The 283,139-nt window shown below is 38.8% G+C and overlaps 14 protein-coding genes and 2 non-coding genes across 17 annotated transcripts in view; 10 read left to right on the forward strand and 6 right to left on the reverse strand.

Annotated features, from left to right (window-relative positions):
- The first annotated feature begins 4,111 nt into the window (after nt 1-4,111).
- LOC125240303 (DNA topoisomerase 2-binding protein 1-A-like) lies at nt 4,112-31,781 on the forward strand. Of its 2 annotated transcripts, XM_048148176.1 has the most exons (12): nt 4,112-4,249; nt 4,476-4,627; nt 9,586-9,718; nt 11,014-11,121; nt 13,679-13,938; nt 14,712-14,887; nt 15,825-15,922; nt 17,403-17,510; nt 18,687-18,760; nt 28,925-29,074; nt 29,960-30,125; nt 31,653-31,781. In XM_048148176.1, the coding sequence occupies exons 1-11, from the start codon at nt 4,157-4,159 to the stop codon at nt 30,012-30,014; spliced, it is 1,407 nt and encodes a 468-aa protein (XP_048004133.1). In that variant the 5' UTR covers nt 4,112-4,156; the 3' UTR covers nt 30,015-30,125; nt 31,653-31,781. The 2 variants fall into 2 exon arrangements, with proteins under 2 accessions (XP_048004133.1, XP_048004135.1); XM_048148178.1 differs by lacking the exon at nt 28,925-29,074.
- A 2,078-nt stretch (nt 31,782-33,859) lies between these two features.
- LOC125240302 (muscle M-line assembly protein unc-89-like) lies at nt 33,860-59,352 on the forward strand. The gene is made up of 12 exons (XM_048148175.1): nt 33,860-34,001; nt 34,927-35,125; nt 36,501-36,791; nt 40,186-40,308; nt 40,859-41,017; nt 42,139-42,272; nt 42,451-42,492; nt 47,989-48,172; nt 49,940-50,232; nt 51,379-51,585; nt 53,069-53,292; nt 58,609-59,352. Exons 2-12 carry the CDS (start codon nt 35,029-35,031, stop codon nt 58,799-58,801), a joined length of 1,947 nt encoding a protein of 648 aa, XP_048004132.1. The 5' UTR covers nt 33,860-34,001; nt 34,927-35,028; the 3' UTR covers nt 58,802-59,352.
- A 23,583-nt stretch (nt 59,353-82,935) lies between these two features.
- LOC125240195 (brain-specific homeobox protein homolog) lies at nt 82,936-86,404 on the reverse strand. The gene is made up of 4 exons (XM_048148018.1): nt 86,128-86,404; nt 84,548-84,655; nt 83,565-83,717; nt 82,936-82,952 (listed from the first exon to the last, which is right to left on the reverse strand). Exons 1-4 carry the CDS (start codon nt 86,402-86,404, stop codon nt 82,936-82,938), a joined length of 555 nt encoding a protein of 184 aa, XP_048003975.1.
- Nucleotides 86,405-89,366: 2,962 nt separating this feature from the next.
- Trnat-ggu lies at nt 89,367-89,438 on the forward strand. Its single transcript has one exon. It is a non-coding gene; the product is annotated as a tRNA-Thr (tRNA).
- A 13,770-nt stretch (nt 89,439-103,208) lies between these two features.
- On the forward strand, nt 103,209-114,859 carry LOC125240357 (leucine-rich repeat neuronal protein 3-like). Its single transcript, XM_048148258.1, is given in 10 exon segments — nt 103,209-103,356; nt 104,761-104,826; nt 108,999-109,151; nt 110,343-110,557; nt 110,841-110,913; nt 110,916-111,037; nt 112,665-112,864; nt 113,428-113,635; nt 114,675-114,744; nt 114,747-114,859. Coding segments are annotated over 9 exon segments (1,215 nt in total). The 5' UTR covers nt 103,209-103,356; nt 104,761-104,765.
- Nucleotides 114,860-115,015: 156 nt separating this feature from the next.
- Nucleotides 115,016-117,192, forward strand: LOC125240358. The gene is made up of 3 exons (XM_048148259.1): nt 115,016-115,122; nt 115,870-116,003; nt 116,704-117,192. Exons 1-3 carry the CDS (start codon nt 115,061-115,063, stop codon nt 116,844-116,846), a joined length of 339 nt encoding a protein of 112 aa, XP_048004216.1. The 5' UTR covers nt 115,016-115,060; the 3' UTR covers nt 116,847-117,192.
- Nucleotides 117,193-117,895: 703 nt separating this feature from the next.
- LOC125240196 lies at nt 117,896-136,422 on the forward strand. Its single transcript, XM_048148019.1, has 18 exons — nt 117,896-118,113; nt 118,994-119,088; nt 119,394-119,480; nt 121,285-121,405; nt 123,801-123,946; nt 124,635-124,749; nt 125,050-125,180; nt 126,125-126,194; nt 127,676-127,734; nt 128,294-128,375; nt 129,433-129,485; nt 130,150-130,216; nt 130,455-130,516; nt 130,897-130,960; nt 131,626-131,664; nt 132,334-132,414; nt 133,493-133,563; nt 136,301-136,422. The coding sequence occupies exons 1-18, from the start codon at nt 118,109-118,111 to the stop codon at nt 136,420-136,422; spliced, it is 1,470 nt and encodes a 489-aa protein (XP_048003976.1). The 5' UTR covers nt 117,896-118,108.
- A 3,550-nt stretch (nt 136,423-139,972) lies between these two features.
- LOC125240290 (leucine-rich repeat neuronal protein 1-like) lies at nt 139,973-157,446 on the reverse strand. The gene is made up of 10 exons (XM_048148160.1): nt 157,336-157,446; nt 154,378-154,482; nt 153,324-153,418; nt 152,234-152,358; nt 148,477-148,675; nt 147,453-147,640; nt 146,129-146,333; nt 144,434-144,621; nt 143,540-143,670; nt 139,973-140,113 (listed from the first exon to the last, which is right to left on the reverse strand). Exons 1-10 carry the CDS (start codon nt 157,391-157,393, stop codon nt 139,995-139,997), a joined length of 1,413 nt encoding a protein of 470 aa, XP_048004117.1. The 5' UTR covers nt 157,394-157,446; the 3' UTR covers nt 139,973-139,994.
- A 5,687-nt stretch (nt 157,447-163,133) lies between these two features.
- LOC125240319 (arginine-hydroxylase NDUFAF5, mitochondrial) lies at nt 163,134-168,377 on the reverse strand. The gene is given in 6 exon segments (XM_048148203.1): nt 163,134-163,345; nt 164,614-164,793; nt 165,383-165,532; nt 165,964-166,071; nt 167,167-167,318; nt 167,960-168,377. Coding segments are annotated over 6 exon segments (1,107 nt in total). The 5' UTR covers nt 168,279-168,377; the 3' UTR covers nt 163,134-163,147.
- A 249-nt stretch (nt 168,378-168,626) lies between these two features.
- Nucleotides 168,627-178,453, forward strand: LOC125240336 (small integral membrane protein 12). Its single transcript, XM_048148230.1, has 3 exons — nt 168,627-168,756; nt 168,981-169,110; nt 177,550-178,453. The coding sequence occupies exons 2-3, from the start codon at nt 168,981-168,983 to the stop codon at nt 177,675-177,677; spliced, it is 258 nt and encodes an 85-aa protein (XP_048004187.1). The 5' UTR covers nt 168,627-168,756; the 3' UTR covers nt 177,678-178,453.
- Nucleotides 170,975-172,790, reverse strand: LOC125240335 (ribonuclease H1-like). The gene is made up of 2 exons (XM_048148229.1): nt 171,895-172,790; nt 170,975-171,635 (listed from the first exon to the last, which is right to left on the reverse strand). The coding sequence occupies exons 1-2, from the start codon at nt 172,754-172,756 to the stop codon at nt 171,445-171,447; spliced, it is 1,053 nt and encodes a 350-aa protein (XP_048004186.1). The 5' UTR covers nt 172,757-172,790; the 3' UTR covers nt 170,975-171,444.
- A 1,503-nt stretch (nt 178,454-179,956) lies between the features above and the next one.
- On the forward strand, nt 179,957-185,255 carry LOC125240316. The gene is given in 10 exon segments (XM_048148196.1): nt 179,957-180,074; nt 180,850-180,986; nt 181,417-181,556; nt 182,471-182,855; nt 183,734-183,832; nt 184,314-184,328; nt 184,330-184,413; nt 184,522-184,533; nt 184,796-184,843; nt 185,211-185,255. Coding segments are annotated over 10 exon segments (1,026 nt in total). The 5' UTR covers nt 179,957-180,013.
- A 650-nt stretch (nt 185,256-185,905) lies between these two features.
- LOC125240333 (MAP kinase-activated protein kinase 2) lies at nt 185,906-221,618 on the forward strand. Its single transcript, XM_048148224.1, has 8 exons — nt 185,906-186,214; nt 209,585-209,710; nt 213,119-213,256; nt 214,443-214,649; nt 216,539-216,670; nt 217,489-217,611; nt 218,245-218,397; nt 221,116-221,618. The coding sequence occupies exons 1-8, from the start codon at nt 186,122-186,124 to the stop codon at nt 221,185-221,187; spliced, it is 1,044 nt and encodes a 347-aa protein (XP_048004181.1). The 5' UTR covers nt 185,906-186,121; the 3' UTR covers nt 221,188-221,618.
- On the reverse strand, nt 209,771-209,843 carry Trnan-auu. Its single transcript has one exon. It is a non-coding gene; the product is annotated as a tRNA-Asn (tRNA).
- A 12,105-nt stretch (nt 221,619-233,723) lies between the features above and the next one.
- LOC125240197 (serine/threonine-protein kinase BRSK2) overlaps nt 233,724-283,139 on the reverse strand; it is a 51,088-nt gene continuing 1,672 nt past the window's right edge. The window contains exons 2-25 of the mRNA XM_048148020.1: nt 276,383-276,477; nt 274,484-274,569; nt 274,042-274,182; nt 272,487-272,637; nt 266,051-266,167; nt 265,330-265,428; nt 264,770-264,904; nt 264,120-264,184; nt 263,858-263,993; nt 262,414-262,487; nt 257,407-257,462; nt 256,846-256,911; nt 255,660-255,731; nt 254,779-254,877; nt 253,656-253,742; nt 251,601-251,714; nt 250,505-250,674; nt 249,052-249,156; nt 244,645-244,726; nt 241,500-241,631; nt 236,983-237,116; nt 235,901-235,960; nt 234,427-234,514; nt 233,724-234,078 (exon numbers count right to left, since the gene is read on the reverse strand). Of these exons, the coding sequence (XP_048003977.1) occupies nt 233,945-234,078; nt 234,427-234,514; nt 235,901-235,960; nt 236,983-237,116; nt 241,500-241,631; nt 244,645-244,726; nt 249,052-249,156; nt 250,505-250,674; nt 251,601-251,714; nt 253,656-253,742; nt 254,779-254,877; nt 255,660-255,731; nt 256,846-256,911; nt 257,407-257,462; nt 262,414-262,487; nt 263,858-263,993; nt 264,120-264,184; nt 264,770-264,904; nt 265,330-265,428; nt 266,051-266,167; nt 272,487-272,637; nt 274,042-274,182; nt 274,484-274,569; nt 276,383-276,477 (2,498 nt within the window). The 3' untranslated portion in view covers nt 233,724-233,944. The remainder of the gene's footprint in view (nt 234,079-234,426; nt 234,515-235,900; nt 235,961-236,982; nt 237,117-241,499; nt 241,632-244,644; nt 244,727-249,051; nt 249,157-250,504; nt 250,675-251,600; nt 251,715-253,655; nt 253,743-254,778; nt 254,878-255,659; nt 255,732-256,845; nt 256,912-257,406; nt 257,463-262,413; nt 262,488-263,857; nt 263,994-264,119; nt 264,185-264,769; nt 264,905-265,329; nt 265,429-266,050; nt 266,168-272,486; nt 272,638-274,041; nt 274,183-274,483; nt 274,570-276,382; nt 276,478-283,139) is intronic.
- Nucleotides 267,060-271,598, forward strand: LOC125240304 (kinesin-like protein KIF23). Its single transcript, XM_048148179.1, has one exon. The coding sequence runs from the start codon at nt 267,209-267,211 to the stop codon at nt 269,825-269,827; it is 2,619 nt and encodes an 872-aa protein (XP_048004136.1). The 5' UTR covers nt 267,060-267,208; the 3' UTR covers nt 269,828-271,598.

The following is a 283,139-nucleotide window of genomic DNA, read 5'->3' on the forward strand; positions in this document are numbered from 1 at the left end:
TTATGTTCTTCGGGGCTCATGTAAATAATATCGGATTTTACTAGTGACATTAACAAAGGAAACTACGCTTGGGATTGCCAGACGGGGAAGCTAAACTTCCTGTTACTTTGTCATAAATTATCTTTTTTAAAGATTTTAAAATGATCGGCAAAGGAGGGAAACTATAAAAGTCTAGTGTAAAAGCATCTACAGCTGATGCATCTGGGTATTTCCACCATGATAAGTAAGTGTACAATTGGCATTGGAGCGAGAAGAGAAAAGATCAATATCAAGCTCACCAGCAGTATACATTATGCGTAGCAGTATAAACGCTTCATGAGATAGTTACCATTCAGTATCGAGATTCACATTTCGTGATACCCGGTCTACTTCTATATTGTCTTTCGTATATTTAATATTTATATACGATGCAAAAAAAAACCAAAGGTTTCGCTTCTTCGCACCACTGCCAAATCCGTCTGAAAGGGTCGTTCAAATTTCGAAATTGAACGCTGCCCATGCGATTTTCATCGCTTATATCAGTTATAGCTTTCGTATTGTCTATACGAATTAATATAAAACAGTCACAACGACGGTCATTTGAGAAATATTAAGAGGTAAACATACTGCTAACATTTCCAAATGGTTTATGTGGAAAGCTTTTTCCTCGGATCTCGACGCTCCGTGTGCAAGAGAATATAATATTCATCCCCCAGTTCGGATCATTTAATATTAGTTTCGGTAATTTAATTTTCTTACTATAGTTTGGGTCGCGTTGCAAGGCTAGAAATTTTTGGCGTTCTAGAATTTTAGTATATAGCCACCCAAATTTAGCTGCAGGGCATGCGTTAATAAGTACTCCGATCAGTTGAGATAATTCTCTAACGGAACAAGAGTGTAGTGACAGAGATTTTCTAACCATCACGTTGATTTTCTTTCGTTTTTCCCGTAGGTAAAAAAATCGACTGAGTTTGAACATAAAACCTAAGTCTCGACAAACCTGTCGTGGTTTTAATGTCCTATTAGTATAGTTTATGACAAAGCACAAGCATTCTAGTAGGTTAACGTTTACGTTTCGTAAACACTCTACATAAGAGTACCGACACATAAAATACCGCGCTAAAAAAGACCATAAGACAAAGCCGTAAATTCATTTAAGTTAATAAACTAGGGTTTTCATCTTCAAAATGGACGCTCAGATATTTGCGGCAATATCTCGCAATAAGAATCAGTGGGTAAGCTTCCTTCAAATCAACTGTAGCCATGAAGCTACCTGTTGGTAAGTATAAGCTTAACAGTTGGTCTGTGGTTTTCCATTTTGAAATGTTCTCTAGGAATAAATTTGTTCAGCTTTTCGAGATTTGGAATAAAACGTTTAGTGTCATAGATTTTTGTGACAAAAACGTTCTCGAAATAAACTGGTCATGCTGTGGGATGCAAGGGACAACTGCATCCAGCTGAATTAAATTTTGGACGTACCTCCATAACGGCTTTTCCACTACTCCAATTTATTTTTGGGGTACAACGTCTTGAAAAAACCGGACGTTCAAAAGTTACAGAGCAACCGTTTTTAAGCGAATCTAAAATAACTTCATTTGATGTTATTTTTGACCAGCAATCATAAAAAATATTTTATTTTACCAGCGTGAGGTAACTGACTCATTGTTGAGGAGTGGCACGGGGCTTGCCCTGGCCCGCTGGTCTAGCTGGAGGGTTCGGGGTTGGTTGACTGCTGTCCTTTCTCTGGGCCCCCCCGCCTTTCGACTGGTAACGAGGAGGGCCTGACCCGTTTCCCTGAAACTGGTATTGGTTGCGCGCCGACGTTGTTGTCGAAGTTGATGGAGCCGTGTTGCTCTTTCCCAAATATACAGACTTTTTATCTGTAGCCATTGTTTCTCAATTACTTTTGAGGCTTTTATGTTTTCCGGGAGTTTACTTCCATAGAGTAAATCGCCCGCATCTTGAATTATGGTCAAGAAGGGTTTTTATAACCTGGGTGTGACAATGACAAGCCTTGTACGTGCTTGGGTTTTGCAATAATGCAAGTCTGATAAGATGCGACAACTGTCGCTTAACAGCTTGATAGCAGTGATCTTATATATCATCAGACGTCAATAGAACAGTAATAGCTCGGTTTATGGCTGTAATGCCTACACCCAACTGGCAGCTGCCACAAACAGCATGGCTGTAATGGCCGCAGAAATTTCTGCATGAAGCATCTAAATGCGTACAATTTTCGGAGATAAGGTATTCTTTTAATATCTTATCCTTCAAATATTTGGTAAACCCTTGCGGACTAATGATAGCCAAAGGGAGGCTAAGTTACCGTGAATTTTTCCCCAAGTATGGGTGTATGTTCGGTATATAGCCTCACCTAAACACGGTAACCAGGTCTGGGTCCAAATCAGGTACTTTTGGAGCTGAATTTTCAGGAGTTGAGCCTGGCGCCGTACCCGCAAGGTGTTGCGTCTTCAGGTAAGATCTCCGGAACATTCTCGATGTATGGAGAATTCGAGTCCTGGTAATCGAGTTGGTTGTCCGGAATGTACCATTTCAGTCTCCGTGACTTCTTGTTCGAGAAAGCAACGATGCTTTCTGAACAGAACAAAAAACCAAGCCATAATTTAGTTTTATAAAAACTAAAATAAAAATAGTACCAAAATTGTGGGTACACTGAGAGAAAATACAACCAGTTTCATGTTCGTTCAACAAATTTTTTGGTTAAAATAGCACCTACGTGCTTTTTGGTTCAAACAACAAGCTACTTGTCATTTGAATCAACAAGTCGATTTTATAAAAACAACCTGACACATATTGTTTTAAACATACGTTTGGCTGATTCAAACGGATAAACCGCAACAAGTCGAACTTGTTAAATTCACAATGCAAATTTCTCTCAGTGTAGATTTCACCCATATGCGCGAATGCGCGTCTTACTTAGTGTTATCTCGCGGATAACATTCAGTAACTAATGTTCATATCAACATGTGTTCGTAATAGAATCACCATGTCTTACATGAGTTATGCCTTCGTGTTGACTCACGGTCAACCCCCCGGCTGCCTTCGTGTTGACTCACGGTCAACCCCCAGGCTCGCGTCTTGTTAAAAGTACGCGTTGTGTGATCATCCGTAGATGATGATAAAAATACTAGTCCACTGTTTTTCTTGGTTAGTGCGTTTTACGCTTTGGCATTGCCAACAACCAAGATAAACTTAGTATCAAAAGATAGTGCAGTGGACGCGTGCGTCTGTTGCCGTGCACGAAAAAATAATGAGGATCCCACCGCCGGTTGACACCGACCTGAGGGTGGGGGGGAAGGTTTAGAGCCAATTGAAATACTTATTTTTTATAAATCTCTAAAATAAGCGTGCAATATGTTGCCAGTAGATTAAATAAACTACAATAATGTAAACTTAATAATTATATCGAACAATGAAGCGAGGAAATATAATAATTGAACGCAACCACCATGCGTTTCTTATCTGTAATGGCCGCTGTACACACATGGCCAACAGTTCCACCAACCCCCTTGGCCATGTGTGTAGAGGGCTACTTGGCCGTAAGTTGGCAGTTGGCGCTTGCGCTTGCCGGCCAACCGATTCGTGTCGGTTTTTTGTCCACACATCAAAGGATCTTGGCGCCAATTGCCAACTGCGTTTACACGTTGGCGCTTCATTCAGTTGGTCGTCAGCCGTCAGAGAGGACGGTAGTGAAATATTTACGAAAATAATAAGTTTATCTATGTCAATAATAGTGTAGATTTTAGGAAATAAAATAACCTTGCAAATGTTTAATGTATTTCCTAAAAAAGATAAATGTTCTTATCATAATATTAAAAAAATTGTTAATATATCAAATAATTAAATTTTACTACGGGGTTATTATTTTTTAATCAAATTTTTCTGTCAATGTCTATGATCTAGAATTTCCTAGACTTTTCCATTCCACGTCCATCTTTCATGATGAGCCAATGCCAAGTGATTGGTTCGCCAATGTGTAAACAGCGGCTCTTATCTTGGCCAAGGGGTTTCACAAAGGGCTGGTGGAGCCGTTGGCCATGTGTGTACAGGGGCCATAACGAAAATTTCGTGACAAATTTGTTTGACATTCGTTTTCTGTAAATAAGCGGGCAAAACTGCTTTAGGTTAAAGATTTCAATAATAAATTAGATTAATTATGACTGATGTGAAAATCAAAGTAACATTCGTTATTCCTAAACATTGCAACGACGAAAATGACTGTTCTGAAGACATGCTCATTGCTTACACGGTAAGTGGTGTTCATAATTTTTGTTTATAGTCATTTGGTCAGAATATATGGGTTCACTGGTTTAAAGTTGATGTTTAAAGATTTTATTTTATTTTAATTAACAGTCTAGGTAATAAATGGATCTCTTAAGTTCTCTAAAAAACTACGTTTTCAGGTAAAACAACGTAGTAAATCTATTTACGGATATTTTTGAAAAATTCGATTTTAACTGTTTATTCTTCCTCAGGCATGTGAAAATCATCGTGGAGGAGGGTTACAAGCACAGTGGGCGCATGAGAAGTCGCTCACGTTTGACGAACCACCCTTGAAGAAGGATATTTTTGTGTTGTCAGAGTTTGATGGAGAGCTTTATGAGAAATTGAAAGCTACAAAGTGCCTGTATGTATTTTTACAAATATTTAATAACAATACACCGTGTTTTTTTTTGTTTTCCGTTAAATTTGTCACATTTTTATTTATTTATTTATTTAAGCTTTATTATTCTACAGAAAGATTTTTCTTTTCTTTTAATTTAGTTTTTATTATAGATTGTATTCTGTAGACCCTTTCTGGGTAAAAGCCTCCTCCAGCCGTTTCCATTTTATTTTATCTTTTGCCATGCTTTGCCATTCCTTGCCTGCAGTAGCCACAATGTCATCCTGCCACCTGGATAGTGGATGTCCTCTCTTTCTTGATCCCTGTGGTCCTTTCCACTTTGTAACCTTTCCTGTCCACCTGTCATCGTTTAGCCCATCTCCATTTCATGCTTTGAGCAAAGCGTAAGGCATCAGTTACTTGCGTCTTCTGTCTAATATCTGAGCATCTTATTCTGTCCTTTAACTTGATGCCTAAACAGCTTCTTTCCATTGCTCTTTGCATGGTCTGTATTTTATTTTTGGTTGACTGGTTTAGGGTCCATTATCAGGAACAACCTGTATAAAATTTTTAGTTAAATTTGCAAAAATGTTTTTTTCATTATTTTCATACATAATAAATAAATTTATTAGTGTGAGAGATCCTTAATAAATAATAAATAAATAAATAAATATTGGGGACACTTTACACAAATCAACTTAGCCCCAAACTAAGCAAAGCTTGTACTATGGGTGCTAAGCGACAATATACATTCTTAAATAGATAAATACATACTAATATTAGCGATAGGGATAGGGATAGCGATAGCGATAGCGATAGCGATAGTGATAGCGATAGCGATAGCGATAGCGATAGGGATAGGGATACGGATACGGATAATATGGGTATCGTTAGAGGGATACGGATAATCGGTCGGCGGTCTCTTACAATCAATGTGCTCTAAGACGATCGTTGTTTGCTTGCTTGAAGATTACGTTTGCGATAAGTATAAGCAAAATGTAAAAAATTGTAAGGGATAATAGAAAAAAGTACTTTTTACCCACCGATCATAGTGTCGAAATACGGGCTATGTGGGATGTTTATAAAGGTTTCCCCAGCATATATAGAATTACCTACGCTGTGGTCGATGTGTAATATTTCTACAATCATTGCAAGCAAAAGTATTATGTGCAATCGAAATAATCGCAGATAAATATACCTACAGAGAAACCTAAGGATCCAAATGAAAATCTTAATGAATACTTTTATTACGCGGGCGAAGCCGCGGGTAAAAGCTAGTACATACTTATATACATAGAAAACATCCATGACTCAGGAACAAATACCTGTGCTCATCACACAAATAAATGCCCTTACCGGGATTTGAACCCAGGACCACAGCTTATCACGCAGGGTCACTACCGACTGAGCCAGACCAGTCGTCAAGAATTACATTCAAGTTAGTGTCAAGTGATTGACGGCACATGTCAAAACAAATAACATTAGGAATTGGTAAAGGCTGTCACACACATGTTCAGTAATTATCTTTATTGTTTAATAACTCGATAACCATAAGAGTTACGACGCTAGTTAGTTCCTTAAAGAAATCAATTGTATTTGATCTAAAGCACCTGTCCTTAAAGTTAACGGAATTCAATAAAAACTCGGTGTATAGATTGCATTATGCATGATAAAAAATCTTTACATTAAAAATTTTGCTTAAATGAAAATCTCTAACCCTACGCCTCAGCCTCGAGAAGATTTCAGTCCCCCCTCAGTTGGGAGGGGGTATCCACTATGGGACCGGCAAGAAACTCGGCGGGCAACTTCTTTTCAAAACATTACATCTTATAATTAACATGCATTAAATAACAACATACAATTTAACATGCAAAAGTATTCATCAAAGAATATGAACAGACAAGGTACTCTATGGAAATCAATTTCAATAAATTATATTATTGCTTAATAATACGTCGTTCTTCTTCAGAGAAAACATATCAAATTGTCATAGAAGAAAAAGATAATATGAATCTCAATATCATTAAGTATGTAATTTACCTACACAACATAAAATATAAAATATTTGACGTGCTTTCTTATCTGAACTGTGTCCTCTATACATAATACAATTATTTTAATTGCTATTCGTTTTTTGTAGTTTCTGGTTCGGGCCATGCATGTTTGTCTGTCAAATAGTCCTCGACTCTGTAATAAGCCTTTAACATCAATGATTTTTTTAAGTAGTTCTTAAGAGCTGGGAGGGGTAATCTCAAAGCAGTGTCAGGTAACTTATTATAAAAATGAATGCATTGCCCAACAAATGACTTCTGTACTTTACGGACACGAAACTTCTTTATGGCAAGCTTATTTTTGTTTCTAGTGTTATAATTATGGATATCAGAATTCTTAGTGAAACAGTCTAAATTCTTAACAACATAAATTATACTATCATAAATGTATTGGGAAGCTACAGTTAAGATATTAATTTCTTTGAAGAGTTCTCTTACTGATTCACGTGTTCCTAAGTTGTAAATAGAACGAATGGCTCTCTTTTGTAATACAAAGATAGTCTGTATGTCAGCTGCTTTGCCCCAAACCAGAATACCGTATGACATTACACTGTGAAAATAACTATGATACACTAGGCGAGCTGTCTCAACATTAGTCAGTTGCCTGATTCTCCTAACGGCGTATGCGGCTGAACTTAATTTGCTTGCTAGTTTCTTTATATGAGGACTCCATTGTAGATTTTTGTCCAATGTTAAACCAAGAAACAGTGTTGTATCTACCATCTCTAAGCATTCATCATTCAAAAGTATTTTTGTATCGATTGGTTTAACATTCGGCAGAGAAAATCGAATACATTTGGTTTTCTTAGAATTAAGAAGTAAATTGTTGACAGTAAACCACTGCAGTACATCAGCTAACGTGCTATTAATTACATTGTAATCCGTAGATTTTCGGTCAACATTAAAAAGCAGTGATGTATCATCAGCAAAAAGTACTATTTCACAAAAGTTTTTCACTATACATGGCAAATCATTTATATAAACCAAAAACAGGAATGGACCTAAAATTGAGCCTTGTGGCACTCCTAATTGGACTACAGTCCCGCTAGAGCGAGTTTTGTTAACAACTACTGTTTGTGTTCTATTGCTAAGGTAAGAAGACATAAAGTTTAGGGCATTTATAGACAAACCATAGTGTTCTAATTTCAAAATGAGCGTTCCATGATCCACACAATCAAAGGCTTTTGAAAGATCACAAAATATGCCAATTGCATCACAAGAATTTTCCCAAAAATTATATATATGTTTAATGAGTACCGAAGCAGCATCGGTCGTGGAACGGCCCCTTGTGAAACCGAACTGTTTGCTTGTAAGTAATCTATGTCTGTTGAAGTGTCCCAGTAGATCATTTAACATTAGCTTCTCAAAGACTTTACTTAGTACAGGAAGTATTGATATGGGACGGAAATTGGTTATATCACTCGAATCACCCGATTTAAAAAGCGGTATGACTTTGCTACATTTCATAAGATCTGGAAAGGTGCATTGTGAAATTGAAATATTATATATTACGGCCAAGTAAGGTGCTATTATATCTATGACATGACTAATTACTTTAACTGATGTTCCCCATAAGTCTTCCGTTTTCTTTAAATTGAGTGACTTGAATGTTTTAACAATATTTACAGAGTCTACTTGACTAAATTCAAATGAATTATTACATTTCTTAACATTAGCACAAAGTAATGAATGGGCTTGAGCCGCAGAAGAATGTAAACATTTTGTGGTGTTAACGGCTATATTTGAGAAATAATCTTCGAATGCCGAGGCAACATCGCTGTTCGACACTATTTGTTGATTATCTGATACAATGTTGACTTGACAATCGCGTGATTTACATTTACCAGCTTCTTTATTTATAATACTCCAAGTTGTTTTCACTTTGTTGTCCGACACTTTCAATTTAGAACTAATAAAGTTTTTCTTGGCAGTTAAACACACTTTCTTGAAGATTCTTGAGTAGTTTCTTACATAGTCCAGGAATTCTGAATTCTTGTTCAGCTCTCTCTCACCATAAAGTTCATAAAGTCTTTTTCTACTTTTGTGAATACCTACAGTAGCCCATTCACTAAACTTTGTTTTAACTTTTGACCCACTAATAGATTTCACTTTGAAATTGTTATTAAATTGATTAAGAATTACATTGAAAACATCTTGATACAAATGATTACAGTCATAATGCGAAAATGGTATTATAGACAAACTATGTAGAATTTCATTTTTGAATGATTCCAAGCGAGATCCAGTAATGGGTCTATATGTTATTGTTTGTGGAGTATCATGAATAACGTTTAAGAAAGCTGCCCTTTGGCCGCTGTGATCGGAATGAAAACAGTTAAATAATTTCTTATCTATACATTCACAGTTACAAAAAATATTATCTAGGCATGTTGCACTAGTCACACCTACCCGGGTAGGTTCAAGAAATAAATTAAATAAATTAAATGATTTAAACAAACAGAACATTTTAACAGTATTACTAGATGACTCGAGCAAGTTAACATTAAAATCTCCACATACAATAACATGTTTTTGGCCCTTGCATACTAAATTCAGAACATTTTCCATTGTAGATTCAAATATGCTGAAGTCAGCTGATGGTGGTCTATAAACACATACAATAATATATCTGTCTAATTCAACACATGAAATTTCTATAGTTCTTTCTATGGAATATTTTACAACATCTTTGCGCTCTTTACACTTCATACAATTTTTAACAATAATAAGGGAGCCACCATGAGCAGCAGATTTTCTGGCAAAAAAACTAGCTAATTTAAAATTAACATAATCAAATAATTTAAAAGATGCTAACTGGCTCTGAATGGAAACAAACCTACTTTGCCTACTACCAAGTTCTAGTAACTTATGTTAATATACTACAAGACTAGTAACATTTTAGTTTATTGTGTAAAATTTATTTTTTTACAGATTGGTTGGTCCCCGATGCTTGTCCTGTTCTTTAACCGAGGGCAGGCCCATCCCTACAAAAGGCCATCCAGTGTACACAATAGCCATGCGTGGCTTGATTGTGACTCTCAGCGGGCTTTCCAAGGAGGCTAAGGTACTCATTTTGTATTAAACATAATTATCTGTTGTTTTTGATGACTGCCGGCATCAAAGCCCAATAGAAATGCAGTCTGGCTCTGTCGCTCCAATACTCAAGAGCGATAGAGATAGATAGCTACTAAACAGATATTATCGTGAGTGTTTGTGCATTTGGCTACATACCCTGGTCTGGCCTAGCAGGTAGTGACTCTGCCTGCTAAGCTGAAGTCCTGGGTTTGAGTCCCGTAAGGGATTTGTGTGATAAGCAAAGGTAGTTGTTCCTGGATGTTTTCTATCTATACAAATAAGTTAAGGCAGGGGCGGCTCACTCCGCGATTCTATCGCCACGCTACAAGTACATCCTGGCGGCCGGCGCGTTCTCACGGAATGGACATTCGCACTTTCTATTGTTACTTTACGTCGCGAGGTTTTTGTAAGCGATGTCCGCGTGTGAAATGCTAATAATATTTAGTTTAATAGACATATTGAATAAACTAAATACCATAGGACATTATTACACAGATCTACTACTGATTAAGTCCCACAGAAAAGTTCAATACAGTATATATACCTAGAAAGTACCCAAGACTTTAATATAATAGAATAACATTTTATGTAAGTATTAATTCGTATGAATCCATTGGTAACCCTATCACTGGACGCCGCACACGTGCGGCTCGTTTCTTTGTAAGAATTTTGTAGGTATTTAAAAGGCGGCATTTCGTGAACATCAAAGCAGTGGGCCTTCTGTACTTGTACTATTATATATTCTGTGGTTAAGGGCTGTTAAGTGCGTTAAGCTTAATTTACTGTAGTAATATATTGTCTTAACTATATTTTGTATAGTTCTCAGTGAGAGCGTCTTAGGAGGTAGGTGCACATCTTTTGAATTGTAATTTTGTTTGTGCTTACTTTTGTTATTTCTCCAATAAAGAAAATAAAAATGAAATTTTGTATTTTATGTAGGTACATATATCGTTTCTGTGGGACTCGGTCAATCTGAGTTTTAAACGATTCACGGATATTGTGTGGGATATAGACCATGATTACCTTTTTGATTTTGTATTTTGATTTTTATGATGCAGTTGCATGGATCATGAATCATGATCAGTTTCCCGTGATCATGATGCATGCAACTGCAAATATCGGGACCTCAATAAAAATCAAAAAGGTAATTACATTCATATAATATCAGTCGATTTGTGTAAAAATGTCGTATAGTATTTATTTTTCTGTGACTGATAGTCATATGTAGCATACTCCATCATATCTAATATTCTATCCTCTTTGATATAATATTATTATTTGCAGACGAATTTAAAGCAGAAGATAGAATGGATGGGCGGCACATACAGTGCCGTCTTATCCTCGGAGTCAACACATTTGATTGCCACCAGTGTGTTCTCAGACAAATACATAGTAAGTTAACATTATACCATAGTTACCATACTAGCTTATGCTAGCTCGCTGACGTTAGAAAGAGACAAAAAGTAATCGCTTATGTCACTCTCCATCCCTTCAACTATCTCGGCTTAAAAAATCACGTCAATTCGTCGCTCCGTTTTGACGTGAAAGACGAAGAAACAAACAGACACACACACTTTCCCATTTATAATATTAGTTTGGACGAAACATGATAGATCTGCAACCAGAAGCTGCAACGAGTCCCGAGTCCGGAGCATCGCTTATAATGAAACATTAGAACAATGCGTTGCCATGGTTACCAAAGCCAAACAATATGTTAACTATTGTAACGTATTTGTTGCCATGGTTACCAAAGCCAAACAATACGTTAACTCTTGCAACTTGTTTGTTTAGCTTTAGTAACCATGGTAACGCATTGTTATAACGTTACTGGGTGGGTGCCAGGGAGCCGGCGACTTTTCATGATCTATGCAGGAATCTGTAAGTGACGAATAACAGTACGAGCGTAGAAAAATAATGAAAGAGCTTGACCTGTCCCTTTTCTTCCCTCCAGAAGTTCATTAATAGTATTTTTTGAGTCGAGACTCCTTCGTTTTCTGCTGCGTTCATTGGCGACGCGTCGAATCGCATTCAAATGTATGATAACTCGATTCAACTCGGCTCGATTCGTCTTAGTGGCCAGGCTTCAAAGAACCATACCATAGACAGTTTTATTTTCATGTTTGCACTCAAACTGCATATTCAAAATGGTAGGCGGTCCACTAGATAACTAAGATGACTGAAAGTAGGTATTTGTTGATTTATAATTTTCTTTCAAAATAAGTGCTTGGTCGTAGAAAAAGTATTGTATGCAACGGTGTTTAACTGAGTCAAAAAATGCTCGTGGCGTCTTTATTAACAATTTTCGGCTTTGCCTCAAATTGTTACCCACGCCACTCACCTTTTTTGACCTCTTTTAACCACCAGTTGCATCTTCTTCTTCTTCTTCCTCCTACCCTTATCCCACGTTATGTAGGGTCGGTACAACACGTCTTCCTCTTCCATTCTCCTCTATCTTTCGTCATCTCAACACTCACATCTTTCTTCCTCATATCCTCTTTCACACAATCCATCCAGCGTTGTTTGGGTTTACCCCTCCCTCTCCATCCATCAACCTTCATCTCCAACATTCTTTTGCCTATATGACATTCATCCCTCCTCATTACATGACCGAACCACGCCAACCTGCCACTCCTCATCTTTTCCGTTATAGGCGCAACTTTCAAACTTCCCTAATATACTCATTCCAGATCCGATCCATTCTGGTCACTCCACACATCCATCTCAACATTCTCATTTCCGCTACGTGCACTCTCCTTTCATCCTCCACCTTTGTCGCCCAGCATTCAGATCCATACAATACAACAGGCCTCACAATCGTCTTGTAGATTTTCCCCTTAAGTTTAAGGGGCATCCGTCGATCGCATGTTGTCCCTGAGACCTGTCGCCATTTCATCCATCCCGCATTTATACTATTTTTCACGTCACGGTCGATGCTTCCGTCATTTTGGAATAATGACCCAAGGTACCGGAAGTCGGAGCAGACTGGTAGGTATACACCATCTAAGGCAATAGGGGAAAAACTGGATAGACCACCGAAATCGCAGAACATATGTTCAGTTTTGGTTCTACTTATTTTCAGTCCCACACTTTCCAGTCTTTCTTGCCATTTTCCCAGTCTGCTCTGGACCTCAAGTGCATTTTCCCCAACAAGAACAATGTCATCGGCGAACAACATACACCAGGGTGCTTCCTCCTGTATGTCCGATGTCAGAGCATCCATAACCAGGAGGAACAAATAAGGACTTAAAGCCGACCCCTGGTGTAGACCTACCGCCACATTGAACTTGTCGGTGACTCCAGCTTCAGACCTGACGTGAGTACTAGCTCTATCATACATCGCCTGAACAAGCCGCACATACTTCTCTGGCACTCCCTTCTCTCTCATACACCACCACAGAACCTTACGAGGAACTCTATCGTATGCCTTTTCCAGATCCACGAACACCATGTGCAAGTTCTTTTTTGCTTTTCTGTATTTATTTTTCTGTATTTATTTTCTGTATTTGCATAAAATACTATTATTCAACAGGCGTTTAAAGGAGGTCAAAAAAGACGAGTGGCGTGGGTAACAATTTGAGGCGAAGCCGAAAATTGTTATTAAGACTCCACAAGTATTTTTTGACTTAGTTAAACACCGTTGCATATAATAGTTTTTCTACGACCATGCACTTAGTTCTTAATTGTTTTCTTGAATAACTTTCGTGAAATTCACCTGTATTTTGACAAAGCCTTTCCGCGCACGCGCGCAGTATCGTTATATCGTTATAACAATGCGTTGCCATGGGTACAGAGCCAAACAATGCGATTTCAGTTTTTTCGATACTGGCTTTGGGGAATAGACTTTTATGTAGGGTTTTAAAGATCTATGCACGACCCTGTAAATGACGAATAACAGTTCGGGAGTAGAAAAAAACATTTTAAAATCATCTAATATAATTTCCACTTTCAGAAAGCAGCCGAGCGTGGAATCCCAGTAATGAAAGACACCTGGGTCACTGCCGTCTGGGACACCTCACTAAAGCAAGACATCAACGGAGCCTCGCCAGAGTTCAACACACACCGCTTGCCTCCATTCGCCAACTTGCAGATCACAACTTCGGGCTTGAACAGTAACGATAAGAAGTTGATCATGAAACTGGTTAATGCCAACGGTGGAGATTTTTCAAGAGTGTTTTTGAGTCAGACGACTGATGTTCTAGTTTTGACCAAGTAAGTTTACACCCATCTTAAAGGCCGGCAATGCACCTCCAACACCTCTGGTGTTTCGGGTGTCCATGGGCGGCGGTGATCGCTTACCATCAGGCGACCTGTCTGCTCGTTTGCCTCCTATCCCATAAAAAAAAAAACTATAAGTAAAGAGAATCGAGTATATAGAGAATTACTGTCAAAGTCAACTCAAAGGGAATTGGGCGGGGCATGTTGCCAGGAAGAGTGATGGCATGTGGACCAAAACGTTGACCGGATGGTGGCCGCTATCGGATGTAAGAAGCGCCTGGCATTCGTTGGCTCGTTGAGTGGACGACATTCGAAAAACTGCGGGGCACTTCTGGATGAGATTAGCCCAGGACCGGGATAAGTGGCGTACACGAAAGGAGGCGTATGCTCAGCAGTGGGCAATTAATGGCTGATATGATGATGATGATGATGGCTGTCAAAGTGTAATAATGTGATAAAGTCTTAAAGAAAACGTAAAACCATCTAGGGAAATGTATGGTCGTCTAGATGGCGCTGCACCTTTTATTGATTTTCGACTATCTGGCGCTAATTAATATTTTACAATTTTTACACACATAAAATTAGCAGTATGGGCGAAATTATTAAAACGGAGGTTCAAAAGTTTTAAGCCTGTATCGAGATATGGCAGTCTATGCACTGTGGCTATACATTTTACTTTGACAGTAACTGTCTCTTTGCTTTGGCGAACAACAATTAATCCTCTGATTTTAGAATTACGAACTTAATCTCACCCAAATATGTTTTAGAGACTCGACATCAAGTGAAAAATACAAAGCTGCCATAGAGTTTGGCAAAGTCTGCGTTACACCGCACTGGGTAAAGGATTCAGCTGCATTGGGATTTGCTCTCCCAGTGTCGAGGTACAAAGTTACCTCTACAACTACATCGTCGCCGGTTAGGGATGGACCTGTACCTGATATGAGTAAGTTATTCTGTCTCTGTCATCTTTCTCTTCACTCCTCACAAGAGAAGAGGCCCCGCACTGTGGGGCTTCGCTCTCCCAGTGTCGAGGTACAAAGTGACCTGTACACATCCTCGCGGGTTGGGATGGACCTGTACCTGATATGAGTAAGTTATTCTGTCTCTGTCATCTTTCTCTTTCACTCCTCACTAGAGACGAGGCCCCGCAAATGCGGGGTTTCGTTCTCAGTGTCGAGGTACAAAGTTACCTCTACCACCACTTCCTCGTCGGTTAGGGACGGATCTGTACCAGATATGAGTGAGTTATTCTCTCTTTCTTGATGTGTATCTTTCTCCTTCACTCCTCACAAGAGACGAGGCCCGCCTTGGTATTATGGGGACCTAGGCAGGAGATGATTAAAACGCCGATATCAGTAGAATAATGAACATTTATTTTAATAACTTATCGCTATATATACAATTTTCATATTAAGGAAAAACAACAAAATAGGTAGTCATAATTTGATTAATCTAAGTTAGTTAGACTCTCACTAAACATTCTGTATACATATAACATGTAAAATGGTGCAATAAAGAATATTTACTTACTTACTTACTTACTTTACCCTAAGAATTAGGAACTTGCGAACACTAGCGCGATGGCATATCATCTATCTCGCTCTTATGGTGAATATACAAATGGGTAGTTGGCAAAACTGCGTTTTCGGATTACCCGTCTGCATCGACTCTCGGCAGCAAGAGTGCCACATCCGATCTTCCGTCTCACTCCAACGGCAACGTAAATATGCGCGCGGCGCCTGCGCGCGCTTCAGTTGTCTCCGGCCGCCGATGCGAACGCATGTCCCATAGTATCTTTCGATTGCTCGGGTATCAATATTGGCATGTGCGGTTAAACAACAACTTTGCCCCCTTGTAAAACAAATAACTATTTATTACAGGTCTAAATCTTACAAGGATAACTAAGGAAGGCAAACCGAGCAACTTCGTGGACGAGAGCAAAATGGCCGACTCTATGATGCTATCAGGGACCGCTAAGGTAAGATAGCATGATTTTATGCTTTCTGTAATCCGGAATATTATATATTTTTTCCCCTCAGGGATCATCCACATATTACGTCACACCAAATTTCAGGTTTTTGGACCCCTCCCCCCCTATGTCACGCTTTTTTGTATCCCTTTAACAGGGATTGTCACATTTAGTATGACCCCTCCCCCCCCCCTTACACTGTGACGTAATATATGGATGACGCCTCACTAGCTCGGAAACACGTGTTTTGTCTCTTAATATCAGCTGGTAAAAACGCATTTTATCCACTAGTGGGTAAAGTAATTTGACCTTGAATAAAGTCAAATTAACTGCTTTAAAATTGATAAAAGTGGGTTAATCTAGCGATGAAGATGTTTTACCACCTGTGGAACTACTGGAAGCAGTGATAAACGCGTTTTTAGGGTTCCTTAGTCAACTAGGAACCCTTATAGTTTCGCCATGTCTGTCTGTCCGTCCGTCCGTCCGCGGATAATCTCAGTAACCGTAAGCACTAGAAAGCTGAAATTTGGTACCAATATGTATATCAATCACGCCAACAAAGTGCAAAAATAAAAAATGGAAAAATATGTGTTATTAGAGTACCCCCCCCTACATGTAAAGTGGGGGATGATATTTTTTTCATTCCAACCCCAACGTGTGATATATTGTTGGATAGGTATTTAAAAATTAATAAGGGTTTACTAAAATCGTTTTTTGATAATATTAATATTTTCGGAAATAATCGCTCCTAAAGGAAAAAAAAGTGCGTCCCCCCCCCTCTAACTTTTGAACCATATGTTTAAAAAATATGAAAAAAATCACAAAAGTAGAACTTTATAAAGACTTTCTAGGAAAATTGTTTTGAACTTCATAGGTTCAGTAGTTTTTGAGAAAAATACGAAAAACTACGGAACCCTACACTGAGCGTGGCCCGACACGCTCTTGGCCGGTTTTTTGCGTTGTACTTTCCTCGCTATAATGAGGGGAAAAGTTTTGTGTTACACACGAGTGCAAATGTATTTTACTTCTCGTGTGTTGAAAAACTCGCAAGCTCAGGATTCTATTCTCGAACCAACTTCAACTATAGAATCTTCAACTACAGAATCCTTTTGCTTGCTCGTTTTTCAAATCCACACTCGGCGTTAAAATACAACTTTGCACTCTTGTATAACAAATAACTATTAACCCCCGACGCAAAAACGACTAAGTTTGACGTGTCTGTCCAGTCTGTCTATCTTTGTGTCTGTCTGTCTGTGGCATCGTAGCTCCGATGATTTTTATCGGATCGAATTAGATTTTTTTTTGTCTGAAAGCTGAATTAGTCGGGAGTGTTCTTAGCCATGTTGCATGAAAATCGGTCCACTATGTCGCGGTCAGGGTTTTTTTTTTTCAAAATTTTAATTTTGTGGTTAGGCTATTTATCTTCACTCGTTTCGAATTTCCTGTTTCTCGCACTTGTATCGTAATGTGCTCATTACCTTTATTTTAGTTTCAGGATTCCAAAAGAGTTTCCGGTGGCGATGAAATCCAGAAAGCATTCGAAGCTTTCGATGTTGCTGCCATCAAAAAGGCTGGTCCTATTTTTGATGGATTTTGCGTAAGTAGACTTTTTCTAGTTTTACTTACACGCCTGTATTCCCAACGGGGTACGCAGAGCACATGACACTGGAAGTGTCAGTGTCAGTTTTGGTAAAGGGGTTGAAAGAAAACTGTTTTTCTACTTTTGTCATGTGCTCTGCGTACCACGTTTCATCACATCCGAACCTTGGGCCAGCTTAGCGGGTACTAATGTGACCCTACCTGCTAAGCCGCTGGCCCAGGGTTCGGATCACGGTAAAGGCAATTTGTGTGATGAAATAGATATTTGATGCTGAGTTGAGTGAAGAAAAAAACGTACATACCTCAGTACCATACAGAAAAAGGTATGGTGGCCTAGCCTAGCATTACACCTTTGGGGTACACTCAGCTAGATGGCGATAAAATAATATTTGACATTTTAACACATCAAGTTAAGAATAGTGTCCAAATTGTCAAAACTGAGGTTCAAAAGTTTATCTCAAAAGTAGCATCTACTATTGTCCCGGATTTGTAAGTTCACATTTTTAACCCCCGACGCAAAAACGACGGGGTGTTATAAGTTTGACGTGTCTGACTGTCTGTCTGTCCGTCTGTATGTCTGTGTGTGTGTCTGTCTGTGGCATCGTAGCTCCCGAACGGATGAACCGATTTCGATTTCGTTTTTTTGCTTGAAAGCTGAGTTAGTCGGGAGTGTTCTTAGCCATGTTTTATGAAAATCGGGCCACTATGTCGCGGTCGGGGGTTTTTTCAAAATATTAATTTTATGGTTATTTAAAAGCCCGTTTCAAGATGTGGTTGATCCTATCCGTGACCCGTCTAACAAAAGGCAGAATAGCTGGCCACATAATAACATGGACAATGACAAATGGAAATAGCATGGACAGTCAAGCGCTGGCCTGCTATTCTGCCTTTTTAACCCCCGACGCAAAAACGAAGGGGTGTTATAAGTTTGACGTGTCTGTCTGTCTGTCTGTCTGTTTGTCTGTGGCGTCGTAGCTCCCGAACGGATGAACTGATTTAGATTTAGTTTTTTTGTCTGAAAGCTGAGTTAGTCGGGAGTGTTCTTAGCCATGTTTCATGAAAATCGGTCCACTAGGTCGCGGTCGGGGGTTTTTTCAAAATTTTAATTAGGTTATGTTAGAGGGGTCACGGCCACATTTTGTGGTTATTTATTAATTGTTTATAACAAATACAGATTTGGGTGAGCGGTCTGGAGGGGATGCCTCGCGAGCGCGCTTGGGCGTGCGTTTCTAAAGCGGGGGGCACAAGGTAAGACGATATTTTCCAAAGAAACGTGAGAAATAATAGTTTTATTTATTTAAATTTTTTTTTTCGGAACACCAACAGCTACAAATAACATTATGATAATTTAAATAATAACACAAAGCCAATTACAGGTATTCACAGATAGAATTTGAATGGACAATATACACGGTGTTTCCGGTATCACTCAAAACCTCAGACACCCCAACTGATTTTTATTTTTTTAAACTCATCTAGAGTATTCATCTTTTAATCTGATCATTACTTTTTTTTTAATTGAATTTTTAATTTTCTGTACAGCTCTACTTGACTTTTAGCTCTACACTCAATAAAATAATTGCTAACTACCATCATAAACCATAAGACTATTTATTTGTGTACGTTACTGCAACGACATAAGGTTTACCAATAGACAGCTAAGATGTCACTGTAAAACACTTTAAAGCTTTGTCACAGTAAACTTCAAATTGGACAGGTAATCGCAGTAAGCACAAATAAACTCAATATTCAAAATGACAAGGTTGTAATTAGGTACGAGTTCAATTTGTTATGACTTATGATAAACATTAAGATTTAACTGACAAACAACGTCAAACTAGTAGCGGAAAAAATAATCGTCCAAGTAACCGGCCAGTATTAATACCCCTAAATACTGAAAAAAGGTAAACAACCTCTAGCAATGCGATATACACAATGTTGTATTACGAGTACAATAGAATGGGCACGTAAAAAATAACTAATAATACTAATTTAAATAAAAATATTACCCCCATCAAGATATAGCTCAATCGATTCTACTCTCGATTCTGAACAAACTGTTTTCAGGTTTTTAGTGTTAAGTGAAACACGGTGTATAAAATGTACACGCAAATTCGCACATAGCTATTGTGAAGTATGACATTAAAGAAAGGAAAAAAAAAACTATGGCACAAATCTCGAAATATGCTACTCAAGGCTTAAGAGGGGGTCGTACGAAATCCTCGAAAAGTGCATTCGGCGTTTAACAAATGCTGCTCACATTTCTAAATTAAATGAAATAAAATAAATGTAGTTATTATCTTAAAGAGTGTGTCTACAACTTTTGACTATTCACAATCTCCAATTATTAACGGTGTAATAACTAAACCCACACAAAGTTGACCTAAAATGAGAAAAACGTATGTCGCCGTTTAGTAAACTTTGTTAAAAAATTCAATACTTTAGTTATAACATTAAGTGATTCTAAAAGCCAGATAAATGGACTACAGGTTTTGAGGTTTTTTATATTTTTCCTCTCAAAGGCAACAAAGAAATTTTACCTTAAATTTAAACTATCGTAAAATTTCCATACATTCGCCATTGCTGTCAGAATTCTCCTTTCGATTAGACGCCCTGAGCGGCTCATCGGAGGCAGACGTGTCGCCGGTCGCTCCGCGTTGACGTTTAAATTTGACAAATATTTTGACAGAAAATAGTGTACGTACACGAAAAACCATACCAGTGTAAAACTGTGCTCAAAATAAATAGGGTAAATCAATAATGTCAGGTGGAGATCCAATCTCATTTAAAGTTTAAAGGTGCATGGCTTGTGCATAAAAAATAAATAAAAATATATCACATTATTAAAGAAAATAACGAACACAACCGAATGAGTATAAATGATTTCATTCTAGTTCGGTTAAATTGAAAAAAGTTTCATGTTTTCTTTTACTCATCGGAATACATTTTCATTACGCTGGTATTAACAGTACGTCATTTTAAAAATATATATGACAGCACCTACGTCAAATTTTGTCAACCAAACTTCACAGGTTGTATGTAAACAATTACAATTTAATTTATTCATACATATATTCAGATACTTATTAATTGATTCTTACTTAGAAAAGAAAAAAGGGGAATGCGAGCGGGTATAGGTTTAGTGCTTCTAGTTCAAATTTAATTGTATATATAAAAAAATGTCTCAATTTCATTAAAGATTTACTCTGTGCATACCACGAACACGTAACCGTAAGTTGAAAACAATAATAATTATAAAGTACCAGCGGACCGCAAGGCGGTATGGGAGAGCAAGCAGCTACACGTACGGGCGGTTCTACAAGGCCCTCACGGGACCCGATGTAGACCTGCTCGCATCGGTGAACTGGTTACGATTCGGGGACCTCTTCGGAGAAACCGAGGGTTTTGCCTGTGCAATTGCCGACGAAGTTATGATGACGAACAACTACCGGAAATATATCCTGAAGGACGGTACGGTCGACATTTGTCGGGCATGCCGCCGTCCCGGAGAGTCACTCAGGCATATCATCTCCGGTTGTTCTCATCTAGCTAACGGTGAGTACTTGCACAGGCATAATCTCGTAGCCAGGATCATTCACCAGCAGCTTGCTCTTCAATACGGTCTTGTGGACCGCGAAGTACCGTACTACAAGTACATACCTGCGCCAGTTCTCGAAAATGGTCGTGCCACGCTCTATTGGGATCGATCTATTATCACTGACAGGACTATTGTAGCCAATAAGCCTGACATTGTCATAATAGATCGATCGCAACGCCCCATGATGAGAATCTCGTGAAAGCCGAGAAGGACAAGTCCAGTAAGTACCTAGACTTGGCTTACGAGATAACCGCCATGTGGGATGTTGATTCGACGATCATTGTCCCGATAGTCGTTTCAGCGAACGGTCTCATAGCGAAGAGTCTCGACCAACATCTAGAGAGACTCTCGCTAGGTGGTTGGATCAAGGGTCAGATGCAGAAAGCGGTGATCTTGGACACGGCGCGGATAGTCCGACGGTTCCTCTCTCTGCAGCCCTAACCACCGGCAGCTTGGGCCCTGCCCCGCTGCTGGCGGCACCCTAGGTTAGGTTTTTTATAATGTGTTTATATATTTTGTATTGTTTTGTAAGTGGTTTTGTATTTTACTTTTATAATCATATTATAAAATAGCCTAGCCTGAGATTTAAAATGAATAAAGAGAATTATAAAGTACCTAAATATATATTTAGAAAGTTAACGCTCGTTTTGAATGGCACTTCTCCACTCAACTAGACTAGACGAAATATTCATGGAACAGTCACCAGCATATATGACTATGAACGGCCGTGCAAAAATATCTAATTTTCTATAGGGGACCATAAGTATATGACGACATATTCCCGGCGTAAATTTGTGATGCTCCGTGACCGGCAAAAACATCGTCTCTCTTTCTAGCGTCTCGCGAGCGTAGCGTCGGGCCAACTGTATGGAAAAAGACGCCGCGTAGGCGCGGCTTAGCCATACAGTTGGCCCGACGCTACGATTGCTAGACGGCAGATGTGGGGAGTGTCCTTATCCGCAGAAATATCTGATCGGGTAACTTAAAAATATTTGATTCCTTATAAATAAAAATCTAAATTACACTCTCACTCGCATAAATATCTATCCATTGTTAAAGCAAATATATATCTTACGGGCTAGAAATCATTAATATGTAATTAAAGTGCAATAACAAACCCTACCTTAGTTGCCTTAGAGCGGTAAATTGTATGAGGTGATTTGACATCAGACTCACGAAACACGTGCAGTATTGTCAGTGCATATGTCTGTCTCATCTGTTGTTAAACTATGACAAGTAAACTTATTACAAATCTGATATCAGAAGCCTTTTTACAAGCTTTTATTCAACTTGCCTTGTTAGTATATCTTAGTTTGGGCCAAAACGTAGAAGCTAAATTTGACCCGCTTTCCGATTTGCGATTGAGCTGAAATTTTGCACACTTATGTAAATCACGTGACAATGCAATATTCTGGTATCATGGAGGTGATCTGATGATGGAGCAGAAAGGTGGTCAGAGGAACTCTGTTATGAAACGTCGTATCCCCATTGAGTAAGGGGTATTTAGAAACATCTCGGAGAGCAATAGATGATTTTTGAAAGAAAGGTACAGTCGGCTAAGGTAAAGCCTGTGCCAAAAATGATTTTTTTGCAAAAAAACTTATTATAAATTGGGAGGTGAATTTTTATATTATCTCTACATATCTTTAAGAAGAAAAACCGGCCAAGAGCGCATCGGACCACGGTCAGTGTAGGGTTCCGTTCCGTAGTTTCCGACATTTTACATATTGACAATTTAATAAATACCGTAATTTGGGGTGAATAGGGTTCCCGGGGTATATAATGCTATTATATTTAAATAATATATTTTATGATTTATGTAAATATAATATATTTACAGACATGAAAATGTCTGTCAAAGTAGGCATTCAAATTTATTGGATTTTTTACTCATTTTAACTTCAATTTTGTGTGAAATTTTGCTAAGAATTTGTTCATTATCCTTTTGAATGTAGTGTATACCTACACTTCTAAAGTTTATGTTTAACAGAAAACCATAAGACATATTTTCATTTTTATAATGGTTTTCATGAAGAAAGCGATGCAACTGTGTTGGGGAACTTTTACGGGATGAACAAATATCCGCGGCCTGAGGGGTGAATAGGATCAATAATGGGGGAAACGGGTCGCAAAGGGGTGAATAGGTTTACGAAGGGGGTGATTAGGGTCGGAAGAGGGGTGAATTGGGATGTGTAGTCAATGGTTGTCAAATTGTATAAAAGATATATAACTTACCTAAAGTGATGTTTTTATGAATGACCTCTCTGTATATGGACGCAATTTATACGTCAATGTATTGCTTCGTAGTTAGACTAGATACAATAAATTAACATTTAGAAATGTTAATCACACTTCTGTCAACCACAAGTCAACGTTTCTACTTAAGTCCACAAAAATCACCCATGGTTGCTATAATATAAACGGATTACTTTAAAATAAAAATCATAAGTATGAAACTATACATCTAGGGAAGAAATAAAATTATTTTATTGAATAATTTTTGATTTGTTATTTTCAAGTTTATATAAATTCTCAATTCGCTCAAAGGTTGGAAGAGATCCCTTATAGGTATAAGTTCGCCTTTGTACACCATAACTACATATACTGTATTTTTATGTCCTAACTTGTCTTATGTACAATAAAGTGTTCACATACATACAAACATAAATTGAAATAGATATCATACACGAAAGAAAAAACGACAAGGCCCACTGGTGGCCGAGCCGGGAATCGAACCCGGGTCTTCAGCTTACGCAGCTAACGTCATTACCGCTAGGCCACCCGCCCGCCGTGTGGTACCCGACGAAATTTCTCTAGTGTATGTTATCTCTGATAGGCACATTTTGACCACCTCGTATATGAATCTTTAAGGCCCTTTTGCACCAACCACTTAACTCAGGGTTAGTGGGCTGTCAACTGTCAAATTCCATGTAAAATGGTGGGTTAACCCTCAGGTTAACCCTCCATATTCGTTGGTGCAAGTGGCACTTAGAGGATTAGGGTATAGCGAGAGAGATGGCGGGTTCGATTCCCGGCTCAGCCACCAGGAGGCCTTGTCGTTCTTACTTTCGTGCGTGATATCTATTTCAATGCATAAGTATGAAAACGGTTATGACTTTATTTTCAAGTAAGTAATTTTTGCTGATAAACTTTTTTTTCGGCATTCAATTTTGTAAGGTATGCTCCCAGCCGAAGATCAGCGCTGATGAAGAGGCACCAAAGAAAACACGTCCGTTCCATACAAGATTTATTAGCAGAGAGCGAAAATATAACCTACCCACAATCAATCGGCGCCTAATTACTAAACTACCCACATTTGTCACAAAATTATTTCAAAAATACTTAAGTCATTATCAGTTTGCCGTTAATATTTGTGGGATATTAAATTGGACCAGGAGTGATATTTAAAAAAAACTATACATTTATAACCTTTTGAATTTTGGAATTCAGTTAAAAAATCCGGCCAAATGAGAATCTATTTTCGCACAATTGTAAAACTAAATTATTTTTATATTAAAGGAAAAAATGGAAAAATTTACGCTTCCGGCGGGACTTGAACCCGCATCATTTGCAATCCGTGCAAGGCTCTTAACCAATTGAGCTACGGAAGCCACGCCAAGACGTGTGTACATAAGGAAAGGCATGGAAAAATTTGCGATGTCCGGCGTGGCTTCCGTAGCTCAATTGGTTAAGAGCCTTGCACGGATTGCAAATGATGCGGGTTCAAGTCCCGCCGGAAGCGTAAATTTTTCCATTTTTTCCTTTAATATAAAAATGTTTAGAATCGTTAGCAGACGTTTCTGCTTGTTAAAAATAAAACTAAATTATCTTTACTAGTTACCTCCAAAATACTAAATGAAATGACATCTATTGCGACTTAAGTAGTTTGCATAAATTAGTAACCCAATTCACCTAGAGATGGCGCTGTACTTTGGGCTACTTAGTACATCGTTTTCTGAAGATTTTGGATTCATGGGGTCGGAACGGGTATGAACTAACTTAATTTGTGATGAATAGGGCCAAAACCGACTTTTGAACGTCGATAGCAGTTTTTTTATATGTGCCATGCTAATTTTTTACACAAAAAATCTTCCAGCGGTGTGAACTTCGGGTTGTCTTTGAAATATTTTCGTCGTTTTATTTAGTAATTTTCGCTCACCCTAACGTTGGGGTGAATAGGGTCGGGAAGGGGGTGAATAGAGAAAAGTGCTAAGGTTGATTTTTTTGGATTACGAACAAAACCTGACCTGTCACGAGCATATTATGTTTATTTTATCAAAAAATAAGGAACTAATATGTTATGAGTAGTCGGTAATGTATTAATAAAATAAATTTATCTAAATCTAGACATATGATAACCCTAAACCAACCTTTATAGTTATATGGTGCTCTGACGCAGTGAACAAGTAAGTATGGTCGTGGGCAGTGCGGATAACGTGTCAAAATATAAGCATAGTTTGTTGCTATTTTTCATGTTTAAATAACTTCTTAACTAACGTAGTGGGTCTTAGAACAAATTAAATTATTCTCATTTGAAAATATTTTAATTTGTATTTTTAAGTAGTAACACTACTATTATACTATAAACATTAAATAAATGTCATATACGTATGTTAACGGAGTACGCTGGTTCGATTCCAGCTCGGAACACTTGGAGGCCTTGGTCACTTTTTCTTTGTATATGACATTTATTTAATGTTTAACGTAGTGGGTATTAAAGTAAAAGGTTCTCAGTGAATATTAGCTTGCCAGACATGTGTTTAGCTATACCATTGTATTGAGTGTTGTATCATAAAGTCAAACTAGGCATTTATTACTAATTATTTACTATGTGGGGTGCCTTTGATCACTTGCATGGGGTAACATTGACCATAATGACACATAGTTGATTATTGTCTGATTATGTCACGGTACTTGTTGAGACTGATAATTTGATCTCTTCTTGTGATAAATATTGAAACAATTGCAAATAAAGGTGGTTTTTCGAAGATGGTAATTTTTATTTTTAATCAAAGTAACCCCAAAATAGCGTTAAAGAGTTGTAATATTTGACTCTGCGAACCGTTTTTTATCTTTTCTTGAGATAAAATACTTTTGTAAGGGATTACATTCGATTACCATTAAAAAAATACATAGGGTTTCAAAGTAACCCCAATGTCAGTTTAAGTTTGATAACATCGTTTTTTTTTTGCGTACATTATTTTGTTACCTTTCTAGATTTTTAGCAGGAGAAGACTAAAAAAGTTGATGGTCCCATTTTTTTCTTTCTTTGTTACGTTACATTGACCAATTATGGAATTTATACTTCTCTAACTTCTACATTTAATGGGTAAAAATACCCATTAAAAATACCCATTAAATGTAGAAGCTAGAGAAGTTTAAATTCCCAAATTGGTCAATGTAACCCCAGTTTACGGCAGACACCGTTAACCTTTTCTAATAATTCTCTTTTTATTTGAAAGAAAAATCGTTACGATACTAAAATATGCAATCTGAGATAAAAATGCTTTTCATATAGTTACAAACTTAGTTCAGAATTTTTTTCTGTAAAACTTTTATAAATTGTTCTACCTATCAAGTTCAAAATAATTTTCCTAGAAAGTCTTAATAAAGTTCTGCTTTTGAGATTTTTTCATATTTGAGAAAACAGCCCTTATTGCCTGAAATACGGCGACATTGATATTTGCTTTTTCGTATTTTGATGGTATTTTGACTGCACTGTTGTATTTTTTGCCATGCTAATTTGAACCTTATCTCTGAGCGATGTTTTTTTAATTTTCAGTCACGTCACAGATATTTATGACATAACATCTAGGTATTTAGCCATTTAAAAGAAACTACAAGTGGCTTTACAGACGTGGCGACTGCAACTGGTACAGGGCCTAAGCCATAATTTAAAATTATATTGTGATTTTTATATGTATTTGTGTTTTATTTAATGCTAAGTATGAGTTTCAACATTTTCAACTCAAGAAACTGAAATTAAGAGAAGAGACTAGGAAATTGGGTAAGATCAAGAGTCTGATGCAGATAGCGATGGCGGTATTGGATATGATAAGATATGCGTCGATATTCCCTGTCTTCCTTTGGGTCTCTGACTTGACTGCTGCTAGCTGTACTCTATTCATTAGGTTTTTATTTTATACACATGCTTTATTTTTGTATAAACTAAATGATAAAAAAACCTAACGACCAAAAAGAATAAAGAAAATATCTGATAGTCTTTAATACAACCCGCATATACGTAATGCACAGCTCAGGCCTCTGAAGACCTGCAGGGCAATCATGGTCGCGCGATAAATGATAAAACATCGGGCCGTCCCTATCGCACTTACAAATAAAGCGATAGGGCTGATGTTTTATCATTTAGCACGCGACCATAATTGTTTGCCTGGAGGTATCGGCCTTCACACACGTCTTTGAAAAATGTTTGCGGGGATAGGCGGGCTGACGATTTTTAATCTAAGTATAGAAAAGTAACGCAAAATGAAGTGCAAAGTAATTTGAAATACACCTAGGTAAACAATCAACTGAGTAAGGAACGTTATCTACATATTTAGGTAAATTAAAGTCACATGAGACATGGACAGAGAAGGAAAGCTAGATGACGCGTATTTTTTCTCTGTCTTCTTGTATGCTACCTTTTTTACAGTTTTAATTTCTCAAAGGAGGTCAGTAGTTGACTACAAACTCAAAATAAAACTCTTGAAAAAAATTAAGGGTCACTGACCTTTCACAGTAAATTGAGGTAGTGTGAGTGAAGGGTGTTTGTGTGTGTAATGGGGTAATTTGACAGATTCTGAAAATTCTCCCTGCTCTACCCCCTCTTAACTAAAACTAACAAAACTATTACTACTTACAACAATTTTCCACAAAGCACCCGGGCAAATCGAAAACCTGTTATTTGTTAGTTTTGCAGTACATTAGGTGCTTTTTTCCGCACTAGTGCGTCAACTGGTGCATTACTTGTCATGTCGAAAATTTAAAGAGCCATGTGTACTTTATAGTTTATTAGAATCCATACTAATGGAAATTCATACAAATGGAAAGTGTGTGTCTGTTTGTTTGTCCGTCTTTCACGGCAAAGCGGAGCGACAAATTGACGTATTTTTTTAACCCCCGACGCAAAAACGACGGGGTGTTATAAGTTTGACGTGTCTGTCTGTGTCTGTGTGTGGCATCGTAGCTCTCGAACGGATGAACTGATTTAGATTTTTTTTTTGTCCTTAAGCTGAGATAGTCGGGAGTGTTCTTATGTTGATGTTTCATGAAAAGCGGTCTACTATGTTGCGGTCTAAATTTTAATTTTGTGGTTAGGTTATACCATAAATTAAATATAACAAGATCATACCATCCCATACATTAAAATGCGACCGCCTACGAACGCGCTTATAGTCCACCACACATAGATGGCGCCACAAAAAAAATGCCTTGTCGCCACCGATTATTTGTAGATCGGCATTAAGTGTCAATTCCGAGCCGTAAATCTATGTCAAAAGTGACACTTAACGCCATCTACAAGTATAATCGAAAGCTATAAGATATTTTTTTTGTGGCGCCATCTATGTGTGGTGGAGTGTAAGCGCGGTCTTAGGCGGTCGCATTTTAATGTATGGGATGGTATGATCTTGTTATATTTAATTTATGGTTATACACTAACCCCATTATTCATAAACGTACTCTATAGTTATCAAGCCGATAAAGTTCGTTTGTCCCTTTCCGACGTATTGGTGTAATAGAAAAGGACAAAAGAACTTTATCGCCTTGATAACTTTAGAGTACGTTTATGAATAAGGGGTTACTCGTGTGTTTAGGTACGACGGGCCGAACTCGCGCGTGACTCACGCGGTGTCGTGCGGCACAGCGGCGGCGGCGGCGGCGGCGCGCTGCCCGCCGTGCCGCTGCTGTCCCCGCTGTGGCTCCTGCGCAGCGTGGAGGCCGGCAGAGTGTTGGACGAGGCCGAGGTAAACACGCATATAACTCCGTATAAATTCAATAAAAACAATACATACATACAATCACGCCTGTATCCCATGAAGGGGTAGGCGGAGCACATGAAACTACTAAGTTTAAAAGCCACTTTTGGCAAATAAGGGGTTGAAAGAAAACGAAATTGTGACATTGTAGTGACAGGTTGCCAGCCTCTCGCCTGCGCCACAATTTAACCCATATCCCACAGTCGCCTTCTACGACACCCACGGGAAGAAAGGGGGTGGTGAATTTCTTAACCCGTCACCACACGGGCAATAAAAAAAAAATATTATAGAGCATTCTTAAACAGATTGACTGAGTCCCGCGGTAAGCTCAAGAAGGCTAGTGTTGTGGGTACTCAGACAACGATATACATAATATATAAATACTTATATACATAGAAAACATCCATGACTCAGGAACATATATCTGTGCTCATCACACAAATAAATGCCCTTACCGAGATTCGAACCCGGGACCGCGGCTTAGGTACTGGTCCCACCGCGAGCTAGTAAGCTATCAGCTATCGGCTATAAAAACGAACAAAAGATAATCACTCCCGTGCAAATAAAAGAGACACGGCGATGTTTATAGTTACTCGCCCAGCGGTGAGCTATCACTAGAGCTAGCTAGCTCGCGGTGGGACCAGTGCCTTAGCAGGCAGGGTCACTACTAACTACGCCAAATTGTCAGCTAAAGTCTTCTTTCAATTTGTAGAGGTTAATGATGTTCATAACTATTCCAAATTTCAAACCATACCATCAAGAGCTTAACACATATCAAGTTAATATGGGCCTGAAATTTTGAATTTAATTGAACTGAATTCATGTCTGACATTACTTTTTTGCGTCGAAATCTTATGATTAACTTATTTCCAGTTTCTCATTAATCCGGAACCAGCCACACCGCGCAAGACTAAACAGCCCCCCGTAGCAGCGGCATCCCCTATGAGCAAACGGAGTTTGCAACTCCTACTACCCCCTCCGGAACCTGTAGTAGAAGAACAACCGCAACGGGACCATATAGTGGATCATTACTTAAGCCGTGAGTAAAAAAAAAACAATGTTATATTTGGAACATTTGATTTCAACCAAAGAGGATCGAGTTTTACAGAGAGTTACTGTCAAAATAAAATGTAAAATCACACATTGCTGACTGCCGTCTCTACAGGCTTGAAACTTTTAAACCTCAATTTTGTCAATTTTTCCCATATTCTTAGCTTGATATGTCTTAAAATGTCACATATTAATATTAGAGCCATCTAGCTGAGCGTCCCCCAAAAGTGTAACGCCATCTAGGCCACCGTACCTTTTTCTGTATGGTTCTGAGGTACGTTTTTTCTTAGACTTTATCTGTCTACACGGTGTTTCCGGTATCACTCAAAACCTCAGACACCCCAACTGATTTTTATTTTTTTAAACTCATCTAGAGTATTCATCTTTTAATCTGATCGTTACTTTTTTTTAAATTGAATTTTTAATTTTCTGTACAGCTCTACTTGACTTTTAGCTCTACACTCAATAAAATAATTGCTAACTACCATCATAAACCATAAGACTATTTATTTGTGTACGTTACTGCAACGACATAAGGTTTACCAATAGACAGCTAAGATGTCACTGTAAAACACTTTAAAGCTTTGTCACAGTAAACTTCAAATTGGACAGGTAATCGCAGTAAGCAAATAAACTCAATATTCAAAATGACAAGGTTGTAATTAGGTAAGAGTTCAATTTGTTATGACTTATGATAAACATTAAGATTAAACTGACAAACAACGTCAAACTAGTAGCGGAAAAAAATAATAATCCAAGTAACCGGCCAGTATTAATACCCCTAAATACTGAAAAAAGGTAAACAACCTCTAGCAATGCGATATACACAATGTTGTATTACGAGTACAATAGAATGGGCACGTAAAAAATAACTAATAATACTAATTTAAATAAAAATATTACCCCCATCAAGATATAGCTCAATCGATTCTACTTACGATTCTGAACAAAGTGTTTTCAGGTTTTTAGTGTTAAGTGAAACACGGTGTATAGGGAGTTACATATGTCTTTGGTTTCAACTATAACGTCGGTACCTACCAGTAAAACCCCTAAAATGGAGCCAAATATTAGTGTGGATATGCAATTAAATCGTTAGCTATCATTTAAGTGGCCAGACACACTTCTCCTTATGCTACACTTACCCGTATTGACCTTATGTCAAAAGTGCCTGTTCCGATGTTGAGAGTGATTTGACAGCTTTGAATATCAATAGCGATCGTACAACATCAAATATTAAATAAATAAATATTATAAGACATTCTTACATGGATTGACTGAGTCCCACGGTAAGCTCAAGAAGGCTTGTGTTGCAGGTACTCAGACAACAATATATATAATATATAAATACTTATATACACAGAAAACACCCATTACTCAGGCACAAATATCTGTGCTCATCACACAAATAAATGCCCTTACCGGGTTTAGAACCCGGGACCGCGGCGTAGCAGGCAGGGTCACTACGCGCTAGGTCAGACCGGTCGTCAAAATATTAATTCGCTTATTCTCTTTTCAGAACATCTCTCACAGCAACAGCCAGCCGAAACGAGTAAATCACCGGAACCCGCGGCAAAGAAAGAATCTTCTAGAAACGACGATGACACCGCCGTTTCGGAGTTTACGCAGTCGGATAATATATTTAAAGGTTTGTTAAAAAAAACCGGCCAAGAGCGTGTCGGGCCACGCTTAGTGTAGGGTTCCGTAGTTTTCCATTAGTTACGTGGTTCAGGGATTTTATCAAATCCCTAAACAAATCTAGTGAAATGATAAAACGTGGCGTGTCTATTGGTCGATTTTGTGATTTCACTAAACAGAGTAAGGGATTTTGTCAAATGACTGAAATTTTCTAGAGAAATGATAAAATTGATTCGCCATTTTGACATCCTGCGTGATTTGATCATATCCCTTAGTGATTTGATAAAATCTCTGTTTGGGCCATTTCCCTGTGACATATATAAGTATGTATTTATCTATTTAATAAATAAATAAATAAATATTATAGGACATTCTTACACAGATTGACTGAGGCCCACGGTAAGCTCAAGAAGGCTTGTGTTGTGGGTACTCAGACAACGAAATATATAATATATAAATACTTATATACATAGAAAACATCCATGACTCAGGAACAAATATCTGTGCTCATCACACAAATAAATGCCCTTGCCGGGATTCGAACCCGGGACCACGGCGTAGCAGGCAGGGTCAATACCGACTGCGCCAGACCGGTCAAAATATTTCTATCTGACCGGTCAAAATAGGTCTATTTAAGTATGTATATCGTCGTTTTAGCACCCATAGTACAAGCTTTGCTTAGTTTGGGGCTAAGTTGGTCTGTGTAAGGTGTCCCCAATATTTATTTATTTATTTATAATTTCATTTCCAGACTTAATATTCGAAGTGCAAGGGCTAGAAGACGAAGCTATATGCGAGATTGGCGCGGAAATCCGAGCAGAGGGAGGGATACTAGCGGCGGCCGGCGCCGGCGGCACTCATGTGTTGGTGCCTTTAGACTTTGACAGTAACCAACTGGTCACTAAAGGTGCTGAGGCGGTCACTGTGTTCTGGGTGGTGAGTCTACACGGTTCTTAACTCGTTTCTACGTCATTCGTCATCCTCCCTGCGTTATCCGGTATTTGCCACGGCTCATGGGAGCCTGGGGTCTGCTTTGACAACTAATCCCAAGATTTGGCGTAGGCACTAGTGTTGGTGTGGTGAACAACTTTGTTTCATTAGGTGGCAGAGTATGTTAAGCCTTGAAACCCTCGCAACGCTCAAGATTCCACTTTTGGAATCATTGAACCATTCACTACGCTTGCGGTTCAATATTGGATTTTTCGCTTGTTCATGTATCAATATGAACACGGTTAATAGTTATTTGTTTTACAAGGGGACTCTTGAGCGTTGCGAGGGTTTCAAGGCACGAAGGTTAAACAAATTTTGCCGCCGAATGAACCACAAAACTTTTCACCACACCAACACGAACAAAATACTGACTATAAAACATGAAACTAAATCAAATCTATAATTTTTTTCAGTATTTAAGATTCAAAATCATCATGTATAAATCATATCAATCACGCCTGTATCATCAGAACACATTTATACAGTTCAGTGCCCCTCTTGGCAAATAAGGGGTTGAAAGAAAACGAAACTGTGACATTGCAGTGAACGGTTGCCAGCCTCTCGCCTACGCCACAATTTAACCCATATCCCATATGTATAATTTAAGCCAGCTCAAAATATCAAGTTAAAATTTGTATGAGATTACTTTGCACTCTTGTGGATAAAATGCAGTTTTGCTATCTGTTTTCGAATAGCAAAGTAAGCCTTTACCAGTTGGTGTGGTGAAAACAACTTTTCGCCTTTGATACTCTCGGACTTATTAGGCAATTTTGCTTATGGTTTAACTCTTTTAGCACAGTATAATAATTAAATACTTTTTGATTTGTTTTTTTAAGTATGGCCACTACTATATATAAATTATAAACTGTATAGATATGGGCTCTCGGTTACTTCACAGTTCACCGCCTGTCAAAAACGCGAACAGTCAACCTGTCATATCTCACCGCATCAAGCATGGTAGCGTTCACCGTACACGAGCTTAGAATGTGTGTTAAGAACCCGCCTCTTTCATATATTTGATCGCCAGTGTTCGAGATGTTCTTTTAGTTAATTTGACATTTTATTTGCAGAAAGACTGTCTCTCCCGGCAATCGCTGACTCCCATCGAATATTACCACCGCCCTGTCCACCTTCGATCCCCGGCTTCGAGCCCGCTGCGCGGCGTGGTGGCGAGCCTTAGCACGTATAGCGGGGTCGAGCGCGCCTTCCTGGATGAGCTGGCCAAGCTTTGCGGCGCCGAGTAAGGGAATTAATGCATTTTAGGGCTGATTTTAACACATTTGTCCTTTTAAAAGGACATTGGGATTCGATAGGTTATTAAATGCGGCAAAGCTGAGTTAGTCGGGAGTGTTGGTCTTGGTCTGGAGTATTTTGTTTTTTTTTTTTTTCAAAATTTGGTTAGGTTATTCTTAAAAAGGTCTTGATGTAGACTTGGCTATTGAGCCTCATAATAAGATTTTTGCAAAAAAATAATTTTTGGCACAAGCTTTTATCGCCGACTGTACCTTTCTTTCAACAGTCATCTACTGTTCTCCGAGACGTTTCTAAAAGCCCCTTACTCGATGGGGATACGACGTTTCATAACAGAGTTCCTATGACCACCACTCTGCTCCATCATCAGATCGGCTCCATGATACCATGATATTGCATTGTCACGTGATTTACATATGTGTGCCAAATTTCAGCTCAATCGGAAACCGGGAAGTGGGCCAAATTTAGCTTCTACGTTTTGACGCACACTAACATACTAACAAGGCAAGTTGAATAAAAGGGATGTATATCTAGATTCCTAAAGTTTTTTCTTCGATTTTTAGATCGCCTAATATTTTTTGGCATAATGATCATTTGGCCTAATTTAAATGTCCTAATATTGTTTCGCCTAACGCCGTTAAAACCCACTTTTTTAGAAGCGATTCGGATTTGTGTGAGGTCACGGTTCTAACCTAACCTAAACCTACCTTTCTAACAGCGAATCGGTTCTGGGTAATGTCATTTTTGGGGCAAAATTTAAATTATGCCAAATGATCGTTAGGCCAAAAGAGCGTTAGGCATTTCATAATTCGGCCAAATGAGTTAGGCCAAGTGATTTTCGAACAAACGTCATTAGGAATGTAGAGGTAGTCCCGAATAAAAGCTTATAATAATTGTTATTATTTTCATTCCAGCATGCAACAACGCTTTTGCCGTCGCAGCAACTCTACCGCCCTCGCGTCCACCCACCTCATCTGTCCTGAACCTACCGGTGCCAAGTACACAGCCGCCAGAAAATGGGGGGTGCCCGTGGTACGTGCCAGCTGGCTCCTGGCCTGCGCGGAGAGGGGGCGCGAGTTGACGAGGCCGACCATTCTGTAGACCAACCTGCAGGTAATACATACGAGTATTTTCATAATTTGGGTCCCCGCAATTAGCGTAAGTCGTTAACAAAAATGAACTCTCTGTCAGTTTTGATAAAATATGTCTAAAAATTTACTTTTTTCACATTTTGAATGTAGATTACCCAAAGGTTGTCTGGAAGAGATCGCTCTTTAGCGATAAGACCGCCTGTTGTCTACCATAGTTAATTAAAGTTATGTGATGTAATCTTGTTATATTGGTGAACAATAAAGAATATTTGTATTGTATTGTATTGTATTATCGCTAAAGTTCATGTAACTAACACAAAAACAATGTTTTTATTGAAATTTCATGCTTAACTATCGTCACAAAACTGACAGTGAGTTAATTTTTGTTAACAACTTACGCTAATTGGGGGGTCCCAAATTTTGAAAATGCCCATACTGCCCTGAACCTATCTGGTGCCAAGTACACAGCCGCCAGAAATACAATCCCCCCCCATTTTCGGGAAGTGGGAGGTTAGAAAGAGACCAAAAGTAACCTATGTCACTCTCCATACCTTCAACTATCTCCACATAAAAAATCACGTCGATTCGTCGCTCCGTTTTGTCGTCAAAGACGGACAAACAAACAGACACACTTTCCCATTTATAATATTAGTATTAATATGCCCTGAACCTACCGGTGACAAGTACACAGCCGCCAGAAATACAAACTTCCACCCACCATTTTAGGGAAGTGGGGGATTCAGATATCTCCACTTAAAAAATCACGACATTCGTCGCCCCGTTTTGCCGTGAAAGCAGGGGCGGCTCACTCCGCGATTCTATCGCCGCGCTGCAAGTACATGCTTGCGGCCGCGAGTTCGCGGCCTAATCAGGGGTGGCGCGCGTTCTCACGGAACGCACGTTCGCACGTTCTATTGTTACTTTCCGTCGCGAGTTTTTTTTTAAGGTTCTTATGCGATGTCGGCTTGTGGAATGGCTAATAATGCTTAGTTAAATAGATATCATGAATAGAATAAATACCATAGGACATTTTTACACAGATCTACTATTAATAAGTACCCCGGAAAGGTTCAATAAGGCTTGTGATGTTGGAACTTAAACAAAAATATATAAACACTATAGATATACCTAGAAAGTACCCAAGACTTGAATATAATAGTATAACATTTTATCTGAGTATTAATTCGTTTTAATCCATAGGCAACCCTATAGCCGGTCGCCGCGCACGTGCGGCTCGTTTCTTTGTAAGAATTTTGTAGGCATTCAAAAAGGCGGCATGTCGTGAACATCAAAGCAGTGGGCCTTCTGTACTTGTACTATTATATATTCTGTGGTGAAAGACTAACGAGCAAAGCCGCGGGCAATAGCTAGTAATTAATAATATTACATTATTACAGATCCGTCTCCTGTTCAACAAAAAACAGACCCACCTCAAACACCAGATCCGAAAGAAACAACTCCTCAACCGGAAGAGAAACCTGAAACCAAATCCAACACCCCGGAACGAGAAAACCCTACGACTGAGAAGAAAGCTACAACGCCCGAACCGGTGAAAACGTCTGAACAGCGAAAAACACCAGAACCTGAAGTGTTAGATGCGAAGGCGCAAGAAGAACAGATTATGCCCCCAGAAGTCAATGCTTCTCCTAAGCAGACTAGGAAGAAGTTTAAAATAAATACTAATAAAAGTAAGTTTTTAAGTGCTAGTCATGGACTTTCAATAGGGACTGAGCTCACACTTTTTTTGCCATACTAAATTGAACTTTATCACCGGTGCAGAAAGGCGTTCTTATCAGACTAGTAAAAGTGTGTCCACATGAGAGGGCTGGAGAGTTGGGGCTGGTGTCCCTCTCGCACGTGTGACCAGTGTTAAAGAGATTACTATAGTAGTAATTATACACGTTAAACTTCCGTGAGACATATTCAAATAATTAATTGAAATACGGTTGTACTCACGTTATTATATCGCTATTGCTGCGACATGTTTCGGGCCAATTCGGAGGCCCCTCTTCAGGCGTATAGGAGTTCACGCTATTACTATAGTAGTAGTATTGTTACCTGTATGATAACTAAGTTTATAAACTTCTTAAATTATTTTTGTATCATATCGAGGCAAGGATATTAATACCTTGTAATGAATTGGTAAGTCATTATTATGAAGCCATAAAACCAAATATTTGCGCAGTTAAAAAAATCCTTTAATTCGGTATTAGTAGATTTGGTAGTAACTTTGAATATTGACTGGTATCCCCAAATAATGACAGTGATGACGTCCTTCAAATAATTTTGACAGTGGCAATAAGTGCGAGAGGGACACCAGCCCCGACTTTACCCTCTCATGTGGACACACTTTTTGGCCTAACCACTCAATCTAGCTTAATAATATATAAATCTATGGTGCTAGTACAGTAGAGTACATAAATATGTGTACATTTCTTCACCTTAACTCGTTGCAATAAGGTGAAAAACTGAAATTTAAAAAAATATGAACTCTAACGTCGCCATTTTTGTCAATATGGCGGATTCAAAATGGCGTCCGATTTCCAGAATGCGCCTAGAGCTTTTAGAATTAGTATGGATCCTAGATTCCTATGAAAAAAAAAAATGTCTGAAAAAAATATTTTTAAGAAAATTACTAAAGGTTAACAACTAAAATAAGCGCGTAGTGACCCTGCCTGCTAAGCCGAGGTCCTGGGTTCTAATCCTGATAAAGGCATTTGATTGTGTGATGAGCACAGTTATTTCTTCCTGAGTCATGGCAGTTTTCTTTCAAGTATTTTTATAATATAAATATCGTTGTCTGAGTACCCACAACACAAGCCTTCTTGAGCTTACCTTGCGACTCAGTCAATCTGTGTATGACCTATATTTTTTTTTTTTTTTTTTATTTATTTAGAAATCAAACAGCCTTTTACAAGTACGGTTTACAAAAATATATATAAATCTATGCCTAGAGTTTCCTACATTACTAGATGGTTAAATTTAAGTAAAAATAGTTAACAAAATTACACACGCAGTAGTTGAGTAGGTACACACGCAAGGATGCATCTTATAAAATCTACTTAATGAAAAAATAATACAGTTAACAAGAAAACAGTAATTGCCGAACCTTGTTCTTGAAACTGGACAAATTATGAGCAAAAATATCAATATTATTAATCGAATTATTATAAAAGTTACAAGTGCGCCTAAAGAAAGAGTTTTTAGCATACTGTGTGCTACAGGAGGAAATAGCGAAAGTAGGTTTAGAACGTGAGTGGAACCGAGATATTTTGAAGGAGATATTTTCTAATAAAAAGGGGGAGTCAATGTGATTATTAATAATTTTAAATAAAAACAAAACATCAAGATAGGTTCTTCTTTTTTCTAAAGGAGGAAGACTATGCCTAGCCGCAGACGAGAGATAATCAGAGTTATATCGTCCAATTCTATAATCAAGGGACTTACAAAAAATTTTTTGAATCCTTTCAAGCCGAGACTTATGAATACCATAGTGTGGAGACCAAACAACACTGCCAAATTCTAATATACTTCGGACGAAGCTATAATACAAAACTTTTAACGCAAATGTACCATTGAATGGTTTACTAAAACGCAAAATCATTCCTAATTTTTTATATGCTTTAGCCACGATATTATCTAAATGTTCATTAAAGGAAAGTTTAGCGTCCAGAGTAATTCCTAAATCGCGAATCGACGAAACACGCGAGACACTGCTACCACTCAATTTATAATCAAAAGTAATTGGGTTATGTTTACGGGTAAACGTGATAGTGTAGCATTTATCAGCATTTAGAATTAAGTTATTTTGCCGGCAGTACTCTGCAAACCGTGACAAATCAGATTGTAATGCAACACAATCATCCAGATTTTTAATCGTTCTATAAATTTTTGTATCATCTGCGTAAAGTATGTGGGATGAAGATTGAAAGACAGTACCCATATCGTTAACATATAAGACAAATAAAAATGGCCCCAGATGCGAGCCCTGAGGAACACCTGAAGGGATGGGTAGAAATCTCGACCTATAGCCCTTAAGTGCGACCGCCTGGCTTCTATTACTTATATATGATTTTAACCATCTGAAGAGGTCACCGTGTATACCGATCTTGGAAAGCTTCTGAAGTAAAATAGAATGATCTATGATTTATTTATTATTTATATTTTTTAGGGTTCCGTAGTCAACTAGGAACCCTTATAGTTTCGCCATGTCTGTCTGTCCGTCCGTCCGTCCGTCCGCGGATAATCTCAGTAACCGTTAGCACTAGAAAGCTGAAATTTGGTACCAATATGTATATGAATTACGCCGACAAAGTGCAAAAATAAAAAATGGAAAAAAATGTTTTATTAGGGTACCCCCCCTACATGTAAAGTGGGGGCTGAAATTTTTTTTCATTCCAACCCTAACGTGTGATATATTGTTGGATAGGTATTTAAAAATGAATAAGGGTTTGCTAAAATCGTTTTTTGATAATATTTATATTTTCGGAAATAATCGCTCCTAAAGGAAAAAAAAAGTGCGCCCCCCCCTCTAACTTTTGAACCATATGTTTAAAAAATATGAAAAAAATCACAAAAATAGAACTTTATAAAGACTTTCTAGGAAAATTGTTTTGAACTTGATAGGTTCAGTAGTTTTTGAGAAAAATACGGAAAACTACGGAACCCTACACTGAGCGTGGCCCGACACGCTCTTGGCCGGTTTTTATTAAAATGAAGTTTATTTTTTCAAGTTTACAAGCGCTGGTAGCCTAGCGGTAAGTACGTGCGACTTTCGTTCCTAAGGTCGCGGGTTCGAACCCCGGCTCGCACCAATGAGTTTTTCGGAATTTATGTGCGAAATGTAATTTGATATTTGCCAGTCGCTTTTCGGTGAAGGTAGATCATCGTGATGAAACCGGACAAATTCCAATAAGGTCTAGTTTACCCTTCGGATTAGGTCAGATGGCAGTAGCTTTCGTAAAAACTAGTGCCTACGCCAAATCTTGGGATTAGTTGTCGAAGCGGACCCCAGGCTCCCATGAGCCGTGGCAAATGCCATAACGCCAGGAGGATGATGATTAAAGTGAAGTTTGTTTACAGACGAGTTCGAAGGCATGTCTCCCGCGTCCCGTTTCATCGCCATGCGCCGAATGGGAATGTTTAGCGACCACGAAGATAGCTCCAAGGAGAACACTCCAAAAAGGCCTGCCAAGGAGTCTGATCGTAAGTTACTTTTTTAACCCCCGACGCAAAAACGACGGGGTGTTATAAGCTTGACGTGTCTGTCTGTGTGTGTGTCTGTCTGTGGCATCGTAGCTCCCGAACGGATGAACCAATTTGGATTTAGTTTTTTTTTGTCTGAAAGCTGAGTTAGTCGGGAGTGTTCTTAGCCATGTTTCATGAAAATCGGTCTACTATGTCGCGGTCGGGGGTTTTTCACAATTTTAATTTTAAGCCTAAAAGGCCCATACATTTCATTGGTACGCTTTTTAACCCCCGACGCAAAAACGACGGGGTGTTATAAGTTTGACGTGTCTGTCTGTCTGTCTGTCTGTCTGTCTGTCTGTTTGTCTGTTTGTCTGTCTGTCTGTCTGTCTGTCTGTCTGTCTGTCTGTCTGTCTGTGTGTGTGTCTGTCTGTGGCATCGTAGCTCTCGAACGGATGAACCGATTTTGATTTAGTTTTTTTTGTCTGAAAGCTGAGTTAGTCATTGTATTGGCTCCGTCAGTCCCGTTCTCGATATAAGTAGATTAAATTTGTTACCATTACCACAGCTGCGCTTCAAGACGCCGCCCAGATTCGCACCCCGACTATGGAAGAGGTGATGTCCAGCCCCAATCTGAACGCCTTGAGTCCCAACACGAGAAGGAAACTGCAGGCGATTAAACGGGGAGAGATGCCCGATTCCCCTATCAGGACGCCTAAAAACCCATGTAAGTACACAGACACACATACATACAATCACGTAAGGGCGTTTTCAGAATTTGGGACCCCCCAATTAGCGAAAGTTGTTAACAAAAATTAACTCACTGTCAGTCTTGTGACGATAATTAAGCATGAAATTTCAATAAAAATATTGTTTTTGTGTTAATTACATAAACTTTAAGCGATAATCTACATTCTGAATGTGAAAAAAATAAATTTTTAGACAGATTTCATGCTTTATTGTCGTCACAAAACTGACGAGTTAATTTTTGTTAACAAAAGCTAATTGGGGGGACCCAAATTCTGAAAAAGCCCGTATATATTATACAGTTTAAAAGTAAGAATTACAAAACAAATTAAACTTATTAACTTAACCTAAGAACTATCGTTAACTTATATCTACGATAAGAATAAGAATTAATTAAGAATTTCACCACCCCCTTTCTTCCCGTGGGTATCGTAGAAGGCGACTGTGGGATATGGGTTAAATTGTCGCGTAGGCGAGAGGCTGGCAACCTGTCACTGCAAGGTCACAGTTTCGTTTTCTGTCAACCCCTTATTTGCCAAGAGTGGCAATGAAACTTAAGTAGTTTTATGTACTCTGCCTACCCCTTAATGGGATACAGGCGTGATTGTATGTATGTATGTATATCTACGATGAGGCCAAGGGTCCCAGTCTCAGCGTGTGCAGCGCCAAACGGCTCTGCGCTGGTTTTCACGCCTGTATCACAGTCTGAAACCAGTAATAATTCTTCTATTAGTCTAGTAATAATTTTGCGTCGCGTGCTTTGTCCTTTTTAGCAATATTTTTCTTTTGTGCAATAAAGATTAAATAAATAAATAAATTAAACAACAATGGGATGAATTGTAAATTAATTACACACGATATAATCCGTTTCCATAGTTTTATTTCATGAGTAACTATCGCGGTAACCGAAGACAATATTATATAGTCATACCCCCTTATTCATAAACGCACACTAAAGTTATCAAGCCGATAAAGTTCGTTTGTCCCTTTTCGGCGTATTGGTGTGATAGAAAGGGACAAACGAACTTTATCGGCTTGATAACTTTAGTGAACGTTTATGAATAAGGGGGATAATGTTTAGTCGTAATTTATTTTTTGCAGTCGAAATCCCGACTCCTGACAGCGGTTTCGGCGCCATACTCCGTCCCGGCGTCAACAGAATGTCCACAGACTCACGCAAGCGTCTCTGGCAGTTCGTCCACAGTTTACCGACGAATGAAACCGTCGGTGCAACGGTAATCCATACTAATATTATAAATGGGAAAGTGTGTGTGTGTCTGTTTGTTTGTCCGTCATTCACGGCAAAACGGAGCGACGAATTGGCGTGATTTTTTAAGTAGAGATAGTTGAAGGGATGGAGAGTGACACAGGCTATTTTTAGTCTACTAACTAATTTATTTTTATTTTTCACAGGAGTCGCAGCCGTCTAAAATAGCGAAATTAACTGAAGATCACGTAAGTCAATTCCCGTTACTTATTTTTATTAACTTAATAATTTTTGAAAGATGAATCTTATACTTTTAAACGAGCAATTCTTGTATATTTATTTATTTATTTATTTATATATTTATTTACACTGACGATCTCGGAAACCGCTCTAACGATTTCGCTGAAATTTGTTATGTGGGGGTTTTTGGGGGTGAAAAATCGGTCTAACTTATCCTTAGGTCCCGGAAAACGCGAATTTTCGAGTTTTCATGCGTTTTTCTTCGCGCGCCATCTCGTGTGCAGTAGTTGTACTGTTAAGACAGAATTCTTTCGGTCGATGTAAGTACTATTTATTGCAAACACTAGATGGCGACACAGGTCAAGGCTGAAACGAATAGAAAAATACACTATTTGAGTTTTTGTGGCGAAATGCGCGCCATCTCGTGTGGAGTAGTTGTGTTGTTAAGGCTGAGAATTCTTTCGCTCGATGTAGGTACTATTCATTTTTGAACTAGATGGCGACATATGTCAAGGATATGAAACAGAACCGAGCGAAGCTCGGTCGCCCAGATATTAAATAAATTTATATTTACATACATACATACAATCACGCCTGTATCCCTTAAAGGGGTAGGCAGAACACATGAAACTACCAAAACTCAGGGCCACTCTTGGCAAATAAGGGGTTAAAAGAAAACGAAACTGTGGCATTGCAGTGACAGGTTGCCAGGTTGCATATATATTTATCTTTAAAAAATTATGTAACTATATTTAAATGGGTAACATTCCATATAGGTACCATTATTTAACTTGTTGCCGCCCAATGTCGACCAACGACGACCGGTCTGGCCTAGCGCGTAGTGACCCTGCCTGCTACGCCGCGGTCCCGGGTTCGAATCCCGTTAAGGGCATTTATTTGTGTGATGAGCACAGATATTTGTTCCTGAGTCATGGATGTTTTCTATGTATATATATATGTATATATATATTTCTATGCTTTGCTTAGTTCGGGGCTAGGTTGATCTGTGTAAGGTGTCCCCCAATATGTATTTTAATGTACATTGAGATGTAGATGTCGTTTCATTAGAATTGTAACTTTTATGTGAACAAGTAACATTTCGTTTGTATCTAAAATTTTAAACAAATGAAACTCAACTAAATTTGTTAGTTTGTGTCAAATAATTTAATGGAAATAATACAATTTTGCCCAGAATTTTGCCCGTGCAGTGACGGGTTAAGAATTTCACCACCTCATTTCTTCCCGTGGGTGTCGTAGAAGTCGACTATATAGTATATGGTTTAAATTGTGGCGTAGGCTAGAGGCAACCTGTCACTGTAGTCACATTTTCGTTTTCTTTTAACCCTTTAATTGCCAAGAGGGGTGCGTCCCACGAGATATAACGTTAATATATATAATTTCATGTTACTAACGATCAGCAGCAATAATGAACGTTAGATATAACACCAAAATCAATACTTTTGTAAGAAATAACGCTGAATTGCTATAATATTAGTTTTACATAACTTTTTTTAATATAACGTTTACGTTACTTAATTTCACTTTATATACCATACACTACGTATACCGTTCACCATGCATAACATTTCTTAATATAATGTTTAAATTAGCTAATTTCAGTTTATATACCATACACTAAGTATACCGTCTACCATAAATAACATTACTTAATATAATGATTATATTAGCTTAATATCAGTTTATATACCATACCGTTCTCCATATATAACATTTAACTGTTGCTAAGAAAGTAGGTTTAGGTTAGGTTAGAACTGCGACCCCCACACAAAACTGTTGCTAAGAAAGAAGTTTAGGTTAGGTTAGAACTGCGACCCCCACACAAAACTGTTGCTAAGAAAGTAGGTTTAGGTTAGGTTAGAATTGCGACCCCCATGCAAAACTATTGCTAAGAAAGTAGGTTTAGGTTAGGTTATAACTGCGACCTCCACACAAAACTGCTGCTAAGAAAGTAGGTTTAGGTTAGGTTAGAACTGCGACCCCCATACAAAACTGTTGCTAAGAGAGTAGGTTTAGGTTAGGTTAGAACTGCGACCCCCACACAAAACTGTTGCTAAGAAAGTAGGTTTAGGTTAGGTTAGAACTGCGACCCTCACACAAAACTGTTGCTAAGAAAGTAGGTTTAGGTTAGGTTAGAATTGCGACCCCCACATAAAACTGTTGCTAAGAAAGTAGGTTTAGGTTAGGTTAGAACTGCGATCCCCACACAAAACTGTTGCTAAGAAAGTAGGTTTAGGTTAGGTTAGAACTGCGACCCCCATACAAAATTGTTGCTAAGAGAGTAGGTTTAGGTTAGGTTAGAACTGCGACCCCCACACAAAACTGTTGCTAAGAAAGTAGGTTTAGGTTGGGTTAGAACTGCGACCCGCACACAAAACTGTTGCTAAGAAAGTGGGTTAGGTTAGGTTATTATGCATTTAAAATCTTACACACAGAATGAACATTACGCCTTTTGATGTTAGATTAATTGAAAAATATAGGTTATTAATATTAGGTATCCCAAACGTTATAAACATAGATCTTAGATATTATGAACATTACACCTTTTGATATTAGAATAATTGATTAATATATGTTATAAATATTAGGTATCCCTAACGTTATATACATTAATCTTGATATACACTGATATTATAGAGAATGAACATTATCCACTTCGAAATTAGATGATTTGCTATTATCGATTTTGAGCATTATATCCAGTGAACGTTATGCTGAACAAGCTTATACAAAGTGAGCGTATATTTTATAAGTAATATACGATACGTTCTTATATCTCGTATTACTTACCCCTGAAATTTGAGTAGTTTCATGTGCTCCGTCTACCCCTTTATGGGATACAGGCATGATTGTATGTATGTTTGTATATATAAACTAACCACAAAATTAAAATTTTGAAAAAACCCCCGACTGCGACATAGTAGACCGATTTTCATGAAACATAGCTAAGAACACTCCCGACTAACTCAGCTTTCAGACAAAAAAAAAACTAAATCTAAATCGGTTCATCCGTTCGGGAGCTACGATGCTACAGACAGACACACACACAGACAGACAGACACGTCAAACTTATAACACCCCTTCGTTTTTGCGTCGGGGGTTAAAAATACGTGTCTAAAATTCTTTGATAATCTAACTGACGGACTAATTCGTTTTTTTAGTCGTCTCGCATAATAGACACTGGAATTTGAGTAGTTTCACGTCACAGACCAACCCCTATAGACATCCATTACAAGACGACTCGCGGTCGCCAGCCTTCCTAGTATTTGCACTGATATAAGCGCGGGCGCTTGCCGTGCCCGATCAGTATCGACCAAGTAACAGACCCGAAAGCAGCGCGTGTTTTTCGCACTAAAAAATTGGAAATAGTATATTATATAACGGTAACGTTATGAAGGCTATAAAAGTTGAGTACCGCGGTTAGGCCACGAAGGCTTGCCGAGTGGCCTAAGTAAGGTACGAGACTTTTATAGCCTTCATAATGTTACGATTGTATACTATACTTTTTCTACGACAGCCACATACATACCTATTCGAAAATAATAAAATGGGTTAGTTACTTACTTCATGTAATGAATGGGAATATTTGTGTGGATCGTCGTAGCATTGAGTATTCTGTCTACAATGTTGATGGCGAGAACTTGTTGCACAATTCTTCAAAATATGCCAACAACGCCGTTTCAGAGAAAGTTGGAACATTTTTTTGCAATTTCCATGTCAAAACAATCATAACATTTTTGGTACGCTTTATCTGACTTTTCATGTAACAAATTGTCAGTCACTTTGAGCGCCCATAGCCTTGATTTCTTCGGAAGTGCATTTTTCACCAGAATCACTCATAATTACTTATGTTTTTGCACAATAACGTCGAATTAAAACAAACTACACACCACCGAAATAGTTCAAATAGTTTCGTGATAAGTTTACAAATGTCAAACATACCATAGACAAGAGAAATAGAAAATAAGCCGGTTTTCAATTACGAAAAATGTGGTTGCGTTCAAGAATATTTAAATGTCGAATGTAAAATTATTGGATAAACTTATGATTTTTACCTTTGTTTTGCAATATCTAATATGTAAAACGCATTTAAGTTTATTTTTTCATCTTGATTTAAATTATGAACCTAAATATTATATTATTTATTAAAAGTTACTTATTACTGTAAATGAAAACATACCTGATAAATGGAAGTTGTGCTTTTAAAAAAAATTTACAGAACTCCTATATTCATATGATTACTGCTAGCAGTAATCCTATGAACCTATAGACAAATAGACTTTCTCATCGTTACTCAAATGAACTTAATTTGGATACCGCTGACAATAATCTAATTGACAGATTTAAGTGCTGGAGTAGAAAAAGGGTATTTTGATGCCTTAAAGATGTCCACCTGTAGTGTGAAATGGTGTGGAAAGGTAACAAGAAGCTCAAATTTAATTATTATAACCTAACCTAACCTAACCACAAAATTAAAATTTTGAAAAAACCCCCGACCGCGACATAGTGGACCGATTTTCATGAAACATGGCTAAGAACACTCCCGACTAACTCAGCTTTCAAACAAAAAAAACTAAATCGAAATCGGTTCACCCGTTCGGGAGCTACGGTGCCACAGACAGACACACACACAGACAAACAGACAGACAGACACGTCAAACTTATAACACCCCGTCGTTTTTGCGTCGGGGGTTAAAAACAGACGGCTTTACATTCCACAAATAAGTCATATTTATAATTTATTCAGAGCCGGCATAGGTCAACTTACATTGGCCACTTACGCGTCAGTAGAGGGACAGTCATACTTCTGTCCCTTTTCATCTGGCGCGACTGCCCGCCGTCCTTGAAACGGCCAATCACAGCGCGCTTAACACATTCCCCGCCCGCTCCTCGCACCCCAAACACTGGGTGACTCGTATCGCGAACAAAATATACAAGACTGCTACTCTATAGGAGGTTTTCTGTGTTTCACGTGCTCCGCCTACCCCTTTATGGGATGATGATGATGATTTTATCCTGTCGCCCCTCATCAGGGGCATATGGCTCTCAGGAAGGATTTCCACTGTTCCCGGTCCGACGCGGCCTCCTCCAGGCGCGCCCGGCCCACTGAGCCAGCCTCCTTTTCCGCCGTGCGCCTCCGGGTCGTCCAGGTTTATGGGATACGGGCATGATTATATGTATGTTTGTATATAAAAATAAATAAATATTATAGGACATTCTTACACAGATTGACTGAGGCCCACGGTAAGCTCAAGAAGGCTTGTGCTGTGGGTACTCAGACAACGATATAATATAATATATAAATACTTATATACATAGAAAACATCCATGACTCAGGAACAAATATCTGTGCTCATCACACTAATAAATGCCCATACCGGGATTCGAACCCGGGACCGCGGCGCAGCAGGCAGGGTCACTACCGACTGCGCCAGACCGGTCGTCAACCGGTACGGTAAATACGGTAAATGTATTGTTTTGAACAGTGCGCCGGCGGAGCTAAGCCATCAGAAATGCCTCGCACCCCCCTGTCTTCGAAGCCCCCCGGAAGCCCGCGCGTGGTGCCCGTGGAGGTGGACGAGCAGCTGCAGCGCCTCGCCGCCGCGCTCACCGGCCGCCGCACGCCGCGCCGCGCCAGCAGGCCGCCCGCGCCGCACGAGAACCAAGCAGGTGACTGTTACAATGATAAACAGCTTGTAATATCAGCGTTTTTAACCCCCGACGCAAAAACGAAGGGGTGTTATAAGTTTGACGTGTCTGTCTGTCTGTCGGTCTGTCTGTCCGTCTGTCTGTCTGTCTGTCTGTTTGTCTGTCTGTGTGTGTGTCTGTCTGTGGCATCGTAGATCCCGAACATTGGAACCGATTTGGATTTTTAGGGTTCCGTAGTCAACTAGGAACCCTTATAGTTTCGCCATGTCTGTCTGTCCGTCCGTCCGTCCGTCCGTCCGTCCGTCCGTCCGTCCGTCCGTCCGCGGATAATCTCAGTAACCGTTGGCACTAGAAAGCTGAAATTTGATACCAATATGTATAGAAATCACGCCAACAAAGTGCAAAAATAAAAAATGGAAAAAAATGTTTTTTCTCAAACATGCAATGAAATATTGTCTTTACGTTCCTTAAAATGGACTGGGAAGTATCGCTTTTTGGGCGCAACAACTCGAGAGGACTGTAAAGGGATTTCATATTATTTTTTAGGCCTAGGCCTGCAAAGTAACTTTTTTTTATAAAATATTGTCGTTTAGAGCATTTTTTTTTTATTTCATTGTATGTTTGAGAAAAGCACTATACATGCCTCGGCGTGAAAACGGATTCCCGGCCTCGTATCCCTATCCGGCCTCGCTCGCACGCTCGCTCGGCCGTATATACCCACTTGGCCGGAAATCCTCATTTTCCCGGCCTCTGATGTAATGTACTATATTAGGATACCCTCCCTACATGTAAAGTGGGGGCTGATATTTTTTTTCATTCCAACCCCAACATGTGATATATTATTGGATAGGTATTTAAAAATGAATAAGGGTTTACTAAGATCGTTTTTTGATAATATTAATATTTTCGGAAATAATCGCTCGTAAAGGAAAAAAAGTGCGTCCCCCCCCCCTCTAACTTTTGAACCATATGTTTAAAAAATATGAAAAAAATCACAAAAGTAGAACTTTATAAAGACTTTCTAGGAAAATTGTTTTGAACTTGATAGGTTCAGTAGTTTTTGAGAAAAATACGGAAAACTACGGAACCCTACACTGAGCGTGGCCCGACACGCTCTTGGCCGGTTTTTTTTTTTTTTGTCTGAAAGCTGAGTAAGTCGGGAGTGTTTTTAGCCATGTTTCATCAAAATCGGTCTACTATGTCTCGGTCGGGGGTTTTTTCAAAATTTTAATTACTATAAAAATATTGTGCATTCTATAAGAGACAATTTTCCTACTTAAAGTTGATACTTATCTATTCCTTTTAGGTAGGAGAGGTCCTTAATTATGTTTTCCCCTCACTCGCTCGGAAACACGTGTTTTGTCCTTTAATACCAGCGGGTAAAAACGCATTTTATCCACTAGTGGGTAAAGTAATTTGACCTTGAATAAAGTCAAATTAACTGCTTTAGAATTGATAAAAGTAGGTGAATCTAGTAATAAAGATGATTTACCACCTGTGGAACTACTGGAAGCAATGATAAACGCATTTTTTGCGTTGTAGTTTCCTCGCTGTAGTGAGGGGAAAAGTTTTGTGTTACACTCGGGTACAAAAGTATTTTACTTCTCGTGTGTTAAAAAACTCGCAAGTTCAGGATTCTATTCTCGAACCACTCGCTTCGCTCGTGGTTCAACTATAAAATCCTTTCACTTGCTCGTTTTTCAATTCCACACTCGGCGTTAAAATACAACTTTGCCCCCTTGTATAACAAATAACTATTATTTAAAATCAAAATCGCATTGTCCACAGATATGGATTACGAATCCGGACCAGAATCCCAACCTAACACAGTCGGTTGGGACGACACCACGCCGTCACAGAAAGACTCTTTCGAATCAAACAAACCCCACACAAGCGTCACTGCTATAGACAAAACAGATACAAGTAAAAGTAATATAGAACTAGAAAATGCAGATAGTAAAAATGAAAATCAAAAGGATAGTTCTAAAATTGATGTGGACGTATCAAATAGTGTGCTGAAAGTGGATAAGGGTGTGGAAGCGAAGGTGGTGAAGCGGTTTATGCTGTCTTCAAATGTTGATGTAAGTATTGAACTAATAGGCTATTGTCCCAGATTTGTAAGAACCTCTTTTTGATACATGACAGCGTCCACAATACGTAAACTCGCGCAACCTAATGAAATTTTAAATAAAGTCCTGTAATAATATTTAAAAAAATCAAGTACTTAAAAACAATATTTCGCTTACTTTAAACATAATCTAGCACATGTTACATTTTTGCGGATCTTCGATAGTGAGTATTTTACGATATTAATTTATCACGCAGGATTTACTTATTATGTCATTTATCATTCATTTTTATTTTTAAACTAGTGCTGTGGCAGAGTCTGTCTTTTCGATTCAAATGACATTTCACTAAGTTGATATAAATCGTATATTTGTTTAAGCGCCTCCTTGTACGTACATAGGGCCAAATCGATGCAACCAATTCGAAATTAATCGTTAGATTTGACAAACGATACGTCTTAGCCACATCGCAACATACTTCAAAACAAATGTGTCAAAAATGTGAACTTACAAATCCAAATAGTTAATTTTCCATTCATGGTGTATTTTGATAGTGCGTCAATGAGGGCAGTTACCAATGTCAGTCGAACAGGGATATGTTTTTTCTTTTATGGCCATTTACAGAATTTGGGTCCCCCCAATTAGCGTAAGATGTTAACAAAAATTAACTCGCTGTCAGTTTTGTGACGAAAATTAAGCATAAAATCTGTCTAAAAATTTACTTTTTTTCAAATTCTGAATGTAGATTATCACTTAAAGTTTATGTAATTAACACAGAAACAATATTTTTATAGAAATTTCATGCTTAATTTATCGTCACAAAACTGACAGCGAGTTAATTTTTGTTAACAACTTACGCCAATTGGGGGTCCCAAATTTTGAAAATGCTCTTATATCTGATATTTGTGTTATTTTGAATATACCTATTGCATTTATTTAAGTTTTATGATACATGTTACTAAGTTATTTCAATACATTTTATTCTTAGTAAAATAAAACACTTGTCCCAAACACTGATTATTCCTAGATAGCACACTATACGTCATGATTTTAATAGTCATAGAACGTTTTTTTTTTCCCAAAGAGTGGGATTTAGTTTTACTTGCTTTCCTCTCTGCAATGTTTAACTTCTCCCCATGTTTCTCAACGCTCTATTTCCAGAATCGCGAGGAAACAGTAGAAATGATCATCCGTCTCGGTGGCTCTGTAACCGACCTCGATGATGACGACTCCGGCCCTCCCGCCACACACTTGCTGTGCTGCGCGCCGGCGCGTAGCCAACGTGTCCTCAACTGCATCGCCAGCGGCTGCTGGGTGCTGCATCCAGCGTATGTAGCCCGCAGCGCCGCGCTAGGCACCTTCCTGCCTGTGAGTATACAGTACTAGTGTGCAAGGGGATATTGATAACGAGTCTTATAATTCATGACAGCCAACTCGTGTCAACTGCATCGCTAGCGGCTGCTGGGTGCTGCATCCCGCCTATGTAGCCCGCAGCGCCGCGCTAGCCACCTTCCTGCCTGTGAGTATACAGTACTAGTGTGCAAGGGAGTAAAGGGGGATATTGATAACGAGTCTTATAATTCATGACAGCCAACTCGTGTCAACTGCAACGCTAGCGACGACTGCTGGGTGCTGTATCCCGCCTATGTGCTAGCCACCTTCCTGCCTGTGAGTATACAGTACTACAGTGTGCAACAAGGAAGGATATTGATAACGAGTGCTATAATTCATGACAGCCAACTCGTGTCAACTGCATCGCCAGCGGCTGCTGGGCGCTGCATCCAGCGTATGTGGCCCGCAGCGCCGCGCTAGGCACCTTCCTTCCTGTGAGTATACAGTACTAGTGTGCAAGGGAGTAAAGGGGGTATTGATAACGAGCCTTATAATTCATGACAGCCAACGTGTCAACTGCATAGCTAGCGTCTGCTGGGTGCTGCATCCAGCGTATGTGGCCCGCAGCGCCGCGCTAGGCACCTTCCTTCCTGTGAGTATACAGTACTAGTGTGCAAGGGAGTAAAGGGGGATATTGATAACGAGTCTTATAATTCATGACAGCCAACTTGTCAACTGCATAGCTAGCGACTGCTGGGTGCTGCATCCAGCGTATGTAGCCCGCAGCGCCGCGCTAGCCACCTTCCTGCCTGTGAGTATATAGTACTAGTGTGCAAGGGGATATTGATAACGAGTCTTATAATTCATGACAGCCAACGTGTCAACTGCATAGCTAGCGTCTGCTAGGTGCTACACCCCGCCTATGTGGCCCGCAGCGCCGCGCTAGACACCTTTCTGTCTGCGAGTATACAGCAAAGACTTATATAACTCCGTATAGACTTATAAAATCTAAAAAAAAAATCTTTTCTCAAACATGCAATGAAATATTGTCTTTACGTTCCTTAAAATTGGCTGGGAAGTATCGCTTTTTGGGCGCAACAACTCGAGAGGACTGTAAAGGGATTTCATATTATTTTTTAGGCCTAGGCCTGCAAAGTAACTTTTTTAAGTAAGCTGTCAGAACTGTCATGTCACTTTTTTTTTAATTTTTGTGTGACCTGGATACTTGTCACACTTGACGTTTGAGTGTATTTGTATTTTGTCACTTAATAAATAAAATATTGTCCTTTAGAGCATTTTTTTTTATTTCATTGTATGTTTGAGAAAAGCACTATACATGCCTCGGCGTGAAAACGGATTCCCGGCCTCGTATCCCTATCCGGCCGTATATATACCCATATATATACCCACTTGGCCGGAAATCCTCATTTTCCCGGCCTCTGATGTAATGTACTATTCCTCGGATTATTTATTACTCAATAGTCATGCTAAGGTTTTCCAAAGATATATATCGTTTCAGGAAGAAAACTTTGAATGGGGAAATCCCCTCGCTACGTGCCTCCCGCCAGTGACCGGTGGCGAAAGAGTCCTCGCCCTTGCGGCCCACCGCTGGCGGACAAGGCGCGCTCGAGGCCAACCCGGGCCGTTCGCAGGAGTCATAGCTTTACTCCACGCTCCTGAGCAGAGGAGGAAGCTGCTGGCCAGACTGGTGAAGGCTGGAGAAGGAACGGTCGTGGATGAGGAGTAAGTATCCTGGTCGCGGCACCAAAATGTAACTAACCCTCCACTTACAGTGTAGTCACCCGGGCCTTTCGCGTTAGTCATAGCTTTACTGCACCGTCCTGGGCAGAGGAGGAAGATACAATCGAGATTAGTGAAGGCTGGAGATGGGACTGTGGTGGATGAGGAGTTAGTATCCTGGTCACGGCAACAAAATGTAACTAACCCTCTACTCACAGTGTAGTCACCCGGGCTGTTCGCGAGAGTCATAGCTTTACTCCGCGCTCCTGAGCAGAGGAGGGAGGTACTGGCCAGATTGGTGACGGCTGGAGATGGGACTGTCGTGAATTAGGAGCTAGTATCCTGGTCACGGCACCAAATTGTAACTAACCCAGTGGTAGTACAGCCATATAAGCCCAAAAATTGATCTTGACCTAACGTAATCAGATAGATTATCAGACGTTTATAGCACTTTATAAAACCGTGTCCCAATATTTTTATTAATTAAATTCTCTTTAAGTAAAACGCACGGCTGATCAGCCGCACGGCACTGACCACAGCATTTTTTACTATGAACTGGCCAGTGATTGACCTTAGTCACACCTGATGGAAAGTGACGACAACGCCGAAGTTGTAGCTCACTGGTTCAGTACTAGCCTATTCAATCTTGATTTGAATACACCCAGATTGTGTTCAGCCGGGAATACAGAATATTACAATGTTTTGGCGTGGAGCCACTGCAGCGCGGAAGGAACGAAACCAGTGCCCCATTTCTCAAAACTGAAAGTTACAAGCGGAAGTCTCTTTCCAACTTGTCAGACATTGACTATCACTTGTAAATTGTAACTTGTAGCTTCGAGAAATGGGCCCTAGATCGAAGCACATGTTCAGCTATCTTGCTCTCTCGCACTCGCCGGCTTGCAACCCGGCTTGCTTTTTCGTCCTGCTCTCTTCTAGACAAGATTCTGCGTAGCAACTTATATTTGTAGGTAAACATAGCACATTAAATTTATTCGACGATGTAAGCCGTGCTTTTGGTATGAAGTGAGCTGCAAGTTTGAGCGCACGTTTTGTAAATAACTTCACGTGTATTATTATTTAGTCGAAGGTTTTTATTTATTTTAGTGAATGTGCTGTTGTTTGATTACGTGTTAGTGAGTGTTTAATTAGTTTCAAAAACCGTTTAACAATGGATGAAGATTATGAATGTGACGGTGAGAAATGCGTCCACGTATTATGAGACGAAGGCAAGGTAAAGTCGCTAAAATTTCTCTATAACTTAACCACAAAATTCATTTAGAAAACCCCCGACATAATGGACTGATTTCCACCAAACATGGCTAAGAACACTCCCGACTAATTCAACTTTCAAACAAAAAAAAACTCTGATTTAAACTTTCACGATTATTACACATCATTATTTTTAAAATCGGGACTTAATCGCGTATAACTACATATTAAACTGCCATTCTTAGACGTGAAAGTGATTGGTCGAATGGACGGAACCCTAACTCACACTGTTTACAGAAAGCCTACGCACACTGACAGGTATTTGAATGCCCTTTCTCACCACCACCCGCGCCACCTGCAGTCAGTTGTCTCATCGCTGGTGAATAGAGCGTATGATCTGTGTGACCCTGAATATTTGAAGGATGAGTTGTCACATATTCAGGAGGTGCTTAGAAGGAACGGGTACAAGAATAAAAAGTGGCAACCTAGACGGAAGGCAAGGGGGAAACGTCCTGAGGTGTCCAGACAACCGGCATTTCTGCCGTATGTTAAAGGTGTGACGGATAAGGTTGGTACAGTACTTGGAAAGTACTCTATAAAGACGGTGTACACGCCATTATCCAAAGTTGCAGGAAGCCTAAGATCACCTAAGGACGTTATACCGTTTCAATCACCTGGCGTTTATAAAATTGATTGCAGTTGTGGTAGCTCCTACATTGGAGAAACTAAGCGCACCATAGAAGAAAGGGTAAAGGAGCACATCGCGGCTGTGAAAAATCGTCAGGTCAACAAGTCTGCCGTGGCTGAACATTTGTTAGAGTCAGGGCCAAACCACTGGATCGAACTACATGACCCTAAAGTCCTTTCCACGGAACGCCATTTCTACAGTAGAAAAGTGCGTGAAGCCATTGAAATCAAAAAACATCGCAATTTCAATCGGGACGAAGGGTTTAGGATCTCATCCACATGGAATCCTGTCATTAATAAGTGTAAGCCGAAAATAATATCGACAGTCGTTAAATCAAATATCGTCAGTGTTGTATGTCGACAGAGTAACATCCCTAGTGCGCAAACAGTTCAAGTTGATAATCAAAACCAAGTGCGGGTAGTTCGAAAAACTCGCGCGGCTGTCAGAAGGTGTTGATGTCATTTCAAGCCAGTCTTCTCCGAGACCACGGGGACAACGCCGTCCTTGAAACGTTGGAGGTCAGTTTAATATGTAGTTATACGCGATTAAGTCCCGATTTTAAAAATAATGATGTAAAAAAAAACTGATTCTAAATCGGTTCATCCGTTCGGGAGCTACTATGCCACAGGCAGACACACACACAGACAAACAGACAGACACGTCAAACTTATAACACCAAGAGGGGACCTTATACTGGTCCAGAAAATCGACTTTAAGATTTAGTAAAAGTCGCTTGGTTTTCGAGATTTTCACACTTTTCAAAATTTTAATACTACTTAAATTTTTAAAAAGTGTGAAAATCTCGAAAACCAGGCGACTTTTACTAAACCTTAATGTCGATTTTCTGGACCAGTATAAGGTGCCCTCTTGGTGGTTAAAAGGTTGTCCATTAATTACCGGGCACCCGGTATACACTAGAATCATTAATCTATAAATATGACATCTAGTTTTATAGTTATTGTAATATTATAAATAATTTAGTATGATTATTGAATAGATTTAGATAATTTTAAATAAAGGCTATATTATTCATTCCGTTCTCAAAAATCTCTATTGTTGAAGTTGCTAATGGGTCGGCAACGCGCATGTGACACCCCTTGAGTTGCAGGTGTCCATAGGTTACGGTGTTCTTATGCCTGTTTGCCACCGACGTGGTATTAAAAAAAGTGTCATATGAGATTTTGAGTGTTCCGAATTTTTTACATTTGACCATAGAGGAATAAGTAAGGGAAGAGTTGTAACTCCATACATCAGTAAATGCGAGTTATTTGTAGTGACATCTATCGTCATTCACTCGTCAATCACGCGCCAACTAGCGTAAATTATCAGTACTGCTACTCGACACTAGGTGCCGACAGTATTGCGTCTGCCAAAAATGTAATATTAAAACAGTTTGTGTTTACAGAAAGCCTACGCACACTGACAGGTATTTGAATGCCCTTTCTCACCACCACCCGCGCCACCTGCAGTCAGTTGTCTCATCGCTGGTGAATAGAGCGTATGATCTGTGTGACCCTGAATATTTGAAGGATGAGTTGTCACATATTCAGGAGGTGCTTAGAAGGAACGGGTACAAGAATAAAAAGTGGCAACCTAGACGGAAGGCAAGGGGGAAACGTCCTGAGGTGTCCAGACAACCGGCATTTCTGCCGTATGTTAAAGGTGTGACGGATAAGGTTGGTACAGTACTTGGAAAGTACTCTATAAAGACGGTGTACACGCCATTATCCAAAGTTGCAGGAAGCCTAAGATCACCTAAGGACGTTATACCGTTTCAATCACCTGGCGTTTATAAAATTGATTGCAGTTGTGGTAGCTCCTACATTGGAGAAACTAAGCGCACCATAGAAGAAAGGGTAAAGGAGCACATCGCGGCTGTGAAAAATCGTCAGGTCAACAAGTCTGCCGTGGCTGAACATTTGTTAGAGTCAGGGCCAAACCACTGGATCGAACTACATGACCCTAAAGTCCTTTCCACGGAACGCCATTTCTACAGTAGAAAAGTGCGTGAAGCCATTGAAATCAAAAAACATCGCAATTTCAATCGGGACGAAGGGTTTAGGATCTCATCCACATGGAATCCTGTCATTAATAAGTGTAAGCCGAAAATAATATCGACAGTCGTTAAATCAAATATCGTCAGTGTTGTATGTCGACAGAGTAACATCCCTAGTGCGCAAACAGTTCAAGTTGATAATCAAAACCAAGTGCGGGTAGTTCGAAAAACTCGCGCGGCTGTCAGAAGGTGTTGATGTCATTTCAAGCCAGTCTTCTCCGAGACCACGGGGACAACGCCGTCCTTGAAACGTTGGAGGTCAGTTTAATATGTAGTTATACGCGATTAAGTCCCGATTTTAAAAATAATGATGTAAAAAAAAACTGATTCTAAATCGGTTCATCCGTTCGGGAGCTACTATGCCACAGGCAGACACACACACAGACAAACAGACAGACACGTCAAACTTATAACACCCCGCCGTTTCCGCGCCAAAACCAACTCCCGACTTGAGTATTTAAAATTGGTGAAATTGGTAGTGGTGGTTTTAATATTCTGCTTATATTGTAGCCAGTTTTTAACCGCCTTCCAAATCTCAAAGGAAGGGGTTATCAAGTCGTCTGTATGTTTTTTTTTTTTTTTTTTATTTTTTATGTTTGTTCCTCGATATCTCCGTCGTTACTAGACCGATTTTGAAAAATTTTTTTTTGATTGAATGTATATGCATACAGATTGGTCCCATTTTTCTCAGAACCCAGTTCTGATGATGGGATCCTGGAGAAATCGAGGGAACTCCTCAAATCTGAAAGGCATACATATGGTGATTTTTGTGTTTTTAAAGGAACAGCATGCATTTACGTACGGAACAGTGACATTTGGTGCAGTGGAACTCCTGATGATGGTCAGAATGGAACTCCTCAAATCTGAACGGCACACTTATAGTGACTTTGGTATTTTTATAAGAACAGCATGCACTTACATCCAGAACAGTGATATTTGGTGCAGTGGAACTGCTGATGAAGAGTGAGCCGCCCCTGGTTTAAGAGTTCCGTTCTGATAATCATTCTCATCTGTAAGTACTGCAGAATCATCCAGATTTCAAAATTGGTTCAGAAATGACGGAGATATCGAATAACAAACATTAAAAAATATACAGACGAATTGATAACATAATCCAACATTTGAAAGTATTTATCACCAGAACCCCAAAGGAAGGCGGTTTTTTTTTTCTTAAAAATTATTTATTACTAGATAAATATTAAATGATACAATATGTGGCGTTATGCGGGTAAAGGGACCTTATTGTCGGTGGCGCTTACGTCCTGTGGTGTCGTATTTGTACACGAACATCGCTCAGAACGCCGTAAGCGACAACAAGGTCACTTTACCCAGATATTTTTATATTAATCATGTTCAATTGTTACAGACCCCCATACACGGACGAAACCATTAACGTCTGCTTCGCGGATCCGAAGCGCTACCCGATGAAAGAGCGAGACAGAGCATGGCTGGTCTCTCGTCGCGTCCCTGTCTGCGCGTCCATACTGCTCAGCGCGTTTATAACTGAAGAGAGTCGTCCAGATCTGAACCAGCACTGTCTGCCTGAGTTTAGACCGTAAGATAGGCATAGTATAAGCAAAAACGTAACTATATAGACAGAGCTCTCGGTTACCTCACAGTTACCGCCTGTCAAAAACGCGGCCAGTAGACCTGTCTTATCTCATACATGGTTTGAGTTCACCTACACGAGCTTAGACCGTGTGCGTAGGAACGCGCCTCTTTTATATATTTGATCGCCAGTGTCCAAGGTGTGGCTACCCGATGAAAGAGCGAGACAGCATGGCTGGTCTCGTCGCGTCCCTGTCTGCGTAGAAAGGCAAAGACGTAAAGACAGATAAGGACTAAGAAAAAAATTATCTCGGAACCATCAAGAGTTATACGCTCGTCTAGATGGCGCTACACCTTTGGTTGACTCTCGACTAGATGGCGCTAATATTTATATTTGTCAAGTTTAACACATGAAGGAATATCGACCAAATCGACAAAATTGAGGTGCGACTGATGTCGATAGATGGCAGTTACACTGTGAATAAACATTTTACTTTGACAGTAACTCTATATCCATAGAGGAATAAGTAAGGGAAGAGTTGGAACTCCATACGTCAGTAAATGCGGGTTATTTGTAGTTAAGTGATTTCTAGCGACAATCACGGGTCAAATAGCGTGAATTATCAGTACCACCAAAGTATAGACAGATATTTAAAGTCTATGAAAAAAACGTACCCCAAAACCATACAAAAAAGGTACGGTGAGCTAGATGGCGATACACCTTTGGGGTACGCTCGGCTAGATGGCGCTAATATTAATATTTGACATTTTAAAACATATCAAGCTCAGAATATGGGCCAAATTGTCAGAGATGGCAGTCTATGCACTGTGATTACACATTTTACTTTGACAGTAACTCTCTTTAATACTCGATCCTCTTTGGTACCACTGCTCGATACTAGGTGGCAACTGTGTCTCGTCTGCCAAAAATGTAATATTAGAACAGTTTACAACTTGTATTACAAGCAGAAGGAATTGAAAACAGAATACTGATCAATACTATTGTAATGTTAGCTAAAAATTGGTGAGCATTAGACTTTTCGTTCGTTGCGACATCTATTGACAAGTAGCAGTCTAGAGATGGGCCGAATACGGACTTTGCCGAATACGAATATTCGGCCGAACATTCGGTTCAGCTGTTACCGAACCGAACATTCGGCCGAATATTCAATTCTGCCATATTTTAAATCCACTTTTCATTGATTGGTAAGTAAGTAATGGATACTAAGGCTCTTAATGTTCCTACAAATTAGTGCACAAGAAAATTTTGGTTTTTGTATTTTAAGCTACGTTATTTTGCTTTTTTACATAATTAAATTAATTATTGTAGGTATATTTTAACGCTTTTTTAACTCCCTTTGGTGGTCCCTTAGAATGCTGAATTAGGATGTAATTATCCGATGAATTACGAAACAACTTACGCTATTTATTCACTTTGTTTATTCGGTAAATATTCGGCAATATAACCGAACTATTCGGCCGAATACGAACATTGAAAAACTTGACGAATATGCCGAATACCGAATATTTACCGAATATTCGGTCCATCTCTAAGCAGTACTGATAATTTACTAGATGTCGCTTAACTATGTCTATACAAATAACCCGCATTTACTGTTGTATGGAGTTACAACTCTTCTTTTACTTATTCCTCCATGCTATATCCTAGATTCTCTTTGATATAGATTAACCAACTGTAAGGTTTATCTTCTTTGTTCTCAGAGTTACTTAACTTAATAATTTGTTCATGTTTATACCTAATAGTAGTAATATACAGGGTGCCCGGTAATTAATGGACGACCTTTTAACCACCAACAGGGGACCTTATACTGGTCCAGAAAATCGACTTTAAGATTTAGTAAAAGTCGCTTGGTTTTCGAGATTTTCACACTTTTCAAAATTTTAATACTACTTAAATTTTTAAAAAGTGTGAAAATCTCGAAAACCAGGCGACTTTTACTAAACCTTAATGTCGATTTTCTGGACCAGTATAAGGTGCCCTCTTGGTGGTTAAAAGGTTGTCCATTAATTACCGGGCACCCGGTATACACTAGAATCATTAATCTATAAATATGACATCTAGTTTTATAGTTATTGTAATATTATAAATAATTTAGTATGATTATTGAATAGATTTAGATAATTTTAAATAAAGGCTATATTATTCATTCCGTTCTCAAAAATCTCTATTGTTGAAGTTGCTAATGGGTCGGCAACGCGCATGTGACACCCCTTGAGTTGCAGGTGTCCATAGGTTACGGTGTTCTTATGCCTGTTTGCCACCGACGTGGTATTAAAAAAAGTGTCATATGAGATTTTGAGTGTTCCGAATTTTTGACATTTGACTTAATATATGTATACTTTTCATCTTAAATTCAGTTGAAAGTGGTTGAGAATACTGTATCACAATTATTTCTAATATATCGCAGTAAATTATTTTGACCTAATACGTCTTTTCATTTACTTTCACCACAGAATATATAATAGTACAAGTACAGAAGGCTCACTCCTTTGATATTCACAAAATGCCGCCATTCTAAATTCTTACCTACATTAAGAAACGGACCGCACGCGAGCAGCCGACATTGAATTCTATTGCGCCGCGTGAAGGTCGTCACTAGTGAACGGGCCGCGAACTCGCGGCTGCCGGCATGTACTTGTAGCGCGGCGATAGAATCGCGGAGTGAGCCGCCCCTGCTTTCATCCTAATTAGTACGTACGGTTTTGTACGTACGTACGGCCTTTTTAACCCCCGACGCAAAAACGACGGGGTGTTATAAGTTTGACGTGTCTGTCTGTCTGTCTGTTTGTCTGTCTGTGTGTGTGTCTGTCTGTGGCATCGTAGCTCCCGAACGGATGAACCGATTTAGATTTCGTTGTTTTTGTCTGAAAGCTGAGTTAGTCGGGAGTGTTCTTAGCCATGTTTCATGAAAATCGGTCTACTATGTCGCGGTCGGGGGTTTTTTTTGGGTTTTCAAAATTTAAATTTTGTGGTTAGGTTATTACTCTTAATCGATGGTAGAGTCAGTATCAAAGATATGAATACAGCCAAACGCCATCTGTTGAACATTAAATCTTTGTGCGAAACCAGGTACTGCGAGACACTAACGATTAGTTCTGCTACTCACCACAAGATGGCAGTTATAGTGAGTAAATGCTAACAAAATGTGAACAAATTGTGAACCTTGCAAAAACTGCCCATAAAAACTAACAAAAATACTGATCCTACACGATTTTACAATGAAGAAACCAATAAATGTAATATAACCTAACCACAAAATTAAAATTTTGAAAAAACCCCTGACCGTGACATAGTAGACCGATTTTCATGAAACATTGCTAAGAAGGATTGCTAAGAACACTCCCGATTAACTCAGCTTTCAGACAAAAAAACTAAATCTAAATCGGTTCATCCGTTCGGGAGCTACGATGCCACAGACAGACAGACAAACAGACAGACACGTCACACTTATAACATAACACCCCGTCGTTTTTGCGTCGGGGGTTAAAAAATCGTCGATCGTTACAATGATGAAAAATGTATTAAAATGGGCTTTATAAATATGTTAGGGGCTTAATAAGCGATGCACAACATTTCGGCGAATAATGTGTATTTTTATGCGCGTATACCATAAAGGAATAACTGAGGGAAGAGTTGACGCGTGATTAACGCGTGATTGTCGCTAGATGTCACACGCTATGCCTATACAAATAACTCGCGTTTACTTAGGTATGGAATTACAACTCTTCCCTTACTTATTAGGGTTCCGTAGTCAACTAGGAACCCTTATAGTTTCGCCATGTCTGTCTGTCCGTCCGTCCGTCCGTCTGTCCGCGGATAATCTCAGTAACTGTTAGCACTAGAAAGCTGAAATTTGGTACCAATATGTATATCAATCACGCCAACAAAGTGCAAAAATAAAAAATGGAAAAAAAATTATTAGGGTACCCCCCTACATGTAAAGTGGGGGCTGATATTTTCTTTCATTCCAACCCCAACGTGTGATATATTGTTGGATAGGTATTTAAAAATGAATAAGGGTTTACTAAGATTGTTTTTTGATAATATTAATATTTTTGGAAATAATCGCTCCTAAAGGAAAAAAAGTGCGCCCCCCCCCCTAACTTTTGAACCATATGTTTTAAAAATATGAAAAAAATGACAAAAGTAGAACTTTATAAAGACTTTCTAGGAAAGTTGTTTTGAACTTGATAGGTTCAGTAGTTTTTGAGAAAAATACGGAAAACTGCGAAACCCTACACTGAGCGTGGCTCGACACGCTCTTTTCGGGTTTCATAGAGGGGGTCATAGAGGACTATGGCGTAGGTATACGGTAATTTCGATGACACTATGCGCATTTTCCCCACAATAACATGTACGAGCGTATACCCATAGAGTATATTATTGAATAGTACGTATGCCCTCGCAAACGCTCGTATGAGTACGCTTGTACTGCATCCTAGTCTGACATTGTCCTTATACAGTTTCGTATTGCATATCAATATCAGTGGTAAGCTCATAAGTGCTGCTTGAATAAAAACACAAACAGTAATATTTTTCTCAAAACTTAGATAAATAAGTACCTATTTAATTTACTCCTAAGAAAACATCTCACAGCCCTAACTCGAGAATTGATCCTCATAATTATTCCCCAAAATTAAACAGTAAAAAAACGTCTGTCACTAAACATAAAAGCCCTCGGTCAAATCTAGCGTAAACCAAAAATAATTGTCCAATAATTGCTATAAAAAAACTCCCTTGGTACGTAATTTGACACCGCTCACCCTTTTCTTACCGTCCATTTTATTCTGACCTCCCCTAAGCCTGTGTTTGTGAAAAGAAAAATAACCTAAGTGTCTATGCGCGCGTTTGCCGCTTAAGCTTATTTAATTTTGAGGTTATGTTCGTTAGTTTGCGAAATTCTTAAGTGTAAAGATGTGAGGGGTCTAGAAATGGTGGCTAGTTAGTGTGTAAGCCCAATTATCTGCGAATAGTGTCACATTCTCCGTTTATCTGTCAGTTTGAAAACAAACCGAGATTTTAAGTTAGTTTTTTAAGAGTTCATTTCTGGTTAGGGTGGATTTTGAAAGTCAACTTTTTAACCCCCGACGCTAAAACCCCCGTCGTTTTACAAGTATAACGTGTCTGTCTGTCTGTTTGTCTGTCTAGCTCTGCCCTCATAAGGCAATTGGCGGTATCCCAAATAAAATGTTAATGCAAACATATACCTTAAGTTTTCTAAATGACAGTTCCATTTTCAAATGCATTTGATTTTGAGATACCGCTAACACACGAGCCAGCTGCTGGCTGTTTGTGTGTGTGTCTGTTTGTGGCATCGTAGCTCCCGAACGGATGAACCAATTTAGATTTAGTTATTTTTGTTTGTAAGCTGAGTTAGTCGGGAGTGTTCTTAGCCATGTTTCATGAAAATCGGTCCACTATGTCGCGGTCGGGGTTTTTTCAAAATTTTAATTTTGTGGTTATTATTCGAATGATGCATGGAATGGATAAGCGCTGTGGCCTAGCGGTAACAGCGTGAGACTTTCATTCCAGAGGATGCGGTTCGGACGCTCATACCAATGAGTTTTTTGTAATTTATGTACAAAATATCATTTGATATTTTCCAGTCGTTTTTCTGTGAAGGAAAACATCGTGAGGAAACCGGACTATTCCCAATAAGGACTAGTTACCCCTTTGGGTTGGAATGTCAGTAAAACTAGTGCCTAATGCCTATTTTGGAATTAGTTGTCAAAGCGGACCCAAGGCTTATTGAACCATTACTTCGATTACCGACATTCGTTTAATCTTTAAATGCGTATTAATTTTCAACTTACTTCGTCACTCCGGTGCTTACGTCAATTAAGAGAGCTTATCCTACCCGCTGCTCAGCAATTCCCGTTTAGTTTGTACATTTGGATCACGTCTCCGATTCGGATAAAAATTGGTAGGCTGATAGAGTCCATGATGCTGAGCAAGATCCACTAGGTTTCCCAAAATGTCCTAGGTTGATTGTATGAAACTTTCCTTTTTTGTTACCGAAAATGTATAGAAATCTGGTAACAAAAGAGGAAGGTTTCATACAAACTACATAGGACATTTTGGGAAACCTAGTGGATCTTGCTCAGCATCATGGACTCTATCAGCCTACCAATTTTTATCCAAATCGGAGACGTGATCCAAATGTACAAACTAAACGGGAATTGCTCTGCTAGATGGCGCTCCCATGTGGCTTGTTACCGATGACATGCGATCCTATGCAGCTTATGTTTCAATGGTTTTATCAAGGATGTTTATATAGGATTTACAATCTTCATACCAAGGATCGTACCTCATTTTTTTAGCGTCACCTATTAAATACTATCATAACTACATTGATGATGCCTACAATTTTTCTAAATGTGTATTGACGTGATATCATGATATTAAAATAAATAATTTTTAAGAAAAAAAAACCGTCGCCTTTCGGGTTCTGGTGAAAGTTACTTGCGAATGTTGGATTATGTAGAAATGTGTAGGTATTTTTTAAAACTGCTTTTAATGCTTTAATTATTAGATGGCAACATAAATGAATATACGTATAACGTTAAGGTTTGAGGAGTTTCCTCAATTCCTCATGAATCCGATATTATATTATAAGAAATCGAAGCTTGACAAACTTTGACTTGAAAACTCAATATGCTTAACAAACATAACTAAATAAATAAATGTCACTGTTCTGAACTTAAATGCATGCTTTTCTTGCAAAAATACCAAAGTCACTTATGAGTGTGCCGTTCAGATTTGAGGAGTACGGTTCTGACTATCATCAGCAGTTCCACTGCACCAAATGTCACTGTTCTGGACGCAAGTGCATGCTGTTCTTATAAAAATACCAAAGTCACTATAAGCGTGCCGTTCAGATTTGAGGAGTTCGGTTCTGACCATCAGCAGTTCCACTGTACCAAATGTCACTGTTCTAGACGTAAGCGCATGCTGTTCTTATAAAAATGGCAAAGTCACTATAAGCGTGCCGTTCAGATTTGAGGAGTTCGGTTCTGACCATCATCAGCAATTCCGCTGCACCAAATGTCACTGTTCTGGATGAAAGTGCATGCTGTTCTTATAAAAATACCAAAGTCACTATAAGCGTGCCGTTCAGATTTGAAGAGTTCTATTCTGGCCATCATCAGCAGTTCCACTGCACCAAATGTCACTGTTCCGTACCTAAATGCATGCTGTTCCTTTAAAAACACAAAAATCACTATATGTATGCCTTTCAGATTCGAGTTCCCTCGATTTCTCCAGGATCCCATCATCAGAACTGGGTTCTGAGAAAAATGGGACCAATCTGTATGCATATACATTCAATTAAAAAAAAAAAATTCAAAATCGGTCCAGTAACGACGGAGATATCGAGGAACAAACATAAAAAAAAAAAAAAAATAATAAAAAACATACAGACGGCTTGATAACCGTCCTTCTTGAGATATGAGGCGACGGTTAAAAAGCATGCCATTTGTTCTTATAAAAAATAAAAACAGGCAAAAATATTTAATTTTGGCCACTGTCAGGCTGCGAAACAGCGCCATCTAGTTTTAAGCATAAAAGGCCCATACATTTTAGGGGTCCGCTTTTTTGTATGGGCTTTGTCTGTCTCGGTATTATATCGTCCTTGGTTCTATTCATAAAATCTTGTATTGCATCTAGCGTAGCAATGCACCGAAAATAATTTTCCAAAATTGCATGGAAAATGATCGGAATAATTGTTCTTCGCACATTTATTGGCAACTTTATCCTTTTTCACATTATCGGATCCGATATCGGATGTCGGAGGGATTTCAATGGAAAAAATTAAAGATGGCGCCTGTAATGTATGGGATATCGGTCCTACAGCCGATATCGGATTCAATTTCTATGGCATTTGTGTTGACTTTTCGAACCACTCGCTACGATCACGGTTCCATATTAATCTTTCGCTTGCTCAGCCCCTCTAGCACAACTTGCCTTGTCGCGCGCGAGTTCACACTTGAAGTCGCGCTTGATGTATGGACTCGCGCGCGACAAGGTAAGTTGTGCTAAAGGGTCAGATCAATATTATCACGTGCGGTTAAACAACTTTACCCCCTTGAAAAATAACTTTAAAAATACGTTTAAGACGTTATTATAGATCGTATCGCGATGGTATAAGGTTGAATTGGAATCTGTTGGTAGACAATGCTCTTCCTAAGGATCTTAGAACGGTGACATCCCGTGACAATTGCTTAGGGTTGCCACTGCCACTGGTGTCTCGATTTATCATACATGCATACACCCTGTTTTTATTGAATTCGGTAGTGACCCTGCCTGCTAAGCCGCGGTCCTGGGTTCGAATCCCGGTAAGGGCATTTATTTATGTGATGAGCACAGATATTTGTTCCTGAGTCATGGATGTTTTCTATGTATATACGTATGTATTTATCTATTTAAGTATGTTTATCGTCGCTTAGCACTCATAGTACAAGCTTTGCTTAGTTTGGGGCTAAGTTGATCTGTGTAAGGTGTCCCCAATATTTATTTATTTTATTTTATTTTTATTTAATTCAATTCAAATAATAAAATAAAATTAATTTCTCTAAGAAACTAGCGTCTTAACTCTTACGGTTATCGAGTTATTAAAAAAATAAAAATAATTACTAATAAACGCGTGTATGACTGCCTTTACCACTTCCCAATGTTATTTGTTTTGATATGTGCCGCCAATCACTTAACACTAGCTTGAATATTATTCTTAAGGGTCTCTCACACTAATTAATTCGTTTATTATTATTATGTATGAAAATGATGAAAAAAATTTTTTTGCGAATTTAACTATAAGTGTTATACAGGTTGGTTACTGATAACGAACCTCACGAGATGTCGAATTTAACGGAAAACAAAAAAAACACGGTGTATAATCACGCCTGGTTTCCCAAAAGAGCGGAAGGAGCATGCACGGAGCGCATGGGACTGCTTAAAATTCAGTGCAACTTTTACAATGAAAGGGTTGAAAGAAAACGAAATTGTGATGATTTTTAATTACATTTTTTTATCGTGGTTTTAATCTCAAGCCACTTAAGAGTTTTTTTTTTTTTCAATACAAATTCAAATCAATGATTTATTCATAAACTTTACATCTTATACGTCAGTAGGTAGACCAATTTTGTAAGTGTTGGCAACCCTGCCGCGTATCACTTTACTCGCGCACTCTTGCACACTTGAGCTGACAGCTTCCTTCGCGAGACACCAGAAAGGAAGTGCGGCTAGACACGCTCCTTACAACAGCTTTGAACGAAACACTAAGTTCTCGCGTTTTGTACACTTTAAGTATAGTCACTCACAGGCCCAGTGCTTTCCTTACCTTTATAGGCCATGTCCGTCCGTCCGTTCGCGGATAATCTCGGTGACCGTTAGCACTCACGTTTCAATCACGCCGATAAAGAGGTATAATAAAAAGTGAAAAAAAAATGTTTTAGTTAGGGAATACCAGGGGTTTACGAAAATCATTTTCTGATATTGTTAATACTTTCGGAAATAAACGATGAAAAAGTTTAAAAAATGTGTGTTCCCCCCCCCCCTCTAACTTTCATAATAATATAATCACAAAAGTAGAACTTTATTAAGAATTTCTAGGAAAATTATTTTGAACTTGAGAGGTTGAACAGTTCTACATTTCTGCGGCGTTTTGGTGGCGTTTCGCGTCGCAAAAAAGCCATTCGACTACGGGGCGAGGTCCTGTAACCGAATGGTATTTCTGCGATGCGAAACGAAAACGAAACGCCGTGAAAGGTAGTCTGGCTCTGTCGCGCCAATACGCAAGAGCGATAGAGGTAGATATCTACGAGCGTTACGTTACGTGAGCGTTTGTGCCATTCGGCTACGCACCCAGGTACGGTACCTTAAAGAAGTAACTGCTGGGAATAAATCCCAATAGATGTCGCTTCGATCTCGGTCTATAACTATAACAATTGAAACTGTACCATTTCATTAAATCAAATGAAACTCAACAAACATCAAAATTATTAATCGTAACTAACTCCCTCCGTCCAATAAATGTCAATTAAGAAACAATCGGTGAATCAAAATATGCCAAATTGTTCTCATAACGCCCCTTTATTGAACATAAGGGAGGGTTCTGTATGGTTCCCATTTTAATACATACCTGTAGGATAGATATGTATGATAGATTTGTATTAAGGAAAAAGTTAAATTTGTTTTTATTATTCATTTATTCATGCTTTTTTAGTAAGTTTTATTTGGTCACATAAGTATACAATAGTAGTATTGTTTATGGTATAACAATTAATCTGATGATAAATATCACTAAATGTACATTAGGATCACGCTGATGCATGTACAAAGTTATCGCTGCTCAAACGATACAATACAAGTGCGTAAGTTCGAAACGAGTGGCGATAAATTAAAACACGACCGAATGAATGTTTTAAATTGACGTGAGTTACGAATTTCCTTTTCGCACGTGTATCATACGACGTTTTTCAGTACAGATGAGCCTCCGAAGTTTCGACCTGGCACATAATGAACCACTTCTCGCACTAGTGCGTAAAAAAAAACACCATCTGTACTAAAAAAGTTCTTACGCTTATGATGATGTTTTTAAGCTAAAGTACTTACTTAATAAATAGGTGTAGTATAGACAGACGGAGTAATAGAGGGCTTTATGGAGTTAAGTTGGTACACACCTGTTAGAAGATCACGGATCAAACGGCGCTAAAAGCTTGGATGGTGTTATGCGACAAGACATCATCATCCTCCTTGCCTTCTCGAGATTGTGAGCCTAGGGTCCGCTGTGGGGGATTTGAGCCCCACAAAGAAATAATAAAATAAAGAGGGCAGGGCTGTGAGGTGATCACTCAATATGTGCTCGCGTCAATACAATCGTGATGTAATATTATGTAACTGATTTATTGTTTATGAAAACATGGCAACGAAAATTCCGCGAAGTGACAGTGAGTAGTACAAAAATTAACTCGCTGTCAGTTTTGTGACGACAATTAAGCATAAAATATGTCCAAAAATTTACTTTTTTTCACATTCTGAATGTAGATTATCGCTTAAAGTTTATGTAACTAACACAAAAATAATATTTTTATTGAAATTTCATGCTTAATTATCGTCACAAAACTAACAGTGAGTTAATTTTTGTTAACAACTTACGCTAATTGGGGTGTCACAAATTCTGAAAATGCCCATACTCACCGCCACCCCTCGCCAAGCGATTTCAAGAAATTAAATCGCCAACACATTTATGGCCCAATGACCTCTATTCTCTAACAGCTTACCACAAATATGGGCCTTATGCTTGTTTGCCATGAATGTAAGAAAACATCGTGAGAAAACCGGACTAATCCTAATTAGGCCTAGTGTTACCCTTTGGGTTGGAATTTCAGATGGCAGTCGCTTTTACAAAACTTGTGCTTACGCCAAATCTTGGGGTTAGGTATCCAGGCTAACATGAGCCATAGCGAATGCAGAGACTTCTTTCACTTTTGCCGCCAAAGTAGTGTAAAAAAAAATCATGGCAAGTTATTGCATAAGCCCGTCACCCTAATCGAATCACATATTGAAGCTTCTGTTCCAAAATTAAAAGAGTTGTATTTGATCCCCTTCGGTTCGCGACAATTCAATATGGCCGTCTATTGTCTAAAACACCAACTTACATCTGCACATTTGAAAACCGACGCTACTGAATCCGCAACCTTATATCAAGGAGGTACGAATCAATATTATGTTTTCGAAATTTTTGAACGCTTTCGTAAATTTGTCTAAGCATTAAATACCAAAATATATTTGCACTTCTAAAACATAAGCTAACCAATTCGTGACTTTATTCCGTGTCGCTAAAGTTCTTTCTCTTATTTTAGAATTTTAGGAATTCATATTTTAATAACTTTGTCTAGGTAATATTGTTATAGCAAGCCAGAACGCTCTTTGATCCACTTTAGTATTTTTTGTCAAATAAAAGGTTAGAATTGTATAGAGTTTTGTTAAGGGATAGTACGTTTTGGTTCTGAGAGAGTTAGGTTTAGGGCACTCCAAAGGTGATATTAGGTGACCTTTTCGTTTTATCTAATTATAAGATAATCTAAAGTTTATTACAGGTTGGCGATTCTACTTTGGTTTTGATATCGAGTTGAATGCTTTTTGCTCAGTTTTAACATCTGTTAATATGAAGTACGATATGGTCCTGATTGTGAATTTTCTTGTATTTATAATTTTTATAAACAAAGTTCAAATCTATAAAGCCTGAGCACGGGATCGATTTTTGAATTTCGAACGCACGAATTCGCCGTTCGAAAGTCTGTGGAAAAGGACGTAATGCTATTTTTGAAAAAGGACGGCTAGTAATTTTAAAACTAGTGGTAATGACCACTCGTTTTCGATTCTGTTAGTAGAATTTAAATCGCTAGTAGTGGAGATATTATTTAACGAATTTCACGAAATCGAATGGCTGAAATTCAAAAATCGGCGCCCAGAAGGTACAAATACATATGTACTTTTAAAATGACATCTTTGCCCTTTCAATATAACTTTGCCCACAGCGACATATTTCAGTCGAAATTAAAATATCTGTTACGAAACCGTTCAAAAATCACCCTGATTTTTGATCCTGGGGGCCGATTTTTGAGTCTCACTGTCAAGCACTGTGAAGCATGCGACGCGACGGTGACGGTCGCGCGACCGTCGCCCACGCAAGACACGGCGATAGACTAAGTTAATTTTTTTTTTATTAAAAATCAATTTTCAATTTTATACATTTAATAATAATAATTCATTTTAATTCTAATTCATTATCATGCAACTTTTGACATTTCAATTTGTATATTCTTTCATTAAAATATTCAATATTGTATTCAAGTTGACATTACGCATTGCAAATCATCAGTTTTAATTTATTCAATTTTTATTTAATGTTCATTTATAATTCTATTATTCATTAATACTACTTGCATAATTAATACTACATAATTTTTAAAGAAATTAATACTACTAAAATATTCATTGGAGTGTATAAAATCATACTTGAAATCACTATTTACAATTGGCAATATTCACATTCAAATTTGCCAGCTTTAAGCTTTCAAAAACTTACGGTTGTTCCGCTCTCCAACGACTTCATTCACTGTGTCACTTTTCTTTGTCTTCCACAATTCGGATTAAACCAGCACAAACTACAGTCCGCTTATTATTTCACCACCACTACGAAGACCTGAGATCAGCGAAGATTTTACATGGTTCTTCGAACCGGACAAAAGTAGTAAAAAACCGGCCACCACTACGAAGACCCCTTCTTCATTTTTAAATACCTATCCAACAATATATCACATGTTGGGGTTGGAATGAAAAAAAATCAGCCCCACTTTACATGATTTTTTTCCATTTTTTATTTTTGCACTTTGTTGGCGTGATTGATATACATATTGGTACCAAATTTCAGCTTTCTAGTGCTTACGACTGAGATTATCCGCGGACGGACGGACGGACGGACGGACGGACGGACGGACGGACGGACAGACAGACATGGCGAAACTATAAGGGTTCCTAGTTGACTACGGAACCCTAAAAAACACGTAATACACTCACGTGCTTATTACTTAATAATAACTACTTGTAATTGCTACAGAAGAATTTCTTATTAAAATGTAATTAATATTGATATGAAGTAACCTAAAAGAATTGCGAAAACGGGCAAAGTTGCCCTGTTATACTAAGTTTTCGCTAGTCACGTAAAAAATCTAATATTCTATGCGTGTAGTGTCCTCTTAGTATAAAGTTATCAATACATTAACCACAGGTTGAATACAGTTTATTAAATTCGTCTGCGGGCGAAAGCCCCTAAATTGTTTCTATAGAGTTGTCATTTGAAATGTTTATAAGATGTTGATTTGATTTCATGTTATTGAATTAAGAGTCCCCTGGTAGTTTGGACGAATATCAGCTTCCCATAGAAAAGTTTTGCCTTTTTTTATACAACTTATTTAATTATTTTAGCTAACTAGCTAGGTCCACCTCTTCACATGGGTATTTTAAAGATCTACGCATATTTAAGGAACAGATACATAGACAGAGGGAATCTACTTTGTTTTATAGTTTGTAGTGAAGTTTCAATATTTTAACACAAGAATTGAAATTAAATATAATATAAAAAATCTCAACAAACGTAGGCATTCTGGAATTGAACCCAGAATGCTGGCAGCGTTGCCCGTGCCGTTGTTTTCATTTTGATTTTAAAACTGAGGTTATTGAACCTTGGAATCGAATCAATTTATATAATAGGTACCGCGTAAAACCACAGACATATACTCATACTGTAGCGAAACATATTCTGTATATATTAACTACTTAAATTAATTCTACGAGTACAGAGATATTTCCTCATTTTACTTTCTTCAAATCAGTACAAAATTACCTCAGACACACCTTATAGCTTTTTAACCCTTAAACAGCTCCTCTGGAAGGGGTGACAGTTTGTATTGAATGTCAACCCGTCCCCTGGCGACGGTTAACCTTTGCTGCTAATTCTTGCAGCATTTAGGGCCATTATGCGACTAGATTTAGTCCATTAAGTCCTATAATTATGGAGACATTACGAATTTGGGGCTCGATGTCACAGAATAAAAAAACATTTCGCACTTCGCACTACATCTGTTGAAGGAAATAATGAATAAAAGACGATCAACTTTATTTTAAACTTTATTCGATTGACTTTCCAGGACATTTTTCGACATGCAAGTGTTAACTAATGACAAACAAATTGTTTAAAACATCGGTTGGGTCAATTTGAGAAGACCCTCTACTAGTTTTTGCGTTTGTAAGCTTCGCCTACAAGTATTGTTAGGTACTTACCATTACGAATATGGTAGTTAAGGTATAAGTAACGGTTTATCGGTAACCAATTGTTGGTTATACATCATATTTAGATTACAACATGTAACATAACATAAGGTACAGATAACCATACACATTATTGTTGAATTTCTTTATTTGCTAAGTTCCAAAAGGAGTACTGAGTTAGATACCTACTTTCATTTAAAAGAAGCATTGGACATGATTTAAAAAAAAACACTTAAAAATAGTTTAATTGACTGTTATGCTTTCTGTCATTAAAATGTTGTATGAATATTTTCTGCTCTGAGAAATAGTACAATCATGACCAAGATTTGATATTAATACGGACTATTCTTGACTAGACATTAGAAACAAAATAACAATGTGACTAGAAAAACACCTTAAACTACTGACTGATCTGAGGTTTAAGTCTAAAAGTACATATACGATATAATAAGGACAACATTGCCCATGTACTGCAACTTTGCACCATCTAAATGCAATGTTGTATTATTTTGTTATTTTACTATGGCACACCCACTATTTCATGGTTTTATTTGTAGTATTATTATTTTGAATACACAATTCAGTCTATACTTTTTATTGTAGCTAAGTGAAAGGACAAATAATTCTAATTTTGATCATGTTTGCGTCATGTAAATTAAATAGGCAAAGGAAACTAGTGTATTAATCTATTACATAATAAACCCTAGAGGTTTACAATAGTGGCATTTGTTTGTAAATATAAGTTAAATTTGCAGTAAATAAATAAATAAAAAAAAACTAATAAAATTACTACTTATTAGTAATTAAATATTAAAGGACTAGATTTTTCCGTTTAATAGCTAAATAAGTATTAGGATATAATGTAAAGTACGTCACCAAACTCTTTAATGGTAACATTAATCTTAACCTATTATTGAGCTCACAGTAAACTAAGTATTTACATTATTATTATTTAATTGTTAAAATAACATATGAATAGACTTATAAAAATACTACAAGAATTTTTCAATTAAAGTTTAGCAACTGTAATACGTAGGTAGGTACACAAAATTATCATGGGTAACAGATTTTGACGCCTAAAAAAAATTATATATGATAAAATATTTAAGATAAGTAGCTATACGATGAATCAATTGCAATCAAAGCCTATTTTAGGCTACTCTTCTCTGTTAAGTTGTAAGTTTAGGCAGTTTTCTCATCAAATAAAACTAATTACAAATAAAATATTACAGTTAATGATTTGAATAACTGAAATGTTGACAATATTTGACACTACAGAACACTTAGTTATCTTAAGTCCGACTAGCACACAAAATTACAGATACCTACCGATTATTTACATACTGTTATTGCACTCAAAGATTCTACAGTCTACCTATTATTGTTTCTTAATTTACACACATATGCGAACTTTACATATTTCTACAAAAAAAAACCTATTTATGCTTAAAACTAAAGAATATCAACATTTTTGTGAATAACAAATCTATCTTTAGGTTTATTCAACGTTCAATTTCACAATTCCAATGCTATATCTGCTACTTAAGTGTGAGGAATTACGCTCTTTGCCGCAATGTTTTCTAGTCTGAGATAGATAGAACATTAAATTTTCTGCAACAAGTTTCTGAAGGAGAAACGCACCTTTGAAGACAGCCGACCACAGATATAAGAAGAAAGGAGATTGGACATGCCGGCGCGATCTTTTTTAAATAAATAAATTTAAATAAATAATAAATAATTTATTTTAAAATACGTCTGTCGCAAGTTTTTGAACCTACACACTTGTAGGTTGTATGCTACTATTGCGCAATACACGAGAATTATTTTTATGTAAGGTACAGCGGGACAAATCTCGACTGGGGGACAATTGTAACTAATCCATTTTTTCCATTATTACACTATGATGTTGAGTTCTACATGTATCCACTGAACACGCCTACCATATATAACCGGCGGCCACTATATTTGTTAATGCAAACATTGTAAAAGATGGAAAAAATGGACCAGTTATATTTACCCCCGTCGAGATTTGACCCGCTGTACCTTACCTAAATATATGCGAGAACGACCGGCTAATCGTGTCATCAATCAGTCGAATGCACAAACGCTCAAGAAACGCTCATGATAATATTTCTTTCGTAGCTGTCTATCTCTATCGCCACGACAGAGCCACACTACATTCTGCGGCATTTCGCATTGCAGAAATGCCATTCGGCTACGGGGCCGAGCTGCCGATCACCTAAGCGATGTCGATGAATATGGACAGAGAATATTTACGTGTTGTATCGAGTGTAGTTGGTTTCGCCAACGATGTCGATGTCGCTATCGCTGTGTTCGCTCTCAGAATCCGACGTGTGTGTCAGCCGTGTGTCCTCCGCCTGTAGAAATTGGAAAAAAGTATATTTTAATTATTATATTCAAGGTTACTTACTCTAAGGTTATCTGGTTAAATCCTATAGGGATAAGTTCGCCTTTGTACGACGCAAAAACGACGGGGTGTTATAAGTTTGACGTATCTGTCTGTCTGTTTGTGTGTGTGTCTGTCTGTGGCATCGTAGCTGCCGAACTGTGGAACCGATTAAGTTTTTTTTGTTTGAAAGCTTAATTAGTCGACAGTGTTCTTAGCCATGTTTCATGAAAATCGGTCTACTATGTCGCGGTCGGGGGGTTTTTTTAAATTTTAATTTTGTGGTTATGTACACAATAGAGTGATTTTTTTAGTCACACCATCGTTTTTGCGTCGGGGGTTAAAAAAAAATTGCAACTTTGCCCCATGGATTAAATACAACTTTGCACAACTAAGTACTAAATTTAATAAAATTCAACAACTAAGCAACATTTAGCAACAAAATGGGTACTAAATTTAATAAAATTTAGTATCCACTTAGTTGAGCAAAGTTGTGATTAAACTGCCTATTGTGATTTTACCCACTTATTTAATAAATGACTGTGGGATATGGGTTAAATTGTGGCGCAGGCGAGAGGTTGGCAACCTGTCACTGCAATGTCACAATTTCGTTTTCTTTGACGACCGGTCTGGCGCAGTCGGTAGTGACCCTGCCTGCTGCGCCGCGGTCCCGGGTTCGAATCCCGGTAAGGGCATTTATTTGTGTGATGAGCACAGATATTTGTTCCTGAGTCATGGATGTTTTCTATGTATATAAGTATTTATATATATTATATATATCGTTGTCTGAGTACCCACAACACAAGCCTTCTTGAGCTTACCGTGGGCCTCAGTCAATCTGTGTAAGAATGTCCTATAATATTTATTTATTTATTTATTTATTTATTATTTCAACCCCTTTTTGCCAAGAGTGGCACTGAAACTTGAGTAGTTCATGTGTTCTGCCTACCCCTTTATGGGATACAGGCGTGGTTGTATGTATGTATGTATCTATTTAATAAATAACAATGAACTTACCTTTCTACACTCAGCCTGCTGTGGCGTGTGTTTCGTAAAGTCTACAGCTGCATTGCCTGTGAACAAAAAAATAAATTCAATTAGCTAACCTAACCACAAAATTAAAATTTTGTAAAAAACCCCCGTCCGCGACATAGTAGACCGATTTTAAAAAAACCCGGCCAAGAGCGTGTCGGGCCACGCTCAGTGTAGGGTTCCGCAGTTTTCCGTATTTTTCTCAAAAACTACTGAACCTATCACGTTCAAAATAATTTTCCTAGAAAGTCTTTATAAAGTTCTACTTTGTGATTTTTTTTCATATTTTTTGAACATATGGTTCAAAAGTTAGAGGGGAAATGAAATGAAATGAAATGAAATATTTATTTACCAAGTAGGCATATTACAATGCGCTTATGAACGTCAAATAAAACTACGCCGGCTCTAACCCTTCGCCTCAGCCTCGAGAAGATTTTAGTCCCCCCTCAGTTGGAGGAGGGTATCCACTATGGGACCGGCAAGAAACTCGGCGGGCCACTTCTTTTCAAAACATTACATCTTATAATTAACATGCATTAAAAAACAAGATACAATTTAATAAGCAAAAGTATTCATAAAAAAAAAATATTAACACAAGAAATTATACAAAGTACAAAGCTATTATGATTATTAATAAGAGATGTTAGAGATGTATAGAGTCTCTAAGTGTCAAAGTACATCTAAAAAAATTATACATGAAGAAAAAAAAAACGAATAACTAAAATAACTTTAGAGTTGTAAAAGACTCTTGTTGTCTTAAGCAAAGGAAAGAAAAAAAAAGGGGGGGGACGCACTTTTTTTTCCTTTAGGACCGATTATTTCCGAAAATATTATCAAAAAACGATCTTAGTAAACCCGTATTCATTTTTAAATACCTATCCAACAATATATCACACGTCGGGGTTGGAATGAAAAAAAATATCAGCCCCCACTTTACATGTAGGGGGAGTACCCTAATAAAACAGTTTTTTCCATTTTTAGGGTTCCGTACCAAAAAGGTACAACAGGAACCCTTATGGTGCGACTCTGTCCGTCTGTCTGTCCGTCTGTCACATTCCTAAATATCTCGAGAACTACTAATGCTATCAACTTGAAATTTGGAATAGTTATGAACATTGTGAACCTCTACAAATAGAAGGTATAATTTTTTTAAATCTATTAATTTTAATTGTAGAAAATGGCAAAAATGAAAGGGGGGCAAACTGTAAATTTCAAGTTACTAGGTCAAGTGGGGTATCGTTAGAAAGAGCTTAAATTGAACGTAAATAAACTATTTTTTATAATTTTTTTGTTGTGGAAAAAAAAAGAATTTTGAAGGAAAATGTAAAAAAAATACCGTCCCCCCCCTTATCTCCGAAGTTTACCAACGAAAAATTATGAAAATTTTAGGAAACATTGGTTTTATGCTAAATATTACAGGAAAAATATAATCGTGTTTGTATCTTGAAAACTTTTTTTTTAATTCACAAAAAACTTTTCACATTTTTACTTTTAATTTACCCACCTTTGCGGATGTATATAGTACTTCAAATTAATACGAGATGTTACGTAAATCATCTTCTTTCCAATAAAGTAAAAATTGTTTAAATCGGTTAACATTATAAAGAATAATCCCTGAAAAACCAACATACTATGGTCGCGGAAATTAGTTAGCAAATTCACCGAGAGATGGCGCTATACACAATAATGCTCATTAGTACCTATACTTTTGTCTTCTAGTCAAGTCGTTAGAGTTATGTGAAAACATGAGATTATTTTAACTGGGGAGTTTGAAAGTTTGTACGGAACCCTGGGTGGGCGAGTCCAACTCGCACTTGACCGGTTTTTTATTTTTGCACTTTGTCGGCGTGATTGATATACATATTGGTACCAAATTTCAGCTTTCTAGTGCTAACGGTTACTGAGATTATCCGCGGACGGACGGACGGACGGACGGACGGACGGACAGACAGATATGGTGAAACTATAAGGGTTCCTAGTTGACTACGGAACCCTAAAAACATGGCAACACTCCCGACTAACTCAGCTTTCAGACAAAAAAAAAATCTAAATCGGTTAATCCGTTCGGGAGCTAAGTACGATGCGGCCGATGCGGGTGTTTTCAAAATTTTAATTTTGTAGTTATTAATAGTACATTGTGCAACAAGGGAGGTAAGGGGGTAATTAAATACGAGTGTCCTGATATATTCACGACAGCCGCAGGCTGGAGTGAATATAGACACGAGTATTTAATATCCTTACCTCCTGAGTTACACACAATGTTTTTCATCACATTTGAGAAAAAAATACAAAAGAAAGTCATAAGGCAAAACCTTCAACGCAACGACGGCGTAAGGACCAGTAGTGTATCTTCATCTATATCAGATTATTTACATTAAATTCCATTATTTTTAATAACAAACACTTTTTGAACGAAAAGAAACACGAAAATCCTGCATATAAATTAAATGCAATGTTCAAAAAATCATATAAATCATATAATTGAACTAAATTTTTACTTATTTATCATTCATTAATTAATTTTGATCTGTTGTACTCTCCGTTGCTAGGCAACGGTGGGCACCTCGCGCTGGCACGCGGTCAAGCGCGAGTCGAGAACATATTGTCAGATTGTGAATTATAACGATTTATCCGAGTTAAATTTACGAAATAAATGCAAAACACACTGAACAATTCTAAAACATAAATAAATTGCATTTTTCATACCGTATAATATCTTTTGTAGCTTAATAGTCAAATTTTGGTTGTGCAACAAAAATCCTTGGCTGATTGAAACATCCTTTGCCTGAAGTATTGTACGGATTGTATTAATTTTTAAAACTAAATCCATTATTCCCTTGGGAATAAAATAGTACATTATGCTTCAGTACACGTAGACGCAATGAGACCTTTAAACAGCAAATGTGATGAAAAGTAAATTCCTCACTCAAACCAAGCAAAGCCTTAGAACTCTTAAAAGCACATAATATGACCCTTATGTCGAAACTGAACCACCCCTCGCAAATCACCATTCAATTCCCAACTTTATCCTCAATCTAATAAAGCCTTTATTCCCCTCCCTCTACTTCCAAGACGTTTATTACTCACTTTTACACAAGTTGTTAAATATAGATACGGACAAAGTGTCAAAAATATATATACATACAGCCTTAACGTATAAGCAATAAGGTCGTTTATACATATTTTTGGCATTTTGCAATATATATAATAACTTGACTGCTATCCAAGTTTCAAGTCTAATTTCAGCGGTTAAGGCAGTCATTCGAACAGCGGTCGGGCTAAGACGTCGGGCGGTTGCCTAGCAACGCGGGCGGCCATCTTGGGCGTAAGTTCGTTATGGCAACGTCTTGAGTTGTGGCGCGAAAGCGGCGTTCCTAATTTGATTTGGCGTCTTTGAGGTTGGTAGGGGCAATTATGGGAGCTTGACTTTGCGAACTTGCTTTGATTTTAGAGTTGCGAGATTTTTACTTATATTTACAGGGAGGTAAATATTGATTTTTTCATCACACTCTCACAGTAAATGTGCAATTGCACGCAAGTGAAGCGGGAGTTATAGATTAATCGTTCTCGCTAGGGAGTTACGAAATTTCTAGCACCGTATTAATAGTACATTACGATACAAGTGCGTAAAAAAGGAAGTTCGAAACGAGTGGCGATAAATTAAAACACGACCCAAGGGAGTGTTTTAAATCGACACGAGTTGCGAATTTCCTTTTCGCACGTGTATCGTACGACGTTTTCCAGTACAGATGAGCTTCCGAAGTTTCGACCTGTTATATAATGAACCACTTCTCGCACTAGTGCGTAAAAAAAACACCATCTGTACTGAAAAATTTTTGTTTTTATCTTTTTAACCCCCGACGCAAAAACGACGGGGTGTTATAAGTTTGACGTGTCTGTCTGTGTGTGTGTGTGTCTGTCTGTCTGTCTGTCTGTCTGTGTGTGTGTCTGTCTGTGCCATCATAGCTCCTGAACGGATGAACCAATTTAGATTTAATAGTTCTTTTTTGTTTTTTGTTCGAAAGCTGAGTTAGTCGGGAATGTTCTTAACTATCTTATACTTTTAAACGAGCAATTCTTGTATATTTATTTATTTATTTATTTATTTATTTATATATTTATTTACATTGACGATCTCGGAAACCGCTCTAACGATTTCGCAGAAATTTGTTATGTGGGGGTTTTTGGGGGTGAAAAATCGGTCTAACTTATCCTTAGGTCCCGGAAAACGCGAATTTTCGAGTTTTCATGCGTTTTTCTTCGCGCGCCATCTCGTGAGCAGTAGTTGTACTGTTAAGACAGAATTCTTTCGGTCGATGTAAGTACTAATAGTACTATTTATTGCAAACACTAGATGGCGACACAGGTCAAGGCTAAAACGATAGAAAAATACACTATTTGAGTTTTTGTGGCGAAATGCGCGCCATCTCGTGTGGAGTAGTTGTGTTGTTAAGGCTGAGAATTCTTTCGCTCGATGTAGGTACTATTCATATTTGAACTAGATGGCGACACATGTCAAGGACACGAAACAGAACCGAGCTGTTGCCCAGATATTTGTTTCATAAAAATCGATCCACTATGTCGGTTTTTTTTTAAATTTTAATTTGTGGTTAGGTTATTAAACTATTATGCTGTTTAAATGTTCCCTTTCTCTATACAATGAATATTTTTTTTTATGAAAAACTCTAGGTAGAGGCACTTGAAAACGGAGAGTATATTCGTTAATGAAAATTGTCGTATAATTAAAAGCTTCAATTAATGGGATGTTTCGTGATATTACCTTAATTTTCGTCTTCATTATGATTTTAGCAATTATGTCGTCTCAGAGATATCGTTAGGTGTGCGATACGAAATTAATATTACAGAATAGGTATTTAATAATTGGGTTAAAATATTATTTGACAAAGGTTATTTCTCAATATCTAAATAAGGAAATTTCATACTTCAAGATAAGTTAAAAGCTTAATTTAGTGTAATAATAGAGCAATAATAACCTAACCACAAAATTAAAATTTTGAAAAAACCCCCAACCGACCGCGACATAGTAGACCGATTTTCATGAAACATAGCTAAGAACACTCCCGACTAACTCAGCTTTCAGACAAAAAAACTAAATCTAAATCGGTTCATCCGTTCGGGAGCTATGATGCCACAGACAGACACACACACAGACACGTCAAACTTATAACACCCCGTCGTTTTTGCGTCGGGAGTTAAAAAAAAAACCGGTCAAGTGCGAGTTGGACTCGCCCACCGAGGGTTCCGTACAAACTTTCAAACTCCCCAGTTAAAATAATCTCATGTTTTCACATAACTCTAACGACTTGACTAGAAGACAAAAGTATAGGTACTAATGAGCATTATTGTGTATAGCGCCATCTCTCGGTGAATTCGCTAACTAATTTGCGCGACCATAGTATGTTGGTTTTTCAGGGATTATTCTTTATAATGTTAACCGATTTAAACAATTTTTACTTTATTGGAAAGAAGATGATTTACGTAACATCTCGTATTAATTTGAAGTACTATATACATCCGCAAAGGTGGGTAAATTAAAAGTAAAAATGTGAAAAGTTTTTTGTGAATTAAAAAAAAAGTTTTCAAGATACAAACACGATTATATTTTTCCTGTAATATTTAGCATAAAACCAATGTTTCCTAAAATTTTCATAATTTTTCGTTGGTAAACTTCGGAGATAAGGGGGGGGGACGGTATTTTCTTTTACATTTTCCTTCAAAATTCTTTTTTTTCCACAACAAAAAAATTATAAAAAATAGTTTATTTACGTTCAATTTAAGCTCTTTCTAACGATACCCCACTTGACCTAGTAACTTGAAATTTACAGTTTGCCCTGTTAGAACTGAGATTCGGCTAAAAACAAATGAGTCGTGGTAATTAGAATTCGCTCTTACGTCTTGTTTGGGGAGACCCGTCAAACGTCTAACTAAAACATTGTGAAGTCTATATAATAGTTAGTCTGCATAGTTCCATCTAACTTTATCCAAGTAAGATAATAGCAACAATTTGCCCGGAACTTGGTACATTCTTGACAACTTAGTTGCGAACTCGAACGATGTTGGTATGGCGTAATTGTTGTGAGAAGATTAGTTTATATACGGAGTGTAATTTTTATAACAGGCATTATTTTATGGATCGTTCATTCCAAATCAGCCTTTGACTTGTCAAGGACTGTTGCGTTTCAGTCATTCACTTAATATTTCGTACATTCTCTTGATACCCGCATGGTCTCTTCATGGCGCACATCCGGTGGTCCATTCAATCATTCTTTCGTTCCATAAGGTTTTACATTAATACCTAGCTCTTCCTCCGAGAGGTTGAGCGTCTCAGTCATTCATTCACTCTGAATACCTCGTTGCTACTTCCTCATCTGCTTCTTATACTTCATCCTTCTGTTCTGGAACCAGGTCTTGACCTGCGTCTCCGAGAAGTTGAGCGTCTCATTCATTCATTCACTCTGCATACCTCGTTGCTGCTTCCTCATCTGCTTCTTATGCTTCATCCTTCTGTTCTGGAACCAGGTCTTGACTTGCGTCTCCGAGAGGTTGAGCGCTCCAGCCAGCTCCACGCGTTCTGGTGTTGACAGGTAGCGTTGCGTCTCGAAGCGCTTCTCGAGACCTGCGAATAATTTACATGGTGTAATTTTTATAACAGGCATTATTTTATGGACAATGGCTGGCTATGTCACGCCAATACGCAAGAGCGATAGAGATAGATATCTACGGGCGTTTCGTTTCGTGAGCGTTTCGTGAACGTTTGTACATTCGGCTACGCACGCTGTGCCTTACATTGTCGGCACTTTAGGGCTGAAAACGATCACTTTACAATAGGGTTACCCGTGAGATGTGAACCAGAAAAAATCATTCGCGTTGCGCCGTCGGCACTTCAGGGCTGACAACGTTCACTTGCAGTCAGGGTTGTTACTTACCTGTGAGTTGTGGGTCGGAGAAAACCGTCCGTGCCTTCCGCCGCCGGCAGTGCTTCAGTGCTGACAACGATAGTTGGACTGGTCGAACAAGAACAGGGTTGTCTCTCACAATAATAAGAGAAAACCGTCCGTGTTCGTATGATAATGCACTACATGTAGGGTTGTCACTTACCTGTTAGTTGTGGGGTCGGAGAAAACCGTCCGTGCCTTCCGCCGCCGGCAGTGCTTCAGTGCTAACAACGATAGTTGGACTGGTCGAACAAGAACAGGGTTGTCTCTCATAATAATAAGAGAAAACCGTCCGTGTTCGTATGACAATGCACTACATGTAGCGTTGTCGCTTACCTGTGAGTTGTGGGTCGGAGAAAACTGTCCGTGCCTTCCGCCGCCGGCAGTGCTTCAGTGCTAACAACGATAGTTGGACTGGTCGAACAAGAACAGGGTTGTCTCTCATAATAATAAGAGAAAACCGTCCGTGTTCGTATGACAATGCACTACATGTAATAGCGTTGTCGCTTACCTGTTAGTTGTGGGTCGGAAAAAACCGTGCGTGCCTTCCGCCGCCGGCAGTGCTTCAGTGCTGACAACGATAGTTCGGACGGCGTGAAAAGAGCATGGTAGGGCACTCCTGGTTGGACAAAAAAGTAAGGTTATGTATGGGAGGTTTAGTAAATGTGATATACGAGGAGCCATATTGAATTGGCCTTGTCCCTTGTATCGAGATTTTGGAAAATTTACAAATTGATATTGGTACTTATGACCAATACAGAATATCTATAAATTTGTAGATTTATTGTGAAAATGACTCAAATAATTATTTATTTTGTTTTTCTAAAAGGAAATTATCATGGGTGGGTTAAATTCAGCTGCCAAAACTTTATTATTTTCATCTAAAATTTCAAGACATTCGGGCCGATTTTTGAGTCTCACGCGTTCGAATTCAGAAAATTGTCACTGAAAATAATAAGCAAGTCACCGTTCTCAACCGGTATTTTAGTGACAATGTCAAAATCCCGTATGCGAGATTCAAAAATCGCCCTCATTGTACTTAATGTCCTTTTTTAACCCCCGACGCAAAAACGACGGGGTATTATAAGTTTGACTTGTCTGTGGCATCGTAGCTCCTAAACGGATGAACCGATTAGATTAAGTTTTTTTTTGTTTGAATGCTGAATTTGTCGGGAGTGTTCTTAGCCATGTTTCATGAAAATTGGTCCACTATGTCGCGGTCGGAGGATTTTTCAAAATTTTAATTATTACTTAAGTTATTTTTCACTTCCCCAACGGGTAAAGTCTCTCTTGATTTTTCGAAAACGGATAGCGAAATTGCACTGTATCCACAAGAGTGCCAAGTAATTTCATAAACTAGATGTCTACCTGCCTAGTTAAGAGAGTGCGCACACGGGCACTTTTGACTGCGATTGGATTGCGTCATCAGATCAGCTCCATGATTTACATATGTGTGCAAAATTTCAGCTCAATCGGAAACCGGGAAGTGGGTCAAATTTAGCTTCTACGTTTTGACGCACACTAACAATAACATACTAACAAGGCAAGTTGAATAAAAGCTTGTAAAAAAATAACCTCGTCACTCAAATTATATCCCTTACCGGGATTCGAACCCAGCCCCGACAGCTAGAAGGCAGGGTCACTACGCGCCACTCGCGCTGGGCCAGACCGGTGGTCGTAGTAATTAATCAGTCGGCTGTTTTGAATGTTCTATTTATTATATCTCTAATCCACGATATATTGCATATTGCATATGATTTTTTTTTATTATAAACTGGCCAGTGATGGACCATAATCACACCTGATGGAAAGTGACGACAAGGCCGAGGTTGTAGCTCACTGGTTCAGTAATAGCCTATACACGTGCCATCTATCTGAATCCTAAGCACAGTATAATAAAGAGTACTATCATAAGTGCCGACCACCCGCTCTCGGTTTCCTTACAGTTACCGCCTGTCAAAAACGCGACCTTTCATATATCACTCATACAAGCATGGTACGCGTTCACCTACACGAGCTTAGACTGTGTGCGTAGGGATGCGCCTCTTTGATATATTTGATCACCATTGTCCGAGGTGTGCTAAGTCTTACCTTGAGACAGAAAATAAGGCGCCTCCACAGTCTTATAAGTATTAGGCGCATGCAAATACGCCCCTAAAGCCCCCATGACCTGCAAATAAGACCCCTCTCTAGCCACGGGCCTTATTTCACTAGGCACCGGGAAATACGGCTTAGGCTCCCTTTCATACTCAAATCTCCGCTCTTGGGGTTTGATTTGGCCTCTATACAAGATGTCCTCGATGAGAAAGGAGGTCTTTGCAGTCTCCTGCCGGTTGGAGTCAGTGGGGCTGTCGCTTCGTGTGTCCATTTTTGAATAAGTTTGAGAAACCGAAATTTACATGATTTTATTTGAACTGGTTTGTTGTACAGTTTCTAATTTGCGAATGTTGAATTTGAAACTTCATTAAGTATATTTTTCAAAAGTTTTTTGAATCACAAACGAGATGTAAGAAGCGAACAGTTTTAAATCACTACTGATAAATATTTCCTTTGTATTGTTTTAAACAGACACTTTTGATTTTTAAAAAGTTACACACATATATTAGATTTAGACGCCGACGAAAAAGTTCTTAGTATTTTCTAGGCAAACGAATGTCACAGCACAAAAATTAAAAATCCTTCTTCATTATTCAATGCCTTATTATTACTCTTTACTTTTAATATATTATTTAACTGTTTCACTGTCACAATCCTTAAAAGTCCCGAAAACTGTCCTCAAATCCCAAATTTCCAATATAAATCCGGTTAACGTCGCAGATTAAAATAATGATTAAGCCATTACGACCGTTTTTGCCATTACAACAACGCGGTGTGGCGGTTACCATATAACTGAGGGAGGCTTGGTGCTTGGGCCACCCCCTGCCTGCGATTGGTCGGGGGTGGTGGCGTTTTGTAGGTTTTGTAAGCTTAGAACGAATTTTGCCGTTAAGGGGCTTTATCGGTTCAGCGTTATGACGTTCGGGTTGTGAGATGCTCCTTGGGAAATTATAAATGTTTTTGAAGCAGGTTTGGTCTTAATTGATAATCTACACGTTGAAATAAAAAGGACCGTTCAAACTTTATATACTTAGTGACTTTTGAGGCCATAATGACCAAGATTTATTATGGAACCAATGCTGAAATGGCTAAAAACAATTTGGCTGTTTCATACATTTTCTCAAACATGGTATGAAATATTGATGTTATGTGCCTTATAATTGGCAGCGAAGTATGACGTTGCAGGTGCGGCTAGGACGATTGATAGATAATGGAATTTCATACAAACCTTGCAGGCCAAGGCCGGCAAAGTCCTCTTTTTAGGGTTCCGTAGTCAACTAGGAACCCTTATAGTTTCGCCATGTCTGTCTGTCCGTCCGTCCGTCCGTCCGTCCGTCCGTCCGCGGATAATCTCAGTAACCGTTTGCACTAGAAAGCTGAAATTTGGTACCAATATGTATATCAATCACACCAACAAAGTGCAAAAATAAAAAATTGAAAAAATTGTTAAACTACGGAACCCTACAATGAGCGTGGCCCGACACGCTCTTGGCCGGTTTTTTAATTTCCAAACACAGATAATTGTGACATAACATCCAGGTATTTAGCCAATTAAAAAAAAAACTATAAGGGGCTTTATAGACGTGCCGACTGCAACTGGTACGGGCCCTAGACAATATTTGATTTTGGGTGCGTTTTCATACAAAAAAAATTTTTTTTCGTTTTTTTTTGAATTTCTTTTTAACTTTTTGTTTTTTTATAAGCGTATAAGGGGAATCAAAGGGGAACGAAAATTCGATTATTTTTGCGCTACGACACACCGTTTAGGAGATACAGCCATCCAAAGTTACTATTTTCAGTAGACTTTATTTATTTCATACCATGTTTGAGAAAAGCACTATACATACCTCGGCGGGAAATGGGGTTGCCGGCCGAAGACATATAGACGGATAGGTCTGAGGCCTTTGTCCCGGCCTCTGTAGTAATGTACCATTCGACTGTCGTAAGGCCGCTCATTTCTATGGAACAGCCGAATTTGTTTTCGCGATTTCAGCATTGGTCACAAAAAAAGAAATAAGGATACTTAAGTATTTGATAGTAGTTTGTCTACGATTATGGTATTGTCTTCGGTTACCGCGATAGTTACTCATTAAATAAAACTATGGAAACGGATTAAATCGCGTATAATGAATTTAAAATACATCCCGACGTTTCGAATTCGAATGGATGGGGATGTATTTTAAATTCATTATACGCGATTTAATCCGTTTCCATAGTCTTATTTTTACGATTATGGTATTAAAACTATTAAATTTGAACCTCTAAAGATAAGGCGCTCTTAGTGGACAGTTCCATTCAAGTATTGGGAGCGTAGCTTCGTATCCTACCGACTGCGCCACGTCACGAGATATAGAAACGACAATTGGGCGTTTTCCAAATTAAATCCCGAATATAGAATTTTCCCGCCGAGATCTGTACGTGTTTTCTCAAACATGGTATGAAATCATTTTACTCAGAATAGTAACGAGCTGATTCGATCCCGACGATAAAAATCGAATGTGTCCCAAATTTTCCATACAAAATTCGAGTTTTTTTGTATGAAACGTCACGCTCGTAGTAAGTTCATACTAAGATCGTGACGTAAAAGCCCCTTAAAATTGGACACATTTTTTCACAATTATCGTCGGGATCGAATCAGCTTGTGATTCTGAGAAGAATGAGCCCAAACATGTCCAGATCTGGTGAAATTCGATATTCGGTTTAATTTGGAAAACGCCCAATTTTATACAGAGCATAATAGTTATTTGTTTTACAATGGGGCAAAGTTGTTGTTTAACCGCACGTGCCAATATTGATACCCGAGCAAGCGAAAGATTCCAATATTGAACCGTGAACGTAGCGAATGGTTTAAAAAGTGGAATCTTGAGCGTTGCGAGGGTTTCAAGGCACGAAGGTTAAACAAACTTTGCCACCGAGTGAAATACAAAATTTTTCACCACACCAACACGAACAAAATAAAATTAAATATTTATGATTCAAAATCATTATTTATAGGTAAATTCTACCTGGCAGTTAAAATTTATATGACATCACTTTGCACTCTTGTGGATCAAATGCAATTTTGCTATCTGTTTTCGAATAGCAAAGTAAGCCTTTATCAGTTGGTATGGTGACTGTGGTGATAATACATTCTTACTTGTACTCTAAGAACAAATTAAATTATTTTCATAGAAAATAAAATGTCATATACTTCAAAATGTCATATACTTGGAAATTTCGACCCTTGCCTTCGTGCACCGATGGCCGAGTGGTTCAGGCATTCGCCCGGTAAGCGGAGTACGCTGGTTCGATTCCAGCTCGGAGCACTGGAGGCCTTGGTCACTTTTTCTTCGTATATGACATTTATTTAATGTTTATAACATAATAGTAGTGTTACTACTTCAAAATACAAGTTAAAATATTTTCTATGAAAATAAATTAATTTGTTCTTAGACTATTAATGGCAGCGCCATCTCTCTTCGCTAGCTTGTAATCACCTGAGTTGATTCAGCTAGGAGGTCGAACCATACTGTTCTACCTCAGGGATGGCAGAGGGCGCCACGAGCCTTCCGAAATGTCATATACTTGGAAATTTCGACCCTTGCCTTCGTGCACCGATGGCCGAGTGGTTCAGGCATTCGCCCGGTAAGCGGAGTACGCTGGTTCGATTCCAGCTCGGAGTACTGGAGGCCTTGGTCACTTTTTCTTTGTATATGACATTTATTTAATGTTTATTCTTACTTGTACCCTGAACATTACAACCTTTGTAAAACTAAGCGTCAAATCCATTGAATTGTCTATCCCCAACTACCTCTTTATATGTTAACACGATTTACGATAGATATGTTAATATACACATATATATCTCATATGATGCATCTAATATATTGGAGAATTCCGCGCTCGACAAATCGAATCAATCAGAAACATTCCTGTGAGCTGTGAGCGAGAATACGTTATGTTGGCAATATGTCGAGGTTAGGACGCGTTCACACTATGTAGCGATGAAAGAAAATTGAATTGAAATAAATATTCATAGGTACAGTCACCGGCATAAAGAAGTGATGATTTCTGTACCTGTGCAATTTCCGAAATGTTTGTACATTTGGATCATGTCTCCGATTTGGATAAAAATTGGTAGGCTGATAGAGTCCATGATGCTGAGCAAGATCCACTAGGTTTCCCAAAATGTCCTAGGTTGATTGTATGAAACTTTCCTTTTTTGTTACCGAAATAGTATAAAAATCTGGTAACAAAAACCGGCCAAGAGCGTGTCGGGCCACGCTCAGTGTAGGGTTCCGTAGTTTTCCGTATTTTTCTCAAAAACTACTGAACCTATCAAGTTCAAAACAATTTTCCTAGAAAGTCCTTATAAAGTTCTACTTTTGTGATTTTTTTCGTATTTTTTAAACATATGGTTCAAAAGTTAGAGGGGGGGGGACGCACTTTTTTTTCCTTTAGGAGTGATTATTTCCGAAAATATTAATATTATCAAAAAACGATCTTAGTAAACCCTTATTCATTTTTAAATACCTATCCAACAATATATCACACGTTGGGGTTGGAATGAAAAAAAATATCAGCCCCCACTTTACATGTAGGGGAGGGTACCCTAATAAAACATTTTTTTCCATTTTTTATTTTTGCACTTTGTTGGCGTGATTAATATACATATTGGTACCAAATTTCAGCTTTCTAGTGCTAACGGTTACTGAGATTATCCGCGGACGGACGGACGGACGGACGGACGGACAGACAGACATGGCGAAACTATAAGGGTTCCTAGTTGACTACGGAACCCTAAAAAGGAAGGTTTGAGGTCGAGTTTGAAGGTTGAGGTTGACTTGTTTGTCTGTCTGTCTGTCTGTCTGTCTCTGGCATCGTAACTCCCGATCGGATGAACCCATTTCGATTTAGTTTATTTTCTTTGAAAGCTGAGTTAGTCGGGAGCGTTCTTAGCCATGTTTCATAAAAATCGGTCCACTATGTTGACCGATGTCGCGGTCGGAGTTTTTCAAAATTTTAGTTTTGTGGTTAGTTTATACAAACAATATTAATGTATTAGATATTGCTCTCCTCATGCAATATGGAACGTTCACTTTTATACGCTACACTTCATAAATAGGTTTTAGCCAGTTAACAGACTTCCCTAGATTACTGAGGGGTGAACGCGCCCTTAATGTGGGGGGGGGAGGTTAGAGACGTAACCGCCGGATCATCCGCGTAAGTGGCGGGGGACGCCCACTTGATACTTTTGTAAATATTATATTAAAATCGTTGTCGACGTAGATGTCGCAAATAAAACGACAAGCTTTTGAAGCTTTAACGCTCAGTAGCGATGACAAACTGTCTCTGGCTAAATAATACGGATTTTTTTTAATGCGATGGGAGGTAAACGAGCACACGGGTCTCCTAGTCGTACGATACTTTGCGGAGTTTGAACGATTGGCATCCCTTCTGGGAAGAAGGCCCTTCTGTTCTCTGTGACACTATTCCATCTTCGCCACAGATAGTTGCTGTTGACCGTCTTCAACATAATGTGAAAAGAATTTCCTATAGAATTTCATATTAGCAAGGTTTTTAAGTAATACAATAGTACATTACATCAGAGGCCGGGAAAATGAGTATTTCCGGCCAAGTGGGTATATACGGATAGGGATACGAGGCCGGGAATCCGTTTTCACGCCGAGGCATGTATAGTGCTTTTATCAAACATAAATACAGATTTTTAGGGTTCCGTACCAAAAAAGGTACAACAGGAACCCTTATGGTGCTGACCTGTCCGTCTGTCTGTCCGTCTGTCACATTCCTAAATATGAAATAAAAAAAAATGCTCTAAAGGACAATATTTTATAAAAAAAGTTACTTTGCAGGCCTAGGCCTAAAAAATAATATGAAATCCCTTTACAGTCCTCTCGAGTTGTTGCGCCCAAAAAGCGATACTTCCCAGCCCATTTTAAGGAACGTAAAGACAATATTTCATTGCATGTTTGAGAAAATAAACATGTAAAGCAGTACGTATTCATTGAAGAGGTCTGATAGAAATATCTAACTTATCCCTATTTTTAACCTCCGATGCAAAAACGACGGGGTGTTATAAGTTTCACGTGTCTGTCTGTCTGTGTGTGCGTCTGTCTGTGACATGGCATCGTAGCTCCCGAACGGATGAACCGATTTAGATTTAGTTTTTTTTTGTCTGAAAGCTGAGTTAGTCGGGAGTGTTCTTAGCCATGTTTCATGATAATCGGTCCACTATGTCGCGATCGGGGGTTTTTTCAAAATTTTGATTTTGTGGCTACTTATATCGATTCGAATTTTATTAATAATATTATAAATAATTTATAAGGATTATTATTTATCTAGGATTAAAACTCGACGAGGCTCAGCGTTTAGCGAAGACAGAATTAGTATTGAATGTATATACCTACTAGCATTTCCCGCGGCTTCGCTCGCGTTAGAAAGAGACAAAAAGTAGTGTTCAACTATCTCCACTTAAAAAATCACGACAATTCGTCGCTCCGTTTTACCGTGAAGGACGGACAAACGAACAGACACACACACTTTCCCATTTATAATATTAAGTATGGATTGAATATATATATCTACCTACTCTGGATCTTTTCAATAGAAGGATAGAAGATCACGATCGACAGCGAAGAACAAACATACATTCATACAATCACGCCTGTATCCCATAAAGGGGTAGGCGGAGCACATGAACTACTCAAGTTTCAGTGCCACTCGCAAAAAGGGGCTGATAGAAGACGAAATTATGTAGTTGCAGTGACAGGTTGACAGCCTCTCGCCTACGCCACAATTTAACCGATATCCCGCAGTCGACTTCTACAACACCCACGGGAAGAAAGGTGGTGGTGAAATTCAGAAGTGAGTTTGTGAGGGGGGGGGAGTGAAGAAGAACAAATAGTAATAAATAAACCCCCTTACCAGGATCCGAACCCCGGACCACCAGCTCCGAAGCCAGTCCTTAACAACCCCATATTGCAGGAATAAAAGCTTGTCTTTCCTACTGAACTTATGTTTGTGAAATACCAATCACTATCGATCGGCATTTAATAAAAAAACAAACCAATTAACAACGATCAAAACCTTTTATCTGTTAAACCCCAATACCCCTACCTAATCCGCTTGTGGGCGGGGCCTCCCCTAACAACAGCCAATCAAAAGGCGGCATTTTCTCCCCGACGCCGTTTCGGCCAATCAGAGTGCAGTATTCAAGGATCAAAAGACCAAAAGACGCAGATTATGGGGTCGGTTTGGGCCGTTTGTCGTTTTGCGAACGTTTATAGGGTACAAATGGAGGCGCGTGGGTTTGCTTGGCTTTATCTATGAGTTATATCGGGGTTTTGAAGATTATATTGACGTGGATATTATGTTGTACCTAATATAAATTATATACAAAGTCATGATGAGATAATGATGATGCATATAAGTTTTTTGGCAGTCGAGTACCTATGATTAACGGCCACGAAATTTTCACAAAGCTTGCTTTCCATACTATGTGGACAATATGTGTTTTTTCAAAAAAATCATTTTTGGCACAAGCTTTTTTCATTTAAGATTGTTTTGGAAAGTTTCCGCAACCTGTACCTTTCTTTCAACAGTCATCTACTACTCTCCGAGACGTTTCTAAAAACTCCTTACTCGATGGGGATACGACGTTTCATGACAGAGTTCCTATGACCACCTTTCTGCTCCATCATCAGATCAGCTCCATGATACCATCATATTACATTGCCACGTGATTTACATATGTGTGCATAATTTCAGCTCAATCGGAAACCGGGAAGTGGGTCAAATTTAGCTTCTACGTTTTGACGCACACTAACATACTAACAAGGCAAGTTGAATTGAAAGCTTGTAATAAAAGTTTGTAAAAAACTAAAAGTCATAAAGGTTACCTAAACCATCCAATTTGAGTGTTCCCAACTTGACAAGTTGTTGAGATAAGGCACGTCCTCATTAGCGAAAGGGGACTCCAGCGCTGACAAACATCAACAGTTTACCAATAATTAGAAGTGTCACCTGTATAATTGCGTTTTTATACACCGTGTTTTTTTTTTAGTTTTCCGTTAAATTCGACACGCAGTTAGGTTCATCATCAGGACCCACCATTTTTATTAAATTCGAAAAAAAAATTTTTTTCGTTTCCATACACAATAGATTAATTAATTAGTGTGAGAGGACCTTAAACCATAACATTAAAGTCATTGTCAAGTGTTTGACAGCACATGTCAAAACAAATAACATTAGGAAGTAGTAAGGGATGCCACACACGTGTTCAATAGTTGATTTTTTTTTAATAATTCGATAAACGTAAGAGTTAAAAGGCTAGTTTCTTAGAGAAATTGATTGTATTTGAACTAAAGAATCTTCCCTTAAAGTTAACGGAATTCAATAAAAACAGGATATATAAGAGCGTTTTTATATTATCCGATATTCTGTTTCCTATTATGGACCTAACTATATGCCGAAGTTAACGGAATTCAATAAAAATACGGTGTATAGTAAGTATGTAGGTATATCGTCGCATTCGTCGCCTAGCACCCATAGTACTCAAGCTTAGTTTGGGGCTAGGTTGACCTGTGTAAGTAGTTCCTCAATATTTATTTATTTTATTTAACACTAGCTTTTGCCTGCGGCTTCGCTCGCGTTAAATTCGAAAATTGCGGAATGAGAATTTCCACCCCCCATTTTGAGGAAGTAGGGGGTCAGAGAGAGACAAAAGTTAGCCTATGTCACTCTCCATCCCTTCAACTATCTCCACTTAAAAAATCACGTCAATACATCGCTCCGTTTTGCCGTGAAAGACGGACAAACAGATACACACACTTTCCCATTTATAATACCTCTATTATTATTTAACATATCTAAATACGTGTATTCTTTAATAATTTAATTCACTAATTCCTCAATTACACCCGTTTTGAAACACGTGCCCACGATTGTGTACAAAACAGACGATAGTTACTATCCCACGGGCAATCTGAGAGCATTGTGGGGGGAACTGGGGCAAATTGGAGCAAATTGGGCGGAAACTTAATTTGGTCGGGGCTTTGTCGATAGTGATGGAAAGAATGTTTAACTTTGATTAATTAATGGTGACGGGTTATGGTAGACATTAATGCGGGAATAGAGGAAGGTTAGGTACCTACCTACGGCTGGTTCTAGTGTTAAGCCACAGTATAATAAAGAGTACTATCGTACAGTATTTCCACTCTTGGTTACCTCACAGACCTCACAGTTACCGCCTGTCAAGGACGCGAACAGTCGACCTGTCATATTTCACTCAGACAAGCATAGTACGCGTTCACCTACACGAGCTTATACTGTGTTTTAATAAGCAAATTGTATATAAACTGTTGTACACAATAAAGTGATTACTACTACTACTACAAATGTGTAATCACAGTGCATTAGACTGCCATCTCTCGACACAAGTTTAAACTTTTGAAACTCAGTTTTGACAATTTGGCCCATATTGTTAATATGTGTTAAAATGTCAAATATTAATGTTAGCGCCATCTAGCCGAGCGTTTCCCAAAGGTGTAACGCCGTCTAGGCCACCATACCTATTACCTTTTTCTCTAGGGCTTTGACGTACGTTTTTTTCTTAGACTTTATCCGTCTATACGGATTAGATATGTCTTTGGCTTTGGCTAATAGGAACGCGCCCCTTTCATATATTTGATCGCCATTGTCCGAAAAGATTTGTGCAAACTGTCAGTCAAACTGACACTGACAGATCTGTCAGTGTCAGTTTGCATACAAATCTTTTCTAAGATTATGAATTTTTAAGACTGTCTGTTGCCGGCCATTGTCCGAGGTGTGGTCAAGCGGACCGACCGCTCGATGCGGTCCAATCAAGTATAGGTAAATCAGGATCTAAATAAGAATGCTATTTTGAAACGTTTATGAACACTTGAACAGCTCAATTTTGCCTAATGATAATCCCTTAATGTTTAGTTTTACATACATATTCGTGATTAACACGAAATGTCATGTTAAAGGTCTACAAATAATTTCTGTGTACCTAGCCAACGTGCCAACCATTCACGCTCATCTCTATCATGCTCCCATATTGGTGAGACAGACTTTTTTGCGCTTCGATCTCTACGTAGCCTAATCGATTAGCATGTTGGCTAAGCACAGTGTCATATCAAGGGTCCACTAATACTCTCCGAAGCGAATAATGGAGCCACACTTAATTTGGTTTATTTCGTTTATTAGAGACATCAATGGCGGCACCCCACGCTTTGTTTAGTGGATTACATTCAATTTTAAAACGCTATGACAATATTGATTGAAGGGCCTGCTTCATAACGTGCACTTTACGTGGTATCTTTTGTGTTGTTATAAGTTTGACGTGTCTGTCTGTCTGTCTGTTTGTGTGTGTGTCTGGCTTTGGCATCGTAGCTCCCGAACGGATGAACCGATTTAGATCTGTGTTTTTTTTGTTTGTAAGCTGAGTTGGTTGGGAGTGTTCTTAGCCATGTTTCATGAACATCGGTCCACTGTGTCGGTCTCGGTCTTTTCAAAATTTTAATTCTGTGGTAAGTTATTTGCCATGTTTAAAAACTATTGGATTATATCGCGTGTAATGAATTTACAATTCATCCTGACGTTTCGAACACTTTGCAGCGTTCGACGGGTGACTGACCCCCACGTGTACTATAAGGTAGGTACCTACTATCAAAGAGGATCGAGTATCGAGTACGGAGTTATATATGTCTTTGCTACATTTTAACGGGTGCGTATCGATCGATATAACTTTTCTTGATATAATTTTAGTCGTAATAACGATCATTTGATATAATTATTGAATCATATAACAACTAATAATATACTAACAATTTGTATAATTCTTATTTAATATAATGCTCATTTTTTCGAATAACATTTATTAGAACATACTTTGAGTTTAATACTTATTTCTGATAATAAATAAATTGTATAACACAAATTCTGTCTAAAGCACAGTTAGAATAATTTTTTTTTACAATAAATTAGATCCATAATTTGCCGGGAAAGTAGATTAGGTTAGAACTGTGACCCCTACACACAACGCGCTGCTACCAGAAAAATAGGTTAGGTTAGGTTAGAACTGTGACCCTTAAACATATGTACTGCTATCAGAAAAGTAGGTTAGGTTAGGTTAGAACTGTGATCCCTTCAAAAATAATAAAATTAATTCATGAAATGATTTATACTGTTTGTTATTTATATTATACTAGTCGTATACCAATAGATAGTTATACCATAAAACGGTTATTATAAATAAGTGTTATACGAAATAATTATTATGCAAAATAAAAGTAGATATTTTGTGGTTATACCAAACAATGGTTATGTCAAATGAGTGATTATATCCATTAAATATATACCAAATGTTATTATATCAAATGTTACTATATCAAAAAAAGTTATACCAATCATTACACACCCCATTTTAACGTCTTAAGGAGCATGCAATCATGTGCAAATATCTAAATCGTTCATCATTGAAACTTAAAAAAAACATCAAGTACCACCGATATGATTGAAGTGTTGTTTGAACCCCTCACACGCCCAGGTAAAAAGCGCAGTCGTGCAGTTCCATAACTAACCCTCTCACTGCCGTGTTGACACAACACAGACGTGTGTTATCAGCCATCGGTAGCGGTTGAAGTGTTAACAGCTTTTAAAAAAATTGTAGGAACTAATTAGTGTACACTCAATGGTTAACTGAAAGAGATCCCTTAAAGGATAAGTTCGTCTTTGTACTAAGTGTTGTCTAACTATCTCACTATTTTTAACTCTCGGCGCAAAAACGACGAGGTGTTATAAGTTTGACGTGACTGTCTGTCTGCCTGTTTGTTTCATGTCTGTCTGTCTGTCTGTCTGTGTCTGTGTGTCTGTCTGTGATATCGTAGCTCCCGAACGGTTGAACCGATTTGGAGTTAGTTTTTAGGGTTCCGTACCAAAAAGGTACAACAGGAACCCTTATGGTGCGACTCTGTCCGTCTGTCTGTCCGTCTGTCACATTCCTAAATATCTCGAGAACTACTAATGCTATCAACTTGAAATTTGGAATAGTTGTGAACATTGTAAACCTCTACAAATAGAAAGTATAATTTTTTAAATATATTAATTTTAATTGTAGAAAATGGCCAAAATGAAAGGGGGGCAAACTGTAAATTTCAAGTTACTAGGTCAAGTGGGGTATCGTTGGAAAGAGCTCAAATTGAACGTAAATAAACTATTTTTTATAATTTTTTTGTTGTGGAAAAAAAAAGAATTTTGAAGGAAAATGTAAAAAAAAATACCGTTCCCCCCCCCCCCCCCTTATCTCCGAAGTTTACCAACGAAAAATTATGAAAATTTTAGTAAACATTGGTTTTATGCTATATAAGGACTGTATCGTTAAGTATAAGGATAAAACAAACCTCGTCTAAATGTTGACTTGTGCATAATTTTGTATTATTATGTTCCGAGAGTATGATCTTAAGGTATTGGTAAGTACGATTTGATATAAGAAGGTCTGATATTTTTTTTATTTTAGGGACTTTATGGTACTTTCATTAAGGTCTAGCAAATAAATTTCGGACAACCCCTATCTGGCTTGATTTGAGAATATTTCAATGACTTTTTGTACGATTTCAACAAACAAAGGTTAATATGCTGCCAAAATATATTCTTTAAGAGTCCTCTTCATGGTTTTTCCAATTGGGTACTTGTAGAATAAATGCGGCGAATTTATATAATTTAAAAAAACGCAATTTTGAGCAACGTTCCGGATTGCCGTAAATTTTTGATGCTAGCAGGATGAGAGAAACAGATAAAAAAATTAGCCATAGGCCAAAGTCTAATTGACATTCATGGTGTTTGAACAGTGCTTAAACCAGATCGATATAAACAATGTATGATAGTCAAATTCGACATCAAAGTCGGAGTTAGAGTAAGCACCATGCCACATTCTCTAAATGGCCGCCATACACAGATCCTGAACTATATTTTTTTTAAATAACAGTGGCTAGACTATGTCCAGATATTCTGCTTTGTGGATCATGTGTCGTTGAGGTTCGCACCATACAATTTTTTTTCGCAATCGTATCGTCTTTTACGCACTTTGTGAATTTTCTAGTAGCATTTGTCCGGAATCGTAATTGGTACTCGGGAGGATTAAGTCAATACTGTCTAAACCATATGCTTTACGTCGAGTTTCTAGGACAAAATGTGTACCTTATTATGTGCCTTATTAAGCCCATGGCTTGTTATAAGAAAAAAATATAATAGCAAATAAATACGGCTACTCAAAGTTGTCTTCAATACTTAACGATACAGTCTTTATTACAGGAAAAATATAATCGTGTTTGTATTTTGAATACTTTTTTTTTAATTCACAAAAAACTTTTAAGAATAGAATATAATAGAATAGAATAGAAAAACGTTTATTGCAGAAACCATCATACAGCATCACATACATTAAAAAAAAAAGGGGAGAGAAAGAGAGATCTTTATGAACTAAATACTTAAAACTATATACAATACAACAAAAGATGCTGATGCTGCAGATAGAGGCCACAAAAGGACTCCACTCAGCATATGCTCCAGCATATAATGCTACAGCGCTGGTCTTCCGTGAAGCCCAGGAACTAAGAAGATAGCTCAGAAAACTAAAGGCAGTGTAATTATAAGGAACAAAAAAAGTAATTTGATTAAAATAAGGAAGTGGATAGCAATTTATTGAATAATATATAAACAGGTCTGTGAATGTATTAAATATAATATAGAGTGAAATATATAAATATTACGTAGTTGATAAATAGACATCATATTTTAAACTTTTCAGATTTTTACTTTCAATTTACCCACCCTTGCGGATGTATATCGTACTTAAAATTAATACGAGATGTTACGTAAACCATCTTCTGTCCAATAAAGTAAAAACTGTTTAAATCGGTTAACATTATAAAGAATTATCCCTGAAAAACCAGGTCGCGCAAATTAGTTAGCAAATTGACCGGGAGATGGCACTATACACTATAATACTCATTAGTGCCTATGCTTTTGTCTTCTAGTCAAGTCATTAGAGTTATATGAAAATATGAGATTATTTTTACTAGGTAGTTTGAAAGAAAGTTTGTACGGAACCCTCGGTGGGCGAGTCCAACTCGCACTTGGCCGGTTTTTTTTTGTCTGAAAGCTGAGTAAGTCGGGAGTGTCTTAGCAATGTTTCATGAAAATCGGTCTACTGTGTCGCGGTCGGGGGTTTTTTCAAAATTTTAATGCAGTCTGTACCTATGTAAAGCATAACCGGAAATATAGGTATGACTATTGTCAAGAGGGCGCTGGTATTCTGAAGTAAGTATGCGGTGACAGTTCAGTTTAATATGAAGATAACCACAAAATTAAAATTTTGAAAAAACCCCCGACCGAGACATAGTGGACAGATTTTCATGAAACATAAGTTTTATTTAATTGTAAAACGTGGCAAATAACCTAACCACAGAATTAAAATTTTGAAAAGACCCCTGACCCTGACACAGTGGACCGATCATGAAACATGGCTAAGAACACTCCCGACTAACTCAGCTTTCAGACAAAAAAACTAAATCTAAATCGGTTCATCCGTTCGGGAGCTACGATGCCACAGACAGACACACACACAGACAGACAAACAGACAGACAGACAGACAGACAGACAGACAGACAGACAGACAGACAGACAGACAGACAGACAGACAGACAGACAGACAGACGGACAGACAGACAGACAGACACGTCAAACTTATAACACCCCTTCGTTTTTGCGTCGGGGGTTAAAAAGCTAGCTAATGTCTAAAATGGTGTCCTGCCGTTTCGCCAAAAAACGTTTCGTCAAATTTCATTTCCCAATAATCATATCGCAATAGTTTCATTTCCCAAAGTATTGTTTGGCAAAGGTATGTTTCGCAATGAATTTGTTTGGTCAAGTTATCATTTGGCACATTTTTACTTAGTCAAATTTTATTTAGACAAAACTTTATTTCGCAAACGTTTTTAATGGCAAAACTTATATCCCAAAAACATGTTTGGTCAAAATTTCACATCGCAAATTTCGAAAATATTTACCGAAGATTTTTTTGCCAAATTTAACTTAAAATTGTTAAATGCTAATTTCAGTTTTATTCCCAAGGCTTCAGTTGGACTAGAAAAGTTTGCTCAACTTTATTTTTGTCAAATTAATTACTGGACAAAATTATTTTGTCTACTATTTTTTTGTCAAAAAATGTTTATAGAAATTACACCATGCAAAACCACGTTTGACAATAAATATTACAAGGCATAAATGTAATTTAATAATTTTATTAGTATTGTAACAGAAAACTCGTGTGCGACAGGGTCAGTTTAGGTGCGACGACGAGCGAAGCGAGGAGAAGCGTGTTAGGTTGACAGTGAGCAAACTGGAAATGGCTTTTTAAAGTAATTAAAAATTAATAGAACATAATGGTCTTGAAAACATAAGGTTTCTTTTTAATAAAATGTATCCGGATCCGGACATGTAAGTGAAAATGTCATCCTTGACATTTGCAGCAGGAGGAAAAAAAGTACGACATACACATTATTTCACACAAATCTTGGACACAAAGTATAAAATCAACAAACAAATTTCTAGTGCGCCATTTAATTACAATATATTGGGAAATGGAAATTTTGCCTAACAATACCTTTGACTAAATAATATTTGGTAAAATGAATTTTGACCAAGTAAATATTTTGGGAAACAAATACTTGCCAAAAAAAGTTTTGCTAAATGTCAATTTGCGATAAGTTGTTTTGCCAAACGTTTATTTGGGAAATGATAATTTGGGAATAATAGGTCTAAAATAGGCCCTTGAGGCATTGTACCAAGGATACTGGCGACATTTCCTCGCTGTATCGCAATGCTGATACGTTGTGCGAGGAAGTGGCCAGCTCTTCGGTCACCAGTTACCTCAGCCAGACGCTTCGCGATTTCTGTGAACAACTTGTTCGCGCTGGGACCCCATGGACACTTCCTAAGCCATTGCATAATATTAATAAACCGGAAAAACTCAAGCATACTTAAACATATCACTTCCGTCTGTTTAAGAATCAACGCTCTAACTGTCTTCAAAAAATCTTAATCACATGTCAAGACAGTCTTTACAAAATGACAGGATATTAAACAATGGGGCGAACAAGCAACTTGAGTGGCGACACGCGCCTGACGCCGCCACGCGGCGAGTAGCGGAACTAGATGCTACAACCACTACAACGAACAATAGGTAACCCCAAAATTATAACAACCTATTTGTATCTAAATTTGTTGCTATTCTAAACGAAATGTGAATAGTGATAGGGTTGAAATTAGTTAGGATTTGTCATTGTAGTTAATACTTTATAGATTTAGGTAAATTTGTATAGTAAGTTTTATAAATGAGCGTAAGTATGAATAAGATTAATTGACATTTTAGACTTAAAGTAGAACCATTAGAGTTGAGGTTTGTTATTTCTTGGTATTGGAGTTAATGCATAATAAATTGAAAGAGTTTTTTTTGTAGTAATCCGTAATTCTATCTAGTGAGGGGTTGTATCAGATTTGACTCTTTGTTACACTTGTTTTGTTGGTGAATTATCTTTAAATAAATAAATATTGGGGACACCTTACACAGATAAACTTAGCCCCAAACTAAGCTTGTACTGTCAGGCTTTGCCATACAGTTGGCCCGACGCTACGATCGCGAGACGCTAGATGTGGGGGACCCTTATTTATGCCGGTGACTGTACCCTGCACGGGAAGCATGGTCGCGCGATAAATGATAAAACATCTGGCCGTCCCTATCGCACTTACTAATAGTGCGATAGGGACGGCCTGCTATTTTATCGTCTATCGCGCGACCATGCTTCCCGTGCTGATATTATTTATAATATTCACATCTCTATTTCCTGAGCCGTGACATATTCTGTGCACCAAGTTATTCAAAAGAATGATAAGAATTATTTACAAAGACGTAAGTTTCTCATAAATAGATATTAATAGCGTTTGACCCAAGAGTGACAATAAATGCAGATACCTGTTTATATCTCTTCAGCACTGATAAGGCCTCGCCCAATGATAACACTGATAAGATAGCCACCATTTTGTCAGTGTACCGATTGTCTATATGTGCATAACTCGTTTGCGTGAGAAACTAGTAGTTTAAGTGCTTTTTTTATGTTTTTGTGATTATTAGGTTTTAAAAGGTGAGTTCGTCTTTGTTTTTGAGAAATTAATTAAATCACTGAGTAATAAAATAATACTTGTAAGTGATACTATCCTTACTAATATTTTAAATGGGAAAGTGTGTGTGTCTGTTTGTTTGTCTATCTTTCACGGTAAAACGGAGCGACGAATTGACGTGATTTTTTAAGTGCCACGGGCAAACGCTAGTTTAGTATAAATCGGTTTCTCAGACGCCATTTTAAATTGTCTTTGCAAAATGTTTTCATACATTTTTAACCCCCGATGCAAAAACGACGGGTTGTTATAAGTTTGACGTGTCTGTCTGTCTGTTTGTCTCTTTGCGTCAATATGGAAGAGCGATAGGGATAGCTGGCTACGATTTGCATTTGGCTACGTACCCTGTATTCGCTAACCTTAGTGTTTCAGTTTATTACTTTACTGACAAATATATTGTCAAGTGCAAGTGTGAATGAAATAGCAATAAAATAGATAAGGTGCCTGGATAGATACTAAAAATTTTACTGTAAGTAGTTAAAGTCAACTCACGATATGTTTGCAACCACACCTGTAATTTTGACAGCCACGCCGGTATTGTGTTTGAAACCTTAAAACTGTTACGATTTTCTAGATAAACGTCAAAAACAACTTCCATGAAATGAATGAGTTCTTTGCAACTGTTATTTTAAACGTCAAAATTCCATGAAATGATGACTTTTACTTAACCCTTACAGAGGCAGGGCTATCAAAATTGTTGCAAACTTATCGTAGGCTGACTATATCTATGTAAACAGATAGATATATGCAGCTAACTGTGCATATTATATATACAATATGTTTCCTGATAAAGACATTGACTTACCTTTACTTGCATAGTGTACATACAGTGACAGCGTGTAAGTCTTATACGGGCTATAAATAACCTAACCACAAAATTAAAATTTTGAAAAAAGCTCCGACCGCGACATAGTAGACCGATTTTCATGAAACATAGCTAAGAACACTCCCGACTAACTCAGCTTTCAGACAAAAAAACTAAATCTAAATCGGTTCATCCGTTCGGGAGCTACGATGCCACAGACAGACACACACACAGACAGACAGACACGTCAAACTTATAACACCCCGTCGTTTTTGCGTCGGGGGTTAATTAAACCGGACATGTCTAACATTAATGCTCGTAGCGGCCATTAGATTGGAACTAACTCTTTATTTTTCTATAGAATAGCCTGCAAATTTAGGGCAGCACCAGTCTTGTACCTAGCGAATACAAAAAAAAATCAATCACTAAACGAAATATACCGTTTTCGAATGATACACTAGGGGCTATGATTGTGTTTCTACGAACAGATATTATCACTGATTATTCTTATCAATACCGATAGCCTATGTGAGTCAGTTGTGTCAAATATCTTCGATTGTTTCAGGGAAAATGGGGCGGTACGTATCCTGCTTTGTTTTGGCGTTACTTGTCATTGGCGTTAGCTGTCAAGGTGAGTGGTTTAACTATTTCACAACTAATAATACATATCGTCACTACTTTAAAAAAATCTCGTATCTCAAGCTGTTCCTCAAAGTTAAAACGCAGTAAGTCTATATGCATTCCATACATACTTACTACAATTTTCTTTTCATTGACAGACGAAGATACAAGTTTTTTTAAAAGTAGTGATATACACAGTAGATCCGAATGTCTTATATAAATTAACTAAGGTGTCCCCAATATATAATAATAATAATAAATTTGGAAGTTTGCGCTTATCATGAGTCCTTACTGATATAGAAAAGCCAACATTCTGTAACATGAAACTCTCAGCGTCATCTCTTGTCGGGTAGATGAACTGTTTTAATCTAACACAATAGCCATAGATTTAGAATTATTAAACTAGATTGTGGAATCACATTTTTTGCCATACTAAATCGAACCTTATCACTGAGACAGAAAGGTGATCGTATCAGACTAGCGAAAACGGTCCACATGAGAGGGCATTGTTTGGGCTGGTGTCCCTCTCGCACGTGTTGCCAGTGTTAATGAGGTGGGACACCAGCCCAAACAATGACCTCTCATGTGGACACACTTTTTGACCTAACTACTCATTCTGGTTTAACTGTAATTCTGTGACAACAGCAGATATCACCGCCATCTAGGGACGAGTAGCAAAAGTAATAATTTACCCATTGTGATTTTTTGTACTGGATAGCGGATAGCTAAGTTCGTTACTTTACTAAGCAAGCAAACTTTATGTAATTTTCCTATACGAGTTTTATATTAAAGGTATCAAATGTTAGTACGTACCATAAAACGTAGCAACTTTGCCTTCTGTGGTAACATTACCACATTTTGAAATTAATATTTAAATTACTTTGAGCTGTTCCTAATACTTAAATGTATTTTCATCACATTTGCTGTTTAAAGGTATCATTACGTCTACGTGTACTGAAGCATAATGTACTATTTTATTCCCAAGGGAATAATGGATTTAGTTTTAAAAATTAATACAATCCGTACAATACTTCAGGCAAAGGGGATGTTTCAATCTGCCAAGGATTTTTATTGCACAACAAAAATTTGACTATTAAGCTATAATAGTACATTACATCAGAGGCCGGGAAAATGAGGATTTCCGGCCAAGTGGGTATATACGGCCGAGCGAGCGTGCGAGCGAGGCCGGATAGGGATACGAGGCCGGGAATCCATTTTCACGCCGAGGCATGTATAGTGCTTTTCTCAAACATACAATGAAATAAAAAAAAATGCTCTAAAGGACAATATTTTATTTATTAAGTGACAAAATACAAATACACTCAAACGTCAAGTGTGACAAGTATCCAGGTCACACAAAAATTAAAAAAAAAAGTGACATGACAGTTCTGACAGCTTACTTAAAAAAGTTACTTTGCAGGCCTAGGCCTAAAAAATAATATGAAATCCCTTTACAGTCCTCTCGAGTTGTTGCGCCCAAAAAGCGATACTTCCCAGCCAATTTTAAGGAACGTAAAGACAATATTTCATTGCATGTTTGAGAAAAATATATTATACGGTATGAAAAATGCATTTTATTTATGTTTTACAATTATTTCAGTGTGTTTTGCATTTATTTCGTAAAATTTAACTCAGATAATTTGTTATAATTTACAATCTGACAATATGCTCTCTACTCGCGCTTGACCGCGGGCGTACGCGAGGCACCCACCGTTGCCTAGCAACGGAGAGTACAACAGATAAAAATAAGTACAATTTTAGTTCAATTATTATGATTTAATGCTTTTTTAACCCCCGACGTAAAAACGAAGGGGTGTTATAAGTTTGACGTGTCTGTCTGTCTGTCTGTCTGTCTGTCTGTTTGTCTGTGTGTGTGTCTGTCTGTGGCATCGTAGCTCCCGAACGGATGAACCGATTTCGATTTAGTTTTTTTTATTTGAAAGCTGTGTTAGTCGGGAGTGTTCTTAGCCATATTTCATGAAAATCGGTCCACTAGGTCGCGGTCGGGGGTTTTTTCAAAATTTTAATTTTGTGGTTAGGTTATTGAACGTTGCATTTAATTTATATGCAGTATTTTCGTGTTTGTTTTCGTTCAAAAAGTGTTTGTTATCAAAAACAATGGATTTAATATGAATAATCTGATGTAGATCAAGATACACTACTGGTCGCAACGCCGCCGGTTGAAGGTTTTGCCTTATGACTGTTTCCTCTGTATTTTTCTCTCAAATGTGATGAAAAACATTGTGTGTAACTCGGGGAGTATGAATATTACTAACTCGAGTCTTTAAATCGCTCCGGCAAGCCGTCGCGATTTAACTTCCTCTCGTTAGTAATATTCAACTTCCTCCCCTTGTTGCACAATGTACTATTACAGGTGAGGTAAATTCTCGTATTTATTTACTCTTCGTAACATTTTTAACCCCCGACGCAAAAACGAAGGGGTGTTATAAGTTTGACGTGTCTGTCTGTGTGTATGTCTGTCTGTCTGTCTGTTTGTCTGTCTGTTTGTGTGTGTGTCTGTCTGTGGCATCGTAGCGCTCGAACGGATGAACCGATTTTGATTTAGTTTTTCAAATTATTTGTTATGTTCCAAATATAACACTACGTAGGTACACTAGTTTAAACGTAATTATATGTATACTTTATCTCTATCAAGAACAATTTACCTAATATTGGACTTACAAAGCCCGAAAGCCCATACCAAAAAATGTAACCCTGAAATCTACGGGCCTTTTAGGCTTAAAACTAGATGGCGCTGTTCGCAGTCTGGAAGTGGCCAAAATCATATTTTCCTCAAATACTTTTGCGTGTTTTTAGTTTTTATAAGAACAAATAACATATTTCTTTATTTTAAAATCATGATATCACTTCCATAAGTTCCATACACATTTAAAAAAAAAATTTAGGCATCATAGTTATGATAGTATTTAATAGGTGGCGCTAAAAAAATCGAGGTAAAAAATTCATACTAATATTATAAATGGGAAAGTGTGTGTGTGTGTCTGTTTGTTTGTCCGTCTTTCCAGGGGCGGCTCACTCTGCGATTGTATCGCCGCGCTACAAGTACATGCTGGCGGCCGCGAGTTCGCGGCCTAATCAGGGGTGGCGCGTGTTCTCACGGAACGCACGTTCGCACTTTCTACAGTTACTTTACGTCGCGAGTTTTTTTAAGGTTCATATGCGATGTCCACGTGTGGAATGGCTAATAATGCATAGTTAAATAGACATCATGAATAAAATAGGACAATCTTACACAGATCTTATTGATTAAGTCCCACGGAAAAGTTCAATAAAGCTTATCATGCTGAAGGCTTAAAGAAAAATATATAAGTATTGTATATATACCTAGAAAGTACCCAAGACTTGAATATATAGTATAACATTTTATCTGAGAATTAATTCGTTTTAATCCATAGGCAACCCTATCATCCCACGCTGCGCACGTGCGGCTCGTTTCTTTGTTAGAATTTTGTAGGCATTTAAAAAGGCGGCATTTCGTGAACATCAAAGCAGTGGGCCTTCTGTACTTGTACTATTATATATTCTGTGGTCTTTCACGGCAAAACGGAGCGACGAATTGACGTGATTTTTTAAGTGGAGATAGTTGAAGGGATGCACAGTGACATAGACTACTTTTTTTAACCCCCGACGCAAAAACGACGGGGTGTTATAATTTTGACGTGTCTGTCTGTCTGTCGGTCTGTCTGTCTGTCTGTCTGTGTGTGTGTCTGTCTGTGGTATCGTAGCTCCCGAGCGAATGAACCAATTTAGATTTAATTTTATTTGTCTGAAAGCTGAATTAGTCGGGAGTGTTCCTAGCTATGTTTCATGAAAATCGGTCTACTATGTCGCGGTCGGGGGTTTTTTTTAAATTTTCATTTTGTGGTTAGGTTATGTCTCTTTCTAACGCGAGCGGGCAAAAGTTAGTCCTATATATTAATATTTTTTTTAATAATAATAATTATTTATTGTCTTGAAACCTAATACAATGAAACTAAACTTATTCTAAGTTACATTATTAAGTACTTGTTATTACTGATTTTAGGTTTGTATCAGCTTTACTACTTAGGAGTCTCTGTCTCCTGAATTAGGTCTAAGCCTGTGACTCAGGATGCAGTGAAACCTCCGAGGAAAGTGAAGTGAATATATGTAAATAATCCTTGATTATCTACTCTTTTTTAGATGCATCTACCAGTGCACCAGAAGAGCCTACCACACCAGAGAACGCAGTGTCAAAAGAGACTGGGATCTGCCGCGTCTGTGTCTGTAAGGACGGCAAGGTGAACTGCAAGGATCAGAAGTTAGGAGCCTTCTTCAAATTAGAGCAATGGAAAGGTAAAGTAAAAATAATTTAATAAAAAAAAAATTTTTTTTTTCCACCCCAACTGGTAAGGGCTATCTTTGCTATTCGAAAACAGATAGCAAAATTGCATTTTATCCACAAGAGTGCAAAGTAATTCCATACAAATTTTAACTTGATGTCTTAAGCTGGCTGTTAGAATTACTTATAAATGATGATTTGAATCCTAAATATTGAATAAATTGATGGATTTGATTCAGTTTGATGTTTTATACTCAGTATTTTGTTCGTGTTGGTGTGATAAAAAAAATTTGTGTTTCACTCGGTGGCAAACCTTCGTGCCTTGAAACACTCACAACGCTCAAGATTCCACATTTTGTACTGTAGTTGTTACTGGCCTGTGATTTAAATATGGGACATCCCATGACTCTCATGCCATTGAGCGTTCATAATTTTTGTGCTGTTGCAATCAAATATCACGTAACGAGGTATTTTTAATGTTTTTGTTGACTACAACTTACAAATTGACGACCGAAAGGATTTTACTGAGTTCATTTGACACGCTAAGTAGATACGTTTGCTTGATCTATCTTATACTTTTAAACGAGCAATTCTTGTATATTTATTTATTTATTTATTTATTTATTTATTTATTTATATATATATTTATTTATTTACACTGACGATCTCGGAAACCGCTCTAACGATTTCGCAGAAATTTGTTATGTGGGGGTTTTTGGGGGTGAAAAATCGGTCTAACTTATCCTTAGGTCCCGGAAAACGCGAATTTTCGAGTTTTCATGCGTTTTTCTTCGCGCGCCATCTCGTGTGCAGTAGTTGTACTGTTAAGACAGAATTCTTTCGGTCGATGTAAGTACTATTTATTGCAAACACTAGATGGCGACACAGGTCAAGGCTAAAACGAATAGAAAATACACTATTTGAGTTTTTGTGGCGAAATGCGCGCCATCTCGTGTGGAGTAGTTGTGTTGTTAAGGCTGAGAATTCTTTCGCTCGATGTAGGTACTATTCATTTTTGAACTAGATGGCGACACATGTCAAGGATACGAAACAGAACCGAGCGAAGCTCGGTTGCCCAGATATAGTATACTTATATGACATCTGTGTACCATACCGAAAACTTACCATGAGAATTTACGCCATTTTGGAAACTCCTCTTGCATTTCTAAGTAAGACTAACCTAAGGTTTCCCCTGAATGTTCCAGAATTAACCGACATCAAACCAACACTAGTAGATCTCAGTGACAATGTCATCACCAGTGTCTCAATAATGGCGGACTTGCCCATTGAAGAGCTGAATCTCTCCAACAATAAGATAGAAGACATCGAGAACGCTAGCTTTAGAGACCTGCAGGAGATGAGGGTGCTGGATCTGAGTTATAATAGGCTGACATCTAAACTCAGTCCGCACGCTTTTGAGGTAAGACCATCTTACTGAGGTAAGGCAGACCTGTTAGTCCGCCCGCTTTTGAGGTAAGACCAACTTACTGAGGTAAGGCAGACCTAAATATTTAAGAAATTTGTTTTTTTTTTATTTTTTAGATTTTTGTTACCAATTCATTAACGAATTCATCGCCACTCGTTTCGAATTTTTCCTTTTCCGCACTTATATCATAACGTACTAAATGCGGTACTGATGAACTGATGACTAACACTAGATCGTTCGATACCTACTTAATTTTAAATATGTTACATTGTTCCAGGGTAAATTCTCCGCCGAAGAATACGAGCCGCTCTCCTCCATGCGAACCCTGAACCTGGCTTACAACCAGTTCCACTCCTTAACCAGGATCTGTTTGAGCACTTGCCTGAGCTAACATCTCTGGACCTCACTGGGAACCCACTGACTACCATCGATCATGTCACCCTTATTGCTATCTCTAGCTTGCCTATGTTGAAGGTACGTACCCTGAACCAGTTCCATTTCCTCAACTAGGATCTGATCGAGCATTTGCCTTAGCAGACATCATTGAACCTTACTGGGAACCCACTGACTACCATGGATCATGTCACCCTTATTGCTATCTCTAGCTTGCCTATGTTGAAGGTCCGTACCCTGAACCAGTTCCATTTCCTCAACTAGGATTTGATCGAGCATCTGCCTTAGCAGACCTCATTGAACCTTACTGGGAAGCCACTGACTACCATCTATCATGTCATGTCACCCTTATTGCTATCTCTGGCTTGCCTATGTTGAAGGTACGTACCCTGAACCAGTTCCATTTCCTCAACTAGGATCTGATCGAGCATTTGCCTTAGCAGACATCATTGAACCTTACTGGGAACCCACTGACTACCATGGATCATGTCACCCTTATTGCTATCTCTAGCTTGCCTATGTTGAAGGTCCGTACCCTGAACCAGTTCCATTTCCTCAACTAGGATTTGATCGAGCATCTGCCTTAGCAGACCTCATTGAACCTTACTGGGAAGCCACTGACTACCATCTATCATGTCATGTCACCCTTATTGCTATCTCTGGCTTGCCTATGTTGAAGGTACGTACCCTGAACCAGTTCCATTTCCTCAACTAGGATCTGATCGAGCATCTGCCTTAGCAGACATCATTGAACCTTACTGGGAACCCACTGACTACCATCGATCATGTCACCCTTATTGCTATCTCTAGCTTGCCAATGTTGAAGGTACGTACCCTGAACCAGTTCCATTTCCTCAACTAGGATCTAATCGAGCATCTGCCTTAGCAGACATCATTGAACCTTACTGGGAACCCACTGACTACCATCGATCATGTCACCCTTATTGCTATCTCTAGCTTGCCAATGTTGAAGGTACGTACCCTGAACCAGTTCCATTTCCTCAACTAGGATCTAATCGAGCATCTGCCTTAGCAGACATCATTGAACCTTACTGGGAACCCACTGACTACCATCGATCAAGTCACCCTTATTGCTATCTCTAGCTTGCCTATGTTGAAGGTACGTACCCTGAACCTGGTGTACAACCAGCTCCACTCCATCAACCAGGATCTGAAGCATCTGCCGGAGCTAACGTCTCTGGACCTCACTCCAAATTTTTGTGCGGCTGGTATGGTGGTTCTGCAGGAGCTATCTCTTTATGACATGGCCCAAAAACATGCGTCTTGGTGAAGTTCAATTTCTTTCAGGCAGTCACTATTCAAAGCAACACTTCCTTCACTGACGTTGTATTCAGGGAAATCTGCCTCCACCGTACCCACCCAACGAGATTTAGCAATACGATGCGACGCGTTGGGCTACAGGTGCCGTAGCCGAATGGCATTTCTGCGTCGTGAAACGAAAACGAAACGCCAATGCGCAAGAGCGATAGAGATAGATATCTACGAGCTTTTCGTTTCGTGAACGTTTCGTGAGCGTTTGTGCCATTCGGCTACGTACCCTGGGATCCTAGAAAGGCCAAAGATCGACCTGAGTGAAGGGCACTGCAAGGTACGAATAGGTACAGGTCACGACAATCAGTCATGAGGTTTCGACGAAGAAGACGCAATACGATGATGTCCAGAAATCTTAAACATTTCATTTCCCCAGGATCTCCGTCTCCGCTCCTGCCAGCTGACCGAGATCCCAGACAAGTTCCTTCACACGCCCCGCTACCTTGAATACCTGGACCTGAGTGACAACAAGCTGACCATGGTGCCCCAGGAGTTGGAGGAGACCAAGAACCTGGTGTACCTCAACCTGAACCAGAACCCCATTGTCGAGCTGGATATGGACAATGAGGATGCTCTGTAAGTATTTACTTAATCAGTATACGGTTGTAGTGCGAAAAGGGTCAGATTGTGAGTTAGGTATAATCGTCTTAAAGCTATGTCAGGGAGGTATCATCACAATCACCGCGATGCGGCGCACAATATTGTAATACTAAAGCTAATCTTACAGCTAAATAATTATATAATGTCATAGGATATTACATGTCCTGAGACTGACTGAAATAGCCTGACACGTTCGTACGTTTCCGTAACAATACGAAGGCAAATCTTTTCGCACTACATCTGTACTCGCGTTATTATACCGCGACTGTTGCGACATGTTTCTGGACATTTAGGAGACCCGTCCTCAGGCATAATATAGGAGTGCTCGTTGCGACTAGACGCTACGCACTAGACGCTAGTGTACATGGTCTAGCTATCGCCCATTTCTCTAATCTAAAAAGAAAACTTGGACTTTGTAGATTCATTACATTCAAATTATTATGAAAACTAGCTTTTGAAATATAAAATAAGCTCTTGAGACATTGTACCAACACTGCTGGCGACATTTCCTCACTTAAACCTTGCCATTCAATTTCCAGAGGTTTCCCAATGCTCCGAAAGCTGCAAGAGTTGCACATGTGTAATATGCCAGAACTCCGCCGCATCGGCAATGGCGCCCTAGCTGGACTCACCACGATATCCAAGCTACACATCAGCTTCAACCCGAAGCTAGCTGAGATTGCTCCGAAGGCGCTGGCGAGACCTGATGAGCAGGGCGAGACCTTTGTCTGGCCGACCGTTAAGGAGGTATGTAACTAAAAATACCCTTGGCTCCACTCGGTAAAAACCCTCAGAACCCGCTTAAGACAGCTATAAATGGAATCTTAGGCTGATTTTTTCATGCTTTCGTGACAACGCTGTCCAAGCTACACATCAGCTTCAACCTGAAGCTAGCTGAGATTGCGCCCAAAGCGCTAGCGAGACCTAATGACCCGGGCGACACCTTTATCTGGCCGAACGTTAAGGAGGTATGTAACTAGAAATACCCTTCCTCAGAACTCGCTTAGGCACTGGTCCCGTCGCGAGCTAGTAAGCTATGAGCTATCGGTTATAAAAACGAACAAAAGATAAGCACTCCCGTGCAAATAAAAGAGACACGGCGATATTGATAGTTCACCGCTGGGCGAGTAACTATAAACATCGCCGTGTCTCTTTTATTTGCACGGGAGCGACTATCTTTTGTTCGTTTTTGTAGCCGATAGCTCATAGCTTACTAGCTCGCGATGGGACCAGTGCCTTAAGCAACCTATAAAACTGAACCCAAAACGAATGCGAAACGCTGCAGAAATGCAATCTATCTCCATCGCTCTTGCGTAATGGCGCGACAGAGCCAGACTGCATTTCTGCGGCGTTCCGCATCGCAGAAATGCCATTCGGCTACGGGGCCTGATGAGCAGGGTGAGAATTTCGTCAGGCCGACTATTAAAAGGGGGTATGTAACTACCTGCCTGTGTGGTGACGGGTTAAGAATTTCACCACCGCTTTTCTTCCCGTGGGTGTCGTAGAAGGCGACTATGGGATATGGGTTAAATTGTGGCGTAAGCGAGAGTCTGGCAACCTGTCACTGCAATGTCACAGTTTCGTTTTCTTTCAACCCCTTATTTGCCAAGAGTGGCACAGAAGCTTTAGTAGTTTCATGTGTTCTGCCTACCCCTTTATGGGATACAGGCGTGATTGTATGTATGTAACTATAAAAACCCCTATAACACCCCACCATCCACTTGGTAAAAATTAAGATTACTTACAAAATCATTACTGATGTAAGTGATAACCTTCTATTTTCCAGCTTTACCTCCAGTCCAACAACCTCACAGAAGTGGACCGCCGCCTCCTCTCCCGCTGGGAGCTGGTCGAGAAACTGACGTCTCTGACAACCCGTGGCTCTGTGACTGTTCCACGCAATGGATGGTTGACGATCTGGTCACTTATGTCGAGCGTCGGGCAGCCAACGAGTCTGAGAAACTAGTGTAAGTTCATCATTTGCCTGTCCTTACCAGGGGTTGGCGAAACATGCCCTCTTTCATATCTCTCTATCGCCGTCATCTTGTGAGTCTATGCAGAAATTAAACGTTCATGAGGAACCCTGGCTTTGGCTATATGACGCAGTGGATGGTTTGTTGAGACACTAGTCATCTCGGACAACCCGTGCTCTGTGACTGCTCCACGCAATGGATGGTTGACCTTCTGGTCACTTATGTTGAGCGTCGGGCAGCCAACGAGTCTGAGAAACTAGTGTAAGTTCATCATTTGCCTGTCCTTACCAGGGGTTGGCGAAACATGCCCTCTTTCATATCTCTCTATCGCCGTCATCTTGTGAGTCTATGCAGAAATTAAACGTTCATGAGGAACCCTGGCTTTGGCTATGTGACGCAGTGGATGGTTTGTTGAGACACTAGTTGACCTAGTTGTCTCTGACAACCCGTGCTCATGTGACTGCTCCACGCAATGGATGGTTGACCTTCTGGTCACTTATGTTGAGCGTCGGGCAGCCAACGAGTCTGAGAAACTTGTGAAAGTTATCATTCGCCTTCATCTTCCATACCTCTTTACTCCTCTTTCATACCTCTCTCGTTATCTCGACCCCCCCCTGGGCCTGGGCTAGGCATACCACATGACCCCCTTTGGGTACCAAGGTGGATCCGCTTTACTTAGCAATAATGCTCATCGTTACCTGTTCATCATTACATCTGTGTGACCATCTGGCCTAACCCCGCCTGCTAAGCCTGTAGTCCTGGGTTCGAATCCTGGCAAGGGTATTTATTTGTTTGATGGACACACATTTGTTCTTGAGTCTTGGATGTTCCCACAATAAAACTTGTTCATTTGACCTCAAAAATCACTATGCAAAGATTTGACACTTCAATTAATCACTCTGTAACTTTATATCGTTGTCTGGTCACCCACAATATAAGCCTTCTTGAGCTTACCGTGTGATTCAGTCAATCTAAAAATGTTCTACAACATTTGTTCATCTCTTCCAGTTGCCAGGAGCCGATCGAGATGAAAGGTCTCACCATGAAACAGCTCCACGATAAGAAGAGTCACATGAGATGCGTAGACAAGTACGGCAACCGGCCAGAGAGGGACGGAGCTATACTCCTCGGCACTCTCATTGGTAAGTTTTACTTAGTAAAGGTAAAGACCACCGGCCAGTGGAACGGAACTATAGTCTTAGGTAGTGATGTGCAAGTTGCGGAAACTTTCCAAAAACATCTTAAATTTCTTGAAAAATTCAGGAAAATTTCACAAAATATAATGGAATTTAAATTTATAAAATGGAAATTTTACATCCATACAGTTGTCCATACATAGATTGGAAAGGTTCCGAAGTTTTCCAAAGGAAAAATTTCAGAATTTTGGAAACTTTCCGTCGGCACATCAGTAGTCCTAGGGCACTCTTATTGGTAAGTCTTATGGGGAAACTTGATGATGCTGTCATGACTGATTTTGGCCCAGCGACTGTGTGTTCCGAAGCTTTAAGGAATTCTAAGAGAGTGTAGCTGCTCCACTCTCTGGTGTGCTTTTAAGTGGCTCGCGTACCGTAATCTTATGGTAAAATTTCCGAGCGTATTTTGAGCACTTCAGCACTCCATCTCTATAATTGTAGGCCATTGAGGATGACGGTCGGGCTTTAAGCTCATCTCGTTTCCTGTCGAGTTGAATGACGCGTTCAGTTTAAAATTCCTTTAATATCATTGAACGAGACGTCGCCATTTGCAGATCAATTTGTATGGTTCACTAGGCTCCTGGTGTTTTATTATTCTTCCTCGTTTGATAAAGAAAATGTTAAAATAAGAGTTTTATTTCGTCCCCAGGTGTTCTGCTAGCAGTTCCCATAATGCTGTCCCTGATGCTGCTATGGCGACGCGGCTACTTCGGCTGGCTCGGTTTCCGTGGTCCCGTCGATGTGTCCAGGGCCTTCTACAAGCGTGCCCCGGCTGACGACAACTATATATAAATTGGAACACCTACCACCTTATTCAAATACGTCCATTAAAGTTATCATTATCAAGCCGATAAAGTTCGTTTGTCCTTTTCTTTTTCTATCACGCCAGTAAGTCTGAAAGGGACAAACGAATTAATTCAATCGGCTTGGTATCTTTAGAAAACGTTTATGACTAAGGGGCTAGTCTGAAATTTAAGTTTTGTACGGGAAGAATTTTTGTGCCGAACGGCAAAATTGACAACATTACCTTGTGTGGTAGTTTTACCATATTACATGTTCTTCCCGTAGATAATGTTAAGCGTAAGTTTAGGTTATAAAGTAATATATGAAGTGTTTAATTAAAGTATTATTTGTTAAATGTGTTATTTATTTTCAAGGAACCGTCAAAAGTGGCAACTTTACTCAGTAGGTAAAGTTGGCATTTTTGCCGGAATTAATCCACAATTTACATCTTACACACAATAAATAAATACGTGTTATCTCCCTGCCACACTTACTACAAGTGCGACAAAGCAAACAATGATCGAGTATACGGATACGTTATATATTATTTAGGTATAATATGTCTGAGGCTCTGTCGCGCCAATACGCAAGAGCGGTAGAGATACTCTGTCAAACAAGTCTGTCAGTAAATAAGAACAAAGAAAACTATATGCATCCTTTTCTTTAGGGTGCTAGAGAAAAGGATACCTATAGTTTTCTTTGTTCTTATTTACTGACATACTTGTTTGACAGAGTATAGAATATTGCAGTGCACTGATTCCGTATATTTTTTAACAAAAAAAGTTCTCAATTACAGAATTTTTTTTTTGTATGTATGTTACTCGATCACGTGGACCGATTCAAAATTTTGTTTTTGATCGAACGGGTATAAACCGAGAGAGACCGTCACCGTTTTCGGAGTCGGGGCCAGTCTGCGTGGTTGGTCCAAACAGCAATATAGCCGAACAGTCTGGTACCGACTACAAAAATAATTGATTTGTTTATTCTAAGAAATCTGAATTTAAAGGTTTATTATTTTTGGCGAATAACACGTTTTTTTGAAGGCGAGAAAAAATCAGTGGTGTGGTCGCACCTTAAGTATTCTTGCGAATAGTTTGCGAGAAACAATCCTTTTTTTCAAAACCTACCATGGCAGGCCACTAAACGTCTGTCCAAATATGAACTATCACAAAAACATGTCATCTGTCCTATTCGGCTAGAATATCAAAATTTTAATGTAGATTATTAATTGTTACACAGAATAAAACGTAAAATGTAGAAAAAAATCGAAAATGCCGTAAGTATTTAGTAACCGTTGGTATATTTTAGGATAATTTATGTAGTTTCCAAATAGGTATGTACCTATTTAAAGTAGGTTATAGGTATTACAATATAACCCATGCGCGGATCCAGGGGGGGGGTCATGGGGGTCATGACCCCCCCCTGGAGCCTAGGTTGGCCATACAAATAGACCACGTGACCCCCCCTCTGGGGCCTGGACCTTTATCACGTGACCCCCCTCTGGGCACGAAGCTGGATCCGCGCTTGAATTGTAACCCCCTTATTCATAAACGTTCACTAAAGTTATCAAGTCGATATTTGTTTGTCCCTTTCCAACGTATTGGTGTGATAGAAAGGGACAAACGAACTTTATCGGCTTGATAAATTTAGTGTACGTTTATGAATAAGGGAGATAATCTGTAACGCTACTTCAGTGACAAACAAGCATGCGGCTCGCCTAATAATAAGCAGTCATCGTAGCCTATGGACATGGACACCTATGTGTATTATGTACATAATACGGAGACTTAGGTATATTATACCATAGATTAAATACAATATAAGAAGATCATACCATCTCCCATACATTAAAATGCGACCGCCTTAGAACGCTCATACACTCACCACACATAGATGGCGCCACTAAAATGCCTTGTTGCATAAATCTATGTCAAAAATGACACTTAACCCCATCTACAAGTATAATCGAAAGCTACAAGACATTTTTTTGTGATGACGCCATCTATTTAATCTATCATTATATTGATTATACGCGCGTAGCTGAAACCTGATGAGTATTCCAAGATAGTACGTTGGTAACAATTTCAAACGTGAAAACGCTCTTAGGGCACTTTCTAGCTTTAGATAATAATTATAGTTTTTCCATGGTTTTGTAGAAGCTACGAGGTGTGCCAGCACTGCAGTCACTCCGTGCGACACAGCGAAGCTACGTTCAGAGGATATAGCTACCATAAACATTGTCGAAAGTGTTGTGAGTACATAATACCCACCCTACCTTTTAGCCTCTCCGCTAGCAAATCTCAGATACGATCAAATATATGAAAGAGGCGCGTTTTTAGCACACATTCTAAGCTCGTGTAGGTGAACGCGTACCATGCTTGTATGAGTGAGATATGACAGGTCGACTGTTCGCGTTTTGACAGGCGGTAACTGTGAGGTAACCGAGCGGGGGTGATGACACTGTCTGAACACTTAGCATGACAAATACGAACGTTTCCGGAAAATTACGAAGGAAAAGCTTTTTGCGCTACATCTGTACAATTGTATAACTTGCAGATGTTTGCAGCGAGACAGACCTGCACGGTGCTGAGGTATTTAGAGGCGTCATTTTCTGCGCGAGCTGCGCCAGACGCATATTCAGAGGTAATGTTGTTATCATATATTTTTTTTAGGAATATTTACAGCTAAAATTACAATAATGCTTATAACATAAAAACAATGAGCCAATAACAAGTTTCCACAGATAGGAACTGGGCAAAGTACATGCGTGCAAAATTACAGAAATTTTTGAAATATATTTGAAGATTTAGTACTAAATATGTATCAGTATTTAAAGTACCTACAGCAGTAATGAGTTTGAGCAATGATTGAAAACAAACAATAAGACAATAAGAGAAAAACCGGCCAAGAGCGTGTCGGGCCACGCTCAGTGTAGGGTTCCGTAGTTTTTCGTATTTTTCTCAAAACTACTGAACCTATCAAGTTCAAAACAATTTTCCTAGAAAGTCTTTATAAAGTTCTACTTTAGTGATTTTTTTCATATTTTTTAAACATATGGTTCAAAAGTTAGAGGGGGGGGGACGCACTTTTTTTTCCTTTAGGAGCGATTATTTCCGAAAATATTAATATTATCAAAAAACGATCTTAGTAAACCCTTATTCATTTTTAAATACCTATCCAACAATATATCACACGTTGGGGTTGGAATGAAAAAAAATATCAGCCCCCACTTTACATGTAGGGGGGGTACCCTAATAAAACATTTTTTTCCATTTTTTATTTTTGCACTTTGTTGGCGTGATTAATATACATATTGGTACCAAATTTCAGCTTTCTAGTGCTTACGGTTACTGAGATTATCCGCGGACGGACGGACGGACGGACGGACGGACGGACGGACGGACGGACGGACGGACGGACGGACGGACGGACGGACAGACAGACATGGCGAAACTATAAGGGTTCCTAGTTGACTACGGAACCCTAAAAAGGAAAAAAAAGCAGTAACCTATTACAGTGTTATTTGAGAGTTAACACAGTGGGAGAAGTCTTGCGTCAGTAGTGTGCGTACTGATGCAAAACTGTAACAAAACTCGAGGTCTCGATTCTCGCAAATTTGATTGAAAGACCTAGTGGCTCTTATAATAAAGGAGTTCTTTTAAGTTAGTGTTAGCGTAAGGGATATAAACGTTCGTTTATTGCGAGACGAAAGGCGTGAGGGATATTCGTTCTCTTAAAGCTGATGCTCTGAGACCCTGGACCCACCAAAAGCGTAGTAAACTAAGTATGAGCACAGAATATATAATAGTACAAGTACAGGAGGCCCACTGCTTTGATGTTCACGAAATGCCGCCTTTTTAAATGCCTACAAAATTCTAACAAAGAAACGAGCCGCACGTGCGCAGCGTGGGATGATAGGGTTGCCTATGGATTAAAACGAATTAATTCTCAGATAAAATGTTATACTATATATTCAAGTCTTGGGTACTTTCTAGGTATATCTACAATACTTATATATTTTTCTTTAAGCCTTCAGCATGATAAGCTTTATTGAACTTTTCCGTGGGACTTAATCAATAAGATCTGTGTAAGATTGTCCTATTTTATTCATGATGTCTATTTAACTATGCATTATTAGCCATTCCACACGTGGACATCGCATATGAACCTTAAAAAAACTCGCGACGTAAAGTAACAGTAGAAAGTGCGAACGTGCGTTCCGTGAGAACACGCGCCACCCCTGATTAGGCCGCGAACTCGCGGCCGCCAGCATGTACTTGTAGCGCGGCGATACAATCGCAGAGTGAGCCGCCCCTGTGGTATGAGCTATCGGCGAAACGACCAAAATATAGTTGCTACCGCGCAAATAAAAGAGAGAGCTGTGTTGTAATCCTTTTGTCCGGGTCTGCCTAAAACGCACTAACTAAAACTAAAAAAATTTCACCAGGTTGTTCATCGGCCCGTAGAACACGCCCCGTGCGCACGCGGCGCCGCCGTCGGCACGTGCCAGTGCACGGGGTTATAGAGCGTGCACGCGCACATTCTGACACCACCTCCTCACCAGACAGGTAACTAATACTACTACAATACAGGGATCCAGCTATATAGCTGTTCGCCGTTGGTACGTACTTGTGCACGGGGTTATAGAGCGTGCGCGCTCACATTCCGACACCACCTCCTCACCAGACAGGTAACTGATACTACTACAATACAGGGATCCAGCTATACAGCTGTCCGCCGTTGGTACGTACTTGTGCACGGGGTTATAGAGCGTGCACGCTCACATTCCGACACCACCTCCTCACCAGACAGGTAACTAATACTACAATACAAGGATCCAACTATACAGCTGTCCGTCGGCATGTGCTTGTGCACGGGGTTATAGAGCGTGCACGCTCACATTCTGACACTTCCTTCTCACCAGACAGGTCTACTAATAATACTTGTCTTATAGACGCAAAATGTGCTTTACATAAGTAGAAAACCTTAATTCTAGTCTTGCAACGTAGGTACCCCTTCTAAATGTGCAAATCCTAGTCATGAGCTCATGACACGTTGGCTGCTACGAACATCGACTTGAGGGTCACATATTTTTAACCCCCGACGCAAAAACGACGGCGTGTTATATGTTTGACGTGTCTGTCTGTCTGTGTGTATGTGTCTATCTTTCGAACGGATGAACCGATTTAGATTTGAAAGAAAAAAAAAAGAAAGAAAGAAACGTTTATTTGGTGTATAAAAAAAATAAAACTCCTCCTCCATCCTTACTTGGTGGATATTCCACGAATCCGCACGAAGCGCTTTGCTTCTTCTTTTTGATACCTCATATCTCAAGAAGGACGGTTATCAAGTCGTCTGTATGTTTTTTTTTTTTTTTTTTTTATGTTTGTTCCTCGATATCTCCGTCGTTCCTGGACCGATTTTGAAAAATTTTTTTTTTGATTGAATGTATATACATACAGATTGGTCCCATTTTTCTCAGAACCCAGTTCTGATGATGGGATCCTGGAGAAATCGAGGGAACTCCTCAAATCTGAAAGGCATACATATGGTGATTTTTGTGTTAATAAAGGAACAGCATGCATTTAGGTACGGAACAGTGACATTTGGTGCAGTGGAACTGCTGATGATGGCCAGAACGGAACTCTTCAAATCTGAACGGCACGCTTATAGTGACTTGGGTATTTTTATACGAACAGCATGCACTTTCGTCCAGAACAGTGACATTTGGTGCAGTGGAACTGCTGATGATGGCCAGAACCAAACTCTCAAATCTGAACGGCACGCTTATAGTGACTTTGCCATTTTTATAAGAACAGCATGCACTTTCGTCCAGAACAGTGACATTTGGTGCAGTGGAATTTCTGATGATGGTCAGAACCGAACTCCTCAAATCTGAACGGCACGCTTATAGTGACTTTGGTATTTTTATAAGAACATCATGCACTTTCGTTCAGAACAGTGACATTTGGTGCAGTGGAACTGCTGATGATGGCCAGAACCAAACTCCTCAAATCTGAACGGCACGCTTATAGTGACTTTGCCATTTTTATAAGAACAGCATGCACTTTCATCCAGAACAGTGACATTTGGTGCAGTGGAATTTCTGATGATGGTCAGAACCGAACTCCTCAAATCTGAACGGCATACTTATAGTGACTTTGGTATTTTTATAAGAACAGCATGCACTTTCGTCCAGAACAGTGACATTTGGTGCAGTGGAACTGCTGATGATGGCCAGAACCAAACTCCTTAAACCTGAACGGCACACTCATAGTGACTTTGGTATTTTTGTAAGAAAAGCATGCATTTAAGTTCAGAACAGTGACATTTATTTATTTATGTTTGTTAAGCATATGTTTTGAAGTCAAAGTTTGTCAAGCTTCGATTTCTTATAATATAATCGGATTCATGAGGAATTGAGGAAACTCCTCAAACCTTAACGTTATACGTATATTCATTTGTGTTTCCATCTAATAATTAAAGCATTAAAAGCAGTTTTAAAAAATACTTACAGTACATTTCTACATAATCCAACATTCGCAAGTAGCTTTCACCAGAACCCGAAAGGCGACGGTTTTTTTTTTCTTAAAAATTATCTTATGCGCACTGCCAAGGAGTGGAATTCCTTGCCGGCGGCTATATTTCCGAGCTCATATAACCCGGCAACCTTCAAATCAAGAGTGAACAGGCATCTTCTGGGCGAGCTCACTCCATCGTAGGCCACGTCTTTGCCTTTGGCTAGTCTGTGGTCAAGATCAAGAGTAAGCCCATTTATAATAAAAAAAAAACCTATTGCCACTCAGCATATGCCGACGACTAAGTTAGCCTTGGCGCTGGTTTTCAGGGCAACCAAATAAGATGCTTTCTTTGTTTGAAAGCCGAATTAGTCGGGAGTGTTCTTAGCCATGTTTGATGAAAAGCGGTCCACTATGTCGGTTTTTTTTATTATTTTTTTCACAGCAAGACAACAGAGACCGCAGTGCCGACGAAGGATCCTCGTAGATACCAAGACTGCTACTGCGTGTCTGATGTTGTTACTCAGGCCCGCCGGCTCATAAACTTCATCTATTACCAGACGCAGAATCTCATCAAGAACGATACAGAAGGTAACTATAGTTAGTTATTCATAAGACGTAACTATAGTCAGTTAGTCATTCATAAAGACAAGCCCCATTCTCTTCCTATATGATGATGATGATGTTGTCCTGACTGATTTTTAACCCCCGACGCAAAAACGACGGGGTGTTATAAGTTTGACGTGTCTGTCTGTCTGTTTGTCTATCTGTCTGTCTGTGTGTGTGTGTCTGTCTGTGGCATCGTAGCTCCCGAACGGATGAACCGATTTAGATTTAGTTTTTTTTTGTCTGAAAGCTGAGTAAGTCGGGAGTGTTCTTAGCCATGTTTCATGAAAATCGGTCTACTATGTCGCAGTCGGGGGTTTTTTGTCTGTGTGTTCGTTCAGTGTGAATGAATGTGTGTTCAGGTGCCGTAGCTCTGCGACGCGAAACAAAAACGAAACGCGGCGAAGGGTAGTCTGCCTCTGTCGCGCCAATACGCAAGAGCGATAGAGATAGATATCTACGAGCGTTTCGTTTCGTGAGTGTTTCGTGAGCGTTTGTGCCGCGTAAGATATTGTCGTAATGGAAAAGTGGTGCCATGATGACATCTCTATCATCTGGAAGGAAACTATCACCTGGGAGTGTCTACAATTTATAGAGGTTCCATCAGAAGTTATTGCACTTGGTGATTTTGGAATATTTTCAATGACCTTCACCAAAATTGCTTTATTTCCAGATATCGCCCAGTGTACCGAAATGTGCCAGCGTATGCTAGAGGATTTGAATTGTCCAGTGCCAGACCCGAGGCCGCAGGTGTTGCCGATACCACCCCGCCCTGACTACTGCATACGGTATCCATACTAATATTGTAACTAACCTACCCACAAAATTAAAATTTTGAAAAAACCCCCGACCGCGACATAGTAGACCGATTTTCATGAAACATGGCTAAGAACACTCCCGACTAACTCAACTTTCAGACAAAATAAACTAAATCTAAATCGGTTCATCTGTTCGGGAGCTACGATGCCACAGACAGACACACACACTGACAGACAAACAGACAGACAGACACGTCAAACTTATAACACCCCGTCGTTGCGTCGGGGGTTAAAAAATAACGTGTATTGTATTTGTGTGTGTTTTTATAGGAGTTGTATCCCAGAGAAGATGAGCTCAATAGATACGGGAACTTGTCATTCCCGCTCCCGATTCCACTCTAAACGTAAGGGGAAAAAGAAGGGGAAGAAGGAAAAACCTTGCAGCGATCTCAGGATAGCAGGTGACGTTACAGGAATAAGTGAATATAGAATAGAATAGAAAACATTTATTTAACGCCACAACAAAGTACAAATAAAACATAAGTCATGCAAACAAAAAACATTAGACGCTAAAATAGGATCCCCACTCAGCATAATGCCGCGGACATCCGCAGCGCTGGTTTTCTGCGGGGACCTGACTTAGGTACACTAGGTTATATGGCGGCACTTACGCCAACAACACACAATGGATACAAATATTGTTTTTAAATATACAGGTGGAACATTAGGAAATAGAATAATTTTGACAGCGTACTCTTCATCATATCAGCATTATATTTAAGGAACTGTCGAAAAAACTGACAGAGGTCAGCGGTGACCGTAGGGCTGGCAGCTTCCTCGCCTAAAGAATAAGCCTAGCGATATAGCGAGGAAATGCTGCCAGTGTCTACGGCACCGTGCCTAAGGAGTTCACCTAGTTTTTAATATTTTTAGTTTAGTTAGGTATTTATTTTTAGATTAAGGTTTAGTTTATGATTAGTATTATTGTTTTTATTTATAATTTTGTATCCAATAAATTGTATTTAATTTAGAAGAGTAAAATGTATCCATGAAGAGTTGAGGGAACTCCTCCATTTTTAAGTAACTCCAGTAGTTTCTCTCGAAAACTAGCACTTTCTTAAAGTGAACCTCATGATGATGATTGTTCTTTTTGAAGTCGGTTGAGTATTTTTTTTTTTTAGTTTTTATTACATACATACATACATACAATCACGCCTGTATCCCATAAAGGGGTAGGCAGAACACATGAAACTACTACAACTTCAGTGCCACTCTTGGCAAATAAGGGGTTGAAAGAAAACGAAACTGTGACATTGCAGTGACAGGTTGCCAGCCTCTCGCCTACGCCACAATTTAACCCAGTTTTTATTATGTGAAATAAATAATTGTATTGTGTTACTTGCAGAGCTGGGCACATCTGTTGAGATAGCTAACATGGCTTTGAGAAGGACGTCTACAAAAAAAGTGCAATCGCAGTAAGTTTTCGAAATAACCCATGTTAATTTAGTTTTACCATAGAGGAATAAGTAAGGGAAGAGTTGTAACTCCATACATCAGTAAATGCGAGTTATTTGTAGTGACATCTATCGTCATTCACTCGTCAATCACGCGCCAACTAGCGTAAATTATTAGTACTGCTACTCGACACTAGGTGCCGACAGTGTTGCGTTTGCCAAAAATGTAATATTAAAACAGTTTATACCTTATATTATAAGGTGAAGTAATTGAAAGCAAAGTACTGATTAATACTATTGTAATATTAGCTAAAAATTGTTAAGCAATAGACTTTTTGTTCGTCGTGACATCTATTGACAAGTAGCAGTACTGATAATTTACGCTAGTTGGCGCGTGATTGACGAGTGAATGACGATAGATGTCACTACAAATAACTCGCATTTACTGATGTATGGAGTTACAACTCTTCCCTTACTTATTCCTCTATGGTTTTACCCAAAGTTCTAGTCAAACGACCTCAAAATAGACCTCAAGATTCAAAACTTTGATTGATAAAGCTACCTACAAGGTGTATTTTTTATAAGCGGCAATATTTACTGGAAATGATGTATGTATGGATATGTCATCAAACATCATAGTTATTTCAACTTAACTTTACGCGGGTTGATCGGGCGATTGTTTAAGGTACAGCGGGACAAATCTCGACTGGGGGCAAAGTAACTGGTCCATTTTTTCCATGTTTTACAATGTTTGTACTATTAAATAGGTGCCCACCGATTATATATGGTAGGCGTGTTCAATGGATACATGTAGAATTGAATATCATAGTGTAATAATGGGAAAAATGGACTTGTTACAATTCCCCCCCCCCCTCCCTTACCAACTTTATTTCACAGCCGTGCGCTTGGTATTAGGGATGTTACGAATATTTGCATTCGCATTCGCATATGCGAATGATTCGCATTCTTTTAAACATTTGCATTGACATTCGCATTCGCTTCAAACGATGCGAATGTTTTGCGAATGCGAATGTGTGCAAGTCGCAGCTTGTTCCTCGCCCGCACCGGCCGCTCCAATTGCTACTTGTCGACTGTCGACTCGCGCATGCGCAGATAGGTCAAATTCGTACGGCGTGAAGTTCGTACTCGGCATTTTGACCAATAGTAAGCATTTTAAATTTTTTACCTAGCGGGATGTTGGTGATTGCTTGAGTTTTTATTTTGGTTTTTTATGAAATTCAGCGATATTCGCATTCGCATTCGCATTCGCACATTCGCATTCTGAATATTCGCATTCGCATTCGCATTCGCGAATGTGACAGATGCGACATTCGTGACATCCCTACTTGGTATCCATAATTTATCTCAAAAAGGAAACATTGGGCGGGATGGGTACCTTAGCCATTTTTATTGTTTTCAGACCGATTTATGATGGTCATCATTTTAAATATTGCCAGTTACAAAAATTACAGCCTGCATAATATTTTACTATGCTTTTACAGATTAAAAATAATGGAGAACGAACCAGAAACTATTAGCATGTTCACCAACGTAGATTCTGGTGAGGGAGCAAGTTTTATTTTGTAAATGACACTTAAAAAAAAATAGGTATTAATTACCTAATTAAGCGCCGTTACAGCGGTAACTTTTTTTTTGTACCCGTACTTTTAGTGCCCAGGCGACCGAGCTTCGGTCGGTTCTATTTTATTATATTACGGCTTTAGATAAAAAAATACTCTTATAATTACAAAAAAAAAATAGTTCTAGCTGGGATTCGAAACCCTGACATTTGCGATGTGCCTACGAATATTAGACCGATCCTCTTACGACTGAGCTACGTGCCGCCGATGCACGGACAACTAAATTAGCGACCATATTTTGCGCGAAAGAAAAACGCATGAAAACTCAAAAAATCGCGTTTTCCGGGACCTACGGCTAAGCTAGATCGATTTTTCACCGCCGAAAACCCCCACACAACAAATTTCAGCGAAATCGTCAGAGCGGTTTCCGAGATCGTCGGTATATATGTATATATAAATAAATAAAGGTATAAGATATATGAAAAAGTATTTTGCAAGACTTTTTTGTGGATACATTGAAGAAATATTTTTATATTCCAGTAATTTCCCATACAAGCAACGAAGAATATCTGGATTCAGAATGTCACGAATATCGAGGTGCGAAGGACGCGTACACAGACAGGTATTTAATTCTAAATAAATTTTAAAAATTAGATCTGATCTGGATACTACCAAAGACATATGTAACGCCGTATAGACGTACGTACGAAAAACGTACCTCAAAGCCATAGAGAAAAAGGTACGGTGGCCAAGATGGCGTTACACCTTTGGGGAATGCTCGGCCAGGGGCGGCTCACTCCGCGATTCTATCGCCACGCTACAAGTACATGCCGGCGGCCGCGAGTTCGCGGCCCATTCAGTGGTGACGACTTTCGCGCGGCGCAATAAAATTCAATGTCGGCTGCTCGCGTGCGGTCCGTTTGTTAATGTAGGTAAGAATTTAGAATGGCGGCATTTTGTGAACATCAAAGGAGTGAGCCTTCTGTACTTGTACTATTATATATTCTGTGGCTCGGCTAGATGGCGCTAATATTAATATTTGACATTTTAACAAATATCCAGCTAAGAATATGGGCCAAATTGTCAAAACTGAGGTTCAAAAGTTTTAAGCTTGTGTCGAGAGATGGCAGTCTATGTAATGTGATTTACACATTTTTGACAGTAACTCTAACTCTCTATAATACTCGATCCTCTTGGATACTACTTATATCAATTGGATCTCCTAGTTTCGTTGAGTAGGTATCTGGTTCTTTCAGTATATGGTATGCTTCATGACAATGTACAGGATGGCATACGGTTGTTTCTGATTCTCCTTAAAACCGTATGTCTATAGATTTAACCCCCGACGCAAAAACGACGGGGTGTTATAAGTTTAACGTGTCTGTCTGTCTGTCTGTGTGTGTGTCTGTGGCATCGTAGCTCCCGAACGGATGAACCGATTTAGATTTAGTTTTTTTTTTTTGTTTGAAAGCTGAGTTAGTCGGGAATGTTCTTAGCCATGATTCATGAAAATCGGTCCACTACGTCGCGGTCGGGGGTTTTTTCAAAATTTTAATTTTGTGTTTAGGTTATTTTCTATCTTATGGTGTCCATATTAATCGTATTTATAAGTTATTATTGAGGTAGTATTGAAATATGAATCAGGCTGTGTGTAAATATTTATTTTTAACTCTTTTCAGGGGCATTCCGGAACAAATACTTAAATACGTAGTAAAACATCCTTGTAATTTCTGTAAGTATTTTTTTTTGTTTTGTTTTTAAACGCTTTAATCCTGTGTCGAGAGATGGCAGTCTATGCACTGTGACTACACATTTTACTACATACATACAATCACGCCTGCATCCCATAAAGGGGTAGGCAGAGCACATGGAACTACTAAAGCTTCAGTGCCACTTTTGGCAAATAAGGGGTTGAAAGAAAACGAAACTGTGACATTGCAGTGACAGGTTGACAGCCTCTCGCCTATTACGCCACAATTTAACGCACGGGAAGAATCTTTAACCCATCACCCAGGTAACATGCACACTTTGACAGAATTCTCTATATACTCGATAGTTTTTGATAAATTTCCTTTTCTAGAGGTACTTATCATATGTCTAAGCAAAGACATGTAACTCCGTATAGACAGATAAAGTCTAAGAAAACCTCATAACCATACAGAAAAAGGTACGGTGGCCTAGATGGCGTTACAGCTTTGGGGGACGTTTGGCTAGATGGCGCTAATATTAATATTTGAAATTTTAACACATATCAAGCTAAGAATATGGGCCAAATTGTCAAAACTGAGGTCCAAAAGTTTTAAGCTTGTGCCGAAAGATGGCAGTCTAATGCACTGTGTTGTCCCTCTATAACACTCGATCCTCTTTAATCTAAGTCAAATTTCATTAATTTTCAGTCAAAAAGAAGATTCTAGCACGCAGTTCCCTGATCAGTGTCATCGCTGGGATTGGCAACGAAAAAGAGTGCGTATTTCCTAAAATATTTGGACCCCCCCCCATTTAGATTTAGTTTTTTTGTGTGTCAAAGCTGAATTAGTCGGGAGTGTTCTTTAGCCATGTTTGACGGAAACCGGTCCAAGCTATGTCGGGGGTGTTTTCAAAATGAAATTTTTATATTTAATCAATTTTATTTCATTAAGCTACTTATATCTTTTACTGGTGTTTGCTATCATAATGCGAATCTTATATGTTTATATTTCAGTTACAGAACAGCTTACGAACGTCTCAAACAGATATTCCATGATGAAGTCTTGGATCACCGACGTAAGGGGGCGTTTTCCAAAATAAATCTCGAATATCGAATTTCACCACTGAGGGCAATTTTTGAATCTCGCATACGGGATTTTGTCACTAAAATACCGGTTGAAACCGGTGACTTGCCTATTATTTTCAGTGACAATTTACTGAATTCGAACGCGTGAGACTCAAAAATCGGCCCTCAAGATCTGGTGAAATTCGATATTCGAGATCTATTTTGGAAAACGCCCAAGTATCATAAAAGTAATAAATAATAATTCAAAAATATTATAGTAACCGTTATCACTCCACTTGCGTTATCCCGGCATTTGCCACGGCTCATAGGAGCCTGGGTTACGCTTTGACTACTAATCCCAAGATTATTAAAATTAGTGAATTCCTTTCAGAGAACGGATACAAGAAACTTTATTCAACTATAAATAAGAAAATGACTCCTTACAAATTAGGGTGGTAAGTGTCTTAATAGGATTTTTTTTTATAATAATTATTATTTAAATTCAAATTAAATTCTTTAGTTATTTCTCAAATTCAAATCTGAAATAGTTTTTTGGGCGTATCAGCTTTTTACCAGTCTCAAATGTAGCAGATTTAAAATTTCGTTGCATCACATTCAAATTTGACCCTTTGAGAGCGCAACTAGAAATTAGACAATTAAGTAAGAAATGTTTGTCAACCCTAAATTGTCGAAAGGGATAGTCATACGCTAGAAAGGGACACCCTGAACAGCTGTCAAACTTTGTAGGCAGTGTTCTTTCTGTACGTAAGAACTCTTTATTTATTCTTTGACTTCACACGGTTTGTCGAATGTTTTGTAAATAAATAAAATAAATATTGGGGACACAGAACACATCAACTTAGCCCTAAACTAAGCAAAGCTTATTGTCGTTGTCTATAAGTGCTTAGCGACGTTATACTTATAGACACTTAAATAGATAAATACATACTTATATACTTATACATAGAAAACCTCCATGACTCAGGAACAAAATATCTGTGCTCACCACACAAATAAATGCCCTTACTGCGATTCGAACCCAGGACCGCGGCTTAGCGGGCAGGGTCACTACCGACTGAGCCAGAGCGGTCGTCAATAAAATGATGATATTTCTTTCTAGGCTTGAAGCTGATTTGCCTGGCGACCGTAAACCTAGCCCGTGAGTAAGAGATTTCGAAAACGTACATCCCACCTAAAATAATTACATTGCAATACAGCGAGGAAATGTCGCCAGTATCCTTGGTACAATGCCTCAAGGGCTGAGCAAGCTTAGTCTTAGTTTCTTATTTAATTATGTTCATGTAAATAATTATATTAATTGGGTGAATCAACTTTTTCCTTCCTGTTAAGTATTGCCATGGTTACGGTCCCCTGAGGCACACTGGTTTTATGGAAAATTATGTTCTGAAATTATGCAAGCATTTTTTTTGGCGCCATCTATGTGTGGTGGAGTGTATGCGCGTTGTTAGGGACCGGTCACACTTAAGAGACGCATGTCCTGAGGTGCGGAACGGACGTCCGCGCCACGCCGCCTGAATGTAATTCAAAAAACGTCTCCTCAGTACACAGGTGGCGTGGCGGTGGCGCGGCGCGCGCCACGCCGCCGCCACGCCACCTGGGGCGCGTCTTACGTCCTTCCTATACAAAATCTACTGAGGAGACGTTTTTTGAATTACATTCAGGCGGCGTGGCGCGGAGGTCCGTTCCGCACCTCAGGACATGCGTCTCTTAAGTGTGGCCGGTCCCTTAGGCAGTCATATTTTAATGTATAGGATGGTATTATCTTCTTATATTTAATTCATCGTTTAATACAATTTAATTGTTATAGGTGTAAACATTTTGAACAGTGCCACAGTTACCGGTGTATGAGGAGGCAGGTGATGCGGCTCGCGGGCCCGACAAAGAGCACGTGAGTATGAATACATTTCATTGACCGGAGTGACTGCGTAGGTCTACGTTGACCGAAGCGAAAGCACAGGTCTACGGTCCTTGACCGGTTGGACAGCGCAGGTCTACGATTTTAACCAGAGTGGCACCTAAGGTTTACAGTTCTTGACCGGAGTGAATGCGCAGGTCTACGGTTAATACCGGAGGGGCAGCGTAGGTCTACGGTTCTTGACCGGAGGGGCAGCGTAGGTCTACGACAAGGGGCGTAGCCGAATGGCATTTCTGCGACGCGAAACGCCACCGAAACGCCGCAGAAATGTAGTCTGGCTCTGTCGCGCCAATACGCAAGAGCGATAGAGATAGATAGTTACGAAAGAGATATTATCGTGAGCGTTTCGTGAGCGTTCGTGCATTCGTCTATGCTCACTGTTTTTGACCGGAGTGACAGTGCCTACGCAGGCACATTATACATAAAGAGTACTATCGTTCAGTATGGCCAATAGGCTAGTTTCCTACTAGTCAAATCAGCTTCTTTTTAAGAACTGTCAAAACAATTTGCTAATATAGAATTACTATGAAATACTGAGGAGTGACGTCACGGTCAATTCATTTACTTTATTATCTTTCTATTTGACTTATTAAATATAAATTATGTTTAAACATAACTACTGTCCATATTTTTCTTCTAATTATGTGGTGGTTTATTTCGTGCACTGCATAAAATATTTTATTTTAAGTATAGGAAACTAGCCTATTGACCACTTTGTGCCTCCCGCTAAAGTGCCGCCCACCCGCTCTCGGTTACCTGACAGTCACCGCCTGTCAAAAACGCCACCATTCTTAGGAAACGCGCTATTGTCCTAGGTGTGGCATTAGATCTACGATTTATACCGGAGTTCGGAGGGACAGCTTAGATCTATGTTAACTGGAGTGACGGCATAGGCGCGTAGGTCTAAAATTTTGACCAGAGTGGCACCGTAGGTCTACAGTTCTTGACCGGAGTGACAGCGTAGGTGTACGGTTTAGCTCGATTTGCTTGTATGTCTTTGCCTGTCGCAATTCTTGTGATTTAATTTAACTGGCCATGTTTTTTTTTTCAGGATGGAAATCTTTCGAACAAAGGTCAAGAAGCTTGTGATGCCTCAGTTTTTGAACAGAATATCTTTTCAATGTGAGTAAAGACTAAATATAGCTTTAAAAACCCTAAAAATCAATTCAAAAAATCAACTCCACGAGACAGGCCTAGCCTAGTGTGGTGGTCAAAGGTAAAATCTTTTGTAACACTTTTTGGCAAATAAACTTTTTTTTTTTTTTTTTTTTTTTTTTTTTGAAGAAAACCCCCGACATATTGGACCGATATCCATCAAACATGGCTAAATACTCCCAATTCAGTTTTCAAACTAAAAAGAAACTATGTAAATCTAAATCGGGTCATCTTTTCGGGAGCTACTGTAAGAGGTTTCGCATTCAGAATGAAACCTTTTACAGCAGTCATGGTCGCTGACTGGCAGTCCCTGATTTAAAATTGGAACAGTATAAGAACGTCAAGGAAAACAGACACTTCAATGGGGCATTCATATAGAAGCAGCGATTGAGAGTGAACGGTTGTTACTTAGCTTATAAAATATAAAAAAAATTATTGATTCAAAGCGTTGTTTAAATGTTTGGATGCTCTCCACTGATAGGCCGACTCTCTTACATGGTGGAGGCACTAACGTCTGAAAGTTTCCCCTAGTTTCGGTTTCAGAGTTTTCAGACAACGAACCCCGACCTCATAGCGCGAGGAAGCGCATGCCAAGCGATAAGCCAAACGCGCTTTAAGAAGAAGGAAAACAAAGTGACCATCGTCGCCAATACGAAGAGCTATTCCGGGTGATATATTTCTTATTATCTAATACTCATTATCACCCATTCCGTAGTTAAAATATAGCTGTGCAGAATTGACTGGAATGCGAGACATTCAGCAGAGCAACGGGCGCTCAAGATTGTGTTGTTCAAGAAACTCTACGACTCCTCTTCGGTGACCATGGGCGTCGACGCAAATTGCGTGAACATCAGCTCCATCATACCTATATACTTAATCATACACATATGCAGTAAATCTTCCTAGATATGTAGGTTACATTAGAAAGGCAATGTAAATTTAGTTTCAATCTTTTAATTATACATTATATTGTAGAACTTACGGAATAATTGTGATTTGTGAACTAAAATGAAGAAGGAAAAACGACTTGTGACAGAAAATGTCATTTGCCTATCCCTAATGTTAAAAAGGATAATTATTTGTAAATAACCACATAGAACTAATTATTTTGGCGCAATATATAACATGTACTATACATATTATTTATGCAATATTTATATTAGAATAAAAACTATTTGATAGGCTTATTTATTCCATAATGTTTTCCTATAGCTACCAATAAGGTTAAGTTATATGAAAATATGTAAACTGTGGAATAAAACACACCCCAAACTGTAAATATTTAATAAATAGATACAATCGTTTAAAGTTATAGAGTAATGTCACAACACCCTTATAATTTCCTGACTACAAAGAACAACGTTCATACACATTTCTTTTACATGTATCAAGACAAGGCCGACTAGATGGCCAGATGATCCAGCTGCTCACGGTGTGGCGGGATGGCTGGCGGTCATATGCAACCCCCACTTCGTCGTCATCACCAACGTGCAGCACACTACAGCTGTAGCAATCTTCATGAGCCGTTCGGGCTCCACTTCACTTCGCAACCGGCGCGGCGGGAAGATTGGCGGCCATGAGAAGCCCCCACTTCAACGCCACTGCCAACAAGAATCGGCATCTTCAAAATTTATTATGTTTTTTTCATGTGAAATAAACGTTTTGCCTTGTTTTTTTACTTGAAGTTAGGTGAATTTGCTAACAGCTGTCATGTCAATGTCATCTAGTCATGGCCACAGACAATTAGCTGTCAGAAAGTTCAAAATAAAAGGGTTTAGTCGATGGGCAGGGGTTAGGTTTTTGCCATTGGTTTTCCTAACCATAGTCCATATCTGACTAATTTGCGAGGACCTTGGCTATAGTCCAACTATCCAAATTATGGCGGTCTCAACCGTGGACTAGGCAACCACGCAAAGAGCGTTAGATGTTGGCTACCTTGAATGAGGCTGTCACTATTGGGTGTTAGGAGATTTTTTTTTGTGTGTAGGGGGGCCTGGCTTAGGTAGGGCCAACCGGTAGTTAGGGTAGAATAGGATAGGATAGGGTGTAGTATTGTGAACAATGGCTGCTTCTAACATAAGGGGGAGGGATATGTAAGAGGTTTCGCATTCAGAATGAAACCTTTTACAGCAGTCATGGTCGCTGACTGGCAGTCCCTGATTTAAAATTGGAACAGTATAAGAACGTCAAGGAAAACAGACACTTCAATGGGGCATTCATATAGAAGCAGCGATTGAGAGTGAACGGTTGTTACTTAGCTTATAAAATATAAAAAAAATTATTGATTCAAAGCGTTGTTTAAATGTTTGGATGCTCTCCACTGATAGGCCGACTCTCTTACACTACGATGCCAGGGACAGACAGACACGTCAAACTTATCGTCGTTTTTGCGTCGGGGGTTAAAAATATAATAATTGCAGAAGGTAAAAAAACTGTGTCAAATTTTAGATAGGTTTCCAACCAATCGTCGCGAATTTATTCGTGCAAGCACTGCCTGTCTCGTCCTGAACTTAATAAAAATCATCATTTCTTGCCGGCGGCTACATTTCCCAGCTCATATAACCCGGCAACCTTCAAGTCAAGGGTGAACAGGCATCTTCTAGGCGAGCTCACTCCATCGTAGGCCACTCTCTTTGACTTTGGCTAGTCTGTGGTCAAGAGTAAGCCCATTCATAATTAAAAAAAATCGTTCATATATTTGCAGATAAGGCCCAAGCCATCGTGAAGCCCGAAGTTCATACCAGAGGCAGCAGTCGAACACCCAAGTCTTCACGCACTTCGAGAGTCTCAAGACAGAGTCCTGGGAGGAGACTGACTCTGGACTGAATATATCTTTACACAAAATTTGAACCCACCATACTTTTTTTTAAACTGGCCAGTGATTGACCTTAGTCGCACCTGATGGAAAGTGACGACAAGGCCGAGGTTGTAGCTCACTGGTTCAGTAATAACCTATTCATTCTTGACTTGACTAGGTACTACACTACTATTACTTACAGTATAATAAAAAATTAAAATTTTGAAAAAACCCCCGACCGCGACCTAGTATACCGATTTTCATGAAACATGGCTAAGAACACTCCCGAGTAACACAGATTTCAAATAAATCGAATTCGGTTCATCCGTTCGGGAGCTACGATGCCACAGACAGACACACACACAAACAAACAAACAGACAGACAGACAGACAGACAGACAGACAGACAGACACGTCAAACTTATAACACCCCTTCGTTTTTGCGTCGGGGGTTAAAAAGTACTATCGTACAGTATGGACACTCCCGCTCCCCGCTGAGAGCCGCCCTGCACACCAGCTTAGCGTGTGTGCGTAGGAACACGTGTCTTTCAAATATATGATCGCCATTATCCGAGGTGTGCCTGTAACATTGGAGGGACTGCCATCTCTTGGCGTGAATCAGAAACATGACAATGCCAAACCAAGTGCTACCATCTACCGTTCCCGTACCTACGTCTTGTTGTGATACTTGTAATGCCATCTTGTGGGCTACATCGGAAGCATAAACTTCACACTTAAATCCTCGTATTATTATTTTAATCTATTGTTTTAAATTTTTACATACGTCGGTCAGCATACGAAGGCATAGTGAAGTATACATGCATCATGCATTTTTGACTCTATTGACAGCATGTCAAAATTCAAATTTGAGTAAATCTTTGTCAAGGTCATGTATTTAAGGGTTAAACGTCGCGCCAAATAAAATTACGGCTCTTGCATGCGCGGATCCCGGAGGGGGGGGGGGGGTCATGGGGGTCATGACCCCCCTGGAGCCTAGATTGGCCATACAAATAGACCACGTGACCCCCTCTGGGGCCTGGGCCTTTACCACGTGACCCCCCCCCCCCTGGGCACGAAGCTGGATCCGCGCTTGGGCTCTTGTACTGCCTTTTACAGTTAAGGCACTGGTCTCACCAGAAGCGAGTATCTAAGCATCTTATCTATCGGCGGTAGAAAGAAACGAACAAAGATAGTCACTCCCGTGTAGATAAAAATTAAAATTTTGAAAAAACCCCCGACCGCGACATAGTAGACCGATTTTCATGAAACATGGCTAAGAACACTACCGACTAACTCAGCTTTCAGACAAAAAAAAATCTAAATCGGTTCATCCGTTCGGGAGTTACGATGCCACAGACAGACAAACAGACAGACAGACAGACACACACACACACACAGACAGACAGACAGACACGTCAAACTTATAACACCCCGTCGTTTTTGCGTCGGGGGTTAAAAAGAGAGAGCGAGCGAGTTATAGTTCATCGCGAACGAAGTATATATAACTCGCTCGTGCTATCACCGCGTCTCTTTTATTCACACGTGAGCGACTATCTTTTTCATCACACCCGCATTTTAAATGTGCTATTGCTCTCAGGCGGAGCGTGAGTTATAGAAAAATCGTTCTCCCAAGGGAATAATGAAATTTCTTGTACCTTACTTAACTTTTTTACATCTATTTACATATCTTTTACATTGCGAGTGTGATGAAAAACATTGTGTGTAACTCGGGGAGTATGAATATTACTAACTCGCAAGCCGTCGCGATTTAACTTACTCTCGTTAGTAAATTCAACTTCCTCCCCTTGTTGCACAATGTACTATTGTTCGTTTCTGTACTGATCGCTCATAACTTGCTCGCTTCTGGGGGCCATTGCCTAAAGCGTATATTTGAAACTCTGAAAAATACGTGTAAAACAAACAACTTGTTACCTGTTGTCTTAATTATTAAACTGTAGGTAGACATAAATCTATAATCTGTATTTTTAGGTGCTTAACCCCTCGTATGCGGCTTGTCAGTTTTGATCATTGAAATAGTGACCTTGACATTTAAAACAATAGATTAATATTCCCATGCACGGATCCGTGTCCGTGTCTAAGCATACGAGGGGTTACAAAAACGTGAACAAATAATTTATTAATATTCGGGTAGTTACAATTACAACATTTGTCAGTTAACCAACCGAATACAAATCCTAGCGGGACTTCCGGTTCGAGCGCCATCTTAGCGGTCTCGTGTCGTGAATAATTTCTTTTTCTTTTGCTCATTAATGTTGTTTAAAGTATAATATCGATAGCTTATTATACAGTAAACTAATGTTGTAGTGAGAAGCAGATGAAGAATTAATCTCGAAACGCGTTTAAGTAGCCTCTTTTTTGTCGTCAACGGACGGTAGTCCACGTGCTCTTGTAAAATCTAGCTATTAATTTACAAGTGCTAACTCACCGTACACTGTCGTACTTACCGTACCAAAATTAATAACAATTAGCTGATATTACCTTGACACTGGCAAAATAGTCCCAATGGACTGAAGCCATTTAATTTTAAAAACTTAAATCAAATCCAAGCGAATCTGTCACTGAGCGGCCTGTCTTTAACCTACTTATTTGGTCGTGTAATGTTTTTTGCCCTCAAGTGTAGCCTCTTGAGGGTAGATTTTGTTTACATGTATTTAAGTACCTAAAGATGCAGACTATAGTCATAATGACCCTCTTAGGGACACTTGCACCGACGAAAATGGAGGGTTAACCCACCATTTTATATGGAATTTGTCAGATGCATGACAGCCCGCTAACCCTTAGTTAAGTCATAAATTAAATATAACAAGATCATACCATCCCATACATTAAAATGCGACCGCCTACGAACGCGCTTACACCACCACACATAGATGGCGCCACAAAAAATGCCTTGTTGCCACCGATTATTTGTAGATTGGCATGAAGTGTCAATTCCGAGCCGTAAATTTATATCAAAAGTGACACTTAACGCCATCTACAAGTATAATCGAAAGCTACAAGACATTTTTTTTGTGGCGCCATCTATGTGTGGTGGAGTGTAAGCGCGGTCTTAGGCGGTTGCATTTTAATGTATGGGATGGTATGATCTTGTTATATTTAATCTATGGTTAAGTGGTTGGTGCAAGTGGGCCTTAGAGCATTCAGTCTTTTTAAATATGAAATTTGTCGAGAAAGTCCGATAGAAAACGATTGTACATTACATCTGTAAGTTCTTAAAGGCGGTCTGAACGCTCTTAAAGCTCGGCCACACATGAGCGTAGGCGGAGCGTCAGCGGAGCGCAATGATAGCGGTCCGCCGGGCGAACGCTGGCGTTGCGCCCAGCGGACGCCGGCGGGAACTAACGAGCGGAATTACGCTATCAAAACGCTTTATGTGTGACGGAAGCTTTAAGAGTTTTTGAACATGCGAGTCTGAAGTTTTTACTTACTTGGGTGGCGCGATAACCCAAAATAAGTTTTAGCCTCCAACACTCTAGCACGTCACTTTGCTCGGTCTTGAGCGGTATCGCGCCAACTGTCGCTTAAGTTTATTTTATGTAAAATGTAATAAAAACAGCATTATTTAAAATACATCTATTCCCTAGAACATGTCTTTTTCTTCGTCCGATTCTATAATTACTTTCTTCCTGCATTTGGTGAATATTCCGCGCCTCCAGAGTAGAACCACTAGGATGACCATTGGGAATGTGACGAATACCCCTGTAACAAAAAAATAGTTATTTGTTATACAAGGGGGCAAAGTTGTATTTTAACGCCGAGTGTGGAATTGAAAAACGAGCAAGTGAAAGGATTCTATAGTTAACCACGAGCGAAGCGAGTGGTTCGAGAATATAATCCTGAACTTGCAAGTTTTTTAACACACGAGAAGTAAAATACATTTGCACCCGAGTGTAACACAAAATTTTTCCCCTCACTGTAGCGAGGAAACTACAACGCAAAAAATGCGTTTATCACTGCTTCCAGTAGTTCCACAGGTGGTAAATGATCTTTATTACTAGATTCACCAATTTTTATCAATTTTAAAGCAGTTCATTTGAATTTATTCAAGGTCAAATTACTTTACCCACTAGTGGATAAAATGCGTTTTTACCCGCTGGTATTAAAGGACAAAACACGTGTTTCCGAGCTAGTGAGGGGAAAATATTAATAATTAATTGGACGTAGTTACGCAAAAACGTTCCAATCCACATGCGATTGTCATTAAGTTTAAGACCTTGTGTGAAAAACAAGTCTTTCATTTCAATGACAATTCCAGCTGGATTGGAATGTTTCTGCGTAACTACGTCCAATTGTTTTACAAGGGGCAAAGTTGTTGTTTAGTTGCATGTGCCAATCAATATTGACGGCGGGATTGGGAAAAATGAATCTTATCGCCTCAGCAGCTGGAAAGAGCGTACTTTGTTGCGTGAAACCAGTGAGCAAAATAGCTATTTGTTCAGAGACACATGCCTAGTCAATCCCTGGAACCCGGTTAAAATTTCACAGCTTGTTACAATTCTCATTTATTTGTAATAATACTAATAATAAAGCTATTCCCTCTAGTCTTTCCGCGTAGTTTTACCAGTTGAACCACTGGGAATTTTCTTCCCAATAGACTTACCGATAGTAAGGGCTTTTGATGCCTCCGTTTTTAACCCCCGACGCAAAAACGAAGGAGTGTTAAGTATAAGTTTGACGTGTCTGTCTGTCTGTCTGTCCGTCTGTCTGTCTGTCTGTCTGTCGGTCTGTCTGTTTGTCTGTCTGTGTGTGTGTCTGTCTGTGGCATCGTAGCTCCCGAACGGATGAACCGATTTAGATTTAGTTTTTTTTGTCTGAAAGCTGAGTTAGTCGGGAGTGTTCTTAGCCGTGTTTCATGAAAATCGGTCCACTATGTACGTCGTCGTCGGGGGTTTTTTCAAAATTTTAATTTTGTGGTTAGGTTACTGCGTCGGGGGTTAAAAAAGAAGTCTTACAATCAGTAAGTCTATTGCGAAGAAAATTCCCAATGGTTCAACTGGCAAAACCACGCGGTAAGACTACAGGGAGGTCCACAGAACTTAATTTAGATAGAAGAAACAAATTCATATATTTATATAGGGGCCGAGCGTGTCAAATTTTGTACTGAAGTTGATTCTTGCCTGTAATTTTAAATATGTCTCAGGCTCTTGATTGTTCATAATTTTTGTGTTGTTGCAATTGAATATCACGTAACGAGGAATTTTTTATGTTTTGGTTGACTTCAACTTACAAAAATTGACGCCCGAAAGCTGCAAGCTGCGAGTAAAGACGGACAACTCAGTGGATTTCACTGAGTTCATTTGACACGCTAAGTAGATACGTTTGCTTGATCTATGGTATATATGACATCTGTGGGGAGGTCTAATAGTAGGTCGTCGGGGCAAAGTCGTTGTTTAACCACACGTGCCAATATTGATACCCGAGCTAGCAAAAGATTTATTTATTTAATCTTTATTGTACACAAAGAAAGAAAAATTTATAGTACAAAAGGCGGACTTAATGCCAGACAGCATTCTCTACCAGTCAACCTTTAGACAAAGCAGAGATATTGTGGGCGGTGATATTACTAAAACTTTGCATAGTTAACCTACATAAGAAGTTACATAATAAATATACATAAACCTAAATATGTATTTCCAAAAATACATACATACATATATATAACACAGCTTTCAAATAAAAAAAAACCGGTCAAGTGCGAGTCGGACTCGCTCACCGAGGGTTCCGTACAAACTTTCAATAGTTGAATCACCAAAATGTTATTCATAGAACTCTACAGATTTGACTAAATCCCTCAAGACTCAATTTCCCACATAACAAGTAATATTTTAATATACAATTTTATTGTTAGACATAGACAACGTCCAAATAAAATCAAGACTATTCGACTTCAATAGTTTACGACTTACGACATGTCGCAAGGACGCTCCTGAACCGACCTCATTATATCAGGAAAAACGCGATGTAGGAAATGAGCGTTCAACGTACAGCGACATCTATCGGCAAATTGAGTAAACTAATGCGCGCGAGCGCGATGATTTTTATAGAATAATTGTTTATTGCGTGAACCGATTTTAACCATTTTGCCTCTATTTGAAAGCAGGTAATTTCATTGTTATTTTTTTTAAAAATACAGGTACAATAAACACCTGCAAGGGTGTTGAAATTGAAAATGTAAATCTGAAAGGTTTTTTATAAATTAAAAAAAAGTTTTCAAGATACGTGTACGATTTTATTTTTCCTGTAATATTCATTATAATAGCCATGTTTAGTGAAAATTTCATAAATTTATGTTGGTAAACTTCGGAGATAAGGGGGGGGGGAACGGTATTTTTTTTTACATTTTCCTTCAAAAAACATTTCTTTTCCACAACCAAAAAAATATAAAAAATAGTTTTGATATGTACAGTTTGAGCTCTTTCTAACGATACCCCACTTGACCTAGTTACTTGAAATTTTCAGTTTGACCCCTTTCATTTTGGCCATTTTCTATCATTTATAATAATTAATTTAAAAAAAAAATTCTTTCAACTTGTAGAGGTTCACAATGTTTATAACTATTCCAAATTTCATATCGATAGCATAAGTAGTTCTCGAGATATTTAACAATGTGACAGACGGACAGACAGACGGACAGAGTCGCACCATAAGGGTTCCTGTTGTACCTTTTTGGTACGGAACCCTAAAAACTAAATCGAAATCGGTTCATCCGTTCAGGAGCTACGATGCCACAGACAGACACACACACTGACAGACAGACAGACAGACAGACTGACAGACACGTCAAACTTATAACACCCCTTCGTTTTTGCGTCGGGGGTTAAAAACAACTTGGAATCCTTCATTCTACCAGCAAAGAAAGAACGTACAGATTTCTTAAAAGCGAACTTTTTTTTTTTTTTTAATTATAAATGGGCTTACTCTTGACCACAGACTAGCCAAAGGCAAAGACGTGGCCTACGATGGAGTGAGCTCGCCCAGAAGATGCCTGTTCACTCTTGATTTGAAGGTTTGGAAGTTTCTACCTCTAATATTAGATATTCCAAGCCAATGATACAAAAAGTGGAATCTTTAGCGTTGCGAGGGTTTCAAGGCACTAATTTTACCACCGAGTGTTTCACAACCTACCTATCATAATGCCAAGCATGATGGCAGAATCCGTGACCGGTTCCTCGAGGTTCTCCATACAAACGAGCTGCCTCGTCGAGTTCATGACCTGGTTGTACGTTAGCCCACGAAATGGCTCCGGCGTTTTACATCTGAAACGAAACAATCTTCAATTTGTACTATTAAGATAACCTAACCACAAAATTTAAATTTTGAAAAAACCCCCGACCGCGACATAGTACACCGATTTTCATGAAACATGGCTAAGAACACTCCCGACTAACTATCGGCTTTCAGACAAAAAAAACAAATTTAAATCGGTTTATCCGTTCGGGAGCTACGATGCCACAGACAGACACACACACAGATAGACAGACAGACCAGACACCCCGTCGTTTTTGCGTCGGGGGTTAATAAATTAAAAAGTGTAAAGTAAGCCTATACCCTAGAGATGTGCAATTTGCGGAAATCCTTTCCAAAAAAATCTTAAACTTTTTGAATAGTTCACGCAATCACGAAAGATAAAAGGAATTTAAATTTATGAAATGGAATGTTTCCATCCATACAATTGTCCATACAAAGTATGGAAAGTTTCTAAGTTTTCCTATGTGAAAATTTTAGAATTTTGGAAACTTTCCGTCCGCACATCAGTACTATACCCTCTAGCCTTACTGCGTAGTCTAACCAGTAGAACCACTGAATGAATGAATGATTAAATTAATTAGGAATGAATGATTAATGAATGATGAACGTATGAATAAATGATGAACGATGAATGAATGAATGAATGGATGAATGATGAATGAATGCAGAGATAGCACTATATAGGTGGGAGCCGCGTCTCATATGCGCTTATTGAAGTGCGACAGAGACAGCAATATGACAGACGGACGCGTCATGAAGTCATGGTCTCACGTCATGTGCGCCATCTGGTCGCTGTATTGGACAATCTCCTGCAGCAGCGGTATGAGCACGTCCAGCATCCACTGGCTGTCGCAGTCGCAGTCGTACGGGTTGTTGGTGAAGTCGCCGGCTTCTAGAAGATTCCAGCGGTCGAGGTAGTACGCGCTGATTTCAGTTATGTTGTTGTTGTTTAGGTATAACTGGAAGAAAGGTTAAAATTTTAATACTATGATAATAGAAGAGAGAGATTGGGTCTAGAGACTGCTCGTAGTTATTACGATAGATACCCTGTATCTTAGATTAATAATACCCTGTATTATATCTGATTCCCGCTCAGCACAGCGTTAGCGCCTGTGCTGCGCAGTGACACCATTTTCCATAGCCCTGACAAAGTTCTGACAGTAAACAGATGATAAAACGGTGTTATCTTAAAATATATGCTACTGATATATTTGTACAAACCTTTTTAATCAAAGTCAAGTCAAAAGTCAAGTCACGTGTAGTTTCGAGAGACTCCAATCCCCCAAGAGCACCGACTGTGATGGTTCTGAGCTTGTTGCGAGGGATGAAAAAATATGAAATTATGATGAAAAAATGATAATTTCATACTTTCTTACCTCTATGATCAAAGGATGTAAAACTTCTGCAGAGGAGCTTGCTGCAACGACGGATGAAAAAATGTGAAAGTGCGATGGGCCTAATATTCTTAGTTTGTAAGGAAGACATTGCATGTACGCAATTAATATTCACATACATAGCTTTGACATGTAGTGAACATATAATTTTCACATGCCCTGTGGCAGAGCATATTAAGAATCTCCAATGTAAACACTTTAATAACATCTACTGTAATGCACCATATGTTCTTGTGAATAAACTTTCATTCAACTTTCATTCATTCATTGAAATAATTTTTAAGAAAAAAAACCGCCTTCCTTTAGGGTTCTGGTGATAAATACTTTCAAATGTTGGATTATGTTATCAATTCGTCTGTATATTTTTTAATGTTTGTTATTCGATATCTCCGTCATTTCTGAACCAATTTTGAAATCTGGATGATTCTGAAGTACTTACAGATGAGAATGATTATCAGAACGGAACTCTAACCAGGGGCGGCTCACTCTTCATCAGCAGTTCCACTGCACCAAATGTCACTGTTCTGGACGTAAGTGCATGCTGTTCTTATAAAAATACCAAAGTCACTATAAGTGTGCCGTTCAGATTTGAGGAGTTCCGTTCTGACCATCATCAGCAATTCCACTGCACCAAATATCACTGTTCTGGACGTAAGTGCATGCTGTTCTTATAAAAATACCAAAGTCACTATAAGTGTGCCGTTCAGATTTGAGGAGTTCCATTCTGACCATCATCAGGAGTTCCACTGCACCAAATGTCACTGTTCCGTACGTAAATGCATGCTGTTCCTTTAAAAACACAAAAATCACCATATGTATGCCTTTCAGATTTGAGGAGTTCCCTCGATTTCTCAAGGATCCCATCATCAGAACTAGGTTCTGAGAAAAATGGGACCAATCTGTATGCATATACATTCAATCAAAAAAAAATTTCAAAATCGGTCTAGTAACGACGGAGATATCGAGGAACAAACATTAAAAAAAAAAAAAAAAAAAACATACAGACGACTTGATAACCCCTTCCTTTGAGATTTGGAAGGCGGTTAAAAATGGTAACTTTGTACTTTCATACCTCTTTGATCAACGGATGCCTCTCAATCTCATTCTCGTCTTCCCAAACGAGGAACTTGGGTTCCAGAGTGATCAATCGAGGGTTATACGAGATGTGTAGTTTCGAGAGACTCTCCAAGCCCCCAAGAGCACCGGCTGTGATGGTTTTAAGCTTGCTGCAGCGACGGATGTAGAGTTCTTGGAGTTTTATTAAGGTTTTGAAGGGGCTGAAAGAGAGTTTCCATGTTAAGATACGGTCAACCAATGTGAATCCTAGGCCACTCTATAACCTTGTCTCATTGACACCGTCCTGTATTTGTCAAAGATGTCACTTGGACGTTTACTGTGCGAAGGTTATACAGTGGCCTAGAGTTCAAATTAGTTGACTGTATGTAATCAAATGTATTCAGTATTCTTACCCCTAGCACAGTATAATAAAGACTACTATCGTACAGTGTAGCCACTCCCGCTCCCCGCTGGAAGTGTCGCCCACCCCCTCTCGGTTACCTCACAGTTACCGCCTGTCAAAAACGCGAATAGTCGACCGCATAGTACGCGTTCAGCGTACTGTTCGCGTTTTTGCCAAGCGGTAACAGCAACGGGGAGCGGGAGTGGTACTGTACGATAGTACTCTTTATTATACTGTGACATTGTAATGTCATCCCTTCCAAATCAAATGAGAAAAAAACCGGCCAAGAGCGTGTCGGGCCACGCTCAGTGTAGGGTTCCGTAGTTTTCCGTATTTTTCTCAAAAACTACTGAACCTATCCAGTTCAAAACAATTTTCCTAGAAAGTATTCATAAAGTTCTACTTTTGTGATTTTTTTCATATTTTTTAAACATATGGTTCAAAAGTTAGAGGGGGGGGACGCACTTTTTTTTCCTTTAGGAGCGATTATTTCCGAAACTATTAATATTATCAAAAAACGATATTAGTGAACCCTTATTCATTTTTTAATACCTATCCAACGATATATCACACGTTGGGGTTGGAATGAAAAAAAATATCAGCCCCCACTTTACATGTAGGGGGGGTGCCCTAACGAAACATTTTTTTCCACTTTTTATTTTTGCACTTTATTGGCGTGATTGATATACATATTGGTACCAAATTTCAGCTTTCTAGTGCTAACGGTTACTGAGATTATCCGCGGACGGACGGACGGACGGACGGACGGACGGACGGACGGACGGACGGACGGACGGACAGACAGACATGGCGAAACTATAAGGGTTCCTAGTTGACTACGGAACCCTAAAAAGAGAAGACACTACCTACGATGTTGCCACTTTTTAATTTCTAACCTTTTTGTCATACTGTAAGGTTGCTCAAATGATAAACTCACGTATTATCATCAATAGTCTCGAAAGGGTTCTTGTCCAAGATCAGGACCTGAAGGTTGGAGGCCTCGTTGATGTTGGCAGGCACGGTCGTGAACCTGTTCCCACTGAGATCTAAACCTTGCAGTCGACGGAGCCGACGGAATATACCTTCGGGCAGCGTCTCAAGGTCACAGGAACCGAGGGATAAGTTCTGGAAGACATTAATTACTTAAAATTGCAAACAGGACGAAGAGTTTTAAATTTTCCTTGAATTATACACGGTTACGTGCGTGTTTGGTAATTGAAATTTAATGTTTCAAATATCAACGTCGCTTTGTGTTAAACATAAATGCAAATATACATACGTACATACATATAATCACGCCTGTATCCCATACAGGGGTAGGTAGAGCACATGAACTACTAAGTTTCAGTGCCACTCTTGGCAAAAAGGGGTTGAAAGAAATCCAAATTGTGACATTGCAGTGATGGGTTGCTAGCTTCTCGCTTAGCCACAATTTAACCCATATCCCATAGTCGACTTCTACGACACCCACGAGAAGAAAGGGGGGTGGTGAAATAAATTAATTAAATTCAAAATAAATAAATATTTTAGGACATTCTTGCACAGATTGTCGGAGTCCCACGGTAAGCTTAAGGTTTGTGTTGTGGGTACTCAGACAACGATACATATAATATATGTACAAATACTTACTTAATGTATAACATAGAATAGGTAAGATTTACTGTTAGTTTTGGACCTTGCCAAATGTGCTTAGACTCGGATGCATATATGAATGGTTTGTTGCCACTTGTCACATTAGGTATGTAAACTCAGCGTGCTCTTAAGTCGAAATAAATTCCACAAACCTTCGAAATTTTGCCATATAGTTGAATTTTGGCCCTTACCACTGTGATGGCCGAGCAGCTTAGGTATCCGTCGTAAACGAAAGACTCTAGGTCGAATCGAATTCAGGACACTTGGAGGCCTTTTGTATGCCTATGACATTTATTTTAGATGATTAATACCAATTACTCAGTACTCACCCTTAGCTTAGTCAAGTCACTGATGGTGGCCAAAGTAATGGAGTCGATGTAAGCCAGTGGGTTCCCACTCAGGTCCAAGTGGGTCAGCTCTCGGGTTGTGAAGAACATGTCTTTGGGGAGAGCGTGGATATCATTTTTGGCCAGGCTCAGGTACGTTAGTTTATTGAATTGAAGGAGGTCATGTCCGTTCAATATAGTCTGAAAAAAGTTATTTTCTAAAAACCCCCTACTCGACGGCGATACGTTTCATAACAGAGTTCCTATGACCTTTCTGCTCCTTCATCAGATCAGCTCCATGATACCATAATATTGCATTGTCACGTGATTTACATATGTGTGCAAAATTTCAGTCAATCGGAAACTGGGAAGTGTCCAATTCATCTTCTACGTTTTGACCCAAACGAGCATACTACTTAACAAGGCAAGTTGAATAAGAGCTTATTCAGTTTGCTTTAATAAATGCTTGTAATAATTTCATTTTTGGCACAAGCCTTTATCGTTGACTGTACCTTTCTTTCAACAGTCATCTACTGCTCTCCGAGACGTTTCTAAAAACCCCTTACTCGATGGGGATACGACGTTTCATAACAGAGTTCCTATGACCATCTTTCTGCGCCATCATCAGATCAGCTCCATGATACCATAATATTGCGCGAATTTTTTGACTCAGTTAAACACCGTTCCATACAATGCTTTTTCTACGACCATGCACTTAGTTTTTAATAGTTTTCTAGACTAACTTTCCTGAAATTCATACTGTTTTTTTTGTATAGATAGGTAGACGTTTGACCACGATCACACCTGATGGTAAGTGATGATGCGGTCTACGGTGGAGCACGCTTACCTATGAGATACCTATTTACTCTTGCTTTAAAGAGACCTGGATTGTACTCGTGCGGAAACACAGACTTAGGCAGGGCATTCCACTCCTTGGCGGTTCGCAAAAGAAATGTTGAAGCGAAACGCTTAGTGCGTATTTTTGGAATACTGACCATGAAGCGATGCCGCATTGCCGATTGTCTAGTGGTCCTATGGTGAAATGGGGACGGAGGAACAAGGTTATACAGTTCCTCAGCGCACTCTCCGAAATGTATCCTGTAAAATACCGATAAAGTGGCAACCTTCCGACGATGCTCCAGGCTTTGTAGTCGAGAATTGGTCAGCTCGTCGTCATTGATGATTTCTTGGCCCTCCTCTCGACTGACTCGAGCGCCGCAAGCTGGTATTTCGCTGAACCATCCCACAGGTGAGAACAATATTCTACACACGACCGGACTTGTGCTTGGTACAGGTCGAGCAGCTGCCTAGGTGTAAAATAATGCCTCACCTTGTTGAGGATGCCCAGCTTTTTTGCAGCTAACTGAGCTTTCGACTCAATGTGCGGGCCGAAGTTAAGTTTCGAAGTCAGTGAGATTCCGAGAAGCTTAAGATGGTCGGTAATCGGAAGGGATACATTTCGGAACGTAGGAGTAAGGTGGAATGGGCTCCTTTTAGCAGAAATAAGACACGCCTGAGTCTTACTAGCATTGAACGCAACCAAATTGGCTTCACCCCAATCGGAGACTGCCTTCAGTGATTCGTTCATGCGTTCGACCATTGCCTCCCTGAGTGACTATATCTGGACTCCACTAGCTCGTGAGTCGGGTATGTAGCTTTCTACAACCGTCGTGTCATCTGCATAACCGAACGTACCTGGTTTCAGTAGGTCGTTTATATGGAGCAGGAAGAGGGTCGCTGAAAGCACAGATCCCTGAGGAACTCCGGCGTTTATTGCCAATTGATCGGACGAGCAGCCATTAATGACAACCCGAATCGATCTATCCCTCAGGAAGTCAGATACCCAGTTACAGAGACTAGTGGGAAGACCGAAGGACGGTAGCTTGCTAATAAGACCCTCGTGCCAGACCCGGTCGAAAGCCTTCGATATATCAAGAGAGACAGCCAAGGCCTCTCCTTTCTTCTCGATGGCCTCACTCCAGATGTGTGTGGCATACGCTAACAGATCTCCAGTGGACCGGCCACGGCGGAAGCCGTTTCCAGTATTTTGTTGTTTTACTAACTGTTTCCAGTATTTTGACCCCGGCGGTTTGCACTGCCAGCCACAGACCAAGTCATATTTATAATTTATTCAGAGCCGGCATAGGTCAACTTACATTGGCCACTTACGCGTCAGTAGAGGGACAGTCATACTTCTGTCCCTTTTCATCTGGCGCGACTGCCCGCCGTCCTTGAAACGGCCAATCACAGCGCGCTTAACACATTCCCCGCCCGCTCCTCGCACCCCAAACACTGGTGACTCGTATCGCGAACCAAATATACAAGACTGCCACTCTATAGGAGGTTCTCTGTGACTGCCAGCGCTCGAGTTAGCTGCCCAAAGCCATCCCACGCCGGCATCCCGCGCACGCGCGCAGTAACGTTATAACAATGCGTTGCCATGGTTACAGAGCCAAATGATGCTATTTCAATTTTTTCGTTACCGCGCGCATGCGCGGGATACCGGGGAGAGCTGGCTTTGAGGAATAGACTTTTATGTAGGGTTTTAAAGATCTATGTACGACCTTGGAAATATCGAATAACAGTTCGGAAGTAGAAATAGTACATTACTACAGAGGCCGGAACAAAGGGGGTTACCGGCCGAAGACATATAGACGGCCGAGCGAAGCGAGGCCGCATAGGTCTGAGGCGGGCAACCCCATTTCCCGCCGAGGTATGTATAGTGCTTTTCTCAAACATGGTATGAAATAAATAAAGTCTACTGAAAATAGTAACTTTGGATGGCTGTATCTCCTAAACGGTGCGTCGTAGCGCAAAAATAATCGAATTTTCGTTCCCCTTTGATGCCCTGTATACGCTTATAAAAAACAAAAAGTTAAAAAAAAATTAAAAAAAAAATGAAAAAAATTTTTTTTGTATGAAAACGCACCCAAAATCAAATATTGTCTGGGGCCCGTACCAGTTGCAGTCGGCACGTCTATAAAGCCCCTTATAGTTTTTTTTTAATTGGCTTAATACCTGGATGTTATGTCACAATTATCTGTGTTTGGAAATTAAATAACAAAAAATAAAACCGCCTTCAAAAATAAGCGCGTTACAAAACACGGAGAAACTAAAAAGCCAAAAATAATAAACCTTTCAATTCAGATTTCTTATCGTATTGCAATAAGCTAAACATCCAAATTATAAACAAATCAATTATTTTTGTAGTCGGTACCAGACCTGTTCGTCGCCTTGCTATTGCCTGTTTGCCCCACCCAACCATACACAGGCTGGTACCGACTCCAAAAATAATTGATTTGTTTATAATTTGGATGTTTAGCTTATTGCAATACGATAAGAAATCTGAATTGAAAGGTTTATTATTTTTGGCTTTTTAGTTTCTCCGTGTTTTGTAACGCGCTTATTTTTGAAGGCGGTTTTATTTTTTGTTAAAAAGTTTATTTATTTGTTGATTTTTAGTGGTTCCTAGTGATATTATATGTATCAGTCCGAATACATGTACAGTAGTGAAAGAATTATCCTTTAACTCCTAACCATTGAGGAGTTGACCTTCCATCATCAGCTCAGCCACATAAAATTATTACCATCAGACGTAAATACTGGTGTACCTTTGAAAAATAGACTAAAAACATTACATGTGCCTATAACATTTGAAGAGTTCCCTCGATTTCTCCAGGATCCCATCATCGACCCTGACTTGGTGCCATGTCATGTAAGTTTAACGTTCTATATCGAAGAACGTACCATAAAAAAAAAAAAAAAAATCCTCCTTTCTAACGCCGATGTAGTTATCATATTATTACTCAAATCCAAAGTAACAAGAGTTTCTCTCAGATGCTTGAAACAGGCCGTGTCAATTACTTCAATGTCATTGTAGGAAACCTGTAGATGTTCAAATATTTATTTAAGATGTAAGAAAATCATTATTAAATAACTTACAAATAACATGATAAAATAGTATATAGTTTTCAGCAAGGGAAGTAAGAGGGATTTTGTCAACGAGTGTTAATAACTCGCGACAGCCGCAGACTAGAGAGAGTTATAGAGATCTTTAAACAACAAATGTGATGAAACATTTAAATTAAATACTTGTGAATGTAAAATTAGGCTGGCCTGATCGTTAGTTCGGATGTCCAGAAGGCTGACCACATTGCCCCGCTGATTTAGCATAGCAAAGACTCCCCGCCCCCTTATGGTGCTTACGTAATATTGAACGGCCCCTTTTCATCACAATTTGTCCAATGTAATCCCACCTGTTCATTGTCATCCCGGTTTGTGGTATATCCATATGTTCCTTAAAATTGGCTGGGAAGTATCGCTTTTTGGGCGCAACAACTCGAGAGGACTGTAATGGGATTTCATATTATTTTTTAGGCCTAGGCCTGCAAAGTAACTTTTTTAATAAGCTGTCAGAACTGTCATGTCACTTTTTTTTTAATTTTTGTGTGACCTGGATACTTGTCACACTTGACGTTTGAGTGTATTTGTATTTTGTCATCCTTTAGAGCATTTTTTTTTATTTCATTGTATGTTTGACACTTATTCGGCGTACTTCCCGGCCTTATCTTATCGCTCGGCCGTAATACCCACTTGTCCTCATTTTCCATGTAATGTACTATACTTTTACTTATAAGTATCCATACTTAATATTATAAATGGGAAAGTGTGTGTTTCTGTTTGTTTGTCCGTCTTTTACGGCAAAACGGAGAGAAGAATTGACGTGATTTTTTAAGTGGAGATAGTTGAAGGGATGGAGAGTGACATAGGCTACTTTTTGTCTCTTTCTAACGCGAGCGAAGCCGCGGGCAAAAGCTAGTGAGCTAGTGACCATATATGACAGTACTCACCGTTAGATTCTGCACTGGTAGCAACGACAACTCTGATAAAGTTACGATGCGGTTTCTACTGAGGTCTATCTGAGTTGGTTGGAAGGCTTCTAGTTCTGAAATTGTGATGGTTAATAAACAATAAATAACCATGTTAAGTAAGGCGTCTTAATGTACGCCATTTAAAATTATGGGAAGGTTTGGTCAAGAGGATGCAAGCTAACGAAACAGCTTAATAAGTTTTCTGCAAAAATGACATTTTTGGCACAAGCTTTTATCGCCGACTGTACCTTTCTTTCAATAGTCATTTACTGCTCTCCGAGACGTTTTTAAATAGCCCTTACTCGACAGGATACGACGTTTCATGACAGAGTTCCTATGACCACCTTTCTGCTCCATCATCAGATCAGCTCCATGATACCATAATATTGCATTGTCGCGTGATTTACATATATGTATGTGCAAAATTTTAGCTCAATTGGATACCGGGAAGTGGGTCAAATTTAGCTTCTACGTTTTGACCCAAACTAACATACTAACAAGGCAAGTTAAATAAAAGCTTGTAAATAACAGTTGTAACGTGCACTATTTTAATTTGTCTAAAACTGAAGTTAAGTTTCTTTATTTATTTATTTGTTTAACTAGTGCGGTGGTAACATCTCCATACTAATATATAAATGGGAAAGTGTGTGTGTCTGTTTGTCCGTCTTTCACGGCTAAACGGAGCTACGAATTGACGTCATTTTTTAAGTCGAAATAGTTGAAAGGATGGAGCACGCTCCATCAAAAAAACTATGTCACTATATATGCTATCTTTTGTCTCTTTCTAACCCCCCACTTCCCTAAAATGGGGGGTGGAAGTTTGTATGGAGCATTCTAATTTAATGCGAGCGAAGCCGCGGGCAAAAGCTAGTATTATTATATTTTTATGTACATAATATATTTATCCTGTTTAAGTTTAGTAGTTTAAGTTCTTTTTATGTTTCTAAAATAAATTTTGTGGTAACATAAAATAATCACTAGTAAACTAACTTGAAGTCGTGGTAGTGCGAAATCTTAAGTGCCTATTACATACCTTTCCACTCCTCAACCGAGAAAGAAGCCCGGATATCCTTATTGGCGCAGTCGACGCGGCCGTCTGCGCAAGAGCATGTTGTGCAAATCACGCCAGAGGGCGCTTCTGAAACACCCATACAACTCTATGTTGCATTAACCATAGATTAAATATAAGAAGATTATACCCAAGCGCTGATCCAGCTTCGTGCCAAGGGGGGGGTCACGTGGTAAAAGCCCGGGGCCCCACGTGGTCTATTTGTATGGCCAACTTAAGCTCCAAGGGGGGGTCATGACCCCCATGACCCCCCCCCCTGGATCCGCGCATGATTATACCACCATAAAAATGCCTTGTTGCCATCGATTACTAAACGTGTACATTGGCGTTAAGTGTCACTTTCGAGCCATAGTGGTGCATTCTACTTTGCGCGTTTTTAGGCGGTCGCCTTTCAATGTATAGGATGGTATAATCTTATTAATCTTCTTATACATACATACAATCACGCCTGTGTCCCATGAAGGGGTAGGCAGAGCACATGAAACTACTCAGGTTTCAGTGCCACTCTTGGCAAATAAGGGGTTGAAAGAAAACGAAACTGTGACATTGCAGTGACAGGTTGCCAGCCTCTCGCCTATGCCACAAGTTAACCCATATCCCACAGTCGCCTCCTACGACACCCACGGGAAGAAAGGGGGTGGTGAAATTCTTAACCTGTCACCACACGGGCAATCTTCTTATATATTTAATTTTTTGCTCTACATGGCATAGCCGAGGTACAAACCCTCGATTTTTGACACATCCGCAGACGACGTGTTAAAAGTGAACGACAATAGAAAAGTAATAGTTATCTGTAAGGTACAGCGGGACAAATTTCGACTGGGGGGCAAATGTAACTGGTCCATTTTATCCATGTCTTACAATAAATAAATATTATAGGACATTCTTACACAGATTGACTGAACCCCACGGTAAGCTCAAGAAGGCTTGTGTTGTGGGTACTCAGACAACGATATATATAATATACAAATAATTATATACATAGAAAACATCCATGACTCAGGAACAAATATCTGTGCTCATCACACAAATAAATGCCCTTACCGGGATTCGAACCCGGGACCGCAGCGCAGCAGGCAGGGTCACTACCGACTGCGCCAGACCGGTCGTCAAAATCTTAATCTTTTCTTATGTCTTACAATGTTTGCATTATTAAATAGAGTATCCACCGGTTATATATGGTAGGCGTGCTCAGTGGATACATGTAGAACGCAACACCATAGTGTTATAATGGAAAAAATGAATCAGTTACAATTGCCCCCCAATCGAGATTTGCCCCGCTGTACCTTGTGACAAAAGAGGAAAGATCTTGTTTAGACGCTTGTGATTGATACCCGAGCAAGCGAAGGATTCCAATTCTTAATTAGAATACAGATATTATCTATTGATATTACTATTAAATGGAATTATCATGTATTTAATGGCTATACATAGGTACTTACTACACACACTTTTCCGAGTAAGCTTATGAGTCACTAGATTCGGTATTTATATCAGATTGTTTAAGATAAGTCACAATTCATTCATAAATTATCTAATCGTATCCGTAATTTTAAAAACAAAGCCGTTCTTATTTCGTAAGAAGAAAGGATTTGGCGTCACTTTATCATTAGTTATTTGTTTTACAAGGAGGCAAAGTTGTTGTTTAACCGCACGTGCCTATATTGTTAATTGCTACCCGAGCAAGCGAAAGATTCCAATATTGAACCGTGAGCGTAGCCAGTGGTTCAGAAAATGGAATCTTGAGCGTTTCGAGGGTTTCGATACACGTAGGTTAAACAAATTTTGCCACCGCGTGCTTAATTTAGAATCTTGAGCGTAGTAAGGGACTCAAAAGTCACGAAATGTAAATATCAACTTTGCTCTCCTGTTGCACAAATAATTGTTTTCCCTCGGTGGCAAAATTTGTTTAACTTACGTGCCTTGTGGCTCTGTAGCCCAGTTCGTGATGAATCTACCACATCTGTGACAAGTCAAGTAAAACAAAAACAACCACACAAATGACACAAAGTGTGGCAAAGCGGACGATACATTAAAACACGACCGAAGGGAGGAAGGTTTTAAATCGACACGAGTTACGAATTTCCTTTTCGCACGTATATCGTAAGACGTTTTTCAGTACAGATGGTCCTCTGAATTGGAATTACAGTTATTGTTTAGATTTCACCACCCCCTTTCTTCCCGTGGGTGTCGTAGAAGTCGACTATGGGATACGGGTTAAATTGCGGCGTAGGCGAGAGGCTGGCAACCTGTCACTGCAATGTCACAATTTTCGTTTTCTTTCAACCCCTTTTTGCCAAGAGTGGCACTGAAACTTGAGTAGTTCATGTGCTCTGCCTACCCCTTTATGGGATACAGGCGTGATTGTATGTGTGTGTGTGTGTGTGTGTTTAGATTGGCGCGCTGAGTATACGGCATCCGGAAAATTGCGAATCACAAATGCATGAGACTAGCACAAGGCACGTAGCTAGAGGCACAAACGCTCACGATAATATCGTTATCGTTGCTAGCTATCTCTATCGCTCTTCTGTATTGGCGCGACAGAGCCAGACTGCGATCAGCGTCTAGCGTCAGCGTTCGCGATTGCCAGTCAGCTACTCCGACAGGACCGGGACAAGTGGCGTACTAGAGACGCCTATGCTCAGCAGTGGACGATAACCACAAAATTACAATTTTGAAAAAACCCCCGACCGCGACAGTGGACCGATTTTCATGAAACATGGCTACACTCCAGACTAACTCAGCTTTCAGACAAAAAAACTAAATTTAAATCGGTTCATCCGTTCAGCTACAATGCCACAGACAGACACACACATACAGACAAACAGACAAACAGACAGACAGATAGACAGACAGACAGACAGACACGTGAAACTTATATGGGGTTAATAAAAGGCTGAATAATAATGATTGTTTACATACCTTGTGACGTCACCAAACAAAACAATAGGAACAAATAAAACACACTAATAAGATTCATCGTCCGGACTACGTCTTAAACATAACATAACTGACGAAAAACGCTGGTCCTTGCAAATATGATAACGATTCGACAGACGAAGCCAAAGATTAAGTATTGACAGAGCCTATACCATAAATGGGATACCCCCATTTGCCAGAATTTCATTTGCCATAATTTTATTTGCCATCCTATTCAACAATCATAATATTGTTTCTCATAACATCTTATGCCATAATCATTGTTTACTATATTAATCTAGTGCCAGAAACTTTGTTTCCCATAAAGTCAGTTTCCATAATGTCATTTGTCAGAATCATCGAAATCCGTAATTACCACATTCCATACCATCATTTGTCATACAAATTAGCGTCCAGAAAAGTCAATTTCCATAATGTGCTTTGGCAGAATCGAAAACTACTATAATAGGTACTAGAAGGACTAGAGAATGAAACTGCTATCAGAAAGTAGGTTAGGTTAGGTTAGAACTGTGACCCCCTGGAAAATGAAACTGCTATCAGAAAGTAGGTTAGGTTAGGTTAGAACTGTGAACCTCTGGAAAAGGAAACTGCTTGAAAAGTAGGTTAGGTTAGGTTAGAACTGTGACCCCCCGGAAAATGAAAATACTATCAGACAGTAGGTTAGGTTAGGTTAGAACTGCGACCCCATGGAAAATCAAACTGCTGGAAAAGTAGGTTAGGTTAGGTTAGAACTGTGACCCCTGGAAAATGAAACTGCTATCAGAAAGTAGGTTAGGTTAGGTAATAATATGGGCAACAATTAATATGGCAATAATTTGAATATTCTATGAAACCATATTATTGCACTTAATAATATGGCTAACAAATAGTATGGCATTGTATGATTATGGAAGGTAATATTCGGATAAACAACAAGTATGTCATATGATTTTTATGGTAAACAAATCATTCGGGCAAATGAAATTCAGGCAAGTTAGATTCGGGCAAATGAATATTATGTTAAATGACTGTCGGGCAAACAATAGACAACCACCATAAATAAGTAAATAGTTATATACCTAACACAAGTCAAATTATATTATATTGAAAATATTTCAACTTTTGTTATCTTAAAGTAGTCACACCACTATATATATAAAATTTATCCGATATCGGATCGGATAATGTGAAAACGGTCTTAGGCATGTTTCATGAAAATCGGTCTACTATGTCGCGGTCGGGGGTTTTTCAAAATTTTAATTTTATGGTTAATTTTAATTTTATGGGTTAAATTGTGGCGTAGGCGAGAGGCTGGCAACCTGTCACTGCAATGTCACAGTTTCGTTTTCTTTCAATCCCTTATTTGCCAAGAGTGGCACTGAAGCTTTAGTAGTTTCATGTGTTCTGCCTACCCCTGTATGGGATACAGGCGTGATTATATGTATGTATGTATGTATGTTAATTTTATGGTTAGGTTATTGGCAATATAGGAGTGAGTTTAGGTATGTACGTATGTTAACAATATCAGGGTGGCTAGCCGAATGGCACAATCGCTCACGAAACGCTCACGAAACGAAGCGCTAGTAGATATCTATCTCTATCGCGCTTGCGTATTGGCGCGACAGAGCCAACGGCGTATCGCTTTCGTTTGGCGTCGGAGAAATGCCATTCGGCTACGGGGCCTGGTAACTCATGGCACGCTAGTCCCACATGAAACCAACGTAGATTTGTCAGATCTGACATCTATAACTTTTATTCTATGACCAAGATTATTGATTTGTTTATCTTAAGATAAGCAAGACGCAATAGTGTGTGCTTTGCTATTTTCATAGTTAAAGGAAGGGACGTAAAGTCGACTTTGCAACACTAGTGTGAGAATGTGGGGTTTTCAAACCCCCTGTTGGTTGTTTTGTTAAAAGATAAGATTGGTTGAAAGTAAATAAGGATCGCCGTTAATTCGTCCTGTTATGCGTCGAAATGGTTTAAAATCCACCAGTGTCCAGAGTAGTGTTATAATTATAATGATCATTTTTTAACTCCTGACGCAAAAACGACGGGGTGTTATAAGTTTGACGTGTCTGTCTGTCTGTGTGTGTGTGTGTGTGTGTCTGTCTGTGGCATCATAGCTCCCGAACGGATGAACCGATTTAGATTTCGTTTTTTTTTGTTTGAAATCTGAATTAAGCCCCATTTAGATGGTACGAGTTTCTCGCCCGTCTTGGTCGAGAATCTCGTATGACATTATCGTATGCGATAATCGCCTGGCGAGTATCGTACGAAAACGTTTACATTAGTGCGAGAAATAAAAACTCGCATACGAGTATCGTATGCGAGACTCGCCAGGCGATTATCGCCAGGCGAAATAGTTTAGACGGAGAGTAGAATTTTCGGGAAATATTTCTATAACATTTCTCGACTCGTCTAAACCGGTTCTCGTATGACATTTTTTCTCGAACGTGCGATTATCGCACGAATCGGAGCGAACCGATTTTCATACGAGTTTTGCCTGTCAACTTGCGTGCCTAGTTGCTAATTAATTAATTATAAACACATATATTATATGCTTTTTTATAATATTGGGTATAATTTACCTTGGATTTATTTGAATTTAAGATGAATAGTACCCAATAATATTAAAAACACTATTAATGATTTATGAAGGTCTCAATAATATACAATAGGGAAAATAATGATTTTGACCGTAGCGTTACCTAGCTAATAAAATCTTGGTTGCGATACTTGCGATTAGGTTTAGGATATTATTAAACATAGAATATAAATAACATTTTTTTTTAATTATAGTAGGCATTTTGCCCCATAGATATATGAGGTAAAATGTCAGTAGGTAAACATTAACTGCATAATATTAATAAGCCGAATTTATTTTTGGTTTTAGCAGTTACTGAGAGGCAGCTATAAATATAAAAACACCATGTTTTACATGATTTCTACTGAATTCATTTCGACTGAGTAGCGTATAACTCGTATACGATTCTCGCATATGTGTTTTGTTTACACGGAGACATACAAATATCAAAGGCGAGGCGATTATCGCCCCCTCTCGTGCGATATCGTACGCATAGTTTACACGATACGATATTTTTTCTCGTACTTCGATAATCGTACGTTCGAGGCGAGAAACTCGTACCATCTAAATGGGGCTTTAGTCGGGAGTGTTCTTAACTGTAGTAAACGTAGATTAAGAGATAACGCGCGGCTGCGTCCGCGCCTAATTAGTCATTAAATAGCTACCACACTGACCGTACGTGTGTTTGACTCAGTCCTCCCGGGTTTACCGTTACAACAGTGGCGACGACAGTGCGAATTAACAAAACGCGTGTTTAAATAATGGCCAAGTTAGCAGTTGGTTCATTAACAGTTTTTAACCACGAAGTCCAAGAGTGGTCACTTTATAAAGATAAATTAGAACAATGGTTCATAGCAAACGATTTTGGGGAGGACGACAAAAAGAATAAGCGGCGAGCAATTCTTTTAAGCAACCTGGCCGAATCGACCTATAGACTTGTGCGCGATTTAGCTTTACCCTCCGTAGTCGGCGAATTATCGTACAGCGCAGTGATCGAACTACTAGATAACCATTTCGAGCCTAAGAAATGTGGATTTGCAGAGAGATTTAGGTTCCATAGTGCTACGCAACGACCTGGCGAGAAATTGACAGAGTGGGCCGCTCGTGTGCGGGGCTTAGCGGCATACTGTGGGTTCACTGCGACTGCTTTAGATGAAGCTTTACGAGACCGGTTTGTCTTGGGCATGGCACCAGGCCCAGAGAGAGATAAGCTGTTCACACGGAAGATGGGCGACCTGACGTTGAGCTCAGCGTTAGAGTTAGCCGAGAACATCCGGTGCGCTCGTACGGGGTCGCAGCAGACTTCTCTACAGGCTTCACAAGCTGATACATTGGGCCAGGAACCCTTGCAGGTGTTAAAGGTACAAGCGACATCGGGACCTAAGCGTGGGGCGGCAGCGGGGGCGCGACAGCAAGCGTCCGGCGCGCCCCCATTAGCGGCAACAGGAGCGGCCAGCTGTGCGGCTTGCGGTTACTCGAATCATCAAATTGAAACTTGTAAATTTACGCGTTATAAGTGTAAGCAGTGCGGGAAAAAAGGACACCTGAAAAGAATGTGCCCCTCAAAGCAAGTCGGGGGACAACATTTTATCGAGTGTTGCGCGGACGGTGATGACGGCGACATTTATGATGATGACGGTAAGCACAAACTTGTTTGCAATATTCGGACATATCGAGGCGAACCAATGCGGGAATCTGTTTTAGTCAATGAAATTAAGTTAGATTTCGAAATCGACACTGGCTCGGCTGTAACGGTAATTTCTGACAAGGATTATAAGCGGTACTTTCCACAAGTTCCATTAAAACCAAGTACCACTTTTTTAAATGTTTACGATGGGGGACCGCTCAAGATCCTAGGGGTCCTAACCTTGCCAATTACCTATAGATCACAATGCCACGACATTGATGTTTTTGTAATTAAAAATGGCGGGGCCCCATTGCTTGGTAGGGACTTTATTCGTAAATTTAATTTGGAAATCGCCGAGATCAACAAATGTGAAGATATTTTAACGCAAATTACGTCACCGTATCCTAACTTATTTTCTGATAAGTTAGGGTGTTGTAAATATATTACAATCAATTTAACTGTAAAACCGGATTCGCAACCCATTTTTCGCAAAGCTAGACCGCTACCGTTTGCCCTCCGTGAACGGGTAGGTAAAGAAATCGATCGCTTGGTCGGGTTAGGTATTTTGGTGCCGGTCAAATCGTCGGAGTATGCTAGCCCAATAGTTCCAGTTTTGAAGCACGACAACTCCATAAGACTATGTGCAGATTATTCGGCTACGTTGAACAAGCATTTAATAGTAGAAAAATATCCACTACCAAGAGTAGATGAATTATTTACTAAATTGCACGGCGCGAAATATTTTTCAAAGCTGGATCTCTCGCAAGCATACAATCAGTTTAGATTAAGTGAATCTTCACAGATGTTAACGTGCATAAATACGCACAAAGGATTATTTAAATATACACGTTTAGTGTTCGGGCTGTCCAGTGCCCCGGCGACGTTCCAAAGGTCAATGGAGACACTCCTGTCCGATCTTGACGGAGTGTTATTATTTTTAGATGACATTTTAGTTGTCAGTAAAAGTAAAGAGGAAAACTTAGAACTTAACCATGTTTCATGAAAATCGATCATTTATGTCGGCGGGGGTTTATTCAAGAATTTTAATTTTCTTTAGGTTATTTTCCAAAAAAAGTCGTATAAACAGTAAACATTTATTTCTCCGTGAGGTGCACAGTCTTCACATCCTGAACGATCTCGTCAATCCTGTGCAGGTCCTTGAGGGACAGCTCCCCGGAGCCGCGGGGGAGGGGCTGCGGCTGGGAGGGGGAGGGCTTCCAGCCGAAGGTTCACGAGTTTCAAGGTCACTGGTTAACTCTTCTGAAAGACATACTGGCTTGCGGCTGTCGTGAATTATGACACTCGTTATTAATATCCCTACCTCCCTTGTTGCGCAATGTATTATTGAATTATAATCACTTTTTTAACACCCGACGGGGAGTTATAAATTAGACGTGTCTGTCTGCGTATGTGTCTGTCTGTGGCATCGTAGCTCCCGAACGGATGAACCTATTTAGATTTTTTTTTGTTTGAAAGCTGAATTAGTCAGGAGTAATCTTAGCCATGTTTCATGAAAATCGATTAACTATGTCGGGGGTTTATTAAAAAAAAAAATTTTCTTTAGGTTATTTTCCAAAAAAAGTCATATAAACAGTAAACATTTATTTCTTATCATCCTCCGTGAGGTGCACAGTCTTCACATCCTGGACGATCTCGTCAATCCTGTGCAGGTCCTTGAGGGACAGCTGCCCGGAGCCGCGGGGGAGGGGCTGCGGCTGCGAGGGGGAGGGCTTCCAGCCGAGGAGGTTCACGATCTCGAAGGTCACTGGGACCCCGCGGGATTTGCGCTCGGGAACGTCCTAAAAGCAATAGTAGTGTTTTACAAGGGAGCAAAATTACATATGGGTGAATCAACTTTTTCTTGCCTGTTATTGCCATGGTTACCGTCCCCCGAGTCACGCTGGTTTTACGCAAAATTATGCTACTTAAACTATGCAGATATTCATTTTTCTGGTGTTAACAAGCCCTTTCCTTATTTTGCCACCTACAAACATGGATTATAATCATGCTTGCATAATTTCAGTAGCATAATGTAACGTGACTCAAGGGACCGTAACTATGGCAAAAACAGGCAAGAAAAAGTTGATTCACCTAAATGTAGGTGTAAACAGGGAGGGCGTCAGGGCGTCTCTATCGCACTTGAAAATAGTGCGAAAAGGACGGTCCGTTATAACCTTTATCATGTGACCGTGCTTGCCCGCATGGACGAAGCGAAGGCCTGTACATATATGTGGACACCTCAATACACTTGTTTAAAATTTGATACAAATAAACATTTAATTGCATATCATTCCCTATCCAATCGTGTTGTAGCGGCTTGGAACAGTTTACCGGATAGTGTTGTTACTGCTCCCTCAGTGAATGTGTTTAAAAACAGACTAGACAAGTGGCTTTTAAATAATAAGATAGTGACATGACTTTGCTAACTATAAATCATGAGACACTGTGTGACATAGGCTCATCAGCTGAATAGCTGCTCGCCTATAATTGAATAATAATAATAATAATTCATTCAAGGATTCTATACTTGAATCCTGAGTGTAGAGGGGGATTCAAGTGTTAACGCCCAAGGTGGAGTTCATTTTACTAACACGACACATACCTATTGCTTTTCACATCACCTATGAAGAAATCCCAAAATATAAATTATAATTTTAACTTCTGATTAGCAGAAACGTCTGCAATCGATGCCACTAGGCTTAGAATAAATTTTAAAAGTGGAATATGTCTGCCTTGGGTGAGACTTGAACTCACGGCCTCTGGATCGATACTCCAGCGCTCTGCCAACTGAGCCACCAAGACTTCAACCAATAGGTCCCATTGACCTTAGTAGGTAGTGGAAAATTTTGCTGGCTTGGTTGAAGTCTTGGTGGCTCAGTTGGCAGAGCGCTGGAGTATCGATCCAGAGGCCGTGAGTTCAAGTCTCACCCAAGGCAGACATTTGTCACTTTTAAAATTTATTCTAAATTATAATTGTTGTGAAAGGGATTTTTGGGCTTTTGGAATTTTCAGTGTCTGAGAAGTTTTCATTTTAAATGTATTGGCATTCAGTTTAAAAATCACTCACCTTTCCATACATCTCATCGTAAATCGCGGCGGCGGCAAACTGCACGTCGCGGCTCAAACGCAGCGGGCGATTGAACGCGGCGTTTGCTTCGCCCAGTGTGCGCAGGTCGTTCATCACATGCCACGCGCTCGGGTACCACAATGTGATTGTGTCCACATCGACAGTTTGTAGGTGTAGCCGCTCCTGAAAAACGCGCGTTTTTGAAACCGCTTATCGTCAGATGTCTAAGACTTACATAATATTTAAAACTATAACTAAAGCTAACCAGACTTAACACGGTTAATCAAATAATCACAGTAATAGTTGAAATAACTGTCGTAGAACCACAAGTATGCTAAGATTTGGTATGATGTCAAAGTCCGCTTATGTCCCTCACTCGTACAAAAGGGGAGATGTGTGGGGCCATGCCCCCAATCTATCCGTATCGTCTAGTTAGAGGGACAATCTTTGTTTCTTGATTATGCGACTATTACACAACAATATTTGTGATATGAATGTGCCTGTGTGGTGACGGGTTAAGAATTTCACCACCCCCTTTCTTCCCGTGGGTGTCGTAGAAGGCGACTGTGGGATATGGGTTAAATTGTGGCGTAGGCGAGAGGCTGGCAACCTGTCACTGTCAGAGTTTCGTTTTTCTTTTTCAACCCCTTATTTGCCAAGAGTGGCACTGAAGCTTTAGTAGTTTCATGTGCTCTGCTTACCCTTTCATGGGATACAGGCGTGATTGTATGTATGTATGTATTTGTGATATACCGCCATGCTAATATACTTACGCGTTCAAAAGCCCGCCTATGTCCCTCACCCGTACAAAAGGGGAGATGTGTGGGGCCATGCCCCCTAATCTCTCTGTGTCGGCTAGTTGGAGGGACTGCCGGAGTTCCATTAGTGTGTCACCGCCGAATAGCGAAGCGATAAATGCCTGTAAAACGGAAAACAATCATGAGTTTTTTTTACGTAAAAAATGTGTGAAATAAAAATATATTAAGACAAAGAATAGTTATTTGTTATACAAGGGGGCAAAGTTGATTTTAACGCCGAGTGTGGAATAAAAAAGCAAGTGAAAGGATTCTATAGTTAAATAGAATCCTGAGCTTAGCGAGTTTCAGATAAATCATCTTCATTACAGATTCACCTACTTTTATCCATTTTAAAGCAGTTAATTTGACTATATTTAAGGTCAAATTACTTTACCCACTAGTGGATAAAATGCGTTTTTACCCGCTGGCATTAAAGGATAAAACACGTGTTTCTGAGCTAGTGAGGGGAAAAGAAAATGTATTAATTATTATTTTACTCATATTCTTTTGTCTTTGGCAGTTGATAGTCAACTTGCGATGGGACTGTACTTACGCCATCTGGTTTCAGGATGTTCATGATTTTGTCAAAGGTGCCAGGGAGGTCATTGACCCAGTGGAGGCACAGCGATGACACAACCAGGTCCACACTCTCTTCAGGCAGCTGTGAAAAAATAAATACTTAGGTATTGATTAAGCGCCATCTGTTATTTCAATTTGGAATGTTAGAATAAATTTTAACTAACACCTGAAAACAGTAAATTGTGGTGGGATATGAGTTTAATTGTAGTGTGCATGTTTCAATGTTGCTGCAATTTCACAAATTCTTTTTTTTTGTGCCCTTTTTAACCCCCGACGCAAAAACGATAGGGTGTTAGATGTAGATGTCTGTACTTTTGTCTGTCTGTCTGTGTGTGTGTCTGTCTGTGGCATTGTAGCTCCCGAACGGATGAACCACTATGTCGCGGTTGGGGGTTTTTTCAAAAATTGAATTGGTTTGTGGTTAGGTTATTAGGAATACTAGCATGCAGGTATCAAATGACAGCTATAGGCTCTTAAATACTTGTGTACAAAATTTTGTTCATATTTCAAAATTCATTTCAAACAAAAAATTCTGGGACTCAGGATTTTTTTTTATTTATTTATTTAAGCTTTATTATTCTACAAAAGACTTTCTTTTCGTTTATTTGTTTTTTTAATTATTACTGATTTTCTACTAGACCATGTTTCCATTTTACTTTATCTTTTACTTTATCTTTTGCCATGTTTTGCCAGCCACAATGTCATCCTGCCACCTGGATAGTGGATGTCCTCTCTTTGTTGAGCCCTGTGGCCCTTAACAGTTGGTAACCTTTCCTGTCCACCTGTCATCATTTAGCCTTGCCATGTGACCATTATACCATCGGACTCTTACGCCGTGGCTTGCGTGGGCGACGGTCGCGCGATGGTCGCGCGACGGCGATGCGACGCATACGAAATCAAAACCTTATCGATATGGAAGTAGACGATGCGATGAGACGCGACGGCGACAGTCGCGCGACCGTCGCCCACGCAAGACACGGCGTTAGACACACGGCCGGTCTCCATCCTTACTTGGTAGATATTCCCCGAATTTGTACGAAGCGCTTTGCTTCTTCTTTTCTTATGCGCACTGCCAAGGAGTGGAATTCCTTGCCGGCGGCTATATTTCCAAGCTCATTTCATGCTCTGAGAAGGAGAAGCCCACTCTCGAAGAATCCCCTCAGAAGGATTAACTTACATCAATGTTCTCTTCATCCATAACCCGTTTCTCAAACTGCACCCCGTCGCCAATGATGGCTTTATCCAGATGAGTCTGCGATGTGTCGCAGAGTGTGACTCTCTCTACTGAGTCGGGCAGGAGATGTCTGGACACGTAGCCGCGGCCTGCTCCTGTAATGAGTGTTCTGTGAGTATAATTGCAAGACCATATCTGAGACCAGGCTAAGTTAACAGAGATTTTAAAAGTTCAGATCACTGGTAGATAATTTAATATAACACTTACACAATTTGTGCTGTCGAAATTACTGCCAACTTGGCTTGCACAGATTGTAATAATTTTTTTTTGGCACAAGCTTTTACTGCCGACTGTACCTTTTTTTTTTCAACAGTGATCTACTGCTCTCCGAGGCATTTCTAAAAAAAACGACTTACTTGATGATGATACGACGTTTCATAACAAAGTTCCTATGACCACCTTTCTGCTCCATCATCAGATCAGCTCCATGATACCATAATATTGCATTGTCATGTGATTTACATATGTGTGCAAAATATCAGCTCAATCAAAACCGGGAAGTGGGTCAAATTTAGCTTCTACATTTTGACCCAAACTAACATATTAACAAGGCAAGTTGAATAAAAGCTCGTAAAAATTAACAAACACTAGTTTCTGGCTGTATAGAAGTCATTAGAGCTACACCACCTATGAAAAAGGTGAAAGACTTTTTTCATCATGGTTTCCATGCAAATTCAAAAACATACGCAAAACCTGAACTTTAAATTATTTGAAAGTAGTTTTAAAGAGTACTCACCAAGCTCTACGGCATTTTTAAATAGCCTCTTAATATCTAATATTCTGTCCGCCGTACGCCATCCAACCTCCTCTTTGATATACTCCGCTAAATGGTAATCTTCCTTCTGTGCCGACCGCTCCCGCTGCAGAATCTTCACCTGTCTGTCAAATACGTTCATAGTGCGGTACACAGAGCTCGCAGTCTTCTTTTTAGCGGCATTTGTGCCTTTATATCTAGCTAAAACTTTGGTTGCATTACGTAAATATTTACACTCGTATTTCATGCTATTTAACCAACATAGCCGGGTGGAGGCGGTAAGCAGTTGTGTGTGGGACATTTTTATATAACTTTTGACTATTTAATACTATAAATAAGACAGTTTGAACATAGTTTTCACGTATTTCAGAGCTACGAAATATACGCTTCGAGGTTGTTTTGTTTTTATAGTTTGACAGTTGACACCTGACAGTGACATAATACTTTCGTTCTGAAACTGAACCGGTAATTACCCAAATTCATGAACGTTTTTTAAAAATGGTGTACACGATTGTATCGTTGCTGAAATATGAAGCGTTTGTATAAGATAAGAGATTTTGTAAGAGATCAAATGTTATGCTGCCCAGCCGTAAATGTTACCCAGAAAAAAGTTTGAGCGGGTTCAGCGGGTCCTGAAAAATGCCTCAAAACTGTCAACAGTGTCAACTTTGAAGGTTATGCCGATTTTCCAATGAAAGTTTATTTTACAACGTAAATAAACTTTAATTACCTATTTACATAACAGTTTAGTACCTGATAGTCAGTTTTCTCTAATAAGAGTAAGTTATCACTATTTCAATATTATTTATTTTTTTAAAAGCCTACACATAACCTTTTTAAAATAGTTATAAAAGTAACTAGCTATTATATCTGAATAACTAGCTGCTTAAATCTAATAGGCCCTCTAGGCATACGTTTTGCGAGGTTCGCTTACGTTCCGTAAACCAGACGCTCCGCGCTTTCTGCAAAATAAGTAGGTAATTACAATAAATTAATTTTTCAGATGTGGCCAATTCTGATGCAGTTTCTGCGGAGCAACGCTCCCTATTTGACACTTCCCTTTGCGGCCGTCATAGGCGTTATAGGGTACAACTTAGAGGGATACTTCTCTGACAGATACACTCCTTATAACAGTAAGTATTTCTTATAATATAGTATCCTATTGACTATCAACGTCCCTATCGCACTATTTGTAAGTGCGATAGGGACGGCCTGATATTTTATCGTCTATCGCGCGACCATGCTTCCCGTGCTGTGCTGGTAGTCATATATCAGGCGTCCCTATCGCACTTACAAATAGTGCGATAGGGACGCATTTTATCGTCTATCGCGCGACCATGCTTCCCGTGCTGGTAGTCATATATTTCTGCACGGGAAGCATGGTCGCGCGATAGACGATAAAATAGCAGGCCATCCCTATCGTACTATTTGTAAGTGCGATAGGGACGGCCTGATATTTTATCGTCTATCGCGCGACCATGCTTCCCGTGCAGTCACGCGTTTTATCCACTGGATTAGTCAAACTATAGCCCCCCTTTCAACTTGGGAATTTTAGTTAAATATACAAGTGTTATTAACTAGATTTATCAAAAAAAATTGTCCATTAAGAACAACTCAGTCAAAAGATATTTCAAAAAAATCTTTAAAATCGAGGCTCCGCTCTCGACTGTTTCCTCCTTCAAAACTTAATTACCTAATCGAAACGAAATTTGAGAATCTGAATAACAATGAAATAATCTATGTCGGACCCATTAGCTTTTTTGGTTAATTGTTACCAATCTTGAGTATCACACCTTTTTTTGCGCCACAATGAAAAAGGACGTTTTTGGTTTTTGATTGGCTCTAGAGTCTTTAAAAAGCAGAATATCAAAAAAATCAAAACGGTCCAACACAGATAAAAATAATAACAATCTGTGTTGAAAAATCATTGCTCTATCTTCAAAAACCAGGGAGGAAATAGTCGAGAGCGTTTGTATGGAGAATTGACCCCTACCGTATCGTCTTAAGTACGTATCCTGTCCTGTACTGCGATAATTAATGGATTACGTTTTTGTTATAATGTTCTGAAATAAAATAAAATGAGGGTAAGACTAATTCGATTTTGTCCAGAGATCACTTTTTGAAGTCTAATATACCATATTTGTAAACTATTCATAAAGCCCTTTTCATTTGATATCGAACACGGTACGATTAAACACTCGCTTGCGATTTTAGTATTTCGCTCGTAAAAGCGCTCTTAATTGCTAAGAGTGGCTACGTACTGAAACATGAGCATGATCTGCCAGCCCTTTTCGGAATACAGAGTTTATGTAACTATGTATGTACTTGCCCGAAGTTATTAGGCCAGTCAAATTCAATTTTTTTGAACGATTGGCATCTTTCGAATTAAAATTCGACCTAACGCTGAAACTAATCGCTATTGAGTTGAGTCAGTTTGGTTCTAAGGTGCGAATAAGCGGTCCTAGTAAGCTAGGTACATGTCGTTTTAATACTTTTATACAGAATGATTCGCAAGACGAGAGCAGGATTAAACTGACACTCACTGGGCGTTAATGGATTATTCACTATCATTATAAAGTAAAACACTCCCACGCAAGTAAAAAACTAAAATTTACTTAATTGTTATTTTATCTCTAGATAAGACTACTTTTAATCCTTTGCACCATTAATAGACACGTGAAAATAATTAGCAGTTTGTTTAATATGGTGTATTTTAAGATGGTGAAATATTTACTCTCAAAACAAAACTGAAAGAATATTGCTATTTGTTGCTAGGTATATTTGTATTTTTTTTTATTTACTTATAATTTCATTCCTACAATTGGACGTAGTTACGCAGAAACGTTCCAATCCACATGAAATTGTCATTAAGTTTTTGACCTTGTATGAAAAACAAAAGTCTTTCATTTCAATGACAATTTCAGATGGATTGGAACGTTTCTGCGTAACTACGTCCAATTATAAACGCTCTTTAAAATAAGTCGTGTAAGGATTTAAGTAAGCAACAATTAAATCTGTTAGAATTTTAATTAATACAATTGAAAGTAATTAATTACTAAATTAACAAAATACATAGTCAGTAAATCAATCTAAAATGTATTTTTAAATTAATTAACAAAATTGGCTTAAACATAACATTTAACATGAAAGAACTAGCAAATCATTCCTATATTAAACAAGTAATTAACTATTAATAGGTACTAGGTAGGTACATCAGAATTGTGAGAGTCCATAAAAAATAGTTTTGATCAACATCTTTCCTCTGCTTTTTAGTGTTTCAATAGTCAGCCTGCTTATGCTTAACAGTGCTCAGCAGCTTGATTTGTGCCGAAATACTGTGGCCAACATAAATTTGGGCACAGCCCAACGCCTGTTGCAACATATACAATGTCATTATCATTATTGTACATGTGTAACAATAGATACTAACAATCATCATGGTCAAAGCATCAATCTTAATCATTCTATCATTTATTGTACATGGCTGCTCCAGCTTTAGCTAACCTATCAGCCATCTCATTGCCATGTTTTCCATTGTGAGCTTTCACATAGTTCCATTTAAGTAGAAGTTTGTGCATAACACTGTCTAGATCCTTGAAATCTATTTCGTTTTTTACAGCTTCTCCAGATGCTAATTTCCATCCTCTTCGTTTCCAACCTATCAAACAAAAAAAATATGCCAAATTAGTTTTATATGAATTATGAAATACAACTTTATTGAGATACAGTTGTTATGTAAAAAGCAAACACCTGTTAAAATAATAATGAAGGTTAATATGAAAACTAATTGATTTATCTGGATTAAAATTACGACATGTTATAAAGATTTTAACTTCCGCACAACTTCCTATAGTGTGCCTATATATAAAAAAAAACAAGTAGCTCAGTTAGATAAAAAGAAAAATACTTCTATTTACCAGGTATCCATTTGGTAACTGCATTGATGAGGAATTGTGAATCTGTATTAATCGTTAGTTTTGTGATTCGATTTTGGAGAGCAATCTTGATGGCGAGGGTTGCTGCTTGGATCTCACCACAGTTGTTGGTGGCTCGGCCAGACACTGGCTGGCTCCTGTTGAGTGGGTGGCTGTCGCTCCAGAACACTCCGAGACCAGCTCGAGCTCCCTGTTTGCCATTGGCCGAACAAGCACCATCTGTGTACACTTGTACATAACCTTCATCATCTATTTCAAACTCAATAGTTTCAGCATGTTTATATTTTTTTGGCTGTGGTGGTTCGATTAAAATAGTTTTTTTAGCTTGGGCACTGGAACCTTTAGCAGCAGATTTGCTTATCTTATCTATGCCTTTAGCAAAATTGTTTACTCGTTTTTCTAAATCGTCCATTTGCTTATTTAATATTACGTCTAGGTCATCTTCAGATGAATTGGAATCAGCCTCATTGGTCCACGAAGAGCTTTTGTTTTGATAATAATTGTTATTCTTGGACGACGTGCCATAAGATCTCTTAAGATTTTTATTGGTGCCGCTTTGATAATTATTATAAGTGGATTTATTTCCATTGTTGCCAGCGTTAGAATTAGATCGGATAAAGTCATTAGCGTCTGATTCAGTATCAAACTTCTTGAATTTGGCTCCAGAGAAACCTTTAACTTGGGCTTCGCAATCAGCCCATGAATGATAAATACCTGTGCTCCGACCTCTTGCAACGGCGTAAAATGGCATTTTTACGATTTTCGGCGTCCTGCAGATAAAGTATTCACAAATAGTATTTTGGAAAAGGCAGATATTTAACGTTTTACGAAATATACCCGACATTCGGTAAAATGTGTTTACCTTTATACCTTTTTTTTTTAACATTACCACAGACTAAACCCACCGAGCGGTGTTTTTTTTATTTTTAAATGGTATGCTTATGGATGCCAGCTTTACAAGGATTTAAGCTAGGAACATACTACGCGGACGTCCGTCGTAAAACGACCGCGACCGCGACCTATCAGTGTGCACGGAACAAAACATCCAGAGAGCCAGATTTCGATCGGACGTCCGTGCGCTCAAGGCCACGTCCACGTCCGTCGACCGATAGTTTGCACGGTTATGTGTAATTTCATTGTCCAGATTCCCGTCCGCGGTCGATTTACGACGGACGTCCGCGTAGTGTGTTCCTAGCTTTATTATAGTGCTAACCAGTGCTAACACATGTCCGCACCGCACCAAGATCATCCACATTTGCCACATACTATCCTGTAAGGACAGTTGGGCCATTTTTTTCAAAGTTGTCCACCCCGTTTTTGGCTTGTCCCATACTTTTGATATAATATTTAGCGTATTTAAAGAGTCTAAACTAATGAAGACTATTTTTTATTCGAACCCAAATTTAGTTGACAGTAATTTACAATATTCATTTAAATTTTTATTACAATTATGTATTTGTTAAAAATTATAATGTGATAAAAAATGGGCAATTTTTTGCTGTCCCACGTCAAATATCGTTTTTTTTATGGATTTTATTCTATAAATAATTGTACTAAATATTGATGACGGCATAATTTGAAAAGATTGAGTTATACGCTATTATGTTATAAAATATTTCATGTTAATAAATAAACGTACTATTTAAAATTAAGTATAATTTGCCGAGACGGAATCTGGTAATTGTGGAATTTTCCATTCCGAAACCGCAGAATGACTGTTAAAATTAAAAGAAAGTTCCTAACATTTGGTAGCATTTTATTCAGCTTGGCAAAATTAATTTAAAACTTTTCAATACCGCCATCTTGCATTTGCCAGTTGCCGCCAAACACGCATCAAAGTAGCTCGTACTCAGGGGTAACTTTTTCTCATTCCACCTTCCGAAACCAAATTTGCGGGTAAATACGTAATATGCAACCTTTTAACATCGATTCCTAAAACAAAGCACTAATACTGAAACCAAATAAGCCAATTAAAAGCAAGATTTGTGATTATTTAAGAAATAATTAAGTAAAATATCGCCGGAGGTAGCGTTCCGTTACTTCCGATCCGATACTAGATCGTTGGTTTCGTATAGGCGGAAAGAAAAACGTATCGGAATGGAAGTATAAAGCGGTATTCATGTGGTTTTAATGTGATGTTTTAGTTTAATTTTATTGCGGGAAATAAAACAAAAACGGGTCATGAAAAACGCATTTTATCCACTAGTGGGTAAAGTAAGTTAACCTTGAATAAAGTCAAATTAACTGCTTTAAAATTGATAAAAGCAGGTGAATCTAGTAATAAAGATGATTTACCACCTGTGGAACTACCTGGAAGCAGTGATAAACGCATTTTTTGCGTTGTAGTTTCCTCGCTATTAGTGAGGGGAAAAGTTTTGTGTTACACTCGGGTGCAAATGTATTTTACTTCTCGTGTGTTAAAAACTCGCAAGTTCAGGATTCTATTCTCGAACCACTGGCTCCGCTCGTGGTTCAACTATAGAATCCTTTCACTTGCTTGTTTTTCAATTTCACACTCGGCGTTAAAATACAACTTTGCCCCCCTTGTATAACAAATAACTATTAATCGTTTTCTTCTTAAAATTAGTTGATTGACAATATCATTAGCGTCTATTATAACGGCAGCTATTTCCCTATGGATAGACATAAGGGCTAGCCCCGTGAGGCGCTCTTGTTCCGTCCTATTACGCAAAAATGTTTTTAACCTTTTTAAGATTGAAAAACTTCTTTCAGCAGTTGCTGTTGATACTGGCCACTTTGCCAGTATCAATAGCAACTTTCTGATCCAAGGAAAGAAATTTAGATCACACTGGTCGATGGCCCCAATAGCAGGTCTAGGTTTTTTTCAGGCTCCACGGTTGACAAATGACTCGGATCTACCTCGGATATCAAATTTTCCAAGAAAGCATATTATACGTTTCGCCGGTAGTATATCTCCGCAGTTTCCCCTGGAACATTATTGCGATGGGTTTGGCGACCAGTTGTACGAGGTGCCACTAGTTCACCGCTAGGGCATACATTTTCGGCGCCCTTGGGAAGAAGATTCACATCGTAGGAAATTAAATCGCGAGAGTAGCGAGCGCGAAATTTTTTTTCATAGTAATGCCGTAATTTGAGGATTAACTCAAAACAAAATTTATGGATTTCGTCAGACAGAGTGCGAAAGGGACAAATGGTTGAACTTTCGTAGTCGCACCCTAGTATAGTTACGTGTGGCTGAACGTGAATATCATATGTCCATAAAATAACAAACAAAATGGGGCACTATAGTGGCCAAGTCAGGAAAGCAGATTCGGAATTTGTCCTAACTAAAAGAGCAAATAATTATAAATAGTAAGCGCGATTTTTTTCTATTGGCTCGATTAATTAAGACAACCCGCCAGCGGCGAATCCGCGAACTTTCAAGCTTTTATCGTCTGCACTCTGCAGAGCTGCGGTCTTTGTCATATTTTGGGGTATTTTGATTTCACAGGGCGCCTATGTTCCCGATTTTTAGGCCTTATATTTCGCCATCACTTTTATTTTTATAATAATGCTTAAGAGTTAATTAAAAGATTAACTGCGGACTCGGTCGTCACCGTCGGGACGCCCATTTCGGTATTTTGCCACTAAGTGATCTGAGTGCTTTGAAATTCGCTCACCATCTGCTGCGACTCACAAACTTGCGCCTGCCTGAGACGTTTTGCGTCTTTGGCTTTATGAGGAACTCCGCTTTGGACTATCGGGTAGACTCATATTTTTGCATTTGGATAGCGACGTAACTTTGCCGTTCGCCGCACAATGTGGTTCGTCAAGGGCTAGAATCCTCCTTTTACGGCGCCCCAGCAACAGCGCCCTTATGAATGGCAATATGGCAATATTTCCACTTAATCTGAATTACAAATCTAGATTTTCAATAGGTGGATTAATTTCCGAATCCTCTCGCCATTTTGTGATATGTGCGCGCCTACGCAACGTATAATTTTTTGTATGGATTTTTCCACATTCTCGATTTTGGCGCCACCTTACCATGTGGCGCCTAGAGCGGCCGCTCCACTCGCTCTACCCTTAATTCGGCCCTGCCTAAGGGGGGGGGTTTGAACCCCCTGAACCCCCCCCCTTATATACGTCCTTGACTATCAATTTGCCATATGCAACGGCGGGTCAGTTATTATTTAGAAAAAAAAATGAAATATTTATTTTTCAAGTAGACATATTACAATGCGCATATGAATGTCAAATAAAGCTATGCCGGCTCTAACCCTTTGCCTCAGCCTCGAGAAGATTTCAGTCCCACCTCAGTGCTGATTCTATAACTTTTTATTTGTAACAGATGTTCAGCAAACAGAGTTGTTTGGACCCTTTGTTGTTGTTGCAAGTAGACAACAATGTGAAGATGTGAAGCTCTCTTTTATTAATAAAAAAAATTTCTAACTGTATTTTATTAATAATTAATCAAAATTGCGTGTTTTTAATTGTGTTAATAAATTGATGTGATGGCTATTCACTTAAAGAATAAAATAAAAGAAGGGTTTAATATTGTACTTGCAAGATTACTTACAAATGTTTTTAAACCTGAAAGAATTTGAAGATGCAAACCAAAAAAAATCTTATTTCTATCAAAATTCTCATCAGCAAACCTGGCAGAACCTCACGAAAGAGCACTCATCCTGATCACATCAGAAGGCCTAGATCAAGGAATCATCGGCACAGTCATCCACCGATTCGAGAGCAAAGGCCTAAAACTAGTTGCTCTAAAACTTATGGAATCCGAGTTACAAGATCACTATAAAGATAAGAAATTGGAAATATCAGGACCTGTTGTTCCTATGATTTGGGAAGGATTAAACGCTGTGAAAAACACACAGAAAATGCTTGGAACTTCTGAGCCTCGGCCAGGGACTATTAAAGGAGACTTTTGCGTTAAAGATACCTGTAATATTGTTTATGGTTCAGAATGTGTGGAGGAAGCTAAACGAGAGATTTCTCTATGGTTTTCTGATGATGAAATTGTTAAATGGAAGCCTGTTGTGGAAGAGTGGATTTATGAATAAGTTTAATGGGAAAGTGTTTTTTATACATAATAGAGTCTAGAAATAAAAGTCTGATTTTTAGAATGTATTTTTATTTTAAAACCCTCACAATCAAAGAGTGTTACAATGTCAACAGCTCGCTTAATTAATCCCTCAAACGCCTTGTTCTAGATCTGACCCAGACAATTTAAAATTATAGACTGTCAACCAAATTTTGGCACTAAGAAAAGGAGGCAAACTTAAAACCGAAATAAATTACACATATGAAAGAAAAAGTGACCAAGGCCTCCATCAGTGCCTGAGGCTGGAATCGAACCAGCGTACGCTGCAATCGCGGCAGATGCCTGTTTCCGCTCGGCCACCCAGGTCACAGCTGCTGAGGTCGAAATTATCTCTCATATGAGTAATCTATACAAGGACTCGTAGCGCCCTCTGCAAACGTTTCGAGTTTATGATGTACTTTATGCTGTTTCAATCAAATTGTGGCTCGGTGTTATGGCTCGTCGATCATTCCGCCAATGACAAAGATTCTACATTTTTAAAATTTGCCGCCTTTCTTTAGTGCCATGATTTGGTTGACCGTCTATAGTTAACGAGACTTGACATAGACAATTTGTATTTTCAGAAGCGATAGAAGACCAGAGACTAGACAGATTGGAAGACAAGCTACTCACAGACCCCACGAATGTCGAGAAGTTGAAGTATAAAGAAAACGTTTTAGGCAAAAATGTGTCGCCGTCGCTGCAAAAATAAATAGAACAATTATGTCTTACGTAATGTATCAAGAATTAATTGAGCGGTTGTTATATGCAATAGACGCTGCGTCCAACGCATGCGATCAACGGAACTCAGTGAAAATGATAGTGCAGTAGAGTAGCTAACAAACGATCGCACCATACCAAGACCTTGGATTTTTTTTACGTATGTGAGAGTCGAGAAAAATAACTCTTTCTCGCTCCCTCTTACAGGTCTATGCTACTTTAAGCGCACAGTCATTTTTCATACATTCCTTGAACGCATGCGTTCAATATATGTAGACTTATAATTACCTACTACATATAGATAGTTTAATCCTTTTCAAGAATACCTAAAGACATCGGTTACTAATTGTACCTATTGCGCCAATTGCGCCATACACAATGAATAGTTATGATACAAGTGCGAAATATAAAATCGCAACCGTGGCATTATTTGAAAACACGACTGGAAAGCTTTGAATTGACACAATTTCGAACGTGTATCGATACATATGGCCATTTAAATTTTAGACGTTACGTAATGCGCTTATGACTATAACTTTTACTATGAGGTCAACACCAAAATCGAGAAAAAATAATACTCCCACGGAATATCTCAAGAACATAGTATACATTTATTGCGATTTTAGAGTAGTCCCGTACTATAAGTTGCTCAGAGGCGGTTGTATCTACATATATTAGTTTAGATATTATAAATACTTAAATGAATTTAATTGTAAATAAATAGTAGTTGGACAGCCGTTAATATTGTAATAAACGTTTTGTTTTAAACATCTGTTTATAATTCATTACCTTACCTTGCCACGTAATAAATATAGTATTTTAACTATTTTATAAGTAAAATAACCTAATCACAAAATTAAAACTTTGAAAAAGCCCCGAGACATAGTGGACCGATTTTCATGAAACATGGCTAAGAACACTTCCGACTAATTCAGCTTTCAGACAAAAAAAAACTAAATCTTAATGGATTCATCCGTTCGGGAGCTACGATGCCACAGACAGACATGTCGAACTTATCAGTGCACAAAAATCTGTCAATCAATTTGAACTTCATCAAAATGAAATCATTTATTTAAATGGACAATTAAGAGGATGTAACCTTTCCGCTAAACTACGTCTGTACATTTCGATACAAGTGCGAAAAAAAGAAATTCGCAATGGAAGACTCATTAAAACACGATGAAAAGGAATGGTCACAAAATTGAAGAGTGTTCGACTTGTGTCATAAATTACACTGAGCCTTGTTAAGTAAGATTGACATGTCGCTTATTAACAGTCTTTAATTTTATAAAATAAAAGAAGCCTTTTCATCGCCATGTCAAATGCAGGTGACACGAGTCCTATCGTCGTAAAATTAATAAACATTTTTAACTTGAAAATACGTTTGTATGTATGTTACTTATTTACTCATGGAAAGAGGAATGTATAATAAATTGCAACCCTTCCTACAAAAAAAATACGTCTGCATTTTCTGCAAAGATGGTTTGTAAAGAGAGATGACTGTGACAAAAATTACCGTAGTTCTGCTAGTGGACACAAGGTGGCAGTACTTTCTTCGTGCATTTGTATTTGAATCGTAATGTAATGGAAGTTGGAACTGTAGTGTCATTCTGACTACTTATAATAATTCTATAATTATTAAATATCTGTAAACAAGCATTACAAGCAATTTAACAGACAAAAATATTAAATGTTTTACCTATAAAATATAGTCGTGTAAAGTCACAGTCAAAAGCTAGACGACAAAACTTCGCCTAGGCGACAATTAAGAATGCACAAACCATTCTGTGAAAGAATATTGTGGTAGGTGTAATTAGTCCTATGATGGAACTCAATCTAAAGTAAAAATGAAAGCCATAAAGTCGTTTTGGACAAGTGATACCACAACTGTTTTGGGTAAGTATTCAAATGTTAAAAACAAAGTTGTAGTTTATTTCATTTTGGCCGATTTTATTCTCAAAGACAAATATTATTTTCTGATCAGTCATACGTGTACCTATGCCACGATTTATACTTTCTAACCCGTCGCAATTATCAAGGAGACGATTTTTGAATTTCGAACGTAAGAATTCGTCACTGGAAAGTCCGTTGAAAACGGCGACTTGCTACTTTTGAAATTTGTTCAGTAGATTTCTTTTTTAATTAAATTTCGGTTAAATATTGGAATCTTTGGCTTGCTCGGGTTTCAATATTGGCACGTGCGGTTTAACAACTACTTTGCCCCCTTGTAAAACAAATAACTATTAATGTACCTAACGAATAGTTCCAGTGTTCGACGACGTGGAATTCAAGCCGTTCCGAGAGACTTACAAGATCATAACATTCAACATGGTGGTCGGTTTGCTGTACCCTACACCGGAGACAGATGTTTGCAGGCTTGTTGGGATCGGTAACGCTATATCTCTCTTTCTTGATAGTGAGGGTTCTATGCGATAAAAGAGGATGACCTTACTTTTTAGATCATAGCATGAAACTTGCCACTTCTAGTCCTCTAGTAGACTTGCCACGTCTTCGCCTCGTCTAGTCTGTGGCCAGGAGTATTTGTAAGTTTTTTTTTTTTAATTATAAATGGACTTACTCTTGCCCACAGACTAGCCAAAGGCAAAGACGTGGCCTACGATAGAGTGAGCTCACCCAGAAGATGCCTGTTCACTCTTCAACAAACCCAAGTCCTACAGTAAGGGTGCCTTTTCACCAGAGATGAGCTATATGGATGTGTTTGATATCCATCAATCATGTTCATTATTCCACAAAGCAAACCGTTAGTGGGAACTGGTTCAACTGAGCTGATTGTGGATATCAGACGCATCCATATCAACGTAGCGTAGCACATCTCTTATGGAAAGACACCCTAGTGTGCTCAGACCAGACCCGAGATCATGAGGGCCCTTACTAGATCGGTGCTAGTTGGTACTGATCCTGCTTGCTAACCCGATGGTCCTGGGTTGGAATCCCGATAAGGGTTTTGTGTAATGATTTATTTATGATCTGATGCTGATGTGAAGGGCTTGATGTGATGTATTTCTGAATAACACAGATATTTGTTCTTGTCATGGAAGTGTAAGTATGTGTATCGTCGCCATGTATCCGTAGTGCGAGCTATGCTCAGTTTAGGGCTAGGTAGACCTGTGTAAGAATATTACTAATATTTATTTTTTCCTCAGGTGTAGTATTGATATCAATAACCCCAGCAGCTTTTATTGGTCTCCTCGATATCTGGAGCAGCTGGAAGAGAGGGGATATCATAAACATCGTCAGACATGTCACCGTTCTGGGCCCATTTCTAGCAGCGATTTTTAAGGTAAGAATAAGAGGGTGCGCACACGGGCAACTTTTCGAAGCAACTTTTTTGTCGCGACCATGACCTAGTATGAAAGTGCGCACACGAGGCGACGCAACTTTTCATACAAATACGAAAGTCGCCGAGCAACTGTGTCCCCCGTGGGCACGCACCCTAATAGTACATTTCGTTACTAGTGCGGAAAGTGTGAAACACAACACCGAGTGAGTTGGCAAAATTTCTTTAACCCAAGTGCCTTGAAACTATTTCACATTCTCAACCACTTACTACGCTCGCGTTTCAATATTGGAATCATTCGGTTGATCGAATATCAATATTGGCACGTGCGGTTAAACAACTTTGCTCCCTTGTAAAACAAATAACTAGGTACCTAATACCTATTCCATATGCTTAACTGACAAGGAATCTTCGCAATATTTACGTTTTACAGATGATGTTGTTTTATTACACACGAAACAAGGCGTGGAGCATCATTAAGAAGATAGACGCTGACCATGCTCGGTACAATGTACTTCCTGAGTCGCACAAAGATATCGCTCGTTGGCATATAAGAAATACACAATACTACAGGTAAATAATTGTTTTTGGCTCAATAAGCTCTCTAAAAATCTATTAATTAAGTATTAAATGATAATTCATTCATAGAAATTATAACAATTAACAGGAATATGTCGATAATCATCGCATCGTCTACTTCCATATCGATGTTTGATTTCGTATGCGTCGCATCGCCGTCGCGCGACCATCGCGCGACCGTCGCCCACGCAAGCCACGGCGTAAGCGCGACAGCGGTGAGCGGCAGCCATGTGTGAATGAAAAGTCCCATCGCTGTGTCTCGCTTCAATGTATGGCTGCCGTTCACCGCTGTCGCGGTTAGACCAATGTCGTGGCTGAGCCATTTTCGGCGGGGCGGGCACCCTATGCAACGTCTACTCAGGACGAGCTTCAATTGTTTGAGATGCACACCGCACATCTCACCCCGCAGCATTCCCAATATGAGCTGAGCCTTACACAAAAAGTGTACTTACACTTCATTTACAGTACACGACAGTGCATAGATCTTTAAAACCCTACATAATAAGTCTATTCCCCAAAGCCAGTGTCCGCCGACTTTCCGCGCATGCGCGCAGTACCGAAAAAACTGAAAACGCATTGTTTGGCTCTGTAACCATGGTAACGCATTGTTATAACGATACTGCGCGCGTGCGCGGGAAAGCTTTGGGCAGCTGAGCTGACAGTGCAAACCTTTGCGTCAAAATACAGGAAATAGTGTGAATTTCACGAAGTTTGTTCAAGAAAACTATTAAAAACTAAGTGCATGCTCGTAGAAAAACTATTATATGCAACGGTGTTTAACTGAGTCAAAAAATACTTGTGGCGTCTTAATAACAATTTTCGGCTTCGCCTCAAATTGTTATCCTCGACACTCGTCTTTTTTGACCTCCTTTAAACGCCTGTTGCATAAAATACTATATTTGTTACAGCGAAAAATGCTGGTTTATAACAGTCGCCGTTTGCGTCCTCACATTTCCATTCACCGCCGTGGTTCTCAACTTCTACAATTTCGTCTTCAAGGAAGAACCTGTCAAGTACATGATACATGACTTGGACAAGCCATTTTCACCCCGAGAAGACAGATTTTCAACCCCTTATTTCGAAATAATGTTTGGCTACATGGCGTACTGTTCGCTGTGGTATATACTGAGTTTTACAGGATTTGACGCGTTTTTCGGTATAACTATTAACCATACTTGTATGAAAATGGAGTTAGCTTGTAAAGTTATGGAGGACGCCATGTTGGAGAAGGACAGAGATAGTCGACTTAGAAAGATGAAGGAAGTGATTTCGGAGCAGAATGATTGTTTTAAGAAGAGTAAATTTAACTAAGGTATTCAATTTTAACCAAAGACATATGTAACTCCGTATAGACGTAGGTATAAAGTCTAAGAAAAAAACGTACCATAGAGAAAAAGGTACAGTGGGCAAGATGCGTGTCGGGCCACGCTCAGCTAGGGCGCTAATTTTAATATTTTTCATTTTAAACATATCTACTAAACCTATCAAGTTCAAAACAATTTTCCTAGAAAGATTTTATAAAGTTCTACTTTTGTGATTTTTTTTCATATTTTTCAAACATATGGTTCAAAAGTTCAGGGGTGGGCGCGTTCTCACGCACGTTTTTCTATTGTTACTTTACGTCGTCAGCGATTATTTCCTAAAATATAAAAATTATCAAAAAAATAGATCTTAGCAAACCCTTACTCATTTTTAAATACCTATCCAACAATATATCACAAGTTAGGATGTTGGAACTGAAAAAAATATATAAATACAGCCCCCATTATATAACTAGAAAATACCCAAGACTTAATAAATCATTTTTTGAGTAATTATTTTTGGATCCATTTTTGCACTTTGTCGGCGTGATTCATATACATATTGGTACCAAATTTCAGCTTCTGTACTTGTGCTAACGGTTATTATATTATCCGCGGACGGACGGACGGACGGACGGACGGACTCTGACAGACTCGACATTTTGAAACGTATAAGGGTTCCTAGTTGACTACGGAACCCTAAAAAGGTCATAGAGAGTCACACTAACACTGTGCTTAGATATGTTCGCCTCTATCTTGCAGATTCCAACATTACCCATAATACTTACCTACATTTTGAGCATCAATAACACATTTCTTTATATTAGCATCTTCATCATCACCAACGATATTCTTCTATATGTTTACAGTGCGGTGGAACTGATACAAGATACTTTCAACTTTTGGCTCGGGTTAATTGTCGTGGCAACGATGTGTCAGATATGTAACTGCATGTACCAAATTATCGAGGTAAGAAATGCATTAAACTCGATTTGTTAAAAAAAAATTACGATGTAAGCATACAGCAGGCAAGCAGTCACTAAAGCATAGGGACGCTTGTGACACCAGAGGTGTCACATGCGCGTTGCTGGCCGTGAAACCGACAGGAAGTTCTGGGAGGGGTTCTTACCTATTTATTTGCAGTATGTTACTGTTTTTGATTTAACGGATGACTGGCAAAGAATGTCGTAATTATCTTGTGTTTTTTATTTCTGTTAAATTAATTGTAAAATATACCCTCTCATTTAACATAATTCAACTACTTTGTTACTCAGGGCTACGGAATAGATCCCAAGTACATAATCTTCATTTTGGGTACCGTCGCGCACATTTACCTTCCGTGTCGATACGCGGCCAAGTTACAAGTCAGCGTAAGTTAATCTTGTTTTTAAATCAATTAACTAAAGTCTAGATGGTCAAAAAGTGTCTATGAATTTAACTTTCTAAACAGGCACTAGATGTCGCCAACGCGTCTATACTGTTGCGGTTGGGAGCACGTGAATGACGAGAGAGCGCGAAAGATGATCGCCTTCATGATAGCTAGAGCACAGGTAAGGGTGTTTCATTCATGTTTAATTTTAGGTCTAATGTTCATTGTGTTGCGTCCCACTACTGACGCATAAAAGGGCAAGGGGTGACAATTAAAGTGTGATCACAAGGTACCTATGCATGCAACGTGCAACTTCAGCGCTTAGGCTTCCCACAGACAGTCTTAAAAATTCATAATCTTAAAAAAAATTGTAATTTGACAGATCTGTCAGTGTCTTGTCAGTGTCAGTTTGAACTGTCAGATTGCATACAATTTTTTTTAAGATTATGATATTTTAAGATTGTCTGTGGGAAGCCTTACACTCTTGAATTATTTAAATAGGTAATCAAGTATATTATTGTTTAAAATTTAAGTTAACATTGTGCTTTTCAGGTTCCATTAAGATCACAGCTTTCAATATGTTTTATTTTGACATGGATCTATTCGTTTCGGTGTGTATGCCCTTTATTTTACAAATTTCCTAAGCTTTGTTTTGATACGTTGATATCCCATTTATCGCTAAAATCTAAATCGTAAACTCAATATCTGCATCTCTATCGCTCTTCTTATCAGTAAATGCGAGTTATTTGTAGTAACATCTAGCCCCAATCACGTGCAAGTACTGCTACTTGTAAATAGATGTCGCGACAGTATTCTGTTTTCAATTCCTTCTGCTTGTATTTACGCTATTTGATTGCGTGAATGTCACTACAAATAACTCGCAATTACTGGTGTGTGGAGTTACAACTCTTTCCTTTCTTATTCCTCTACGGTAACAGTCGTATTTTTGTGAATAATCTAATATTTATTTGGTTACAGATATTGCAAACATCGTATTCACTTTTCACACTATTGCGATCTTAGATAAAACTATTTTAAGTTACTCGTAAATGTTCTTTCATGAATTTTATAAAATAAGTTTAAGTGTATTAAAAAATAGATCAATAAATATTTTATGATTTAATGCGTTATTGATCCTAATATTCAACCCTTAATTTGGCAAAAAAGGCCATGGTCGTGAGTTTAAGCCTCCTCGGCGACCGATAGTTCTAATGACTCTGATTCAGAAAAAACATACAAAAAAGAGGGTCAAAGGTCATGTTCGGCAGGGCGAACATTGTGAGGGCCCGCGCACACGGATGCAACAGTTGCACGGCGATATTTTTGTCTCTGTCGTCACTCCTTGGACGCACGACAGAGACAAAAAATGTCGCCGTGCAACTGTTGCATATGTGTGCGCGGAGCGTCAGGTCAGAATATTCTGAAAACAGATGATATCAGAGACATCTAGCAACCAATACTAGAACTAGTGAAAGACTTGTTTGAGTCACCGACGTCATTCTTGTTTTAATTTGGTCTGCTACTCGCCGCTAAATGGCACTGTCGTCGAATAATTTTGTTTATATCATTCATAACATTTTTGCGCTGATGTTGGTAGCACTGTTGACTCACAAACAATTTCACAATCCGTAGTATTTCTAATTAGTCTGTGGCAGCGTAGTACAGTACAATACAGTGACGACAGCGATTGCTCAACGAGTAACGAGTGTTTGTCATTCGTACGAATTTAGATAAAAATTTACAATCAAATAATTGTTCATTGACCACACGCGAGTGTAGTGAGTAAGTGCAAGATCAAATACGGTGTCAGTGACGAATCTCCTGTTATAAGTGTACAAGCGCATGTGTAGCAGGAAAAGTTGTTTAAAAACAGACAACGAACTTTAAACATGAATAACAGTACGAGACAGCCGAAAACTACGCCTATTACAGACGATTACGATATTTCGAATACCGTACTCGGCCTAGGCATCAATGGAAAGGTGAGTTTTTCCCTTGTTACGGTAGAAATTTTAAAAACTCCGTTACGAAGAATGTTATTTTCATTGTTTACCCGTATGACGTAAATGTATAAATTTAGACGACGGTTTTTATCTCGTTTTCGTAGACGCCTAGTTTGAGTAGACGGTAAACTAAACATGCAGTTTGAGGAAGTTTTTCACATGTTTAGTTTGTATTAGAGAATGTTTACTTCTGCTATTTGCATTTTACACTTTTGTATAATTTTTGTTATGTGGATAACACAATTCCAAAGTTTGAATGATACCAAAGTTAATTCATAAGAATTATGAATCAGAAGTCTCTTGCTGAAATTATTTATTTAGTGAACACCAAAGCAAAACTTCATTTAACATACTAACTAAGTAATAACCTAACCACAAAATTAAAATTTTGAAAAAACCCCCGACCGCGACATAGTGGACCGATTTTCATGAAACATGGCTAAGAACACTCCTGACTAACTCAGCTTTTAAACAAAAAAAACTAAATCGAAATCAGTTCATCCATTCGGCAGCTACGATGCCACAGACAGACACACACACAGACAGACAAACAGACAGACAGACAGACAGACAGACACGTCAAACTTATAACACCCCTTTGTTTTTGCGTCAGGGGTTAAAAATACTACATAGTAAATAACCAGTAATTTTAAAATACCATTGAGAGTGAACAGGCATCTTCTGGGCGAGCTCACTCCATCGTAGGCCACGTCTTTGCCTTTGGCTAGTCTGTGGCAAAGAGTAAGCCCATTTATAATTTAAAAAAAAAATAGTATTGAGGGGTGTGGGTGTAGGGCTTGAATCATATTCCTCCATTTACTGCAATATTAATTCCTCAGACTAACATTTTCAATGATACTGATGGTTTAAAACACTTAACTCAATACATTTACACAATTGCCTAATTCTTGTATGTGGTTTCGACTGAATTGAAATTCATGACAACACTCCTCGTCAAGGTTATACCAAGAGCCTATACACTTAGAGTGGCATGTATTGCAACCCTATGAGGTACAAGAGCTTACAACCCAAAATATTCTTGGATTCTTTGGCATAAGCATGAAGGATATTTAAGTACAAAGTGGCCATCTCAATAGATCACTGTTGGTCGAACTGACTCGGAGAGGCCCACAATAATATTGTAGGGTTGTTTATATCTATAAAAGGGTTGTCCATAGGCTAGAATTACTGGTTAGCTGGTTACCATCAGGTTGGTCATACACTAAAATGGTGTTTTAAAAAAAACCAGATTGGGTTTGTTGTATGTTGCCTAAATAATAAACATTAGGAAAACACAACAGCCCCTTTCCATAAATAACTTATTATCTCATTAAATAACAATTACTAAGAATACAATAACAAATAACAGAAAATTTCTGGAATTCCCCTGATTCTACCCACTCCCTGTGCCCATAAATTCCAATAATAATTTACATGATAAAGAAATATCAACCATAACTACACAGCAGCAAAAATTAAGTTTGAGCGATGATAATGTGACTTATCACCTTTACATCTCTCAGTTTAGGGACAAAGATAATAATTGTATTATAAATATTATCATTCTTATAGAATAATGTGATTTAAACATTTGCTATTGTAAATGTCACCATAATTATTGTTTGATTAATCTTTGACGTTAATCTAGCGCGTTGTGACCCTGCCTGCTAAATGGTTCTGGGTTCGAATCCCGAGTACGATGAGATATTTGTTTTGTGCGGGGGGTCACGTGGTAAAGGCCCAGGCCCCAGGGGGGGGTCACGTGGTCTATGTGTATGGCCAACCTAGGCTCCAAGAGGGGGGGGGGTCATGACCCCCATGACCTCCCCTCCCTGGATCCGCGCATGGTTCCTGAGTTATGGATGATTTCTTTTCTATGTATACATATAATTATGTATTTATCTATAACTCCCTTTGGGTGTGTTTTAATTCACTGCCTCTCTTTTCAAATTCCTCTTCCGCACTTGTATCGTAACGTAATATACTATTTGGTTTTAACCCCCGACGCAAAAACGACGGGGTGTTATAAGTTTGACGTGTCTGTCTGTCTGTCTATTTGTCTGTGTCTGTCTGGCATCGTAGCTCCCGAACGGATGAACCGATTTAGATTTAATTATTTTTATTTGAAAGCTGAATTAGTCGGGAGTGTTCTTAGCCATGTTTCATGAAAATCGGTCCACTATGTCGCGGTCGGGGGTTTTTTCAAAATTTCAATTTTGTGGTTAGGTTAGTTGGTCAGAAATGTCAGAATGTAAGCAATAAAGTCGTGTATACATACTTTTGGCACGTTGTCCGCATCTAGGTTTAGTATGTTGACGGTACATTGGTTCAATATTTACATTAATGTATCTTATCAGCACGTGATATCTGCAGAGTTTACTGTATGCATTTACATTACAACATATATTGTAATACAGGTATGTATATACTATGATCAGCAATATCAGTAGTAGTTAGGCTCCGCATTGCTACGTAGCAAGTATTAGGGTTGGCAAGGCAAATATTTGGAAACTTGGCATCAGCCCGGATTTCTAAAGACTTCTGTTCGAATCCGGCCTTTACCATTAGAGGTCTCCGTCGTTTTTAGCGTTCCGTACCAAAAAGCTGCAAAAGGAACCCTTTTTAGGGTTCCGTAGTCAACTAGGAACCCTTATAGTTTCGCCATGTCTGTCTGTCCGTCCGTCCGTCCGTCCGTCCGCGGATAATCTCAGTAACCGTTAGCACTAGAAAGCTGAAATTTGGTACCAATATGTATATCAATCACGCCAACAAAGTGCAAAAATAAAAAATGGAAAAAAATGATTTATTAGGGTACCCCCCTACATGTAAAGTGGGGGCTGATATTTTTTTCATTCCAACCCCAACGTGTGATATATTGTTGGATAGGTATTAAAAAATGAATAAGGGTTTACTAAGATCGTTTTTTGATAATATTAATATTTTCGGAAATAATCGCTCCTAAAGGAAAAAAAAGTGCGTCCCCCCCCCTCTAACTTTTGAACCATATGTTTAACTAACCACAAAATTAAAATTTTGAAAAAACCCCCGACCGCGACATAGTGGACCGATTTTCATGAAACATGGCTAAGAACACTCCCGACTAACTCAGCTTTCAAACAAAAAAAACTAAATCGAAATCGGTTCACCCGTTCGGGAGCTACGGTGCCACAGACAGACATACACACAGACAAACAGACAGACATACAGACAGACAGACAGACAGACAGACAGACAGACAGACAGACAGACAGACAGACACGTCAAACTTATAACACCTCTTCGTTTTTTCGTCGGGGGTTAAAAAATATGAAAAAAATCACAAAAGTAGAACTTTATAAATACTTTCTAGGAAAATGATTTTGAACTTGATAGGTTCAGTAGTTTTTGAGAAAAATACGGAAAACTACGGAACCCTACACTGAGCGTGGCCCGACACGCTCTTGGCCGGTTTTTTTCTTGAATATGTCGCATATTATTTCGATTTTTTAACCCCCGACGCAAAGACGAAGGGGTGTTATAAGTTAGACGTGTCTGTCTGTGTGTTTGTCTGTCTGTCTGTCTGTCTGTCTGTCTGTCTGTCTGTTTGTCTGTGTGTGTGTCTGTCTGTGGCATCGTAGCTCCCGAACGGATGAACCGATTTCGATTTAGTTTTTTTTATTTCAAAGCTGTGTTAGTCGGGAGTGTTCTTAGCCATATTTCATGAAAATCGGTCCACTAGGTCGCGGTCGGGGGTTTTTTCAAAATTTTAATTTTGTGGTTAGGTTAGTTGTCTGAAAGCTGAGTTAGTCGGGAGTGTCCTTAGCCATGTTTCATGAAAATCGGTCTACTATGTCGCGGTCGGGGGTTTTTTCAAAATTTTGGTTTTGTGGTTAGGTTATACGTTCTTAATTTTCCATCTACATTTTGAACAAGTTTCGAAATGCAGAAATGGACATAAAGGGTTTTATGACGCATAGGTAAGTATAAAACTTGAGTGCACGCTCGGGCGTACAGCGGGAAGGGCGTGCGGCGTGCATATCAAACAATTGAAGCTCATACAAGTGTCCTGAGTCGACGCTACATAGGGTGGACGCACGCTTGCCCGCCCCGCCGAACGCTCCGTTTGGAGCGTCCTCATCACGTCTTACGGCCCGGCCATGACATTGGCCTAAGCGCGACAGCGGTGAGCGGCGGCCATACATTGGAGCGAGACACAGCGATGGGACTTTTCATTCGCACGAATGGCTGCCGCTCACCGCTCTCGCGCTTAGACCAATGTCGTGGCTGAACCGTTACACATTGTGAGTTAGGAATTCGATAATAGGAATGACTCGGCGAACTACGTGTTGAAGCTTATCGCGAGGTGGACAGCTCAAGAGCTACTAGTTTATTATACCTATACCTATCACTCGAACAGAGAGTACCATTTAATCTCACACTATAAAACCTATGTTTAGAGCGGTTTCCCACTACATACTATTCAATCCGTGATAACCTAACCTAACCACGAAATTAAAATTTTGAAAAAACCCCCGACCGCGACATAGTAGCCCGATTTTTATGAAACATGGCTAAGAACACTCCCGACTTACTCAGCTTTCTAACAAAAAAAAAACTAAATCTAAATTGGTTCATCCGTTCGGGAGCTACGGTGCCACAGACAGACACATACACAGGCAGACAGACACGTCAAACTTATAACACCCCGTCGTTTTTGCGTCGGGGGTTATAACCTGCAACAAAATTAAAATTTTGAAAAAACCCCCGTCCGCGACCTAGTGGACCGTTCTTCATGAAACATGGCTAAGAACACTCCCGACTAACTCAGCTTTCAGACAAAAAAAACTTAATCAATATCGGTTCATCCGTTCGAGAACTACGATGCCACAGACAGACACACACACAGACAGACAGACATACACACAGACAGACACGTCAAACTTATAACACCCCTTCGTTTTTGCATCGGGGGTTAAAACACGGAACCCTTATAGGATCACTCGTGCGGTCTGTCCGTCTGCCACAGCCAATTTTCTCCAAAACTACTGAAATTTGGCACACATATGTTTACTTGTGACCCAAAGACGGACATGTAATTTAAATTAAGAAAATTTAATCATAGGGGCCACTTTTGGGGGGTAAAAGTGAAAATTAAAAAAAACCCCCGACCGCGACATAGTAGCCCGATTTTTATGAAACATGGCTAAGAACACTCCCGACTTACTCAGCTTTCTAACAAAAAAAAAACTAAATCTAAATTGGTTCATCCGTTCGGGAGCTACGGTGCCACAGACAGACACATACACAGGCAGACAGACACGTCAAACTTATAACACCCCGTCGTTTTTGCGTCGGGGGTTATAACCTGCAACAAAATTAAAATTTTGAAAAAACCCCCGTCCGCGACCTAGTGGACCGATTGGACCTCATGAAACATGGCTAAGAACACTCCCGACTAACACAGCTTTCAAATGAAAAAAACTAAATCGAAATCGGTTCATCCGTTCGGGAGCTACGATGCCACAGACAGACGCACACACAGACAGACAAACAGACAGACAGACAGACAGACACGTCAAACTTATAACACTCCGTCGTTTTTGCGTCGGGGGTTAAAAATGATATCCGTCATATTCGTAGAACTATTGGTATTGTAGTTTTATACCTAGATCCGACGACTGATGAAAAGATTAGAAATCGGATGACGGAGCTCGGATCATGCGCGGATCCAGGGGGGGGGGGGTCATGGGGGTCATGACCCCCCTGGAGCCTAGGTTGGCCATACAAATAGACCACGTGACCCCCCCTCTGGGGCCTGGGCCTTTACCACGTGACCCCCCCCTGGGCACGAAGCTGGATCCGCGCTAGGCTCGGATGTAGTGCGTAAAGTACAAATAGTGCTACGGCTTGGACGTAGTGTGAAACCGCCCTTAAAGCTCGGCCACACATGCGCGTTTTGATAGCGTAGGCGGAGCGGTAGCGGTGGCTATCAAAACGCTTTGTGTGTGGCGGAGGCTTTAGGTGTCGTTCGTCCGATATCAGAGTTCAGACTAGCTGGCATGACTTGCGTTCTTGTCAGATGTATGATTATCATTATGATACGCACATCTGACTATGTTGGCCTTCATAACTGATAATTCGTGTCTGTCTGTCTGTCCGTCTGTCTGTCTGTCTGTCTGTCTGTCTGTCTGTCTGTCTGTCTGTTTGTCTGTGTGTGTGTCTGTCTGTGGCATCGTAGCTCCCGAACGGATGAACCGATTTCGATTTAGTTTTTTTTATTTGAAAGCTGTGTTAGTCGGGAGTGTTCTTAGCCATGTTTCATGAAAATCGGTCCACTAGGTCGCGGTCGGGGGTTTTTTCAAAATTTTAATTTTGTGGTTAGCTTATTTTCTACTAGATAATAGATTGAACCGTCGTATCGCGTATTTTTTTTAAATTTTGCGCGCTTAGTCATTTCGGAGATAAGGGGGGGGAGGATAGACATTATTATATATTTTTAAATACTTATAAAAAGCTCTTTCATTTGATATACAACACAATGTAGTTTAAAAAACCTTGATTTTTAATTTTCACTTTTACCCCCCAAAAGTGGCCCCTATGATTAAATTTTCTTAATTTAAATTACATGTCCGTCTTTGGGTCACAAGTGAACATATGTGTGCCAAATTTCAGTAGTTTTGGAGAAAATTGGCTGTGGCAGACGGACAGACCGCACGAGTTATCCTATAAGGGTTCCGTGTTTTAACCCCCGACGCAAAAACGATGGGGTGTTATAAGTTTGACGTGTCTGTCTGTGTGTATGTCTGTCTGTCTGTGTGTGTGTCTGTCTGTGGCATCGTAGCTCTCGAACGGATGAACCGATATTGATTAAGTTTTTTTTGTCTGAAAGCTGAGTTAGTCGGGAGTGTTCTTAGCCATGTTTCATGAAAAACGGTCCACTAGGTCGCGGTCGGGGGTTTTTTCAAAATTTTAATTTTGTGGTTAGGTTATCCTTTTTGAGGTACGGAACGGAACCCTAAAAATTAAAGATAGTAACTGTATTGTTGTCTGAGTCAAGGTGAAAATCGGTTCGACTGGAGCATATCGTCACTAATTTTAAAAAATCTCGTATCTCACGCTGCTCCTCAAAGTTAAGGCTGCTTTCAAAAAAAACGTCAAAAGAATGTAAAATTGATAGTTTTAGTCGGTGAAATACTACACTTTCCGTTATCCAATAGATTTATTTAATTCAAGTTCCAGTTAGAGCATCTTATTATCTTGATTTTTATAAGACTGGATTTTTGAAAACTAACTCACTAAATTAATTATGAATTTTTCTCTAATGCACGTTTAGAAAAACGCACGTATAGAGCTGAATCAGTCGATCTTATTTGTAAAATTTGGACAATTTTGAATATTAAAACGGGTAAATTTATAATTCGTATATCCTGTACCACAATCATTTCAGACTAGATTTTTATTTTAAGTTTTTGAAAAAGAGTAAACTAGCCTAAGGCGAATTCAATTTTTTTCAGAAATTACCTAAAATTAAGTGACAATTTCTTTGAAAATCTACATCAAATCGAAGTAAGTTTTGTACTAAATGAATCTGCAACGTTTACTTAAATTGCTGTTATGCCTTAGTGGTTATAAATTGCTATTATTGATTTTTGCCAATTTTTTGAAAACGAGCCTTCACCGGTACAATTATTACCACTTTTGGGCATTTTCTCATATTTTGTTAGACCAAGTAGAAAAAGTCCTATAATGTGATATATATTTATAAACTACTCGCAAAGCTCTTTAATTTGATACCACACACGGTATGATCGAGCGCTCGGTTGCGATTTCACTATTTTTAACACGAAAGCCCTCTTAAAACGCAGTAAGTCATATGCATTCCATACATACTTACTACAATTTTCTTTTCACTGACAGACGAAGATACAAGTTTTTTTTAAAGTAGTGACGATGTTGTGTGTACTGAAGCAGACAGAAGATGACGTCAGTGTTGGGTTGGACGTTCACTGAAGGTTTTAATCAGGATCTAAATAAACTTTATGCCATCCTGTACACTCTTATGAAGCATGTACCAGGTACTGAGCAAGACAGACATATACCTACTTGACTCGATCGTACAGTGGTACTGTTTTCTCAAACAATTTATCAATATCATGCGTTTGGGACCGGTTTCAAAATGAGAGGTCTTCTGTTTGACCCCTTGAATTGTTAGGTATCATGTAAAATTTTAGACAATTGATTTTGCTTTTTCGGTACATCTACATTAACGCTTAAGTAGGTATTTCAATGTTAGTCTGCCACTTATCTCAGACTATAACCTAAGCACAAAATTAAAATTTTGAAAAAACCCTCAACCGCGACATAGTAGACCGATTTTCATGAAACATGGTTAAGGACACTCCCGATTAACTCAATTTCAGACAAAATAAAACTAAATCTAAATCGGTTCATCCGTTCGGGAGCTACGATGCCACAGACGGACAGACAGACAGACAAACAGACAGACAGACAGACATCGTTTTTGCGTCGGGGGTTAATAATCAGGTGATACAATGTTAAAATCGCTGGTGGCGTAGCGGTAAGAGCGTGCGATTTACAATCCGGTGGTCGCGGATTTGAACTCTGGCTCGTACCAATGAGTTTTTCGGAATTATTTGCGAAATGTCATTTGATATTTGCCAGTCGCTTTACGGTGAAGGAAAACATCGTGAGGAAACCGGACTAATCCCAATAAGTCCTAGTTACCTTTCGGGCTGGAAGGTCAGATGGCAGTCGCTTTCGTAACTAAAACTAGTGCCTACGAAATCCTGGGATCAGTTATCAAAGCGAACCCCAGGCTCCCATGAGCCATGGCAAATGCCGAGATAACGCAAGAAGGATGATGATTTAATTCTTGATTCTTATTTGATTATTATGGTTAAACCTGTAGGGCTTCCGCCGTATAGTCCGTACATTGATTTTAATGGCGCCAAGCCTGTTTTATCAATTTATAGTTAATCTGATAAAATAATACTATCAGTTGAATGGATACTTATAAATATCTTAATCATGATTAGTCATTCATGTATTTCCAATGTTAATATCGGAATGGATGATTCACACAGTATTGTATTTTCAGTTTTGAGATAAATCCAAAGTTCAACGGTTAGGTACCTTATGCATAAATAAATAATGAAATCTTGTAAAATCATTTTCATTTCATTCGTAATTAAGTGTCTTGTAATTTCTTATTCAAATGTTGGCCCAGTTGCTGCCTAAATCTTAGATAATCGATCGGCTGATTACCTTTGCATTTATTAAGACCGATAATATTAGGATACCCAAAATCGTTGCATTCTAATTGTGTCGCTTAACTTCAAACTCTTAAGCTTAAGTGGGACTGGGCTGGACACGTATGCCGCATGCATCCTGAAAGTTGTGCCAACTGAAAGTTGGGCCAAAATGGTTACTGAGTGGGACCCACGTACTACCATACCTCGACGGTGTAGGTCGGCGTTCAGCCAGACCGAAAAGGGTAGATGGTACTACTACTTGGAACAACTTTATCCGAACTGCCTCTCTAGCACAACTTACCTTGTCGCGCGCGAGTCCATACTTGAAGTCGCGCGTGATGATGGAGTCGCACGCGACAAGGCAAGTTGTGCTAAAGGGTCTGGTGGGAAAATGCGAGTGATAGGGTCGAGTGGAGGAAGAGAGGGGAGGCCTTTCCCCTGGCAGTGGGACTCTAATGCAGGCTAAAAACTCTGGAATATCCTGGAATTCTGCTATAAGGTTGATTCTTTTTCAGATTTAATATATATTTTTACTAGCTTTTGCCCGCGGCTTCGCTCGCGTTAGAAAGAGACAAAAATTAGCCTATGTCACTCTCCACCCCTTCAACTATCTCCACCTAAAAAATCACGTCAATTCGTCGCTTCTTTTTGCCGTGAAAGACTGACAAACAAACAGACACACACACTTTTCCATTTATGATATTGTAGTATATATAGTATATAGTATAGTATGGACACATATATAATCAACCTTAAAGCAGAATGGATTTACCCGAGTTTGAAGTTAAGCGACACAATTAAAGTTTAATCAAACTTTCTTCCGGTTAGTTTAATTACCTATGTCATAGTCCTAATACAAATGCGCCAGTCATTATCATTTGTAATGATCTTCCAAGAACCGCTTCACGGTCAAACAATTTCCTAATCGATTTGTGACGAATCCATTGGGATTTTTGTAGTTTATACATCGATTATACATCGAGTCGAGAGTAAGTCGGGAGTGAGCCATATATTGATTTAGACTAACACGATTTGCACTCATAATTTTAGAAGTTTTTTTTTTGGGAGTGAGCCATGTTTCATGAAAATCGGTCTACTATGTCGCGGTCGGGCGTTTTTTCAAAATTTTAATTTTAATTTCTCGTGGTGTGTCCTATCCTTTATTTACCAACACTGTGCCAAGAAATTCCTTGTCACTAGGAAGTGTGAACAACGGAACCCGTTATTGGTATTCCGTCTTAAAGTCATCGCCCTCACAACAGTAATGTCTTGTTACCTACTGCAGTGCAGTACAAAGCGCTATTGATATGAGGAAATGCCATCTTGACACAGGGTTAAAATGTGTAATAAGCTTTAACAACTTTACTAATTTCGCATAAAATAGGCCCTTGAGGCATTGTACCAAGGATACTGGCGACATTTCCTCGCTGTATCGCAATGCTGATACGTTGAGCGAGGAAGTCGCCAGCTCTTCGGTCACCAGTTACCTCAACCAGACGCTTCGCGATTTCTGTGAACAACTTGTTCGCGCTGGGGCCCCATGGACCTAGAGTTTCTACACCAAAGGGTACAAAAAGGTATTCTTTGCCAAGACTTTTGTATTTATTACGTTTCAAAATTTCGGCACTTTCTGCCGCTGCGCCCGCTTTTATCTTGGTCCGTTGGAGGTGAGACGGTGCCAATGTGTCTACGCAGGTAGCATCCCACACTAACATTCGTCCCATACTCCAAGGGATATTTTACAATGCCTCAAGGGCCTATTTTAGACATTAGCTAGCTTTTAAGTTTAGTCTTAGTTTCTTATATAATTATGTAAATATGTTAATGTAAATAAAGATATTTCGCATTGTAATGTAAGTGATTAATTTCAAAACTTATTGAAAATTACGTTTTTAGTAAATTACCAATTAGAACTCATGGCATCTGGATCGATACTTCCGGCGGCGGCTATATTTCCGAGCCTATATTTCAAATCAAGGGCATTCAACAGGCATCTTCTGGGCGAGCTCACTCCATCGTAGGCCACGTCTTTGCCTTTGGCTAGTCTGTGGCCGGCTTGCGCTCTACCACCTGAGCTGCCAAGACCTCAATGACCTTATTCATAATTCCATAGTCAGCGAAACTTTCCATCATATATGGCAATGGTACACTTGGCGAGGTATAAAATATAGTTGCGGACAAACTTCCAAAAGTATATCAATAAGGTCGCGTACTTTGCCCGCATCGATATTTAGGACCGGTACAAGTGGTGTACAGTCAAGTGTAAAAATATTGGTGTACACATCTTACTCAAAAATATGTTCTATAGCATCTTAGTCCGGTGTAATAAGAGCGTAGTACCATATTTATGAGACGATTATTTCGATACGTATTTTTGCACTTGACTGTACTAGAAGAGAGGCCTATGCTCAGTGGGCGATAAAGGGCTGATATGATGATGATGTTTAACACCTTGACTTGACTGACAGACGTTTCTGCTTGTCCAAAAGTTAAACTATTGTCAGATTTTAGTTAATGCAAATTCTTAGTAGTTTTCCTGTTTCAAATAGCATATACATTGTTGTTTACTATTACGCGTTAGTTTTCCTCTGACGTCGCGTCATAATATTTCAGTGTTGTTGTAAAGAAGGACTTAAACTCATATAATACTGTAGTAAAACATAGATTACTAACGAGATAAATTATGTCATTCATACATTCTGCGGATGTTTATACTATAGTGTTAAATATTTAATTAACCCCCGACGCAAAACGACGGGGTGTTATAAGTTTGACGTGTCTGTCTGTCCGTCTGGCTGTCTGTTTGTCTGTCTGTGTGTGTGTCTGTCTGTGGCATCGTAGCTCCCGAATGGATGAACCGATTTAGATTTAGTTTTTTTTGCCTGAAAGCTGAGTTAGTCGGGAATGTTTCATGAAAATCGGTCTACTATGTCGCAGTCGGGGGTTTGTCAAAATTTTAATTTTGTGGTTAGGTTAGGTTATTAATTAGTCACTATTTAATGTTTATCCCTAAACAAACTTCTTAGTATTTCTAAACCTAACAAATGTTTCCACTCCGGTTTTAACGTACATCATTACATGACGTACGTTGTACGCGCTGCGCAAATCCGATGCGCACTGGGAAGTAAACGCAAATATTCTCTCACCGAGAACTGAGATTCCTGATAACTGTGCGCTACCATGAGTTGTGTGTTACTTAATAGCGGTAACCTAACCACAAAATAAAACTAAAATTTTGAAAAAAAAACCCCGACCACGATACAGTAGACCGATTTTCATGAAACATGGCTAAGAACACTCCTAATCCCAACTAACTCAGCTTTTAAACAAAAAAAAACTAAATCGAAATCGGTTCATCCGTTCGGGAGCTACGATGCCATAGACAGACACACACACAGACAAACAGACAGACAGACAGACACGTCAAGCTTTATAACACCCCGTCGTTTTTGCGTCGGGGTTAAAAAATAGTAGATTACATACATAGGTCAGTAAAGTAATCTCGGATTGCATGTATGCTCAATTAGTCGGGAGTGTTCTTAGTCATGTTTCATGAAAATCGGTCCACTATATCGGGTTTTTTTCAAAATGTATGTAATTTTTGGTTCCAGTTAAGTAACCGTTTGGGGACGCTGTTCACCTTCTCCATACATTTTCCGTAACGTTCTCACTATCGACTAAAGTATTCTCGACTCGTGGTAGCTATACTTATAACTGTATGACTTAAATATGCATCCTTATTCCTTAAGATCTAGCGTCTTTATACATTTATTCGTAAAGTATCACAGATCGTCACTACTTTTAAAAAAACTTGTATCTTCGTCTGTCAATGAAAAGAAAATTGTAGTAAGTATGTATGGAATGCATATAGACTTACTGCGTTTTAACTTTGAGGAACAGCGTTAGATACGAGATTTTTTAAAAGTAGTGACGAGATGTATCCTTTGATCTTAGCAAAGTTCATATAAAATATTACGAACGAACGAACCATTTTCATTGGCTATCGAAAACTCAGTGGGAAATATAAGTAAACATTTACTTACCCAGAACTGTTATTCTTGATAACTGTTAGAGGTAAATATGCGTCCTCTGAGAATCTAGCTTCTTACATTAAGCAAAGTGGATAGACAGACTAGTATATGTGTATCCTTTGATCTTTGCACTGTATCAAATATACTTACTTTTTTTTTTTGACACCTTACACAGGTCAACTTAGCCCCAAACTAAGCAAAGCTTGTACCTACTATGGGTGCTAAGCGACGATATACATACTTAAATAGATAAATACATACTTATATACATAGAAAACATCCATGACTCAGGAACAAATATCTGTGCTCATCACACAAATAAATGCCCTTACCGGGATTCGAACCCAGGACCGCGGCTCAGCAGGCAGGGTCACTATCACTACCGACTGAGCCAGACCGGTTGTCTAATAATAAATTTATCATAGAATTACATAATAGTACAAGTACAGAAGGCTCATATCATGGAGTAGGAATATAAAAGACTGGTTACAAGTGAAGAGCATAGACAAACTAATTCGCATGACTGAAAATAGAGAGACATATGGACATATGGTCGCCGACCTCCTGGACGGAGATGGTACATGAAGAAGAAGAAGGCTCACTGCTTTGATGTTCAAACGAACGGACCGCACGCGAGCAGCCGACATTCAGTTCTATTGCGTCGCCGAAGGTCGTCACCACTGAATGGGCCGCGAATGCACGGCCACCGGCATGTTACTTGTAGCTCGCCGAAAGAATCACGGAGTGAGCCGCCCCTGCATTTATGCAGTCAGTGTCTGAAGGGTCTGCGGCTAACTTGGGTTTTAACCCCACGCAAAAACGAAGGTTTGACGTATCTGTCTGTCTGTGTGTGTTTGTGGCATCATAGCTCCCGAACGGAGGAACCGATTTAGATTTCGTTGTTTTTTTTGAAAGCTGAATTTAGTCGGGAGTGTTCTTATGGGTCTTATGTTTGATGGAAATCGGTCTACTATGTCGGGTTGTTTCAAAATTCAATTTTTTCTCAGTTCCAGAGTATTTATATTTTCTTTCCTAGGCTTGTACGCGTTCATTAGTATAGGTACGTGTTGTACGTGAATGTTATTGTTGAAATTCTTACGATAATGAGTCAGGTGTTACGTGGGTGGGTAACAAGCTAACAACCGTTTTGCATTCGTTCGAAATAAACCTTGTCATTGCCAAGTATGGATAACGAGAGCAAACGGACCGATATTTTGAAATATACATTTCTTGGCGGATTTTGTTGGACTTGGGTCACATAACGACGAATCGAAACCACGATATATAATAGTACAAGTACAGAAGGCTCACTCCCTTGATGTTCACATAACCTAACCACAAAATTAAAATTTTGAAAATACCCCCGACCGCGGCATAGTGGACCGATTTTCATGAAACATGCCTAAGAACACTCCCGACTAACTCAGCTTTCAAACAAAAAAAAACTAATTCGAAATCGATTCATCCGTCCGAGCTACGATGCCACAGACAGACACACACACCAGTGGCGGCTGGTGAAAATTTCTGCTAGGCAACACTGAGCAAAAAGAAACCTACCTTATTATTAAGGTACTTTACTAGTAATCAATTTTAGGCAAGCCGGTGGGAATCGGCTTGTATGGACCAGCCGCTGCTGACACACACAGACAGACAGACACGTCAAATTTAGAACACCCCGTCGTTTTTGCATCGGGGGTTAAAAATGCCGCCATTCTAAATTCTTACCTACATAAACAAACGGACCGCGCGCGAGCAGCCGACATTGAATTTTAATCTAAGGTTGTCACCACTGAATGGGCCGCGAATTCGCGGCCGCCGGCATGTACTTGTAGCTCGGCGAAAAAATCGCGGAGTGAGCCGCCACTGTCGAAACGCGTTCTGGCTCTGTCGCTCCAATACCGCAGAGCGATAGAGATAGATATTATCGCAAGCGGTTATGGATTTGGCTACGTACTTACGTACCCTGGCCCCGTAGCCGAATGTCATTTCTCCGACGCGAAACGAAAACGAAACGCCGCGAAAGGCAGTCTGGCTCTGTCGCGCCAATACGCAAGAGCGATAGAGATAGATATCTACGAGCGTTTCGTTTCGTGAGCGTTTGTGCCATTCGGCTACGCACCCTGATTTACCTGCAAGTCTTCACCTGTCGTGCACATGGCCTTTCTACACTATGTAACATAATTGCCGAAGATAAATCCTACGGCTTATACATTACCTTCTATAGTACCTTTAATTTTCATGGTGTTTATTTAAAAAAAAAGGAGTGGTATTCGTAACCGCTATTCGATACCGGTTATGCTCTTAAATGGATCACCGGCATTAATGTTACATCCTGTATACGATGTATATCATGTATACTTGAAAATGTTGAACGATATATTAATATTATTAATGTCAAATGCGTACGATGCCAAATGCGACAAGAATTAGGTCACTATAACATTTATAAAAGCTATTTATATTATTATTTTACACAAAGGGACCAGGTAAACAAAACAATCTTGTTGTTTTACTTGTTTTATTTAAAGACAATAAACAGTTTTTTTCTCAAACATGCAATGAAATATTGTCCTTACGTTCCTTAATATGGGCTGGGAAGTATCGCTTTTTGGGCGCAACAACTCGAGAGGACTGTAAAGGGATTTCATATTATTTTTCAGGCCTAGGCCTGCAAAGTAACTTTTTTTTATAAAATATTGTCCTTTAGAGCATTTTTTTTTAAATTTCATTGTATGTTTGAGAAAAGCACTATACATGCCTCGGCGTGAAAACGGATTCCCGGCCTCGTATCCCTATCCGGCCTCGCTCGCACGCTCGCTCGGCCGTATATACCCACTTGGCCGGAAATCCTCATTTTCCCGGCCTCTGATGTAATGTACTATTTCAGTCTTTATATATAAACTAGCTTTTACCCGCGGCTTCGCCCGCGTAATAAAAGTATTCATTAAGATTTTCATTTGGATCCGTAGGTTTCTCTGTAGGTATATTTATCTGCGATTATTTCGATTGCACATAATACTTTTGCTTGCAATGATTGTAGAAATATTACACATCGACCACAGCGTAGGTAATTCTATATACGCTGGGGAAACCTTTATAAACATCCCACATAGCCCGTATTTCGACACTATGATCGGTGGGTAAAAAGTACTTTTTTCTATTATCCCTTACAATTTTTTACATTTTGCTTATACTTATCGCAAACGTAATCTTCAAGCAAGCAAACAACGATCGTCTTAGAGCACATTGATTGTAAGAGACCGCCGAACGATTATCCGTATCCCTCTAACGATACCCATATTATCCGTATCCGTATCCCTATCCCTATCTCTATCCCTATCCCTATCGCTATCGCTATCGCTAACGCTATCGCTATCGCTATCGCTATCGCTATCGCTATCGCTATCGCTATCGCTATCGCTATCGCTATCCCTATCGCTATCCCTATCCCTATCCCTATCCCTATCCCTATCCCTATCCCTTATCAAGATAACACTTTAAGTTCTCGCGCTTTGTACACATATTTAAAGTCACATACAGGTCGAACGCGATTAATTAACATTATTTTTACCTTTTTTCCCAACGTTTCGGCCAGGTTGCACTGGCCGTGGTCGCGGAAGACTGACGTCCCAGCAAAATGTCACCGGAGATGTAAACAACACAAAACTACCCGATATTAATTTATATAAATGTTCGGGGTAGACAAATAAATATAATCTACCCGCTTTTAGTTAATGTTTATTTCCCACCGCACGACACACAAAAAAAAAGGTAAAAATAATGTTAATTAATCGCGTTCGACCTTATCAAGATGTTTAATGATTTCTTATCAAGTGCTAAAATATAAAGTTTCATGGTTTTATCTTTTAAAATTAAGAAATCCCATACAAACTTTCAACCTCTTTTTCAACCCCTTCATCCCTTTTTTTCGAAATAAAAAGTAGCCTATGTTCTGTCTCAGGGTCTAAAGATTGTCTGTTCCAAATTTTATCAAAATCGGTTGCGTGGTTTAAGCGGGAAAGCGTAACAGACAGACAGACAGAGTTACTTTCGCATTTATAATATTAGTATATATAGTATATATAAGTATATATAGTATATAAGTATATATAGTATATATAGTATATATATATATATATAAGTATATATAGTATATATAGTATATATATTAGTATGGATAGGGCTTTTCTTTATACAATCACTAGCTTTTGCCCGCGGCTTCGCTCGCGTTAGAAAGAGACAAAAAGTAGTCTATGTCACTCTCCACCGCTTCAACTATCTCCACTTAAAAATCTCGTCAATTTGTCGCTCCGTTTTGCCGTGAAACAGGGACAAACAAACAGACACACACTTTCCCATTTATAATATTAGTATGGATTGTTCACATCATAGACACAGAAACCATCGGATTGGATAGTGCGAAACCGTTTAATTAACCTAATCACAAAATTAAAATTTTGAAAAAAAAAAACCCCGACATACTGGACCGATTTTCATTAAACATGACTGAGAACACTCCCGACTAACTCAGCTTTCAAATAAAAAAAAAAACTAAATCTAAATCGGTTCATCCGTTCGGGAGCTACGATGCCACAGACAGACAGACAGACAAATAAACAGACACGTCAAACTTATAACACGCGTTCGTTTTTGCGTCGGGGGTTAAAAATCACTATCAATATTACTCGACATGACATGTATTTTTAACCCCCTGTCTGTCTGTCTGTCTGTCTGCCTGTCTGTTTGTTTGTCTGTCTGTCTGTCTGTCTGTCTGTCTGTGTGTCTGTCTGTGGCATCGTAGCTCCTGAACGGATGAACCGATTTCGATTTAGTTTTTTTTGTCTGAAAGCTGAGTTAGTCGGTAGTGTTCTTAGCCATGTTTCATGAAAATCTGTCTACTATGTCGCAGTCGGAGGTTTTTTCAAATTTTTAATTTTGTGGTTAGGTTAGTTCACGTAAGCTAGAGAGCAGCTGCTAAAGTAATCAAATAACTTGTACTTTTGCATGTAAGTAATTTAAACTGGCCTCCGATTAACGTAAAAAATCTGAATGTGTCACTGTCGAACCCTGCCCGTGACCTACTGACCGACAAAACGACGACAATACCCAGTTTTGCGCACTCAAGAAGACGCCTGCGTCAAACTTACAACACACGACGGGGTCGTTTTTGCGTCGGGGGTTATAGTATTTTATGCAACAGGCGTTTAAAGGAGGTCAAAAAAGACGAGTGGCGTGGGTAACAATTTGAGGCGAAGCCGAAAATTGTTATTAAGACGCCACGAGTATTTTTTGACTCAGTTAAACACCGTTGCATACAATACTTTTTCTACGACCATGCACTTACTTTTGAATAGTTTTCTAGAATAACTTTCATGAAATTCGCACTGTTTCCTATAAGTATTTTGACTTATCCTCTGCAATGTTTCTGCACTCACCCTGTCGCTCGCACTCCCCCGCGCCGCCGCCCGCCCCCGGCCGGCGCCCCGCGGCCCGCTATATCCCTTAACGGCTACCTAACAATGCTGTAAGAGCTATATCGTATGCGTGGGTGCGCGGGGCGCCGGCCGGGGGCGGGCATCTTTTATGTAGGGTTTTAACGATCTATGCACGACACGGTAAATGACGAATAACAACACGGGAGTAGAAAAAAAATATAATGTATTGGATCGTTTTTAACCCCCGACGCAAACGGTGTGTTGTAAGTTTGACGTGTCTGTCTGTGGCATCCTAACTCCCGAACGGATGAACCGATTTCGATTTAGTTTTTTTAGTTTGTTAGGTTATTGGACATTGACATGTGTGTAGTGACATAATTGAGTTAATATTTATAACCACAAAATTAAAATTTTGAAAAAACCCCCGACCGCGACATAGTGGACCGATTTTCATGAAACATGGCTAAGAACACTCCCGACTAACTCGGCTTTCAGACAAAAAAAACTAAATCAAAATCGGTTCATCCGTTCGGGAGCTACGATGCCACAGACAGACACACACACAGACAAACAGACAGACAGACAGACAGACAGACAGACAGACACGTCAAACTTATAACACCCGTCGTTTTTGCGTCGGGGGTTAAAAATGTATTGGATCGTTTTTAACCCCCGACGCAAAAACGACGGGGTGTTGTAAGTTTGACGTGTCTGTCTGTGTGTGTGTCTGTTTGTCTGTGTGTGTGTCTGTTTGTCTGTCTGTGTGTGTGTCTGTCTGTGGCATCCTAACTCCCGAACGGATGAACCGATTTCAAGGTTATTGACATGTGTATGTATAGTGACATTAGTGACATAATTGAGTTAATATTTAAAACGACCTAAGTGCATTATAAGCGGTAGACCTTACAGGTTTGAAAGATTCAAACGAATTATCTGCCAAGTGGGTCATGAATTAGTTGGTTCGATAGTACAGTCAACTAATTGGAACCCTAGGCCACTCTACAACCATGTGAAAATGACAAGCAGTAAGAAATTTCTTACAATCTGATTTATAACGTCACTGTGACATAGTTCTATAGTGGCCTAGGGTTCCAATTGGTTGACTGTACAGAAATAACACTTCCTACGAAACCGAAGTTTGACAACAGTTCAGGATCGCTTCGATTTTTCACCTATATTTATAGTTGTCAATCACATAATTGTTCTTTCGTTCCAATATTTAAAAGAGCTTTTGCAGCTCCGATACGATATCAAATCTGTTGGCAAATGTACTGCGTCAAGGTAGTAATATATCTATATTACAAAGTGCCAAAAATATCTATCCACAACCTTAAAAGTTCGGCCACACATGAGCGTTTTGAGAGCATAGGCGGAGCGACAGCGGAGCGCAATGATAGCGGTGCGGCGCGCCGGACGAACGCTGGCGTTGCGCCCAGCAGACGCCGGCGGGAACTAACGAGCGCGGATTGCGAGCGGAATGCGCGCGCGTTCCGCGCTTTTTGTGTGGTGGAGGCTTAAAGGTACTGTTACACGGGGAACGCAATTGCCAGCAATTCACATACCATTCACGCGTTTGCTCCATAGTTCGTGCGTTTGTTCAAAACGCGGCAATTGTATATGAATTGCTGCCAATTGTATTGTTCGTGTAACTGCACCTTACTCACCGTAGCAGTTGGTCTCGGCAACTGATTTTCGTACAACTGAGACGGACAGACGGTCTTTCGAGACGGACCTTTCAGTCGCTACAGAATGATTTAAAGCCTGTTTTTAACCCGCGACGCAAAAACGACGGGGTGTTATAAGTTTGACGTGTCTGTCTATGTGTGTCTGTCTGTCTGTCTGTCTGTGTGTGTGTCTGTCTGTGGCACGTAGCTCCCGAACGGATGAACCGATTTCGATTTAGTTTTTTTTGTTTGAAAGCTGAGTAAGTCGGGAGTGTTCTTAGCCATGTTTTAAGAAAATCGGTCCACTATGTCGCGGTCGGGGAATTTATCAAAATTTTAATTTTGTGATATGTCTTCGGTTACCGCGATAGTTACTCATGAAATAAAACTATGGAAACGGATTAAATCGCGTATAATGAATTTAAAATACATCCCGACGTTTCGAACTCTTTACAGCGTTCGTGGTCAACGGGTGACTGAGGAAAAATTAAAATGTGTAAAAGCTACCCACTTACAAGAAATATTAACGAACCATGACCACAAATAATATAGATTTCTAAGGCAGGTTCACACACTATTAATAAAGCTAGTTATACAATATTCAAAAAATTTTACCATTACTCTGTTAAAAAATAATTAACCAATTAATCTACACAAAATTGACAAAGAAACAAACTGCAAATGTCCAACACCATACAACACAAATGCCTCACAGCCTTCGTCGTGCTTGTTCCATTATCAGATGTACTACTGGATCCCAAGCCGGTGGTAAAGTAAAGCCATCCTCTCTATTAAAGTTTGGATATTTCTTGATCTCAATGGCCTCTCGCAACATTCTGGGTATATATCGCTTCTCCTTAGCGAGAACCAGAGGCTTGTCAAACTTTATAGCATGATTGACTTTATCCATGACATGTTCAGAGACTGCAGACCTTTGCCGACGGTGCTTGACATCCGCTATGTGTTCCTTCACCCGTGTGGAAATGCTTCGTTTCGTCTGTCCCACATATGACAGGCCGCACTCACAGTCTAGCCTGTACACTCCCGCGCTTTGTAGAGGAGTTTGACATTTCACAGGCCTCAGGAATTGGGACATCTTCTTCATAGGCTTGAAATAAGTTTTAATAGAAGCCCGTTTCAAGATGTGGCTGATCCTATCTGTGACCCCTCTAACAAAAGGGAGAATTGCAGGCCGGCGCTCGACTGTAGGGATCTTCAAACGGGCCTTCTGCTTGACACGCGGTATCTTGAGCTCGTTCGCCAACAGCGCCTGCCTGGCATGTCGAAGCTCCGCGGTCAAATGTCATTATACGCGATTTAATCCGTTTCCATAGTTTTATTTAATTTTGTGGTTAGGTTATAAGGCGAGAGATGCTGTTTGTCGTCCCATGTCCTCCTAAAGTTCGATTATTCCCATTCAAACTTGTTACGATTATAGGATTACCGACGTAATTTAAGTACGTGACAACAAGCCAAGGTTATGGATTATTTAGTAATCATGTTAATAAAGAATTAAATGAGGAAAGTCAATAAAATATGCGTATTTTATACAATAAACGAGTAATAAGTTCGCCTTTGTACACTATAACGTCTATAGGTAACTATACTGTATTGTTGTCCTAATTTGTGTGTATATATATAATACCTATGCATATAATGTATGATGGAGACTTATGCAGTCACATGCAATAATAAGTTAATACTCTTCGAACGCCGCAAAAATATATGACTCTTATGGCTCGACAAATATGATTGTGTCAGATTTTTGCGACAAAAGTCATCTAAATATGTCTTCGAATTTATGTAAAAAAATATGTATATTTGAATTTGGAGGTGGTGACGACAACACCCAAGTTCAAGAATGAAACAACCTTCAAATGTCTTAACAAAATCAAACCTCGATTTCCTATAGGTCCATTGAAATCGTTTTATTGAAAAATAAATGCAAGCTTCAAGGCTTTTCTTTATTTACAAATCGATTCGACATAAAATCAATAATGTTATTTGCAAATTATTCTATTACCAGCGGCGGCTATCATAAAAATGGTTACCTATATTAAGTTATCCGTAAATGATAGGCATATTCCAATGCCAACGCGGACTTTTTTGTAGGTCTATGTTAGAGACACAATTTAGCTCAAACGGTTTGGGCAGCGTTTTCGATTAAGACTATTAAAGCCTCGGCCAAACATAAGGTGTTTTGATAGCGTAGCGTTACCAGAGCGGAATGCGCGCTGAATGCGAGCGAATTGCTCGCAATCCGCGCGCATTCTATTCCGTCCGGCGCACCGCCATCATTGCGCTCCGCTAACGTTGCGCTCTCAAAACGCGCATGTGTGGCCGAGCTTTAAAGCTCTCAGCCTGTCTGTTTACAATCTACATGATTCCTAGCAAATTTTCGTGAAGTTATTATCGGGCGTTTTATTATAAGTTTTATTTTTAACCGACTTCCAAAAAGGAGGAGGTTCTCAATTCGACTGAATGGGTTTTTTTTTTTTGTATATATGTTACTCGATATCTCCGAGAATCGTGGACCGATTTTCAAAATTTTTTTTTTGATCGAACGGGTATAACCCCGAGATGGTCCCGTTGACACCAAGTCGGGGTCTGATGATGGGATCTTGGAGAAATCGAGGGAACTCTTCAAATGTTATAGGTACATGTAATGTTTTTATTAGTGTATTTTTCAAAGGTACACCAGTATTTACGCCTAATGGTAATAATTTTATGTGGCTGAGCTGATGATGGATTTGTTTATAATTTGGGTGTTTAGATTATTGCAATCCGATAAGAAATCTGAATTCAAAGGTTTATTATTTTTGGCTTTTTAGTTTCTCTGTGTTTTGTAACATGCTTATTTTTGAAGGCGGTTTTATTTTTGTTAAAAAGTTTATTTATTAATTTATTGTTTCTTACACGTGTTGTGTACAATACAATTCTAAGTACCTACTTATACATCTTTTTCCAGGTAGTAGAATGCAGAGAAAAGCGCACAGGAGTAAAGCGAGCGTTGAAGGTGCTACACGACAACGTGAAAGCCAGAAGAGAGGTAGAACTACACTGGCGAGCTAGCGGATGCATACACATAGTTGAGGTGAGGCCAGAATTATTCACTTATATATTATATTATATTAATTTAAAAGTGGAAAATGTCTGCCTTGGGTGAGACTTGAACTCACGGCCTCTGGATCAATATTCCAGCGCTCTGCCAACTGAGCCACCAAGACTTCAACCAAGCCAGCGAAATTTTTCACTACTAAGGTCAATGGGACCCGTAGCGACATCTACCGTAAGAATGTTAAACTTCTTAAACGACTCCTTCCACTTTTAAATTTATTCTAAGCCTAGTGGCATCGATTGCAGACGTTTCTGCTAATCAGAAGTTAAAATATTATATTAAGTCCATATTGTCCCACTCAGCGTTTTTCAAACTGTGGGGCGCACCGATAGAGTTGCAAGTTCAGATATTTTTGTTCGTGTAGATGTAATTGAACGCGACTGTAATAACTACGGAAGCGCCTATGTGTTGACTGATGATGATGACCGTGAGTTATAAATCCATCTTGAAGTGGATACGATTTTGATAAGATAAAAAACCGATAAAAATATCTGATTATTCTTCAATAAAGGTCTTAGTACTTATCGTAATATCTGCCGCCATATTTATCTTATTTCTCTTATCGTAAATTTCTCACAAAATAGTGACACCTTTTTTTTTGACGGAGTGGGAATGCAACGCACGATGTGTGGGACTCGCCGTTTCTATCCCCTCCCCTAGCGAGAGGGGGGAAACTTGGCCCTACCCACTGAACCCACTCCGGCGTTTCATCCTCTTTGCCGTTCGTGAGGGCGCGCTGGGATCCATGCATGTTGACATTCACCACGGCACCCTCCGGTAAAATAGTGACACCCCTGGGGCTTCGTATGGGATGTAGTCGCCATCAAATATATCGAAGCGGTCACTGTGTTCACAAATATCTAAACACGCCTCTAAAGTCAAGGCGATAAGGCGTCAAATATTTTTGCTTGCCCCAGCCGAAGGGTTAAGAATTTCACCACCACCTTTCCTCCCGTGGGTGTCGTAGAAGTCGACTGTGGGATATGGGTTCAATTGTGCCGGAGGCTGGCAAAATGTCACTGCAATGTCACAATTTCATTTCCTTTCGAGTTTCGACTTGTGTGGCACTGAAATTTGAGCAGTTTCATGTACTCTGCCTACCCTTTATTGGAATACAGGCGTGAGTATACGTATGTATGTGTAGGATAGGACTATAGTGTATTCAAAATATTTAGTAAAACTTGTGAAATAATTCCAATTGTTGTGCAACGCTTAAAACTGCTTAGTCACTTGTATTGAATTGTAGTACTGGGTACGTAACTACGTAGTTAAATGTACAAACACTTCGATATATTGTTTTTCTACTCGTCGACTTTAATCTGTCAATTAAGACACCACAGACTAAACTATACGTGCTGATTTTTTAGTGTTGGATAGTCTTTGACACTTAGTCAAATATAATATTTCATTACACTTTAGTTAGCTGAAAGAAATTCAAAAATAGAACTTCATACAAGATCTATTAGTATTTTTTCTACTCCGAACTGTTATTCGTCATTTACAGGGTCGTGCATAAAACCCTACATAAAGGTCTATTCCCCAAAGCCAGCGTCCGCCGGCTTTCCGCGCATGCGCGCAGTATCGAAAAAACTGAAAACGCATTGTTTGGCTCTGTAACCATGGCAACGCCTTATAATGACACTGCGCGCGTGCACGGGAAGGCTTTGGGCAGCTGAGCTGACAGTGCAAACCTTTGCGTCAAAATACAGGAAACAGTGTGAATTTCACGAAAGTTATTCAAGAAAACTATTAAAAACTAAGTGCATGGTCGTAGATAGGGTTTGAGATCCGGATATCCGGATATCCGAATTATCCGGATATCTGTTGAATTTGAGATCCGGATCCGAGGTCTCATAGGATCCGGATAATACGGATCCGTTAAATATGGGTATTTATCCACGCCAGAAAGAATTTTCGAATGAAATTTATGAATTATTTCCTGTATTTTGTCGCCTAAAATGTTTATTCACATTTATTTAATTCGAATACTCCAGAATATCAAGCTAGGTTAGGTTTGGTACATTACGCCATATGTCCATGAATCCATAGAACGATATGTTAACAAACTAAATAAAATGAACAGTAAACCATTGTCTTGTACTTGTCTTATGTACAATATATTGTTTACATACATACATACCATTGTTTTTAAAACTGCTTTCGTTTCTAACTGGATGCATCCCACACCCACAGGAATAACGATAAATTATTTATTTTCTATAAAGCAGAAATGATTGCCATGGTTGTTTTTAAGCTTAATGATGAATTAGAGATCGTGGAAGTAATTAATATAATTATATACGTAATTAATAAGCTGAATCCAGATCCAATTTTTTTGTATTTAATAAGATAGGAGGCATACTAGCAGACAGGTCGCCTGATGGTAAGCGATCATTCCCGCCTATGGACACCCAAAACACCAGAAGGATTGGAGGTGCGCTGCCAGCCTTAGAGCTTCACTGAAAAGCGACTGGCAAATATCAAATGACATTTTGCACATAAGTTCAGAAAAACAATTGAAAATGGTACATAATAACTAAATATGTGTAACATATTTTACACGTCTAATACGTGTAACGCAATAAAATTATATTATTTTATCTTTTTTCCTACATCTGCAATTTCGCATGGATGTATTTATTGGCTGTGGTTATGGATAGACGCCCCAGTAAAACGGAGGCATTAGTGAACAACACTAAATTACCCTGCATTAGCTTATGTATGTTAAACAAAAATATTAGCCTACTGTTTAATGTTATATGCTGTACTGTACAATGGGAGTGACATTAATTGTGTCGCTTAAATTCAAACTCGGGTAAATCCATTCTGCTTTTTTGTATAATCATCCTTAAAACCGAATCGATTTACGCAAGTTTGAAGTCAAAAGACACAATTGTATGTTAAAAGTTCGTCTAAAAAGTTAATGAAGCAATAAATAATAGACTATATTTATGTCGTTTTGCGAATTTAAATTATTTTATTTCGGTAACAGCAGCTTTGATTTGACGAAACCCCTATAAAAAGTGACCTTTTCAACACGAATCCGTTTTATCCGGATATCCGGATCCGGCAAATCTTAAGATCCGAAATATCCGGATCCGAAAAATCGGCGGATCTTGCAAACCCTAGTCGTAGAAAAAGTATTGTATGCAACGGTGTTTAACTGAGTCAAAAAATACTCGTGGCGTCTCAATAACAATTTTCGGCTTCGCCTAATTGTTACCCACGCCACTCGTCTTTTTTGACCTCCTTTAAACGCCTGTTGCATAAAATACTATTATACAATCGTGATATAATACAAAGCTTGTCGAGTACCATGTTTAGGCCACGAAGCTTGCTGAGCCAAAAAGCTAGTATTAAAATATGACTGAACTTTGCCCACAGATAATCGACGTATACGACAACACATACAGCGGCAAGCGATGCTTACTAGTCGTCATGGAATGTATGGACGGCGGCGAACTCTTCCAACGTATACAGGACAACAGAGACGGAGCATTCACGGAACGACAGGCCGCTGAGGTGAGTCTAGTGTTGCCACAAATGAGTAAGATGGCGCTAGTAGTCGTGATGGAATGTATGGACGGCGGCGAACTCTTCCAACGTATACAGGACAACAGAGACGGAGCATTCACGGAACGACAGGCCGCTGAGGTGAGCCTAGTGTTGCCACAAATGAGTAAGAGATGGCGCTAGTAGTCGTGATGGAATGTATGGACGGCGGCGAACTCTTCCAGCGTATACAGGACAACAGAGACGGAGCATTCACGGAACGACAGGCCGCTGAGGTGAGTCTAGTGTTGCCACAAATGAGTAAGAGATGGCGCTAGTAGTCGTGATGGAATGTATGGACGGCGGCGAACTCTTCCAGCGTATACAGGACAACAGAGACGGAGCATTCACGGAACGACAGGCCGCTGAGGTGAGTCTAGTGTTGCCACAAATGAGTAAGAGATGGCGCTAGTAGTCGTCATGGAATGTATGGACGGTGGCGAACTCTTCCAACGTATACAGGACAACAGAGACGGAGCATTCACGGAACGACAGGCCGCTGAGGTGAGTCTAGTGTTGCCACAAATGAGTAAGAGATGGCGCTAGTAGTCGTCATGGAATGTATGGACGGCGGCGAACTCTTCCAACGTATACAGGACAACAGAGACGGAGCATTCACGGAACGACATGCCGCTGAGGTGAGCCTAGTGTTGCCACAATGAGTAAGAGATGGTGCTAATAGCGTTACTTCTATGCAAAGAGTGTAGTCTTCTATGAAGCGTCGTACACTGCCTACATCGCGCTTACAGAGTTCCGAACGTTAGTTGCAATATAATACAAACTATGAATCAAATTTTATTGTATTGTGGTTCTCAGGAATACCACATAGAGTTTCTAGCCAAGATGACAAAACGCCAAACGAAACGTGAACAGATTATATGAAACTTTCAGTTTCGAAAAGTTTTCATTGACATTTTCTATTGACTTTTGTCTGATTTGAATATATATGAAAGGTTCTTGTGATTTGGGGTCCAGATTGAATTAAAAGTAAGGCTAGTGTTTTTACTACCTAGTATTTACGCTATTTGACGCGTGTTTGGCGCTAGATGTCACTACAAATAACTCGAATTTACTGATGTATGGAGTTACAACTCTTTCCTTGCTTATTCCTGATTTCTACATACCTACTAGTTGATATCCAACCTTCTTTTTACAGATAATGCACTCAATATGCGTCGCCGTCCGCCATTTGCACGAGTCCAACATAGCCCACCGTGACATCAAGCCAGAAAACCTACTATACACCTCATTGGAGCCCAATGCCATCTTGAAACTGACGGACTTCGGATTCGCCAAAGAGACTCTCACACCGGCGGACACGCTGCAAACACCGTGCTATACACCTTATTATGTCGCGCCTGAGGTAAAAACTAGTCTTTACGCCAATTTTAAAATACTCAAGAGTCAAATATAGCCCATTGTACCAAATTTCAGCTTTCTAGGACTTCAGGAAGTATCCTAAGAATTTTGATGATCATCAGTGAGTGACCTTATTATGTCGCTCTTGAGGTAAAATACAACGCCAATTTTAAAATACTCAAGAGTCAAATATAGCCCAATGTTCACAATTTCAGCTTTCTAGGACTTGAGGAAGTATTTTAAGAATTTTGATGATTATCAGTGAACCCCCCACTTCCCTAAGGGGGGGGGGGGGGGTAGTTTGTGTATGGAGCATCCCGCAATTTTCGAATTAAACGCGAGCGAAGCCGTGGGCAAAAACTAGTTTACCTATAAAATAATTCGCTCTCCTCTCAAAGAGTTTAATTCGGAAATGATCGCCTGAGGTGAAATGCAAATTATTTATATTAGCCCGTTTTACACGAGTCTGTGATAATATTAGCCTCATCGTAAATTCATAAAGCGTGGGTTAAGTTCATTTATGTTATTAAAGGGTTTATTATGATTTATGATTTTAACCTTTTGTATTTTTAACCCCCCTTTTTTAGGGTTCCGTACCAAAAAGGTACAACAGGAACCCTTATGGTGCGACTCTGTCCGTCTGTCTGTCCGTCTGTCACATTCCTAAATATCTCGAGAACTACTAATGCTATCAACTTGAAATTTGGAATAGTTGTGAACATTATAAACCTCTACAAATAGAAAGTATAATTTTTTTAAATATATTATTTTAATTGTAGAAAATGGCCAAAATGAAGGGGGGCAAACTGTAAATTTCAAGTTACTAGGTCAAGTGGGGTATCGTTGGAAAGAGCTCAAATTGAACGTAAATAAGCTATTTTTTATATTTTTTTTGTTGTGGAAAAAAAAATAATTTTGAAGGAAAATGTAAAAAAAAATACCGTTCCCCCCCCCCCCCCCTTATCTCCGAAGTTTACCAACTAAAAATTATGAAAATTTTAGTGAACATTGGTTTTATGCTAAATATTACAGGAAAAATATAATCGTGTTTGTATTTTGAATACTTTTTTTTTTATTCACAAAAAACTTTTCAGATTTTTACTTTCAATTTACCCACCCTTGCGGATGCACATCGTACTTCAAATTAATACGAGATGTTACGTAAACCATCTTCTGCCCAATAAAGTAAAAACTGTTTAAATCGGTTAACATTATAAAGAATTATCCCTGAAAAACCAGGTCGCGCAAATTAGTTAGCAAATTGACCGGGAGATGGCGCTATACACAATAATACTCATTAGTGCCTATACTTTTGTCTTCTAGTCAAGTCATTAGAGTTATATGAAAATATGAGATTATTTTTACTAGGTAGTTTGAAAGAAAGTTTGTACGGAACCCTCGGTGGGCGAGTCCGACTCGCACTTGGCCGGTTTTTTTGTCTGAAAGCTGATTTAGTCGGGAGTATTCTTAGCCATGTTTCATGAAAATCGGTCCACTATGTCGCGGTCGGGGTTTTTCAAAATTTTAATTTTGTGGTTATGAATAACGATATTACAAGCTTTTATTCAACTTGCCTTGTTAGTATGTTAGTGTGCGTCAAAACGTAGAAGCTAAATTTGACCCACTTCCCGGTTTCCGATTGAGCTGAAATTTTGCACACATGAAAATCACGTGACAATGCAATATTATGGTATCATGGAGCTGATCTGATGATGGAGCAGAAAGGTGGTCATAGGAACTTTGTTATGAAACGTTGTATCCCCATCGAGTAAGGGGTTTTTAGAAACGTCTCGGAGAGCAGTAGATGACTGTTGAAAGAAGGTACAGTCGACGATAAAAGCTTGTGCCAAAAATTAAATATTTGCAAAAAAAAATTGTTATAATTTATTCCAGGTCCTAGGTCCAGAGAAGTACGACAAGTCCTGTGACATCTGGTCTCTCGGTGTAGTGATGTACATCTTACTCTGTGGCTTCCCCCCCTTCTACTCTAACCACGGGCTCGCCATATCGCCGGGGATGAAAAAGGTAAGGAATAAACATGTGACACATGTACCGATCTAAACTATTAATCGCAACAAATAGTTATTTGTTATACAAGGGTGCAAAGTTGTATTTTAACGCCGAGTGTGGAATTGAAAAACGAGCAAGTGAAAGTATTCTATAGTTGAACTACGAGCGAAGCAAGTAGTTTGAGAATAGAATCCTGAACTTACCGAGTTTTTCGACACTCGAGAAGTAAAATACATTTGCACCCGTGTGTAACACAAAACTTTTCCCCTCACTATAGCGAGGAAACTACAACGCAAAAAAACGCGTTTATCACTGCTTCCAGTAGTTCCACAGGTGGTAAATCATCTTCATCAGATCATCACTAAATTCGTCCACATTTATCAATTTTAAAGCAGAAAATACTATATTCAAGTTCCAATTACTGCTGGATCCGAGCTTGCTAGTGTCATCATCGTCCTTGCGTTATCCCGGCATTTGACACGGCTCATGGGAGCCTCGGGTCCGCTTTGACAACAAATCCCAAGATTTGGCGTAGGCACTAGTTTTACGAAAGCGACTGCCATCTGACCTTCCAACCCGAAGGGTAACTAGACCTTATTGGAATTAGTCCGGTTTCCTCACGATGTTTTCCTTCATCAAAAAGCGACTGGCGAATATCAAATGACATGACATTTATCATTTATTTATCGAACTAGTTTGCTACAGGAAATTACAGGTAATACTATGGTTAGGTGTAGACTAACCGACATAGCCAGTTTACTCGTTTGTATTGACAATGCAACCTCCTAATATTGCTAAAATAGCCTTACCAACAATTTTATTTGACATTCCAGCGTATCCGACTGGGACAGTACGATTTTCCTGAGCCGGAGTGGTCCAACGTATCTTCTGAAGCCAAGAACCTGATCCGAGGCATGCTTTGCGTCGACAGCGCTCAGCGACACACCATCTACCAGGTATTTAACCTGGTATTTAGCTAGATGTGTTCATGTCTAATCATTACATAGACATCGTTAGAAGTACCTTAATAGTTAGCAATTTTTTTTTCGTACACTCAAAGAAATAGGTACGGGCTGAAAAACAGCGCTGTGCAGTCATCCCACCTATCCCACCAGTCGTCATCGAACCTATTGTCGCACCTAGTATTTAATTGTAAGTAATTAGTTAATATTTAAGTCTTCAACCACATCTCTGACACTGGCCATCAAATATATGAAAGAGGCGCGTTCCTAGCACACATTCTAAGCTCGTGTAGGTGAACGCGTACTATGCTTGTATGAGTGAAATATGACAGGTCGACTGTTTGCGTTTTTGACAGGTGGTGATTGTGAGGTAACCGAGAGGGGGTGGGGGGCACTTTCAGCGGGGAGCGGGAGTGGCCATATGATAGTACTCTTTATTATAATGTCAAAGTAACATTTCATTCAGTGATTCTTACTGTTCTTAGCTTAGTTTCATAAAAATATGGAATACTATCTTGAATATGCAAGAATAATTTGTAATACTATGAAATTAACAGATCGAAAATATGTGGTTTGTTGGTTCCACTTTCTGCGGTTGTATAACCCAATGGTACATCTAACCCTCAGGTGATGTCGAGCCCCTGGATTCGTCAATACACCCAAGTACCCCAAACGCCACTCTACACCAACGCCTTACTCCGAGAGACTGGCGAAGCCTGGGCCGACGTTCAAGACGAGATGACTCGGTCACTAGCCACCATGCGTGTCGACTATGACCAGGTATGTTACTGTGGCAATATGGCTAATATTGGCGCAATACCCTAATACCCAAACGCATCTATACACCAAAGGACTTATTCAGCATAGGATACAAGATGAAATGACTCCGATCACTAGTTACCATGCGTGTTGACTATGACAAAGTATGTTACTGTGGCAATATGGCTAATATTGCCGCAATACGCTAATACCCAGACGCATCTATACACCAATGGACTTTAGACTTATATTGACCGGGATATAGACCGTGATTACCTTTTTGATTTTTGTTGAGCTCCCGATATTTCGACGCAGTTGCATGCATCATGATCACGAAACCCAAGCACCTCACTCATCGCGTAGAGAGACAACCAGCGTTTATGCCGTACGTAAAGGGAGTGACAGATAAGATCTCTAAAATACTAAACAATTACTCTGTAAAAACTATCTTCACCCCACACAGGAAAATTGCACAGTTCTTGCGGTCACCTAAGGACAATTTTCCTCTGGAAAAACCTGGTGTGTACAAAGTTGAGTGCAGTTGTGGCAGTTCTTACATAGGGCAGACCAAGCGCACTATTGCCTGCAGAATTAAAGAACACATTGCTGCAGTCAAAAAGAACGATACTCGCAAGTCTGCTATTGCTCAACATCTCATTGAGTCGGGTGCAAATCATTGGATCGAGTTGCATAGTCCTAAGGTAATTTCGACGGAACGCCACTACATACCGAGATTGGTAAGAGAAGCCATTGAGATTCACAAATATAAAAATTTCAATCGTGAGGATGGCTTCAAACTATCTAATGTGTGGAATCCAGTGATTTGTTTGTGTAAAAAACCGGTGAAGTCAGAATTGAACAAACGTAGTGACACTGTGAGTGTAGTGTGTTTGGACAGACCATCGAGTGTGAACGCGACCAGTGGTAACGCTGAAAGTGAACGCAGCCGACGCGCGCGCTGTCTATACAACTTTAAAGCCCCATTTAGATGGTACGAGTTTCTCGCCTCGAACGTACGATTATCGAAGTACGAGAAAAAATATCGTATCATGTAAACTATGCGTACGATATCGCACAAGAGGGGGCGATAATCGCCTCGCCTTTGATATTTGTATGTCTGCGTGTAAACAAAACACATATGCGAGAATCGTATACGAGTTTATACGCTACTCAGTCGAAATGAATTCAGTAGAAATCATGTAAAACATGGTGTTTTTATATTTATAGCTGCCTCTCAGTAACTGCTAAAACCAAAAATAAATTCGGCTTATTAATATTATACAGTTAATGTTTACCTACTGACATTTTACCCCATACATGGGGCAAAATGCCTACTATGATTTAAAAAAAAATGTTATTTATATTCTATGTTTAATAATATCCTAAACCTAATCGCAAGTATCGCAACCAAGATTTTATTAGCTAGTTTAACGCTACGGTCGAATTAATTATTTTCCCTATTGTATATTATTGAGACCTTCATAAATCATTTATAGTGTTTTTAATATTATTGGGTACTATTCAACTTAAATTGAAATAAATCCTAGGTAAATTATACCCAATATTATAAAAAAGCATATAATATATGTATTTATAATTAATTAATTAGCAACTAAGCACTCAAGTTGACAGGCAAAACTCGTATGAAAATCGGTTCGCTTCGATTCGTGCGATAATCGCACGTTCGAGAAAAAATGTCATACGAGAACCGGTTTAGACGAGTCGAGAAATGTTATGGAAATATCTCCCGAAAATTCTACTCTCCGTCTAAACTATTTCGCCTGGCGATAATCGCCTGGCGAGTCTCGCATACGATACTCGTATGCAAGTTTTTATTTCTCGCACTAATGTAAACATTTTGGTACGATACTCGCCAGGCGATTATCGCATACGATAATGTCATACGTGTTTCTCGACCAAGACGGGCGAGAAACTCGTACCATCTAAATGGGGCTTAACATCCACCCGCCTTCGTCAGTTTTCCGTGATCATGATGCATGCAACTGCGTCGAAATATCGGGAGCTCGACAAAAATCAAAAAGGTAATCACGGTCTATATCCCGGTCAATATAAGTCTAATGAAAATAACCGTGAATCATTCAAAACTCTTACCAATGGACTTATTCAGCATAGGATACAAGATGAAATGACTCGATCACTAGCTACCATGCGCGACCAGGTATGTTACTTTGGCAATATGGTTAATATTTTCATAATAACCCAGTACCCAAAACCAACGCGTTACTACGAGAGACTGACTAAGCCTAAGCCGACGTTCAAGACGAGATGACTCGATCACTAGCCACCATGCGCGTTGACTACGACCAGCTTTGTTACTGTGGCAATATGGCTAATATTGCCGCAATACCCCAGTCCCCTAACGCCGCTGTACAATAACGTATATGGGATGAGCATCGATTATTTAGTTTATCGATATAGGAAATCCCTACCTGTTAAGAAAATTTGCCCCGCGGATGCCTATGTCGGAGCATAACTTAACAAAGATTATGGACATATTACCCTTCCAGATACCAGATATAATTCCTTACTTCCATATTCCCAATATTTTGATCAAATGTGTAGTTGCATCTCACATTTTGCTCAGTGAGAAAGTGAGACGCGTTGTGCTTTGGATAAATACTCTTATATTGTACAAGTCTTGTCTTTTCAGTTTTTAATTCGACGAAAGAATCGAAAATTTTGTCCTTGGTTGTAATTAATTCTTGATTTTAATTCCAGGTCCAGATCAAAGCTTTGGAGCAGAGTAACAACTCGCTACTGAACAAAAGACGGAACAAAGTCGGCGCCTGAGACACGGACTACTTAGCTTCTACTAAACTTTAACACTTTCGCAACCAAGTACCCGCCTCGCGGGCACTCGTCAACTTTGCTCAGGTGCCGCAGAACCCGCTGGGCGGGTTCTCGCAATACAAGCGGGCGGTTACAAGTTATAATAGTGCGCCATTTTTTGCCTGTTAGTGAATGTGTTAATATTTGGCCGTCGGTATTTTTTGTAAAATGCTGTTTGCTATAAATGACTTACGTTATATAGGTATAGGTTAGAATAATAATTGCGGGTTCACATGATTCTATACTGATTTGTTAGTCAGGTAAGTGAGCAATTTTTTTTTTCAAAGTTGTCCACCCCACTTTTTTTTGGATTTGGAATTTTTTATGTGGTTTCCACTCAGAATCGCAAGCTCTTTCAATCCTAATAGGAGAAAAAAAATGTCCTAAGGTTTTTTTCTCATTCCGTTACCATTTTTTCATACATTTTGTATGGCGGTAACGGAATGGAAGGTTCGAAAAGATGTATGAAAATCTTGGGATTTTTTTTCTCCTATCAGGATCGAAAGAGCTCGCGATTCTGAGTAATAATCGTGTAAAAAACACCCATGATACAAAAAAAGGGGAGTGGACAACTGAAAAAAAATGGCCCAAATAAATTATAGAATCATCATCAATATCATGCATAGGATGAAAACTGCACTTCAAACAAATTATTGTTTAAATCCCGCGAAACCCAGTTATGTGTTTTTTTCTAGTTACTGGATAAATGATACTTATCAACGTACCTGCTGGTACTTTTGTATACACAATTATTATTAGGAAAAAAGTTGCTTTTACATAAATATTAAATAGAAAGGGGGTGCTACATGTATCAATGAATGTGTTAAAAACATCACTACTTTTAGTATTAAGTTTAAAATTAAAACAAATATCACAATACACAACTTAGACGTAATTTTTGACGAACGATAACTTTAATTTACAAACCCGCATTTTTTTCTCCAAATGTTAGTACTAATTTATATTGTATACACACAAAACACACACATGTACATTGTATACACAGAAAAACCAATATTGGTTATTACAATAGTTATTTGTTTTACAAGGGGGCAAAGTAGTTGTTTAACCGCACGTGCCAATATTGATATCCGAGCAAGCGAAAGATTCCAATATTGAACCGCGAGCGTAGCGAGAGGTTCAGAAAGTGGAATCTTGAGCGTTGCGAGGGTATCAAGGCACGAAGGTTAAACAAACTTTGCCACCGAGTGAAACACAAAATTTTTCACCACACCAACACGAACAAAATACTGACTATAAAACATCAAAATAAATCAAATCCATCAATTTATTCTATATTTATGATTGAAAATCATCATTTATAGGTAAAATCTAGCAGCCAGATTAAGACATCAAGTTAAAATTTGTATGAGATTACTTTGCCCCCTTGTGGATAAAATGCAATTTTGCTATCTGTTTTCGAATAGCAAAGATAGCCTTTACCAGTTGGTGTGGTGAAAAATAATATATGTATCTGTAAACTGAGTAAATGTTAAACTCATTTCTTAGTTTATTTCAAAAATAAATGAACACAGTGATAAAATGGTCAGTAAAAGTATTATTTGTATCTATCTGTCATCCAAAGTGTTTAGTTATTGTTTATAATAAACTTGTCAACTTTGCCAAGGTTTGGGACAACTTTGCCAAGGACGCGGAATCTGCTTTCCCCGACCAAAAATCGCTTGTTAGTATGAACATGTGTACGGCCGCGTTCAGCGACAATGACGCGTACACTTTCACATTATCGTATCCGATATCGGATGTCGGAAGGATTTCAAGAGAAAAAATACAAGATGGCGCCTGTAAAGTATGGGATATCGGTCCGACATCCGATATCGCATCGTATATTTTTTTTTATGGGATAGGAGGCAAACGAGCAGACAGGTTAAGCGATCACCGCCGCCCATGGACACCCGAAACACCAGAGGTGTTGGAGGTGCGTTGCCGGCCTTTAAGATGGGTGTACGCTCTTTTCTTGAAGATTTGAAGGTCTGAAAACGCACTAAGCGTCTTCACACTGACGAGCAAGTTTTCGTCGGCTAGAGCCGTTTCGCATCCGTAGGCTTGGGGAGACCCTAATAATTAAATAATTTAGTTCTACTATAGAGTTATTTTATTTTAAGCTAATTCCGACATAGCAAATTTTTGTTTTTTTTTTGTGGGCAAACCCACAGGTTGAGTGGGCATATAATAATGGTCGTCGTTAAATAACACGTACGCTGTTAAATGAAAAAGGTTGTAAACACTTTAAAAGACGTGTGTAATGTCAATTTCTACTCTTAGGTGATACTGTGTAGTAAATATTTTTCCCCTCACTAGCTCGGAAACACGTGTTTTGTCCTTTAATACCAGCGGGTAAAAACGCATTTTATCCAGTAGTGGGTAAAGTAATTTGACCTTGAATAAAGTCAATTGATAAAAGTAGGTGAATCTAGTAATAAAGATGATTTACCACCTGTGGAACTACTGGAAGCAGTGATAAACGCGCGATTTTTTGCGTTGTAGTTTCCTCGCTATAGTGAGGGGAAAAGTTTTGTGTTACACTCGGGTGCAAATGTATTTTACCTCTCGTGTGTTAAAAAACTCGCAAGTTCAGGATTCTATTCTCGAACCACTCGCTTCGCTCGTGGTTCAACTATAGAATCCTTTCGCTTGCTCGTTGTTAAATTCCACACTCGGCGTTAAAATACAACTTTGCCCCCTTGTATAACAAATAACTATTACAAGTCTTAAAACTTAAAAATGATCGGAAAACGAACGTTGAATATTTTTGCTATTCACTTTTACGCGTAGAAGAAATACCTAGCAAAAATTGGCCTATACATGCCTATACTTATAATAGGTACTAATTATATGTATGTATGTAGAATTATAATAGCCACAATTTTTTTTTTTGGTTAACTAGTAGTATTTATATTTTTGCAGCTGACTGTACCTCCATGCAGGTACAGTCAGCGGCAAAAATAAAAATACTACTAAAGTGCCATAAAATGTATACAGGACTTTCTTGCTCGTACAATTGTACATTAAGGCTGTGTATATTTTTGCACTTTGACTGTATTCATATCTTTATTGGTGATTAATCAAAATTTTAGGGTTAAGAAGTGTGTTATTTTATGTTTGCCGTCCAAGCGAGAGATGTAAGGAATATTTTTTAAAATTAAAACATGGTGCATTATTTTTTCTATAGTCTATTAAGGATAAACGAAATGACATGAATTTAAAGTATTAAACTATTTTCGATTATTCTTATATATAGACTGTATATAAGATTGGGACATTAAAAAAAACTAAATAATGTGCTTAGAAAGGAGAGAAGTTAGTATTTTTACAGATAAGACTTCTCATTAAAAAAAAACTAAATTAATAGAAAAGGGCTTTGTCTCAATTAAAATTAGCCAATTATAAAAAAAAGTCACAAACATAAGCTGTATATATGACATCACATTGCCATTATGTATCTAAGTTTAGGTACTTAGTTTATTATTATGTTTAATTTTGCATTTGTTTTTGCTGAAATCCTATATTTCTGTATGATGTAACTACTTAATAAATATATAGTTTATTTAATAATACATCACAAAACGTAGGAGATTGAAATATTGTTGGTTTGGCAGGATTTTGGTAAAAACTGTAACCTTAGTGGTAAATTGGTAATCTGACTTAATTATTGTGAATAAGATGCGTGATTAATGGTTATTAAAATTGTACAATAATAATTATGTTTTATTCCTCATCCTTTTACTTTGCCTTAGTGGATTACTTACAACTTTGCCCCAATTTGAAAGGCACTGTAAAAGATTACAACTTTGCCCATCCCTTGACAATTCAGTAAGAGATAACTCAAAAATAATTACAAGTAAATAGATGGCCACGTCCACAAGATTGAAATGTAAACTATTTTTAACCCCCGACACAAAAACGACGGGGCGTTATAAGTTTGACGTGTCTGTCTGTCTGTGGCATCGTAGCTCCCGAGCGGATGAACCGATTTAGATTTAGTTTTTTTGTTTGAAAGCTGAGTTAGTCGGGAGTGTTCTTAGCCATGTTTCATGAAAATCAGTCTACTATGTCGCGGTCGGGGCGTTTTCAAAATTTTAATTTTGTGGTTAGGTTATTGAATTATTCGCTTTGGCACTGGACCTGGTTAGGCTGGCAAGCTATGAGTATGAGCTATCGGCAGAAAAATGAACATATCGCGAGCGAGTTCGTCGCCGAACGACGGAATATATCGCTCGCTCTCTCTTATTTACAAGGGAGTAACTATCTTTTGTTCTTTTCTATCGTCGATAGCTCATTCATAGCTTAATCGCTTCTGGTGGGACCAGTGCCTTAACGTGTGACGCGATTAGTAGTCACGTTAAAATTGTCCGAACTACAATGTGTTAAAATGAAACGAACTTTTAAATAGTTGTTTTATTTATTATTTTTTTATTAACCAATACCTTAAGCAATACAGTACAGATAGCGATGCTTATGTTACGAATGTACAGCAGTCGCCCCGAAGGCATGTCACAATATAAGATATCACGCCTCCGGCGCCGGTCTCCAAACGAAAAGCAAACGACTAAGGGAGACCTTAAATATGTTACAATAGTCACAGACACATCAAAATAACAATTTATTATTAGTATTACAATTTGCCCGGCCACTAGGAGCATTTGAGATTTTCAAATACCACTTGTGGGTTCATTACCCATTTGTACAATTGTACATGTTATATGGGTAATTGGGTATAGCAACGATAGAAAAAAAACCCTTTTTAACGAAAACAAGATTATTAATAAGTTTTAGGCAACTTAAAAATTGGGCAAACAATATATTTTTAAGCATTTATATGTATTTGAAATGATAGAGTAGGTGACAGTTCATGAAAAGGTTGTGTACTTGTCCGATAATGTTTAGTAACTTGTGGCAACTTTACCTGGAATCAATACTTTTATTGACTAACAAATGACACTTTTTAAAATAACTCATGACCCTTTTCTTTTTTACCTTTCTCGCCTTTTCATGCTATCAAGAACAAGTAGAAAATGAATATTTTGCATTGGCCTTTTAAACGTTTAAGTTGTTTTTATCATAAAAAACTAAATTACCAATATATTTTCATTAATTGAGTACAAAATTACATTTCACAATGTTTAGACTGTCCAAATTAAATAGTATCATACATTTTAATACAATTAGTACCTATAAAATGCAGAAGATACCATTTTATTCAGACATTCACATTTTTGAACACAAAAATATATCATATTTTATTTATACACGTGGGGTCTGACTTAAAGGCAATATCATTATAATAAACAATATACAATTTATTTATGATTTCATGATCCATTCTCTCAACTATGACATAACCTACCTTTACCGACTTATCTTTTTTAAGGCATTTTCTATTGCATATTTAAGCACATATCTAAAGTTTGGGAAAATACTGGACGTCATTTTAGGACTGAAAGTATTTTGGGACCGTAAAAGTGTACAACTTTGCCCAACGTGCCACAATTCAGTAGCGAAATAACTCTATGTTATTAAGTTACTAACTTTTAAGTTATTTCTCTTTTATTGTGACGTAATGGGCAAAGTTGTAAACTTTTACGATACAATATTATTTGTTCCTTCATTAAGAATGAGACTTTAAAAATGTAAGTGCATATTTTTAAGCCTTATGTACTCGTATTACCTAATAATAAGCAATACAGGATGTCTTTTAATCCAAAAATTACTCTCTATGAGACCGTTAGGTGTTTTTTATGGTTAGGAATTATTTTCCTAATAAATTAAATATGATACAATTCAAGGTCATACATTTTTATGTTCATACACTGAAAAGTGGAAAATAGTTAAGTACGGTAAAGATATATTATACCTGACATATGATATGTGACTTCAGGTAATCAATGATATATGCATGACAGGGGCAGTATGTGATGACAAATCAATGTATGTACAAATGATTTTCACAGTTGACAAGGTACTCTCAAAACAATAATAGCAACTTTTATTGTGTACGTGAACTAACTAGAGTCAGGTCAAGCTAAGTTTGCAGCAATTTTGATAGCCCGCAAGGATTTTTTCTTTTGAAATCATTAGTATTTTAGTGAAACCTTGTCAACTGTCAAAGCTTACAATAAAGTTATAAATAACGAGATCATTATTATACTTAAACAAGCACCTGAACATAAATTACGAATAATTATAATAATTGTACAAATATCAACGAGTATTTTAACTAAACATAGTTCAATGTTTCACCAACAATGAAATCTACTGAAACCGAAAATTATGTAACTTTGCCCATAATAATAACTTTTCTTAAATAAATTCATTAAAAGTCGAAAAATATTTAATGATTTGAAATAAAGTGAGCAAAGTTGACAAAAACGGGCAATGTTACATGAATTTCTAACGAAATTAAAATTAGCGAACGATATGAATTACTGACTAGAGTGATACAACTATCGGGACAATGATCGTCGAATCAACATCCCACATGGCGGTTATCTCGTGAGCCAAGTCTAGGTACTTACTAGACTTGTCCTTCTCGGCTTTCACGAGATTCTCATCATGGGGGATGGTGATGTCAACGAGTACGGCCCGGCGTTGCGATCGATCTATTATCACAATGACTAGATGTATTTTTATGAGATTAGTGGTTTAAGAGATTATGTTTAATGTGAAATAAATACAATAAATACATGAATGTCATGTTGACTGAGATCTATGTATAATAAAATTAGAGTTTTGGTACTTAATACTTATAATAGCTCTTTGCTATTCTGTATTATAGTAATATTTCAGCTATTTGGTTTATACAATTTGAAAACATGTTTTAACAAATAAAACAAACTAATAATTTTAATTAAATTAAACATAAATCGATATATATAGATAAGATTACCCTTCTATTTATAACAATTTATAGAATATGATTACAGTTCTAGCATTCAGTATATCGATGCTATTTTTATAATCATTATACAACTGCCATCAGAAACAACAGAGCAGGCAAAGTTGTCAATAATATCTGCATACGACTTGATAATAGAAGTAGAATAGAACCAGTGTTAGAAATTTCTAACCATTTTGCCGGTCTGATATAAAAAATACGTACCTATTATTAAATCTCTGTCCACAAATAGAAGGGTATCTTAGACTGATTAAATTGACATATTTGTTACATATGGCAAGTTTCGCCCCTGCGTACAATAGTATATAACCGGACATATAAGCATTTATACAGATATTTAATGTGGACACCGGTTTCGACTAAGTTATGTGCATACTATATAATTTATTTATACATAGGAGACAGAAATCAGTATGGTAACGCTTGTATTATTGGGCATATTTTAAAGTACTGTATTCACTAAATGTACAGTATGAAGTATGACCATCAGAAGTAGAAAATACATGAATATATGTTTACCATTAACCGATTTCTGCCAAATCTCTAAGCAATGCCTATGGTTACTATGGCAGTAGGTAGGACAAGACAGATGACCGAAGGTCGCTTAAAATGTATTGATGTTAACAAAAATTATCAACATGACCAATCAAGGCATACATAGACATACAGATGTAGATGGATAGTTTTCTATCGTATTCTCTCGGAAAGCGGATATGTAATGCTAGTTCAATCAATGATAGTACTTCTTGCACTGAGACTGACTGAAATAGTATGTCAAGTTCGTACGTTTCCGTAAAAATACGAAGGAAAAACATTTCTCACTACATCTGTACACTTGTATGACATGATTACTGTTGACATGATTATTTTTTATTGCAAGTTACATGTAGGCAAAGTTGTAAAAAAAAGTTACGTTTCTATAACTTTGCCTACAAACAAAAAAAATACTGTCGATCAAAAATCCTGTCCGAAAATTTAATAGGGTTTCTTTAAACACATTGTTTGCAAAAATACAGCGTTAAGTTTACATCTCCCGGCCTTACCTATGTTAATTATAATTCAGTACATGGATAGCATTTAACATACAATGGGCGGTTTCAATAATGTTGCGCGTAGGGGATACATCTTAATTTAAAGATTATTTTGGTATTTTGCTATTAATGTTGACTTGGTACCGGAAATCAAAAACAGTTAAATTCATAATAAATATTAGCTACTTTTTGAAATAGCGGACAAATTACCCGTGGTTCTCGTCAACTGTATCATTTAAAGTGATTAATTTTATTGACGATGGTAAAAATATATAGGGCAGGTCGTTCAAATTAGCTAACCTTCCTAAACATTTTTGGCATCAATCAACTTTAAGTAAAAATGCAATAATTAAAAAAAAAAACAATTTTCTAAGTTTCCATCCTACAAATAAGATGTACCCCCAACGCATATAACTTTTAACGTACATCAATTAAGCTTACTAGATACAGCTATTATATATAGTATATATAAAAAAATTCGCTAATTCTCATTGGGCGTTAAAAACTCGAATTTTGGCTTCAAGTACCTTTTAAAATAACCGACTCCGATACCGTAAGCACTCCTATATTTGAAGATTTTTGGTGTTTCCTATTATCTTAACAGCCTTAATTTATATCTTTATTTTTGATATGTCAAATATTGCAACTTTGCCTACCTTGTCCAACATTGCCTGGCTCGAAAATAGTAGTTCTCCACAAATTAGGTGTGAAATTAAATTCATGGGAGATAGAATAGAATAGAATAGAATAATGTTTATTCAGGCAACACACATTATTGCATTACATAATAACAAATAAAGTACAAAGAAACAATTATAAAATCTAGGAAGAAAACAATAAAATGAACGACTCAACTATTTTAAGTAATACAATTGGGTGATAAATACATACGATGTGATTGTTCCAGCGTTCTATATATATATAGCCAGTAAGTACACAGCTACTTGCGGCTTAATAGTAATATAATTATTATTCGCAAATCCACTAACTGTAGTGCTCTCCCAAATTGGAGATAGGATAGTGACCGCCATTATAAGTGGCTATTTGGTAAAGAATCACTATTTTTCGAGCCTGGCAATGTTGGGCAGCGTAGGCAAAGTTGCAGCATTTAACGTACTTACGTACATGAAATAGGAAATGAAATTAATAATTTCCCAAAAATCTTCAACGACATATCGTTTATCGTTCAGCAGATTCGCCAAAAAATATATACATCACTACAGAGTCGGTTCAAGATTGGAAGAATGCCGAATCGTCTCAAAAATCGTGATTGTAAGGAAGCGTCTGTGAGATTTTTAAAATCCTATAAACATTGACGTAACTGCTGGTAATCAGTATACTATAAACCGTTTTTTTAGTCTTAATTTTTTTTCAACCCCTTAATTGCCAAGAGTGGCACTAAACATGATCAGTTTCATGTACTCCGTTTAGGAACACAGGCGTGAGTTCACGTACATAATGTTTAAATTTCATTTTGTGATAGGCCGAAATCCGACCAAATCCAACCAATAATTCGGTTTCGGCCTAAAACAGGTGAAACTTACAAATTATACTTTTGAATCGCGTTTAAATTCATTTCAAATCCTGACAGAAAAAACTATACCTTTATTCTCTCTATTGAGGTAAATAAATTCCTGATGTTTATCAAATTACAAAATGTATCGAATAAATTTCAAGTTGTTTTAGGGCATTTTCAGAAATTAGGAACCCAAAATTATTGACAAAAATTAACTCGATGTCACTTAAGTGACAAACATTAAGAATAAAATTTGTCTAGAAACCAACTTTTTTATATTCTAAATGTAGATTATGTAATTAAAATATAAGCAATATTTTTATTGAACTTTCATGCTTAATTGTCGTCACAAAACGGACATCGAGTTAATTTTTGCTAACTTTCACTAATTTTGGATCCCAATTTTTGAAAATGATTTAACATGTTGTTGTAGTGTTAGCATTTCTAAACTAACAAATATCTTTCAACAAGAAAGTGTCAGTTCCAGTAGTTACGCCGATGTCTGCAAATAACCAATTTTTAAAAGTCCATCCGTTATCATTTTTGTGCACTCCATACCAAGCCAAAGCCAACTACCTAATCTTAATACTTTTTACTTTTTGGCGTAAAAAACGAATTTGACTAGATGCTAATATCTGTGGTGTAAATGTCAAGATTGTTTTTTTTTTTTAATTTTGCCTCATTTTGCAACTTTGCCTACCTAATTAATGAACTGGGCCCACCAAATGAGACTAAGCTATGAGCTATCGGCCATAGAAACCAACAAAAAATAGTCGCTCAGGTGTAAAAGAGAGAGCTACCGATTTATAGTTCATCGCTGGGCGACGAACTGTAACTCGCTTGCGCTATCTTCGCGTCTCTTATTTACACGGGGGCTCATCGCTTACTACTTTCAGTTGGACCAGTGAATAAGATGAAATGAATCCAAAAAATATTAAAAATAAACAATTGTGAGTGTGTTTAGTAAAACATCCCACTTTGTCGGTTACCATTAAGGCGAGATTTACTTGTATCTTTAGATGAATAAACCGAAAAAGCGGCTTTGTAGCAATCGACAAAGTGGGACGTATTACCGTGCACGCTCACAATTAAAATTCGTTATATACCAAATACTTTAACTAATATCAAACTGTGTATTAATATAGTACTTCAAACTTTACTGCAGAAAATTGTAAGGTTTTTAAATAAACTAGATTTAAATAAGAAATACGTATCAATATCGTCCAATTTTGTATAAATGTTTGACAATTCACACCAAAGATATTTATTAGCGATTTAAAACTGTACAAAAACTATTACCTCAACATGCGTATTTGATAATTTACTTGTATTCAAGTATATAGAAAGGTTTTGGTGTTAGTACAATATTTTCTATCAAGTTTGCTTTAATTTTAACTAAAATACCTTTGAATAGCTTTTAAATACACAATGTTGAAGACTTGTTCATTTGCGTTATTTAATATAAGTACATATTTCAACGCGACGTATCACAATATGTTCACATACAATTGTGTCAAACTTTTATCATTGTGTAAACTTAAGCCACTCTAAAACCTTGTCTTATTGACAGTGGGCTGTATTTGTCATAGAACTTGCTTCGAGGTTTACTGTGAAAAGGTTCTACAGTGGCCTAGGATCAAATTTGTTGGTCGAACAATATGTGTACTATTTCATGTTAATTTTCATAGTGCGCTGTCAAACAGTATAAGATAAAACACCAATATGGTATCTACTCCAATACAGGCGCATATCATTTTACAAAGACATATTTATATTGATAAATTTCAAATTCTACCAATGATTTTTTTAATAATAACAACTTTCAATATGAAATTCATCAATATATCGGATATATAACCTCGAACACAACTTTGATATAAAACCAAATTTTACTACATCTTTGCCAAATAATCGGGCAACTTTGCCTACCAAGACGTCACGTTAATTCGCCGATATGAATATTTTTACTAAACCTTCCCCAACATTATCGCAACTTTGCCAGCACGGTAATGTAAACACGTCACGTATCACAAACTTTACTAAAACTTTTCCCATGTGAATAACAAAAGCATTTTACTGGATTGTCTAACGCATTTATCTGTTAGCAATTTGTACATTTTAAAGTTTCTGTTATAGCAAAAACTCAAAAATGGTGTATGTATGTCATTCGATAGAATGTACCCAATATATTTTTACCCACGCACTACCTCTTCGAAAATATTTTGACATTGCCCTAGTAATAGATCAAGATCATGTATATTTGTATATACAATGACACGGGAAAGATACCTACACCTCTCAGAACGTGACTTGAAAGTCAAATACAGCGTTGAAATCTATCGAGAAACGCCAATCAAATATGACAAATGTCAGGACAAAAAGAGTCACACGTATTAGGTGCATATATTGTAGGTAAGTCTATTGGTGTTTTTATACTTTGCAACTTTGCACATACTATACAACTTTGCCAAAACAAGTTTTTCATTATGTATTGAAAGTGTGTGTAGTCACACGTATAACCATACATTGTAGGTACAAGTTACGATTGGTGTTTTATAGCTCATAGCAACTTTGCCAAGAGGTACTATACAACTTTGCCCAAGCATGTTTTTCATTATGTATTGAAAGTGTGTGTTTTATAGCCCCTAGCTCACCGCAACTTTGCCAAACCATACTAATATTATAAATGGGAAAGTGTGTTGTGTTTGTTTGTCCGTCTTTCACGGCAAAACGGAGATAGTTGAAGGGATGGAGAGCGACATAGGCTACTTTTTGGCTCGTTCTAACCCGCCACTTCCCTAAAATGGCGGGTGGAAGTATGTATGGAACATTCTGCAATTTTCGAATTTAATGAGTCGCGGGCTAACGCTAGTATATATGACTTTGGCCAAGCAAGTCTTTAGTATGGTCGTATATATTGAAAGTGTGTGTCTCACGCGACGCGAGGCAAGTCCCGTTTGCCGCGGCGCTCTCGCAGACTGTTGTTGCGGAGATCGCCCACACAACGCGAGGCAAGCAGCCAATGTATCGTTGCCTCGGTCGAGGCAGGTTTACATTTTAATACAGTAGTTGTCATGTTAATACAGATGTTGAAAGTGTGTGTCACGCGACGCGAGACAAGTCCCGTTTGCCGCGGCGCTCTCGCAGACTGTTGCGGAGATCGCCCACACAGCGCGAGGCAAGCAGCCAATGTATCGTTGCCTCGGTCGAGGCAGGTCTACATTTTAGTACAGTGGTTATATGTTGAAAGTGTGTGTCTCACGCGACGCGAGGCAAGTCCCGTTCGCCGCGGCGCTCTCGGAGGCTGTTGTTGCGGCGGAGATCGTCTTTGAGGGACGAGCGAGAGTCGAGGGAATCTCGGTGCTCGGAGGATGAGCGCTTCGTGTGGGTGCCTGGAAGGTAGATATTCATATTTAATATTAATACTATAAATGTATGTGAACACACGTGATAGATTAATTACGCGTCATATTTCACAGAACTGGGTATAGGTAACTAACGAACTACACAAATTTACCCATCAAATTTACCCACCCATAAATTTACCCACCTACAATTTTAAATTTAATTTTAATTTATTCAATTCAGACATCAAATGGTCCAAGAAATGTGTTAGTTAAGTCCACCCATAAATTTATCCACCTACAAATTTACCCATCCATAATTTTACCCACCCCAACTTTACCCATCACATTTTACCCACCTTCAATTTTACCCACCCATTTTTTTTTAATTCTTACCAGGCAACTCCCTCGGACAGCTCATGATCTCGTGGTCGAGGGACGCGGACGCCGGCTCACGGTCGACGCGCCGCCGCCGCACACTTTGCTGCAATCGGACGACTGTCATCATGCATATTGATAGCGTTAACGTAGTATATGGTGTATGGTGTGTGAACGAGACAGCGTTATGCAGCGCTACATAACGCTGTCTCGTTCGCACACCACCGATTGTTTGCTCAAGTTTGCTGCAGTCGGACAAACTTTCATTATCAGTGTCAAAGTAATCGTTCTAGCTGACATGCGACAGTCTTTTCTTTTGCCGCGAATATTCTGGGCACTGGTATATAGCTGACATGTGGCGTGTGAACGAGACAGTGCTATGTGGTGCTGTCCCGTTCGCACACTCTGCTGCAATCGGACGACTGTCATCATGCATGTTGATAGCGTTAACATAGTATTTGGTTGGCATGTGGCGTGTGAGCGAGACAGCTACATATTCGTGGCTCTGCCTCATTCGCACATCAAAGTTAAAACTGAAATAAATTACGTAAATATATAAATATTATAAGTGGCTGTGTAAGCATTATAAAGTCGAAATGAGTTACAATAACTTAAAACACGACTGAAGGGTTTATTTGCACGTATCATACATATATAACTAGTAATATAATTTTGACCACACCAACTGGTAAAGGCTTACTTTGCTATTCGAAAACAGATAGCATAATTGCATTTTATCCACAAGAGTACAAAGTAATTCCATACAAATTTTAATTTTATGTCTTAAGCTGGCTGGTAGAATTTACCTATAAATGATGATTTTGAATCATAAATATTGATGGATTTATTTGATAGATTGATGGATTTGATTCAGTTTGATGTTTTATAGCTAGTATTGTTCGTGTTGGTGTGGTGACAAATTTTGTGTTTCACTCGGTGGCAAAGTTTGTTTAACCTTCGTGCCTTGAAACCCTCGCAACGCTCAAGATTCCATCTTTCGCTTTGTAGTGAGGTCACAGTCATAGCAGCGTCATACACTCACACATAGATAGATAACACATTAGATTAACAATAAGATAATAAAGTATCAAGTATCAAGTACCAATTAACCTTTGAAGTATGAGCACATAGTATCATGGAATAGATACCATGATAACTCCCACATTAATAGATAATTAGATAATACCCTACTATATAAACACGATGTATCTTCAGTCAAATATACAGAGTTCACCACAGTCTTGTCGTGTTATTTACCTCCGGTAACACCCAACATTTCATGGCGACCCTGCCAGTCGGACATTTCAGCTTGCTCGGGTATCAATATTGGCACGTGCGGTTAAACAACAACTTTGCCCCCTTGTAAAACAAATAACTATTATCGCCACTCTTGTTCGAGTCTCATATTTTTCTGCACATGTATCGTAATGACTACTGCCAATTTTCGGGTGTTAAGATTTAAAAAGAAGTGTATGGAGGAGTAAATACTTACTTTGTACCCGCTCGAACCACTGGTTACTGACGAACTCGAGCCCAGAGTGTGGGATCCGTTCTGTAACGACACCATTTAATTTTATTACGAAGTAAAAACATAAGTTTTTTGCAAAAATTTCATTTTTGGCACAAGCTTTTATCGCCGACTGTACCTTTCTTTCAACAGTCATCTACTGCTCTCCGAGACGTTTCTAAAAACCCCTTACTCGATTAGTTTACGACGTTTCATAACAGAGTTCGAATGACCACCTTTCTGCTATACCATAATATTGCATTGTCACGTGATTTACATATGCGTGCAAAATTTCAGCTCAATCGGAAACCGGGAAGTGGGTCAAATTTAGCTTCCTACGTTTTGACGCACACTAACATACTAACAAGGCAAGTTGAATAAAAGCTTGTAGAAAGCGTGCGACTTTCAATCCGGAAGTCACGGGTTCGAACCCCGACTCGTACCAACGAGTTTTTAGGAACTTAAGTGCGAAATGTCATTTGATATTTGCCAGTCGCTTTTTGGTGAAAGAAAACATCGTGAGGAAACCGGACTAGTCCTAAGGCCTAGTTATCCTTCAGTTGAAGGTCAGATGGCAGTTGCTTGTTTAAAAACTAGTACCTACGCCAAAGGGGTATCCGAGGTGTCTGGGATCTCGTGAAATGTCCTTTGTGTTTTCCTCCCAAATGATGAAAAACATTGTGTGTAACTCAGGAGGTAAGGGTATTAAAAACTCGTGTTTATAATTCACTGCGGCTGCTGTGAATTATAACACTCGTTATTAATATACCCCTTACCTACCTTGTTGCAATGTACTATTGTTAGCATTTTCTATAAGTAAAACGTATCTAGTCCATTTTGTTCAAGATTGTCCACCCCCTCCTTTGGAACATGGGAATTTTTCGATCCTGATAGAAAAAAATGTCCAATTTCCATACATTTTTCAAACCTTCCATTCCGTTACCGCCATGCAAAATGTATGAAAAAATGGTAACGGAATGGGAAAAACCTTGGGACACTTGTTTTCTTCTATAATGAATTGAAAGAACTCGCGATTCTGAGTGGAAACTTTGAAAAAAATGGCCCACCTGGTCTGAATTATCTATGGAGTTATCTATGGAGTTGTGGCTAGTGTTGGTCGGACTCTTGGTGGCGTCGAATGGCGTGTCTTCCTGCTCCTGATGATGAGGGGTCTCCGGACTGTCTGGTATCTCGTTGGCCGCTTGCGAAATAGAAAGGGACTTATTATTTTTTCAAATTAAGATAAGGTAACTAAAATATTAAAATAACCACAAAACTTTTAAAAAAACCCCGACCGCGATATAGTGGACCGATTTTCATGAAATATGGCTAAGAACACCCCCAACTAATTCAGCATTCAGACAAAAAAAATAATCTAAATCGGTTCATCCGTTCGGGAGCTACGATGCCACAGACAGACACACACAGACAGACAGACAGACAGACAGACAGACAGACAGACAGACAGACCAGACAGACGTTCAGACAGACAGAAGACACGATTTTAACACCCCTAGATTTTGCGTCGGGGGCTAAAAAGGTGTTTTATGAGGCAAAGGAGCTAAAATTCTAAAATCTTCTCGAAGTGGAATCTCAGCCTTGGTTATTTACCTTGAAATTTTACGCAACATTCTGCGAAGTAGTCACTATATCCCGAATCACGGTTCTTAATGATTGGGATGTTCCAACCTTTGCCCTTGACACTGGCGGCTCTGAGTAGAGATATACTCACGGTGTATTAAAGTAGCGACGGTTTAGATGCTCCGGGTCTTTAGATATTACGCGGAGCTCAGCCGTTGACCTTGACACTGGTGTGCTGGTGAGTAGTATATATACTCACGGTGTATGGGGATGTTCCTCCTGGCGGCTCTAGGCGAGGGTGAGTGCAGCGACGGTTTAGATGCTCCGGGCCTTCGATATTACGCGGAGCTCAGCCGTTGACCTTGACACTGGTGTGCTGGTGTGTAGTATACTCACGGTATATGGGGATGTTCCTCCTGGCGGCTCTAGGCGAGGGTGAGTGCAGCGACGGTTTAGATGCTCCGGGCCTTCGACATTACGCGGAGCTCAGCCGTTGACCTTGACACTGGTGTGCTGGTGAGTAGTAGATATACTCACGGTGTATTAAAATAATTTTCTAGATGCTTCGGGTCTTAAGCCTTAAGCGGAGCTCAGCCGTTGACCTTGACAGTGGTGTGTTGGTGTGTAGTATATATATACTCGGAGGATGGATGAATAAGGCAAAAGACAGGGACGAATGGAACAAATTGGAGGAGGCCTTTACCCAATAAAATGGGGTTCCTAACAACTAAGAAAAAAAATATATATATATACATAATAAGTGTTGTATATCCGGGTGCCTCAGGAGGATGGCAATTAATTAATACACAAATCACTTCTGAGAAACACACCAATATATTTTATATTAATTAAATAAACTATTACATTTTACTAGTTCAACATACTAGACAGAAGTGAGCATGTCAGCTAGAGACACATCCATACCGCGCAAGCGCGAACATTTAAATTAGGAAACTCAAAATACTACACTCTTCCCCGCATAACAAATAAAAATTATAATTTAGTAATTAATGAACAAACAATGTTTGGCTTTCAACCAAACAAATACTTAAGTATGTTACAACTTTAATATTGTTTTAAAAGTAAATCTTGGGATAGAGGATTCCAGATTTCTCTTCTCCCCTACATAAGTTTTGGTGGTGACACATACACCCATATATGTTAAAAATGTTGACAAAAATGTCGCATAATATTTAGGTATAAATTCCGAAAGTAACTGCTAATTCTTCTCTATCAAAACCACAATATTTAATATAATGAAGTAAAGTAACTGATACAAATATTTCAAAAACAATAGAGATTCCATCTTAATGAATTTTATATCCAAACACCCCAATATTTTTTTGTAAAAATTTCCATTTTTGAAGTTTCAGTATTATTTCTGAATCCTTAAATATTGATAGTACAGCCTCTAAGGTATTGTATATATCAGTTAAATTTTTATTTTTATCACACATATATATTATGTTGTCCATGAAAGCAATCAATTGTGTGTTTATGTAGTCAGTCAGGTTTTGTAAAACTGGATCCAACAGTGCCTGTAGGGGCTGTAAGTAGTCTTCTTTAAAATCTAGCTCACAGTAGTATACACCACTTTCAAAGGTGTGAAATATGCTATATATATTTTCTAACCGTGTATCAATTTCATTTTTTTCTTTTTCCATGAACTTATTTTTATTTCCTTGCACTGGATCACAAGTTTCATTCACCTTCTGATAACATATCTTATTTTCTAACTCTAGAGGCCACCGCCCAAAAGCCATTAACCAGCTTCTACCTAAAATAGTGGGTTTATCATTGCCCACGACATAGACATCAACCTGTTTTGTCATTTCATTCCAACAAACATTAACATTTTTTACCATACCCACTGGTTGTGATAGACTTTGGTCAAAGTTTTTAAATGCAACATTACTTCTCTCACAAGGTTTTCCTGGAAATAATGTGTTATGTGTCTCAATTGTTATTGTACTAACCTCAGAACCAGAATCTAACTCTAATTGAACAGGCTGTCCTTCAACAAATAAAGTAACATACTGTGGAGGCAATTTCTTATCATCAAAAGCATTCAAAGAATACATACTGTAGTACATTTCCCTGTCATTCTCAGCTTTAAACAATTTTTGTATGTCCTCGCCAATGCTGTCCTCACCAACCACATCTACAGTTTTTGTTTGCCGCACACTACACACTCTAAAAATATGGCCCTGTTTACCGCACTCAGAGCAGAACTTATTTTTTAATGAACACTCAGATCTCACATGATTGTCTTTACCACAAACAAAACATCTTATACCATTCTTCATAGCTGCATCTGCTTGTGTTGGCCTACTCCAACTATGCCTTTGTTTCGTTGGTTGCACTTTATATGTAGAAGTAGCATTCTGCTGACTAGCATAAAACATATCTTTCACTCCATGTGATAATTCACCGTATTCCTGTTCCACCTTTGACTGTTTTAAGACGGCTTCTACCGTTCTAGCCAATACAATTAATTTCTCTAAAGGAACATCACCATTCTTCATAAGTTCAAATTTGATCAAAGGTTTGTTGACCCCATCAATAAACTTTTCTTTAACTTGGTCATCTATATCTTTAAATTCACAGCGTTTAGCTAATTTCTTTAACTCAATGACATAGTCTTCTATAGATTCATCTTTCGTTTGATTCCGTGAGCGAAATGCCGTTCTGTCCAAAATCTTGCACGTTGACTTGGCATATCTATTCTCTAATAAGTTAATCAAATCCTTGTATGGTTTATTTATGGGCTTGTCAGGCGCGCATAAATGATTGAGGGTTTGTAAAACCTTCGTAGTTAAGTTTGTAATAAGTAATGGCGTCTGTTTCGAAGGCTCGATATCATATAATGTAATAACACATTCTAATTGTTGTTCAAACAATTCAAAATTATCTCCATTGAATAATTCTATTCTCCCTATAAAATTATTCATTTTGACCGGTACTTAAATTGGGATTCTCCTAGGCGATTCAAAGTATTCAAACTTTTCAGTATCGTCTTCTTTCGAGTCCAAAATTGTCCGTAATTTTCTACTTTTGGTCAACTCACGAAGCGATTGTCTAAGTGATTCCACACGAATCACGATATTCCAATATCCTGAAATAAAATGACTAGCTCTTCCTTTGTGATCCAGCTAGTTTTATTTTGTTTAATTTGCGCAATGAATTGCTGAACCACCATTTGAAATTTTTCGCAATGACATTATTTTATTTATTTTCAAACAACGATGTCAAAAATGAACGAACATATTGAATGAGTTAAATGGTGAATGAATGAAAAACTGTCAATCTTAGTACATCCATAGACTGATTTTGTTATCTAATCTGTGGTTCACCGTGCTCTTCCCGGGATATTCAAATAATCAGATTTAAGATGGCTGTCAATTTTTTTCCAAAGCTATTCAATTTTGATAACGTGTTTTCTAAATTTTCCGGTTTCCTCGTCGCCAAATTGTTGTATATCCGGGTGCCTCAGGAGGATGGCAATTAATTAATACACAAATCACTTCTGAGAAACACACCAATATATTTTATATTAATTAAATAAACTATTACATTTTACTAGTTCAACATACTAGACAGAAGTGAGCATGTCAGCTAGAGACACATCCATACCGCGCAAGCGCGAACATTTAAATTAGGAAACTCAAAATACTACAATAAGATACTAACAATAAGATTAAGTCTAAAACTAACAATAGCTAAATCAAATTTATGTCAAAACCAATAAGTAGTTAAAAATTAATGTAAAAAAAAAAGAAGTGTAACATATAACTATGTACGTAGTTGTTTAAGGAAAATAAAGAAGCTTTCTATTCTATTCTATTCTATTCTATATATATACTCACGGTGTATGGGGATGTTCCTCCTGGCGGCGCGGGGCGAGGGTGAGTGCAGCGACGGTTTAGATGCTCCGGGCCTTCGATATTACGCGGAGCTCAGCCGTTGACCTTGACAGTGGTGTGTTGGTGTGTAGTATACTCACGGTGTATGGGGATGTTCCTCCTGGCAGCCCTGGGCGAGGGCGGGTGCAGAGGCGGCGCGCGGCCGGCGCCGGGCGCGCGGCACACGGCGGCCTGCACCACCTCGCACACGCGCCGGAAGCGGCGGATGTTGCCTGTCACAACATAACACGGGATTTCGTTACGGCCCGGCCACGACATTGGTCTAAGGACAGCGGTGTGCGGCAGCCATACGTGCGAATGAAAAGTCCCATCGCTGTGTCTCCCTCCAATGTATGGCCGCCGCTCACCGCTGTCGCGCTTAGACCGATGGCTGAGCCATTACATTTTATTACAAGCTTTTATTCAACTTGCCTTGTTAGTATGTTAGTTTGGGCAAGGAGTATCAAGTATTATAATACACTCTCCCAGCCTATGCACTCTCTATAGAGAGTGCATACTTGCATAGGCTGCCATTTCTCGACACTAGCTTAAAATTTGAAAGCTTAGTTTTGACAATTTGGCCCATATTCTTAGCTTGATATGTGTTAAAATGTCAAAATAATAATATTAGCACCCTTTAGCCGAGCGTTCCCCAAAAGTGTAACGCCATCTGGATGCTGATAAGCAACAATGTGTCAACCCACACGCCAACCATTTTGAGAAAATGGCGTCTAAAGATTTTTTCTCATTTTTTTGTGTTTCTCTTAAAAAAAATTGTTTTTATATAGATTGTTGTGTTTTTCAGCTATAATACGTTCAGTAGTAGTGATTATTGTAGCTTAATTTCTAAACAAACTTCAATTTGACTAAATAATGCCCTTTTCTTTTATTGCGAATTGTTCGACGACGTCAAACTTTTTCAAGACTGTGTTATGATACTTAACCCACTTTTGCTAATTGTTTAAAAATATCTATGAGTCTTAAATAAACATGTTAAAGCACATAAATTGTTGTTGTAAAATACTCTACCTATGCATATTTTTTACTTTATAAGTGTTAAGTAACATATCAGTCATGGTCACTTATGTTATTAGGTATGTAGGAATCAATACATTATTTATTAATCAAACCTTTTAATGATTTTTCTACTCCCGAACTGTTATTCGTCATTTACAGGATTGTGCGTATCGAAAAAACTGAAAACGCATTGTTTGGTTCTGTAATCATGGCAACGCATTGCATTAACGATACTGCGTGCGTGCGCGGGAAGGCTTTGGGCAGCTGAGCTGACAGTGCAAACCTTTGCAATACAGGAAACAGTGTGAATTTCGCGAGAATTATTAAAAACGAAGTGCATGGTCGTTGTAAAAGTATTGTATGCAATGGTGTTTAACTGACTCCAAAATACTCGTGGAAAGTACGCCACTCATATTTCTTGACCTCCTTTAAACGCCTGTTGAATAAAATACTATAAATTAACTATTAGAGTAATGATCATTTCTAGACACAATATTTAAATTATCTGTGTTTTTTCAACAAAAAATCGTTACAAAAACCAAATAATCATCTTAAAAAAAAATTAACTACTTATCTAAAATATACAACAAAATATTTTTTTACGCTAATAAATAGACTAAGTCATTTAAATTATGAATAACTCATGACTTGTACAAGAACAAAACATAAAATATCTTTAACAAAATAATAAACTACCATTCAGTATTCAAAAATCAAACAATATTTTTATGCATACATTAACACGTCTTAATGTAATTAGTAATTATAAAAAAATAGTAGCTTATATTAGATTTTTATATAAACACGTACCTACTTGTAAAAAATGTTTGCAAATTATAATAACGAATATGTATATTCATGACTTAAAATGTTCAATTTCGTACTGAATTTACCATTCATGTGCAAAAATATACTAATGGACTAAGTCATAACTTATTCAAACATAAATTAATATGAACAGTTATATTTTACAATATAGTGTCATGGTACTTATACCAAAAACGAACAATTTATGACCCGAATATAATTTAACAATAATGACTTATGTTTTATAACACGGGTCGTAGCATAAAACAACGAATAAAATATCATTTTGCAATAATCATTCAAGTCTCATAGTGGGTAACTATGTCATTTTTTGCGTTTTGCAAGAATGAGTCAAGTGTAAAAAAATCGTTGAGTCAACCCTCATAACACATTATTGTAATTTAAATATGTTTCTGCCAATTACTATAATAAGTTAAGGTTCTTGACACATTCATGCAAAACAGGCAACACACGATAAAGGATTTGTGTTAACCTATTTTTTTACTTTTGGGATAGTGAAAATTTTCAAAATGAAAAGGTCATTTTTGCAAATAGAAGTTTAAAAGTCCAGCTATAACATGGCATTAAAATCTCATTTTTTTAGTTTTTGTGGGTTGACACATTATTGCTTATCACCATCCATCTAGGCCACCGTGCCTTTTTCTCTAGGGCTTTGAAGGACGTGTTTTTATTAGACTTTATCCGTCTATACACTCTATATGAAGTTACATACGTCTTTGCAAGCGTTTATTCAACTTGCCCTGTGAGTATGTTAGTGTGCGTCAAAACGTAAAAGCTAAAGACCCACTTCCCGGTTTCCGATTGAGCTGAAATTTTGCACACATGTAAACCACGTGACAATGCAATGTTATGGTATCATGGAGCTGATCTGATGATGGAGCAGAAAGGTGGTCATAAGAACTCTGTTATGAAACGTCGTATCCCCATCGAGTAAGGGGTCTTTAGAAACGCCTCGGAAAGCAGCAGATGACTGCTGTAAGGAAAGTACAGTCGGCGATAAAACCTTGTGCCAAAAATTAAATTTTTGCTAAAAAACTTATTGTATGGGAAGTTCCATAGACATCTGCTGCTTCTCTGATGCGCCTCTTATCACGCTATTTTCTGATCCTATTACTCAACTTGACACCACCCATGCTTCTTAACGCTCTCATTTCCACGGCATTTACTTTATATATTATCCTCGTAAGGCCCACCATAGTTAGTTTTCCCATTTTGAATTTGAACCTTATTCTATAAATAAATTGGTAAGATTTTCGTTTGTTTCAAAAATCAATGTAACAATGGAAATTCTACCTTATTCAGTTCATGGAAGGTTCAAATTAGATTGCAATACTATGTACATTGTAATGTCATTGGGCCTTACGAGGTTATAATGACATAGGAATAATTTATTTCCCTCACCTGACAGTAGTGTGAAAGTGATGGCGTATAGATATTCCTTTCCGTTCTCACCCGGCGCCTTAGTGATCGTTGAAATATCAACCTGAAAATTCATTTTCAAAATGAATAATTTCTCAAAGTTATACCCGTATCTCAAGAATTTATAAGTAAATATTGGCCATAGAATGTTAGTAAAACGTCAAACTAAAACGTTGATTGCGACATCTATTATCGAGTAGCAGTACTTATACATCCGCTTTGTTCGAGCTGATATGTAGTTTTGTTTAGGTTAATTACTCAATTTCCCAATAGATGTCGCTGTTACAGACGGAAACTAGATAACGATAGGTTTTTATAGAATATAAATGTAAGAAACTGTCATATTAAGAATAAATGTTTGGTATCGTGGTAACGTGTCTCTTTCACGCTTCATTGTAGACTACGAAACTAGATCACATTTTAGCGTGCTTGTTTTGACAAGCAACTAGAGTTAAGTCAAGCTATGATTATAAAATAAATAATTAAAAAATTAAAAACACGACTGCGGTTTTAAAGCGAACTGAAAAGATGAAAATAATCTTTAGATATGCTGGTCAGTTAACTTGATTAATATAAATTAGAATAATGAGTGTTTAGTCAGGTACATAAATAGCTAAAGCAAAAGTTTATGCTCATGGAGGATGTCGTGACCGTACCTGGATATTTTATTTCGATTGCTGTCGGGGGACAATGGACAAAAACCTGACAAGAAGGTCCCCCGACTGCAATCGAAATAAAATATCCAGGTACGGTCACGACATCCTCCATGAGCATTAACTTTTGCTTTAGCTATTTATGTACCTGACTAAACACTCATTATTCTAATTTATATTAATCAAGTTAACTGACCAGCATATCTAAAGATTATTTTCATCTTTTCAGTTCGCTTTAAAACCGCAGTCGTGTTTTTAATTTTTAATTATTTATTTTATTTCTTACATTTTAGTGACCACACAAACGAACCATAATTATTTTATTTAGGTCATGGAGTCGGCTCTTGATATTTTAGCATGAAAGGTGTAGGTAACTTTATTTAACGGCATTCGCTTTTAGACGCTTGTACTTTTGTTCTGTGCTTTAAGCACTGACAGCATACCTATTGCATAGCCATAACTCGGCTACGAAGGACAGAGAGAATGGCACACTGTAACAACAACACTCTTTCTCTGCATCCGCACACAAACAGATCCTTCACTTGTCCGCAAAACTACAAATACTTACGCTTTATTTAACTAATACTAATGAGTTACCACGTAAAACTCAGCAGAATAGTAGTGACGCAGCCCTGGCCCGGCGTTGTACCGTGTACATGACCTCACTTGATTCTAACTATGAGGGCCTTCAACCACGTGCGTCGGGCTTCGCCCGACTCTATGTATGAGGGCGCCTTGGGCGCCCGGCCTTTAACCGAGTGCGTCGGGCTTCGTCCGACTCTACGTATGAGCCTTGGGCGCCCGGCCTTCAACCGAGTGCATCGGGCTTCGTCCGACTTTACGTATGAGCCTTGGGCGCCCGGCCTTCAATCGCGTGCGTCGGGCTTCGCCCGACTCTATATATGAGGGCGCCTTGGGCGCCCGGTCTTCAACCGCGTGCGTCGGGCCTCGCCCGACTCTATATATGAGGGCGCCTTGCGCGCCCGGCCTTCAACCGCGTGCGTCGGGCTTCGCCCGACTCTATATATGAGGGCGCCTTGGGCGCCCGGCCTTCAACCGCATGCGTCGGGCTTCGCCCGACTCTACGTATGGGGGCGCCTTGGGCGCCCGGCCTTCAACCGCGTGTGTCGAGCTTCGCCCGACTCTATGTATGAGGGTGCCTTCGGCGTCCGGCCATGGACCGCGTGCGTCGGGCGTCGCCTGATTCTAAGTATGAGGGCGCCGTCGGCGCCCGGTCTTGGACCGCGTGCGTCGGGCTTCGCACGACTCTATGTATGAGGGCGCCTTCCGGCCTTCGGCCGCACGAAATTGGTCAATATGCTATCTCAGGCTCGGAATAAATGGCTTTGAATAGGTATAGAACTATTTATTTAAAATTGCAAACGGGACTTAATCGCGTACTTACTATGTTTTAAACACTAACCTCCGACGTTAGAACTCTCAGATACTTAGAAACTTTTTAGAAAAGTTAAAGGTAGTAGCTTCTTCAATCCATACAACAAATTATACGCGAGTCCCAGAAAACTACCAGTACCTAATGCCAAATGATCTACAACTACAGATGAATATTATACTATGCGTAATGAGATTCTTCTAATTGTTATTCGTCCAAAGAAGCTGTCGGCGAACCGCTGTGGGTCTGCCGAAAACGATTGTATTTTTTCTCGGAAAATCAGTTGGGAACCTGCTTCGATCTGTAAGTCGACGCAGATTTCTTTTGTATCGTTATGATCGTATTGCCTAATAAACAGACGTAGATGTACCTAGATTAAGTTTTAACGTTTTCAACCCTATTCGCGCGATTCATAGTCTATTAACTATTAGGTCCCCGAATAACACCTATTGTTGTTCCGGATACCTATATTTTCTATTATGCTCTATCTAAAGTCTTCATTTTAATGTCTCATATTTGTTTTTATTAGATTTGTTTAAGTTACATATTTTGAAAACTCTTAATCTCTCAAAACAAGACATAAACGCATATAATGTGTATATATTATTAATCGCCTTTAAAAGCTCTTCATTTTGATACCCCACTCGATAGGTTTGCAAAAAAATTTTTTCTAAAGTTTGCGCATTATGACGTAATACGCCCGCCATGTTGAATTTTAAGTGACGTCACATATCCTATGTTCATTGGGGTGACGTAAGGATTCCAATGATGCATCATTTTTTTAAATCGGTTAAGGCATTCAGAAGTTATGGTGGAACAAAGAAACTCACATACATACATACTTACATACAAACATGAACGCTGAAAACAATACACTCTTTTTTTGGGGCAGTCGTGTAAAAATATACCAGACAATCGGCAATGCGGCATCGCTTCACGGTTTATATTCCGAAAATACGCACTGAGCGTTTCGCTTCAACATTTCTTTTGCGAACCGCCAAGGAGTGGAATGCCCTGCCTGAGTCTGTTCCCGCATGAATACAATCCAGGTCTTTTTAAAGCAAAAGTAAATAGGTATCTCATAGGTAAGCGTGCTCCACCGTAGACCGCATCATCACTTACCATCAGGTGTGATCGTGGTCAAACGTCTATCTATCAAACTAAAAAAAATGTGTAAAAATATTTATATATAATAATGAAAATGAGGACTGTAGTAGTTGAACTTGGCTCTCATTTCACACTCGTGTTTTAATATTTAATTGTGTTTTAATTTATCGATCATATTCTTTGTCAAACAAGTCTGTCAGTAAATAAGAACAAAGAAAACTATATGCATCCTTTTCTTTAGGGTGCTATAGAAAAGGATACCTATAGTTTTCTTTGTTTTTATTTACTGACAGACTTGTTTAACAGAGTATATTTATGTAAGAAGGTGCCTATTATTTCACTTTCGCTTGCCATCCTATATAGATCTGTGGAAACTTAAAATAGCGCCATCTATGGGATAGTACCTGACACCGGACGTGTCTCTGAAACATGGCGGGCGCGTTCGAGACCTGTTTGTATTCTACGCTATGGGACATCTCTAGGCTTGTGTCGTTCACGAACTATGAACTGTTAGGAATAAAATCCCATCAATGACCGAAATGAACTGAATCTTTCCGTGCTCCGTGAATCGGTCCCTGCTCATTTAGTTCAGTATAGGATCGGCGAGCGCCGAGCGGTTTGGATCAAGAAAGAGTGTGTGACGGCGCCGACCGGGAGCGAGGTATTTAGCAAAGCGACACAAAAACGTCAAGTTTTCATATTCAGCTTCGGTTACTTACATCCTTTCGGCCCGGAATTGTTATTGTCTGTGGAATATTCGTATCATTTCGACACTAGTCGGTCCCATTCGTTCTGATCTTTCCGACCGCAGTGGTCGCTGGTCTGACTGAACTAAATGAGCAAAGACCTAAAAGAGCGAACTAGTTCGTGGGAGCGATTGAACGAGATCGGAGCGCTCCGATCAACGAACGAAACGGCACAAGCCTAGACATCTCTGCTATTCCCAGCACGCCATGTACGTATAATATCGACGTAAAGAGGTAAAGATGTAGCTTCGTCGGCCTTATAATCAGACACCAATACTGTATGTATAAGTTTCATATTATTCTTGTCAGTTAATTGCTTTGACCTTCCTATGAGTGGAAGCAAACAGCGCCACCTATGAGTTAGTAGGGTCCTTACCTGACAACCTGCGCATTGGACTTTCGCTGGTACAGCTCTATTCATATTCAGTTTTCCTCAGTACCTCTATGGAAGTTCGGATCAGCGCCATCTATGGATTAGTAGCAGTATTACCTGAAACCGGACGTGTCTTTGAAACATGGCGGGCGCGTTCGAGCCCCGTTTGTACTCCACTCGGAAAGACATAGGGCTCAGAACGCTGTGGGACAGCTCTGCTATCTGAAATTAAAATATAATCGTTTAAATCATCGATAAAATCACCATCAACCCAGAAGTGGGCGACATCTAGTGTCAACTCTTGGGAAAACTACTGTAATTAATGAAGAAAACACGTATTTTTAGGGTTCCGTAGTCAACTAGGAACCCTTATAGTTTCGCCATGTCTGTCTGTCCGTCCGTCCGTCCGTCCGTCCGTCCGTCCGTCCGCGGATAATGTCAGTAACCGTAAGCACTAGAAAGCTGAAATTTGGTACCAATATGTATATCAATCACGCCAACAAAGTGCAAAAATAAAAAATGGAAAAAATGTTTTATTAGGGTACCCCCCCCCTACATGCAAAGTGGGGGCTGATATTTTTTTTCATTTCAACCCCAACGTGTGATATATTGTTGGATAGGTATTTAAAAATGAATAAGGGTTTACTAAAATCATTTTTTGATAATATTAATAGTTTCGGAAATAATCGCTCTTAAAGGAAAAAAAAAGTGCGTCCCCCCCCTCTAACTTTTGAACCATATGTTTAAAAAATATGAAAAAAATCACCAAAGTAGAACTTTGTAAAGACTTTCTAGGAAAATTGTTTTGAACTTGATAGGTTCAGTAGTTTTTGAGAAAAATACGAAAAACTACGGAACCCTACACTGAGCGTGGCCCGACACGCTCTTGGCCGGTTTTTTTTTGCCCGCGGCTTTGCTGGCGTTCAATTTAAAAATTGCGTAATGCTCCATAGAAACTTCCACCCCCCATTTTAGGGAAGTGGGAGGTTAGGAAGATACAATAACCTAACCACAAAATTAAAATTTTGAAAAAACCCCCGACCCCGACATAGTGGACCGATTTTCATGAAACATGGCTAAGAACACTCCCGACTAACTCAGCTTTCAAACAAAAAAAACTAAATCGAAATCGGTTCACTCGTTCGGGAGCTACGGTGCCACAGACAGACACACACACAGACAAACAGACAGACAGACAGACAGACAGATAGACGGACAGACAGACAGACAGACACGTTAAACTTATAACACCCTCGTTTTTGCGTCGGGGGTTAAAAATCACGTCAATCGGTTGCTCCATTTTGCCGTAAGATGGTCAAACAGACAGACACACATTCTTTCCCTGTGTCTTTTCAACCCCGACGCAAAAACGACGGTGTGTATGTCTGTCTGTCTCTGTGTGTGTCTGTCTGTGGCATCGTAGCTCCCGAACGAAAGAACCAATTTCGATTTCGTTTTTTTTGTTTGAAAGCTGAGTTAGTCGGGAGTGTTCTTAGCCATGTTTCATGAAAATCGGTCCACTATGTCGCGGTCGGCGGTTTTTTCAAAACTGTAATTCTTCTATACTCACACTCAAGAAGGCGTGTATGAGGTCCGCCTTGACAGTGGCCAGGGGTTTTCCTTTAACGAGCGCCGTGAAGGTTTCCTCTTTGTCCGCGGACAGTAGGAGCGACCCGAACCACGAGCGCTTGGTCAACTCTGGCGACGATTCGGGCGTTAGGTGCACTTCTTCCGATGACGCTGTGGATAAAAATTATTGTTAGCAAAGACATATATAACTCCGTACAGACAGATAAAGTCTAAGAAAAAAACGTACCTCAGTACCATACAGAAAAAGATATGATGGCCTAGATGGCATTACACCTTTGGGGTACGCTCAGCTAGATGGCGCTAATTTTGACATTTTAACAGTTATTTTATCAGTACTCGATAATAGATGTCGTGACGAAAAATGAGTAAGGATATAGTGCTATATACATGTCATGCCATATACATCAATGTTCGTACCAAAACGTTAATTACTTGTCATAGGCGCCATCTAGCGTCAAGTAGCGATTATACATTGGCCGCAACTTTACAATAGATGTCGCGACAAGAAATGAATAAGAATCTATCCGTGCTCGTCGTGCTCACAAAATAGAATGTTCATACAAAAATTCCTAATTATTGTCTTAGGCGACATCTAGTGACAAGTAGCGATGTGATTAGTACGGCAACTTAATAATAGATGTCGCGACGAGACATTTCTCGTCGGATGTCGTAAGGATGGAATGCTCACTCCATATAGTCCATATACTAGTGTTCCTACCAAAACTCGGATTATTTTTGTAGACAACATCTAGCATCAACAATCAGTAACGCGACAATAGATGTCGTGACGAGAAATGAGTAAGGATAGAGTGAGATATACAGGATATACTATACATGTAAACCTCACCCTGCATCTTCGATGGAACCGTGGTGATCCTAAGGCGTTCTTGATGGTAGTTAGTCGCGCCCTCCACGGCGCCAACGCTATCACTTCCTACTTCTGTAGCCCTGGTACACGAGCGAGGCAATAGTATCATGAGTTTATGATACCTAGTCAAATATCTGTCTTTTTCTGACTGTGTTGATCAGAGAGGGATGTATAGGGTTCATGAGCTATGATGCCTAGTATAGCTCACCCTGCATCTTGCGCCGGTGGAACCGTGGTGAGCCCAAGAAGGAGTTCTTGATGGTGGCCAGCCGCGCGCGCCACGGCGCCGCCGCGCCGCCCGCGCCGCTGCCGCCCGCCGCGCCTGACACAGATAAATAGATAGATAATAGTACATTGTGCAACAAGGGGAGGAAGTTGAATATTACTAACGAGAGTAAGTTAATTCGCGACGGCTTGTGACCAGTAGTGTATCTTGATCTACATCAGATTATTCATATTAAATCCATTGTTTTTGGTAACAAACACTTTTTGAACGAAAACGAACACGAAAATACTACATATAAATTAAATGCAACGTTCATAAAAGCATATAAATCATAATAATTGAACTAAAATTGTACTTAATTTTATGTTGTACTCTCCGTTGCTAGGCAACGGTGGGTGCCTCGCGTACGCCCGCGGTCAAGCGCGAGTAGAGAGTAATTGTCAGATTGTAAATTATAACAATTTATCTGAGTCAAATTTTACGAAATAAATGCAAAACACACTGAAATAATTGTAAAACATAAATAAAATGCATTTTTCATACCGTATAATATATTTTATAGCTTAATAGTCAAATTTTTGTTGTGCAATAAAAATCTTTGGCAGATCCTTTGCCTGAAGTATTGTACGGATTGTATTAATTTTTAAAACTAAATCCATTATTCCCTTGGGAATAAAATAGTACATTATGCTTCAGTACACGTAGACGTAATGATACCTTTAAACAGCAAATGTGATGAAAAAACTTTATTGCATAAAAATGTCGTGACAAAATAATCTAACCACAAAATTAAAATTTTGAAAAAACCCCCGACCGCGACATAGTGGACCGATTTTCATGAAACATGGCTAAGAACACTCCCAACTGACTCAGCTTTCAGACAAAAAATAACTAAATCAAAATCGGTTCATCCGTTCAGCAGCTACGATGCCACAGACAGACAGACAGACAAACACGTCAAACTTATAACACCCCGTCGTTTTTGCGTCGGGGGTTAATAAGAACTAAAATATAACTTACCTACTATTTGACAATTTAGATTTTTTTTATCACGGCACAATTGCGAAAAGGCGCCGGTTCAGCATGTGACAGCAGACAGACAAACAGACAGCAATGCAGCTTGCTGTCTGTTTGTCTGTCTGTCTGTGTGTGTATCTGTATGTGGCATCGTAGCTCCCAAACGGATGAACCGATTTGGATTTAGTTTTTTTTGTCTGAAAGCTGAGAAAGTCGGGAGTGTTCTTGGCCATGTTTTATGAAAATCTACTACGTCGCGGTTGGGAGTTTTTTTTTTCAAAATTCTAATTTTGTGGTTAGGTTAGTTTATATAGCCGTTAGCTCATAGATTACTAGCTCGCGGTCAGCGGTGGGACCAGTGCCTATGTCTAGAAATAAACATGAATGATTCTGAAGTACTTACAGATGAGAATGATTATCAGAACAGAACTCTAACCAGGGGCGGCTCACTCTTCATCAGCAGTTCCACTGCACCAAATGTCACTGTTCTGGACGTAAGTGCATGCTGTTCTTATAAAAATACCAAAGTCACTATAAGTGTGCCGTTCAGATTTGAGGAGTTCCGTTCTGACCATCATTAGCAGTTCCACTGCACCAAATGTCACTGTTCTGGACGTAAGTGCATGCTGTTCTTATAAAAATACCAAAGTCACTATAAGTGTGCCGTTCAGATTTGAGGAGTTCCATTCTGACCATCATCAGGAGTTCCACTGCACCAAATGTCACTGTTCCGTACGTAAATGCATGCTGTTCCTTTAAAAACACAAAAATCACCATATGTATGCCTTTCAGATTTGAGGAGTTCCCTCGATTTCTCCAGGATCCCACCACCAGAACTGGGTTCTGAGAAAAATGGGACCAATCTGTATGCATATACATTCAATCAAAAAAAAAATTCTAAATCGGTCCAGTAACGACGGTGATATCGAGGAACAAACATTAAAAAAAAATTAAAAAAAAAACACGAATTGAGAACCCCTTCCCTTGAGATTAGGAAGGCGGTTAAAAATCAATTCTTACCTGTGATAGTATTTAGATTGGGGAACAGTGAAGGCTGCGCCGGCGACTGCGCGCTGGGCGGCCCGGGCAGCGACGAGCGCTCGCGCACTGCAAGAAAGAATTACGTAGTATTATGCTGGGTTGCCAATCCAATATCCGATTATAACATACATACATACATACATATCACGCCTGTATCCCATGAAGGGGTAGGCAGAGCACATGAAACTACTCAAGTTTCAGTGCCACTCTTGGCAAATAAGGGGTTGATAGAAAACGAAACTGTGACATTGCAGTGACAGGTTGCCAGCCTCTCGCCTACGCCACAATTTAACCCATATCCCACAGTCGCCTTCTACGACACCCACGGGAAGAAAGGGGGTGGTGAAATTCTTAACCCGTCACCACACGATTATCCAAAATCAAAATTTGCGTGGTAGGGCACAGCACAGCGGATATCGTCTCGCTCGAATCTAGAGCAGAGCCCAACTGGGGAAGTACCTCCGCCTTACAGAAGACCGCAGCCAAATAGCACTAGACCATACTCACAGTGTTGTGTTCCTGCCGGTGAGTAAGGCTGCCAGAGCTCAACGAGGGTGCGATGTGCTGACGACGGGAGGACTTACGGAACTGACTTATTCCGTCTATTGTCCTTTGAGTCGTCGGCAACCCGAACCCTCCTTAGAACTTGTACACTCTTTTTTGCTGTGTACTTAACACAGCAAAAGGGAGTGTACAATTTTCTAATGGGGTGGCAACGCGCATGTGACACCCTTTGAGTTGCAGGCGTCCATAGGTTACGGCGACCGTTGTCCATTAGGCGGACCGTATGCTTGTTTGCCACCGAAGTAGTATATTAAAAAAAAATCAAGCTTGACAAAATTTGACTTGAAAACTCAAGACGCTTAAGACAAACATAACAAAGAGAACAAATCAAATCTCCTAACAAATAAATGTCAATGTTCTGAACTTAAATGCGTATCTCCATCGAGTAAGGGGTTTTTTAGAAACGCCTCGGAGAGCAGTAGATGACTGTTGAAAGAAAGGTACAGTCGGCGATAAATGCTTGTGCCAAAAACGAAATTTTTGCAACAAAACCTATTAGCAATCCGTACAAGAATTAATCATTTAGAAGTTATTGTACCTCTGTGTGACTGCGAAGGGCTGTGAGGTCGCACTGGGACGGTGTTGCCCAGTAAAGGAGACTCGTTTATAATAATAACTGCTTCGCCTGGTTCCCCGCCTGAAAATTCATAAAAATATCGTATTATTTAGAGAAATTAGTACGCAAAGAATGCTTACTCTATACGTCAGACTACTCATAAATTGTTAATCTATACACTTCTTATTCATAGCGACACTGGTGACATCTAGTGTCAAGTAGCGGTACTGGTAAAACTTTTACTTTACTACGAAAATAAAAATAGAAAACGTATTTTCACCAACACCAACTAGTAAAGATCAATTTTGCTATTCGAAAACAGATAGCAAAATTGCATTTCATCCACAAGAGTGCAAAGTAATTTCATACTTTACTTTGATGTCTTAATCTGTCTGGTAGAATTTATCTATAAATGATGATTTTGATACATACATATTAAATTAATTGATGGATTTGTTTTATTTTGATGTTTTATAGTCAACTAGTTTTTGCCCGCGGCTTCGCTCGCGTTAGAAAGAGACAAAAGGTAGCCTATGTCACTCTCCATCCTTTCAACTATCTCCACTTAAAAAATCACGTCTATTCGTCGCTCCGTTTTTCCGTGAAAGACGGACAAACAAACAGACACACACTTTCCCATTTATAATATTAGTATGGATATTTTTTTCGTATTGATGTGGTGAAAAATTTTGTGTTTCACTCGGTGGCAGAGGTTGTTTAAACTTCGTGCCAACCTTACGATTCTACTGTATTGGAATATTGGAATCTTTCCCTTGCTCGGGTATCAATATTGGCACGTGCGGTTAAACAACAACTTTGCCCCGTTGTAAAACAAATAACTATTATATATATAGAAAACTTACTGATATTGAGGCTTATCGTCGGCCCCGTGGAATTCGCTCTCTGGTGGTGATGCTCCCGAACAGACGGCGACGCTGCCAATGTAATATCAATTTCAATTTATTTTCCCCTCACTAGCTCGGAAACACGTGTTTTTATCATTTAATACCAGCGGGTAAAAACGCATTTTATCCACTAGTGGGTAAAGTAATTTGACCTTGAATAAAGTCAAATTAACTGCTTTAAAATTGATAAAAGTAGGTGAATCTAGTAATAAAGATGAATTACCACCTGTGGAACTACTGGAAGCAGTGATAAACGCATTTTTTGCGTTGTAGTTTCCTCGCTATAGTGAGGGGAAAAGTTTTGTGTTACACTCGGGTGCAAATGTATTTTACTTCTCGTGTGTTAAAAAACTTGCAAGTTCAGGATTCTATTCTCGAACCACTCGCTTCGCCCGTGGTTCAACTATAGAATCCTTTCACTTGCTCGTTTTTCAATTCCACACTCGGCGTTAAAATACAACTTTGCCCCCTTGTATAACAAATAACTGTTATCTTATAAGATAACATTGATCTCATTATTCATAGTTTAAATCTGGTTTCGACAATTTTATAACGAAACTATCTTTTGCCCGCAGCATCGCTCGCGTTAAATTCTATAACAGCGGAACTTTCCAAACTTCCACCCCCATTTTAGGGAAGTGGGGGATTGGAAAGAGACAAAAACTAGCCTATGTCTGTCTGCATACCTTCAACTATCTCCACCTAAAAAATCGCGTCAATTCGTCCCTCCGTTTTGGCGTGAAAGACGGACAAACAGACACACACACTTTTCGATTTATAATATTAGTATGTCTGAAAATTCGATGACTCAACAACCACTAGAAAACATAATAGTTTACTAGTTTGAAGGAGGTTTGTTTTTCGTCTGGTACCTAACAACCCAAATTAAATTTTGACCAAAGTTACGAAAGTAATTACTTAGGTACTGAATTTCAGCTACCACCCGACGATATACATTGTATATATCTGTTGATTTTATGTTACGCCGTGTCTTGCGTGGGCGACGATCGCGCGACCGTCGCCGTCGCGTATCATACTTCCATATCGATAAGGTTTGATTTCGTATGCGTCGCATCGCCGTCGCGCGACTATCGCGCGACCGTCGCCCGCGCAAGCCACGGCGCTAGTAAAATAAAATACATACCGAGAGGAGATCCTGGTGTCGCCGGCGTACCTCCCAGCGAGGACACTCTGTGTGGCGTGTGGCCTGCTGTCACGACAGTTACAGTTTAGTTTTACGCTGATAATGTAAACAATAGGTAAATGTTGTTGACATAAGAAATTACTAAATTTAGGAATACGTTCAAATTCTTTCTTATATTTGTTGGAAAGTTGAACGAAATCATAATTTATAAACTGTTTATGTATGTATACTATGCATATTTTATAAAAGTATATGTTAAGTTTATCCCCTCGCTATAGTATTTAACGATTATAGTTTTAATTTGTAAATAGAAAGTGAAAGTGAAAGTGAAGTGAGTGTGAGTAGAAAGTGATTTGTACTTATTTTTATTAAGTGCAAGAAAGTATAAACAAATAAATAAACGTACATTGAAGTAAATTGAAGAATGTATTTACGATGATAGACTAAATAAGCTTCCATTTGATCCTTGGACACTTTGACACTTAAATTTGCACCATAAATAAAGAAACATGTAATTAGTCTATTACATTACATGGTTTTATTTTATCTAATTTTACTCACTCGGAGGGCTGGCGGGTAACTGCGGCGAACTACGTCCTTCCCGTCGCGAAGCGGACCTGACAAACGGAACATAAAATCATCATTAAATGAACTTTTTATAACCGACAGATAATAGGGACTAGATTGGTTTGCATATAGTGACCCTGTGGCACTCCACCTAAGTGCGTTTTCACATTATCCGATCCGATATCGGATGTCGGACCGATATCCCATACATTACAGGCGCCATCTTGGATTTTTTTCTATTGAAATCCTTCCGACATCCGATATCGGATCGGATAATGTGAAAACGGCCTAAGGCGGAGACGAATTCGTTGGTGGTTTTAGACGGTAGTCCTAGACTGTCATCATCGCCCCTGGTTCCCCCGGACCGGCTGGCATGCGTAAATTTTATGCATTTCCCCAACTAGATTGGTATGGATGACTAAAGGCCGCCACTAGGCTCGTCGAATCTCATTAATTCGCCTTCTGCATTTACTATGAAACTGCGTCCATTGGCGACGCGTAGAATCGAATTCACTGTTCATAGCAATGTATGTATGAGGACTCGATTTGACGCAGCTCGACTCCACTTAAATATCTATTCTTGATGCCGGCTATCATCAGTTCCTCAAATTAGCTTATAAATAAAAAAATAAATATTATAGGACATTCTTACACAGATTAACTGTCCCACGATAAGCTCAAGAAGGCTTGTGTTGTGGGTACTCAGACAACGATATATATAATATACATACATACATGCATATAATCACGCCTGTACCCCATAAAGGGGTAGGCAGAGCACATGAATATTGTATTAGGGTTACCTGTAAGGATATTTGCTAAGAGACAATAAATAAAATAAAAATAAAATGAACTACTATATATAATATACAATAGGCTAGTTTCCTACTAGTCAAATCAACGTCATGCTCCACGGCAGCGCCACCTTAGCTTTGATGAACATATACATATGGGAAAATATCTATATAAAGTCTACAAAATTCTAGACTAGTTAAAAAAATATCTATGTTTCTAGTTTCGTCGTGAGCTCTTATACATTGTGGCGCTGCTGTAGAGCATACTCCACAGCAGCGCCACCATAAAATATCAATTACTGCATATGGTACAGGCACGTATATGGCTTCAAATAATTCTATAACAATTCTATATTGACCTAGCTTACAAAATCCCTACTTTTATTTTGCATATAGGAAAATACGATGCCACAAATCTTTTATAACAAATAATTAATCGCAGCGCCTTAATAAAAAATCAAAACAAACACACTAACAACATTGCCGAGATTTTCAATAAGGCGCTGCGATAATTATTTCTTACAAAAGGTTTGTGGCATCGTATTTTCCTAAATGAAAAATAAAAGTAGGGATTTCGTAAGCAAGGTCAATATAGAATTGTTATAGAATTATTTGAAGCCATATACGTGCCTGTACCATATGCAGTAATTGATATTTTATGGTGGCGCTGCTGTGGAGTATGCTCTACAGCAGCGCCACAATGTATAAGAGCTCACGACGAAACTAGAAACATAGATATTTTTTTAACTAGTCTAGAATTTTATAGACTTTATATAGATATTTTCCCATATGTTTATGTTCATCAAAGCTAAGGTGGCGCTGCCGTGGAGCATGACGTTCAAATCAGCTTCTTTTTAAGAAATGTCAAAACGATTTGCTAATATGGAATTACTATGAAATACTGAGGAGTGACGTCACGGTCAATTAATTTACTTTAAGAATATCTTTTCTCTTTAGCTTATTAAATAGAAATTATGTTTAACCATAACTACTGTCCATGTTTTTCTTCTAATTACGGGCTGCTTTATTTCGTGCACTGCATAAAATGTTTCATTTTAAGTGTAGGAAACTAGCCTATTACGTATTATACATAGAAAACATCCATAACTCAGGAACAAATATCTGTGCTCATCACACATATAAATGCCCTTACCGGGATTCGAACCCGGGACCGCGGCGTAGCAGGCAGGGTCACTACCGAGTCTACCGACTAGGCCAGATCGGTCGTCAAGGACTCCAGTTAGAGAATTATTGTAGAGATAGATTGTTACAATTTTTTTGCTGAATTGTTATGATCATATCTAAATAAAAATTGTGCCACATTTGAAAGTTTATCCTTACAATATTGAATTTATACGAATCATAATCCACGTCATCTACATGTATACTTCAATTGACAAGAGCTGGAATGAATGGAACGAGTGAGTGAATGAATATAATGTATTTGTCGGCAGCCAATAGTAAAGCAGGATGAGTCAATCCGCGGCAAGAGTAACATGAGTCACGATCACGATTTTATGGCATGTTCCATTTATCCACGATGCAAGTACATTCTGAAGAGTGTGCACAGGAACTGCATGACCTGGTTCCTCCTTCCCCGTTCCCTCACCGGACAACCAGGCGTGGGGAGCGGTTTCACCTTTACGAGGTTTGCCTCTTCTTTCCTAATGCGAACTGCTAAGGAATGGAACATGCTCCCCTCATCTATATTCCCGGGCGAATACAATCTGGGTGAATTCAAGTCAAGAGTGAATAGGCTATTACTGAACCAGTGAGCTACAACCTCGGCCTTGTCGTCACTTTCCATCAGGTGCGACTACGGTCAATCACTGGCCAGTTTACAATAATAATAAAGAACAAAAAGTTCAAGTGACAATCTATCTCTAAATAAGTGTTACTTTCCCGATATATGCACAGCTCCTTTCATTTGCAGCTGTAGTTCAAATAAACACTCAATGAAATCGTGACTCACGTTACTTTTACGTGGATTCACCCTGATACAAAAGTTATATTATTTCAGATGGGTAAACTGGTGCCGTAGCCAAATAGCATTTCTGCGACGCGAAATGAAAACGAAACGCCGCGAAAGGTAGTCTGGCTCTGTCACGCCAATAGGCAAGAGCGATAGAGATAGATATCTACGAGCGTTTCGTTTCGTGAGCGTTTGTGACATTCAGCTACGCACCCTGACCAGATATAAGGAGCACCGTCGATTGCAGTGTTTTTTACGTTTCACAATATGCCTAGGAATTTCATAATCTGGTCAACTTTACTTTCGGCCACCGACACCGACATATTGAACAGTTAATGCATGGCTTGAGCGGGAGTCTAAATAAGGCGTTATGTTAGTTGATTGAAAGCGTATGTTACCATATAGATGCATAATAGGTAGTTTCCAACCGTATTTTCTTTGAAATGTTCATATTTATCCTGCTATTTCATTCGACGTCAGTACTTCGTGTACCGAGACTGGTTCAAATAGCATGATACGAACGTACGTTCCCGCGCAAAATACAATGGAAAACATTTTGCACTACATATTCTTAGTTTGCTTGATAATAATACGTGTCGTTCTTAAGTAAAAGGTACCACTTTGCCCAATCAATCAAATATAATTATTTATTTCGTCATCAAAAATTTTCGCGTCCAACAAACTTGTAGAGTGATACAGTCACCGGCAATAACATCGCACAAAAACCGGCCAAGAGCGTGTCGGGCCACGCTCAGTGTAGGGTTCCGTAGTTTTCCGTATTTTTCTCAAAAACTACTGAACCTATCAAGTTCAAAACAATTTTCCTAGAAAGTCTTTATAAAGTTCTACTTTTGTGATTTTTTTCATATTTTTCAAACTTATGGTTCAAAAGTTAGAGGGGGGGGGGGGACGCACTTTATTTTCCTTTAGGAGCGATTATTTCCGAAAATATTAATATTATCAAAAAACGATCTTAGTAAACCCTAATTCATTTTTAAATACCTATCCAACAATATATCACACGTTGGGGTTGGAATGAAAAAAAATATCAGCCCCCACTTTACATGTAGGGGGGGTACCCTAATAAAACATTTTTTTCCATTTTTAGGGTTCCGTAGTCAACTAGGAACCCTTATAGTTTCGCCATGTCTGTCTGTCTGTCCGTCCGTCCGTCCGTCCGTCCGTCCGCGGATAATCTCAGTAACCGTTAGCACTAAAATGCTGAAATTTGGTACCGATATGTAGATCAATCACGCCAACAAAGTGCAAAAATATAAAATGGAAAAAAATGATTTATTAGGGTACCCCCCCTACATGTAAAGTGGGGGCTGATTTTTTTTTTCATTCCAATCCCAACGTGTGATATATTGTTGGATAGGTATTTAAAAATGAATAAGGGTTTACTAAGATTGTTTTTTGATAATATTAATATTTTCGGAAATAATCGCTCCTAAAGGGAAAAAAAGTGCGCCCCCCCCCTCTAACTTTTGAACTATGTGTTTAAAAAATATGAAAAAAATCACAAAAGTAGAACTCTATAAAGACTTTCTAGGAAAATTGTTTTGAACTTGATAGGTTCAGTAGTTTTTGAGAAAAATACGGAAAACTACGGAACCCTACACTGAGCGTGGCCCGACACGCTCTTGGCCGGTTTTTATTTATGCACTTTGTTGGCGTGATTGATATACATATTGGTACCAAATTTTAGCTTTCTAGTGCTAACGGTTACTGAGATTATCCGCGGACGGACGGACGGACGGACGGACGGACAGACAGACATGGCGAAACTATAAGGGTTCTTAGTTGACTACGGAACCCTAAAAGGGTGCTTAAATATCTGACAATCTCTTGTGTCTAGAGATAATATTGCGTCAGATATTTTTGCGGTCTTCTTTTTAACCCCCGACGCAAAAACGACGGGGTGTTATGAGTTTGATTTATCTGTCCGTTTGTGTGTCTGTCTCTGGCATCGTAGCTCCCGAACGGATGAACCGATTTAGATTTAGTTTTTTTTGTCTGAAAGCTGAGTCAGTCGGGATTGTTCTTAGCCATGTTTCATGAAAATCGACATAGTGGTATGTCGCGGTCGGGGGTTTTAAAAAAAAAAAAAAATTGTGGTTAAGTTATATGATAAGCGACTATGTGGTATCTTTTGCTTGAAAACTTCACATATTATGCCTAAAATGGTAATATATGAATGAAAATGGGTCTCACCAAAATGAAATATTGTCGCACCTGAATTGTGACCGCCGGGGCGTTATCGGGGACCCTTCGCTGATTTGCCCGAAGTGGGCAGATTGACCGTTCACCTGAAAAACAAAATTACACATAAATTAATAACCATCATTCTCCTTGCGTTATCCCGGCAATTGGCACGGTTCATGAGAGCCTGGGGTCCGCTTTGACAACTAATCCCAAGATTTGGCGTAGGCACTAGTTTTTACGAAAGCGACTGCCATCTGACCTTCCAACCCGAAGGGTAAACTAGACCTTATTGGAATTAGTCCGGTTTCCTCACGATGTTTTCCTTCACCGAAAAGCGACTGGCAAATATCAAATGACATTTCGCACATAAATTCCGAAAAACTCATTGGTGCGAGCCGGGGTTCAAACCCGCGACCTCCGGAACGAAAGTAGCACGTACTTACCGCTAGGCTACCAGCGCTTTTTTACACATAAATTAATAACACTTAAATGTATTCTAAAGTTAAACATAATAAATTGGCTGTTTATCAAAAATATTATGTTAGCTGATTTCGTTTTGTTCCTATAAGGGCCAGTTGCATCAACCACATTTGACAGACACATCATCGTCACGCTACAGAGGTCTATGGAACTTCCTATACAATAAAATTTAGCGAATGCTTTAACGGAGACAGACGGTTTGGTGCAACCGGCCCTAAGTATGGCTAACAATAGTCATCGAGACAATTCTTAAAGACCCCAAACCCCTAAAATCACAGATTCCAGTGATTCTGTCCTCTTTATAAATATTTATTAGCATTTCCCTCGCGATAAATTCGAAAATTGTGGAATGCTCCATAGAAACTTAAACTGTGGGGGGTTACAGGAACCCACAAGTAGCCGATGTCACTCTCCATCCCTTCAACTATCTTCGCTTAAAAAAATCAATTCGTCGTTCCGATTTGCCGTGAAAGACGGACAAACAGACACACACACTTTCCCATTTATAATATTAGTATGGATATGGATTTACGTATTCTACTTTGAAACATCATTAGCGCGATGTTGGAATCACTACGACCTGTACAGTGTACAGCGACATCTAGTAGGCTTTTGAGTAAACATTACCCAGTATAAACCTATTCTGCAGGTTTACTTACGTATTCTACGTCGACATTTCGTTAGAGACATGTACTGTACAGCGACATCTTACGGATATTTCAGTAAACATTGTGTCTCTAACAAAGTAACGCCACTTACCTATGAACTTTATGTCGGCACTTCGTTAGCGCGATGTAGGAATCGCTGGCGCCCGTACAGCGACATCTAGCGGACTATTCAACTTACTCTGCATATGTCGAGTCGTTTCCGCGGCGGGTCGGGCGCGGGTCTCAACAGGCTTTATTTAAGGATTCTACGTCGACACAACGATAGCGCGATGTAGGAATCGCTGGCGCCCGTACAGCGACATCTAGCGACTATTGCGCCAACTTACTCTGCAAGTGTCCAGTCGTTTCCTTGGCGGGTCGGGCGCGGGCGGCGCGGGCTGCGGCCTGGGCTCGTCGTCGCGCGCGGGCCTCCTTCTCTTGCGTTCCAGAAGTAGAAAGTAGATTACTTTCTCCGTGTTATGGCTGCAAATTGAGAATGATTCATGAAAATTGGCCGTTTTAAAATATACTTATTATAAATTAGGAAACAGACCACATTGCTTATAACAAGAAATAGGTAAATAACCATAAAACTATAACATAACTTACTGTGGACTTAATAGCTCCTGAATTAACTTGTCCCGTTGTTTGAAACATCCTAAACTGCATATAGCCTGAAAAAAAAAAACATTTTTATTTACAATTAATTCTTTTATACAGCTTTGAGGAGACAAAAATCACTTTATTGATGACAAACCAAATGAAAATCAGTAGTTTTTGAGTTTATCGCAAACATACAGGAAGGGACTTTAATGAAAATGAAATGAAAATGAAATATTTATTTTTCAAGTAGGCATATTACAATGCGCATATGAACGTCAAATAAAGCTATTTAATTTATAGTTGAATCAGAGACAAATATCTGTGGATATGCCTACTGTCTTCTTATCTGGTCGACGCAGTGTAATAATAAAATAAAATGTAGGATGCCCCAAATCCTTCAGTCTGGTCTCTACTCCTAATAACATGTTCTAAAAAAGTCCGTTGTTCAGCCATTTCGGGTTATTATTTGAATAATAGCTGTTTGTTCACTAGTACCTGTAAAACTTCAGGGTCTATAGCCTCAGCGCTGGATAGCACCCTAGTTTGAACAACTTTCATCATGAGTAGCTGTTCCAACTCGCCCCAACCCCAGCTGTCCAGCCAATTTGTGTTATCTCTGCAATATACTTGAATAAAGACTGTGTGTATAGTCGAACCTGTAAAACATCAGGGTCTATAGCCTCCGCACTGGGTAGCACCCTGGTTTGAACGACCTCCATCATGGGTAGTTCTTGTTCCAACTCGCCCCGACCTCCCGCTGTCACCCAGCCGTGTCGAGTTATCTCTGCAAGCTAGAGAAAATAATACAATTAGCAAGTTGTCATTTTTAACCCTATGTTAGAGTTAGAGTATATGGTTATAGTAGATTACAGTAACCTAACCATAAAATTAAAATTTTGAAAAAACCCCCGACCGTGACATAGTGGACCGATTTTCATGAAACATGGCTAAGAACACTCCCGATTAACTCAGCTTTCAGACAAAAATAACTAAACCAAATCGGTTCATCCGTTCGGGAGCTACGATGCCACAGACAGACAGACAGACAGACAGACACGTCAAACTTATAACACCCCTTCGTTTTTGCGTCGGGCGGGGGTTAAAAAACTAAACCAAATCGGTTCATCCGTTCGGGAGCTACGATGCCACAGACAGACAGACACACAGACAGACAGACAGACACGTCAAAAAATGTATGAAATCAAAATATGCTTACAGTCATTCTCTTCTCGGGGTTGACTTCTATCATGCCTCGTAACAGCTGCTGGCAGTCGGGTGGCACGAAATGTGGCACGTGAAACACTCCCCGCTTCACCTGAAAACAAACCAAATCATTATCATCATCTGTAAATACCAAGACGCCACTGGAGATCAAGAGCTGGCAGCTTCCTCGCTCAGCATATTAGCTTGACAATCCAGCGAGGAAATGCTGCCAGTGTCTTTGATACTATGCTACAGGGGCCGTTTTTAGATTTATTTTAGTTTAATTTTAGTATTACTTAGTTTAATTTTATTTTAAGATATTATGTGAGTGTGTAGTAAAATGTCCAACTTTGTTGGTTACCATTAAGGAGAGATTTACTTGTATCTTTATATGAATAACTGACAAAGCGGCTTTATAGCAATCGAAAAAGTGGGACTTTTCCCGTGCACACTCACATATTATGTAAGTAAAGTTGTAGTGAAATTAGTCTGATGATGATAGACTACTATTTTCGGACAACCTTACAGTACTAATAAGTTTACAAAAGTTTATACAGTTGCAAACTATCGCGATTTGAATACTCGATGAAGTGTCTATAGCAACGTTATTTTCTACAATGTACTTATAAACAGATCGCGGAGCCTACGGTTGATACGGTCTTCTAATCTTGCAGTTTACCACTGTTTCAAGCTTTGTTTTAAAATCTGTAAGATATTTTTAGAAGTACACAAACCTTTTCGAGTAACTGTCGTAAGTTATCATCGTCAAACGGCAGGGCACCAACGAGGAGAGCGTACAGGATGACGCCGCAGGACCACACGTCGGCTCTTCGTCCATCGTATTTCTCACCCTAGAAATATAAAAGAAAATTGTATCTAACATTTCAAACTGCAAACAAACACAGTACACAACAAAACAATGTTTGAAACGCAGTTGTCACTGTGAGCTGTCACTGTTGTCAGATACTGAGTAGCCATATGGCAAACGCAAAGCACCCCAAAGTTTTTCTTATCCCCTTTAAGCTTTAAGGTACCTATAGGTTTTTGAATATAATATAAAAACTTTAATTTATAATATTTCAACATGAGGAGCATACCTAAATGACTTTATTCCAAAATTAAAGAATTTAATAAAAGTTTTGAAATTTCCGGGACAGTTTCATTCCATTTTACCCGCACTTATTTTATTTCATATTAGTGGCAACATTTTAGACGTCCCTTTGTACTCAAAACTATCATTGAATAAATTTAAAATTACATTTTATAATATTGCTTTTTGTTATGATTAAAACTTCTCACAATAAAATGCATGACTTTGATAAAATAAATGAAAGTAATAATAGTTTCCATCGAAATAGACAATATTTGTTACAATTTTGAGAAACGGAACGTATTATAGTGTCACCATGTTCAGTTGAGTAGATTTTTAGGGAAAATGACTGAAAACAAACGCTCTATACTTAATAAACTAAAATAAACTCTTTGGGAAACAATTTTAAATTATGTTTTACAGTAGAATACATACTAGTACAAGTTTAACATATATTTATTTGAATTAAGTTACCTAGATTTTTAACATTTGGGTAAAGAATTATACTTGCTTGCAACACTCCCAGTTAGTAAACGTCATTTTTAATGCTATCCGACCAGTTTGAAGAGTTCAAGCTTTTCACCAGTAAAACGAGACACCGTATGGAAATAAGACGAGCGTAAAAGGGATAAACTATTCTAATAACCCTTGAACCGACAATATTTAATTAGTTGTCATTTAATCTAATCAACGGGCAACGGTTGCTTTGATTTCGTATAACCGTCGAAATTGTAAAACGTTAATTCTTATAAACAAAGTGTGATTTATCGTGCTAAAAGTGTAAAGACGGACATTAATTAAAATGAAGTCCGCCAAATCGAAACAGAAAATTAACGAGATGCGTACGCCAGCGCGGAGTAAGCAAAACTTGAACGGCGAGCGAGATCCAGTGCAAGTTTTCTGTAGATTACGCCCGATGCAACGAGAATCCGATATCCCGTGTGTTAAGATAATTTCACCAACAACAGTGCTCCTGACTCCACCAGCAACGGCTCTGAGCTACAGAAATGAGAACAGTAAGTCGATGAAATACACTTTCAAAGAAGTTTTCCCTCCTGAAACGCCTCAACAAGAAGTCTTCGATAAAGTCGCATATCCACTCGTAGAAGGTCTTATCAAAGGTAAAAATGGCCTTTTATTCACTTACGGAGTCACCGGCAGCGGGAAAACCTTTACGATGACCGGGGAGCCTCTAAACTGCGGAATTTTGCCAAGATGCTTGAACATCATATTTAAAACGATAAACGAGTGTCAGGCGCATAAATATGTGTTCAAGCCTGACAAAATGAACATGTTCGAAATTCAATCTGAGGTGGAAGCCATGTTGGAACGGCAGCAAGAGCTACACAAATTCAAATTGGGGAAGAAAAACAACTCGAACCCGGATTTAGCAATGGCTTCGATGGAGGTGACAAAAGTTGAAGGTTTGAATGAAGACAACCAGTATGCGGTCTTCGTTTCATATGTAGAAGTCTACAATAACGGTGTCTTTGATTTACTTGAAGATGGACCACCGGTGTCTAAGAACTTAACTGCTAAAATCATTAGAGAAGATGCGGCAAAGAACATGTATGTACACGGTGTTACTGAAATTGAGATTAAGTCTGCAGAGGAGGCATTTGATGCATTCTACTTAGGCTTGAAACGGAAAAGGATGGCTCAAACAACGCTTAATGCGGAATCGAGTCGGAGTCATTCAGTTTTCACTATCAGGCTGGTGCAGGCTCCTGTGGATGAAGTAGGTGAAGCTGTTATACAGAATAAGAAGTTCCTGTCAATCAGCCAAATAAGCTTGGTCGATTTAGCTGGCAGTGAACGAACTAATCGGACGAAAAACACTGGCCAGCGGTTACGAGAGGCTGGCAACATCAACAAGTCTTTAATGACTCTCCGAACATGTATGGAAGTGTTACGGGAGAACCAAGCGACTGGGGCTAACAATATGGTGCCATACAGAGAATCTAAGATCACTCATCTGTTCAAGAACTTCTTTGAAGGAGAAGGGCAGGTACGTATGATTGTATGTGCTAATCCTAGAGCAGAGGACTATGATGAAACGCTTCAAGTTATGAGGTTCGCTGAAATGGCTGCTGAAGTGGAGGTAACCAAGGCCCAAGTCAATGACATTGCAGCCTCTATTGGCCTTGTATCTGGCAGACGTAAGGCAAATAGATTATTCGCAACAGCCAGAGACAATCTAGCAAGACCTGATGCTAAAGACCTTGAATTAGACCTGGGTCTTGTCTACAGCCTTGGGCCAGACTTCCCAAGTCTAGAACTGAACAGCTCACAAGCAAGCCACATTATCAAAGAACTTATGGCCCACTTGGAGATGAGGTTAGATCGGAGAGAAACTTTAAAACGCAGCAAAGCTTTGAAAGATGAAAGGTTCCGAGCTGCTCTTATAGACTTAGAGAAAGAGTCTCTTGAAGTAAGAGGAGAGAATGCAGCTTTAAGAGGGCAATTGGCTGCATCTGAACGCAGAATCAGAGCTTTAGAGGACCGACTGACAGCTACTGAGAATGAATCCACTTCTAACAAACGGAAACTCAATGAACTGACTGAATACACAAGTACACTCAAACGAGAGCTACAAGAAAAGGAGTTACAGTTAAGTCAGAATAAGCTAGAGAAAGAGAAAATGAAACGTATCTTAGAAAGGAAATACAATCACAAGATAGCTGCTGAACATGAGCGAGCGAAGGAAATTAATTCTGAAAAAGAGAAATTACGTAATGCAATTGAAGATAAGGAGAATCGTTTAAGAATTATAGCTGAGGCATTAGACAGGGGTGATGCAGAGCCAAAGCATACGGGAGAGTTTGCAGCGCAGACTAGTGTGAGAGACTATACTCCAGGGTCGACTCCTAGAGCTTTACCAGCTCATTTACTGACTCCATTCAGCTCCGTACCTCAGACTAGAGAAACTAGAGACACACCAGCATCGTCCCGACGCGGTGTAGCTGTTGCTAATCCTAGACACCGCCGTTCACTATCAGCCGATGGTCGAGGTTGGATCGAACATGCTCCTAACAAGCTCGTCCCAATGGGTACAGTTATGAAGCCTTCTATAGTGAATAGTAAAGTAGTGAACAAGCTGACAACAGTGAAAGACATAGCTAACTCTAAAGCATCGAAATATTGCTTAATATCTCAAGAGCAAGACACAGATGGGGAACTAGAAACGAAACTGTACAAAGGCGATGTTGTACCGACTTGTGGTGGAGGCGCTCAAGTTATTTTCAACGACGTAGAAATGCTTAAGCAGTTCTCTCCGAATCGGGAATCAAATAGGGAATCTTCTCATACGCAGAGAACTTCGAACTGCGCTAGACATTCGGGGAAAAGGAGAGAGACAACACATTCACCGCCTCAGACTCCTTCGAATTCTAGCAAGAAGCAAAGGATAGATGACGAGTAAATGTGTTGAATGTGAGTGGCAGGGTGGTACTAGGTTGATTAGTTATATTATTTTTCAGAGAGGTAGAACACATTAAAAAACATTACGTATTTTAATGATTTGGTTCAAATTTAGTGTCATAATTTTAAACCCTAGTATTTTATGAGTGCTAATGCTAAGCATTGGACATAAAGTCATAAACCATGCGCCTCTAAGATGATTTTAGGATGTACCTAAATCTTGTTTGATTATTTTTTCTAATTTTAATTCAAAACATTTTATTAGTAAAATCAAATTGAATATATGTACCACAAATCAGCCTAGTGCCACCTTGATGAAAAGTGTGCTATGTATTTAATTGTAGCTCAAGAAAAACATCACAACATGGATGTTATAATTATCAATATCATTTAACTAAAGTACATTTCACACTTGATCCTGAGGCTTGGCAGATACCAAAAAAAAAATTGTATTTCGGTTCATAAAACAATAAAAAAATTTTTTTTTTCATATTTTTGTCAACCGTCACTTGTGTTTTTTTTGTTAATACGGAAATTTTGTTCTAATTATCTAAATAGGACAATGAACCCTAGTATAATGGTATAACCATAGTTTCATAGTAATATTAGCATACCAAAACACAGAATATTTGCCAGGTCACTCAAGACCAACGTGTATAAAATCTTGGAGATAATCTCAAACCTATACAGTACATTTTTAATCTGTGATTACATTTGTATTTTTAATTGTTTTTAAGAACAAAATAGATTTAGTTTTTTACTTAGTTGATTTGGTGATTGTTTTTTTTTAGTTTAATTAAATTAATTGATTACATTTCATTAATCATGATTCATGGAACTTGATTAAGTATTGATTTATACTATATGTATTATGTGCACTTACTAACCATCCAAAAAATATGTACACATAAACATACTCCTAATATAAAACTGAATATTTAGTTGTATTGATGTACTTAATTAGAATAATATTAAAATTTAACTGGAGGCAAGACTGGTAATTTCAATATAAATTTGACTTTGGAAAGATAAGAAACTACAGTCTATATTGTCTTGTGTCTAAATACTAACCCCCTTATTCAAAAACATTCACTAAAGTTATCAAGCCGATAAAGTTCGTTTGTCCCTTTCCGACGTATTGGTGTGATAGAAAAGGACAAAACTTTATCGGCTTGAGAACTTAAGTGAACATTTATGAATAAAGGGGTAACACTTTAATCTGACCAAGCTAAGTTTTCATCCCAAATCCCAAGTGCTTCTACAAGATAATTATGATGTTTCTCACTCCCAAGTCTGTGCAAAGAATCTTCACATTGGATATGCATAGCTTCGCAATATACAGAGAAATAAGTAAGCATGGACTCCATTAGTTTTCTTACCAAACCGCGGGATATGTTGGTAGCCTACAATAATAGTGAATATACTCGTATTAGTACCCCTACTTGACACTAGATGGCACTAGTGTCGCGACTGACGAAGTGTTGCTCAAAAATATATAATTACCAGCAAAAGCAAATTGAAAATAGAGTCCCGAAAATTAGCAGAAAATTCAAGCACTCTATGCTTATGTCTCAATACTAAATACGTGTATAAAACTGTTATAGTATAGGTAACAGGCATAACCCCTAAAACATAATTTAGACTATTTTATATAAGAAACCTGTTATGAAAGGTCTTTGTGAATATTATAGTTTTATATAAGCTTTGCTAGCAGTATTTCGTTTGTACGTAGTAGGTATTTTCTTTTGTAATAAACTACACTATGGGTTTAATTTTAGCTTTTTTATTAAAATTTTGTGAACCTGTAAAGCATGACAATGATAGTTTTTAGTGTTTTTTCAGACTAGCGTATACGGTACCTTAAATTAAATTTAAGAAGATTATACCATCCCATACATTAAAATGTGACCGACTAAAAGCGTGCAAAAAGTAGATGGCGCCACTAAAAATATGCCTTGTTGCCATCGATTATACTTGAAGATGGCGTTAAGTGTCACTTTCGACATAAATCTATGGCTCGAAAGTGACACTTAGTACTTTTTGCACGCTTTTAGGCGGTCACAATTTAATGTATGGGATGGTATAATGCTATATTTAATTTATGACGGTACCTAAGGAAACATAACGAGCTTTCATGTTCGCTTACACGCTCTTACCTTACGCTCTTTTAATATATTCTCCCAAAAACTTGTCTGAAATCACCCCAAAATATGGCCAGATAAGAATATGTTATAAGCGCCATCTTTTGACTAGTAGCAAAAGTGATTACTCTCTCAAGTCTAAAATAAAAACGCGCTCTTTAGCGATCGATAGATTTTAGGTATAGGGTAAAGAGGATGGCTTCTCCAAAATAGTAACCTTTCCCTCTAATATGTCTTGACATTTTGCAGACTATTTTTCTATCTTTTATGCAAGTGCTGGATTGGCTCTAGCGACATTTACGTCAACCGCATGAACACGTTTCTAATACGGGACCAATGTAAAATAGTAATATAAAATTCCACTAGGTGTCGCTATGCTTGTACTTACCCGTATAACTTCAGGACAGGCGTAATGAGGACTGCCACACGATATTTCTAGCATGGATGCAGCTGTTTGTAAGACGAAACGCTAAAATAATGACAAAAATCTCCACTAGGTGTCGTTGTTACTTTTCATACCCGTATAACTTCAGGACAGGCGTAATGAGGACTGCCACACGACGTTTCTAGCATGGACCCGGCTGGCTGTAGAGATGCCATGCCGAAATCTGCTATTTTTATGTTGTTCCGTTCGTCTAGCAGTAGGTTCTCTGGCTTTAAATCGCGGTGGCTGTAACAGAAATAATAACTGAAGCTTGATGTTAACGATAGAGGAATAAGTAAGGGAATGGTTGTAACTCCATACATCAGTAAATGCTGGTTATTTGTAGTGACATCTAGCGACAATCACGCGTCAAATAGCGAAAATAAAGTACTGCTACTTGTCAATAGATGGGTAATGCTCATCAATTTTTAGCTTATGTTACTATAGTATTAATCAGTATTTTGTTTTCAATTCCTTCTGCTTGTAATATAAGTTGTAAACTGTTCTAATATTATTTTTTTGGCAGACGTGTCGATTCAACAGTGTCGACACCTAGTATCGAGTAGTGGGACTGATAATTTACGCGTGTATTTGTCGCGTGATTGTCGCTAGACGTCACTATAAATAACCCGCATTTACTGATGTATGGAGTTACAATTCTTCCCTTATTCCTCCATGATGTTAACTAAAGAAAATGCTATCAAACACTTGAGTTGGGATATTCCCATGATGGGCCGCTACGCTATTCTCAAGTAAGTAATGGAATTATTCAAAGATTTATGCAATGATGTCCTGTAAAAAGGCTGTGCTAGGCGCCATCATAAATTAAATATAACAAGATCATACCATCCCATACATTAAAATGCGACCGCCTACGAATGCGCTTACACTCCACCACACATAGATGGCGCCACAAAAAATGCCTTGTTGCCACCGATTATTTGTAGATTGGCATTAATGTCAATTCCGAGCCGTAAATCTATGTCAAAAGTGACACTTAACGCCATCGACAAGTATAATCGAAAGCTACAAGACATTTTTTTTGTCGCGCCATCTATGTGTGGTGGAGTGTAAGCGCCGTCTTAGGCGGTCGCATTTTAATGTATGGGATGGTATGATCTTGTTATATTTAATTTATGGGCGCCATTGACCAACTACTTAATAAGTTTGTTACTCCTGACTTAGTCTTTAACCTCTGGAATGCCGTTGTCAAAAATATGCTACTGAATTAATAACTTTCAATCTGTTAATTACAGTTTAAATTGCTTGGGACAGATCTGGAACAAGGCGCTTGAGGGGTTAAACAGGGGTGTAAGTACTATCAACAGCAAAAGTGCAAGGAGAAATTATGAATGAATTCATTGATAAATTTCCGTGCATTTTTGCATGGGGCCGATTTTTGAATCTCACGTTCGAATTCAGAAAATTGTCACTGAAAATAGTAGGCAATTTCGGTGACATTTTTCTGAATTCGAACGCCGTGAGATTCAAAAATCGGCCCCCGATAATACCTATCTATCCAGCTTCTATTTGTGAGTTCCTATAACTGGTTCTGTGTTGCTATTCAAAAAGGCTAATTTATTATTCATAGCCGGAATTCTTTGTATAAATAAATAAAATAATGTATTCTTTCAGGATGGATGTACTCACCATATTGAATGGCTGTGACAAAAGTCTAACGCGGATATGATCTGCCTAAAGAATCTCCTCGCCTCCTTGGGTGTGAGCCTTCCTTTCTTCACGAGGTAGTCGAAGAGCTCTCCTCCACTCACATGCTCGAGCACTAGGTACCTGTAACAGATTGTTAGCGCCATCTGTTGGTGAGTAGTTGACATTACGTACTTATTTCTGTTAACCCTTTCCTTGGCTTAGCGTGTTGTAGCGATGTTGTTACAATTTGTGCCGTTCTACGAATAACTAAACTACTGTTAAGCGTAAGCGAGGCTCGAAATAAATTATTTACCAAGGAAAGGATTAACTAACTGCTATATACCTAATAGAATTTTAGTTTGTACGATTATTAAAATATGTATTTTTATTTATTATTTAACATAATATGTAACTTATCTATTTTATTTGTTCAAGTACTTACAGGTATTTCTTATTTTCATATACATCGGACAATCCTAGGACATGCGGGTGTTCTATTAATTTCATAATTGCTATTTCTCGCTCCACCTGCAACAAAAAATGTTAATAAATTAAAATTATTATGGTGAAACTGGCCAAAAGCGTGTCGGGCTACGCTCAGTGTAGGGTTCCGTACTTTCCCATTTGTCATTAATAGCGCGAAGTAGACAGCGCCATCTCTCGAGAAATTGGATTACTCATTTATACAAACTAAATGGGTTATACACGTTGGGTTTTCGGCAGTAATTTTGGATTGCTTGAACCGATTATATTTTTATTTTTATTTGAAAAAAAAAATACTTTCAAGATAATAAAATATGCAATATCGTTCGTACGATATGACTTATACAAATGTATATCTAAATCCTCCTCCAAATGTATCGTAAAAACATTCGACTACGAAATGAAGCTCGTTAAAACTGTAAAATATAGGTATCTCTTAGATATTTAATATTGATATTCAATATTACATAGCGCAAATCCCCTGTAAAATAACCTTAAGCTTCCCTGACAGCATGTTAAGCCAGTTAGCCATTGATTTTAGGTAAAGCCTCGCGAAAACTTATCTTTTCAATGCCATTGACAAATTTAATCCGTTAACGCGAGAACTTCGTGCATTTTGTATGTTTCGGGTTTAAATATTTAAAAAAAAAAATTTTTTTTAAGTCTGTTGTTTAAATATAAAAAAAAATTAAGTCTGAATAAATTTGTAAGTAAAATTTTTAAGTTTAAATATTTAAGTCTCTTGTATAATAGTTTATTGTGCGTTTTTTCTGATTTTCTTAAGATTCGAATTCGCGATCTCTGATACCACTTCGCTCGTCCAACTGAAGCTAGGCTTACCCGATGACAACGAATATTTTTAACCCCCGACGCAAAAACGACGGGGTGTTATAAGTTTGACGTGTCTGTCTGTCTGTCTGTCTGTCTGTCTGTCTGTCTGTTTGTCTGTGTGTGTGTCTATCTGTGGCACCGTAGCTCCCGAACGGGTGAACCGATTTCGATTTAGTTTTTTTTTTTTTGAAAGCTGAGTTAGTCGGGAGTGTTCTTAGCCATGTTTCATGAAAATCGGTCCACTAATGTCGCGGTCGGGGGTTTTTTCAAAATTTTAATTTTGATAACACTTCTCTATTAATTACAAGCTTTTATTCAACTTGCCTTGTTAGTATGTTAGTGTGCGTCAAAACGTAGAAGCTAAATTTGACCCACTTCCCGGTTTCCGATTGAGCTGAAATTTTGCACACATATGTAAATCACGTGACAATGCAATATTATCGTATCATGGAGATGATCTGATGATGGAGCAGAAAGGTAGTCATAGGAACTCTGTAATGAAACGTCGTATCCCATCGAGTAAGGGGTTTTTAGAAACGTCTCGGAGAGCATTAGATGACTGTTGAAAGAAAAGTACAGTCGGCGATAAAAGCTTGTGCCAAAAATGATTTTTTTGCAAAAAAACTTATTTCATTGCACTACATAGGTATACCGTCTACCTATTACGCGAATACGCTTAAACTATTTTTAAATTATTACTAATCATGTATACGCGAAGCGCTGGTGGTCCAGCGGTAAGAGGCTGCGACTTTCAATCCGGAGGTCGCGGGTTCGAACCCCGGCTCGAACCAATGAGTTTTTCGGAACTTATGTGTCATTTGATATTTGCCAGTCGCTTTTTGGTGAAGGAAAACATCGTGAGAAAACCGGGTTAATTCCAATAAAGGCTAGACCCTTCGGGTTGGAAGATCAGGTGGCAGTCGCTTTCGTAAAACTAGCGTCTACGCCAAGCGGACCCCAGGCTCCCATGAGCCCTGGCAAATGCCTGGATAACGCAAGGAAGGATGGACTAATCATGTATACGTACTTTCATTAGCACGGACTCGCTAAGCTTCTCCCGGTTGATGATCTTGATGGCGACCTTTTTGCCGGTGACGCAGTGTACGCCCAACTTGACCAGACCTGTACACAAAATATAATAATTAGTTATTTTACAAGCTTTTATTCAACTTGCCTTGTTAATATGTTAGTGTGCTCCAAAACGTAGAAGCTAAATTTGACCCACTTCCCGGTTTCCGATTGCTCAAATTTTGCACACATATGTAAATTACGAGACAATGCAATAGTATGGTATCATGGAGCTGATCTGATGATGGAGCAGAAAGGTGGTCATAGGAACTCTGTCATGAAACGTCGTATCCCCATCGAGTAAGGGGTTTTTAGAAAAGTCTCGGAGAGCAGTAGATGACTGTTGAAAGAAAGGTACAGTCGGCGATAAAAGCTTATGCCGAAAATGTTTTTTTTTTGCAAAAAACTTTTATTTATTAAATACTTATTAATACCTATTAATTTGAATCTTCATCCTCCAGACATAACCTAAAGGCATAGACCACATTCGAACGTGTTGAGTGGTGTTACTCACGTGCGCATCGAACACGACTCTGAAAATATTTCTCACAAAATGACAAAACTAATCGCAAGTGCCCCATCGTCGGAAATCTAAAAACCCTTTATTTTCACTAGAGCGACATAGAAAAAGACAGCTTTATCTAGGGCAATAGACGCTGCTCCGTACACAAAGTCCTAGGAGTCCCACATTTATAATTCCATTCATGCCGAGGGACATTACTAGCATTCCTTGGGGCTTTGCGTTGGCCTGAAATAACTCGTATATCGCACGTTCTGAGAAAACCGGCCAAGAGCGTGTCGGGCCACGCTCAGTGTAGGGTTCCGTAGTTTTCCGTATTTTTCTCAAAAACTACTGAACCTATCAAGTTCAAAACAATTTTCCTAGAAAGTTTTTATAAAGTTCTACTTTTGTGATTTTTTTCATATTTTTTAAACACATGGTTCAAAAGTTAGGGGGGGGGGGATACACTTTTTTTTTCCTTTAAGAGCGATTATTTCCGAAAATATGAATATTATCAAAAAACGATTTTAGTAACCTCTTATTTATTTTTAAAAACCTATCCAACAATATAATATCACACGTTAGGATTGCAATGAAAAAATAATCACTCCCCACTTTACGTGTAGGGGGGTAATTTCAGCTTTCTAGTGCTAACGGTCACTGAGATTATCCGCGAACGGACGGACGGACGGACGGACAGACAGACATGGCGAAACTATAAGGGTTCCTAGTTGACTACGGAACCCTAAAAAGGGAGGAATTTCATGTGGTTCACTATTATCTAGCAGAAACTTTTTACGCATAAGTATATTTGATTCGTATAATAGTTCTCGCCAGAAGTCAAGTTTGGCAGAAACACCTTACGCAGAATATGCTTTGGCACAAATCATTTCGCAGATTTTTGTAATACCTACCGAATCGTCTATTGTCATAATGTTGATGAGCATAATAATAGTCTTCTAGTCGAACAATACATTTGCAGATAATATTTGTCCATAATATTTAGGCGGCATAAAGTTGCAATTTGCTATTTGATAGCGAGTTGGATGTGTTGGGGATGCAAGATACCTAACACTCCTCCTCGCTTCGCTCGTCGTCGTACCTAACGGTGACTCTGGGGCAGTTTTTCTATTTTGATAGCGAGTAATAATTTTGCTAATGTAATATTATGCTATAAGATGATTATGATACATACAATTATGCTAAATCGACCAAAGTAATGTTCTGTAAAACAATATTCTGCCAAATGTGTCTTATGCGTGGTAGTAATAATGCCAACTTAAGTTTTCTGCAAAATTACCATTATTGCGAAGTGTGTTTCGGACTAAAATTATTCTACCAGATTAGAGTAACCCATTTCATGGTTTAGCCATAAATTAAATATAAAAATATCATACCACCCCATACATTAAAATGCGACCGCCTACGAACGCGCTTACACTCCACCACACATAGATGGCACCACAAAAAAATGCCTTGTTGCCACCGATTATTTGTAGATTGGCATTAAGTGTCAATTCCGAGCCGTAAATCTATGTCAAAAGTGACACTTAACGCCATCTACAAGTATAATCGAAAGCTACAAGACATTTTTTTTGTGGCGCCATCTATGTGTGGTGGAGTGTAAGCGCGGTCTTAGGCGGTCGCATTTTAATGTATGGGATGGTATGATCTTGTTATATTTAATTTATGGGTTAGGATTTAAATATTTTTTTAATAGGTACATTTTATAGGTTAGATATTAATTTCAGAGTAAAATTGTATCAAGATTTCTATTTATAGTTTGATATTTATGTGCCATTTTCATACAAGTAATAGCTACCCTAAAGAAAAATTGAGGGACAGTTATTTTGGAAAGGCTTTTCAATCGCAGTCATAGCAAAAAGTCGAGAACGCTCGTACCGTTGGCGTGTTTTTAGGTATAGTCATGCGTGGGCACGCCGTGTCTTGCGTGGGCGACGGTCGCCGTCGCGTCTCATCGCATCGTCTACTTCCATATCCATAAGGTTTGATTGCGTATGCGTCGCATCGCCGTCGCGCGACCATCGCTTACGCAAGCCACGGCGTTAGAGACGCTGTCCATCGCATATAGGCGTTGTTTATACTATTCATTACAATGGGGCTTAATTGCGTAGGTAAATACTGTAAATAGTTGTAGTGAATAATAATGAGTAAAAATCGCTCGTATTTCTATCTTACTATACATCCTAAGCTCAATTCGTACAAAATGCATATTGCGTTTCTGGAATAGCGTAAGATACAACTATTCCAAAGTTACAATTGAAATGTTGGGTGTGTTAACACCAATATTTGCGATGTTTGTACTAGTGACTGGCGCAGTCGTGCAAACCTTTGCCAATTTGTAACTTTAATTGGTTTTTCACCTTTTATGACGTGACGCTGAAGGTGTGAAGAAAAAACGTTGAACAATTTTAAAGCTTACTATAGATTTGACAGTTTTAAATAACTCTTGAGGACGATATTATAACGTTAAGGAAATTAGAAAAAGAAAACAAAAGATAAGTTGAACTGCGCAAAACTTTCTTTACGACAAAAGATTCCGCTATCGCGCGGGTTTTGGCGTTGTCTCTGTTTAAAACTCGTCTCTCTTTATTTAAGTACGAATAACATAAATGTCGTTTACAGCATATAACATAACCTAACCACAAAATTAAAATTTTGAAAAAACCCCCGACCGCGACATAGTGGACCGATTTTCATGAAACATGGCTAAGAACACTCCCGACTAACTCAGCTTTCAAACAAAAAAAACTAAATCGAAATCGGTTCACCCGTTCGGGAGCTACGGTGCCACAGACAGACACACACACAGACAAACAAACAGACAGACAGACAGACAGACACGTCAAACTTATAACACCCCGTCGTTTTTGCGTCGGGGGTTAAAAACATGAAGTAGGCAAAACAAAAAGTGACCTTTACCAGGATACAACACAGTTGGTACATACCCACTTATAGAAAACAAGTCACAACATTAAATAAAAACCGGCCAAGAGCGTGTCGGGCCACGCTCAGTGTAGGGTTCCGTAGTTTTCCGTATTTTTCTCAAAAACTACTGACCCTATCAAGTTCAAAACAATTTTCCTAGAAAGTTTTTATAAAGTTCTACTTTTGTGATTTTTTTCATATTTTTTAAACATATTGTTCAAAAGTTAGAGGGGGGGGGACGCACTTTTTTTTCCTTTAGGAGCGATTATTTCCGAAAACATTAATATTATCAAAAAACGATCTTAGTAAACCCTTATTCATTTTTAAATACCTATCCAACAATATATCACATGTTGGGGTTGGAATGAAAAAAAAAATCAGCCCCCACTTTACATGTAGGGGGGGTACCCTAATAAAACATTTTTTTCCATTTTTTATTTTTGCACTTTGTTGGCGTGATTGACATACATATTGGTACCAAATTTCAGCTTTCTAGTGCTAACGGTTACTGAGATTATCCGCGGACGGACGGACGGACGGACGGACGGACAGACAGACATGGCGAAACTATAAGGGTTCCTAGTTGACTACGGAACCCTAAAAATGGGCCCATTATTGGAAAGAGGAAAATATTGGCTGGACAATCGGTGACCCACATTCAGCCGACGGAAGTGTTTCGCGTTCTGACGTTTCCACATTTTCAATATTGTAGTTTGTTAGCTTTCCTCTTATTGGTGAACGGCTTTAATGGCAATATTGCGAATGGAAGCAATATTGAATTTAAAATTCAAGATTGTATTGGTATATTTATTGTGAATTTGTCATGTTACGTAGCTCAAGAATTCAATCCTAGATCAGAAAGTAATTTCATTGAGTTAAACTCAATTTTCCTTGTTTTGGGGTGAAAAAATTAACGCTCGCAACGCTCAAGATTTCACTTTTAGAACCATTCGCAACTTTCGTGGTTCAATACACCCCCTTGTACTTTTTTAGGGTTCCGTAGTCAACTAGGAACCCTTATAGTTTCGCCATGTCTGTCTGTCCGTCCGTCCGTCCGTCCGTCCGTCCGTCCGTCCGCGGATAATCTCAGTAACCGTTAGCACTAGAAAGCTGAAATTTGGTACCAATATGTATATCAGTCTCGCCGACAAAGTGCAAAAATAAAAAATGGAAAAAAATGTTTTATTAGGGTACCCCCCCCTACATGTCGAGTGGGGGCTGAAATTTTTTTTCATTCCAACCCTAACGTGTGATATATTGTTGGATAGGTATTTAAAAATGAATAAGGGTTTGCTAAGATCGTTTTTTGATAATATTTATATTTTCGGAAATAATCGCTCCTAAAGGAAAAAAAAGTGCGTCCCCCCCCTCTAACTTTTGAACCATATGTTTAAAAAATATGAAAAAAATCACAAAAGTAGAACATTATAAATACTTTCTAGGAAAATTGTTTTGAACTTGATCGGTTCAGTAGTTTTTGAGAAAAATACGGAAAACTACGGAACCCTACACTGAGCGTGGCCCGACACGCTCTTGGCCGGTTTTTTGTTCTTGGTGTGTGCCCCAAAGTTGCTCAGACTATTACCTATATTATTATCCATGTTGCATGGGACTAAATACATACATCCTGTAGATGTAAATTAAATATCTATATAGTTTTCATCAATCATCATCCCACGCAGAAAATATAGCCTACAGCGTTTGAAGGGTTGATTCTGATATATAGTTTAAGTAATTGTCAATTTGCTTAATGGCTCAATCGACCGTAGTTGTTGCTTTCAAAACAAATATCCGATTCGCTAAAAGGTTTCACGATTTCGTTTAAGTTCAGAAATTGATTTTAAGCTACAACTAATTCGTAAATTATATCTAGCCTAATTTATCTTAAATGAACTTTAAACAAATTCTTAAAGTTATGGACAAAAGCTTATTATAGTTTTTATGTAATTATTAAAATTATAAAAACAAAAAAAAACGGCTAGATAAAATTAAAATAATATACTAACATAGGGCTAATATTTTACGTACATTTTTTAAAATTTAAGTATGTTTAGTATTATTTATAGTTTACATGGCCATTTGCTTTATTATATCTAAAAATTGGGCGTTCAAAAAAAATAGTTATTTGTTATACAAGGGGGCAAAGTTGTATTTTAACGCCGAGTGTGGAATTGAAAAACGAGCAAGTGAAAGGATTTAGAATCCTTTCACTTGCTCGTTTTTCAATTCCACACTCGGCGTTAAAATACAACTTTGCCCCCTTGTATAACAAATAACTATTATCAGACTCGAATAACCGAGACTGTCTCCCTGACCGTTTTAATGATCCAAACCTGATCAACGATAACTTTTTGGATGTGCCTGGGTGTAGCAGGGTTCCACTGTCTACCTTTTTAGATTTTGAGGGTAACTTATTTGGTAACTCTCTTTTTAACCTCAAGCCGGTCAATGAACAGCAGGTAGGTAAATATATTGTGGCTATTACTTCAAATTCAACCGGTGTAGACAACATTAATAGGGATATGATTGTACTTACACTCCCGCGTACGCTCTCTGTGATTACGGCTATCATTAATAAGTCAATATTGACTGGAGAGGTGCCTGCTATATGGAAGTCTGCCCTGGTCACCCCACTGCCTAAGGTGGATAACCCTTCTGAACCTAAAGACCTAAGGCCAATCAGCATACTTCCTTTTTTGTCTAAAGTCTTGGAAAAGGCTGTTTATGAGCAGTTCTACAAATATATAGAAGACAATAATATTCTACCTGACGTGCAATCAGGGTTCCGCAAGGGAATGGGAACGGTTACAGCTCTAATGGATGTAGTAGATAACATCATTTCAGAGCAAGACAATGGCAAGGGTACCTGTCTAGTGTTATTAGATTTTTCTCGCGCCTTTGATTGTATAGATACTGCCTTGCTAATCGCTAAATTGCGTTTCTATGGAGTAGGTTCGAGATCACTGGCGTGGTTTAGTGATTATCTGAATGGACGCACGCAATCCGTTAAATTAACTAAGTACGATGGTACAGTAATGATATCTGACTCTAGAAACCTAACCCGAGGAGTGCCTCAAGGCTCTATACTCGGCCCTTTACTGTATATTATATACGCTGCTGATATCACCAAAAGCATCAAAAACTGCAATTATCACCTATACGCAGATGACGTTCAACTATATTATGCAGCCCGTCCAAGTCAGTTCGATGAGGCACTACAAAAAATAAGTACAGACCTGGAAAATATCTCCACTTGGGCAGATAA

This window comes from Leguminivora glycinivorella, chromosome 27 (genome assembly GCF_023078275.1).
Source record: "Leguminivora glycinivorella isolate SPB_JAAS2020 chromosome 27, LegGlyc_1.1, whole genome shotgun sequence".
Lineage (NCBI taxonomy): Eukaryota > Metazoa > Arthropoda > Insecta > Lepidoptera > Tortricidae > Leguminivora > Leguminivora glycinivorella.

What these genes read in the sequence shown, in the direction of transcription:
- LOC125240303 (XM_048148176.1), top strand. Translation starts at nt 4,157, where the DNA reads ATGACTGATGTGAAAATCAAAGTAACATTCGTTATTCCTAAACATTGC. An exon ending in TGCTATCAGGGACCGCTAAG is followed by an intron (nt 15,923 to 17,402) that starts GTAAGATAGCAT and finishes CCTTTATTTTAG; the next exon opens with TTTCAGGATTCCAAAAGAGT. An exon ending in CTATTTTTGATGGATTTTGC is followed by an intron (nt 17,511 to 18,686) that starts GTAAGTAGACTT and finishes TAACAAATACAG; the next exon opens with ATTTGGGTGAGCGGTCTGGA.
- LOC125240302 (XM_048148175.1), top strand. Translation starts at nt 35,029, where the DNA reads ATGGGGGGTGCCCGTGGTACGTGCCAGCTGGCTCCTGGCCTGCGCGGA. An exon ending in TGCTGTCTTCAAATGTTGAT is followed by an intron (nt 50,233 to 51,378) that starts GTAAGTATTGAA and finishes CTCTATTTCCAG; the next exon opens with AATCGCGAGGAAACAGTAGA. An exon ending in GGAACGGTCGTGGATGAGGA is followed by an intron (nt 53,293 to 58,608) that starts GTAAGTATCCTG and finishes CAATTGTTACAG; the next exon opens with ACCCCCATACACGGACGAAA.
- LOC125240195 (XM_048148018.1), bottom strand. Translation starts at nt 86,404, where the DNA reads ATGGACACACGAAGCGACAGCCCCACTGACTCCAACCGGCAGGAGACT. An exon ending in GCCTTATTTTCTGTCTCAAG is followed by an intron (nt 84,656 to 86,127) that starts GTAAGACTTAGC and finishes TTGTCCAACCAG; the next exon opens with GAGTGCCCTACCATGCTCTT. An exon ending in TTCCGACCCACAACTAACAG is followed by an intron (nt 83,718 to 84,547) that starts GTAAGCGACAAC and finishes AATTATTCGCAG; the next exon opens with GTCTCGAGAAGCGCTTCGAG.
- LOC125240358 (XM_048148259.1), top strand. Translation starts at nt 115,061, where the DNA reads ATGGTTGACCTTCTGGTCACTTATGTTGAGCGTCGGGCAGCCAACGAG. An exon ending in AACGAGTCTGAGAAACTAGT is followed by an intron (nt 115,123 to 115,869) that starts GTAAGTTCATCA and finishes CATCTCTTCCAG; the next exon opens with TTGCCAGGAGCCGATCGAGA. An exon ending in ACTCCTCGGCACTCTCATTG is followed by an intron (nt 116,004 to 116,703) that starts GTAAGTTTTACT and finishes TTTCGTCCCCAG; the next exon opens with GTGTTCTGCTAGCAGTTCCC.
- LOC125240196 (XM_048148019.1), top strand. An exon ending in ACAAAAAAAGTGCAATCGCA is followed by an intron (nt 126,195 to 127,675) that starts GTAAGTTTTCGA and finishes ATGCTTTTACAG; the next exon opens with ATTAAAAATAATGGAGAACG. An exon ending in GTTCACCAACGTAGATTCTG is followed by an intron (nt 127,735 to 128,293) that starts GTGAGGGAGCAA and finishes TTTATATTCCAG; the next exon opens with TAATTTCCCATACAAGCAAC.
- LOC125240290 (XM_048148160.1), bottom strand. Translation starts at nt 157,393, where the DNA reads ATGAATCTTATTAGTGTGTTTTATTTGTTCCTATTGTTTTGTTTGGTG. An exon ending in GACCAGATGGCGCACATGAC is followed by an intron (nt 143,671 to 144,433) that starts GTGAGACCATGA and finishes GTTTCGTTTCAG; the next exon opens with ATGTAAAACGCCGGAGCCAT. An exon ending in CATGCTTGGCATTATGATAG is followed by an intron (nt 140,114 to 143,539) that starts GTAGGTTGTGAA and finishes TTTTTGTTACAG; the next exon opens with GGGTATTCGTCACATTCCCA.
- LOC125240336 (XM_048148230.1), top strand. Translation starts at nt 168,981, where the DNA reads ATGTGGCCAATTCTGATGCAGTTTCTGCGGAGCAACGCTCCCTATTTG. An exon ending in CAGATACACTCCTTATAACA is followed by an intron (nt 169,111 to 177,549) that starts GTAAGTATTTCT and finishes TTGTATTTTCAG; the next exon opens with AAGCGATAGAAGACCAGAGA.
- LOC125240335 (XM_048148229.1), bottom strand. Translation starts at nt 172,756, where the DNA reads ATGTCGGGTATATTTCGTAAAACGTTAAATATCTGCCTTTTCCAAAAT. An exon ending in AGTTACCAAATGGATACCTG is followed by an intron (nt 171,636 to 171,894) that starts GTAAATAGAAGT and finishes TTTGTTTGATAG; the next exon opens with GTTGGAAACGAAGAGGATGG.
- LOC125240333 (XM_048148224.1), top strand. Translation starts at nt 186,122, where the DNA reads ATGAATAACAGTACGAGACAGCCGAAAACTACGCCTATTACAGACGAT. An exon ending in CGGAACGACAGGCCGCTGAG is followed by an intron (nt 213,257 to 214,442) that starts GTGAGTCTAGTG and finishes TTCTTTTTACAG; the next exon opens with ATAATGCACTCAATATGCGT. An exon ending in TGCGTGTCGACTATGACCAG is followed by an intron (nt 218,398 to 221,115) that starts GTATGTTACTGT and finishes TTTTAATTCCAG; the next exon opens with GTCCAGATCAAAGCTTTGGA.
- LOC125240304 (XM_048148179.1), top strand. Translation starts at nt 267,209, where the DNA reads ATGAAGTCCGCCAAATCGAAACAGAAAATTAACGAGATGCGTACGCCA.